We start from the raw sequence: 278546 nt of genomic DNA on the forward strand, positions 1-278546 counted from the left end.
TATATACCCTGGCTGCTGTTCTCAGTGGTTAGAGCACTGGCCCTGGCACTGAAGGGTTGTCGGTTCAATTTCTGTCAAAGGCACATACCTTGGCTTCAGGTTTGATCCCTGGCCTCAGTCAGGGCATGTGCAGGAGGCAACCCATCTAGGTGTCTCTCTCACATCAATGTTTCCATCTCTCTTTCTCTAAAAATCAATGGAAAAATATATCCTCAGATGAGGATTAACAACAAAAATACCCCACAAAAATAACAAAGAATGTATTCTACATTTTTAAGAGATGGGGGGGAAATGAAAAGAGTATTTCATGACACCTGGAAAATATATAATAAATTCAAATTTCAGTGTCCATAATAGTTTTATTGGAACACAAAAAATGCAAAATCCCATTTAGAGATAACTAGAATACCTACCTAATGCATTTATACCTTTTTTTAAAAAAAAAAATGTGATCACATGAAAATCCCAAGATTTGTTTTCCAAATGAATATATTCTGGACATCATCCAACATCGTTTACTACAAATTTACCTTCTCCCATTTGATATTTGCATAGTGTTCCTCTGGATCAATGAATTGTAAAACACTTTGATAATCAATGATTATTTCTATGTTTGTTTTTATAATCAATAATGTAATTAATGTTCATATATATGAACATTACAAACACAAATTCACTTCTGAAGAGCTAAGATTCACCTCTGGGGATATATTCTTTAATTTTAATCCAATATACTGAATGAAATAAAGCAATCATATTATGAGTCCTTGACTATAGGTAATTTTTAGTTAGTTATTTTATTCATTTCATTTTTCATACCTTTTAAACTTTAGTAAAAAAAAATAATGGTCACTGTAAATACATATAAATTGGAAGTTAATGAGAAAATAATCCAAAACCTTCCCTGATAGCCCCAAACTAGATTGTATATGGCAAATAATCCTTTTCACACATTCTTTTTTGGCATGCACTCATTTTGAAAGATCATTTACATCAACTGGATTTTACCAAGAGGGTTACAACATATTTCTCCCCTGAATATCAGTCCTATTCCTGGATGTATTAGATTCCAAGTGAAGAAACCCTGTAGAGAACGCCTGGGAAAGGCCCCTGAGATGACAATCGTCTGAATCCAGTGGACCCTGGCAGAGCCATGCCCTGGAACATACCTTGCCAGAGGCAGGTGTGCCGTCAGTCTGACCTTTAGTTCAGGCACCAGGGGGTGGATTTCATTATCTAAATCCAGCCTGGCACCAGAAACAAACATGATTATCCAGCCCATCCAGAAGTGACGATTACAAAGATGCACATACTTTCTTTATCTTAAACTTTGGTAAAACTTCCTGGTATCTTACTATATAAAATAAATGTGCTGTATCAGCTCTGGGTCAGCTGTCCCACCCAGTCCCAGCTTTCCTACTGTCTTTGTGTCTGTCTCTTTCATTTTCTCAATCCCCCGTCGCCCATACTCAGGACTCCTGTCCGTTCTCTAGCCGTGCTGGTCTCAGAAAAGAGAGAAATATTTATAAAACCCCTTTCCACTCTCAAAACTTTAGTGTTTTATCCCCAGCAAGGACTCTCCAAAAACTAGATGTACAACCTGACAGGAAGCATGAACACATTTCTCATTCTTAACGATTCTTGCCAGAGTGGACTTTCTGATGGTGCGTGAGACGTGAGCGGTGACTGAAGTCCTTCCCGCATACGTCACACGTGTACGGTTTCTCTCCAGTGTGGACTCTCAGATGGGCCTGAAGACGTGAACTCTGACTGAAGCCCTTCCCACACTCCTCACATTTAAACAGTTTCTCCCGAAGGTGAACACTCAGATGGACTCTAAGATTTGAGGGGAGACTAAAGGACTTTCCACACTCCTCACACTTATGGGGCTTCTCTCCAGTGTGCACCCTCTGATGATGGCGAAGATTCAAGCTCCTACCAAAGCCTTTCCCACACTCCTCACATGTGTAAGGTTTCTCCCCAGTGTGGCCTCTCTGATGGTACAGAAACTGTGAGCTGTACCTAAAGCCCTTGCCACAGACATCACATGTGTATGGCTTCTCCCCCGTGTGGACTCTCTGATGGGACTGAAGGCCAGAGGACTGACTGAAGCCCTTCCCACACACACCACACGTGTACGGTTTCTCTCCAGTGTGGACTCTCTGATGGACCCGAAAATCGATGGACTGACTGAAGCTCTTATCACACTTGTCACATTTATAGGGCTTCTCTCCTGAGTGGACTCGCTGATGAGCGTGAAGATTTGATCTCCAACTAAAGCCCCTCCCACACTCCTCACACTTGTATGGCTTCTCCCCCGTGTGAATTACTTGGTGCAGTTTAAGGTTGGAACTGTAACTGAAGCCCTTTCCACACACATCACATTTGTATGGCTTCTCCCCCGTGTGGACTCTCTGATGGGTTTGCAGCTTTGAGGACTGACTGAAGCCCTTCCCACAAGTTTCACATTTGAATCGTTTCTCCCCAGTGTGGACGTTCTGATGGACTTGAAGGTTGGAAGCCTGGCTGAAGCCCTTCCCACACTCCTTACATCTGTAGGGTTTCTCTCCTGTGTGAACCCGAAAATGGATGTGAAGATCCGTATTGCGAGTAAAGCCTTTCCCACACACCTCACATCTGTACGGTTTCTCTCCAGTGTGGAGTCTCCGGTGGCATATTAATGGTGAATTGTGGCTGAAGCCCTTCCCACAGACATCACACTTATAAGGTTTCTCCCCAGTGTGGACCCTCTGATGGATGTGATAGTGGGCGGCCTGAGTGAAGCCCTTCCCGCACTCCTCACAGATATAGGGCTTCTCACCCCTGTGCACCCTCTGATGAACACGAAGATTAACACTCCAACCGAAGCCCTTGCCGCACTCTTCACATTTGTATGGCTTTTCTTCAGTGTGGACTCTCTGATGGCATTGGAAGTTTGAACTCTGACTAAAGCATTTACCACACTCCTCACATTTATAAGGTTTCTCTCCAGTGTGAGTTCTGTAATGAATGGTGAGACCTGTGCTGCTACTGAATCCCTTGCCACAGTTGTCACATCTATAGGACTTTTCTCCTGCATGATCAGAATGAGAATGAAAGGAACTCTTATTGAAGCAATCATCGGAGTCATGACATTTCGAGAGTTTCTCTCCTGGGTGAATCCTCTGAGGAGCCTGCAGGGGTGAGTTCTGAGCCAAACATTTCCCTCCTGGGTGTGCAGTCTGGTGACTTGAAAGCAGTGAGCTATAGCTGAAGCCCTTCCCACACTCACTACAGAGATGCAGTTCCTCTCTGCAGGGTAAATGCTGACAGACGCCATCGCGCATGCTGTTCCCACAGTCATTAGATCTGTAGGGTTTCTGTTCTGTGTGAATTTTAATATGATCACTAAGCAGTGATTTCTTCATGGCTTCGCAGGCATGCAGGTGATCTTTCACATGACTTTGCTTACCTCCATTCTGATTCTGTGACTCACTCAGGTGCATATGCCCACAAGCATCCTCGACATGGAAACAGTCTTGAGTTTCAACACAGCAGGGGCCTTCTCCTTTACATTTCACCACACCACTCCCACTCCCAGAGGTCTGATCAGAACGGCCTTGTAGTAACCGGGAGCTCTCCCTCTGAGGACACCTGGTTGAATCACTTGCAATCTGTCTCCAGATTTGCCAGAATAGCGTTTCATGTGAAAGGTACTTTAATGCAACTTTCTGAAGAATCTCCACCTCATTCTGATTCTTGCTGCCTGTAAGAAAAAGCGGTATTCCAAGATGACGACAAGTGAAAGCTTTGCTCAGAAATGTCAGGATTTCACACTTAGACAATGGGGCAAGGCCTTCATAAACCTAGGGGAGGGTCATCTCTGTACAACACCATTTGTCCTTTTCTTGCTTTCCCGTGCAGTTGAAGCAAAGAATAGAGTCGCCAGGCTCTTACCCACTAAGTGTAAAGGTGACCCATTCAGAACCATAAGTCTAACATGTAACACCTGAGCTGAAGTCTGGACTCAGATGGCTGCAGAGCAACAAAGACAATCCCCATTCTAACCTACAGTGACATCAATTAAAAGTTGCTCACCTTGTCCACAGTATTCCTATGACCAGTGGGATTCTACCTCATTAGGCTACAAAAGCTCAGACTGTAGGCATACAATAGGATTTTAGGTCCTGGTAGAAATTATCTTCTAAGAGTAAATTTGGGAAATGGTCGGACTAATAACATTCACTGTTCTAAATCTGGAAGTAAACCAGGTCTCAGTAAGAAGTGGAAAAGGGAAAACTAACCTGGTACAACTCAGGAAGAACCTGGGAAAAGGAAAGAAATGGCACAGTGCAGACTCTCAAGGGCAATCCTGACGAGGAAGAGAGGGAGGTCTCCTCGCCTTGGAAAGCTTTCTCGGGAGAGCTAGTACTGTGCTGTTTCTCATCCCCTCAGGTCTCTACTCAAAGTCACTCAATTGGGTGAGGCCTTCCTTATCACTCAATATAAAATAATTCCTCCTCACCCCCATACACCTTTGATTCTTCCCATTTGCCTTTCCTGCTTTATTTTGCCCCACAGCACTTGCCTGATTGACTATATACTTCCTAATTTTTTCTTATCATTTGAGACCCACTAGAATGTAATGGTCACAGGAAAAACATGCACTGTTTTCTTTACTGCTTTATCACAGCTGCAACAGAATTTTTCAAATTGCTGAGAGGTATCAGTGAACTGTGAACCCGATTCCATAACTGTGACAAATATAAAAAAAAAGAATAAAAATATGAGAAGTGTATACAAGCTAAGGGTACCACAACTGTGTGAAATGCTTGTTTCAGCTACAGGCACGTATGTAAATATGCACATACATTATATTGATGCTGGGTCAAGATGTAAAATATTTCTTATTGAAGGTCATGACTAAAAATGGTTGGAAGCCATTGGCTTAAAATGTTTAAGGTGAGGGAGAAGGGTACCAAATCCTTAAAAATTTATTGGAGTTAGATTCTAATAATACAGGCTAAAAAAGTCTCAACAGGTATATACACGGTTCTGGGTGTGGTGGGCTAACTGAATGGCCCTCAAAGACGTCCACACCCTAACCTGTAGGACCTGGGAACATGTTAACATTCCCGACAAAGGGGACTTTAGATGTGACTAAATTAAGGCTCTTGAGAGGGGGTTATCCTGGGTTATCTGGATGGGTCCAAAGTAATCACAAGCGTCCTTATAAGAGGGAGCAGGAGGAGACCCTCCGAGACCTCACCCGCTGCATCTATCCCTTTTGCTGGTGTGGAGACTATTGTCACAGTCCAGGCAAGAGATGACAGCACTCCCACACGAGTGGTAATCACAGATGCAGTGAGCAGATTAGCTGGTACCTGCAAGAACAGCCATGTGGTTCTCCCTGGAATTCCCATTTCTTTGAGTTTCTCTTTCCATCATCCAAAGGTTTTCTTCTGCCTCCAACTGGGTTGCCTTACCTGGTTTGAAGGAAAGATATCCTATGAAAAGGCAGATATATGTATACATGTAAGATGCGCAGAGAGCTAAAATATATTTTTGTTCAAATTCCATAATCCTCAGAACCTGTAAAGTGATATTTTTAAGAGCTTTTTGATCATGAACTATAATAATAAAGAAATTTAGGTCGTGGCCTGGTTCATATCTATCCTATATAATAAAGGGCTAATACGTATATGCAAATCGACCGAATGGCAGAACCACCAGTCGCAATGATGCGCACTGACCACCAGGGGGCAGACGATCAATGCAGGAGCTGCCCCCTGATGGTCAGTGTACTCCCACAGGGGGAGCGCCGCTCAGCCAGAAGTCCTGAACTGGGCTCATGGCTGGCGAGCACAGAGGCGGTGGTGGGAGCCTCTCTTCTCAGTCAGGCATCCCCCAAGGGCTCCTGGACTGAGAGAGGGCGCAGGCCAGGCTGAGGAAACCCCCGTCAAGTGCACGAATTTTGTGGACCAGGCCTCTAGTATATAGATAAAATTAGAATTAGCCATTGTCTGTTTCCATTGAATTTCTCACACGCTCACACCACTCACTGCAAATGGACATAGTACAGGCTGCAATGTGAGCAGGCAGGTCTTGATACAGAATACTGATAGAATAAAATAGAAAAAGGAGAGGAACTATTTCATGGGGGGGGCGGGGGGAAGTAATGCCAATGCAGGGGTGGACAAAAGTACGTTATAGTTGCTCATATGGAAAAGCTTTAAATCAAAAGAATGTCACTCACAGCTGTAAACTTCCTTTTGCCTACCCCTGGACAATGTGCTAAGTTGATTCCATGACCTATCAATGGGTCACAACCATAATTTGAAAGATGAAGTATTTGAAGGACAAAGTATAGAAGCTAAGCTGCCTGTTTATACTTCATTTAAAATAGGGCTTCTCAGCCAAGGCACTGTTGATCGTTTGGACTGGCTAATTCTCTGCTGTGGGGGTTATTCTTTGCATTGAAAGTGGTTTAGCAGCATCGCTAGCACCCCTCCCCCAGTCATGACAATAAAAACTGTCCCCATACATTGCCAAATGTCCTGGGGGGGGGGGGGGGGAGGGAAAGGTGACAAGATTTTTCCCTGAGCAGGAAGACCAGAAAAACCTTTGCCTGTAATCCCAGGGGTTAGAAAAACTGTGTCTTCAAGGTCAGGGAACTATTTCAAAAGGTCTAACTCTCTGAACAGAGGACACAGAGACTCTCAAAGGGGCTGAGATTCAGTGTCAGAGGGCGCCTGTCCTCACCCACTGAGACCAGGTTCCGGAAGTTCTCCAGCATCACGTCTCGGTACAGCTTCCTCTGGACAGGGTCCAGCAGCGCCAGCTCCTCTTCAGTGAAAACCACAGCCACGTCCTTGAAGGTCACTGCCTCCTACAACACCAAACACACTCCACCTGAATCTTGCAAAAAAGGCCCATGAAGGCACCATCGACAAGTTAAAGAACGTTACCAAAAAATCGTTATAGAGATGGAGGACCCCAGGCAGTTTTCAGTCAATAGTTGTCCCTCTCTCACTACCTCTCCCTGTCTCCCTACAAATCTTGGGCTCTGTCACTGTTTTTAACGTTTGCAAAGTTCACAGGCCTTCAGCAATCCTCCAGGACAGGTCTCCAGCTTATAGCTCTTCCTCTGTGTTTTGAAGACACATGCTACAGCTGATGCAGGAACAGGCCGAGTTCAAATGCCAAGGTATTAATTACAAGATGTTGGACAAATTCCTTAACCTCTAACAACCTCCACTTCTTCTCTACAACGGTGTCTCAACTGCAAGATGTTTGAAAGGATTAGATAAGTGAATATACGTAAAGTGAATATACGTAAAACGGTGCCTGGCACATAACAAATACTAAGTAAGTTTGAACAACTGGTATCGTTATAGACGCTTCCATTCCATTTTGGGATTGCAGAGTATAGTATTCCTTGGAATTGACCATTAATCTTTGTTTTTTGATGATTTTTTTGATGGTGGTTGTTGTGATGATTTATCTTTAATACAAATATATAATTAATTACAGATTTTTTACTTATAATCAATGCTGCAAAGATCCTTTTACAGAGATCTTAGCTTAGAAGTAGCGATTGCAAAGTCATAGAATAGAATATGAAGTTACAAATTTGAAAGCAGAATGGCAAATAGCAAATTTCCCTCTCTAAAGGTTTTTCCAAGTTACCTTTCTTTTTTTTTCCTTTTTAAATATATTTTATTGATTTTAGACAGGAAGAGAGAGACAGAAATATCAATGATGAGAGAGAATCATTGATTGGCTGCCTCCTGCATGCCCCCTACTGGGGATTGAGCCTGCAACCCAGGCATGTGCCCTTGGCCGGAATCGAACCTGGGGCCCTTCAGTCCGCAGGCTGACGCTCTATCCATTGAGCCAAACCAAATAGGGCCCAAGTCACCTTTCATGTGAGAATACAAACGTCCCTGAATCTCTAGACCAGCGGCTATCAACCTGCGGGTCACCACCCCTTTGGGGGTCTAACGACCCTTTCACAGGGGTCGCCTAAGACCATCGGAAAACACATATATAATTACACTAAAGACCCGGTGCACAAAAATTTGTGCACTCGGGGCGGGGGTGGGGGGGTCCCTCAGCCCAGCCTGTGCCCTCTCACAGTCTGGGACCCTTCGGGAGATAACGACCTGCTGGCTTAGGCCTGCTCCCAGGTGGCAGAGGGCAGGCCCAATCCCTAGGTGCAGCCCGTGGTCGGGCTCAGAGCAGGGCCAATTGGGGAGTTGGGGCGCCGGCCCCTGTCATGCACAGAGCAGGGCCGATCAGGAGGTTGCGATGCCACCCTCAGTCACGCTCAGGGTAGGGCCGATTGGGGGGTTGGGGCACCGCCCCGTCACACTCAAGGCAGGGTCGATGGGGAGGTTGCGACGCCACCCCGTCACGCACAGAGAGGGCCAATCAGGGGGTTGGGGCGCCGCACCGTCACACACAGAGCAGGGCTGATCAGGGGGTTGGGGCGCCGCACCCTGTCACACACAGAGCCACAGGGCGATCAGGGGTTGGGGAGCTCCCCCCTATCAGGCACAGAGCAGGGCTGAGCAGGGGGTTGGGGCGCCTTCCCCTGTCACGAACAGAGCAGGGTGGATAGGGAGGTTGTGGCCCCGCCCCGTCACGCTGATCCCGGTGCTGGGAGGCATATTACCCTTTTACTATATAGGATAGAGGCCTGGTGCATGGGTGGGGCCGGCTGGTTTGCCCTGAAGGGTGTCCTGGATCAGGGTGGGGGTCCCCACTGGGGTGCCTGGCCAGTCTGGGTGAGGGGCTGAGGGCTGTTTTCAGGCTGGCGGGTGACTGAAGCTCCCAACTGCTCCTTTTTTTCTTTTATTCTGGGCCAGCTTTAGCTCTGGCCCCAGCTCTGAGGCTTACGCTGCTGAAAGCAGGTATCTGGTTTGTTTTGGTTCTATAATTGAAACACTGTATCCACTCCAGCTGATCCCGGTGGGCTGAAAGCAGGTTTCTGGGGTTTTGTTTAGCTTCTATATTTGTAACAATGTTTCTAAAACTGCAAGCTCAGAGGCCGGCAAGGCAGGCGGGAACGTTGGAATCCTCTGTCACTGAAGCAAGCAAGTCTCATGCTAGTTTCAAGCTGCCTGGCTGCCGGCCGCCATCTTGGCTGGCAGTTAATTTGCATATCGCCCTGATTAGCCAATGGGAAGGATAGTGGTTGTACGCCAATTACCATGTTTCTCTTTTATTAGATAGGATATTGTTTTTGTGATTAATCACTATGCTTTGATTATGTTCAATTTGTAACAATGAAATTGGGGGTCACCACAACATGAGGAACTGTATTAAAGGGTCACGGCATTAGGAAGGTTGGGAACCACTGCTCTAGACTCTGGACAAATGGGACATAATTCCTTTAAAAAAAAAATTGACAACCTAAGTGAAGTAAAGTTTTTATTAACATTTACACACATTTAGTTATTAGTGATCATTATTTTCTACATAAATTTACTTTATTTTTTGTGTGGCTCATTTCTTTTATTCATATTCCCTTGAGTTTATCTTACTAACCTTAATAAGCATTGTCAATAGTAAGCCTTTATCTAATATGTATAAGTATATCCTGTCAATTCTAATTTTGCAAATGTGTAAGTATGAGTGCATGTGAGAAAGGGATATGGGAAAGTGAAAACAGCTAGTTTGTAAAAGAGGGTAGTAACAATGGAAATTATTTTTGTCTATTTCAGATCTGTATTATCTTTTTCAGATTATTTTGTGAAATAATAAAGATAAAAACAAACAAACAAAACACCACACACACACACACACACACACACACACACAGAGTCTAGTGCACAACATGCACTCAAGATCAGTTGTTTTCCATGAACCTTTCCAAGGAAGAGAAAAGATATGTGCCTAATCTTTGAGAAATAAAATTACATCTTAGGAGACAGAAAGAAATGCCTTACTTACCTGAAACTTGGTCATTTTCTCCTGCTCCTTCTGGGGAACGTCAGGGTCCTGAGAAGGCATAACTGAGGAAGGACAAAGAAGCCATGAGCCTGGCTGGTGTGGCTTCAGTGGCTGAGCGTCAACCTATGAACCAAGAGGTTCCATTCCCCGTAAGGGCACATACCCCAGTTGTGGGCCCGATCCCCAGTAGGGGGCGTGCAGGAGGCAGCTAATCAATGATTCTCATCATTGATGCTTCTCTCCCTCTCTCTTCCTCTCTGAAATCAATAAAGATACATTAAAAAAAAAAAAAGAAGAAGAAGAAGAAGAAGCCATGAGCCACAGGTCTGGGCTCCCATAAGCCCATGTGGACCTTTGGAGAAATTACAAAAGAGCACTCCTACTTCCAGGCAGACGCAGCCACATCCGGCTGGATAAGCGGAGCATGGAAGAGACTACAGCTGCTAATGGGTTTGTCCGCCAGGGACCACTGGATAGTGAACAATCTGCACAGCCAAATGCAGTATCCCTACCGTAAGGGTTTCTGATCCTGGGGATGGGAAGAAATGAGAGGCGCTGTAACAACACAAGGGTTAAAAAAAGTGGGCTCTGGCCGAACCGGTTTGGCTCAGTGGATGGAGCGTCGGCCTGCGGACTCGGGGGTCCCAGGTTCGATTCCGGTCAGGGGCATGTGCGTTGGTTGCGGGCGCGTCCCCGGTGGGGGGTGTGCAGGAGGCAGCTGATCAATCTCTCTCATCGATGTTTCTGACTTTCTATCCCTCTCCCTTCTTCTCTGTGGAAAATCAATAAAATATATTTAAAACAACAACAACAACAAAAAAAAAAAAAAAAAAAAAAGTGGGCTCTGGAGTCAGGGGCCTAGGTTTATTTATTTATTCTATTTTCTATATTCTTATTCTTATTATTTATTATACTATCTAAGTCTATATATTGGCGTATCTAATGGAAGAGAGAGCACCTGAGAGAGTTAGACTTTGTTGCTATAGCGAGCTCAAATTGTGTGAGAGCGGTGGTTCCCAACCTTGTTTTGGCCACGCCCCACCTAAGCATCTCTAAAATCCTGAAGCCCCCGCCGTGACATATAATTCTTATTATTCAAAAAGTAAACTCCTTTTTAAAAAAAAGTGAACTCCTATTCATGTGGAGGAAGCCTAAAAAGCCATTAACTTGGTCTAAACAAGCTTCCAAAGAACACGGCATCCACGAAAGAGAAAAATAAAAGAACGAAAGGACAGTTGAAGGGCTGAGGAAGAAATCACTAAGAAACTGTTAAAATAATAATAATAATAATAATAATAATAATAATAATATGAAGTGATGTGAAAAAATAGCAAATAAAGTTTCAAAACATATAATGGAGAACTGAATGCATAAATGTCACAATATATACTTATGTACTGTATGTATATGAGACCCCTAGAACCATAAGAAATGCAAAAACTTCACTGTTAGTAACTCATTCTCAAATTGCTCCCCTTAAAAAATCAAATTGCTCCCCTCTGAGAGCAACCTGTGTCCCACGTTGGGAACCACTGTGTTATACATTTAGGGGCCTAGGTTTAAATCCTGGAAATGATATTTACCATCTGTGTAACAGCAGGTTATGCTAACAAAACAAAAAAAAACCTCTCTGCACCTCACTTTGGTCATCTGCACTATGATAGGATAAGAATCGTCTATTATACCCACTTCATACAGTTGTTCCCAGGACTAAATGAATAGATAGGAAGTTCTAAGAACCAGGAATCCTGTAGCTACAAAAAGGGCAGATAACACTTTGCATCATAAACTGTACAGATGTCCTCGACTTAGGTTGCAGTTATGTCCCGATAAACTCATTGTAAACTTGAAAATATCGTAAGTCAAAAATGCAGTTAAGCCGCGGCTGGATAGCTCAGCTGGTTAGAGCATTGTCCTCATACACCAAGGGTTCCCATTCGAAGTCCGGTGAGGGCACATTAGAGAAGCAGCCAATGAATGCACAAATAAGGTTTGATCTTCGTCTCTCATTCTCTCTAAAAGTCAATACAAAAACATTTTTAAATGCAGGTAATTGATCTCTCTTTTCCTCCCTCTTTAAAAATCAATTTAAAAATCTGTAAATGCAGGTAATACACTGAACATCATGGCTCAGCCTAGCCTAAACGTGCCCAGAGCACTTACATTAACCTACAGTTGAGCATTTATCTTGAGTTTCATCTCAAGAGTAAAATACACAATATCCAAAAAATGCTGGCAGCACAGCTGACTGGGAGCTGTATCTTGCTGCTGCCGCCCAGCAACATGAGAGTGTGTTGTAGCACATATCGCTAGCCCAGGAAAAGATCAAAATTCAAAATATAGTTTCTACTGAATGCATGTTGCTTTTGTACCATCATAAAGTCAAAAAAAAACAAAAACCCAAGTAGAACCATGATAAGTTGGGGACTGCCTGGATTTGCAATGTCCTTCCCAACAAAAAACAACTATAAAGACCTGAAATTTCATTTATTATTGCTCTCCTATGAAAGTCACCTTAAAAATCTGGAAACCCTAACTCTCACTTAAAATTTCGTCTTACCTAATAATATATTGCCCAGCTAATAACATTTTGTTGATGCTGGTATTAGTTTTCTAAAAAGTGTCATTTCGGGTCAGTTTATTTCGTGCAGCCAGAAAAGGCTATTGGTAAATAAACCTTTTATCCTATGTGCATGGAGATGAAGAAAAACACACAGCGAAGAGAAAGAAAAGTCAAGAAACATGGAAGACAGATTGAGGCCCTAACACAGCGGTTCTCAACCTGTGGGTCGCGACCCCTTTGGCGGTCGAACGACCCTTTCACAGGGGTCGCCTAAGACCATCCTGCATATCAGATATTGACATGACGATTCATAACAGTAGCAACATGACAGTTATGAAGTAGCAACGAAAATAATTTTATGGTTGGGTCACACATGAGGAACTGTATTGAAAGGGCCAGAAGGTTGAGAACCACGGCCTTAATGTGTCTAACAAGAGCGTGAGAAGAGAATGGAAAACAATGGCTGGTCTTATTTCAAGAGATAAGTGCTGAGTTCACAAACAGAAATCCTAAACAGTACAAATAAAAACAAATATCTCCAAAACAAATGACAGTGAAACTCAGGAATGCAAAGGACTAAATAAACCTAAAAACAACAACAAAAATCTTTAAAAATCCCACAAAGAAAATACAGTTTACCTAACAGACATGACCATTAGACTGAAACGGGGAAACAGAATGGAGAGCTAAGACAATTGAATAATGTCTCGAAAATGCAGAAAACTGTCAACCTTAAGGTCTACATTCACCTAAATGGTTATCCACATGATGGAGAAACAACCAATGACAGGTCAGCTGAACATCACTGAAGTAAATTTAAGACTAAATGAACTCCGAAAGAAGCAACGGTAAGAAAGCATTTGTAAATATATTTGGTAATATCATTTTTTTTAAATGCCCAAAAATGATTAGACAAAGTTGAAGAGTGGTTAGAATAAAAAATATATATCTGTAACCTTTTTAACTTAGCCTACGTTAAAAAAAAACAAACAAAAAAACAGGTGGTGGTGGTGGACAGCCTTATCAAACTTTAAGTACACTTTCATCTCTATAATTTTCAGAATGAAAATCCATGCTTATTTAGTATTTGTTGAGCGAGACAATCATTTTTAAAAATTAAAAAAATAATCCACGCCCATAATTTCAAAACCCCTTGAGAGCAAATAAAAGGAAATAAACTGAACTGAGCCCTGGCCGGCTTGGCTCAGTGGCTGGAGTGTCGGCCTGCGGACTGAAGGGTCGCAGGTTCGATTCCAGCCGAGGGCACGAGCCCGGGTTGCGGGTTTGATCCCCAACAGGGGGCGTGCAGGAGGCAGCCCACCAATGATTCTCTCTCATCATTGATGTTTCTCTCTCTCTCTCTCTCTCTCTCTCTCTCTCTCTCTCTCTCGCCCTCTCCCTTCCTCTCTGAAATCAATAAAAATGTTTTTTTAAAAGTCCTAAAAAGAAAACCTGAACTGAGGGCAAAAGAACAAAAGAAATGCAAAGCGTAGTCAATTTAAGATATAAATATACATTTAAAATGTGTGTGTGGTAGTAACACACACACGCATATGAAGAAGCAAATTAAGCTTCTCGGGCTTATTCAACAAATATCTGAACACGTTCCTGGTTGTAATTTACGGAGCGAAGGAACCCTTCCAACTGAAAGGACAGACGGGAAAGTCCCAGGGTGTGTGGCGGGCGGTGCTGCGAGGGGCCCCGAAGTGCCCCCTCCTCCCGCCGAATTCGGGGGTGAAGGGAAGGATGAGGGGGCTGTGCCATTGTGTCTGCCCCCCCTGCACGAGCGGGGGAGAGGCGCTGCCTCCTAAACGGAGATGACAACTCAGTCAGCCCGGGAGGAGCGCGGCGTCGGGGGGCACGGAAGGGCCCGGCCCCGCTCCCGGAGCCCGACCTTCGCTCTCCCTTCGCTGGGGAGGGAATGCCGTCCCCGCCACCCGAGGCCACCACCGCCCTTCGCTACGGCGACGCTCTGCCTCCGGCTCGAATCACACCCTCCCGGGAGGCGCTGCCCGCCGTATCGCAGAGATAACACCCCGCCCCGCGTCTCACCGACGGCGCAGCCGCGCGGCCCGGTTCGCGGGGCAGACGAGCCTCCGCCCTCAGCCGCTTCGCCTCCGCGGGCGGCGCCGACTCCCCGGTCCCCAGACAGACAGCCGCCTGGGTAGCGACCGGGCCCACGCTCACCTCCCGGACGGAAAACACGGAGGGAGGTGACCTTGCCTTCCCGGCCGGAAGTGCCTCCTACTACAGGACCGGAACTACACTTCCCAGAAGTCAAAGTTGGGGACTACATTTCCCAGAACCTCCAGAGGAGGAATAACGAAGTCCCCCCCCCCCCAATTAATGCCATTAAAAAAAACAACAGCAGCAGTGGATAGACTAGCGTCGGCCTGGGGACTCAAGGGTCCCAGTTCGATTCCGGTCAAGGGCATGTACCTTGGTTGCGGTCACATCCCCATTGGGGAGTGTGCAGGAGGCAGCTGATTGATGTTTCTTGCTTATCGATGTTTCTAACTCTCTATCCCTCTCCCTTTCTCTCTGTAAAAAAAATCAATAAAATATATTTTTTTAAAAACAAACAAACAAACAAAAAAAACAATAAACAAAAATCACCAAACTCTCGGAGTTCCCGGTCTGCAACTTCCAGAAATCCCTTTAATGACTTCTCGCCATATTGCCGGCCTCAAGCAGTTCTTATGAAGGGTTAATATGGTGGATGGTGAGTGGGCAGGCTCAATAACCATCTCAGAGAGTGAATAAAGAAAAACCAAATTTCTTTAAGGAAAGGGGATAGGAAACGGGATACCCAAAGGGAAGGGCTGCACAGCACTGAGCCAATGGGACCTGGGGGCTGGAGTTTCATCTTTACACTAGAGGCCCGGTGCACGAAATTGCACACAGCTAGGGTCCCTAGGCCTGGCCCGCAATCCAGGCCAATCAGGGCCTTCCGGCTGCTGGCAGGCGCTTTCCTTCATTCTGCGCCGCCCCCTGGTGGTCAGCGCACATCATAACAAGCAATTGAACTCCCAGTCTCCTGGTCAAACTCCCGAGGGGACACATAGCATATTCTATCTAATAATAGACAAACATGGTAATTGTCCATACCTTTGCTACGCCTCCCATTGGCTAATCAGCACAATATGCAAATTAACTGCCAACAAAGATGGTGGCTAATTTTCATACTGCAGGCAGGTCGGGACAGCTCCATCCCACCTGCCCTGCCACCATCCAGGCCTGCTATCTGCAATCCTGGGCGGGGAGGGGGGTCCTGTGTGCAACCGGACCCGGGGCGGCCGGGTGGGGCAGCAGCGATCTGTGTGCGACCCAGGGCGGGGCCCCAAACCCTGGATCGGCCCTGCCCTGTGCACGATCTGGGGAGGCGGGGCAGGCACCTAGGGTTCGGCCTGCCATCTGCCACCCGGGGAGCGGGCCTAAGCCAGCAGGTGGTTATCTCCCGAGGGGTCCCAGACTGTGAGAGGGCACAAGTGGGGCTGAGGGACACGCACCCCCCGCCAGTGCACAAATTTTTGTGCACTAGGCCTCTAGTATATATGTAGATGCAGTCACTGGCAGGAAGCTCTTGCCCTCAGTGGGTCTGGGGAATGAGTTGGTGAGCTTGGAATTTGGATGGAATGCAGGTGTGCGATCAGGTGTCTTTAGGACAGTTTCAGTTCCCTATGAGGTCTGACTCCTGGTGTCCAGCAAGTTTTTCCTGGTCTTTTGTTTTCCTGTGGTGGGAGTTGAATCTGCAACCCTTTGCTGTGCAGGCTGATGCTCTAATCACTGAGCCAAACTAGCCAGGGATAATGGTATTTTTTATTTTTATTAAATGCTAGTGCCTGGTGTACAGATTCATGCACATTGAAAGGAAATTAATTAGAAGGTGGTTGGCGGGGTGGGACTGGGCAAGATGGGCTGGAAACACCCTGGAGCCAACCTCTGGCGCCCACTCCCCAGCCTGGGGCGGTGCCACAGCTCGAAGGGTGTCTGCGGAGTGAGTGGTATCCCTCTGGCAGGTGGGGTCCCTCAGCCTGGTCTGCGGGGATTGGGCCAAATCCGGCTCTCCGACATCCCCTTGAGGGGCCGGGATTGCAAGAGGGAAGTTCTCTGGTGATGCACCCCAGACTCAAGCTCCCTCCTCTCTGGTTCCGGGGTGTGTCACCCAAGAACCACTGCTGCCAAGTCACCACAGCTTGGCAGCTCCTGCATTGAGCATCTGCCCCCTGGTGGTCAGTGCACATCATACCTACTGGACAGTCAGATGGTCGGACAGTCGCTTAGCCTTTTATATATATAGACGTTTTTATTTATTTTAGGGAGAGATAGAAGCATGGACCAGCTGCCTCCTACACACCAGCCCACAACCTGGGCATGAGCCCAAACTGGGAATTGAATTGGTGACTGCTTGGTGCTTGGGTTGGTGCTCAACCACTGAGCCACACCAGCTGGTCTTAGTTTTAACTAGACCCGGATAAAGCCAGAAGCTGCTTTCTCAGGACTGGTGTCATATGCAGAGAATGACAAACGTTGCTCCAAAATCCTAAATAACAATGTTGTGAACTCCGTGTAGTATCCCTATCTTCATACACTTCATACGTGATCAGATATGTATCAGAGGTCATAAAATTAGTTCTGTAAAGAGCCAAGTAGTAAGTAAAAGACCATATGATCTGTCACAACTACTCAACTCCACCATTCTGCATGACAATAGTGGTCATGGCTGTTTCAATACAATTTTATTTACAAATAGAAGTGGTGGCCAGATTTGGCCCAGGGACCATCATTGCCAATTCCTAGATTAAATTCTAAAAGGCTATTGGAATGTTGAAGTAGCCCCGAGCTGGGGCCATAAAAGTGTATTGATGGTCCTAACACATGAAACTAAACTTCTTTGATGTTTACTAATATGTAGAGAAAAAAAGCACATGGTGGCTTAATGGGCATTTATTAGGTGCCACCAGGCGTGTTGATTTGCTCCAGCAATAAAACCACATTTGGGCTGAAACCGGTTTGGCTCAGTGGGTAGAGCATCGGCCTGCGGACTGAAGGATCCCGGGTTCGATTCCGGTCAAGGGCATGTACCTCGGTTGCAGGCACATCCCCAGTGGGAGATGTGCAAGAGGTGGCTGATCGATGTTTCTCTCTCATCGATGTTTCTGGCTCTCTGTCTCTCTCCTTTCCTCTCTGTAAAGGGTCAATGGAATATATTTAAAAAAAAAAAAAAAAAAAAAAAAAACACATTTGGAGCTGCAACTGGACTCAATTCCTAATTAAGTTTACAATAATCCCATGTCATTATCCAAGGTTCACCTGGATTCTGCACAGGTCAAATGAGTGAATTGAATGGGGATGTGATAGAAATCATGACCACTGCAACTTTCAATATACCGATAGTGGCATTAATCTCGGTAACCCCTCTAGGGATATGGTACTGCTTTTGGTTTTCTATTTTGATACACGTGAGGCAGTTCTAGTGTTTACTTGTCCTTTCTTACCAAATAGCCCTTATTACATGGGACAGGGAATTAATGTGAGAATTCCTCCAGTGGTTGAATATTTCTTTTTTTTTTTAATATATCTTTTTTATTGATTTCAGAGAGAAAGGGAGAGGGAGAAATACAAATATCAATGATGAGAGAGAATCATTGATCAGCTGCCTCCTGCATGCCCCCAACTGGGAGCTGAGCCCACAACCCGGGCATGCGCCCTTGACCAGAATCGGACCTGGGACCCTTCAGTCTGCAGCCTGACACTCTATCCACTGAGCCAAACCAGCTAGCGCTGAATATTTCTATTGCAACTCTGCATTCTGGAACTTGGGAAAACAACCATAGGATGGGGTCAGGGATCTGTTCAGACCACTACATAGAGGCCCGAGCAAAAACATCCATTATTTGTCTTGTATAAGCTTCTCTCCTAACTGGTGGACTACAGTGCCATTTTGGGGGTTCCAGAAAATGTCAGTTCTAGTGTCCAGTAATACCTTCATATTCCAGTTATTTACTTACCCAGTGCATCCCTCCATAAAATATGGCTGTAAGTCACTTTGAGGAAGTCTAGGATGATTTATGGCATATAGTTTGGGAAGTATAACAGAGTCATTCCTTAAGGAGACCCAACTTGACCCTCATTCCAGATGTGCTGGAAATGAAAACCAACTCATGTTATGAAATTGACTGAGGATCCACAACTCTCATGTTGATTCAAGTTAGATTTATGTTCGCCAGACCTAGAACCTTTCCACTTATTCAAATCAAGTAGGATACTGGTAGGCTTCCTATTAGTAGGCTAGCCTGAGGGACAATACAATCAATAACCCAATGCAAAAATTTCTGTGAACCAAACCATTCTGATGATATATATCCCTTTGGATTTGCTGTTCATAATGAAAACACAATCAGTTTGTTTCTGCCAGTGAAATGTCTCCACTTGACCTGTGATGCCCCAGCATCCCACCATCCTCACTGACTTCAGGGAGCCCCATTTTAATGTCAAAATTTCCTTCTCTCATTCTTGGCCTGTAGCGAAGGGTCATTATAGAGCTCTCCAAGACTGCCAATGCTCCCCTAGGTTGCTGTGTATCTTCTACAGCAGTGTTTCTCAACTGCAAACAACTCTGCCCCTTCCTTACTGCCCCCTACCCCCACATCAGGGACATTTGGCAGTATCTTGAGACATTATTATTATTATTATTATTATTATTATTTTACAACTTGGGAAAAAGAGAATGTGCTACTGGCATCTGGTGGGTAGAGGCTAAAGATGCTACTAAATATCCTACAAAGTACAGGACAGCCCCCAAGAATGAAAAATTATCCAACAAAATGTCAATAGTGTCAAGGTTGAGAAACTTTCTATAACATACTTAGAAAGTTCTGGCAATTAAAAATATATATAATTTTATTGATTTCAGAGGAAGGAAGAGGGAGATAGAAACATCAATGAGAGAATCATTGATCAGGTGCCTCCTGCATGAGCCCCTGACTGGGAATCAAACCTTGACCTTCTGGTTCATAGGTCGATGCTCAACCACTGAACCACACTGGCAGGGCAATTCTGGCATTTTGACTTTAGCATAAGCTAACTCTGACCCAGGTTTCAGTCATTCACTAAGCAAACTGTTGAAGGCATTCCCAGGTACTAAGCTAACTAACACACTAAGTCTGCAAATGGTGTTCAATGCACCCATATCGACAAATCCAGCCTAATCCAACATTACATTATTTCCACCTGATTTGATACCCATAAGATCCACAATATACATTTCTCAGGTTTCTGTTGATATCTATATATACAAAAAGCCAGTGACCGGAACACTGTAACAACCAGAATGACTGGTGGCTATGATGCCAGCTGTGGCCAGCAAACTGGCTGGATCGTGGGTGGGGCCAGCAGCCAACCTCCCGCAGCCGCTCCCCTGGGCCATCCCCGCCCCCATCACCCCCCTACCCCAATAGGGGGCGGGCTGGCCAGCCAGGGGAGGGGCTGCAGGAGGTTGGCTGGCCGCCCAGGCCTGGAGGGGCCCCCACCACTGCGATTGGCCTGCAACCCCTCCCCCCAGCTGGCCCCACCCTTGATCACTCCCCTTACCCCAATAGGGGGCGGGGCCAGTCAGCCAATCTTCTGCAGCCCCTGCCTGGCCCCACTCCAGATCAGCCCCACCACCCCAATTAGGGGTGGGGCTGGCCAGCCAAACACCCACAGCCCCTCCCCCCAGCCACTGGCCCCAGATCAGCTCCCCCCACTGCATTCGGGAGCAGGGCCAGTCAGCCCAGCACCCACAGCCCCTCCCCATGGCTGGCCCCACCCCGATCAGCTCCCACCACCTTGATTGGCCCATGGCCCCTCCCCCCAGTCAGCACCACACCCGATCAGCCTCCCCACTCCAATCTGGGCAGGGCTGGCAGGCTAACTGTCCGCAGCCCCTCCCCCTAGCTGGCCCCACCCCCAATCTGCCCCCTCCACACCAATCGGGGGTGGGGACGGCCAGCCAACCACCCCGGCCCCTTCTCCTGGCTGCTGGTCCCTGATTAGCCTCCCCACTTGGGGGCAGGGCCAGCTGTGGGCGGTGGGCTGGACGGCCCCCCCAATCCGTCCCCCCACCCCAATTGGGTGGGGCCAACCAGCCAATGGCCCATGTCCCCTCCCCCCTGGCCCGCCATCTCCTTCTCCCAACAGGTCTGGCCTCACCCATGCATGAATTTGTGCATGGGGCCTCTAGTATATTATAAAAACCCTTATTTTGACAGATACGTATTTCCTCATGGTCATACTTTATACCTGACTAGAGGCCCAGTGCAAGAAATTCATGCCTGGGTAGGGTCCCTAGTGGCTGCCGGCTGCCAACTGGGGCCTCCCTTCATTCCATGCCACCTCCTGGTGGCCAGTGCGTATCATAGCGAGCAATTGAACTCCCGATCGATCGAACTCCCAAGGGGACACTTTGCATATTAGGCTTTTATATATATAGATGGCTTCCACACCCAGATCCCCTTCTGTGGCATGCAAAGATTTGAATCTGTATAGGTCTAGAAAAGTGGGGTGGGGTGGAGGCAAGTCTTGAGAACCTATAGTTCACTGCAAGGAAACTATCTCAGGAGAGATCATTACAAGTCCTTCAGGCAAGGGGAGACTAACTCAGAGATGGGAGGAAAGCCTCCTTTTAATGGCAAAGGAGGCTCAGCTAAATTTAGAGGTCAAAGGCCTCAGCTTTGTTGGAATCTGGTTATACATTCCATCTGTTTTTCAGGAGTCTATTCCTTCCCATTGATGCCCTATGGCATAGGAGAATCTACAGGGTTGGGAGTGAGCCACTGACTGGGTTTGCCTTTTGGTCCTTTAAAAAAAAGCTGCTTAGCCCTAACTGGTTTGGCTCAGTGGATAGAGCGTTGGCCTGTGGACTGAAGGGTCCCAGGTTTGATTCCGGTCAAGGGCACATGCCTGGGTTGCGGGCTCGATCCCCAATAGGGGGCATGCAGGAGGCAGCCGATCAATGATTCTCTCTCATCATTGATGTTCCTATCTCTCTCTCCCTCTCCTTTCCTCTCTGAAATCAATAATAAATATATTTTTAAATGCTGCTTATATGTTACAAGTCCCCCAAAGTATTAACATGTAGCCAATCTCAAAGCAAAGATAGGAAAATTCTCCAGAGGCAAAAAAGGGAAAAATTGAGTCCATGGTATCAAGTGGGAGTTGAAACTGAATTACCTACAAAGGTCAAGAAAACTGGACACATAACTAGAGGTTTAATCTTTGGTGTGATGGTAGTCAATGTCAGAGCAGCCACGCACATTGGGAGTGAATAGTGAATACCCAACATCACAAACAAAAGAGCAGCTCTTTCATTGCCTGTGAAATGTTTGTCACCACTAATTCTAACACTTAAATCCCTGTTGTGATATCTTTGAAAAAAAAAAAATCAATCGTCTGGTGCCTTATTGCAAGATTAACAAATTCAATTTTTCAGTCATTGTATACTATCACAAAGGATAACTGCGTGTATACAGTATAAAATCAATAGAACACTAGACAGAGTCCGAGATAGTAGGGCCCAACTTGATGAGAGAGGCTGAGGGAGAGCAGGGGAGCTCATCACAGTAGGGTGATGCCAAATACTACATATTGCAGTGCTGGTTTCCTACCAACTCAACTTTGTCTCCCCGAGTTAATTTTAATAAGGTCATTTAGGTTTCCTGTTCAGAACACAAAATTTTATGAAATTGTGGAGGTGATCTCAACACAATTTTCAAATATACACTTTTCCCATCTATTAACAAATATTGAGCACCCATGAAGTACTTGCAATAAGACGATGTAGATTTAGAAAAAAGGTTTATGCATTTATAGAGCTTACACTTAGTTCATTTTGGCTTGTCCAGCTCACTTTTGTACAAGGCCTGGTCAAACTCTTACTCTTTCTAAGGCCTCTCTCCTGAGTAATCCTAATGTATAAAAACCCAGGGTCCATAACGACCGACCGAAGGCTTGACCTAACACCGGAAGTCAATCCTGCAGTCAGTGCTGGAGAGAGGTCCGGAGAGAAAGGCAGGTTCTGATCCACAGCCTCCGTGGCAGCTGTTATCAGCCATTGCCTCTCTCTTTCCCTCCGTCCGGGCTTCATCAGCAGATGTGCCTCTATTTCTCTGGGCCTCCACGGGGCTGCTGATCAGCCCCGCCTCTCTGATCAGGCCCAGAGATAGTCCCAGAGATACTGATTGGCATAGGAACCGACCAATCAGAACCAAATCTGGGTGAACTGTGAGGAGCCAAGGCTGCCTAGGAGGCAGATCTTTTAACGCTGACTGGCATGGAAACCAACCAATCAGAACCAAATCTGGGTGAACTGCGAGGAGCCAATGGCTGCTGAGGAGGCAGAGCTTTTGACTGGCACAGAAACCGACCAATCAGAACCTAATATGGGTGAACTGCAAAGGCAGAACCTAAAGTGGGGGCTGAGGAGGGTTTTTACAGCTGTTTGGTGTAAGGGGTAAGAAAGCGGTTCATTTTTTAATGACAGTTTTGGCAGTATAGTGCATATGGCTGGCTATCAGTCCAGATATAGGGATTATGTATGTTTGTCTGCCAAGAGCATTTCCTCCTGCTGAAAAAGGCTTCCCTCCATCCCAATTTAAGCAATCCTATCCCATATAATCTATCTATACTAATAAAAGGGTAATATGCTAATTAGACTGGGTCAACTGGCCATATTCCGGACGTCCAACTTCCTTCCAGACAAAGCCATGGTGGTGGGGGCCAAGGCAGAGGCAGTTAGGGGTGATCAGGCTGGCAGGGGAGGGCAGTTGAGGGTGAGATCAAGCCAGCAGGGGAGGGCAGTTGGGGTGAGATCAGGCTGGCAGGGGAGGGCAGTTAGGATCAGGCCTAAACCAGCAGTTGGACATCCCCCAAGGGGTCCCCGATTGGTGAGGGTGCAGGCTGGGCTGAGGGAACCCCCCCTCCGTGCATGAATTTCATGCACCTGGCCACTAGTCTATATATATAAAAGCCTAAGCAAGCAGAACGACCAGTTGCTATGATGTGTATTGACCATCAGGGGGCAGACACTCAATGCAGGAGCTGCCCCCTGGTGGTCAGTGTGCTCCCACAGCCAACCTCCCATGGTGGCCAACCTCTCCTGGTCCCTCCCTGCCACCGGCTGGCAACCTCCCACAGTCCCACCCTCCACTGGCCCAAATGCCGACCAGGCCTAGGGACCCCACTCGAGATGAATTCGTGCACTGGGCCTCTAGTCTATATATACAAAAGCCTAAGCAACCAGTAGCTATGATGTGCACTGACCACCAGGGGGCAGACGCTCTGACTGGTAGGTTAGCTTGCTGCTGGGGTCCAGCCAATCAGGACTGGGTGAGATAGGCCGGACACACCCTGGAGCCCTTCTGCGGTCCCTCCCTGGCCCTGATTATGCACCGAAGGGGTCCTGGAATTCGAGAGGGTGCAGGCCAGGCCGAGGAACCCCACCAGGGCATGAATCTGTGTACCAGGCTTCTAGTATTTAATAAAGGTCAAAGTTTTAACTGAAGCCCTTACTATACACTTACAAGCATTTGCTTCTCTGCTGTGTAGCCTGCTGACTACTGGGATATGGTAAGCTATGGTTGAAACACTGCTTTAATGAAAAATAAAGTTTCTTTTGAACTTGATGATTGGAAGAATTCACACAACACTTGAGTATTTTTTAAAAAATCACTTTATAAAACATTTTACCTGTGTGGACCTTCTCATGTTCTTATCAGCACTATCACTGTTAGAAGATTTATTCCCAGCATGGATTCTGTGATGAATTGTAAGATTTGATCGCCAACTGAAGCTCTTACCACATATCTCACACTTGTAAGGTTTCTCCCCAGTGTGAGTTCTCTGATGAGACTGCAGCTGTGAAGACCGACTAAAGACTTTGCCACACGCATCACATTTGTATGGTTTCTCTCCAGTGTGGACACTCTGATGAAGCTGAAGACTCGAGGCCTGACTGAAGTACTTACCGCACTCCCCACATTTATATGGTTTCTCTCCTGTGTGGACCCTCTGATGCATGTCAAGATTCAAGCTCCACTTAAAACCCTTCCCACACTCCTCACATTTGTATGGCTTTTCTCCAGTGTGGACTTTTTGATGGGCTTGAAGGTGTGAACTCCGCCCAAAGCTCTTCCCACACTCATCACATTTGAATGGCTTTTCCCCACTGTGGACTCTCTGATGGGCCAGAAGATTTGAAGCCTGCCTGAAGACCTTCCCACACTCCTCACAATTATACGGCTTCTCTCCTGTGTGGATTCTACAATGGATCTTAAGGTCTGCTCTACGACTGAATCCTTTCCCGCATTCTTCACATTGGTATGGTTTCTCCCCAGTATGGATCAGCTGGTGAACCTGAAGTCGTGAACTCTGATTGAAGCCCTGGCCGCACTCTTCACACTTATAAGGTTTCTCTATACTGTGAGCCTTCTGATGGATTTGAAGATATGAACTCTGACTGAAGCCCTTCCCACATACGTCACATTTATAGGGTTTTTCTCCTGTGTGGACCACCAGATGAACCTGATAGTGGGAATTCCTCCGGAAGCTCTTCCCACACTCATTGCAGTTGTAGGGTTTCTCTCCAGTGTGGACTCTCTGATGGGCTTGAAGATTTGAACTCAGAGTAAAGCCTTTGCCACACACATTACATACGTATGATTTCTCCCCGGTGTGGACTCCCCGATGGGCCTGCAGACTTGAGGGCCGACTAAAGCCTTTACCACATTCCTCACATCTGTAGGGTTTTTCTCCTGTGTGAACCCTCTGATGAATGTATAGATTTGAGCTGCAGATGAAGCCCTTCCCACACTCGTCACATTTATATGGTTTCTCTCCTGTATGGACTCTCTGGTGGGACTGAAGATGTGAGTTCCTACTGAAGCTCTTCCCGCACACATCACATTTGAATGGCTTCTCCCCAGTGTGGACTCTCTGATGGTCCTGGAGATGAGAGGCCTGGCTGAAGGCCCTCCCACAGGCCTCACAATTATATGGTTTCTTTCCCATGTGTAATTTACAGTGAACAGTAAGTGCGGATCTACGACGGAAGCCTTCCCCACACTCCTCACATTTAAATGGTTTCTCTACCATGAGGACTTTCTCATGATTTTGCAGATGTGAGCTCTCACTGAATTCCTTACCACAATCATTAACACACTTATACCTTTTTTCTTCCAGGTGAACGTTCTGATGAATATGAAGAACTGATCTATAACAGAAGCCTTTTCCACACTCACTACATACATATGACTTCTCCTTTGAGTGTGCTTGCTGATGAAGATCAAAGGTGGAGAGATCACTGAAGATTTTCTTACACTCATTACACTGGTAAGGTTTTCGTCCCATGTGAGTCACATTATTTAAATCCAATGTTGATATTTTCATGCTGTCTCTTTCATAATTATTGTACCTACAACATTTTTCACTTCTGTGTACTCCACAATCATCAAGGCGATGTGATACCCAACTGCTGGTGTTGACATCCCATTTATGCCGACAGGAGTTACTTTTCATGGAAAACTGTTGATATCTATTCTGATAATTCTGTGACTCAGTCAGGGAAGTTTTCCTCCAAAAACTCTGGGTTCTCAAAGTTTGAAACTCTGGATTTCCAGTGTCAGTGGGACCATCCATTTGATGATTGAGTGAGTAGTTTTCATCTTCAGAAATTGGAGTAGTCGGTCCTGCCCCAACCTGACAGAGGGACTCACCTTGTTTGTGGAACTGAGAACTATTTATCCTAGAGTCCTGACACCGGGTTAAGTCATTTATAATCTGCTGCCAGATCTGCCAGCAGGAAAGCTCTTCATGTAGTCCTCTGTCTTGAACAGTCCTCAACTCACTTCGACTGCTCTTGCCTATATAGACAAATTATTTAGAGATATGGACAAGTGAAAACTTTGTTTAAAGATTCAAGATTTCACACTTAGGACACACAGTATACAACTAATGATCCTTGGGATGGTTCAGCTTTTTTTTTTTTTTTTTAATACATATGGCATTTTCTGGTTTATATCCTGACAGAAAGCAGGGGGTGAGCCAACCTCTTCTCATGAACGAAACCCAGTGAAAACAAAATGATGGCCATTTGACGTACTATTTTAATCATTTTTCATAAATTACATGTCTTTCCTACCATAACACAGTATCAGTAAAGAAAAGCATTTTGGATGCTTGCAGCTGTAATAGTGCCCGGCAGTTAGTAGGTGCTCAAAAAATGCATATACAGATGAATCAGAGTTTGATTTCTGGGATTCTCTATAACTGTAAATCCCAGCTTAAGTTTGAACCAAGTCATAGAAGCAAAAGTGCCTTTACAAGGAAAGTATCTGAACTAGAAAAAGGGTTGGAAAGTATAGTATGCTGAGAAGATGAAAGGCTGCAGTAGAGGCAGTGGCACACCAAGAGGTTTAACGCTGAGGATAAAATCAAAGGTGCTAAGAATCACTTGGAATGAAAGAAAAGCTGGATGATCTGGGTTCTTCTGAGATTTTTGTCCTGTCTAACATGTTATTTTCCTACGTAGAAATAAAAATTTAGAGGGTAGGAAAGAATGCTATCTCCTTGAAAATAGCATGAAAAACTTTATATGGAGATACATTGGCCTTTAACAAGAATGATTTCCAAAGTGAGGATGTACTTTATTAGTGAGCTGTGAAATAAACTCAGTAGCTTGTGATAAATATTTGAAGACACAGACTAGAAATTATCAGAGAATCATCAGAAGCAGTAAAGGTTTCATTACATGAAATGCTTTCTAAAGTCATACATATAAATCTAAACAATTAAAGTGTTTGTAGAGGTAATGATGTAAGATCCATTTCTTATGGATGGAGACTTTGCAAGAATCAAATGAGATGGAGCTGGGCAACTCTTACAAGGCGGAGACTAACTCACAAGCTATTTTCTGAGAACAGGCAACCAGTACGAAGCTGTTCCAATAATCCAGGAAAAAGATCTGACAATTTCAACTGGGCGTGGGCACAGGGGTGGTGAGGAATGAAACAGATAATGCAGGTAACTACGAGAACTCATAATTGCTTGGTTCTTACCTGAATTTCTCTCCATCTGGGGTGATGTATTCATCATCCAAAGCCTCTCTTCTCTTTCTAGATCTAATATATCTTGTCTGAAGGGTTGATGTCCTGAGAACATGCAAAGTCACAAGTTTCAATTGAATACAATGGAGCTAAAATTTGAGTTCTAACTGCATATTCAAGATATTAAAAGCAGTGTTTTTCAAAAAATATTTTAGCATGGCCTATTGAAGAAACAGCATTTACTCTATGATCCAAACACATACTATACTAGTACACACAGATATGTATTACTATAACAGAAGGCAAATGGCACAGTTCTGTTGTCTATTTTCATTAAATCTCCTCCCAACGGCTCTCAGACCACGCATGCAACTGGCCAATATTAGCTGCAATGTTCTATTATTCTTTTTAAAAATATATATTTTTATTGATTTCAGAGAGGAAGGGAGAGGGAGAGAGAGATAGAAACATCAATGATGAGAGAGAATCATTGATTGATTGCTCCTGCTGCAGGCCCCCCAATGGGGATCGAACCCGCAACCCAGGTATGTGCCCTGACTGGGAATCAAACCATGACCTCCTGGTTCACAGGTTGACACTCAACCACTGAGCCATAGTGGTGGGACTGTTCTATTCTTCTTAAGGAGCTCTGAGATATATATTTTAAATCCTTACCCAAGGACATAGTCTTTGATTTTTTTAGCGAGAGAGGAAAGGTGAAAGAGAGAGAGAGATGTCAGAGAAAAACATTGATGGGCTGCTCTCATACATGCCCGACAGGGGACTGAAGCTGAAACCTAGGTATGTACCCTGACTGGGAACCTTCGACCTTTCGGTGTACAGAAAGACACTCCAACCAACTACACCACATTGGCCAGGACTACCCTCTTTTATTTCATTAAAAACTGCAGAGCGGACTAAATAAATTGGCTTTATAATTCACTAATGGACGAGGAGTGAAATTTTAAAAAGAATATAGAAGAGGTATAGCAGCAGACTGACCATTTATAGTTCTTCTACAAAACAAAGTGAAAAAAACCCCTGAAACATCCTATTTAGAAAGACCAGAAACATCCACTTGGGTCCCACAGGAACTGGCAAAAGTCCAGTAAACCAAAATGAGGGAGCCCATTCCAAGAGCCCCAAAGCCTTAACCCCAAGGTCACAAAGATACTGCAGAGGGCGCCTGTCCTCACCCACTGAGACCAGGTTCCAGAAGTTCTCCACCATCACATCTCGGTACAGCTTCCTCTGGGCAGCGTCCAGCAGCCCCAGCTCCTCCTCGGTGAAGGCCACAGCCACGTCCTTGAATGTCACCGGCTCCTACAACAAACATGTACACCTCAATCTTACACCCAGTGTCCACTGGAAAAGGGGCAGCACAGCCCTAGCCTGTTTGGCTCAGTGGATAGAGCGTCCGCCTGCAGACTGAAGGGTCCGGGTTTGATTCCGGTCAAGGGCACGTGCCTGGGTTGTGGGCTTGATCCCCAGTAGGGATGCACAGGAGGCAGCCAATCAATGATTCTCTCTCATTATTGATGTTTCTATCTCTCTCTCCCTCTCCCTTCTGCTTTGAAATCAATAAAATATATTTAAAAAAGGGGGGGGGGGAGGGCAGCACTGACAAGGTGAGGAGGATGGGTAGGAAGCTGCTCTGAACAACTTGGAAATCTCCCGGCCCTTTTCCTTCTTCTGTCCTGCCAACGCCACACACTGATTTTCTGCAGCCTCGACAAGAATGCTGCTATGAAAAAAAAGCTTTGTATGTTTACCCAGTGCTCTCACACTGAGCAGTGTTATGAATAAACTCCCCAGAATTCTAAATACTGTATCCTGACTAAAAAGGTTCTACATTTTAGTTAATATTTTCATTGTGCCCAGCCGGTGTGTCTCGGTGGTGGAGCATCAACCTATGAACCAGGTGGTCACAGTTCGACTCTCGGTCAGGGCATATGCCTGGGTTGCGGGCTCGATCCTCAGTGTGGGGTGCGCAGGAGGCAGCAAATCAATGGTGTGCTCTCTCTCTCTCTCTCTCTCTCTCTCTCTCTATATATATATATATATACCCCATTGCCCTAGAAATGTTTACTGTTTTAATCCCACTGAGATGGGAACCAGGTGAGGAGCATTATATGGAACTATATCAAAAATTCTTTCCTGCCCTAACTGGTTTGGCTCAGTGGCTAGAGCGTCGGCCTGCAGACTCGAGGGTCCCAGGTTCGATTCCGGTCAAGGGCATGTACCTTGGTTGTGGGCACATACCCAGTGGGGAGTGTGCAGGAGGCAGCTGATCGATGTTTCTAACTCTCTATCTCTCTCTCTTCCTCTCTGTAAAAATCAATAAAATATATATATAATAAATAAATATATTTAAAAATTATATTTTAAAATTAATATTTTTTAAAAATATATTAAAAAAATATATAATATATATAATAAATAATATATATATAGATATATATATACATATATATATATAAAAATTCTTTCCTCCTGTCTCTGTATTTCACTCGAGTACAATACTCTGAGACTTGCTTTTCTGTGTGAACTTGAGCAGGTTCCTTATTTTTCATAACCTATTTTCTTTTCATTAAAAATAAAGATGAAACCAAAAATATCTTCATAAAATTGTTCTGAAGTGTCAATGCAGTGACAAGTCCTCTAAAACCACTGCACTAGGTTTTTTAAAATATGTTGTTATTGATTTCAGAGAGAAAGGGAGAGGGGGAGAGAGACAGAAACATCGATGATGAGGAAGAATCATCGATTGGCTGCCTCCTGCATGATCCCTACTGAGGATTGAGACTGCAACCTGGGCATGTGTGTTAACTGGAAATTGAACCATGACCTCCTGGTTCATGGGTCATTGTTCAACCACTGAGCCACAATAGCCGGGCAAACCACTGGACATTTTATTTTAAAAAAATATTTCTTTTATTGATTTTAGAGAGGAAAGGAGAGGGAGAGAGATATAGAAACATCAATGATGAGAGAGAATCATTGATCGGCTGCCTCCTGCACACCCCCCACTGGGGATCAAGCCCGCAACCCAGGCATATGCCCTTGACCGGAATCGAACCTGGGGCCCTTTATTCCAGCAGTTGCCCACTGGTGGTCTGTGAGGTCCGAAAGGTTGGCAACTGCTGCATAGTCCACAGGCCGATGCTCTATCCACTGAGCCAAACCAGGTAGGGCCCACTGGACTTTTATTTTATTTTATTTTTTTAATATATATTTTATTGATTTTTTTCAGAGAGGAAGGGAGAGAGATAGAGAGTTAGAAACATCGATGAGAGAGAAACATCGATCAGCTGCCTCTTGCACACCCCCCACCGGGGATGTGCCCGCAACCAAGGTACATGCCCTTGACCGGAATCGAACCCGGGACCCTTGAGTCCACAGGCCGACACTCTATCCACTGAGCTAAACCGGTCAGGGCCCCACTGGACTTTTAAAACAAAGGTCATGTATTACTTTAATTAAAAAAAAAATACATGAAGAAAAAAAAAGTAAACAGTACATAAAATACACACAGGCCATGTACGATTCAGGTACAGGGACAGAATCTAGCTCTTGTAGTGAGAAAACTTCTAACAGCATTTTATCGGTGTGAAGCAGTAGTTGGATCCTGATGCATTGAGCCATATTTGAGTATTCTACAAAAAAAAAAAAAATCCAAGGCAGCACATAAAAAACATACTTTTCTATTTTGAATACCTAGTATGTAAAAGATTTTAAAAGGCAGTATTTTTTTTTTAGAATTGGTTTTTTGAGGGAAAAGGTTCAGTGCAGAAAAGCTACTGTAGTGTTCTTAAAACAGTAAAAGTCCTAAACTAATGTCTATGAAGAGTGAATAGTTTTAAAAAAATAAGTACATAAATTTGATGAGAACATGATATAACAAAGACGAGTGTTATAGCCCTGGTTGGTGTGGCTCAGTTGGATGAGCAGCGTCCCATGTACCAAGTGGTCACCAATTCGATTCCAGGTCAGGGAACATGCCAGGGTTGAGGGCTTGATCCCCAGTCAGGGGCGTGCAGGAGGCAGGCGACTGATGTTTCTCTCTCATTGATGTTTCTCTCATTGATGTTTCTCTCTCTCCCTCTCCCTTTCTCAAATCAATAAAAACATTTTTAAAAGTTATGTAGTATTAAATTTAAAAACCAATTTAAATTTGTATCTTTGTTCTGAATACAAATACACAGTATGAATACATATGATGAAGAGAATGGAAATATAAAAGGGAAGTAGCAAGGGAGATGTTTTTCATTTCAACTAATGTTTCTCTTATTTGTGAAATAAAAAAAAATGATGAAACAGCCCTAACCGGTTTGGGCCAGTGGATAAAGCGTTGGCCTGCGGATTGAAGGGTCTCAGGTTCGATTCCGGTCAAGGGCATGTACCTTGGTTGCAGGCACATCCCCAGTGGGGGTGTGCACGAGGCAGCTGATCGATGTTTCTCTCTCATCGATGTTTCTAACTCTCTATCCCTCTCCCTTCCTCTCTGTAAAAAATTAATAAAATATATTTTTAAAAAAATGATGAAACAAAAAGTAAAGCCAAAAGCAATTAAACTTAGAAGGGACAAAACAAGCACCTGCCACACTCACCAGCTCCTCAAATGCCTGGACATTCCCTGAGAGAGAAAAACTTGTGCCTCGGCTCTGAGCGCTGAAACAGCATTTTCAAAAGCAAAAAGGCAAGCCCTACTCACCTGGAACACGCTCATTTTTTCTTTTTCTCTCTGGGGAAACGGAGTTGTAAGAAGACAGACTGGGAAAGGAGAAAAAAGTCAGTGAGAACTGGTCAAGTATGTCACTAACCCATGTGGCTGCTCATTGTGAATTTGCAAAGGTGCCCATTCCTCAGGGTGGCAGCAGCGCATGCAGCTTGAACAGAACTTGGCGTGGACGCCAGGTACCTGCCCAACCACACACAGTGGCCCCATCACCAGTGTGCCTGTAGCTTCTTCAGTAGTAATTCTTGTGCTGGGTATGGTAAGAGCAGGCGCCGGAGCTAACACGCACGGGTTGAAATCCTGGCGAGGCTATCCACTAACAGGGTCATCTTGGTGAAATTATTAACATCTCTGCCTCAATTCTGTCACTTACAAGTAGGCAAGAATAACAGTATCAATCTCATGGGATTGTCATAAAGTAGACAGTTCTAAGAACACTTCTTTGCAACCACAGAAATAAGACGATATTTTATAATTTGATACTATCCTTGTAAATGCGATTTCTACCAGCAGAGTGATGTAAGATACATGGCATTCAGGGATTGTTGCTTTGTCATGTTATAGACTCATAACTTCTGAAAAATCTCTGGTTTTGTTTTTTCCATAACACACTACCTCAACAATAATATTTAAATGGACACAGACAACTTTTTGTAAGCGGTATAACAATGTGTAAAGTTTATTTTGAAGCAGGAAGTTTATTGTAAAGCCCTTCTGATGAATATGCACAGAGATAAAGAAGATTAATTAAAATCCATGATGCTGCAACAATACAAAAAATAGTTTGTGCCGAAACCGGTTTGGCTCAGTGGATAGAGCGTCAGCCTGCAGACTGAGAGGTCCCGGGTTCGATTCCGGTCAAGGGCATGTACCTGGGTTGCGGGCACATCCCCGGTGGGGGATGTGCAAGAGGCAGCTGATCGATGTTTCTCTCTCATCGATGTTTCTAACTCTCTATCTCTCTCCCTTCCTCTCTGTGAAAAATCAATAAAATATATTTTTAAAAAAATAGTTTGACAGTCCATACCTAATTTAAATTAAACAGACAGGAATCTACGTTATAAATACATTGTTACAGATGTGAGGATACATGAAAAGTGGGTGAGAAGGGAGAGATCTTAGAACTCTGTCATGGCAGAATACAAACTAATAGACGTAGGTGAAAGATAGTTAGAAAATCATCTATGGATGCTAAAATCGGTGAAAGTCTGGTGAGGAACAAGATAGCTACATATTCTCAAAGTATTAATTGTAAAAAGAAAAACAGTAACCTGGCAAACACCTTAACCAAGAAAACTAAGCTGAGACCACCAGTTGGGGAAACACCAACAAAGTGACATTTCCTTCTTTTTTTTTTTTTTTAATTTTTTTAAATTTTTTCCTTCTTTTTTATTTTTTTAAAAAATAATTTGCAAGACTGTACAAATATCAAGAGCAAAAAAAGAGAAAGAGGAATCATTCTAGATTCAAGGAGACTAATGTAACAGAAACCAAGTACAATGTATGTAACTGGGCTGGACCTTGAACTAGAGAAGAAAAATTGCTCTCAAACACTTTATTGGAAAACTGAAAAAAGAAAAAAAACAAAAACAAAAACGTAAATAGGGACCGTGGATTGGATAACAGTATGTTATCAACGTAAGTAATTCCATTTTGATCGCTGTCTGTGGCTTGTTCTCAAATGGTTCCGAAAAAACCAACAACAAACTTATGAGTACGATAGAGCTGTGAAGGAGGAAAAAAGAACTCTGACAAGCTAAAGCCACAACAGCTACAACTTGATGCTTTCAACTGATGAACAAAAATCAGACAGAACCACTCAGTGACGGTGGTGAACAAGAAAAAGACAGGACACTCCATAACGCAGAAACAAGGACTTGCCACGCTGACAAAAATTGCCAAAGAATGGCCCCTCCCAGCTAACAGGAGTGACTACTTTGGGAACAACTGACAACCCCAATTTCATTTTGTTTCTCCCACTACTAGGCAAAAATTCTTACAATATTCGGTAATCAAAGTGCTTTTGCTTCTAGCCAGGCCGGTGTGGCTCCATGGGTGAGCATGGACCCATGAACCAGGAGGTCATGGTTTGATTCCTGGTCAGGGCACATGCCCGGGTTGTGGGCTTGATCCCAAGTAGTGGATGTGCAGGAGGCAGCTGATCAAAGATTCCCTTTCATCATTGATGTTTCAGTCCCTCTCTCCCTCTCTCTTCCTCTTTCTGAAGGCAATAAAAACATATTTTAAAAAACTGCTTCTGCTTCTTGACAGCATCCAGTCCAGAACAAACCCTTACTGCCTACCACTCTCCCCCATGCAGTTAACACATACCAAAACCCTAATTGCTTCTTGCCACCATCCCCTGGTTCCCCCGTGCTGTGTGGGCTTCCTGCTGCAGCAAGCTAAAATAAACGTGTGTGTTTTTTTAAATCCTCACCCGAGGATATTTTTCCATTCATTTTAGAGAGAGTGGAAGAGAGAGGGAAAGACAGAGAGAAACATCGATGTGAGAGAAACACATTGATTGGTTGCCTCCTGCATGCACCCTGACCAGGGGGACCCTGGCCGGGGAGGAGCCTGCAACCGAGGTACAGGTCCTTGACTAGAATTGAACCCGGGATCCTTCGGTCCGCAGGCCAACGCTCTATCTACTGAGCCAAACCGACTAGGACTAAACTTAACTTTCTGATTACAGGTGTGTTCCTGGAGGAATTTGGCTGATGATCAACAGAGCAAATAAGCAAGACATAAACAACTGATGAATCTGGGTAAAGAATATATGAGAATTCCTTCTACTATCTTTGCAGCTTTTCTGTAAGTATAAAGTTAAATAAATAAAAAAGTTATAGAAATGAGGAAGTAGTCATAGTAATAACAACAGTAGTTCTGGTGATGATGACCACAGCCAAAGTATGTAATATTAACTAACGGTAAGTACTAGGTGATCTTCCTACTTCAGACAGAAGTCCTCTAGTTAAAAAGACGGCAATCAATCCACTCCCCTAGGCCGGGGAGAAATATATCTTCAAGACCGCTAACTCTGTCCATTCTGTCTCTATACTTGCAGCTCCCTTCTGCTCATGTCAGGATTTTGCAAGAAGACCTGACAGCTGACAGTAATTAGTGGGGGGAAGAATCTTGGACTGAGTAGGGCTCTGGTGTGTCCTATTCAGTTTCATCTGTGACAGTCGCCAGGGTCAAATTTTTAGGCCTTGGTTTCCAGACAAGAATGTTTCCCAACTTTCCCAAATTTTCCTGTGCGCAGGAATCAACTCAGGATTCCTGGGTCCCATCTGCAGAAATTCTAAATCAGAAGGTAGGGCTCAAGGCTGGGCGCTTCTACCCAAGCGATGCAATGCCGCTGGCTTGGGGACCACAGTTTGAGAAGCACTGCAGTGTGCCAGCAGCCCCAAAGGAAACAGCCTCCGCAGCGGAAATTAACACAACGGACAACCGGAGTTGCCAAAACGTTAACAATGGTTATATATATATATTTTTTGAGTTTGACACATTTATTGGTATTTTAGTAAAGACATTCATCTCAGTCGCTTCTCTCTCCCATCCTGACCATAGGTTAATATTTCATTTGAGTTAAGAAAAGAATATGCGCCCTGGCCAGTTTGGCTCAGTGGATAGAGCGTTGGCCTACAGACTGAAGGGTCCCAGGTTCGATTCCGGTCAAGGGCATGTACCTTGGTTGTGGGCACATCCCCAGTAGGGGGTGTGCAGGAGGCAGCTGATTGATGTTTCTCTCTTGTCAATGTTTCTAACTCTCTATCCCTCTCCCTTCCTCTCTGTAAAAAATCAATAAAATATATTTTTTAAAAAAAAAGAAAAGAAAAGAATATGCAGGAGAGGGATGTTATTTTAACCTAAACAGTAAAGTGGACAAAAAAGAAAAGTCTGCCTACATTAAAGCAAGTTAAATTCATGTATCTTAATATCATTAAATCAAGTTAAGTAAAAGCTAGTAGTTCCTACATTACCATTGTTTTACGTGGTGAGCAATGGTTATCTTTACATCCTAAGGTTATGGGTAATTTAAAATTTTATTTATATATTTCTGTACTGTTTGAATTTTCCATAATGATTATGTTACTTTTATAATATGGGGGGGGGGGGGTCTACAGTTGTGAGTACACAAAAAGAGCTCATTCTTGTATTATTTTCTATACAAACAACTGTAAACCTACTTTTGCCTCACCCTTATACACATTACTTGAAATAAAATAGTGGAACCGTTGAGAAAACTATTTTAAAAACTCCTATATAGACTAGCCTAAACCTGGCTCTCAAGGTTCCCACAATCCAGTCCCTACCTACTTTCCCATTATGATTCTAGACAAGAAGAACAGACCAACGAGATGGATGAACTCAGGTGCTGCACTCAGTCTGCTTAGATTCCGAGCCCAGGTCTGCCTCCCACCAGCAGGGTGACCCTGGGCAAACATGTCTCCTGCATCTCAGTCTCATCTTTAACGAAGGGAAATGAGCAGCACTTCCCAGAGCCACTGTGAGACAGAAATATGTTTATCTGCATAAAGATTGAACTTAGCAACTAAGGCTCAGTTATAATCATTATCCATACCTGTCCAAGAACATGTCCCATTCATTCTCCAGTTTATGTGACTATCGTTAGAAGAACGCCAAGTCCTACTCACCTGGGGCTCTGTTGCCTCCTCGTCCGGGCAGTGCTTTCTGAGAAGTCAGGGCTGGGGAAATAAAGGAAGTTGTGAAATCCAGGATTGTGTTCGCATCCCTGATAAATCGCATCCCCGGTACCAGCTGGAGGCAACCCGCCCCTATAAACCGACAGAAGTCTGCCCTAGCCGGTTTGGCTCAATGGACAGAGCTCCTCCTGCGGACTGAAGGGTCCCGGGTTCAATTTTTGTCAAGGGCACATGCCAAGGGTTGCGCCTGGATCCCCAGTAGGGGGCGTGCAGGAGGCAGCCCAATGATTCTCTCTCATCATTGATGTTTCTAGCTCTCTTTCCCTCTCCCTTTCTCTCTGAAATCAATAAAAATATATTTTAAAAAAAAATAAAAATAAAAAGGCTAGAAGTCCAGGACAATTCAGATTCCTGAGCTCGTAGAATCTAACTGCGGGATAGACGCTTTTCAGAGAGTTATGGTAGTATTAGTACCCCATGTGCCAGGCGGTTTTAATTAAACCTTTTATTTGTACTATTCTCGTTTTTGTGTTTCAAACATCCTATTAGGACGGTTTTACTTTTATTTCCCTTTTACAGAACAGCAAGCGAAGGCACAGAGGTGTTAGGTAACCCACCCAATGCAGTGGTAGGTGAGGGAGCCGGGTGGGGGTGCAGAGCGCCCGGGAGACCCTCAAACCCCGGGAAGCGCGACCGAGCCCGCCCCATCCCGGGGACGCGCCATAGCAAAGAAGCTCCGCCCTGGGGAACGCAAATCTCCATCTCAGCCTCAGACCTCGGTTTTCTAGCCGCTCCTCCTCTTTCTCCACAAATGAAAGGCCGGTGGTTGTTGGCCCCGGGCGCATGTAGGGGGAAGTTTGAATGGGTCCGTGTATAACCGACCTCAATAACCACCACCTGGGAAACGATAGCTGTTACGGCGTCTAGGGGCGGAAGTGCTTGTGACGAACCCAAGCCCCTGAACTACATCTCCCAGAATTCCACAGCACGGTCCTCCAAGACTGGAGGTGCCTATGGCTACACGGAGCTTTTGGACCTATACTTCCCAGAATTCCGCGGGGGGGAAAAAAAAACACGTTTACAGCCTGGTCTTGCAGTAGGTGTACAGTAGTATGTCAGACTACCTGGAGCGCTGAACTACATATCCCAGAATGCTAAGCGGAAAACGGCAACAGTACCGTCCTCGTGGACAACAATTCCAGAGCAGAAAACAGACAAAGCTGTTCCCGGAATGCCCGAGAAGGTCTCCGGCAATGTCTTGCGATTCTAGCCTGTCGGATTTAGAAGAATATAAGTTCTGTTAATTGAGATGCTGAGTAGCACTTTGGGCGGGTTCGGGGGACTAAACAACACAAACCCATTGCCTACCACAGAGGCTTCCTGGTAAACCCCAAGAGCGTCAACCATAGGAATAAGCACAAAAGGAAATTGTGCATCTTTTATCACGACTGAAACCAAGTGTCAAGTCACTTCAATCCCTGACATTGCATAAAGGTGAACGTATTTTGTTAGCATCTTCCAGCCCTGGCAGAAGCAAATGAAAATCCTTTCTAGAGAAATGTACCATGATCCTAGGCTTCAAATCATTTATATAATTATACCATTTGTGATATTAATATTCGACCTAGGGAACTTTAAGAAAAAATAAAAAGAATTACTTGACATGTGTAGGGGCACTTCATAATGATAAAATTGTCAAGTTATCAGAAACTGGCAGTTCAGGGAGCCAATTCATTCTAACTGCTCTCACTCTACTGGGTCAGTGTCAGGTGGTCATCTTACATCCATAACCACTGCTACCAACACCACCCCACCTGTCATTTTGAGGGACACAAATGACAGCACATCTGACTAAAGTATTCAAAGAACCTATTAGTGAGGGTCAAGTGTTCCCTGCTCTAGTCATGGGACAAGCAGGGATCATCAAGGGGACAAAGGCTCCAGGTAGTGATCCTGCTGTTTGTTTCCATCTCTTACAGCATCACAAACGATGCTCCCTAAGAAATAGCCTCTTCAGAAGTATCTGGTGACTGAATGAATAAAAACCATCTGCCTGACACTTGTAGGGTCTTGTGTAATATTTGTTCATACTCAAGGATGCCAAACTTTTACCTCATTACAGTGATGCTCAACCTTGAGAAGATAATTCAGTACCCAACCTTCCCCCAAATATTACTGCAGGAAATCCAAACCAAGCAATAAATCCCCCAAACACACAGATGCACACAATTTTCTTTAAACAAAAAGACTCTTCTCAACCATGGCATAACAGTCTTTGGCAAGAGCCTGTAAGGGTAAGGGAGTGAATGGAGAGGCAGTAAGGGGTGCAGGGAGAGTCTGCCTGGGCTCTCGGGTCAAGTCATCATGGGTTCAAGTTCTCACTCTGCCACTGCAGGCTGTGTGACCTTGCATGAGCTTCCTAACAAGCCCAGTCTCAGTGTCTTCATTTGTAAGGCAAGGCTAATATCACTGAGTTGTTAGAAGGATTAGGGACAATGTCACGTATTCAACACAGTGCTTTGCTCTTGGGACATTGACAAACGGCAGCTGTTATTTTCATAAGCAAACCATTTAGTCTTAGCCAGAAGCAAAAGCATACATGTTGTAAGAAAAAGTCAAACTCATCATTGGAACTGTAGTTTTAGTTTATACATAGAGGGGAATGTTGAGCCTTAAATGTGTAAGTGTTAGAAGCTGAAAATTGATTTTAAAATACTCATCTCAGGAAGTTACCAAATGAATAGCAAAATCAAAGAAAGTAGAAGTTCATAGAACTTCATATTCTGCACCATATTACCTATCTCTTACCAGTGCCTTTGCCAATAACAATGAAATGAATATCATCATACATGTCTGCTATAGACATATGTGAGAAATTGGAACACTTTGGAAGAGACCAATGTGAGAATTCTTTGGAATATATACCCAAGAATGAAATGATTTCATAGCATATGTGTCTACTTAAATTTAATATGTGTGACTGACCTTTAGAAAGGCTATAGCAGTTGACATTAAGTTGCATTAATCACTATGCTTTAATTATGTTCAATTTGTAACAATGAAATTGGGGGTCACCACAACATGAGGAACTGTATTAAAGGGTCGCAGCATTAGGAAGGTTGATAACCACTGCTAAGTTCTGCTAGTATATAGTAGTACTACTGATTTTTTCCTTGGGAGAAGCTTGACTGATCTAATTCCGCTACATTTTAACACAAATAGGGGGTATCATATGTCATTTCTCCACTTTTGAAAACATTCACAGTATTGTGCAATGATCACCACTGTCTAATCCTAGAACACTTTCATCTGCCCCTACACATTAGCAATAACTCCTCATTCCCAACTCCACCCCCTACCCCCAGGCCCTGGAAAAAGCATTGATTTACTTTCCCTGTGGATTTGCCCCTTCTGCACATTTCATACACATGCAATCATACCACACATCATCTCTCGTGTTTGGCTTCTTCCACTTGACATAATGTCTTCAGGGTTCATCCATGTTGTAGCATGAGCCAGTACTCCATTCTTTCATATTGCTGAAAAATATTGCATTGTACGGATATGTAACATTTTGTTTATCCATCCATCAGTTGATGAACATAGGATTGTTTCCAGTTTTTTAATACTGCTGCCATGAACACTTTTGCACCAGTTTTTGTGCGGGTTGTGCTTTTGGTTCTCTTGGGAATATACTTAGCAGTGTAATCACTATGATGTAAGCCCACTCTTTTTTTGGAATGTGGGTTTGGTGATGTAAATCTCAGTGAGAGGTTCATGTCCTTGTCTTAGCAGTTTCCATGCAGAAATGGAAACTCTGAGACTGGGGCTACAAAACAAATGAACAAGGATAGTTGTGGTGCACTTTGCAAAATGATGGGGTTGTATTAGCAATGGGAGATGGGTACTACCTAAGGTCCAGGCAAATGGGGCCCCTGCTCTGAGCCCTCTGCCTCGAGTCCCCACAATTTGTCATTCCTGCCTCAAAGATTTTGAAATTTTCCTCTGATCCACTAGCAGTGTTATCCAGATGGGCTGCCTCATAAATTTATCTAGGGTTTGTCTTGTGACTTCTACCGAAATGTGTGTGGTTGACCAAATGCCCCGAGAAACTGCAAAATGATGTCCATGTGGTTGTCCTAAGACCTGTGGCCAGCACCAGTTCCAAAAGGGAAGCCTGGTGAACAGATATCTCAGATACACACACACAGGCATGCAGATGTCATAGGAACTGGCTCAGGCAAGTCTGAAAGCTGAGAAGTCCCATGATTTGCTGTCTGCACACTGCAGATCCAGGAGAGCTGGTGGTTATTTAGACCAAGCCCAAGCCTGGAAACCAGGAGCGCCAATGTGTGTGCGTGTTTTTTTAAAAATATATTTTATTGATTTCTTACAGAGAAGAATGGAGAGGGATAGAGAGTTAGAAACATCGATGAGAGAAACATCGACCAGCTGCCTCCTGCACACTCCCCACCAGGGATGTGCCCACAACCAAGGTACATGCCCTTGACTGGAATCGAACCTGGGACCCTTGAGCCCGCAGGCTAACGCTCTATCCACTGAGCCAAACCGGTTAGGGCAGGAACACCAATGTTTTAAAATCCAGTCCCAGGGCCCAAGAAGGTATTGCCCCATGGAAGCAGAGGCAGAAAATGAAAAGGGGCAAATTCTCTTCCCTCTTTTTGTTCCATTCAGGTCAACAGATTGGATGATGCCCACACACATTGGGGAAAGCAATCTACTGAGTCAGTTGATGCAAATGCCAGTTTCATTCAGGAACACTCACAGCCACACACGCACACTTGGAAACACACACATACAAACACACAAAGATCAATGTTTGATTATGCTATAAAGGCTACAATCTATGATTTCTCAAAGCCCATATTATGTATTTCTCCTGTCCTAACAGATATCTGCCATAATATTTAATGGCTTCAGGCTAATATCAGAATATATCAAAATTCAAACTCCTACAAGCTGTATGCATATTTCCATTTTAAATAAAACAGTGACATCATCCATATGGTACTCATTTGTATTTTAGTCTCATAATCATAACTTCCATTATATGATTTCCAGATCAAAGGGATGTACAACCTATATTCTGATATATACTCCTTTCCCAAAATCATGCTTTACTGTTACCAATAGGAAAAAGCATATAAATGTGTCTTGCCTTGATAATACATCTGATAAAATAATCAAATTCCCACAAGGTTTTGGGTTTTTGTGGTATTTGTATCATGGGTGTTGGAGAACAATATGGCATAGCTCCTACCTAAGAAGTTTTGATAAACATGCTACAATAATTAGAGGGTGAACATTTCAAAGTCAGGCTGGAAATGCACAGAATTAGAAATCAGTAAGAAATTCAAGGTTAAAAAATCTGACATTGGCAACTACTTGTGACACATTCAAAGTGTCAAAGATGAGCCCCTGCCTTAAAACTGATAAAAACTAATTGTGTAACATGCTTTTTTAAAAAATTAAATCTTTATTGTTCATATTATTACAGTTGTTCTTTTCCCCCCATAGCTCCCCTCCACCCGGTTCCCACCCTACCCTCAGCCCTTACCCTGCCCCCACTGTCCTCATAGGTATATGATTTTTGTCCAGTCTCTTTACGCACCCCTTTCCCCCCCACTCCCCGAAAATAGTCAGTCCACTCCCTTTCTATACCCCTGATTCTATTATATTCACCAGTTTATTCTGTTCATCAGATTTATTCACTTGGTTTTTAGATTCACTTGTTGACAGATATGTATTTGTTGTTCATATTTTTACCTTTTTCTTTTTTTTTCAAATATATTTTTATTGATGTTTTACAGAGAGGAAGGGAGAGGGATAGAGATACAAATATTGATGAGAAACATCAATTCAGCTGCCTCCTGCACAATCCCTACTGGGTATGTGCCCGAAACCAAGGTACATGCCCTTGACCGGAATCGAACCTGGGACACTTGAGTCCACAGGCTGATGTTCTATCCACTCAGCCAAACCGGTTTCGGCTGCAGATTCCTCTTTGATATTTGGGGTTTGGAGGTGCCCAGCTGTGAAGCAATGCAAGCTGCTGTGGGTCCTTGGGCCTTTTGGATGTTCTGGGTTTCTCTGACACAGCTGCATATGGTAATTTTAGACTGCAAAGGGCCAGGGCATTCATATGCAAAAGCCTCTAAGCACAGCTTGGGTGGGGTGGGGTGGGGTGTCAGGGAATCAACAGGGTGGAACAGGCCCCGGGTCTCAGAGTCCTGTGGTAATTGCTGCAAGCACCTCTGAGAGAAAGCTGCCCTTGAGTTCTGCCTGATGCCAGACAGTCCAGTTTCTCCCGTATGAGCCCGGGTATCCAGAGTCTAGCCCGGAACTGGAGTTCAGAGCAGTCGGGAGTTGTGTATCCCTCCCAATTGAAAAAGACAACCCTGTCTTCAGTTGCCAGCCCCTTCCGCGTGCACCTCTGTACCTCTGCACTTTACTTCCCCACCTCCTCTGAGTCTCAGTGTGCTTTTCCCTTTCCTTCTAGTTGTAGAATTTCTACTCAGCCAGTCTTCCTGTGGTTCTGGATGATGCCCATTTTGACTTCTAGTTGTATTTTTGAAGTGGTTGTGCGAGGCAGCAATTTCAGGTGTTTACCTATGCCACCATCTTGGTTTCTCTCTCCTTAAACTTCTTACAAAATTAAAAAAAAAAAAAACTTTTTCAGTCTGTACTGTGAGAAAAACCACAAAAGATAGTCAATTACACTGTACACAATCCTTAGAAAACCAGACAGGGCCCCAAATAATAGGAACCCAACTTGAGAGGCTATGGGGAAGACAAAAGCCATTTGCAATAGGGTAGTACCATGTTAATATTGTGGATGGGAAATACCGAGTAAGTGTTTTTGTATTTCAACAAATGTTCATTTCCTTGAATTAATTTTATTTGCCAGGTTTGTTCCTCTGGATACGATTGCATATATTGTACATTTTTTCCTTTAGGTTTCTTTAACATACAATTACTGAGCACATCTACAAGTGAACATTAAGATTGTGCAGACATGACAGCAAAGTCCCTGCCCTCGTGGAGCTTACATTTTACTGGTCAGCAATTCTGGTATGCCCATCACTGCCAGAGGCGAAGGACAGTCGCTAGCATAATAAATGAGAGAAGTTCATCAGAAGGCTGATGGACATCTTCAGCAGGGCTGAAGATCTGCATATTATTACCTGCTGCCAAACAGCTGAGGACAATTCCCCTAACCTGATAATCCTTTGTTTACCAAACCTTACCTTTGATATGTATACCTGCTTTGCTAAAGGGCAAAATGTGTTAATAAAAAGCTGTAGGTCTGGAGATTCGGGGAGCTTAGTCAATTGAGCTAATTTTCCACCTGGCTTTCCCCCATGACTTCCAAATTTATATTTCATGTCTAGTCTCTATTCATTTATGTCGCAGTCCCTTCTCCAGATTCCTGAACCCTAGTTGCAGAAAGACTGAGGCACATCATTGAACTTTTATTAAAGGCCAGACCAAACTTTTCCTTCTAAGCACCATCTCCTAAGTGACATCTAATAAATGTCAAAATTCTGAATGTAGTGTTTACTGCACCACTTACAAAGGTTCTTTGCTGCATGATCTGCTGAAAACAGAGATGTTTTCAGTTCATGCTTAAACACTGACTAAACTAAAACAACTATTTTCTCTCCTGTGAGACCTGGTGATAAGCATTCAGGTTGTGTGTGAGTTTTTAAAACATCATTTTGTGGAACTTCTTTCCTTTGACAATTCTTTGATGTTCTTACTCTCATCATGTTTGTAAAATGGATAACTCACATGAATTTTGTTATGTCTTACAAGACTTGATTTCCAACTGAAGTTCTTACCACATATCTCACACTTGTAAGGTTTCTCCCCTGTGTGAACTTGCCTGTGACATTTCAGCTGTGAAGACTGACTATAGAGTTTGCCACACAAATCACATTTGTATGGTTTCTCTCCAGTGTGGACACTCTGGTGAAGCTGAAGACTCGAGGCCCGACTGAAACACTTCCCACACTCCCCACATTTATATGGTTTCTCTGTTGTGTGGACAATCTGATGCGTGTCAAGATTCAAGCTCCACTTAAAACGCTTCCCACACTCCTCACATTTGTATGGCCTTTCTCCAGTGTGGACTCTTTGATGGGATTTAAGGTGCGAACTCCGACCAAAGCTCTTCCCACACGTGTCACATTTGTGTGGCTTTTCTCCGGTGTGGACTTTTTCATGGGCTCGAAGGTGTGAACTCCGCCCATAGCTCTTCCCACACTCATCACATTTGAATGGCTTTTCCCCACTGTGAACTCTCTGATGGACCAGAAGTTGTGAGGCCTGAATGAAGACCTTCCCACACACATTACAATTATAGGGCTTCTCAAGTTCGTGGATTCTACCATGGATTTTAAGATCTGCTCTACGACTGAATCGTTTCCCACATTCTTCACATTTGTATGGTTTCTCCCCAGTATGGAACAGCTGGTGATCCTGAAGTCGTGAACTTCGACTGAAGCCCTGGCCGCATTTTTCACACTTATAAGGTTTCTCTAGACAGCGGGCCTTCCGATGGGTTGTAAGATGTGACCTCTGACGGAAGCCCTTCCCACATACGTCACATTTATAGGGTTTCTCTCCTGTGTGGATCACCAGATGAACTTGATAATGGATTTTCATCCTGAAGCTCTTCCCACACTCCTCACATTTGTATGGCTTCTCTCCTGTGTGGACCCTCTGATGGATATGAAGATTTGAACTACAAGTGAAACATTTCCCACACTCTTCACATTTGTACGGTTTCTCTCCTGTGTGGACCATACAATGGCTATTAAGTGCTGACCTACAACGGAAGTTCTTCGCACATATACCACATTTGAATGGTTTCTCCCCAGTGTGGATTCTCTGATGTACCCGAAGATGTGAAGCATGAATGAAGCCCTTTCCACATGTTTCACAATTAAAAGGTTTCTCCCCTGTGTGCAATCTGCAATGAACATTAAGTGCTGATCTTCGACTGAAGCCTTTCCCACACTGCTCACATTTGAATGGTTTCTCTACAATGTGGACTTTCTGATGAGTTTTCAGATGTGAACTCTTACTGAATTCCTTACCACACTCATAACACTTATAGCGTTTCTTTCCCAAGTGAATTCTCTGGTGAATATGGAGTGCTGAACTATAACAGAAGTTTTTTCCACATTCACTACATGTATGAGACTTCTTTCCTGAATGTATTTGTTGATGAAGATCAAAGTTGGAGGCATCACTGAAAGACTTTTTACATTCATTATCCTGGTAAAGTTTCTGGCCTTTGTAAGTTATAAATAGTCCTGCTCCAAATTGGCCAGGCGAATCACCTTGTTTGGGAACCTGGGAACTCTTTATCATGAAGTCTTGATGCCTGATTAAGTCACTTGCAATCTGTTGCCAGATGTGCCAGCAGGAAAGCTCTTTATGAGGTTCTGCTTCTGGAACAGTCTCTGTCTCACTTGGGATCTTCCCTCCTATAAAGACAGATAATGAAGAGAAATGAACAACTGAAGGCTTTGTTCAGTTGGGGTGCTTCACTGGGCTGGAAAAAGATTAACTAACTCAGAAAGCAAGTCTAATTAAGCAAGTTTATTCTATAGATATAAAAGGCTAAGTTGACTTGCACATGCGTGATACATATAAAGCTCTTGTCGCCAATCGCACGCATGTGTTTTGATCTGTCATTGTCAATCGTGAATTTGGTTGACACTTCTATTATAGAGAAAGGGCGAATAGTGATATTAAAATATTCCTTCTAATTAATTTCCTTTTAATGTGCATGAATTTGTGCACTGAGCCACTAGTTTCTAATGAATAACCAAGTTAGTGTAGACTCTTGAATAGTAAATCATGTAGTTATGTAGAAAAAAAAGTTACATAAATAAAATATGAATCAAATAGAACTTTAAGGAAAAGCAATAACAAATACTTTGAATTTTAGGTTCATGTAATATAATCTAATATCCAATACTTTAAAGTATTTATATTTACATATTCAAAGTATACCTGGAAATTCTGCAACTCTTACAAACTTTTGACCATATCCAGTAATTTCAGTTTAAAAATGTATTTTTTAAAAGATTTACCCTTGTTGGTATTCCAAAAACATTATGTTTATACAAAGTTATCTAAACATGTGGAGATTACTTTCTCAATAAAATTTTCAATTAGTTTAAAAAGTACTTCTCTTAACCCTACCAGACTGCTGTACCGATTTTTCAGTAATTTCCGAATCTGCCGCTATACCACTGTACCTAATTTTCGGTACTTTACCTAGTACGTGAAAAAAATGTGTTGCAAACTAAAAATAACCAACCAATCGTGGTCAAACCTCATGGTTAGCCATTGCAAATGTCTGCCCCCATGTGTTTGAATTGACTTTCTGTGGTTTGACGTGAAAAAATTCTGAAAATTCACAATGAAACAAGTGGCTGATGAACCAAGCACTTCAACAGGAAAGTGAAGTAGGTCTAGGCTTATCACAGTCCAACAGGTGATCAATACTTTGGTTGATTCAGACTCTGAGGAGTCAGAATTTCATCAAGAATATGTTTCCAGTTCAAGTGACACAGTGAGAGCTCGAGTGATGAGAATCTTGAACCTTATAGATGTAGAGCCAGATTGATAGTAAGAGAAGGGGGGGCGTGTCCCTCAAACAGCTGATGGGGGAGATCTAGGTGGTGATGAAGGTTGGACAAGGAATTTTGTATCACCAAATACAGATCTGAATTTCACTGAGTATAGAAAAGGCCCAGTGAACATTCCTGGATCTATCACAGAGGAGAGTGAACAGACTGACTTTTTTCCCTTGTTTTTGGATGATACTGTCTGGCAAAATTTGACAGAGAAAACCAACCTCTGGGCCCACCAATTGCATATAGCAAAGCCCAACTCCTACAATGCCAAAAATTTCAAGGATGCCACAGTGGAAGAAATGAAGGCTTTTCTTGGACTAAGGATCTGTATGGAATACTTATGTATAAAGCCCAGCTATCGGGATTATTGGACAAATGAGGGCTCTGACTTTGTTGGGTTTACTCCTGGATTTCGAAATGTTATGACTCAAGACAGATTCTTGGCCCTTTGGAGTTTTTTACATATAACTGTTGAGGAAGACACAGATATTGATAAGACAGAATATATAAAGTTAGGCCTTTCTTGGAAAGTCTGCTCCCCAAGTTTCTTCACTTCTAGCTGCCAAAGCAACACTTGAGCCTAGATGAGGGGATGATCCCGACAAAAAACCGCTTAGCCATCAAGCAGTATATTAAGGATAAGCCCACAAAGTGGGGCATCAAGTCTTTCCTTCTCTGTGAAGGTGAGACTGGCTACATTTTGAATGCAGAAATCTACACTGGTGCTGCACCAATGCCTATAAAAGACTTGGGCGCAGTAGGAAATACAGTTGTTCGTCTCCTGACCTCATGTGCAATGGAAAATAAATCTCATGTGCTTGTCATGGACTGGTTCTACAACTCTGCAACCCTTGCTAAATATGCACTGTCAGAATTACACACAGGAATTGTGGGAACCCTACAGCAAAACAGGAAGCAGTTTCCTAAGTTGCTGAAAAGTGTAAAAAAAAACTTGCTAAGGGTGACAGTCACTATCTATGTCAAGAAAGTGTAACATGCTTAGTTTGGCAGGATAGAAAGCCCATCACATTTATTTCGAACTACCACGATCCAGCCCAAAATGTAGTAATAAACAGAAGAAATAAAGATGGCAGTGTGCAAGAAATACAGATGCCACAGCTGGTAAAGGACTATAATAAATATATGGGTGGCTGTGACAAAAATGGCAAGATGACCCACCTTCACCGGTCTTGTCGTCATAAAATTTTTTATGTGGGCCAGTTATAATTCTTATATCTTGTATGCTTCAAAGCAGCAAGCTGCTTCAAAAAAGCCAGTTTATTTCACTGGCTTTTCAGTTTATTCAGAAACTGTGCCTGCAACTTATTGGTGGATACAGGACATCAGCCCACAGCCACCCACAAAAGGAACCCTGCCCTCAACGGATGACCCCAGGCAATCATTTTCCAGAGATTCCCCCTGGGACATCGTCTAATCATATCTGTGCTGTGTGCGTGGAAAAGCACTCCAGGTACAACAAGCAAAATCCTGGAGTGTCTTCAAAGACAATCCATGCAAGAAGGTGAAGAGCAACATCTGGTGCTCACTTTGCAAGAAGTACCTCTGTGTGAAACAAAGCTCATCCTGCTGGGTGGATTGGTACACAAAGGTGGAATATTGGCTCTAGATGAAAGGTAGACCTATTTTCTACAATGTCTCCAAGTTCCATCTTATTCTAACCACTTGTTTGCATGTAACTAACATTTTTCTATATCATGTTGGTTTTTTCTCTTTAATGCTCAGGAGCCCAGGTATAGGGGACAGTTAGGTTCAGGGCCTCAGGTCTGGTAGACTTAAGACTCAACAATAAGAAAAAAAGAATAAATGGGTCAAAAGCTTTAACATACACTTTACCTAAGAAGATATATAGATGGCAATTAAGCATATAAAAATATATTCCAGCCCAGCTGGCATGGCTCAGTGGTTGAGCATCGACCTATGAACCAGGAGGTCAAGGTTCAATTTTTGATCAGGGCACATGCCCAGGCTGCAGGCTTGATCCCCAGCGGGGGTGGGGGGCGTGCAAGAGGCAACCCATCAGTAAATCTCTGTCATCATTGATCCTTCTAATTCTTGCTCCCTCTCCTTTCCTCACTGAAATTAATAATAATAAAAAAAAGATATTCCACATCTTATGCAATCAGGGAAATGGAAATTCAAACAACAATGAGATACCACCAGACACATATTAGAATGGCCAAAATCTAGTATACTGACACCACCAAATGCTGGTGAAGATGTGAAGCAACAGGACCTCTTATTTATTGCTGGTAGAAATGACAAATGTCCAGCCACTTTGGAAGACAAAACTAAACATGCTTTTATCATACCATCCAGAGTTACACTCCTTGGTATTTACTAATTGGAGTTGAAAACTTAAGTCCACACAAACATCTGTGCACAGATGTTTATAGCAGCTTAATTCATAACAACAAAATTCAGAAGCAGTTTTTTAGGAAGACAAGATAGCAGCGATATAGGCAGACGTATCCCAGGTTGTGTCCCGGAGCAAATGGACCAAGCAGCTGAAACTAATAACACCCACCCCGAAGTAGCAAAATTACTCAGCTGGTGAGACAGTATGCAGCTGGGAAGGGCAGAACTCCCCTGGAAAGGTAAAAAAAACCCAGGGATATGGGAAGGAAAGTTTGCCAGACTTCTGAGCCCAGAGGGTCAGAGGGAGACCACGTGGCAGACAGCTGCGCCCCTTGGGACAGGCACAGCCCCTGACTGGGGAAAGGAGATCCGCCGGATTCCTGGCGCCGGGGGATTTGAGATCTGGGTTCTGTGATCACGGAGGACTGAGCCTAAAGGGGGCAGCCTGAAGAGCTGACCAGACCATGCACTGCCGGTAAGAGAAGAGCTTACAGAAACGCAGCCTTCCCCGTTTCCGCGGCCGGCGTTTGTTTGTTTTCACTGAACCCTGTTCATAAGACATTTTGGATACAAACACTCACCTGTGCTGAAGAGAGGGAGAAGGTGCGGATGAGTGGAATCTGGGTAGAGGCTGAGGAGAGAGGGGGGGCCGGGAGAGGTGGCAGCGAATTGAGTGCTGAGACACCCCTAGCCCCCAGGCGAGGAGCACAGCCACACCCAGATTCCACCCTGAACGAGATGAAGGATTAAAATAATCTGATTAGTCCCTAGGAGTTAACAGGGTCTGGCCTATAGAGGGATTTTCAATCCCAGCAACAACACAGAGCAGGGTAACGATTAAAGAACCAGCTCCGGACAGTTGACCTCCCCAAACCAGTTTTAAGTGCAATGAAGAAAATAAACCCTTGCTACTGGATAGAGAAGCCGTATAGCCTCAGAGGCCAACCCCAAAACATAGCCACCCAGAGGCTGAGCCACAGACTGACTCTTAGCTAAATACAAATTAAGGCAGCCTGGGACACAAATACAGCCTGCTTTAAAATCAGGACTGTGGTTTACAACACGGAGGAAGAGTGTATCACTGGGAAATTCAACACTCTTCTGAATACCTGGCAGGACTAAGGCGAGCCAGACTGACGAGTAGAAGAACCGAAGGACCTTCACTACTGCAAATTTTTTTTTTCTTTTTTCACCTTTCAACTAAGAAAGCAATCTTTTTTCTTCTTCTTTTTCCATCACCTGATTTTACCCTTTTAATTGCTACATTTTTATTTTTAACCAGTATTATTACTGCTACCATTTTACCATTTTTTTTAAAGTGCCATTTTATTTTCTCTTTATTTTGGGTTTAGTGTTCTCCATTCTATTTTCATCGTTCCTTTAGCATCAATTTTCCCTACCTCAATTTTACCTCTATGCTAAAACCCTCTCCCTCACTTTTCCCCCTTTATTGTCCTGTTTCTCTTGCCCTATTCCTGCTTTGGATTTTCCCTATTCCTTCTGTTTACCTCCTGTCAAAATTTTTCCCTACTTATATATCCTATTTCCAATCCACTGCTCTAAATCCTTACACACATATCCCTTATCTTTCTTCACTATGCAAAATTTTTTTTCTCTTCATCTTTCTATTGTTTTGTTGCTGTTTGCTTGATTGTTGAGTATATTGTTATTGTTGTTTTCTTTCTTTCTTTTTTTTTCTGTGTGTGTGTGTTTTAGGACTAGTTGTGAGGTTGTTTTGCTTTTTATTTTTATTTTTTTCTGCAGGTTTTTTCCCTCCCTTTCCCCTCGCCCCCCCCCCCCCCCCCCGGTTATTTCTGTGCTTCTATTTTCCCTTGCATCTCTTGATATTATTGATTGTTTCTAGTTTGCATTCATCTCCAGGGAGCTGTTGATGGAATTTGTTAGGATTAGTGGCGGTTCTATCGGAGTTTTCTCCTCATATAAATAGTCTCTTCCCCTCTTCTACTTCATTCTCTCTTTTCGCTCTATTTTTCCCCACCTCCTTTTCCCCAATTTCATTTTTGCACTCCTTTTTTCCCCCCTACTTTTCTTTTCTTCTTTCTCTTCTTTCTTCCTTATCCCCTAATTCTCTTAATTCGAGTGGTCACCTTTATTTGGGGTTATTAATAATGTGAATATATTTGTGTTCAGTGCCTGGTACGTGGTGCCTTGTTGTGTTGTATTTTGTGCCTTTAAATCAACGCAACAGATCCAAGCAACAGGAGCCTCCTGAGCACCACACCCTCTGTCTGAGGAACAGCAGCTGTACGTGAACCCTCCCTCCACCAGCCAGAAGAGCCACCACAGCTGTGAACAGCACCCACCAGAGGAGCTGCTGCCAACTGAGGAGCAGCTGCTACCGCAACCGCCCAAGGAGCAACCACAGCCCAAGGAGCCACTGCCACCCAGGGAGCAGCCACTGAACGACTCAACGTCTAGATATGTCAGTGAGATCAAACATGGGTAGACAAAGAAACCCCCAAAGGAAAGAAAAGAAAACGAGGACTCGCCAGAAAAGCAGCTAAGTGATACAGAGGCATGCAACATGACAGAAAAAGAATTCAGAATAAGGGTCATAGAGTGCATAAACCAGATGGAGGAAAAAAATCAACAACTTATGCAAGAAGGAAGAAGATGAAAAAATCAATAACTTATGCAAGAAGCAAGAAGAAACAAATGAAAAAAAATCAATAAATTATGTAAGAACCAAGAAGAAATGAAGAGTGATATAGCTGCAATAAAAAAACACCATTGAAAGTATCAACAGTAGACTAGGAGAAGTGGAGGATCAAATTAGTGAATTAGAAGACAAGGAAGCAAAACACACCCAAACTGTACTGCAATTGGAGAAAAAAATTAAAAGACAGGAGGAGAGCCTAAGGGAGCTTTGGGACAACATGAAACGAAACAACATATGAATAATAGGGGTGCCAGAACAGAAAGAAGAACAAGGATTAGAAAACCTATTCGAAGAAATAATATCAGAAAACTTCCCTGAGGTGGGGAAGAAAAAAGTCACACAAGCACAGAGAGTCCCAAACAAGGTGAACCCGAAAAGACCAACACCAAGACACATCATAATTACCATGGCAAATGTTCAGGACAAAGAGAGAATTTTACAGGCTGCAAGAGAGAGACGGAAAGTTACATACAAGGGATCTCCCATTAGATTATCAAATGATTTCTCAACAGAAACACATCAGGCCAGAAAAAAATGGACGGAAATTTACAAAGTGATGCAAAGCAAAGGACTGAATCCAAGAATACTCTATCCAGCAAGGCTATCATTCAAAATTGAAGGGGAAATAAGAAGCTTCACAGACAAAAAGGCTAAGGGAGTTTATCACCACCAAGCCCGCAATGCAAGAAATGCTAAAGGGACTGGTTTAAAAACAAGAAATAAAAAGATCAGAAAGAAAACAGCCACACCAAAAAAGAAATGGCTACAAACAAGTACCTTTCAATAATAACTTTAAACGTAAATGGACTAAATGCTCCAACCAAAAGACATCAAGTGGCTGCATGGATAAAAAAACATGACCCATACATTTACTGTCTACAAAAGACCCACCTCATTAGAAGGGACTCACACAGACTGAAAGTGAAGGGATGGAAAAATATCTTTCAGGCAAATGGAAAGGAAAAGAAAGTTGGGGTAGCAATACTTATATCGAACAAAACAGACCTCAAAGTGAAGGCCATAACAAGAGATAAGGAAGGCCACTTCATAATACTAAAGGGATCAATACAACAAGAAGATATAACCCTGGTAAACATATATGCAGCCAATGCAGGAGCACCCAAATACATAAAACAACTCCTGGAAGATATCAAAGGAGAGATCAACTACAATACAATCATAGTAGGGGACTTTAATATACCATTGACATCACTGGATAAATCCTCTAGACCAGGGGTGGGCAAACTTTTTGACTCAAGGACCACAATAAATTCTTAAACTGGACCGGAGGGCCGGAACAAAAGCATGGATGGAGTGTTTGTGTGAACTAATATAAATTCAAAGTAAACATCATTACATAGAGGGTACGGTCTTTTTTTTTTTTTTTTTTTTAGTTTTATTCATTTCAAACGGGCCGGATCCGGCCCGCGGGCCGTAGTTTGCCCACGGCTGCTCTAGACAAACAATCAGCAAAGAAACAGCAATCCTAAATGACTCACTAGATCAGATGGACTTAATTGACATCTTCAGAACACTTCAACCCAAAGCCACGGAATATACATTCTACTCAAGTGCTCATGGGACAGATTCAAAAATAGACCACATATTGGGTCACAAACAAAGTCTCCCCAAATTCAAGAAGACTGAAATCATACCAAGCATCTTCTCAGACCACGATGGCATAATATTAGAAAAAACTACAATAAAAATAACCCAAAATACTCAAACACTTGGAAGCTGAATAACATGTTATTAAATATTGATTGGGTTACCAATGACATCAAAGAAGAAATTAAAAACATCCTGGAAACTAATGACAATGAAAACACAACAATCCAAAACCAATGGGACGCAATGAAAGCAGTCCTGAGAGGGAAGTTTATAGCTCTACAGGCCTATCTCAAAAAACAAGAAAAAATGGGAGTAAATCATCTAACTCTACAACTCAAAGAATTAGAAAGAGAGCAACAAGAAAACCCCAGAGTGAGCAGAAGGAAGGAGATAATAAAGATTAGAGCAGAAATAAATGCCATAGAGACCAAAAAAACAATACAGAAAATCAATGAAACCAAGAGCTGCTTCTTTGACAGGATAAACAAGATTGACAAACCTCTAGCCAGGCTCACCAAGAAGCAAAGAGAGAGGACCCAAATAAACAAAATCAGAAACGATAGAGGCGAAATAACAACAGACCCCACAGAAATACAAATGATTGTTAAAAAATACTATGGACAGCTCTACTCCAACAAACTAGACAACCTGGAGGAAATGGACAAATTCCTAGAAAAATACAACATTCCAAAACTCAATCAGGAAGAATCTAAAAATCTCAATAGGCCAATAACTATGGAAGAAATTGAAGCAGTCATCAAAAAGCTTCCAGCAAACAAAAGCCCAGGACCAGATGGCTTCACAGGTGAGTTTTACCAAACATTCAAGGAAGAACTAAAACCTATCCTTCTCAGACTACTACAAAAAATCTAAGAGGAAGGCACACTTGCAAGCTCATTCTATGAAGTCAGCATCACCCTAATACCAAAACCAGGTAAAGACAACACAATGAAAGAGAATTACAGGCCAATATCCCTCATGAACATAGATGCCAAAATCCTCAACAAAATCTTAGCAAATCAGATCCAGCAGTACATCAGAAAGATCATACACCATGACCAAGTAGAATTTATCCCAGGGATGCAAGGATAGTACCATATCCGCAAATCAATAAACGTGATACATCACATAAACAAATTGAAAGAAAAAAACCACATGGTTATATCAGTTGATGCAGAAAAAGCATTTGACAAAATTCAACACCCATTTTTGATAAAAACTCTCAGCAAGGCAGGAGTAGAAGGATCATACCTGAACATAATAAAAGCATATATGACAGGCCCACAGCCACCATCATACTCAATGGACAAAAACTAACACCATTTCCCCTAAGAACAGGAACAAGACAGGGATGCCCACTCTCACCACTCCTATTCGACATAGTACTGGAAGTATTAGCCATTGCAATTATACAAGAAGAAGAAATAAAAGGCATCCAAATTGGAAAAGAGGAAGTAAAACTGTCCTTATTTGCAGACGACATGATATTATACATACAAAACCCTAGAGAAACCATCAAAAAACTACTAGACTTAATACATGAATTTGGCAATGTAGCAGGATACAAAATTAACCCCAAGAAATCCGAGGCATTTCTATACACCAATAGTGAACTTTCAGAAAGAGAGATTATAAAAACAATCCCATTTACCATCACACCAAAAAAATTAAGCTACCTAAGAATAAACTTAACTAAAGAGGTAAAAGACCTCTACTCAGAAAACTACAGGACATTGAAAAAAAAGATAGAGGAAGACATAAACAGATGGAAGAACATACCATGTTCTTGGATTGGTAGAATCAACATCATTAAAATGTCCACACTACCCAAAGCAATCTATAAATTCAACGCACTTCCCATTAAAATACCAACAGCATACTTCACAGATCTAGAACGAACTCTCCAGAATTCATCTGGAATAAAAAAAGACCCCAAATAGCTGCAGCGATACTGAGAAAGAACAAAGTAGGTGGGATCTCAATACCAGATATCAAGCTGTATTACAAAGCCACTGTTCTCAAAACTGCCTGGTACTGGCACAAGAACAGGCATATAGATCAATGGAATAGAATAGAGAGCCCAGAAATCGGCCCGAACCAATATGCTCAATTAATAGTTGACAAAGGAGGCAAGAACATACAATGGAGTCAAGACAGTCTCTTCAATAAATGGTGTTGGGAAAATTGGACTGATACATGCAAAAAAAAAAAAGTGAAACTAGACCACCAACTTACACCATACACAAAAATAAACTAAAAATGGATAAAGGACTTAAATGTATGATGGGAAACCATAAAAATTCTAGAAGAATCCAAAGGCAACAAAATCTCAGACATATACCGAAGCAATTTCTTCACTAATACAGCTCCTAGGGCACTTGAAACTAAAGAGAAAATGAACAAATGGCACTACATCAAAATAAAAAGCTTCTGCACAGCAAAAGAAACCATCAACAAAATAACAAGAAAACCCACTGCGTGGGAAAACATATTTGCCAATGTCATATCTGATAAGGGCCTAATCTCCAAAATTTATAGGGAACTCATACAACTTAACAAAAGGAAGATAAACAATCCAATCAAAAAATGGGCAAAGGACCTAAACAGACACCTTTCAAAAGAGGACATTCAGAAAGCCAAGAGGCATATGAAAGCATGCTCAAAATCACTAATCATCCGAGAGATGCAAATCAAAACAACAATGAGGTACCATCTCACACCTGTCAGACTGGCTATCATCAACAAATCAACAAACGACAAGTGCTGGAGAGGACGTGGAGAAAAAGGAACACTCGTGCACTGCTGGTGGGAATGCAGACTGGTGCAGCCACTATGGAAGACAGTATGGAGTTTCCTCAAAAAACTAAAAATGGAACTCCCATTTGACCCTGTGATCCCACTTCTAGGAATGTATCCCAAGAAACCAGAAACACCAATCAGAAAGGAATGCACCCATATGTTCATAGCAGCACAATTCACCATAGCTAAGATCTGGAAACAGCCTAAGTGCCCATCAGTAGATGAATGGATTAGAAAACTGTGGTACATCTACACGATGGAATACTATGCTGTTGTAAAAAAGAAGGAACTCTTACCATTTGCAACGGCATGGATGGAACTGGAGAGCATTATGCTAAGTGAAATAAGCCAGTCAATGAAGGAAAAATACCACATGATCTCACTCATTCATGGATAATAGAGACCATTATAAACTTTTGAACAATAATAGATACAGAGGTAGAGCTGCCTCAAACAGATTGTCAAACTGCAGCGGGAAGTCTGGGGAGGGTTGGGAGGCAGGAGGGGGGGGGCGCTGGTAAGAGATCAACCGAAGGATTTGTATGCATGCATATTAGCATAACCAATGGACATAAGACACTGGGGGGTAGGGGAGGCCAGGGGATTGTCAAGGGTGGGGGGAAAAAAGAGGACACATATGTAATACCCTTTAAGCAATAAAAATAAATAAATAAATAAACAAACAAACAAACTCAGAAGCAAACAAGATGTTCTTCAGTAGGTGGGTAAATAAACTGTGGTATATCCACACAATGAAATATTATTCAATGCTAAAAAAGAAATGATCTAACAAAACTATGTAGGGATAGGAAGGAAAGGTAAATGCATATTGCTAAGTGCAAGAAGCTAATCTGAAGACTACATATTGTATGATTCCAACTATAAGACAATTTGGAAAAGGCAAAAGTATGGAGACAATAAAAATTTCAGTGGTTTCCAGGGGTCAAGGGAAGGGAGGGATAAATAGGTGGAAGACAGAAGAATTTGAGAGTACCGAAAATACTCTATACAATACTATAATGGTGGAATACATAATTATACATTTGTCCAAATAAATAAAATGTGTAACACCAAGAGTGAACTCTAATGTGAAGTACAGACTCTGGGTGATAATGATGTGTCAATGTAGGGTCATCAATTATATTTTGTGGGGGATGTCAATAATGTAAGAGTGTGTGGGCGTGTGAAAGTAGGGAATACATATCTTCTATTTTCCTCTCAATTTGGCTGTAAATCTAAAACTGTTCTAAAAAATGACCTGTTTTTTGGTTTTTTTTTTAAAATACTTCTGAAAACAATTTTATAAAGGAAAAATTCACTCCCCTTCCTGTAGGAATAGTCAGTTGAAAGCCTCCTCTGTTGCTCCAGTAGACATATGATAAATAACCTCTATATAACTCTGCCTTGGATCATTTTATTGGAAAGTTACTTCAATGCTGAGGTGACTGAAATGGTTAGAATGACTTGCAGATTTGGGAGTATTTTATCACATACAGGCTAAAACACAGTGTAAAGCAGACAGTCAAATGTTAGCTCCTACTGGCAAGTTTCCTTCATGAGGATGACAAAAGGGAAATCAAGTTGAACAGATAACATACATAGTTCTAAAACCTGACACTAATCCAGATTATTAGAAAAATAAGTGAAAAAGTGGAATGTAATCTTACAACAGATAGAATCTGGGAGAAGGAAAAGGTGAGGTCACAGCATGAAGTCAGAAAGCCAACCCAGAACAAGTTAGTTCCTGCCAGAACCTCTTTCCAGACAGACACATGGATGGCTGGCTCATGTCTTTTAGGTCTCTACTCAACGTCAGCCCACCGACAAGGCTCTTTACCACCCAGTGTAAAATAATAAATATTGTCCTGACTCAATTCACCTCCGGCAACTTCCAAGCTCTTTACTGATGTTCTACACAGTATATATACATATATATATATATATATATATATATATATATATATATATATATATATATATGTGTGTGTGTGTGTGTGTGTGTGTATAATATATATATATTAGAGGTCCAGTGCACGAAATTCATGCATGGGGGGGTTCCCTCAGCCCAGCCTGCACCCTCTCCAATCGGGAACCCACAGGGATCAGGCCTAAAAGAGCAGTCAGACATCCCTCTCGAATCTGGGACCACTGGCTCCTAACTACTCACCTGCCTGCCTGCCTGCCTGATCACCCCTAACTGCCTCTGCCTGCCTGCCTGATTGTCCCTAACTGCTCCCCTGCAGGCCTGATTGCTCCCAAATACTCTCCCTGCCCACCTGGTCGCCCCTAACTGCTCTCCCCTGCCAGCCTGATCACCTCTAACTGCTCTCCCCTGCCGGCCTGACCTTGCCCATAACTGCCCTCCCCTGCCAGCCTGGTCGCTCCCAACTGCCCTCCCCTGCCAGCCTGACTGCCCCTAACCCCTCAGCAGCTGTGGATCAGGCCCTGCCTTTCTCTCCACGCCTATCTCTGGGCCTGATCCACAGCTTTTGCTGCGGCTGTGGATCAGGCCCTGTCTCCCTCCCTCTTTGGGCCTCAACAGCAGCCGCGGAGGCTGCTGATCAGGCCCTGATTCTCTCTCCGGTGCTCTCTCTGGTCCTGATCCGCAGCCGCCACGCCTGCCTCGCCCACCCACAGCCTGCCACCCCACCTGCCTCCAGCCTTGCTGTGATAGGAGCCTGTGGGCTGTGGGGGAGGGACCAAGAGGTGCTCCATGGACTTCCTGGTGACCAGTTGTCTGTCTGGTCATTTAGGTCATGACAGCCCTAGGCTATTATTAGTATAGATGGCCGAAACCGGTTTGGCTCAGTGAATAGAGCATCGGCCTGCGGACTGAAAGTTCCGGGTTCAATTCTGGTCAAGGTCATGTACCTTGGTTGCGGGCACATCCCCAGTAGATGTGCAGGAGGCAGCTGATCGATGTTTCTGACTCTTTATCCCTCTCCCTTCCTCTCTGTAAAAAATCAATAATAAAAATATATATATATATATATATATACATATATATATAATAAATAAAAATATTAGTATAGATGTATTTTATTAATTTCAGAGAGGAAGGGAGAAGGAGAGATAGAAACATCAATGATGAGAGAGAATCATTGATGGCTGCCTCCTGCACGCTCCACAGTGGGAATGGAGCCCGCAACCTGGGCAGGTGCCCTTGACTGGAATTGAACCCGGGATCCTTTAGTTTACAGGTCGACGCTCTATCTATTGAGCCAAACCATAAGACACAGTAAGTCAACTGTTGTTTAACTGTCTTCCCCATGACAACACAGCATCAAAGAGGCATGCATTTTATACCTTATACACTGAACACACATTAACTTTTACAGTGAACACATTTCCTAGAGCACATAACTACTGCACAGAACCATGCCTAGAGTATAGTAAGTACGCAGAAAATGAATGTTGAATGAATAATGAATCCCACCAAAAAGTTTCACTTTTGGTCAAATTAAAAGACACAAGGGTGCATACACCAAGCATGATGCTAATGAGAAAATCAAAGGTGGCAAAATTCCTTGAAGTAAAAAGAAAGCAAGAGAACCTATCCCTACTTCCTTCTGAAGCTTTTAGACTGTCTCTTTGAAATCAGAGTTTGGGAAAACTTTGGGTGGTCAGCGCACGTCATAGCAAGCGATCGAACTCCTGAGGGGACACTTTGCACTTTAGCCTTTTATATATACAGATGTGACTTGGCTCAGCCTGTGTGGCTCAGTAGTTGAGTGTCAACCTATGCACCAGGAGGTCATGGTTTGATTCCCTGTCAGGGCACATGCCAGAGTTGTGGACTTGATCCCCAGTGTGGGATGTGCACAAAGCACTGATCAATGATTCTCTCACCAGGGGGTGGTGCAGAATGAAGGAGGGCCCCTGCTGGCCATGTCTAGGGACCCTACCGGTGCACAAATTTTGTGCACCAGGCCTCTAGTATTTTAAATGAACACACTAAAGGTATAATTTATTAGAAATTTAAGATTCCTACTGCATACTCAATTAGTCAAATAAGTGTTTTTCAAACATTTTTTTTAAAAAAATGACCTATTTTAAGAAATGCCAGTATCTCATGACCCAGAGAAATATGCAGGAAATGTATTTATAAAACCCACTTGCTAACCAATGCCTATTTTTATTAAAGCTCCTCCCATGGTTTTTAGATCACTCATGCAACTGGCCAGTGTTTTTGCTGCAAAGTATTCTGTTCTTCCTAACAAACTGATATTTCCCCCTTATTTTATTGCATTAAAAAGTGTTGGTACAAAAGTCGGGTCCACAAAAGTCTGTAAGCAACTGTTTTAAGATCCACAGTGCCCTGAATGCCTGAGGACACAAGCCAATCCTGGGAGCTGATACTGAGTACATAGGGCACCTGTCCTCACCCACTGAGACCAGGTTCCAGAAGTTCTCCAGCATCACGTCTTGGTACAGCTTCCTCTGGCCAGTGTCCAGCAGCCCCAGCTCCGCCTCGGTGAAGACCACAGCCACGTCCTTGAAGGTCAGTTCCTCCTACAACACCAAACACATGTAACCTCAATCTTCTAATCAGTGGCCTCTTGAAAAGTGACAGCACTGAGAAGGTAGAGAGGATGGGCAAGAAATGGTTTCAGATTTTGAGCAACTTAAGTCGATGTGTAGATATTCCAGCCCTTCTCCTCCAACTCCAAACACTGATTCTCCTCAGCCTCAGCATAAGTACAGCAGTGACCACAGTCCTCATATTTTTATTTTGTGCCCTTATTGGGTCTATTTACAAGTAACCTCCAAGAACCCTAAACATGCCCTGACCGGTTTGGCTCAGTGGATAAATCGTCAGCCTACGGAGTGAAGGGTCCTGGGATGGATTCTGGTCAAGGGCCCCAGTAGGGGGCGTGCAGGAGGCAGCTAATCAATGATTCTCTCTCATCATTGATGTTTCTTTTTTTTTTTTTTAATATATTTTATTGATTTTTTACAGAGAGAAAGGGAGAGAGATAGAGAGCCAGAAACATCGATGAGAGAGAAACCTTGATCAGCTGCCTCCTGCACATCTCCCACTGGGGATATGCCCACAACGAGGGCACATGCCCTTGACCGGAATCGAACCTGGGACCCTTCAGTCCGCAGGCCGACGCTCTATCCACTGAACCAAACCGGCCTCGGCCATCATTGATGTTTCAATCTCTCTCTCTCTCTCCCTTCCTCTCTAAAATCAATAAAAATATATTTAAAAAAAGAAGAGGAAGAAAAAAATAAAAAATATGAACAACAAAATGGCAACAAATACATACCTATCAATAATTGAATCTAAAAATAAATAAGAAATCTAATGAACAGAATAAAATGGCGAATAAAATAGAATCAGAGGCATGGAAATGGAACAGACTGACAATTCTCAGAGGGAATGGGGGTAGGGGGGTGGGAAGAGATTAAACAAAGATCTTATATGCATATATGCATTACCTTTGGACACAGACAATAGAGTGGTGAGGGCCTGGGGCGGGGCGGGAACTGGGTGGAGGGGGACAATGGGGGGCAAAAGAGGGACATCTGTAGTAATCGCAACAATAAAGATTTAAAAATAAATAGATAACAAGAAAAAAGAAAAAAAGATGTAGCTTTCAGCTATCGTGGGAATGTGGGGTAGGTAAAAACAAAAAATTAAAAGGTATATCAATTCAAGGGGAATGTGACATAACCCTAAAAAAGAAACATTATATAACACTAGAGGGAAGAAAATCACAATTTAAAATTAGATGTATATCATGAATAGAAACACAGCTATGAATGCACATGAGGAAAAGTATACTAGAAAATGAAAACAGCTGATCTGTGAGCAGGGAAACAGTAAAGTGGGAGAAGTGTTCATTTCTGGTAATTTTTCTGCTCTACAAAATAAATAATAAACAAAAACTGAAAACAAATGCAAAGTAAACTCAACACACTGGAGCACAACAGGTCCTCAAATACCCGTTCTTCTGCTTGAGCTGTCCCAAGAGAAACGTGACACGTCGATAATGAGGTGGAATTTTATTTTTAAATTTATTTCTTTTAATCCTCACCTGAGGATATTTTCCCATTGATTTTTAGAGAGAGTGGAAGAGAGAGGGAAAGACAGAGAGAAATATTGATATGAGAGAAACACATTGATTGGTTGCCTCCTGCATGCGCCCCAACCAGGGCCCAGGCCAGGGAGGAGCCTGCAACCCAGGTACATGCTCTTGACTGGAATTGAACCCAGGACCCTTGGTTCCGCAGGCTGATGCTCTATCCACTGGGCCAAACTGGCTAGGGCATGAGGTGGAATTTTAAAAGAGAGAAAGGCATGTCCTACTCACCTTAAATGTGGTCATTTTTCCTCCTACTTCTGGAGATACAGAGTCCTGAGTAATACAGATCCCAGGAAGGTAGAATTGTGCCTGGCAGTGCCTGCAAAAAAAACATGAAAGAGTCGCCTGCATGCTGCTCACCTACATGGATGACTGTTATGAATTAGCATGTGAATATTTATAGCAGCCTTATTCATAATAACCTAAAACTGGGAACAACTGAAACGTCAACTATATGTGAATAAAATTGTGGCATATTTGTACAACGGAACACTATTCCCCAATTAAAGGAAATGAAGTACTGAGTACGGTAGAACATGGATAAACCTTGTAAACATTACGGATAGAGAAAGAAACCTCAGTCACAAAAGACTGCATATTCTATGATCCCATTCATACACAATGTCCAGAGTAAGCAGATCTATGGAGACAAAGTAAGTTAGTGGTTGCTTAGGTATCTGGGAAGAGAATGAAGGTTAGTTACAACTGGGCAGGAAGAATCTAATCAGGGAAACAAAAATGTGCTCCACTAAGCAAAGCTGCACCCAAAACGGGTGAATTCTATGATATACATAACATACCACAAGTATACCATTGGTAAAAATAAGTGTTTGTTAATCTACGTGTCACTTAAATTAGTAAAACTAATTTATGGATTCTGAGTCCATAGTGATGTAATACTTATATTTGAATAAATGAATAAATAAGTGGGGAGAAGGAGAAGCTTGTCTTTATAGTAGAATGCCCACTAATAAATGTATTTCCCCCATATGCTATATTATTTTTGAGAAAAAAAAACAAACACGCCAGTAACTTTACAATGGACAAATCCGATAGCTATCACCTTAGCTTAGTGTACGAAGCTGAGTTCACCAACACAGGGACAAACCAACATCCTTTGGCTCCACCTCACCACTTCTGTGGAATCCCTGCCACAATGCAAGATCTGAACCTAAACATGGACTATACCAAATAAACCCCAAATGAAGGGCTGTCTCCTGTATAACTTGACTCTATACTCTTAAAAAGCATCAAGAAAAAAAAGACAAAGGCTGTGGAATTGTTCCCATTAAAGAACATTAAAAGAAGTACTATAAAAATGTTGTAAGATGTTTATCAACAAATGTACAACTTAAGGCAATGCATAAAACTGGAATTTGAAACTTGGGGGAAAACCAATTACGTACACTGCCAGTCTGTGCTGCCTTTCCATGAGTCCAAAAATATTACATTATGAGAATTTTAAATGAAAACCAGAACAAAATAAATACAGGATTATAGAACAGTATGTTAGCTAATGTTTCTTAGCAATAGCTAACAGGCAACACTATTAACCACCATTAGTAATAACTTAGGAAGTTATATGGAAGTTCATTTGTTCATTCTTTCTTGGCAGTGTTTGGAAATTATCACTGTAAAAACACATAAGGGGAAAAACATTAAGAGAGGTATAAAATTTTAAAATATTTATAATATACAAGTATACACGAAAACACTAAAAAATTAGACACTTAAGTACTTGCTATATTTATATCCTGAATGAACGGGTAATTTAAAATATTTTTTTCTCTCATATTTCTGTAATCTTTGAATGGTGCATATTGTAATTTCTGAATGCTTTATAAAAACAAGAAACAAAATAGTTGACAATGTTTTAAAAACTCACAGAAAAGTCCAAGCCCATTGCCCTTGTTTTTAAGGTCTCTCAACATCAAGTACTAACTAACTACCTGGTCTGATTCCAGCTAGTTCCTGTGGCTCAGGAGAATATGTCCAAGAGATTATAGCTCTGAACGTGGACTTCCTAAATTCCAACCCCAGCTCAGCCTCTTATTAGGTGGGTGACTATGGGGGGAAACTGATGCTCCTCGGGACTGATCTCATTTTTATAGAATAGGAAAAGGGCAGTACTTTTCACAGAGCCACGATGTGGCATCATGTATTTATTCGTATAAAACCCTTATCACCGCCGAAGACGGTTTGGCTCAGTGGATAGAGCGTCGGCCTGCGGACTGATGGGTCCCCGGTTCGATTCCGGTCAAGGGCATGTGCCTGGGTTCCGGGCACATCCCCAGTGGGGAGTGTGCGGGAGGCGGCTGATCGATGTTTCTCTCCCATTGATGTTTCTGGCTCTCTATCTCTCTCTCCCTTCCTCTCTGTAAGAAATCAATACAATATATTTAAAAAAAAAAAAACCCTTATCACCAAAGTTGGCAGTTAAGGATTCATTATCATCAATACCCATGCCCGAGTTCACATCCTACACTTTTTCCGATTTATGTGAACATCACTGTAAAATGAAAACCTCAAGTCCCACTCACGTGGAGCTTTGCTATCAGCAGCCAAGCAGTCACCCCCTCTCGCTCGGTGCGGTCCTTTCTGAGAAGTCAGGCCGGGGGAAGAAGAATACTATGAATGAATGCCACGATCGTGCCGAAGCCCTCGAGGAAAGTCAAAGCCTCTTCTCCCTCCGTGCAATCTGGAAGCAACCTTTACATTCCTAAAAAAAAAAAAAAAAAAAAGAGGTCTGCAGTGGTCCGTCCGGTATTCCAACAGCGTCTGTCAGCGATCAGAGAAGAGGCAGGGTCAGTGCAGCTGGGGATCTGACCCTAACCCGGAGGAAATTAAAACTAAGGAGAGATCACCATTCACAACGTGCCAAGAACTAAATTAATACTTCTATTTCTACCCCTTCCTTCAATTCCCAAAACAGTTCTGTTAGCAAGGTCCTGTTATCCTTCCTCACTTTAAAGAACAGTCCCGGGAGGCCCGATGCCAGGAGGCAGCCCGCGCACGGATTGGGGGGGGGGGGGGGGGGGCGGGCGAGAGGGCAGCCCGGGAACTCACACCAGGAGACAAAGGCGACTCCAGCCCGTCCCACTCCCGACGCTACAAGCGCCCCAGACGCGTAGCTCGGAGGCGCCGCCGCCCCCGCACTTCCATACTGCACCCTCCGCAGAGGCTTCTTTTCCCCTAAATCGACCGCTGAGTCACGGCGGGTCTTACGCATAGATCCAGAAAGTTCGGAACCACCCCACGGAAAATACAGTAAAAACCTTACACTCCCTGAACCGAAGTGCCTGCGACCTCACGAGGCTTCGGGACTATATTTCCCAGAATTCACCAGACCCGCCTTCCTGAGCGGAAGTGCACGCGACGGCACAGGACGCCTGGACTACACTTCCCAGAATCCCGAAGGAAAACGTTTACGTACAGGCTCACGCTGTAGGAGAAAGTGTTGAGACTACAGGAAACTCCTTGACTACACTTCCCAAAATGCCAGAGCGGAGAGACTCCCAGAATCCCAACTTCCTGGTTACGTGGACTCTTTCACTGAGAGTCTGTGGACGTTCCCTAAATCTTCCAGAAGAAATATCACATAGACACAGGACTTCCTGAAGTCGCAATGAGTCCAATTATGACAGGAATAGTGTAGAGATACAATCTTCAAGAAATCAAGGGAGTTTGGGAGCGCGGCCGCTCGGTTGAAAGGAGCGACTTCCTGGGCGCGAGACCCAGCAGCCGGCGTCTGAGGAGGCGCGCGACCCAACGTCCCTGTTGCCATGACAACCCTGCGCTTCGCGGACCTGCACCGGGGCAGCGAGGACGAGCTGCCACTAGGCTCAGAGCAGAGAACCACCAAAGACGGCTGGGTTTATGATGTCGGGTCACACTGAGAAGACTCAATGGGAACATCCGAAAAACGGAAAAAGAAAACAAATAGCAGATTTGTCTTATAGATGGGAACAAGAAACCCATGAGGAAGGACACTGTATTTGGTCAACCATATACTAGTAAATAAAATAACTGTTTGGACCCAAGACTGGCACTTACTATGGATGATAATCCTACAAAGCCAATCACCAGGCAGAATACGACGGTAGCACCCAGGGGGGATTTCACCAACAAAGTGGTTGTAGTTCCTGGAGCTAATTCAGGAATAGGGTATGAAATCGCCACATCTTTTGCCCTTCAAGGTGCTCACGTGATCTTGGCCTGTAGGACTAGGACAAGAGCCAGTGAAGCCATGTCCTGCATTTTGGGAGAATGGCATAAAGCCCCGGTACCCGCGGTCACCCTGGACCTACCTGCTTGGTAGTGTGCACAGGTGTTCAAGGCCAACCATGTGCTTCTGCATGTGCTTGTGTGCAACGCAGTGGCTCTTGCTCTGCCCTGGAGCCTCACAACAGATGGCGTGGGGACCAGCTTCCAGGCGAATCGCCGGGGGCACTTCTGCCTTGTCCAGCTCCTTCAGGATGTCTTGTGCGGCTCAGCCCCAGCCTGGCAGTGTGGCCTCCTCAGAGTCCCATAGATTTACAGATATTATGTTTCCTCGGGACAACTAGACTTCAGCCACCTCTCCCCACCTACAAATGACTGCTGGACCGCGCTGGCTTACAACTGGTCCAAACTGCAACATTCTGTTCTCCAATGAGCTCCGTCACTGTCTCTCCCTGCCCGGGGTCACATGGAAGGCAGTACATCCAGGAAACATGATGTACTCCTCCCTTCGTCGCAGCTGGTGGGTGCACACCGTGCTGTTTACCTCGGCCAGGCCTTCCACCGAGTCCATGCAACAAGGAGCTGCCACCACCCTCTATGGTGCTGCTGTTCCTGAACGCAGGGTCTAGGAGGCATGTATTTCGACAACTGTTGCCGCTGCGTGCTCTCCAGAAGCTCAGAGTGAGAAGGCAGTACTGGGCCCTGGGGGCACTCAGTGAGACAACTGATCCAAAAAAGACTCAGCAGCCAGTCCAGCTAAGTGGGAGCTCTGGCAAGGAAGGGCACACCCACCCACCCTGTGCGTGCAGGGGCATCACTGCCAACACTGGACCCTTCCAACTTACCCAGGGGCCTTTCCATGTCCCTCCAACACAGACCTGCCAGAGCAAAGGGAATAAGGAGTAGTGACAGCAGATGGGAAAATGTTAAATACCAATGGGAACCAGGAAATTCCGGCAGGAAAGACAGTATCTCTCTTCTGGGGCTGGCTTAGGCTTGGGTCATTTTGCTTTATTGGTGGTGACCTGTTTGAAAGTGAATACTCAAGTTGGTATGTGGGTTCCTTGTTTCATTGGAGAAGGACAAGCAATTCTCTGTTTAGAATAGTCTGGTGCCCCCTGTGTCACTCAGCCACCACCACAGCCACAGCCCACCATGGCCACACCTCGGCCAGGAGCTTTCTCCTGTTCAGGTAAGAGAAAGCCAGTGTTTATCCTTCTTTGCTGCATTGATCCAGGAGATAATTGTTTCATTCATCCAGACCAGGTCTAAGTGGGCTTGGCAACTACTGGAGAGAGAACTCTGAACCTTGTTCCAGCCAGCCACCATGGAGTGACACTGAGACATGGGTGCAATAGACAGAGCTAGTGGGTCACAAAAGTACTGGTCTTTTTTTTTTTTAGATATATTTTATTGATTTTTTACAGAGAAGGGAGAAGGATAGTTAGAAACATCAATGAGATAAACATCAATCAGCTGCCTCCTGCACGCCCCCTACTGGGGATGTACCCGCAACCAAGGTACATGCCCTTGACCAGAATCGAACCCGGGATCCTTCAGTCCGCAGGCTGACGCTCTAGCCACTGAGCCAAACGGGTCAGGGCAAAAGTACTGGTCTTTTGACTCCCTTGCCTAACTATGCAAAAAATTCCTTAGAGATTATAACAAACAAACTTTGCCAAGGATTTCCTCAATTCCTTGACAGCCAGGAAAAGGAGGATTGTCTATAAGAATTTACAGTGTAATTTCAGGGATAAAAAGTCACTCGCCTTATTCTTCATTCAGGCATGTGCCCTGACCAGGAATCAAACCATGACCTCCTGGATCATAGGTCAATGCTTAACCACTGAGCAATGCCAGCCGGGCAATAAAAATATATATATATATATATATATATATATATATATATATATATATATATATATATATATATAAAAAGTAGTACTGAATGGCCGATGTGGTTCAGTTGGTTGGGTGTTGTCTCATGCACCAAAAAGTTGCTGGTTGATTCCCGGTCGGGGCACATGCCAGGGTTGTGGGTTTGATACCTAGAGGGTGTGCAGGAGGCCAATGATAGATGTACTGTTCTCACATTGATGTTTCTCTCTCTCCCTCTTTAAAAAAAATCAATTAAAAAAAAGTACAGAATTGCATCTCACTATTATGCTATGTTCCCTACCCATGCACATCTTTTCTTCAAAGAATTACTTTTAACCTCCCCAACATGTGTATCCCCACTTTACATCTATCTCCAGTACTTGCCTGCTCCCTGGCTTATGCCCAAAGATGTGTCACATGCATTAACTTATTTGTGTATTCAAATAACCAAAAAAAATTTTTGAATACTGATGGAGTCCTATTCTTTAATTTTGATCTTATAAGATAACATAGAACAATCTTAATAGGAATCCATACTGTAAAGGATTCATATTAATCATTTTTCAAATTCCATTATACATAATTTACCAGTTTGATCAAATTGATGTTCATTGAGAAATTAAAACACATAATGGGACTAAAAAAATGAAAATATTACCAAATAGTCGTGCCAGAGAAGATCATTACTACCAGTATCACTCCCACATTTTATTTTTATACACACATACACAGATTTATGAACTTAATTCTATTATGAAGGCCACAGTCTGAGTTCACAAAGCCCATAGTATGTTCTTTTTCTGTTATTACATGTCCTTGTCATCACTTTAACGACTCCAAGTTATTTTGGAAATATATAACTTAAACAAATTTCTACTGATGAACACTTAATTCCATTCTAAAAATTGTGTGGCATTACTGATGTGGTATTAAAAAATTATTTGAATCTCATGATCTTAAATTCTTAAACTATGACTTCTAAATTACACATTGTTATATCTGTTTTCCAAAGATGTGTGTTTACCAAAACAGAAAAGCATGTAAATGGCATTCCAGTGCCAGTAATGAATACATTTGATGAAATTACCAAATCCCAACAAGTTTTTCTGGTATTTCTTTCATGGGGATAAGGGAAGAATATAGGAAGTTGAGAAACTAAATGTCTTTCAAATTTGGCATAGCCCCAACCAGTCCGCAGGCTGACGCTCTATCCCCTGAGCCAAACCAGTCAGGGCTAAATCTGACCCTTTTAATGGGTTACTTTGAACTCTTGCCTTAACACTGTTGAAAATGTCAATTGTGATATGTGCAGTAGCCAGTTATTGCAAAGTTAAAACTGTTTGCACTGTGAGAAAAACCAAAAGATGAATTTATATTATATATACTAACGGAACACCAGGCAGAAACCCAAATAATAAGAACCCAACCTCAGAACAGAGCCAGAGGGTAGGCCAGGAGCCAACTGCCAGGATACTACCAAAATAACGCTGCGGCGTGCAGGAGCCAGTGCACTTCTGTATTTCAACTCATGTTTGTTTCCCTGAATTATTTTTTGCAGGTTTCCTCTTCCAGATACAATTTAAAAATATTATATATATTTTCTTCCTTTGACTGATTTCACAAACGAGTACTGAATACATATACGAAGTGCTAATCAATGTTAACACGCTCCCTGCCCTCATGCCCTCACCGCAACACTTGTGTAGTCTCAGAATCACTGGGATATGTTGCACCATGGCTGAGACATTCACTTTAATGAAACAAAGGTTTTCCTTCCTCTGAGAATGGATGCAATTTATCACGGACATGGCTTCTGCAATGAAGTCTAAAGTATGACCTTGACTTGAAGCGCTTACCGCATACCTCACACTTGTAAGGCTTCTCCTTTGTGTGAACTTTCTGATGAGACTGTAGATGTGAAAACTGAGTGAAAAGTTTACCACACGCATCACATTTGTACGGCTTCTCTCCAGTGTGGACTCTCTGATGAAGCTTAAGGTGTGAGGCCCTACTTAAGTGCTTGCCGCACACCCAGCATGTGTATGGCTTCTCTCCTGTGTGGATGCTCCGATGCACTTCCAGATCCAAGCTGGTCTTGTAGCCCTTCCCACACTCCTCACATTTAAATGGCTTTTCTCTTGTGTGGACTTTTAGGTGAGCTTGTAGGTAGGCTTTCCGACCAAAGCTCTTCCCACACTCCTCACACGTGAACGGCTTTTCCCCGCTGTGGACTTGCTGATGGGCCAGAAGAAGGGAGGCCCACCTGTAGCTCTTCCCACACTCCGCACAGTTATAGGGTTTCTCTTCCGTGTGAAACCTCTGATGCCGATAGAGTTCTGTCTTAGAGTAGAAGCTCTTTCCACACTTGTCACATTTGTATGATTTCTGTCCCGTGTGGATGCTCTTATGGATGTAAAGATGTGAGCACCAACTGAAGCACTTCCCGCACTCTTCACATTTGTACGGTTTCTCTCCCGTGTGGATCACACAGTGACTATTAAGTGCTGACCTACGACGGAATTTCTTCCCACATATATCGCATTTGAACGGTTTCTCCCCCGTGTGGACCCTCTGATGGTTGTAAAGATGGTAAGCACGAAGGAAGGTCCTCCCACATTCCTCACACTTATAAGGTTTCTCTCCTGAGTGTAATTTGCAATGGTCACTAAGGGTTGCCCTACGACTGAATCCTTTCCCACACTGCTCACATTTAAATGGTTTGTCTACCGTGTGGACTCGCTGATGGGTTTGCAGACGTGAGCTCTGACTGAATTCCTTACCACACTTATCACACTTATAGCATTTCTCTCCCAAGTGAACTCTCTGATGAATACGGAGCCCTGAGCTAAAGAAGAAGCTTTTTCCACACTCACCACATGTATGAGACTTCTCTCCTGAGTGTATCTGTTGATGAAGATCAAAGTTGAAGATATCATAAAAGAATCTGTTAGATTCATTTCCCCAGTACGGTTTCTGGCCTGTGTGAGTTATAGATAGTCCTGCCCCAACCTGGCTGATTGAATCATCGTGTTTAGGGAACTGAGAACTCTTGATCATGGAGTCTTGGCTCCTGATTAGGTCACTTGCAATTTGGTGCCATATTTGCCAACAGGAAAGTTCTTCATGTGGTTCTAGTTCTGTAAGAGTCTCCATCTCATATTGAATCTTGCCTCCTATAAGAAGAGAGAATTTAAAGATGTGGATAAATGCAGACTTTGTTCAGTGTCTTTAAGAATTCACATTTAGGCCTAACTGGTTTGGCTCAGTGGATAGAGCGTTGGCCTGTGAACTGAAGGGTCCCGGTTCGACCCGGTTCGATTCCGGTCAAGTGCATTTACCTTGGTTACAGGCACCACCCCAGTAGGGAGTGTGCAAGAAGCAGCTGAATCGATGTTTCTCTCTTATCGATGTTTCTAACTCTCTCTCCCTCTCCCTTCCTCTCTGTAAAAAATCAATAAAATATATTTAAAAAGAAAGAAAGAAAGAAAGAAAGAAAGAAAGAAAGAAAGAAAGAAAGAAAGAAAGAAAGAAAGAAAGAAAGAAAAAGAATTCACATTTAGGAGAGAGCGTGAGACTTCAATAAATCCAGGGACTATTCACTATGTCCTTTGGATATGTGTCATGGTATCTGGTTTACAGAAACCAAGAAGAAGTCCAGCAGGCTCTTTTCCACTAAGCATCAATGAAATAAATCTAGAACCACACCAAGTCTCCTATGTGAGGTACAACTTAGAAATCAAAGACTTCATAACAAATACAGTAATATGATACGTTAATCAGTTACTGTTTCCATTGAATTTTATAATCAATGTAAAGTCTTCGATAGTAAATTATGAAGCAAATATATACACAATGAAGTATGAATCAAATTTTAAAGAAAAGCAGTAACATAATCAATACTTTGTATATTTGGATTTACGTTACACATCCTTACATTAGATATCTTACACAAAAAGGGATCTGGCGTTTGCCCTCCACATCTGAGAGATAAGCTCTAAGCATTTGAAATGTCATGTCTGGAAAGACATGAGGGTCTGGAGTCACAGTGGCTGGTACAACAATATGATTTTGGAATGAGGCTAACGACACCAGAAAGACCAGATTGTGATTGTGGATAAAGCTTTCAGTTACCTGGTGGTGTGAATCAAAAGACAGAATAACCTCATAAAACTATTCAAGGTATGCTGGCCATGTGAGGGAACCCCATTGTACTGAGGCTTAGGGGAGCTTCCCTGATTGGCAATACCCTGTGTAATTTCACACCTTTATGTTGGAAAGTAACACAGAAACACGTCCTTGATCCACACAGAGAGGACAGTGGAAGCTCTGTGTCTGGCTCTTCTCTAGACTCCTTTTCTCCTACTTAATTGTAAGGTGAATCCTTCCCTTTAAAAGCACTAACTATGAGTATAACAGCATTCAGCGAGTTCTATTTGGCCATCTAGACTAGAGACACATTCAAAGTGAAGGCAGTTTGGGGACCCCCACCCCCCAAACTTGCAGTTGGTGTCAAGTACAGGAGGAGGAGTGTAAACTGTCCCTCTAAACTTTGTAGTTGGCTAAACTCTTTACAATCCTGCATGTAAAAAACCTAGAGCTGTTTGTATCTATGTATGCAACGTAAATTCTACATAATATGTGTAGTTCATCTTATTGTTCTGTGTTGATACACACAGAACTTAGTTAAGATATCTGATAAAAGAAACTAGTTTTGCTGTGAAGCCAAGTCTACCCACAGGAACAGAGAAAGGGTGATGAGAAAATTAAAGGGTGAAAACACCACACAAAGGCCTATGTAATGGTTTCTTCTGAGGCTTCTGGACTATCTCTTTCAAAACAGAGTGTGGAAAAACTTTGGATAGAGAGAAATTGGGTGTTCACATCAGTTTTTAGATTGAAAACAGCAGCCTGTTAGTTAGCTGTAAAACAAATTTTAACACATGCAATAGTCCTAGCTGGTTTTGCTCAATGGATAGAGAGTCAGCCTATGGACTGAAGGGTCCCGGGTTTGATTTCGGTCAAGGGCACATGCCCGGGTTTTGGGCTCAATCTCCAGTAGGAGGCAGCCAATCAACGATTCTCTCTCATCATTGATGTTTCTATCTCTCTCCCTCTCTGAAATCAATTAAAAAAACACACACACAACAAAACAAAACAAAACACATGCAATAAATATGTGGAATAAAGAATCAGGATAGAAACTATCAGAGCATCGTCACCAGCAGGAATGAGCTCATTGCGCATATTATCTTGCAAAGTCATACATATAAATCGACACATATGTATAGTATTTCCTTTGGTTACACTGAGAGATGCATTTCTTAGGATGGCTTGTTGTACCAAAAAATTGAAAACTTGATTCAGGAACTTACCAAGTCCTTAATTAGACAAATTACTCAAATAGAAAGGTAAGTTCCAAGGTAAGTGCCTTGGAAAAATACTGCTAAGGTAAGTGTGTACCTCTTAATAGGTACTGCAGTTTATGGTTAAACTTCATAAATTGTCACTTTAAAATAGTTTTGCAGGGAGGACACAGACGTCTCTCTGAGGATGTGACAATTTTGAGTGGGCAGTTTCTTAATACGTTCCAGGCCAGATCGTTCACCAGCTGAAAATGAAACAATATGTCTCTATAAAAATAAAGGGAAATCCTGTGATAGAATAGACAACATTCAGATGTGTGACTGGTGTTACTTTTATCCTCATTCTTCCCCTTCTTGCACATGGAAGAGAAACCTGGTGACAGTGACATGGATGTTGACTTTGTAAGATGCAAACGGGCTGCAGACGGGCAAATCGTTCAAAGGAAAGGCAGCCTGCAAGCTGGTTGTTGTCTGAGAGCTCAGGGAATGCAGATTATGTTTTTCCCATTTGTGGGGGAGCGATCCAGGAGAAAACACCAGAATCCTCACTAAAGAAAGTTTTACTCCTGGAAATGAATATGCCCCCTATGCCAGGCTCCAGGAAAGCCACGGGGAAGGCATGTTCCACAGTGCAGTCACAATCACAATGCTTAGAAGTTTCCCTGGGATGTGGGTCAAGTGCACACACACAAACACACAGTGACGCTAAGGGCATCTAAGTAAGTAGAAATTATATGGGCTGTCATCTGGAGACAAAAAAATGTACTCAGTATCTTTCATTTGCTCTGTTGAATGTATCGCTTATTAGCTGTCTCCATGAGTCATGGAGTGACGGGGTGAAAAGGAAACATGAGGGTCTATGCAACAGTTTCTTATGCGGGTTCTGGACTGTCTGTTTGAAAACAGTGTGGGAACTCTTTGTTTGTAGATAAACTGGCCTTTCACATCAATTTTTCAAATCAGAAATCACAGGCCTAGCCCAGTCAGCATGCTCAGTGGTTGAGCAGCGACCTATGAACCAGGAGGTCACATTTCGATTCCCAGTCAGGTCACATGCCCGGGTGGCGGGCTCGATCCCCAGTGAGGGCCGTGCAGGAGGCAGCCGATCAATGATTCTCATCATTGATGTTTCTATCTTTCTCTTCCTCTCCCTTCCTCTCTGAAATCAATAAAAATATATTTTTAAAAAAATCACAGGCCTTCAACGAGCTATGAAATAAATGTCAAATTTTGTAATAAGCATTTAGGAAAATAAACAATAGAAACTATCACATCACCACCAGCAGGGAAGACAGTAAGGCTCGCCTACCCAATAATTCATTCATTAAGTCAATAAATATTTACAGGTATCTGCCATGTCCTGGACTATTCTAGGCACTGAGGATACAGCAATAAACAAAATAATGATAATTCTCCTCCTGTAGATTATATTCCACTGGGGAGAGAGAAGTGATAGATAAACAAAAACATGAGACACACTATCAGGTAAGTAAAGATAGAATTGTATTTTATTTTTAAATGTATATTTTTATTGATTTCAGAGAGGAAGGGAGAGGGAGAGAGAGATAGAAACATCAATGATGAGAGAGAATCATTGATCGGGAAAGAATCATTGATCAGCTGCCTCCTGCACGCCCCACACTGGGTATGGAGCCTGCCACCAGGGCATGTGCCCTGACCAGGAATCAAACCATGACCTCCTGGTTCATACGTCAATACTCAACCACTGAGCCATGACAGTTGGGCAACAGAATTGTATTTTAAATAGTGTGGTCAGAAGGCCTGTGTCATGATATTGAAACTGATTAGGCAACGAAAGAAAAAAGAAAGGGCCAGTAGTATTTGGGGTGAAAGAGCATTCCAGGCAGAAGGAAGTACAGGACCTGAAGGAAAAGCAATGTTCCTGGAAGATGTCCACGTCCAATCCCCAGAGCCTATGAACATGTTATTTACACAGTAGATAATGGGGTTGCAGATGCAATTAAGGTTGCTAACCATAAAAATGGGAAGAGCACCCAGGATTATCCCAGAGGGACCAATGTAATCAGAAGGGGCCTGAGAGGCGGGAGACAGTGAGAAGAGTGGTAAAGGAAGAGTCTAGAACAGCAGTTCTCAACCTATGGGTCTCGACCCCTTTGGGGGTCCAACGACCCTTTCACTGGGGTCGCCTAAGACCATCAGAAAACACATATATAATTACATATTATTGTGATTAATCACTATGCTTTAATTATGTTCAATTTGTAACAATGAAAATACATCCTGTGTATCAGATATTTATATTACGATTCATAACAGTAGCAAAATTAGAGTTATGAAGTAGCAACGAAAATAATTTTATGGTTGAGGGTCACCACAACATGAGGAACTGTATTAAAGGGTCGCAGCATTAGGAAGGTTGAGAACCACTGGTCTAGAAGAATGGTCAGAAATGCAACAATGATGGCTTTGAAGACAGAGGAAGGAGAACGAGAGCCAAGAAACTGGGAAGGTCCTAGAGCAGTGACGGTGAACCTTTTGAGCTCGGCCTGTCAGCATTCTGAAAAACCCTAACTCGCCAAAACCGGTTTGGCTCAGTGGACAGAGCGTCCGCCTGCGGACTGAAGGGTCCCAGGTTCGATTCCGGTCAAGGGCATGTACCTGGGTTGCGGGCACATCCCCAGTGGGAGATGTGCTGGAGGCAGCTGATCGATGTTTCTCTCTCATCGATGTTTCTAACTCTCTATCTCTCTCCCTTCCTCTCTGTAAAAAATCAATAAAAATATATTAAAAAAAAATAATAATAAAAGAAAAACCCTAACTTAACTCTGGTGCCGTGTCACATATAGAAATTTTTTGATATTTGTAACCAAAGTAAAACAAAGACTTATATTTTTGATATTTATTTTATATATTTAAATGCCATTTAACAAAGAAAAATCAACCAAAAAAATGAGTTCGCGTGTCATCTCTGACACGCGTGTCATAGGTTTGCCATCACTGTCCTAGATACTAGCAACCCAAGGGGAAGGGTCCTTCCTAGAGCATCCAGAAAGACACACAGCCCTGCAGGCACCTTGACTTAGCTCAGTGAGACATGTCACACTTCACACCTAAAGATCTAAAATATAATAAAAATTTTTTGGTAGCTCTGCTATGTTTATAGTAATTTGTTACAGCAGCAACAGGCAATGTATAGAATCCTTGGCAGGTCTGAGGAACAGTAAGGGGGACAATGTGTGTGGGAAAAATGGAACAAGAGGAAGAGGACTGGAGATGTATTTAGAGAGGGAGTGGGGACCCAGGGCAGACCACAGGGGACTCCAGACTCCAAGAGCCACTTTAAGTGGTTGGAAGAAAAAAAAAAAAGATAAAAGAATAAAAAAAAAATTCTATTCCTCACCTGATGACATTTCCATTGATTTCACTGAGAGCAAGGGAGGGAGAGAGAGAGAAAAAAAGAGAAAGAGAGGGAGAGCGAGCCAAACATCAATTGGTTGCCTCCCATACATGCCCCATCTGGGGCCAGAAATAGAACCCAAAACACAGGTATGTGCCCTGACCAAAAACGGAACCTGTGACCTTTCAGTATATGGGACAATGCTCCTACCAATGGAGCCACACCAGCCAGGGCTGAATTCCCTTTTCTTTGGATTGCCATATTCACCATCCAAAATTTTTCTCCCCTTACTAAGTGGACCATGTCTTGTTTGACTGTTTGATGCCCAGTGAACATGCAAAGTCACATGCTTAATACCAAAACATTCTAGGTAAACTGTCCTGGAAACTTAGGTTCCCACTGCATACTCTCCCAGTAATCAGAAGCAGTGTTTTTCAAACATTTTCTAAAAAATGACCAATTTACAATAATGCCATTTGTCAAGACCCATACAAGTGGGCTCTCTCCGGAGCATGCCCATGACTTTCTTCCCTCCCAGGTGTGCATCCTTACTTTTCTCTCCTAAACCCGAAGGGTCCCCATAAGACTTGCAACCAGGGGAAACCAAGATGGCGGCATAGGTAAACACCGGAGATTGCTGCCTTGCACAACCACTTCAAGAATACAACTAAAAGACGGAACGGACATCAACCAGAACCACAGGAAGGCTGGCTGAGTGGAAATTCTACAACTAGAAGGAAAGAGAAAAGCATACTGAGACTCAGAGGAGCTGTGGTGTGGAAGTAAAGTACAGAGGTACATAGGCACACGCGGAGAGGGCTGGTGGCTGAGGACATGGTTGTCTTTTTCAATCAGTAGGGAGTCTCAAGCTCTGAGCTCCAGTTCCAGGCAAGTCTCTGGGGACCCAGACTCATACGGGAGGAACTGGACTGTCTGGCATTGGTTGGAACTCGAAGGCAGCGTTCTCTCGGAGGTGCTTGCAGCGATTGCCGGGACCCTGAGAAGTGGGGCCTCTGAGGGCAGCCATAGCTGCTTGCTCCGCCCTGTTGATCCCCTGGGACCCCCACCCCGCCCAAGCTGTGTGCCGGCTTTTGCATATGAAAGGCCTGGCCCTTTGCAATCTGAAAATTACCTAACAAACTTGCAGCTGGCCCAAGGCCCCAGGGCAACTTGCATTGCTTCACAGCTGAGCTCCTGCTGGGTAGCCTCAGGTAGAGGCTAAATTAGCACCTCCTTAGAGATCCAGGAGCCAGTGCACCTAGTTGTCAGAGTGGGACCATCGAGATTGCAGCTCCTCGGATCCATAAAGTACACACTCAGCAGGCAGACTCAGTGAGCACCAAAGCCCTACTGAAGCAAGTCTTGCCCTGGAGGGGTATTTCCAGCAGAGAAGTTCTCCCACTGCAGACACAACTGATTCTCACAGACAATTGGCCTGGAGGTCAATTCCTCCCAGTGATACCTACAACAAGCAAGGCTTAACTACAACAAGAATGTGCACAAAGCCCACAAGGGGGTGCACCAAGAGTGTCCACCTCAGGTAATTGGGGAGGCTGAGCCACTGGGCCCTATAGGACACCTAGCACAGAAAGCCACTCTATCAACACAGGGAAGCATAAAAAATGCAGAGGCAAAGAAACAGGACACAAATGACAGAAATGGAGGAAAGCAAACTACTGAATATAGAGTTCAAAACAAAACTTATAAGGTTTTTCAAGAACTTTCTAGAAACCGCCGATAAATTTAGTAAGACCCTCAAAAAGTCTGGTGAGACCGCCGATAAATGTAGTGAGACCCTCAAGAAATCTAGTGAGACCCTCGAGGTTATGAAAAAGAACCAACTAGACATTAAGCATACACTGAAATAAAGGATATTATACAGAGTTCCAACTGCAGACTAGAGGAGCACAAGAATCAAGTCAAAGATTTGAAATACGAAGAAGCAAAAAACACCCAACCGGAAAAGCAAAATGAAAAAAGAATCCAAAAATACGAAGATAGTGTAAGGAGCCTCTGGGACAGCTTCAAGCGTACCAACATCCGAATTATAGGGGTGCCAGAAGATGAGAAAGAGCAAGATATTGAAAACCTATTTGAAGAAATAATGACAGAAAACTTCCCCTACCTGGTGAAAGAAATAGACTTACAAGTCCAGGAAGCACAGAGAACCCCAAACAAAAGGAATCCAAAGAGGACCACACCAAGACACATCATCATTAAAATGCCAAGAGCAAAAGACAAAGAGAGAATCTTAAAAGCAGCAAGAGAAAGAAAGTCAGTTACCTACAAGGGAGTACCCATACGACTGTCAGCTGATTTCTCAACAGAAACTTTGCAGGCCAGAAGGGAGTGGCAAGAAATATTCAAAGTGATGAATGCTAAGAACCTACAACCAAGATTACTTTATCCAGCAAAGCTACCATTTAGAATTGAAGGTCAGATAAAGAGCTTCACAGATAAGGAAAAGCTAAAGGAGTTCATCACCACCAAACCAGTATTATATGAAATGCTGAAAGGTATCCTTTAAGAAGAGGAAGAAGAAGAAAAAGGTAAAGATACAAATTATTAACAACAAATACACATCTATCAACAAGTGAATCTAAAAATCAAGTGAATAAATAATCTGATGAACAGAATAAACTGGTGATTATAATAGAATCAGGGGCATAGAAAGGGAGTGGACTGACTATTCTTGGGGGGGAAGGGGTGTGGGGGATTCGGGAAGAGACTGGACAAAAATCGTGCACCTATGGATGAGGACAGTAGGGGAGGCGGTGAGGGTGGAGGGTGGGTTGGGAACTGGTTGGAGAGGAGCTATGGGGGGAAAAAAGAGGAACAACTGTAATAATCTGAACAATAAAGATTTAATTAAAAAAAAAAAAAAAAAGACTTGCAACCAGGGGCACAACAGACAGCAGCAGCTCATCCGGGGCTCACCCCCTGACCTTGTCTCCAAGGCCCCCTTTCCTCTGACTTTTCAGTGAGCTAACAGCAGCCCCACCAGGGTTCAGTTCCAGAGCCAAAGCAGAGCACTGCCTAGGCTAGTGATGGCGAACCTATGACACTCATTTTTTTGGTTGATTTTTTTTGTTAAATGGCATTTAAATATATAAAATAAATATTAAAAATATAAATCTTTGTTTTACTATGGTTGCAAATATCAAAAAATTTCTCTATGTGACACGGCACCAGAGTTAAGTTAGGGTTTTTTAAAATGCTGACACGCCGAGCTCAAAAGGTTCACCATCACTGGCCTAGGCTCTCCTGTTGCTTCTTCTACCCTAAGCCATTCTTTTGTTTCAGTCCCCAGCTTTAATAAACATACTGACAGAATAAAATTTTAAAAAGACCCATACACATATGCAGAATGAGTTAGGCAATACTTCCTCCTTGAATATGTTGGAAGAGTGTGAGAGGATCAGTAATCTAATTAATTTTATTTCCTTAAAAACTGAGAGTAGGGCCCTGGCTGGCTGGCTCAGTTGGTTGGAGCATCGTCCTGTACACCAAAAGGTTGCAGGCTCGAGTCCCGGTCAGGGCACATACCTAGGTTTTGGGTTCAATCCCAGGTTGGGGTGCGTGTGGGAAGCAACCGATCCATGTTTCTCTTTCTCTCTAAAAATCAATAAAAACATATCCTTGGGTGAGGATTAAAAAAAAATTGAGAGTAGGTCTCAATTGATTTTATAACTCATGATAGAGTCAAAAATTGATAAGGCAGAGCGGTATACTGTGCATTTACAATTCCTTAACAAAACACAAACTTGCCCGCTGATAAAAACAAAATAATTCGCTCTCTGTGTCCACTGTATATTAGGAAAGTCAGACCCCCAAACTCAGGGAACCATTACAAGGGCTCCAAAGCCTTGAACACCCAAGGATACAAAGCTACTCCCGGGAGCTGACATGCAGTCACAGAGCGCCTGTCCTCACCCACTGAGACCAGGTTCCGGAAGTTCTCCAGCATCACGTCTCGGTACAGCTTCCTCTGGGACGGATCCAGCAGCCCCAGCTCCTCCTCCGTGAAGACCACAGCCACGTCCTGGAACGTCACTTCCTCCTACAACACCGAACACATGTAATCTCAACCAGCACCGAGCAGATGCCGTCGGCTTATGTGTTCTTTCAACAGAATGGCTAGTGTTCCTTGACCCTGGCTTGGTTTCCTGTGTGAACTTAAGCAGGTTTCTCAGTTTCTTCCTATTTGAGTGAAACATGAAATCAAGAACCTCCTTATCCAGTAGCTCAAAGGAGTAAGTGCATGGCATATCCAGCAAGACGACTTTTTCTTTTTTATTGATTTGAGAGAGAAACATCAATTTGTTGTTCCACTCATTTACGCATTCACTGGTTGCTTCTTGTATGTGCCCTGGCCAGAGATCGAACTCGCAACCTTGGTTTATTGGCACAACACTCTAACCAACTGAGCTATCTGGCCAGGGCAAGACTAGATATTTTTAAATAATATTTTTATTCAGGCACAGCTGCAGCAGGGAAGTTCTCGGAACCCAGCTGCCTGGGGTCCAGTTTCCACCCTGGCATCTTCCTGCAGGCCCATCTCGTGCGTCCCGCAGCTCCGGACTATTGTGGGTGTCAACCCGAGACATGGGGAAAGTGAGGAGGCTGCAGGCCCACGTGCACCAGGCTGCCATGAGGCTCACAATGGAGTCCAGGCTCGGCCTCTCACCTCTGGCCCAGGAGGCAGCCCCTCTCCACAGGCCTTGGCTGCTGGAGTCTGGAGAAAGGTGTGTATCTCCTAAACTCTAAGGGACCACATGAGGCTTGCAGCCAGGGCAGCAATGGGCAGTGGCAGTTCCTCCCAGGCAAACCCCCTGAGCCTGGCCCCTGGCCCCTTTCTCTGACTTCTTAGTGAGCCAAAGCAGACCAGCCTACACTCATTTCCCCAGCCCTTCCTTTGTTTCATTGTCCCTAGCTTTAATAAACGTCTTCTAAAAATATATATATATTTTTATTCATATTTAAAGAGAGAGGAGGGGACAGGGAGAAAGAGAAACATCCATGTGAGAGCGAAACATTGATCAGCTACCTCCTGCATGCCCCCTACTGGTATGGAGCCAGCACCCTGGGCATGTGGCCTGACCAGGAATCGAACCAGTAACCTTTTGGTGCCCAGGACCATGCTCAATCAACTGAGCCACACCATCCAGGGCAAGAGAGAACATCTTTAACCACTGTTATACCTTAGGTTATAACTGGAGGCAACTAAGATATCCTTCAGGTGGTGAATGGATAAACTGTGGTACATCCAGACCACAGTATAATTTAGTGCTAAAAAGAAATGAGCTATTAAACCACAAAAAGACATGGAGGTAATTTTAACGCATATTACTAAGTAAAAGAAGCCCGTTTAAAGGTTATTTATGGATATTCCAATTACATGACATTCTGGAAGAGGTAAAATTATGCAGACTGTAAAAAGATCAGGGGGTGCCAGGGGCTGGAGGAAGAGAAGGATAAAGAGGTGGAGCACAAGGGGATTTCAGAACATGAAACTAGTGTGTATGAGAGCATAATGGCTGGGACATGCCATAATATAGCGGTTCTCAATCTGTGGGTCGCAACCCCTTTGGCGGTCAAACGACCCTTTCACAGGGGTCGCCTAAGACCATCCTGCATATCAGATATTTACATGACGATTCATAACAGTAGCAACATTACAGTTATGAAGTAGCAACAAAAATAATTTTATGGTTGGGTTACAACACGAGGAACTGTATTTAAAGGGCCAGAAGGCTGAGAACCACTGCCATAATATATTTGTCCAAAACCTACAGAATAGAATGTACACAGTGAACCCTAAGCCTGACTGGTGAGGCTCAGCATTGACCTATGAACCAGGAGGTCACGGTTCTATTCCTGGTCATGGCACACCCAGTAGGGGCCTTGCAGGAGACAGCTAATCAATAATTCTCTCTCATCATTGATGTTTCTATCACTCTCTCCCTCTCTGAAATCAATAAAAAATATATTATTTAAAAAGAAAAAGGGAACCCTAATGTAAAGTCTGGATTCTGGTGATAATGATGTGTCAATGCAGGTTCATCAATTCTAACAAATGTACCAATCTGATGGGGGGTATTATAAAGGCAGAGGCCCTGGCCAGTGTGGCTCAGTGATTAGGATGTCAGTCTGCAGACTGAAGGGTTGAGGTCTTGATTCCCAGTTAAGAGCATGTACCTGGGTTGCAGGTTCCTTCCCTGGCCCCCTTCTCGACACTTGTGGGAGGCAGCCAACTGATGTCTCTCTCACATCGATGCTTCTCTCTCTATCTCTCTTTCTCTCTCTCTTCCTCCCTCCCTCCCCTCTTCCCTCGCTCCCACTCTCTTTATAAAATAATCAATGGAAAAATATCCTCAGATGAGGATTAACAGGAAAAAAAAAATAGATGAGGCTGTGCATGTGTGAAGGCAGGAGGTACAGGGAAATCTGTGTATCTTCTGCTGGATTTTAATGTGAATGCAAAACTGCCCTAAAACATAAAGTCTATTATTTAAGAACATACACACAAACATAAGGTTATATATTACTTTGAAAAAAGAATTATTACATGCAGGAATAAATGTAGATTAGTAGCCCAGCTGGTGTGGCACAGTGGCTGAGTGCCAGGAGCCAGTCCACCCTTGCTGCTTGACACAGTCGCTGCAGGAAAGAAACATCTGAACAGCATATGTTTCAAGGGACCTGGCGTATATGGCATATGTTTGCTCTCCCCCTCTTAGTGCTATGTGTTTTAACCAGGACCACCTCCCTGAGAAAGATTGTTTCCCCAAGTGGGGATGTTGGGGATTGACGGGACTGTGGAGGGGAATGAATCAGTAAAACCCCCTAGTGTTACAGAAATACCATGTATTACTTATGAAGAACTTGGACTAAGACTGTTGGCAATAAATTTGGGACTTGTGGGGCCCATATCCCAGGGGTCTGCCCACCAGGGAAAGCACCAAAGCCTACACCCCTGGAGACCCACCGACACAGGGCAGTCCCAGGGAAGGCAAGCATCGGGGCTGGGAGGACATAACCTTTACTGGGTAGGATAATCTCCTTCAGTCACTTCCTTGTATCAGTAGAGCATGAGAATAGTGACCTTGGAATAGCCCTTATAATTGAACACAGAGATTAACCTAGACAAGATTAAAATCAACAGAACTAGATAGAGACAGGATTTTTGGCAAAGGTCAGATAAGAAACTATGGACTTGAAACAAGGAACTATAGAAGGTCAAGGGAGGACCCAAAACATACTATGATGTGACTATAGAGGGTGCTTATAGGATCAAATGGTATAAATACAGATGTAACAGGAGAAAAAAGAGAGAACCCACTATACCAGGGGTGGGCAAACTTTTTGACTCGAGGGCCACAATGGGTTCTTAAACTGGACCGGAGGGCCGGAACAAAAGCATGGCTGGAGTGTTTGTGTGAACTAATATAAATTCAAAGTAAACATCATTACATAAAAGGGTACGGTCTTTTTTTTTTTTAGTTTTATTCATTTCAAACGGGCCGTATCTGGCCCGCGGGCCGTAGTTTGCCCACGGCTGTACTATACTGATCAACTGAACGCTGTCTCTGTCAATCATTCTTCGCTGACTCCATCCACACCTTTGGGAACCCCTGGACCTGCTAGGGCTAGACCCCAACAGTTAAGCAGCGACCTATGAACCAGAAGGTCACTTTTCCATTCCCTGGGCATATGCCCAAGATGCAGGCTTGATCTCCCATAGGGGGCATGGAAGAGGCAGACAACCAGTGATTGATTTTCACTCATCATTGATTTTTCTCTCTCCCTGTCCCTTCCTCTCTGAAATCAATAAAAATATATTTTAAAAAGAGTAGATGAGTAAGTAAAAGACATGTAGGATCTTGCCGAAACCGGTGTGGCTCAGTGGATAGAGCGTCGGCCTGCGGACTGAAAGGTCCCAGGTTCGATTCCGGTCAAGGGCATGTACCTGGGTTGCGGGCATATCCCCAGTAGGAGATGTGCAGGAGGCAGCTGATCGACGTTTCTCTCTCATCGATGTTTCTAACTTTCTATCTCTTTCCCTTTCTCTCTGTAAAAAATCAATAAAATATATTAAAAAAAAATAAAATAAAAAAAAAAAAAAAAAAAAGAAGTTAAAAATTAAAAAGTGTGTCAATAATAGAAATACTACATAATCATAAAAAGTAAATGTGACATTAAATGAAAAAGCCCTATTTAATATTAGATGTAATTGTGAATATTAATTAAGCTATGAATACACGAGGAAGAGAATATAAGAAAATAATAGTTAATGTGCCAGCAGTGAAGTAATAAAGTTGGAGAACTTGTGGTCATTTCTATTAATTTGTCCACATATTTTTGAAGTAAAATGAAATGACAAAATAAAACCAACACTAAAAGCAAGTAAAAGTAAACACATCTTTAAATGCCTGGTGTTCTCCTTGAGTCATCCAGGAAAGGGAAAAGCACGTCATCTTCTGAGTAGCGAGCTGGAATTTTTAACAGTAAAAAAGTGAACCATACGCACCTTAAGTGTGGTCATTCTTGTCTTCTTACTTCTGCAAATGTAGGTCCTGGCTGAGATATGGAGAGTCCTGGCAGGTAGAACTGTGCCTGGGAGTGTCTGAAAAGACAGAAAAAGGGCATGAAAGGGTGACCGGGATGTTGCTCACCTCCCTGAATACTTCCTGTGAATTAGCCAAGGAGCCCCTTTCTTGAGGTGGCTGCTGCTGTACACAGCTTGGCGAGATCTCAGCAGGGCCTCCATTCCTGCACCACACACACACTGGCACCATCTCCAACACTGCCTTGTGGTACCCAAGGTCACAAATCAGATTCTGGTATGATACAAATTGAGACAATAGAATGTCCAGAGCAAGGATCATCTCTGGAGCAGCAATATATGGGTTCAAATCCTAATTCAGCACCTCACGGAGATGGGCTGTCTTGGGCAAATTAGTAACATCTCTTTTCCTCAATTGTGTCATATGTACAACTGAGAGAATATTAGCTCCAAATTAATTGAACTCTTCAGAGCTAGAAAGCACTTTATTTATTTATTTTTTTAAATATATTTTATTGATTTTTTGACAGAGAGGAAGGGAGAGAGATAGAGAGAGTTAGAAACATCGATGAGAGAGAAACATCGATCAGCTGCCTCCTGCACATCTCCTATTGGGGATGTGCCCGCAACCCAGGTACATGCCCTTGACCGGAATCGAACCTGGGACCTTTCAGTCCGCAGGCCGACGCTCTATCCACTGAGCCAAACCGGTTTCGGCTGGAAAGCACTTTAAATACTAAAAGGATTTCTTATTTTTATAGCTATAGTAAAAAAGATGGTATTTTATAATATGAAATTGGTCTATAATGTGATCACTACCAAAAGACATTGTATGGTACCTGTACTTCTGAAGTGATTGTTCTGTTCTGTAAAGGTCACTCAGAACTTCTGAAAAATCTGTTGACTGCCTCATTGTCTTCCCTAACAATGTGAAACTTTAGCAATAATTTTTAAATGACCACAGACAACTGTTTTCTAAAACAACAACAACAAGGCTGGTCCGAGTGCAGTGGTGTCTTACAACTAAAACAACAACAACAATAACAACAAATTGGTTTCTAGTATCTGATAAGAAACACAAGATTCTGGACAAGATTTGTGGAAAACAGTTTTGGCAGTTTCTTAAAAAGTTATTCCTAAAGTTACCAATCACCAAGCAATTCCACTTCTAGGTATCTATCAAAGAGAAATGAAAACATATCTCCACACAAAAACTTACACCTAAGTGTTTATAAAACTGTTATTCATAAGAACCCCAAACAGGAAACAACTAAAATGTACACCTATGTGGGTGAATGGATAGGGAAAGTGTGATATATCCACAGTAAAATATTCACGGGCAATAAAAAGGAATGGAATTATGATATGTACTACAACATGATCTTGAAACATTATAAGTTAAAGAGCCAGTCTCAAAAGACCACATATTGTTTTATCCCATTTAAATAAAAGGTTGAAAAATACAGAGACAGGAAGTAAGCTAGTGGTTGGTCTGAGATATGAGAATGAGGATTAACTATATATGGGAACTAGAGGGCCGGTGCATGAAAACTCAGCCCGGCCTGCCCCCTCTCACAGTCTGGGCACCCTGAGGGGCGGGAGGCGACCCAGCTATCAGGGGAAGGCGACGCCCCCATCACACCTCTGCTGCTGTGCAAGCCTCGGCCGGCCCTGGTTACCTGAGCCTCCGGCGGCCTTGGGAGGCTTGGCAGCCGACCCCCGAGGCTTGCCTGCACCTTGGGCCGGCCCTAATGACTGGGGGGCTCTGGTGGGGCTGAGGGACTGGGCATCGCCATCTTGTGGCTATGGGCACCGCCATCTTTGTGACGGGGTAATGGTCAATTTGCATATTCCCTCTTTATTAGATAGCATAGCAGAGAGAACGAAGATGGTGGTGTAGGTAAATGTCAGTACTCACATCCTCCCACAACCACTTCAAAGTTACAACTAAAATACAGAATAACCATCATTCAGAACCCCCTGAAATCTGGCTGCCTGGAAGTCCTATGACTAGAAAAGTAAAGAAGAAAGTGCATCGAGACTGGTCAGAGGGGTGGAGGCACAAAACAGGCTGGTCTGACACACGTGTGGTTTTTTTTTTTAACTCGGGAAGGATAGATATATTGGCTGTGGAGGTCTCCCGCGAGGAGCAAGGGGTCCCAGCCTCACACCAGACCCCCACCCAGGGTTCCAGGGCTAGAAAGAGAAGTCTCTGTATCTTTGGGGTGTAAAAACCACCCGGGATTGGGACTGAGTGATATGGAGGCTGCTGGAGAACCAGGCATTTCCTCTTAAAGGGCTAGCACAGGAGTTACACAGTCCCGCTTCCTCTGAGCTCCAGCACTGGACAGCAGTATTGGGGGAATCAGGGACATACGGGAGGAACTGGATTGTCTGGCATTGGGGCAGGAACACAGGGGCGGCTTTTCCCCAGACAAGGGTGCTTGCAGGGGTCATCGTTCCTGTGCTGGGACCTCCCCCATTCCAGAGCCGACTGGCAGCCATATCTGAGTTTCCATCAGTGAGGCTCACACTGTTCACTCCACCCTGGTGATTCCCTGAGAAACCTGCCCCATCCAACTTGCAGCCCCACCCAAGTTGTTTGCAGTGGCTTTTCCGTCTGAATGTCCTGTCCTGGTTCAGGCTTTAGACTTTCCTAAAATCTCTCAAACGAGGAGCAGCTGGTGTCAACATGCCCCATATCTTTAATAATAAAAGCATAATATGCTAATTAGACCAGACGTCCTTCTAGACGACCTTCTGAATGAGGCCGTGGTGGGGGGGGGTGGGAGGAGTGCTAAGGCAGAGGCAGCCATGGCAGCGGGCGGGGGCCAAGGCAGAGTCAGCCGCTGCGGCATCAGGGGCTCAGACCCTTGCACAAATTTCGTGCATCGGGCCTCTAGTCTATCAATAAGATATCCAAGACTTGGCACCAGCACTAGCCTGCCTTGCTTCACAGCTTGGCCTAGCCTGGGCACCTCCAAGCCCAATACAAATAGCAAATAGCAGCCATCTGCAGATCCTTCTGTAGCTCCTGACGGGTGGCCCCAAGCAGTGGCAGACTTTGCACGTCCCAGAAGGCCCCAGAGCCAGTGTACCTGGCGGACAGCTTCAGGCTATACCAGATTACAACTCTACACATCACAAGCCACACTCAAGGAGTAGACTCGGTGAGCACCAAAGCCCCACTGAAGCATGTCCTGCTCCATAAGGGTGTCTCTTGCACAGTGGCTCTTCCACTGTAGTCGCAGCTGGTCCTCACAGTCAATTGGCCTGGAGGTCAACTCCTCGCAATCAAGGGTCAACTACAATAAGACTGTGCACACGGCCCACACAGGGGCACACCTAGAGGGCCCAGCTCAGGTGTCTGGGGAGGCTGAGCCACTGGGCCCTACAGGACACCTACTACACATGGCCAATCTACCAATTCCAGGAGACACAGCAACTCAACCTAATACATAGAAACAAACACATGGAAGCTGCCAAAATGTGGGACACAGAAACATGTGACAGATGAAAGAACAGAAGAAATCTCCAGAAAAAGAACGAAATGAAATGGAAACAAGCACACTACTAGGTAAAGAGTTCAAAACAACGGTTATAAGTTTGCTCAAGGATCTTAATGAGAGGTTCAAGGAACTTAGACTTTCAAGGAACTTAATGAGAATTTCAAGGATCTTAGTGAGAATTTTAAAGACATGAAAAAGGACCAGTCAGGTGCAGCCACTATGGAAGACAGTATGGAGTTTCCTCAAAAAGTTAAAAATGGAACTCCCATTTGACCCAATAATCCCACTTCTAGGAATATATCCCAAGAAACCAGAAATACCCATCAGAAAGGATATATGCACCCCTATGTTCATAGCACCACAATTCACCATAGCTAAGATCTGGAAACAGCCTAAGTGCCCATCAGTAGATGAATGGATTAGAAAACTGTGGTACATCTACACGATGGAATACTATGCTGCTGTAAAAAAGAAGGAATTCTTACCATTTCCAACAGCATGTAACTGGAGAGCATTATGCTAAGTGAAATAAGCCAGTCAGTGAATGAAAAATACCACATGATCTCACTCATTTATGGGTAATAAAGACCATTATAAACTGATGAACAAAAATAGATATAGAGGTCCACGCCCCGCTGATTCTGGTCCCGGAGCGTCACCCAGCACACTGGCTAGTGAGCCGCCCCTGCCGCCCTCTTTCTTCGTTAGCTCCTCTCCTTCTCGCTCAGCTTGCCGGGAACATGAAAAGAGAAGGCCGGGGGAAGCTCTGAACCCCTTCTGCTCCTGCCTATCGCAAGTGCAACTACCGCCATAGGCCTCATCATCTCCTCCCTCTTCCCTCTTCTCCTGCCTCTTCGGCAAGAAGCAGATGCGCATTTTGATGGTTGGATTGGATGCTGCTGGCAAGACGACCATTCTGTATAAACTGAAGTTAGGGGAGACAGTCACCACAATTCCTACCATTGGTTTTAATGTGGAAACAGTAGAATATAAGAACATTTGTTTCACAGTATGGGATGTTGGTGGTCAAGATAAAATAAGGCCTTTCTGGGGGCATTACTTCCAGAACACCCAGGGTCTTATTTTTGTGGTAGATAGCAATGATCGTGAAAGAATTCAGGAAGGAGCTGAAGAGCTGCAAAAAATGCTTCGGGAAGATGAGTTTCAAGATGCAGTGTTGCTGCTTTTTGCAAATAAACAGGATTTGCCAAATGCTATGGCCATCAGTGAAATGACGGATAAATTAGCTCTTCAGTCTCTTCGTAACAGAACATGGTATGTTCAAGCCACTTGTGCTACACAAGGAACTGGCCTGTATGAGGGACTTGACTGGCTGTCAAATGAGCTTTTAAAACGTTAAATGAAACTGGGTATCTAATCAAGGACATGTTGGATAGAATTTGTCTAGGCTTGTTACAACAAAATTAGTTTGCATCTTGGTTATTAAACAGTATCTGGGACTGGTTTGGGCAGAATATTACAGCGTTTAAACTTATTTTGTTGCCAATTATTGTTTACCAAGTATAAATGTTGCACTTTAGCAATATGCTTGGTTTTAAAGAAATTATCTTTAACTTGGGGGGGGGGGGGGAATTTTCTCTTTTAATTTTACTTCCCTTAAGCCTAAATGTCTGAACATAGCTATTGTGACACCTTTAAATAAATCCGTTTTGAATGTTTTTTGAGCCCACAAAAAATAATGTTTTAAAGTTATCCCCTTGCTACTTTACTGATACCTTTATCAATCCTGGGACAGTCTGCTGATTTAAAAATAAAATGTAGCATTCCATTTGTATTTATTTTCCTCCCTTGCCAAAAAGATTTTCTAATACTGCTTGTACCAGCCAGGGAAATGCTCCAAAACACTACTGAGATCTCCTGCACTGAGGAACTTACTACTCCTCCCTTCTCTCCCCCGATTATGACTCCTGGCTTCCATCAGCCAAGCTTACCTTGGTGTGGTTTGGATTCAATAGCTAATTAGTTCTATGCTGGTAGCAAAGAGTTCATATGGAGATGATTTTTAATACCCAGCAGATTGTCTTTCTTTATATTGTATCTTTTTTATGTTGCATGTTGCTTTTGGTATCAGCCTGACTCTTTGCCCAGTATATGATAGTTCTGCTGATGTTTTATTGTTTATTGGTGAACGTATTTTCATTAAGAGTTTTTGGAAAACTCATCAAACTCAAATGAATAAGTTTTCTTCATAACCCATTTGGAATTATTCCTAATAAAATGATAAAATATATAAAAAAAATAGATACAGAGGCAGAGCAGCATGGAACAGACTGTCAAACTGCAGCGGGAAGGCTGGGGAGGGTTGGGGGAACAGGGGATAGAGATCAACGGAAGGACTTGTATGCATGCATATAAGCATAACCAATGGAAACAAGGCACTGGGGCACAGGGGAGGCCGGAGGAAGGTCAAGGGGGGGAAAAAAGGAGACATATGTACTACTCTTTGTAATACTTTAAGCAATAAAACAAAATTAAAAAGGACCAGTCAGAAATTAAACATACACTAACTGAAATAAAGAATTTACAGGGATTCAATAGTAGCATAGAGGACTCCAGAAACAAATTAATGATTTGGAATATGAGAAAGCAAAAAACACCCATCAGAAGAGCAAAAAGAAAAAAGAATCCAAAAATATGAAAATAGTGTAAGGAGCCTCTGGGACAACTTCAAATGTACCAATATTCACATTATGGGGGTGCCAAAGAAGAGAGAGCAAGATATTGAAAACCTATTTGAAGAAATAATGACAGAAAACTTCCCCTACCTGGTGAAAGAAATAAACTTACAAGTCCAGGAAGCTCAGAGAACCCCAAACAAAAGGAATCCAAAGAGGACCACACCAAGACACATCATAATTAAAATGCCAAGAGCAAAAGACAAAGAGAGAATCTTAAAAGCAGCAAGAGAAAAGCAGTTACCTATAAGGGAGCACCCATACAACTGTCATCTGATTTCTCAACAGAAACTTTGCAGGCCAGAAGGGAGTGGCAAGAAATATTCAAAGTGATGAATGCCAAGAACCTACAACCTAGATTACTTTATCCAGTAAAGCTATCATTCAGAATTGAAGGTCAGATAAAGAGCTTCACAGATAAGAAAAAGCAAAAGGAGTTCACCACCACCAAACCAGAATAACATGAAATGTTGAAGGGTATTCTTTAAGAAGAGGAGGTGGAGAAGGAGGAGGGAGTAGAGGAGGAGGGGGAGGGGGAAGAGGAGAAGGAGAAAAAAGATGAACAATAAAATGGCAACAAATACAGATCTATCAACAATTGTATCAAAAAATCAAAATAAACGAACAAGAAATCTAATGAACAAAATAAACTGATGAATAAAATGGAAACATGGAACAGACTGACGAATCTCAGAGGGAAGGGGGGGAAGGGACGGGGAGAGATGAACCTAAAATCTTATATGCAAATATGCATCCCCTATGGACACAGACAACAGGGTGGTGAAGGCCTGGGCTGGGGCGGGAACTGGGTAGAAGGAGGGGCAATGGGGGGCGGAAGAGGGACATCTGCAATCCTCTCAACAAATTTTTAAAATAAAGATTAAAAAAATAAACATGCAGACTAGAGCAAGAATAAGGAAGTTATAGCAGAACAAAGCAGCCGCTTGGGCGTTGCAAGGCCACGTTCCTTCAGGGGAAGGCAAAGGTCCACGGCAGCTGACCTACCTAGTGCTCATCTGGAGATTCCTGATGGACTAGTTTAAGACTCCACTCCTGGGAGAGACGAACTGTCATGAAGTCTCAGTGCGGAGACAGGAGGCTTAGCCTAACTGACTCCTTCTGGGGCCCTGTCCTGTTTCTAACATCCCTGTCCGAGAAATCAGAGCTGTACAGCGCCTTCCCCACTGCCGCCTCCTTCCCAGCCAGGAGTGGCTGGAAGTCCAGCTTCCTACAGAGATCACAGGGAAATAAATGCCTGGGCACCGCAGCTCCAGCTCCAAACCCATCGCACTCCCCGGTTTCCGGGGAAACGAGCACTTCCCAAAACTAAGAAGTACGGACCACAAGAAGCCACCATTCGCCACCTGCCGAGAACTGCCTGGAGACTTTTACGAGTACTCTCGTTTAATACTCAAACCGCTGCATTAAGATAGTCATGTCATCCCAACTTCACAGAAAGACGTCGGAGACAGAGATGTAGGTAATTTGTTCAATGCTCTGCCTCGGGAAGCCGCAGAGCGGGTGGACGGTGCGCGGCCCCGGGAGGCGGAAAGCGCTGGAGACGCCGGACCCGACCGCCCCAGACGCGGACGCGCCCCGCCGAGGGGAATGCCTGCCGCCCAAGCCCTGACACCCCCGCTTTCGGATACAACCTTTTCCTCCCAAACCGGTGGTCGGCCGGGTTTTACCGGGACCCAGAGAAGTTCGGGAGGTTGGGCAAACACGGAGCCCACTTACCGCAGAGCAGGGAGCGCAGACGGTCACCTGGGCGCCCAGGGAGGAAGCGCAACGCTGGAAATACACCTCCCAGAATTCCCCTGCCCCGGCGGCGCCCAGGCGGAAGTGTCCGCGACTCTGCGGGACCTGTGGACTACACTTCCCAGAAAGCCCGGGGACTCGGCCCGCAGTCGCACCCGCCTCAAGCGGAAGTGCTCGGTACCCTACGGAGTGGGACCACCAGGACCACGGAAGTCGTGGGAACGAAGTTCGCCCCGTCGCCCTCACGGCGGCAACGTGATAACGACACTGAGGGATAGTGTTTCCCTCTCCTGAATCCACGAGCAGAACTAAATGTCTTCAGTGATTACAGTGTTGTTGGAAAAGTGAACAATGAGCTACGAAATTAAATATTAATCTCAAACCAGGAAATGTTCAATTTAGGGGCAGTAGGGAGAAGAAAGGAGGGTAACCTTGTGTGTAATGTTAACTGTACGAGAATTAAAGCGGGGTGTTTGAAGAATGGGGAGGGAGAATGGTTTGGGAGAGGCAATGATGTGCGAAGAAGGTGTGGACAAAAGGGGCCACATGGCTGACTGACAAGCTCAGGGGAGGCCTGCATGGTGGTCTTGCAAACTCAGAGACCTAAAGTAACCACAAAGGATGGTCTGAAATTAAACTTTAACTAAAGCAGTTATGGTGGGTGGTTACATCCTAGGCCGGTATCTTCACTGACAAGGTCAACCTTTACCTCAACTGAGCCTGTCTGTCTTTTTGCATCTATGATAACACACCCTCGAAATGTTTGGGTGTATTATTTGTAACTTTCCTTTTTCTGGAGCCCCTGGGGCACAACCAAATCTGTGCTGGGCGCCAGGAGAGATACCATGAATTCCTTCATTATCATGTTAATTGATCCTTCTCCAGAACATTATCTCAATTCATTGAGGTTCTGCTTCCCGGCATTTGACAGTTTGGCTGAAATAAACTCATAAAAATTCTTTACAGGTTTCAATGATTTTTTTATGTTAACAAAGGTATTAACCTCTATTCTTTTAAAAATATAAATATTTATTGATTTCAGAGAGGAAGTGAGAGGGAGAGAGAGATAGAAATATCAACAATGAGGAAGAATCATTGACTGGCTGCCTCCTGCACACCCTCTACTGGGGATCGAGCCCACAACCCGTGCATGTGCCCTTGTCCAGAATCGAACCCAGGACCCTTCATTCTGCAGCCTGACACTCTAGCCACTGAGCCAAACCGGCCAGGGCTAAACTCTATCCTTGACGTAGTGGTACCAGTGGTTTGGTAGGTTATAATGCTACAATCAGGAATCACATGTAAAGTTATTAAATACTATTGGTCATAATTAAATTGATTAAATTAACTTGAGATAGCACTACATTCTCACAAGAAAAGCTAAAAGATAAAAAAACCAAAAAAACAAAAAACAACTTAGCAAAATGCCAAGACTGTCATACTGTGGGTGAAAAGGGACCACGTGCTAATCTGACAAGCTCAGAGAAGCCTGCCTGGGGGGTCTTGCAAACTCAGAGACCAAAAGTAACCACCAAGGATGGTCTGAAATGGACACTTTTGGTAGTCATGTCCTGGGCCGGCATCTTCCCTGACAAAGGTCAATCTTTACCCTAATTGAGCCTGTCTATTGTCTTTTTGCATCTACAATAACATATCTTTGAATGTCAAAGTGAAGTATGGTAGCAACCATTTCAGGTGGAAACTGTAGTTTAACTCTAACCCTGTTGTTTGGCTTAACAATATAAAGGTTACTTTGATTTTCTAAATTGTATAAGTCATCCCATTCGATTGAATGCCTTATTGATTGAATGACTATTCCATTGATTGTTATCATACTGGTCTTAGAGAGCACATTCTTCTGTACCTGGGAAACAGGACAGCACAATTACCCTAAATTGTTTTAGTGGCCACAGGTGGTGCGTTCCAGCTGCCTCAGTGGTCCCGAGACCAGGACAGCACAATTACTCTAAATTGTCCTGACAACTCAGTAGTCGGGAGACCCGAGGGCTCTAGATAATGTGTTTCTATCAACTCAGTGATCCGAGACCCAAAACTGTAATTTAGATAACATGCCTAAGTTTAACCTGTATTTCTGTCAATTCAGTGACCCCGAGACCCGAAACTGTAATTAACACGCTTAATTCTGCTTCTGTAATTTGCTTTTTTGTGAGCCAGGTGCCACATTCCAAACCCTGGGATGTAATCAATACCTTTGTGATTTTTGCCTATATAAGTCTGGTTTTGCCACGATCTTATGGCTATGAGATTTGGGAATGCCCCCTCATAGTCCCGAATTGCAATAAATGTGACTCTTTAATTCGACTTCTTGAGGCGTCCTTCTGTGATTCGCGGGGTACGTTATAACAAAAGTAATTTTCCTTTTTCTGGACCCCTCAAAGCACAGGTACCACTCCTATGAGACCACAAATTCCCTCATTGTTATTGAGTTCATTGTTGATTGTTAAAGAAGTATGTGTCTGTGGACGAAAGGGGCCACACGCTGACCTGACAAGCTCAGGGAAGGCCTGCGTGGCAGCCTAGCAGACTCAGAGACCTAAAATAACCACAAAGGATGGTCTGAAATTAAACTTTGACTAAAAGCAGTTATTTATGGTGGGCAGTTATGTCCTAGGCCGGTATCTTCACTGACAAGATCAACTTTGATCCTGACTGAGCCCATTTGCCTTTTTGCCTCTAAGATAACATTCCTTTGAAGTGTCTGGATAACTTGTAACTTCCCTTTTTCTGGAACCCCTGGGGCATAACCAAATGTTCTGGGCGCCAGGGCAGATACTACAAATTCCTTCATTATCATGTTGATTGATCCTGCACCCACCTAAGTATGTGTCCATCATTTTACTTTTTATCCTATCCCAGAGGTTTCCCCGCTTCGCTTAATCCCACCTCCTTAAATCTGTCACCAATGAATTTCATGTATAAATACGAATGTAACCCTGCCATTCTCCGGAGCACTATCTCAATTCATTGAGGTTCTGCTTCCCTGCATATGTCGACAGTTGGCTCAAATAAACTCACAAAAATTCTTTACAGGTTTCAATGGTTTTTTACGTTAACATGTCTATCATTTTACTTTTATCCAATCCCAGAAGTTTCCCGCCTTTCTTTCTCCTGCCTCCCCAATCTATCACCAATGGATTTCATGTAACTCATGTAGGTCTCATCTTTCGATTGTAATGCATAAAATAAAGTGCAAAACTGCCATTCTCTGCAGCATTATCTCAATCTGTTAAGATTTTGCTTCCTGGCATTTGTTGACATTTTGGCTAAAATAAATTCACAAAAATTTTTCACAGGTTTGAATGTTTCTTATATTGACAATACTGTTCTTTGTAGTATAAGTTGGTACAACCACTTTGGAATATTTTTTAAAAATTACTGATTTCAGAGAGGAAAAGAGGGAGAGAGAGAGAAACATCGGTGATGAGAAAGAATCATTGACTGGCTGCCTCCTGCATACCCCACACTGGGGATCAGTCCTGCAACCCAGGCATGTGCCCTGACCAGGAATCAAACTGTGACCTCCTGGTTCATAGGTCAAAGCTCAACCACTGAGCCATGTTGGCTGAGCCACTTTGGAACATTTTTGAAGGGAAAGCTACTAAAGCTAAAGATATTCATATGCCATAACCCCTTGGTTCAAACTATACACATGGTTCTCAAATTAATATATCCTTACATTCAGCCAAAGATGTTTCCCAGTATGCTCAGGCCAGAACTGCTTTTACGAACCAACCGTGCAACTACCCAATGATCATCTATAATAAAATGGATTATTGGTAAATTTACACATTGTAGAAATATCCACCAATGAGAGTGAATAAAATTCCTCTAGTCCCCAAATTTGAATTTCATAAACATAATGTTGAGAAAAAGTTTGACATAAAATATTAAGTATTGTATGATTTCATTTCTGGAAAATACAAAAACAAACTCAGCAAATCTATCATGTTATAAGTTAGTAAAAGGGATGCGACTAGAATGAGGTATCAGGGGTGCTCCTGGAATGTTGGATTTTTCCTGGTCCTCCAGGAAATGAACACTAAGAATTTAATGAACAGGAATATTAAGGGAAATGCAAAAGCCGGGGGGGAGGGGGGGGGAGCTATAAGAACCATCTTAACAAATGTGACCCAGACTAAAGGACAGTGAGAAATTTTGGGGGAATGATTATTTAGCCTTTTAAGTTATGAAATATTAAGCAAAACTGCCGGGGTCCAACCCCAGCGGGTCCAGGGGTCCCCAAAGGTGTGGACGGAGTTGGCGAAGAAGGAATGACACGGAGACAGCGTTCAGTTGATCAGCAGCCTAGCCAGGATCTCTAGCCAAGTTCTGGTCAGGATCTCCAGTGAAGTTCTGGTTAGGTTCTCCAGCCAGGTTCTGTGTCCATGTTGTCTTGCTAGGTTCTCCAGCCAGGTTCTCCAGGTTCTCCAGCCAGGTTCTGTAGCCAAGTTCCCTCGCTAGGTTCTCCAGCCAGGTTCTGTCCAGGTTCTCCAGCCAGGTTCAGTTACCAGGTTCTAGTCAGGTTCTCTTGCCAATTTCTGTAGTCAGGTTCAGTCCAGGATCTTTTGCCATGTTCTCTCGCTAGGTTCTGAGGCCAGTTTCTGTCCAGGAACTTTTGCCATGTTCTCTCCAGCGAAGTTCTTCTGTCTCTAGAGAACGTTCTGTGTAGGTTCTGTGCCTAGGTTCTGTCTCTCTTGGTTCTGTCTTCTTACATCTGTATTTATACCAGTTGATTCCAATCCTATCAATCTCTATTTCAAAGGTTAGGGCGTTTCTTATCTCCATTCCAGGGAGTAAAGATTATGTAGCTTAAGCATGATTGTTCATAGTTAAAGTGATTAATTACCCGCCTGGCACTTGTTAAGAGGTTTTATTCCCTCCCTAACTTCAGGGGGAAATCCCTACCTGGGGAAACAACCTTTCTCAGAGACCTTGGTTAAAACACATAGTGCCAAGAAGGTGAGCAAACATATTAAGAACAGTATGCCATATATGCCAGGTCCCTTGAAACAGCAAGCATGGACCGGCTCCCGGCACAAAACCATCAGAGGGTTTTTGGAGAAAAATCCATTGAGAAGAGAAATTCTAGTCTCCAGAAATGGGCCTGCTTAGAATTCCTATTGAATTAGCTGGGAGCATCCAATGGGAGAGTGGCCTCTGAGCAATGTAGTTTTAAGCAAACATCAGGGACTTTTGTTAACTTGTGCTGTCTGTCCCCGGATTTGTGTAAAGCAGAAGGCTGTCCCTCAATTTGAGTTTACCTAATGTTTTTGCATGATTACATTCAGGTTGTATATTTTTGGCAGGAGTAATATGGAAGTGACATTGGGTCTTCAGTAATCAAAAACAAAAACAAGCGGGACTATATAAAACTAAAAAGCTTCTGCACAGCAAAGGAAGCAATCAACAGTGAAAAGGCAACACACAGAATTGGAGAAAACATTTCCAAACCCCTTCAACTCAATAATAAAAAATCAAATAACCCAATTTTTAAAAATGAGCTAAAGGCTTGAATAGACATTTCTCCAAAGATACATGAGTGGCTAAAAGGTTTATGAAAAATGCCCAATGTCACTAATCATCAGGGAAATGCAAATCAAAGCCACAATAAAGTATCACCTCACACTTGTCAGGATGGCTGTTATAAAAATAAAGACAAGCCGAAACCGGTTTGGCTCAGTGGATAGAGCGTCGGCCTGCGGACTGAAAGGTCCCAGGTTCGATTCCGGTCAAGGGCATGTACCTGGGTTGCGGGCACATCCCCAGTGGGGAGTGTGCAGGAGGCAGCTGGTCGATGTTTCTCTCTCATCGATGTTTCTGACTCTCTATCTCTCTCCTTTCCTCTCTGTAAAAACTCAATAAAATATATTTTAAAAAAATAAATAAAAATAAAGACAAGCGTTGGTGAGGATACGGAGAAACTGGAACCCTTGCACACTGTTGGTGGGATTCAAATTGGTGCAACTACTATGGAAAACAATATGGAGATTTCCCAAAAAAATTGAAAAGAGAACTATTATATGATCTAGCAATCCCACTGCTGGGTATATATCCAAAATAATTCAAAGTTGGGTCTCAAGGAGATATTTAAACACCATGTTCCTAGCAGCACTATTTTCACAACCCTAATGTCCACTGATAGGTCAGTTGGTAAACAAAATGTGACATATACATAAAATGGAATATTATTCAGCCTTTAAAAAGAAGAAAATCCTGTAATATGCTATAACATGAATGAGCCTTGAGGACATTATCCTCAGTGAAATAAGCAAGTCACAAAAAGTAAATACAATATGAGTCTACCTATATGAGGTGGACTCATAAAAATCACAAAAATACAAAATCATAAAAATACAGAGTAAAATGGTGGTTACTAGGGGCTGGGGAGAGGGAGAAATGGGAAGTTATTAATATGGGCATAAAGTTTAAGTTAAACAAGATGGGTAAGTTCCAGAAATCTGTGCAACGTTGTACATATAGTTGAGAGGGTAGATCTCATGTTAAGTGTTATAATAATCTATATACATAAAAGGCTAATATGTAAAGTGTACCCTCGGGAGTTCAACCGGGAGTTGGATTGCTTGCTATGATGTGCGCTGACCACCAGGGGGTGGTGCAGAACATGGCGGGCGGCCAGTGGCGGTGGCGGGGTGCTGAGGGAGCAAGGGAAGGAAGAGGCGGGGAGGCAGACAACCTGATCAGCCCTGATCGCCGGCCAGGCCTAGGGGCCCTACTTGTGCATGAATTTCATGCACCGGGCCTCTAGTAATAACATAAAATAAAATATTAAAGTAGTAACATTTAACTTTATAATTATATTTGCTGAGTAATTTAATGTAATTTATATACATATATAAATTAGAATGTATGAAATTACATAGCCCTAGCTGGTTTAACTCAGGCCTGTGGAATGAAGGGTCCCAGGTTCGATTCCTGTCAAGGGCACGTGCCTGTGTTTTAGGCTTGGTCCCCAGGAGGGGCCATGCAGGAAGCAGCCAATCAATGATTCTCTCTCATCATTGATTTTTTTTATTTTTCCCTCTCCCTTCCTCTCTGAAATAAAATATATATATTTTTAAAAAACAGAACTTTGTATCTCTTCTGATAAAAATTACATATAAAGTAATTTATATAAATACAAAATAATAATGTAATAAACTTTTGAGTCATTCAAAATTATTTACTCAAGCAAAATTAAAACAATATAAAAGTTTTAAAAGAAAACAGGAGCCCTAACCGGTTTGGCTCAGTGAATAGAGCATTGGCCTACGAACTGAAAGGTCCCAGGTTCGATTCTGGTCAAGGGCATGTACCTTGGTTGTGGGCACATCCCCAGTAGGGGATGTGTAGGAGGCAGCTGATAAACTCTCATTGAGGTTTCTAACTCTCTATCCTTCTCCCTTCCTCTCTATAAAAAATCAATAAAATTAAAAATTAAAAAAAGAAAACAGGAAAAGAAGACAGAGGAACAAAAATTAGAGGAGATGAATAGAAAAAAAACAGTAAAATGAAAGAACTAAATCTAGTCATATCAATAATTACATTAAATGTAAATGGTTAAAATATACCAAATAAAGATTGGGGGGGGGGGAATCCTAACTATTGGTTGTCCACAAGAAAGCCACTAAATATTAAGATCAGTATCAGGTAATGTAGACTTCAAAAAGAGAAATATTACTAGGAACATTATGTAATGATAAAGATTAAAAGGTCAGCCCTGGCCCATGTGGCTCAGTTGATTGAGCACTGTCCCAGGCACCAATAGATGCCAGGTTTGATTCCTGGTCAGGGCACATGCCCAGGTTATGGGTTCAATCCTGAGTCAGGGTGGCACATGGGAGGCAACCAATCAATGTTTCTCTTTTCCTCTCCCCTCCTCTCTCTCTAAAACCAATAAAAACTTATTTAAAAATACTAAAAGGTCATTTGCTCTTTAATATTTATAGATTTAACAACTGATTTCCAAAGTACTTGAAGCAAAAGCTGATAGAATTCAAAAAAGAGACAAATCGGCAATTACATCTGGTAACTTAAGCACTCCTCTCTCAGCAGTTGATAGAACAAGTAGACCAAAAATTAATAAGGCTATAGAATATCTTCACATTATCAATAAACTTGACCTAATTGATCTGATATTCATAGACTACCCAACAACAGCAGGATATATATTCTTTCTAAGTACACATAAAATATTCACCAAAAGAGACCATATTCTGGGGAGAGATAAGCCCAGCCAGTGTGGTTCAGTGGTTGAGCGTTGACCTATGAATAGGAAGGTCATGGTTTGATTCCTGGTCAGGGCACATGCCCGGGTTTCAGACTTGATCCCCAGTGTGGGGCATGCAGGAGGCAGCCGATCAATGATTCTCTCTCCTCATTGATGTTTCTCTCTCTCTCTCTCCCTCTCCCTTCCTCTCTGAAATCAATAAAGATATATTTTAAAAAATATGTGCTCTGATCACAATGAAATTAAAATATAAATTAGGAACAGAAATCTGTCTAATTCCCCCAATATATGGACATTTTAAGACAGAATACTAAATAATCCATAGGCCAAAGAGGAAGTCACAAGGAAAATTAGAAAATACTTTGAATTGTGTGGCAATGAAAGCACAACATAATATAAATGTAACATAGAGCCAAAGCAGTGCTTGCATCGTCTCAAATCAATTATCTTAGTTTCCACCTTAGGAAAGTAGATGAGCAAAGTAGACAAAAAGGCAAGCAGAAGAACATAATACTTATTAAAAATTAATAAAATTGAAATGAAAAAGTTGTGAAACTCAAGGGCTAGTTCTTTTAGAAGATCAAGAAAATTAATAAACCTCGAGCCATAATAACCACGAAAAAAAGAGAAGAGACACAAAATCACCAATATCAGGAATGAAAGAAGAAACATCACTACAGATTCCACAGACATTAAAAGGACAAGGGAATATACAAGGAGCTCCTCCTGTTACTACCAGGCCAGGCCATCACTAAGGAGGCTATTAGTTAGAATAGCAACAAGTGAATCTGTCTTGGATAATACCATGTACCAAATTCAGTCCCAGATAAAACTTAAAATTATTGTGGTTATTACAAAAATAAAAATATGATCCACCAAACAATGCTCCTCTATCAGAATCCCATTCAAAAACTTGGTGAAGATTCATGGATTTAGACTCCCCAATCACTTGAACTATAAAAAAAAGTCCACCTCAAAGATGCAAGCCTTACTCCAAATAGGTCATTTAATTTCTACCCAGTCCTAACACCACTCCTAATAACCCTATGGGTCTCCCAGGTACCATGCCACCCACTGACATACCCAACATCCTCCTTCCACAGCTTCGCTGAACCTATGTCCATAGCAAACCCCTTTAACAACCTCCACCACCACCTCTTGCCAATGCAGTCCTTTGTGCTGTGATCACCTCCTGGAGATGCACACTGATATCCTTCACTGGTGCTATTTTGGTTTCCATAAAACAACTAATTTTATTGAGTACTAGAGGCCCAGTGCACAAATTTTGTGTACTAGGGTGCCGGGAGCCGGTCCATCCTTGCTGTTTCAAGGGACCTGGCATATATGGCATACTGTTCTTAATATGTTTGCTCACCTTCTTGGCACTATGTGTTTTAACCAAGGTCTCTGAGAAAGGTTGTTTCCCCAGGTAGGGATTTTCCCCTGAAGTTAGGGAGGGAATAAAACCTCTTAACAAGTGCCAGGCGGGTAATTAATCACTTTAACTATGAACAATCATGCTTAAGCTACATAATCTTTACTCCCTGGAATGGAGATAAGAAACGCCCTAACCCTTGTAATAGAGATTGATAGGATTGAATCAACTGGTATAAATACAGTTGTAACAAGACAGCAAGACTCAGAACTTAGGACACAGAACTTAGAATATGGAACCAAGAGAGACGGAACCTAGGCACAGAACCTACACAGAACGTTCTCTAGAGACAGAAGAACTTCGCTGGAGAGAACATGGCAAAAGATACTGGACAGAAACTGGCCTCAGAACCTAGAGACAGAACCTAGCGAGAGAACATGGCAAAAGATCCTGGACTGAACCTGACTACAGAAACTGGCAAAAGAACCTGACTAGAACCTGGTGACTGAACCTGGCTGGAGAACCTGGACAGAACCTGGCTGGAGAACCTAGCGAGGGAACTTGGCTACAGAACCTGGCTGGAGAACCTGGAGAACCTAGCAAGAGAACATGGACACAGAACCTAGCTGGAGATCGTAAGCAGAACCTCTCTGGAGATCCAGACCAGAACTTGGCTGGAGATCTTGGCTGGAGATCCTGGCTAGGCTGCTGATCAACTGAACACTGTCTCCGTGTCCTTCCTTCTTCGCCGACTCCATCTACACCTTTGGGGACCCCTGGACCTGCTGGGGTTGGACCCCAGCACTAGGGGGGGTGTCCCTCAGCACAGCCTGAACCCTCTCCAATTTGGGACCCCTTAGGGGATGTCCGACTGCCGGTTTAGGCCTGATCTCTTGGGCCTAAACCAGCAGTCGGACATTCCTCTCACAATCCGGTACTGCTGGCTCCCAACCGCTCATCTGCCTGCCTGCCTGATTGCCCCTAACCGCTCCTGCCTGCCAGTCTGATCACCCCCTAACCACTCCCTGCCAGCCTGATCAATGCCCAACTGCCCTCCCCTGCAGGCCTGGTCCCCCCCAACTGCCCTATTTGAAGGCCTGGTCGCCCCGAACTGCCCTCACCTACCAGCCTGGTCCCCCTAACTTCCCTCCCCTGCCAGCCTGGTTGCCCCTAACTACCCTCCCTGCAGGCCTGGTCCCCCCCAGCTGCCCTCCCTGAAGGCCTGGTCCTCCCCAACTGCCCTCCCTCCCCTACAAGCCCCGTTGCCCACAACTGCCCTCCTCTGCCGGCCATCTTGTAGTGGCCATCTTTGACCACATGGGGGCAGCCATCTTGTGCAAGGATGTGACGGTCAATTTGCATATCACCTCTTTATTATTCAGGATTTTATTGATGTTGGATAGCAGATCATACTGGTGCCTGGTGACCCTTCAAAGTTTAAAAAGAAAATCATCTTCACTATTAGGAATATCACTGGACACCAAGTCCTTGGAATTCAAACACCCATCTTTTATCACTTGTCATGACCCCAGTGAAATTGCCCATCTCCATCTTAAGTTGGATGCTTGATCTAATGAACATTTATATTAGTGTGAGCCCTGTGATATCGATATAAGAAACATATACAGTATATATTTGGTCTTCATCCCGTTTCTGGCACAGAACTCCTAAACCCCGTGGAATTTCATGTGTGATAGGAGCCTCTTTTGTTCCAATGAAGCAATGGTTGATGGGCCCCTCGATAGCTTCGGGACAGGGGCTGGTTGTCAGAAAGACCAAGGCACGATTAGAAAGTTGGAACTTTCAGTCCCACACCCCGATTTCCAGGGAGGGGAGAGGGGTTTCAGCTTGAGTTCAGTCACTCATGGTCAATGACTTCATCCAGCATGCCTCCTTAATGAAACTTCCATAAACCTCTAAAGGATGGGGTTGCGAGCCTCCAGGTTGGGGGACACATCTAAGTGCTGGGAAGGTGGCACATTCAGCGGGCATGGAAGCACCAAGCCCTACACTCATACCCTGCTTTATGAATCCATCTCATTTGAATGTTCCTGAGTTGTAGCCTGTATAGTGTCCTGTAATATTAAGTAAACTGTTTTCCTGAGTTCCGTGAGTTGTTCTGGCAAATTATTGAACCCAAGAAATGGACTGTGGGAACTTCTAATTTGTAGCTGGTCTGTCAGAATTATAGCAGGCCCAGGACTTGTGATTGGAGTCTAAAGTGGAGGCAGTCTTGTGGGGCTGAGCCCTTAATCTGCAGGGTCTCAGGCTAACTCTGGGTAGTTAGCCTCAGAACTGAACTGAATCACTGGACATTCTGGCCGTGTTGGAGAGCTGGCGAAGTGGTGTGAGAACCCCCTCCCTGCTCCACACACACACATTTGGTGTCAGCAGTGTTGGGAGTAAACAGTTAAAAAGCTCAAATCCAATGCCCTTACAATTGGCCATGTTAAACTGTGCTAGGGGCTGGGACCTGGCAGAGAAGAATTACTGAGTGGGCTGAGGGGCAAGGACCATGGCAGAGAAAAATTACTACTTATCTTAGAAAAACAATGTGTTATGATTAGACCCAGCCAGGTGTGACCCTGATTTTCCCCCATTGGTGCTTGTGCACTTTATATGAACTTTTTACCTTGCCAGTACCAGGAGCGGCTAATGAACCACTTTGCAGTTTTTTTGTTTGTTTTTTAAATGCTTTGTAGTTTTTGCAGATAAAAAGCTTTGCTGTACCCTCCGTCGCTGCTGCAGTACGAGGCTCCCTACGTGAGGAGGGATGTGTTGTAGTCAGCTGGCCAGTTTAATAAAGGCTCTTAAATTTAAATTTAAATTCTGAGTCAGTGGTCTATTTCGCTGAGTGAACCCATAACAAAATAGACCTCAAGGAATCTGCCATTTGCTATTAAATTTATGAACACCCACAAAGTCCCATTAAAGAAGGTATTAAGGAATTATGACCATTTTTGCTGTTGTTGTTAATCCTCACCCGACGATATTATTCCATTGATTTTTAGAGAGTGGAAGGGAGGGGGAGAGACACAGAGAGAGAAACATTGATGTGAGAGAGACACATATTGTATTAGGCTACTGACATTGCAAGGTGGTCCCTTGAAGGGAACCTCTGTCTGCAGGTGGGCCAATAATACAGTAAAATACTCCAGAAAAATAAAACAATAGTCTATGATTTTATTTAATTACTAAGATATTCCAAGAGACATTCTGAATCCCACTGATTTCTTCTGGCTCCTTCTGATGGCTGAATTAACATTATCTGGCCCCACATTACCTTTCAGGAAGCTATCATAATTGCTTTGCAAATGTGGTCTCTTTCAAATACAAGTTTATTTATAAGAAAACCCGGATGCATGGCCAGTATAGCTCAGTGGCTGAGCGTTGACCTATGAACCAGAAGCTCATGGTAGGGGCACATGTCCAGGTTGAGGGTTCAATCCCCAGTGCATGCAGGAGGCAGCCAATCAATGATTCTCTCTCATCACTGATGTTTCTATCTCCCTGTCCCTCACCCTTCCTCTCTGAAATCAATAAAAATATATTAAAAAACAAACAAACCTGGAGGTTTCCATGCTAGCCTAAATGTCAGAGGTGAAGGCCACAGGAAAGAAACTTGGGTGTTTGATTTAATGCCAGCAACCTGTAAGCATCATCCGGCCTGTGTCCACTGCCTCCCCTTCACAACCCTCAGAAGGTTCACCCACCACCTGATAAGTGCTTGTCCCCTCCCATCACCCTTGTTGAACTTCTCTATAAAATGCCTGCACACTGACCGCTCTCTCTGTCCTGGACCTTCTTCTGGACAGCCATCCCCTCCCACCTGTGATCCCACCAAATCTAGCCTTGGGGGCTAGAGAGGGGCGAGGTCTTCACACCACAGTGGATATGTGTATCAATTAGCAGGGGAAAAAAATAAAACTTCTTATAGATGACATAATTGTCTATACAGAAAGACCCAAGGAATCTACACAACCGTTACTTTAACTAATATGCAAGTTTGGCAAGAATGTAGGATACAAGGTCAACATAAAACAGCCCACTGTATTTCTATATACTACTAATGAACAATTGGAAATTAAAATTTGAAAAGTAAGTACTGTTTAATTTGACACCAGAAAACATGGAGAACTTAAGTATAAATCTAATAAAATATGTGTGGGATCTATATGCTGAAAACGACAAGTTACTGATGAAAGAACTTAAAGGAGTCCTAATCAACCAGGCAGATACAGTGTGTCTATGATTTAGAAAATTCAATAACGCTAAGATGTCAAATTCAGTTCAATCCCAATATAATCCCAAGGGAGGGTTTATTTTTAAAAATCAAGAAGCCAATTCTAAATACTACTGAAAAGCGAACAAATAAGACTAGCCCCAATAATTTTGAAAAAAATGTAGTTGGCAGACTCATACTCTCTGGTTTTAAGACATTGTATTAAACTACATATGGCAAAATGATAGACAGATAGACGAATGGAACCAGAGGCCAGAAAGACCCACACATGTACGGTCAATGGATTTTTCACCAAGGTGCAACAGCAATTCGGTGTTAAAAGGAGGCTTACTTTTATGTTCATATGCAAAAAAGGGGATCCTGGACTCTGACCTCACACTTTGTAAAGATGAATTCACATGGATCATAGCCTGAAATGTAAAACCTGAAACCATAAAATTTTTATTTTTTAAAAAATTATTTATTTTTCCCTTAAAAGAGGAAGGGAGAGGGAGAGAGAGAGAGAGAAACATCAATGTGAGAGAGAAGCATTGGTCAGTTGTCTCTGGCATGCACCCCGACTGGGGACCAAACAACCAGGGACCAAACGTACAACCTGGGCATGTGCCCTGACTGGGAACAGAACCAGTGGCCTCTAACTGCACTGGATGACACTCAGCCAACTGAGACAAACCAGGCCGGGCTGAAATCATTAAATGTTCAGATTTAAAAAAGGAGATAAACTTCTGTGTTATTAACCAATGCCACCCCAATGAATTTAATTTTTTTAAAAGGAGAAAAAAAAATCTTTGTAAACTTGGATTAGGCAGGGTTCTTATATCTGAAACCAAAAGTGCAACCCATGGAAGAAAAAAAATTAAACTTTATAAAAAAATTTTATTTATTTATTTTTTTAATATATTCTATTGATTTTTTACAGAGAGGAAGGGAGAGAGATAGAGAGTCAGAAACATCGATGAGAAAGAAACATCGATCAGCTGCCTCCTGCACATCTCCTACTGGGGATATGCCCGCAACCCAGGTACACGCCCTTGACCGGAATCGAACCTGGGACCTCTCAGTCCGCAGGCCGACGCTCTATCCACTGAGCCAAACCGGTTTCGGCTATAAAAAAATTTTTTAACTCCATCTGTGAAAAATAGTTAAAAGTACAAATTGCACAGAGGGATAAAAATCTTTGCAAACACATGGGTGACAAAGAACATGTATCAAGAACATACAAAAAAACTCTCAAAAATCAAGAACAAGAAAATAATTCACAAAAGAAAATAGGGTATATGGGAAATCAAGAACAAGTAAAGAAGCCCTGGCTGGTTGCTCAGTAGTTAGAGTGTCAGCCCTTGGACCAAAGGGTCATAGATTCAATTCCCGGTCAAGGGCACATACCTGGGTTGCAGGTTCAATCCACGCCCCCACGGAAGAGGCAGCTGGTCAATGTGTCTCTCTCACATAGATGTTTCTCTCTCTCCCTCTGGATGATAACCGTTCTGTCTTTTAGTTGTAGTTTTGATGTGGTTGTGCGAGGCAGCAAGCACAGGTGATTACCTATGCCGCCATCTTGGTTCCTCCCTAAACTTGAGATTTTTTACTTTAAATTATATGCATGCAAATCTCAATTGTTAGCATACAAAAGTGCTGCTCATAGCAGCTGAGTAGGTTTCTGGACCTACTAATAGTTTGCAACCCTCAGTTTGATAAACACTAGTTCACAGGACCTGCAGGTTTGTAAATGTGCCCGTGTGTCTAATTTAAATTGTGCTCCAAGCCTTGCAGAATTCCTCTTTTAAGTATAAGCTTATATAAGTATTTAGAGATGAACTGAATAGAAATTTCAAATATGGCTGTTCTCTCTTTTATGCATTAACAATTACTGGCCCTGGCTGGTGTGTCTCAGTGATTTGAGCGCCAGCCTTTGAACTGAACAGTCTCAGGTTTGATTTCTGGTCAAAGGCACATACCTGAATTAAAGGTTCCATGTGTGGGAGGCAACCAATTGACATGTCTCTCTCACATCAATCTCTCTCTAGAAAGTCAATGGGAAAAATATAGTGAACACCCACAATGTGTTAAGTACTGAAAAGACAGAGTAGATTTGGCCGTCAACAAAGTTGTTACCCTCTTCACACTTACATTCTAGGGCAAGGGTGGGGAACCTTTTTTCTGCCAAGGGCCATTTGGATATTTATAATACCATTCATGGGCCATATAAATTATCAATTTAAAAATTAGCCGAAACCGGTTTGGCTCAGTGGATAGAGCGTCGGCCTGCGGACTGAAAGGTCCCGGGTTTGATTCCGGTCAAGGGCATGTACCTGGGTTGCGGGCACATCCCCAGTGGGAGATGTGCAGGAGGCAGCTGATCGATGTTTCTCTCTCATCGATGTTTCTCTCTCATCGATGTTTCTAACTCTCTATCCCTCTCCCTTCCTCTCTGTAAAAAAATCAATAAAATATATTTAAAAAAAAAATTAGCCTGCTATTTTTGGTCAAACAGGGCCAGACCAAAAGATTTTGTGGGCCTTATCCAGCCCACAGGCGGATGTTCCCCACCCATGCTAGGGGAGTTTCTAGCATTTCATCTTAGTGTTCTTTGTTAACTTCAGATCAGACCCATCCTAAGCCTCTCTTCTTTTTAATATTTACTAACTGTCAAGGTTCTGCGTAAAGTCCTTATGTCTCCACTCTCACAAGGCTTCTCTGATGTGGTCACCCAACCACTGTGACATGCTGAGCTCTGGCTGAAGTACTCACTCTTTCAAACGAATGTTTGCTTTCTGTAACAGGGCTGATCATTGGACTATTTTAGCACCCATTCTGAGGTATGAAAACATGTAATTTTACCGAGCTTCTTTCCTGTATGAGTTCTCTGATGAGGGAAAGTCTTTATCACCCTCATCGCCAACATGAACTCGCTGATGTTTTGTAAGACTTGAGCTCCAACTGAATACCTTCCCACACTCCTCACATTTGTACGGCTTTTCTCCAGTGTGGACTCTCTGATGGGCTTGAAGGTATGAGCTCCTACTAAAGACCTTCCCACACCTCTCACATTTATATGGTTTCTCTCCAGTGTGGACCTTCTGATGGAGATGAAGCTGTGACCTTACACTGAAGCCCTTCCCACACTCGGCACACTGATACGGTTTCTCTCCCGTGTGGACTCTTTGATGATGCACATGAAGACTTGAAGACTGACTGAAGGCCTTCCCACACTTCTCACATTTATAGGGTTTCTCTCCTGTGTGGATTCTACAGTGAACCTTCAGTTCTGAACTCCGACTGAAGCCCTTCCCACATGTACCGCATTTGTATGGTTTTTCTCCAGTGTGGCCTCTTTGATGGGACAGAAGATTTGAGGGCTGACTGAAGCCCTTCCCACACATCTCACATTTGTATGGTTTCTCTCCTGTGTGGATTCTACAGTGGGCCTTCAGTTCTGACCTCCGACTGAAGCCTTTCCCACAGGCATCACATTGATAGGGTTTCTCACCAGTGTGGCCTTTTTGATGGTCCAGAAGATTTGAGGCCTGACCGAAGCCCTTCCCACACCTCTCACATTTGTATGGTTTCTCTCCAGTGTGGACTCTCTGATGGACTTGAAGGTGTGAGCCTGCACTGAAGCCTTTCCCACACTCCTCACATTTATAGGGTTTCTCTCCTGTGTGGATTCTACAATGAATGTTAAGGTGTGAGCTATGCTTAAAACCCTTGCCACATGCATCGCATTTGTATGGCTTCTCACCTGTGTGCATTCGCTGGTGAGCCTGCAGTCGTGAATGCCAACGGAAGCCCTTCCCACACTTTTCGCATTGGTAAGGTTTCTCTCCCATGTGAACTCTCTGATGGGCTCGAAGATGTGCGCTCTGACTGAAGCCCACCCCACACTCCTCGCATTTATAGGGTTTCTCTGATGTGTGGGTTATCAGAGAAGTTTGACAATGTGAGCTTTGCTTAACATTTCTCCCACATTCCTCAAATTTGTGTGGATTTTCTCCTGTAAGAACTCTCTGATGATGAGGAAGATATGACCTCTGACTAAAATTCTTACATGATGTATCATATGTGTACGGTTTCCCTCTACTGTGGACCCTCTGATGGGCTTGAAGACTTGAAACCCGGTGGAAGGCATTTTCACATTTCTCACATTTACAGGGCTTCTCTCCTGCATGGGCCATCTTATTAATTTGAGGACAAGAGTCCTGAATAACACCTTTCTCGCACATCTCTCCTTTGTGGCGTTTTTCTCCATTATGGACTCTGTGGTGAACCTGAAGATGCGAACTCTGATTAAAGCCCTTACCGAATTCCTCATATTTATAGAGCGCATCACCTTGTTTTTCCAACAGAGAGCCAGTTCCTTGAATGTTTACTGTGGAATCTTGACATCTGGTTAAACCCTTGGTAACCTGTTGCCAGATTTGTGAGTAGAAAAACTCTTCATGGGCCAGGTCCCTTAATCCAATTTCTTGAATAACCTCCATGTTACGTAGACTCTTGTCTCCTAAAAGAATAAAGAGAATTTGGAGATGGGCATGTGGATGCTTTTGTTCAGAAATGTCAAGGTTATACATACACGTAGGCCGACACCCTGAGGCTTTATGGAACCAGGAGAAAGCTCCATTTTTATTATCATGAATCATGTTCTCTGATTTACATGACTCTGGGAACCAAGAGATGGTCCACCAGGCTCCCATTCACTACTCACTAACAAGACACATTTAGGCATTGTACTAGGTTTCAAAAGTGAGCCACAAGTTAGAAATGTGGTGGCTGCAGAGCAAGAAAAATACTTCCTCGAAACTCAACCACCCCAGCAACCTACAACTTCTAGTCTGCAGCAGCCAGGGGAGCAGGGCTCTGAACAAAACTCTGTGGGTCCAGAACAGGCCGTGTCTGCTCGGCATGCTGCTGTTATCAACCTCGCTGGAGTAGGCAGCTTTATGCAGCCCCGGGCAGCTGCGGTTGTGGTCCCTGCGGCATCACATGGATCTGGGCAGCGGTGGCAGCACAAACAGCTCAGCTACACCATCAACGGGCACACAGGCAGCTAGTCAAAAAGTAAAAAGAAGGGACGCACACCAACCACTCCAAAATTCTGGGTCTTGCATTATTTCCCCCCCCCCTTTTTTTTAAAATATATTTTATTGATTTTTTACAGAGAGGAGAGGAGAGGGATAGAGAGTTAGAAACATCAATGAGAGAGAAACATCGATCAGCTGCCTCTTGCACGCCCCCTACTGGGGATGTGCCCGCAACCAAGGCACATGCCCCTGACCGGAATCGAACCTGGGACCCTTGAGTCCGCAGGCCGACGCTCTATCCGCTGAGCCAAACCGGTTAGGGCTCCCCCTCTCTTTTTATGAAACATAAAAGAACTGAATCAAAAGGATTTTGAGTTTCTACTTCACTTCTGTTTTTTAAAAGGTGTCCGTATTTTACATGGCTAGCTATACAAACTTTACACAAAAGCAGAAAGAACCCTATGATTTTTAGCTAAAAAAAAGGGAAATGCTTTAATGAACCATTAGGGTTGGCTGCTTAAGTCACTGCTTTTGCAAAACGGTTTCACTGTGCATGATACATATGGAAGAGGCCTCAGGAACACTAGTCACATCTTTGCGAAGAATGTAGTTTGCTATTTATTTAGTATAAAAGGTTTATACAGAGCACAACAAACACCGTTTTTTACAAATATGTTTTGGAAAAAAGAAAAATACTTTGATGATGAAGCTGCACCTTACTAAAAGCCTTCTCTTCTGCCTACTGTATGCACATCGACCAAAATGCTCAGAATGTCTAGGGAAACCCTTCCAGACACATTAGCAGAGGATGTCCCCAGGCAGCGTTGAAAGCCTTTGCTTTGAATTATTTTATTGGAAGTTTACTCCAATGTTCAGAGCCTTTGAGACGCTGAGCTGGTTGGAAAGACACGTGTGGGAGAAAAATCCTTATACATCCACGTGTCTGAAGTTCAGAGCGTAAGCAGAGAGTGTCCTTCACCTCCTGCTGGGAAATATCCTTCAGGAGGACATCGGGGGTGGGGTGGGTAAAGGTTTACAGTAAAAATATACATCACTCTCTCGCCCAGGCCAGTGTTGCTCAGTGATTAGAGCAGCATCCCGTGCATAAAGGGACTCAGGTTCAATTCTGGGTGAGGGCACATACCCAGGTTGCAGGTCCCATCCCTGGTTGGGGCACATACAGGAGGCAACCAATTGATGTTTCTCGCATGGATGTTTCTCTCTCTCTCCCTTTTCCTTCCTCTCTCCCTAGATCTAGAATCATCAAGGATAAAAGTGGCCATGGGGCCTATGGACTGTTGGCTTTCTTTGATTTTTGTACGTATTTGCTTTCTGTGTGTGCAAAATATTTCCTTTTTCAAGTAGGAGTCAATATTTAGAGCCCCAGGAATAATGTCTGTGAAAGTAGACTCTCAAAATGATGGGTAGAGATACATTTTCCATATAGACCACACCAATGGTTTTCAAGCTGAAGGCAGGAGGTAGTGAACTTGAAAGGAATTTAGTAGCTTTTGATGAAAATTAACAAAATAGGAAAATATCAGAGGTGCTTTGTAAGCAGTAAAGGCATCTCTGTATAAAATGGCTATTAAGAATCTTCATTCGAAAAAGCAGTTCTTAACCAAGACAGTATGATTCACTACTAAAGGCTGCAGGAAAACCACAGGGGGAAAATGATAATCAAGTTGGTTACAAACGAAAAGCTAAGCTTTTCTATCTATACCCAAAAGCACCTAATAAAATTAGACACCTGTCAAGGGGAAAAACTGTTCTAGACTATACCTTCATCACAGTTGTTTTTTTTAAAACCCTCACCCGAGGATATGTTTTTGTTTAATTTTTTTAGGGAGAGGGGGAGAGAAAGAGAAAAACATCGATGTGAAAGAGAAATATTGATTAGTTGCCTCCGTGGTTCGAACCCACAACCGGGTATGTTCCCTGGCCGGGGATCGAGCCCATGACCCTTCGGTGCATGGATGACATTCCAACCATAAGCCACACTGGCCAGGGCACACATTTTTTTTTTTAATGTATTTTATTGATTTTTTTCACAGAGAGGAAGGGAAAGGGATAGAGAGCTAGAAACATCGATGAGAGAGACACATCGATCAGCTGCCTCCTGCACACCCCCTACTGGGGATGAGCCCGCAACCAAGGTACATGCCCTTGACTGGAATCGAACCCAGGACCCTTCAGTCCGCAGGCCGACGCTCTATCCACTGAGCCAAAACAGTTAGGGCTGGGCACACATTTTTTATTACCACACTTTAAGGATCTCAGAGATGAATGGAAAATGGTCTATTAACCATCATTCACTCATTCGTATATTTGATATATTTGATAAATATTTATAGCACACCTGCCTTCTTCTAACTCTGCTCTCTATAGTGAGGATAAAGCAATAAAGAAAACAGAATTTCTCTGCTCCTGAGACTGTATTCCAATGGACTACAGTACGATAAATAAAAATATATGTTAATAAGGTAAGTGCTCAGACACCAACTAAGACAGGGTAGGGGAAGGGAGTGGAGGCAGAAGGTATTGTGCACAGAGGGGTCGCGGAGGCCTCTCTTATGAGGTTAACATTTGGGGAAAGCCCTATGTGAGGTAAGGGAGGGGCTGGGAGAATGACGAGGGAAACAGTGCTCCTGACAGAAAGAACAGGAAGAGGGTGACGAGGCGGGAGCACGCTTGGCACAGCAAAGAGCCCAAACCGGATGGAGCAGATGACCAAGGGGACAGTGACAGGTCACGTTTATAGAGGGATGGCGGGGGGGGGGGGAGGGGGGGGAGACAGAGCCATGTGGGACACTATAAGCCACTTTAAGTACCTGGATTTTACTTTGAATCAGAGAAGAAGCTAGTAGAGATTTTGAGCAGAGGGCCGACAAGATCTGACAAACACTCATAAAATCACTTGGAGTAGAGAATTCATTGTAAAAGGGCAAAACAGGAGAGTGAGAGCCACACAGACTGCTGCAGGGATCCACAGACGAGGCCCTGACTCAGACCAGCACCACGGTGGTGGAGGCGACAGGTGGCTCAGACCAGCGTCTCACTGGTGGAGGTGACAAGAAGCAGGACAGCCCTAGCCGGTTTGGCTCAGTGGATAGAACCATCGGCCTTCGGACTGAAGGGCCCCAGATTCAACTGTGGTCAAGAGCACAGGCCCGAGTTGTGGGCTCGATCCCCAGTAGGGGGCGTGCAGGAGGCAACCGATCAATGATTCTCTCTCATCATTGATGTTTGATGTGTCTATCTCTCTCTCACTCTCCCTTCCTCTCTGAAATGGATAAAAATATATTTTTAAAATAGAAGCAGGGCAGAGTTTAAACCCAGGCTGTTTCCAGTTGGTGTGGTGTGACCCTTAGCTTGAATTTACCTACTAATGTTAATTTGGCTCCTTGGGAGTGTGAGTGTTTTGTCACCTTTAAAAACATAATACTGCCCCCAATACAAACGTATTCTGTGCTTAAAAAAAAAAAATAGAAGCAGGGCAGGCTGAGTCCCACGGCTCTCACCTGAGGGGCTATGGCTCTGGGCCACTGTCCTCACCATGCAAAGCTTTTCTTCTCTCTCTAACCGGGGGCTAACACCTGCTGTGAAGGACAGATGCCCTGTGAAAAGGCAAGGGACGAACATTTACAATTAATACATTAAAGGCCACGATTAGTAAAAAATGTGACTTCTCACTGTATCACCTTCAGATCGTCAAAATTCATGTTTTCCAAACTGTTAATTATGGCCTGCCAGAGAAAATGCATTTTATGCAAAAACCCCAGGACATGTAGACGTTAAGTATAAACTACTGAGGGGAAAACGTTAATTTTTGAATATACTAAAAACTGCTGAACTATATACTGTAAATGGGTGGACTGTATGATACGTAGGGTATGTGTATGTAAACGACATCTCTATAAAACAGTTAAAATGTAAAAAAAAGTCTATCTTCATCACACCCTCTCCACCATTCCTCACCCCATTCGGCACAGGCTGCAGATCTCACTGCCGTGTGCAGTGACTGCCGGGGGCTCTGCTATTTTCTACCCCATTTTATTTCACTAACAAGTGCTGGTTCAGCCCTAGCCAGTTTGGCTCAGTGGATAGAGCGTCGGCCCTGGGACTGAATGATTCCGGATAAGGGCACGCACTTCAGTTGCTGGATGGATCCCCAGCCCTGGTCTGGGCGAGTGTGGGAGGCAATCAATTGATGTCTATCTCTCACATCGATGTTTCTCTCTCTCTGTCTCTCCCCTCACTTCTACTCTCTCTAAAAATCAATGGAAAAATATCCTCGGATTAACAAAAGTGCTGGTTCAATTTCCTAGATGGGTGTCATGACCCACTAATTGGACGTGATCACAATTTGAGAAAGGCCAAAAACATGTTAACAGTCACACTGCCAATTTATACCTCACTTACAAAACACACTTTAGCTGGGGGAGGAAGACCAGAAAGATGCCATTGCTGTGTCTCACGCTGCTTAGAAAACTAGCACCTTAGCCAGTTTGGCTCAGTGAATAGAGCATTGGCCTGCGGACTGAAGGGTCCCAGGGTCGATTCTGGTCGAGGGCACATGCCCAGGTTGCAGGCTCGATGCCCAGTGGGGGACATGTAGGAGGCAGCCGATCAATGATTCTCTCTCATCACTGATGTTTCTATCTCTCTCTCACGCTCCCTTCCTCTCTGAAATCAATAAAAATATATTTTTTAAAAACACTTTTAAAAAAGAAAACTGACAACCAGCTACAGAGCTCCAAAGCCCCACACATCAAAGGACACAAACAGCGCAGGGGGCTCAAGTTCAGTCACCGAGCGCCGTCCTCACCCACTGAGACCAGGTTCCGGAAGTTCTCCAGCATCACGTCCCGGTACAGCTTCCTCTGGGACGGGTCCAGCAGCGCCAGCTCCTCCTCCGTGAAGACCACAGCCACGTCCTGGAACGTCACCGCCTCCTACAACACCACCGCACACAGATGACCTCAGTCCCATAACCAGGCTCACGGGAGAGGGGCAGCATTGAAAGCAGTTCTGTGTATTTTACAGCAATTCAGTGGAGAAGTCTGTCCCAGGGGTATGTAAATCTGAAGTACAAGAAACCTCTGGGTTTGCTTATTCTCCTTCGGTAACTGAATTGTGTGTCTGGCTGCTGCCTTCCAGGACAAACACAAACCTGCTCACTTCTTCATCAAACACTTTCCAAAGCACAGACGGGCTTCCAAGACCTTCCGCTCCGCTCCAGGATTTTTTCCCTGAGCACTAAAGATTTCAACAAATGCGCCTCCCTGATACTCATTTTTTAATTTTTTTAAATTTACTTTATTTTCTTTCTTTATTGATTAAGGTATTACATGTGTCCTTAACCCCCCACTGCCCCCCCATACTCATTTTTGAACATTCCCACAGGGGGGCCAGGGCTTGGGGGCATGGAGTTCAGGGTTTCCAGCGAGCAGGGAAGGGCTTCGTGGTCGGTCCACAATTCAGCCAGGGTCTTCCCGGCCGCGGGTCAGCTCCACCTCGGGCCCCCACCCTGCACCCCACTGGTTGAGTCTTGTTGGTGCCTTGACCAGGAATCAAACCCACACCCTTGGCATATCAGGACAATGCTCTAACCAACTGAACTACCTGGTCGGGGCCAACAAATGTGCTAAAATCATTGGTAATCTGATCAGTAAAATACAATTTATTTTGGTTATTTGCATTATATGATAATTAATAAGTGCATCATATTTTCATATATTTACTGGTCATCTTTACTTTTTCTTTAGTACCTTTGCTCAGACTCTGATTGGGATTTTTTATCTTATGACTGTAAAATTTCTACTGGAGATTTTAAGTTTTGTTTCTTTATCGTATGGCTTATTAATATTGCCACCCACATTGTACTATTAGTCTGGTACAGCTTTGAATACAGCATGATTTTTCATCCTTGGCTCTACTGACGTACTTGGCCAGATAACCACTCTTCATTGTGGGGCTGTCCTGTGCGTTGTAGGATGGTTAGCAGAATCCTTACCTTCTACACGCGAGATACCAGGAGCCGTCCTCAAGTTATGACACCAAAATGTGTCCAGGTGTTCACTGGAGGCAACATTGCCCCTGATTAAGAATCACTGGTACACAGTTTTGTCTTAATTTTTTATATGGAAACTGTTCGTCACTGGACTGCAGCACATCCAGGTGCAACAGAAATCATGGAGAAGATGGGGCCACTGAAGAGTGAGCAGGGAGAGGCAGTATTTGAGGTGTTTTCTTTTTTCTTTTTTTAAAAAATATATTTTATTGATTTTTTACAGAGAGGAGGGGAGAGGGATAGAGAGAAACATCAATGAGAGAGAAACATCGATCAGCTGCCTCCTGCACACCTCCTACTTGGGTATGTGCCCTTGATCGGAATCGAACCTGGGACCCTTCAGTCCGCAGGCCGACGCTCTATCCACTGAGCCAAACCTGTTAGGGCTATTTGAGGTGTTTTCTACCCACCAGCATAACCAGGCACCACACACAAAGGGCTAAGTCTCTGACTGGGGAATTTTTTTCCCTTGTCTCTCTGTCTTTATCCAAGTAAAATTTAGGAGTCTTTTTGCATCAGTTGGATGAGTCCTGGCCAGGTGGCTCAGTGGGTTATAGTGTCATCCCATACACCAAAAGGTTGAGGGTTCGATTTTCAGTCAGGGCACATACCTAGGTTGCGGGTTCAATCCCAGGTCAGGGCATATATGGAGGCAACCCGTCGACGTTCCTCTCTCACATCAATGTTTCTCTCTCTCTCTAGTAGAAATTAACCTACACTAAAATAAAAAGTAGTGATCATCTGACACATACAAGGGCCCTGAATGCCTACTGTTCTCTTTAATCCTTCCAAGAAAAAGAAACAAGATGTGTCTAGTCATTGAGAAAGAGATGAAAATTTAAAACCTAGACAGGCAAGCCCAACTCACCTTGAACTTGGCCATTTTGTCCTCCTCCTTCTCGGGAAGGGCTGAGTTTTGGGAAGGCACAAGGGGGAAGAAGGAAAAAAGCATTAGATTCTGGCCAAGGGTGTCACTAACCCCTATGACTGCGTTATGTGAACCCCTCACCCACCCTGTGAACACACACCCACTGAGCCTGGTGCCTGGCTCAGATGAGCAGAGTGCAGACTGTGTTCCAGACACCTTCAGCCAAGAGCCCCCGCAGAGTGAGCCACCTGCCCAACCACAGACGGAGGCCCTAATGCAAGTTCATGCAGCCCTCAGGGGACGATTCTAGTTCTGGGGGAGTGGACACTGAGGGTAGAGGACACAGGTTAAGGGAGTAGTCTCTGGGGCCAAATGACACTGCTACTTGAGCAAATTATTAATATCTTCATGCCTTAATTCTCTCTTCTGTAAAACGGAGGAATTAACAGTGCCTATCGCATAGGATTGTGGTAAGAATCAAGTGGTAGGCAGGAAGCTCAGCGAACACTTTCAGGGCACCGTACTAGTAGCAGCAGAAAAGCAAGTAACACATGCCCGGCTGGCATGGCTCAGTGGTTGAGCGGTGACCTATGAACTGGGAGGTCGCGGTTCGATTCCCAGTCAGGGCACTTGCCTAGGCTGCGGGCTCGATCCCCAGTGTGGGGTGTGCAGGAGGCGGCCGGTCGATGGTTCACTCTCATCATTGATGTTTTTATCCCTCTATCCTTCTACCTTCCTCTCTGAAATCAATAGAATATATATTTTAAAAATAATAAAAAATAAAATATATATTTGCACATATATTAAAAAAAAGGAAGAAGAAAAAAAGAGAAGCAAGTAACATAAAACCAGTCTCATAACTGGTTCCTGTCAGTGGAGCCTTCAGAGGAGGCTGTTCTGGCATGTGACCTCCACATGACCTCTGAAATACGTATTCTTTCTTGCTTTCGCATACTTAATTTGAGGCCTTTGCAAAAATATTTAAGAGTAGACAATTTCTTCCTGTATAAAGTATACATAAGAAAATTTACTATTTAACCATTTGGGGTATATAGTTCATTAAGTGCTTTCATATTGTTGTGCAACCATCACCACCATCCATCTGCAGGAATTGTTCACCATCCCAAACTGAAACTCTGTACCCATTAAACAATTAACTCCCCATCCCTCCTCCCCTCAGCCCCTAATAAACACTACTCTTCCTCTATGAATCTGACTATACAGATGACTTAAAAAAATTTTTTTTTTAAATATATTTTATTGATTTTTTACAGAGAGGAAGGGAGAGGGATAGAGTTAGAAACATCGATGAGAGAGAAACATCGACCAGCCGCCTCCTGCACATCCCCCACCAGGGATGTGCACTCAACCCAGGTACATGCCCTTGACCGGAACCGAACCCGGGACCCCCCAGTCCACAGGCCGACGCTCTATCCACTGAGCCAAACTGGCCAGGGCCAGATGACTTTTTTTAAAGCTAATAAGTCCTGCACTGGCAGGTGTGGCTCAGTTGGTTAGATCATCGTCCTGTACACCAAAAGGTTGTGAGTTTGATCCCAGGTAGTGGCACATACGGGAGTAAAAAGATCAATGTTTCTCTCTCACATCAATGTTTCTCTCTTTCTCTCTCCCTCTCTCTAAAATAATAATAATAATAATAATAATAATAATAAAAACACCCTGAAAATAAAAAAACCTAAAAACAACATCCTTGGGTGTGGATTTAAAAAAATAAGCTATTAAGTCCTTTCCAAATTTACTTTGTTAACAGCAGGGTCTTAAAAAAACTATCATGGAGGTGAAGAGAAATTAAAAACCTGTGATGCTGCAGGATTTATTTAACCATAAGCCTGGTGATCAATATGTCATTTATGCCTGACTGGTTTGGCTCAGTGGATAGAGCGTCGGCCTGCAGACTGAAGGGTCCTGGGTTCGGTTCCAGTCAGGGGCATGTACCTTGGTTGCGGGCACATCCCCAGTGGGGGGTGTGCAGGAGGCAGCTGATCGATGTTTCTCTCTCATCGATGTTTCTGACTCTCTATCCCTTTCCCGTCCTCTCTGCAAAAAATCAATAACATATATTTGAAAAAAAAGAAAAGAAAAACTTTCTTTAAAAAAAAAAACATGTCATTTAAATGAACAAGCTACGGTGATCAGAGTAATGATAAAAACAATAAAAATGGCAATATTTAACATGAAATAAGCACCAAGCACATGGCAGGGGCCTTGAGAAGCATCCGGCATGCATTGTTTCATCAAGGTACCTGTGAAGAACCTACTGCTGCACCAGTCGTGTGCCCTGGCTCCAATCGCGGACCCCTCTGTGCCTATTCTCAGCTGTAAGAAGGAGAGAACGGAACGTTAGGCACAGGATTGCTGTGGGGAATGGAGGAGCTAATCCATGCAATGCCCGTGGCACAGCACCTGGCACTGTAGGAAGTTCTCAGTCAGTGACGACGACCGCTGTTCTCATGTCACAGATAAGGAAGCTGAGGCGCAGTGAGGTCAAGAGGCCGGCGGGCCCTGAATCCAGATCTCACATCAGAGCCAGTTTTCTAGATCTTGCCTCTTGGTTGCTCCTAAAGATAAAATTAAGCAGATGGGAGTTTAAGGGCTCACGGGAAGAGACGTGAGGGCTTGAGAGCTTGGGATAAAGGTCAGACAGAAACAGGAGAGGACCTGCAGCCAAAGAAGCTGCCTGAGGGAGAAGAGAACAGAGTTGTGAAGGGTGTAGGCTCTGGAGTCAGACCACAGGTGTGCGAATACTGGCATCTCCAACTTGCTAGCACTCGGTACTAGAACAATGTGCTTCAATAGGCAACAGTGACTTACACGTGCCCCTGGAGGCAAATCCTCAGAGTGGAAAGGGAGGCTCCCACTTAGACCAGGGCTGTCCCAACGGAAATAAAACACAACTACCTGTGTCATTTAAATGTTTAGTAAACATACTGACTTAGGGTGGTGAACACACAGTACACTATACAGATGATGTACTGTAGAATTGTACACCCGAGACCTACATTTTATTAACCAATGTCACCTCAATGAGTATTGGGGGTAATGACAATAATAACCACCGCCCTGCAAAACCGCATAGGAAGGTTCGTCAGTCTGAGTGACTACACATAGGACATTTGGAACTGTGTCCGGCAGCTTAAACAGTCAATGGAAGTTACCCACATGGCTGCTTTACAGGAAGGAGTCAGGGAGCCCCTTCCCGGGTGGCTGCAGCCGCACACACAGCCCGATGAGCAGACACCACCCAGCCCTTCCTCCCGGAGCCCTGCACAGTGAGTGTCCCGCCCAACCACACCCGGGGCCCTAATACAAGTTCTCCTGTAGCTCTCAGCGAGAATCTGATTCGAGGGGCGTGGGGGTGGAGATTGAGGGTAAAACGCCCAGGTTAAGAGATCATCATTAGTTAATCACTGTTTAAGTATTTATTAGTTAATCATTACTAGCCATCTGATTTCAGACAGCAGAACCCTGATATGGTAAGGGGAACGTGAACCTTTCCCATCTCGGAAGAAATGCCCTTGGACTTTGTAACCCCCTTTGCTCTGGCCTCTATTTGCCTGGTGACTTCTGCTCAGCAAGAGTGCTTTGCAGGGAGACCTTTCCATTACCTTGTGGGGTGGGAGGTAATTAGTAGATCAACCCTCTCCCTTGTGATTGCTTACTCGGCCGTCAGGTCCCAAGCACCTGAAACAGCACCTGTGACAGTAACTGCTAGGCAGACACTCAGCCAGTGTCAGCGCCTGTCATCAGGCAGAGGCACACGGAGAGGCTAGGTTAAATGGTCCAAGGACTGAGCTGTAGAACTGAGGCTGATCCCAGCTGGGAGGATTTGGAGAGCAGGGGTTCTTTTTCAAAGGTTATCCTCTAGGTCAGCGGTCGCCAACCTTTCGGACCTCACGGACCACCGGTTGGCGACCGCTGTTCTAGGTCTTTCACAGTATTTGCTGTCCTCGGGCCAGATCGAGGTCATCTTTGGAAGGAAAAGAGCCTCTGGATTTTTAAAAATGCCATTTTAGGGAGGTGCTTTCTGTTCTTCAGAGTCAGTGCCTACATGGAATCCACAGAATGTGTCCCTCAAAATACCGAGAACAAGTATTTCACTGCCTGCATAATTCTTCATTAAATAAATATGTTTGTTAACTCAACAAACACTTGTGGAAACCTTATTAAGAGGATATAGTTACCCGGTCTCCACTTGCTCACAGCCTAGTGGTGAGGAAACCAGCACTTATGCTACACATGGCAAGTAGCAGAGTAGTGACCAGGGTCCTCCGGAAGCACAGGGTCCGGGCCTTGAGGCCCACACTTAACTGGAGGGGGTTCTACGTACAGGGGGCTTGATCTGAGCCCTGGGGATGACCGAGCTCTATTAGCCAAAGAGAAATAGAACCCCTGAAAACTGCAAGAGAACAAATGCGACAATGTGAGGACAAACAGGAGGCAGAAAAAGATGGCAGGAACGTAGGGTTCAAACCAGGGTGATGTGAACGTCCCAGCGATAGCCACAGGTCAGCAGGAAAGCAGCAAGGGCCCTGAGGAAGGGGAGTAAGATTCCTTTCCTGTTGGAAACAGATCAGCAGACAGGAGGAGGTCTGAGGGGGAAGAGGCTGGGGCCAGGGAGACTGTTAGGAGCCCGCACATCAAGAATCCCTTCCGTGCTCACTTCGGCAGCACATAAACTAAAATCGATATATTACAGAGAGGATCAGCATGGCCCCTGCCCAAGGGTGACACTCAAATTCATGTAGCGTTCCGTATTTACGAACATCGCCAGTTTTATGAGTGAACATGGGCTCCAACGAAGATCTGCTTTAGAAGGAAAGGACTGGAACAGCATAGAGCAAGGCTGTTCATTCATGGAGGAACCATGTTTGGCTGGAGGTCACACATCTGTTAAATAGAATACCTCAACTTTGTTTCTTCTGGAGAGAAATAGCAGTCTTAAGATGTTTGTGTTTGTTTCCTACCTAATTACCTGAAGAAAATACCAAAGGCTGGTGTCTGTTATGCAGCAAAGGGTTATTAGTATGATATGTTTTGCAATGTTTTTTTTTTTTCCTTTTTATCAGTTATTTTGCATTGAAAGTAAAAATTGTAAATGTTTGAAATAACGTCTAAAACTAAAGAATCATTTCCTTCAAAATTCAAAGCAGGCAAAGACCTTGATCTCCTGGAGCTGATAGTATAATGGGGTACCAGGATAATAAAAATCCAATAATGCAGGGAGAGATGCTTTGAAGAACAATAAGGCTGGGTGGGAGGGGTAAGGAGGGGCTGTTACGGAATAAGTTTTTGTCATGGAACGCTTCTCTTCCATTTCAGCAGAGACCTCAACCTGGGGGGAAAGAGCCATCCTGATATCTGACATCTGAAGGTGTAATTTGGCCAGAGGGAAACAGCCAATATTTTTGTGAAAAGTGAAAAGTCTGTCCTTTCTACCAATACTTCTCAAATTATAATGGCCCATGTGCCTGGAGACCCATGAAGATACAGCTGCCCACAGTCTCACCCCCAACAATTCTAAACCTGAAGGTCAAGGATGGGGACTCAGAATCTACAGTTCTAAAACTAGCCCAGGTGATGTTGCTGCTGCTGATGTCTGGATCACACTTGGAGTAAAATCAATCAAAACCGGACCTCTATATCAGTGATGGTGAACCTTTTGAGCTCGGCGTGTCAGCATTTTGAAAAACCCTAACTTAACTCTGGTGCCATGTCACATATAGAAAATTTTTGATATTTGTAACCATAGTAAAACAAAGACTTACATTTTTGATATTTATTTTATATATTTAAATGCCATTTAACAAGGAAAAATCAACCAAAAAAATAAGTTTGCGTGTCACCTCTGACACGTGTCATAGGTTCGCCATCACTGCTCTAGATACTCGCAGAGAGACTTTGACCTCTTCACCTCCAACTTTTCTTCTGACCCCAACAGCCTGCCCTATTGCCCAAAGACAATAAAATTAACGAAGGGAAACACACATTACAAACTTCTTTCCCTCTGATCCTAACAAGCAGGATTAGAATCAAGGTTTGTTAGGATCAGAGGGAGTGCCAAAATCAACTCTAACCCCCTAATTTTACCCACAAGGCAACCTGGGCCATTCACAAAATACTCCCAATAAAAGTTAAAGGAGCTGTCATTTACAGGCCCTAGCTTGTTTGGCTTAGCGGATAGTGTGTTGGCCTGTAGACCGAAGGGTGCTGGGTTTGATTCTGGTCAAGGTTTCAGGCTCAATGCCCAGTAGGGGGCATGCAGGAGGCAGCCGATCAATGATTCTCATCATTGATGTTTCTATCTCTCTCTCCTTTCCCTTCCTCTCTGAAATCAATAAAAATATATTTAAATATATAACTAAATGTTTCTAGTAGACACATTGACTTAGGGTGGTGAACACAGTACAATATACAGATGATGTACTATAGAATTGTACACCTGAAACCTACATAATTTTATTAACCAACAAATTCAATAAATTCGATAAAAAGAAGTCAGCCTAATTTTAACAATACATTTTATTTAACCCAATATATCTAAAGTATTACCATTTCAACTTATAATCAATATAAAAATTGAGATAGTTTACATTCTGTTTTCATACTAAGTCTTTAAAATCCGTTGTGTGCCTTAATTAGCACTAGCCACCATTCCAGTGCTCAATAGCCACAGGTGGCTAATGGCTACTAGATTGATAGTGCAGACGAACACCTTTTAAAGGCTGCAGAGGTTGCATAATCATCACCCAGGGACTCCCTAAGTTCAAAAGACAGCAAATTAGTTTTAGGTTTAAACAATGGTTATTACAGAAGCTTTTGATTTTTGTCCCACTGTATGACTGAATTGAAGTATCAGAGCAGAAGGTGGGGGAGAAAAGAATACCTTCAAACATCTTTTTTCCTTTTCATTGATTTGCTACATCTTTCATGCTGAATACTCATCTGTGATAGACAAAGGACAACAGCTAGTCTGTAATACACGGAGGATTCACTACGTGCCAGGCACTATTTCAAACACTTTACATATTAGCTCTCACTTAATCTTCACAAGAACTTCAGGAGGCAGCTATTGGTATTGCCCCTACTTGACAGGTAAGAAAATGGAGAGACAGAGAAGTTAGTAACTTGCCCAGTTACTGTGCAGAGAGCCCTAGAGCTACGTTTCAAGCCCAGCTGCTGAGGTTTGATCTTGGCTCTTTCCCCTGCTGACTGTGCCTCCAGGTCATTCATTCAATTGTCTGTGCCCAATTCTCCATTTCAATATGAGATTAATAGGCCAGCCAGCGTGGCTATGTGGTTGAGCGACAACCTATGAATCAGGAGGTCACAGGTTCTTGCCCGGGTTCCGGGCTCTATTTTTCTGATCATTGCAATATTAATATTAACAGCAACACCTTGCCAGACAGACGCCTGAGCTGTTCAAAACATTTCACTTGCACTATGCCATTAATTCTCAAATTTGTAAGGCTCGTACTATATCGAAGGGAAACTGAGGCCGCGAGAGATTGAAGTTCTCATCCAATGTTTGAGAGTGCGGAAGGGGTGGGGAAAGGCGGGGCAGCCAGGGAGATACTCACCCCTGCGGGATCCCGGTCCGCCCCTAACGCGGGAACTCGCGAAACGCCCCCAAAGCAGGGGCCCGGCCCAGGGGAAGGCAAGCGGCAGCCCCGCCCCTCAAACCCGCTCTCGGCCTCCGACCGCAGCTTTTCCTCCCTGTGACCGAGGGCCGGCGGCTGATCCTGGGATTAGGTCAGAAAAGCTGAAGGAGGCTGCGGGATCCCGGGCTCACTCACCTCCCGGAGAAACCGAGGCCGCGAGCTCGGCCTTCTGCAGCGGAAGTGCCTCCGACTTCGCGGAGCTCACGGACTACATTTCCCAGCATCGCTCGGGGAACCGGAGGTGCTGCCCCGTCCCCGGGGGCGCTAGGGCGGCCTGATTCAAATTCCCTGAAAGAAGCTGGGTTCATAAGCTCGCCCTCGGTTAACCCAAATGCCTCCATACATGCATAACACTTTATTAAACCTCCCTAAGGAAAATGTCTGCTCTTTCCAAGAGGGGAAGTGCTCTCATTACAGGAGGCATCTGGACTACACATCCCAGAATCTTCTTTAGGGCCGAGCTTCCCACCAGCTGCAATTTTCTTTTCTTAAAAAGTATTAAATTGCCCTAACCGGTTTGGCTCAGTGGATAGAGCGTTGGCCTGCGGACTGAAGGGTCCCAGGTTCGATTCCAGTCAAGGGCATGTACCTTGGCTGCGGGCACATCCCCCGTAGGGGGTGTGCAGGAGGCAGCTGATCAATGCTTCTCTCTCATTGATGTTTCTAATTCTCTATCCCTCTCCCTTCCTCTCTGTAAAAAATCAACATTTTATATATATATGTATTTAAATGTATTTTTGATTCGAGAGGAAGGGAGGAGAGAGAGAGAGAAATATCAAGGATGAGAGAGAATCATTGATTGGTTGCCTCCTGCACTCCCCCACTGGAGATGGAGTCCACAACCTCTGATCTGGAATCAAACCCATGACCTTTCCTTTCACAGGCCAATGCTATCACCACTGAAAAACAGAGCCAAGGCCGCCACAAATTCTTTTATTTTAAAAAATCTTTATTGTTGCCCTAGCTGGTTTGGCTCAATGGACAGAGCATTGGCCTGCAGACTGAAGCGTCCCCGTTCGATTCTAGTCAAGGGCACATACCCGGGTTGCAGGCTCAATCCCTGGTCCTGGTCAGGTTGTGTGCAGGAGGCAAGCAATTGATATGAGACACTGAGGTTTCTCTTTGTGTGTCTCTCCCCCTCCTTTCCACTCTCTCTAAAAAATATTAATGAAAAAATATTCTCAGGTGTGGATTTACAAGAGAATCTTAAAAGCAGCAATATAAAAGCAGTTAGTTATTTACAAGGGAGCTCCCGTAACACTGTCAGTTGATTTCTCAACAGACACTTTGCAAGCCGGAAGGGATTGGCAAGAAATATTCAAAGTGATGAAAAGCAAGGACTTATAATCTAGATTATTCTACCAAGCAAAGCTATCATTCAGAGTTGAAGGACAAATAGAGAGAGCTTCCCAGAAAATAAAAAGCTAAAGGTGTTCACCACCACCAAACCAGTAATACAAGAAATGTTAATGGGTCTGTGTTTTTTTTAATCCTCACCCAAAAATATTTTTTCCATTGATTTTAGAGAGAGGGAAAGACAGAGAGAAATATTGATGGGAGAGAAACACATAAACTGGTTGCCTCCTGCATGTGCCCTGACCAGGGCCCAGGCCAGGGAGGAGCCTGCAACCAAGGTACGTGCCCTTGACTGGAATCAAACCTAGGACCCTTCGGTCTTCAGGCTGACGCTCTAGCCACTGAACCAAACTGGCTAGGGCAAAGAGTTTTCTTTAAGAAGAAGAAAAGATAAAAAACATGAAGAAGCCCTAGCTGGTTCGGCTCAGTGGATAGAGCATGAGCTCTCGAACTGAAGGGTCCTGGGTTCAATTCCGGACAAGGGCACATACCTTGGTTGCAGGCTCAATCCCTGGTCCTGGTCAGAGTGTGTGCATGATGCAACTAACTGATGTGTCTCTCTCACATCAGTGTTTCTGTGTCTCTCTCCCTCTCCTTTTCACTTCCTCTAAAAATCAACAGAAAAATATCCTTGGGTGAGGATTAAGAACAATGACAAAAAACACATGATTAATGAATAGCAATAAATACTCTTCTATCAACAATTACTTTAAATGGAAATAGGTTAAATGCTTCAATCAAAAGACATATGGAGGTTGAATGGATAACAAGAGACCCTTACACATGCATTCTACACTTCAGATCAAAAGACACAGACTGAAATTAAAGGAACAGAAAATATCTATACTAATAAAAGGGTAATGTGCTAATTAGACCAGACATCTTCCAGACACCCTTCCAGATGTCTTTCTGGATAAAGCCACGGTGGCGAGGGCCGAGGCAGAGGTGGTTAGGGGCGACCAGGCCAGCAGAGGAGAGCAGTTAGGGGCAACCAGGCCAGCAGGGGAGGGCAGTTAGGAGCCAGCGGTCCCGGATTGCAAGAGGGATGTCTGACTGCTGGTTTAAGCTCAATCCCGCAGGGGTCCCGGAATGGACAGGGTGCAGGTCAGGCTGAGAGACCCCCACCCCCTGTGCATGAATTTCATGCACTGGGCCTCTAGTATTTTATGAAAATGGAAACAAACCAAAAGCTAGGTAGCAATACTTATACCAGACAAAAAAGACTTTTAAACAAAGGCTATGTAACAAGAGACAAAGAAGGACCCAGCCTTTTCACTTCTGGGTATTTATTTTTTAATATATTTTTATTGATTTCAGAGAGAGGGAGAGATAGAAACATCAATGATGAGAATCACTGATCAGCTGCCTCCTGCACACCCCCTACTAGGGATCGAGCCCGAACCTGGGCATGTGCCCTTACTGGAACTGAACCTGTGACCCTTCAGTTTGCAGGCTGATGCTCTATCCACTGAGCCAAACCAGCTAGGGCATGGGTATTTATCTTAAAGAAACCCAAAACACTAAATCAGAAAGACATATACTTCCATATGTTCATTGCAGCATTATTTACAGTAGCCAAGATATGGAAGTAATCTAAGTGTCCATCAATAGACGAATGATAAAGAACTATTGCATATATACAATGAAATATGACTCAGCCATAAAAATAATAAAATCTTGCCATCTACAGCAATATGGTGGATCTAGAAGGTAATGTGTTGATTGAAATAAGTCAAAGAAAGACAAATGCCATATGATTTACTTATATGTAGAATCTAAAAAACAGAATAAACTAACAAACAAAACAGAAATACTCAGAGAAAATCTTAATGGTTGCCAGATGAGTGGGGTTGGAGGAGTAAGTGAAAAGGTGAAGGGACTAAGAACTACTAAGAATAGTCAAGGGATGTAGTGTACAGCATAGGAAATATCCTATATAATAAAAGACTAATATGCAATTGTTTGACCAGGAGTTTGACCGCTCGCTATGACGTGCACTGACCACCAGGGGGTGGCGCGGAACATGGTGGGCGTCGGCGACATGATGCTGGCAGTGGGTGGCAGTGGAGGTGCTGCTGGCCCCAATGGGCCCTGACAAGAGCAAGACCGTGGTGGGTTGGTGGAGCAGGTAAGCAGGCGGTGCCAGGCCAAGGTGGGTGCGAGTGGGGGCCCAATCACCCTGCTCATCGCCCTGCATATGGCAACCAGTGGCGGAGGTGGGGTGCGGAGCTGAGGGAGCCAAGTGGGTGGCCAATCCCCGACCAATCGCCCCTGCAGATGGTGACCAGCAGCCGGCAGGCCCTGATTGGCTGATTAGGGCTTGGGACCTGGGCTGGGACAGGGATCTGGGGGTAGGTGGAGGCGACCAATCTCCTGTGGCACCAGGTGGGGGCTGTGACCTCTTGCCGGCTACCTGGAGGGCGGTAGTGACGGGGACGGAGGTTCCATGAGAATGTGGGGTGTCCACCGAGCTCACTCTTACTCTCCCTGCTACCCTTCCCTGGGACACCAGGGCTCACATGCTGGGGAAGCCCCCACACTCAGGTTCCAGGCACCTGTGAGGAGCCCGCCCTGCACCCATGCAGCCTCTTCCCGGTGAGCCAGGCCACAGCCGCCTGGATGGCAAGGGCTGGTTGGGCTCCCTGTGGGTTCATGCAGGAACCAGTCTGTGAGGCCAACTGGGAGAGAGTGCGCTGTCTGTCCAGCTTCCGTGTGGTGCCGCTGGGCAGCCCAGAGGCCCATGCTGCGCCCCAGCCCGCGGCGTCCAGCCACACTCGCTGCATCTGTGTGTGGGGACTCAGGCGCTGTGACTTAGGCAGAGGGGACATGCAGGAGGCTGCTCAGGGCCCAGAGGTCAGCTGAGACCTGCCCTTCCACACCAGACGCTCACGTTTCAATTGCAGGCCAGGCCTAGGGACCACACCCGTGCACGAATTTCATGCACCCAGCGGCGGCAAAAGGACAGACTACTCTAGTAGTCAATAATCTATAATAAAAGGGTAACATGCTAATTAGACCAGATGTCCTTCCTGACAAAGCCGGAGCTGGGGGGAAGCCAGCCCGGGTCCTGTGGGCACCCAGGGGGAAGCCAGCCCAGGTGCCAGGTGCCTGCAGGTGGCCTGGGGGAAGCCAGCCCGGGTCCTGGTTACCTGCGCCTGTGGGCGACCTGGGGGGAGCCAGCTGGGGTCCCGGGTGCCTGTGGGTGGCCTGGGGGAAGCCAGCACGGGTGCCAGGTGCCTGCCGGCAGCCAGAGGAGGGAAGCCTGGGACCCCAGTGCCGGAGGGAAGCTGGTGCCAGCAGCCAGGGGAAGGAAGGCCTATTCTTGCACAAATTTTCATGCATCGGGCCTCTATTATAGTAGTAAGTATGTATATATGACATGATCATGTCATATATGTACTAGAGTTATCAGGGTGACCACTTAGTAAGTTATATAATTCCTGAGTTGTACACCTAAAGCTAATACAATACTGTAAGTCACTTGTAATTAAAAAATATATTAAAAAAAAGAGCTATTCCTTTGGGCAGTGTGGATAAAAGGCATAAATCCTCTTCAGATTCATCTTAGACCACAGTAAAGGAATTTAATTGATTTTATTTCCCAGAACTAATAAGATATAAAAACACCCATTGACCACATCATTGAGTCATAACATGTGCCTCCTGAAAGACCAGTATCATACTGTCCTGGTTCTGGTGAGCTAATTTGTTTCCTTTTATTCTCTCTCCTCTGTCTTATCACTTTACATGACTGGTGAACATCAGCACATCCCCAGCTGCTTATTTTTCAGCTTTCAGTCCCTTTGTGCTCATCAGCTGTGATACTCAGATCTTCAGAACTTACTATGTCAGTTATGGTTAAAAAAAGAAAGAAAAAGAAAAGAAAATCTCCAAATTGTCCTTCCACAAGCAGCTATAATTTATTCAACAACTTTTACGCAGTCAATATTTGACCATTATGGGTCTACCTATAGACTAACCTAAAATTTATCCTGGTCATTTTTCAATGTGAGACTTTAGTCTTGCGATTCAATTTTTTTCTTAATGCACTATTTCCTAATGGGGAAAGAAACAAATCTAGAATGTACTCATTCTATAAAACAGCTTTCCTGTCTGTTCAAGACTAAAATCTAGAGACATGACAACCAAATACAATGCATGAATATAAAGATGATGCTGGTTAGAAAGTAAATAGTGCCCAGCGGTGTGGCTCAGTGCACCAGGCGTCGACCCATGCACCAAAAGGTCACCAGATCAATTCCCGGTCAGGGTAATGCCCAAGTTGTGGGCTCCATCCCAGTAGGGGGCTGCAGGAGGTAACCAATTGATGTTCCTCTCACATTGATGTTTCTATCTCTCTCTCTCCTTTTCCCTCTCTCTAAAAATCAATAAGAACATATATATTTTTTAAAAAGAAAATAAATAGCAATAGGATAAATTATTGGGAGCACTGGGAAATATGAAATAGAAAAGAATACTAGTATTACAGAATTATTGATAATTTTCTTGTATAACCACGGTATTAAAATAAGATTGTTCTTAATCTAAAAGGGTACATGCTAATGTGTTCAGGAATGAACTATCATGACTTAATATATAAGTCAAATGCTACATGAATATACATACACATATATTCAGAGAGAAAGGCAAATATGGCCAAATGTTAACAATTATTGATTCTAGGTAGAGAAGAGTATATTCATTATACTATTCTTTAAACTTGTCTGAAAATTGTCGTAAGATTTTGGGAAAGAATTCTCAAATGGGCCATTTTTTTTTCCTTTGTAATCTCTAAATTATCTTGAAATGTGAACAAGGAATTATAATTATTGCCTATCTGTCTGTTGGAATTCATTTCAGGCAAATTGTTTCACACCTCTCCCTGGTTCTTCAAGTATATTCCCAGCTTAACACTTGCTAAATCCACATTTATTTTCAGTCTTAATGTTTTATGAAGCTTAAGGGATAAATTCTGAATAAAAATCCTCTCAGGTTTTGTTTTACTGAATTTTATCCAGAATGAACTACCTGAAACTCAAATTCATAAGTGGTTATGAAAAGCTTTCCTAAATTCATTATGCCAATGAGCATTCCTCTCCTAAGAATTCACTAGTAGTAATACTAATGAGGAGGATAAGAACAACAGCTGATGTGCATTGAGCATAGGCTACATACCAGATACTCTTCCAAGGATTTGATGCATATAAATCTATCCACTCTTTACAAAAGTACTATTAAATAGTTACCATCACCAGCATTTTAAAGATGATCCCCAAAAGGGATAAACATTTTGTCCAACAACCCAAAGGGCGTGAGAGGTGGAATGGTGATGACAATCAGTATGGTTTGTGCCATGGATAAGGGGCTTCCTATCTGTGTTACATCACAGAAATAATTTCATAAATAATGGATATTTATTATTCAAAATAAAATCTAACAAAGACTGAGTACTGTTAGAAGCCTTCTATACATTTACTAAATGAACATACTTGGTGTAAATTCTCTATGCTTTTATGGGCATAAGGAAGTTGTGATTTCCAGATTAGCCGAATCTTCCTATAGCATGAATAATCTGCTAATCAGGTGACAAGTGAGGGATTTCTTGTTCCCTTGTTCCAATTAATCATATTGTAACTTGTGTCACATTTATAAAAGTATGAATGTTGTCTCAATTATTTCTGGATAAGGGCAAACTTTTGTTTTTAATTTCCAATCATTCATGGGCTAATTGATACTTTTGTAAAATGCAATGATGTTACGGCAGTATCAAATTGCTATAAATGTTTCCAAACAGTTACTCTCATTTTCTGCATTTATCTTATGATGCACAGGTAACAATTTTGTGGACTAGTACTAGTCTCTAGACAAGTTTGAGTAGCACTTGTCTAAAGGTGCTCCTGCATTCTAATCTAAGGGTTTCTCGTGTGGATGAGTTCTCTGATGTATTCTAAGGTGCTTATTACATCTACACTGAGTGGCCAATTATGACCAGCCAGATTATTATGCCCACTTCATCAGTACTTCATTGACACTTCCAAAAATACTGAATATTGAAAACTTCCTAAGCAAATACTCTCAAGGTTTATTATTATTATTTGCATAACTAATTCACTTCATTGTACTGATGGGGTGGTCATAATAACCTGGCCACTCGGTGTATAAACCTTTCTGCATTCCTTACAATCATAAGATTTCACAGCAGTATTAATTCTCTGATGTGCAGAGCAAGAACTGAATTAAATTTCCGTTCTTCCCTCATTTCTTAAAGTGTTTCTTATAAGTATAAATCCTCCAATGCTTATTAGACTCTATGTCATGAATAAAGATACATTCCTTTCATTTAAATAGTTTCAAATTAATATACATTGATGTTCAATAAGATTATGCAGAAGTCTAAAGGCCTTTTCATATTCCTTATATTTAAAATATTTCTTACTAGTATAAATTTCCTAATATCAACCAAATTTTCCACACACAGGTAAGGCTTTTGCACATTCCTCACATTCATAAGTTTTCTCTAGAATAAGATTTCTCTGTTTAAGTTGTCACACACACAAAAATGTTTTCACATTTCTTCTCCAGTAGCTATTGTTTCAATTGAATAAGTTGACCATATAAAAACTTCCCCATTCTTCATACTCATGGGGTTTATCATTACTATAATTTCTATCATGTTGAACAAGGTCCGAGCCATGAGTAAATATCCCTAAATTCCTTACATTATAAGGTTTCTCACTAGTATGAAATGTCTGATGAACACTAAGTTGATACCCACTACCAAAGGCCTGCCCACATTCTTTATATTCATAGGATTTCTCACCAGTATGGGCTCTCTCATGTTTAACAAGGCTTGAACTCCAACTGAAGGTCTTCTCACATTTGTTACATTTAAAAGGTTTCTCACCAGTATGAGTTTTCTGATGTTTAGTAAGGTGATAGCCACGACTAAAAGCCTTTCCGCAATCTTTACATTCATAGGGTTTCTCACCCGTATGAATTCTCTCATGTTGAACAAGACTTGAACCACAATTAAAGCTCTTCCCACATTCCTTACATTCATAGGGTTTCTTGCCAGTATGAAATATCTGATGTCGAGTAAGTTGATAACCCCAACAGAAAGCCTTTCCACATACTTTACATTCATAAGGTTTCTTACCAGTATGGATTTTCTGATGCTGTGTAAGTTGATAGCCACGACTGAATGCTTTCCCACATTCTTCACATTTATAAGTTTTCTCACCTGAATGAATTATCTCGTGTTTAGCAAGGCTTGAGGCCCAAAAAAAGGCCTTTCCACATTCCTTACATTCATAAGATTTCACACCAATGTGAATTTTCTGATGTTGAGTAAGGTGGTAGCCACGACTAAAGGCCTTTCCACATTCTTTACATCCATAGGGTTTCTCATCAGTATGAATTCTCTCATGTTGAGCAAGACTTGAACCACAATGAAAGGTCTTCCCACATTCCTTACATTCATAGGGTTTCTCTCCAGTATGAAGTATCTGATGTCGAGCAAGTTGATACAAACTACCAAAGACTTTTCCACAGTCTTTACATTTATAGGATTTCTCACCAGTATGGACTCTCTCATGTTTAACAAGGCTTGAACCCCAACTAAAGGCTTTCCCACATTCCTTACATTCAAAAGGTTTCTCACCAGTATGAATTTTTTGATGTTGAGCAAGGTGATAGCCACGACTAAAAGCCTTTCCGCAATCTTTACATTCATAGGGTTTCTCACCCGTATGAATTCTCTCATGTTGAACAAGACTTGAACCACAATTAAAGCTCTTCCCACATTCCTTACATTCGTAGGGTTTCTTGCCAGTATGAAATATCTGATGTCGAGTAAGTTGATAACCCCAACAGAAAGCCTTTCCACATACTTTACATTCATAAGGTTTTTTACCAGTATGGATTTTCTGATGCTGTGTAAGTTGATAGCCACGACTGAATGCTTTCCCACATTCTTCACATTTATAAGGTTTCTCACCTGAATGAATTATCTCATGTTTAGCAAGGCTTGAGGCCCAAAAAAAGGCCTTTCCACATTCCTTACATTCATAAGATTTCACACCGATGTGAATTTTCTGATGTTGAGTAAGGTGGTAGCCACGACTAAAGGCCTTTCCACATTCTTTACATTCATAGGGCTTCTCACCACTGTGGATTCTCTCATGTTTAACAAGACTTGATCCCCAACTAAAAGTCTTCCCACATTCCTTACATTTGTAGGGTTTCTCACCAGTATGAAATCTCTGATGCACAGTGAGTTGATAGGCACTAAAAAAGTCCTTACCACATTCTTTACATTCGAAGTGTTTTTCAGCTGTATGAGTTCTCTCCTGTTGAACAAGTTTTGAACTATGACTACAAGTCTTCCCACATTCCTTACAAATGTCGGGTTTCTCTGGATTAAGTCTTTGGTGTGCAATAAGAGATTTACTTTTTTGGTAACTGGGCTTTTCATAGCTGATTATCATTTGACTGAAGTATTCCTCTTGATGTTCCTGTAGTTCATCAAATTTGCTTTTGCATTTCCAATTATTTTCGGAAATGGATGCCTCAAGATCAAGGGTTTTACTTCTTTCCTTTATTGCCCATTGGGAAAAGCTTATTTCAGAAATGTTCTTTCCTGAAAAGTTATTTTCAGTCTCATATGTTGACTCCAAATCTGAAAGAAAACAGGAAAACCACACATTTTATTTCTTCTACCAGAAAAATGCCTTCTATAGTAAAAAAAAAGATGAATTGAAAATAATACCCATAAGTGAATTGGATTAGACTTACTAAACTCCTAAGCATCAAGTCTCTTCTCATCAAATTCAAATTTGATTTTTCAGCTCCTGTAATCTTAATGTTCTGATTTGACAGTTTTCTGGAGAATTCGACAAAAATCACTTTAACAAGTCCCTCTTCCTGTGTAGATGGATCCCTTAAAATCCCTAGCATCAGTCAAGCCCTTCTGTGCGCAGGTGTGATTCCAGCCAAACTTTTAATGACTGTATAGGCTGGCATGATTAACTGGATTCTAGAAAATATTCACATTTAAAAACAACTTCATTAAGCTAGATAATTCTCCCTCATAGGAATTTTTCTGAGTGGTTGGTGTTGAGCTAGAAAGCAGACAAAATCTTGCAATTTGAGCAGTTATTAAGTTCCAAGACTCTACTGGATTTCCAAACAAGACGTGAAACACAACTAACTACAGCTGTAATACAACCACCCAGCTCAAATCCTGATACACTAAAAGAGGTTAGCCATCAGTGGTCATGTGGGAAGTTTAGAGCAAAGAAAGATGTTTAAAATCTAGAAACAAGAAATAAACTGAAACTAATGAAAGTTATCACCCAGTCCCAGCTCAGCTCCAGGCTTGGAACGCAGTTTTGTACAACTTAGCATCAACAAAGAGTTCAATTAAGTTTGAATTGCCAGCTAAGGGCTTGCATTATAATTACTTGGTACTTAAATGTTTTTTGTAAGGCTTAACAGAGTTTATAAATGAATATAGGTTTAACTTCTTGTTGGATGCTCTTTAAAAAAATCATTGAGAACCCAAAAGCACTTTTGTTTATATGGGTTATGTCTTTTTACAATAAATCATTGAATGTTAATAGATTTTATGAAAAATAATTATATTTTCCAAAATAAAACAACTGGATTCTCATATCTGCTTCGGCATTTAATCTGTGGCAATGCTATTATGGTTGAAGTATATAAAGAATCCAATCTTCCACAGATATGCAGTTGTAAAATGGAATAATCTATAATAAAAGCATAATATGCAAATCGACCAAATGACCGAACAGCAGAATGGCCGTTTGGACAACCTTCCGCTGACAATGCTATGACACACACTGGTGCCAGGCCAGCCAAGGTGGGTGTGATGCAATTGGTCAGGGGCCCCTGCCATCGCCCAACGATTGCCCAGTAGAAGGCGGCCCAGGCCACCAGCCAGTGACACTGTGGTGGGTGTGCGGGGCGGGCCAGCGATCGCCCTGCAGAGGGAGGCCCAGGCCAGCCACGCGATCGCACCCCACACCTGTCACTCGCAGAGGGAGGTGACTGGTGGTGGGGGAAGGGGGTAAGTGCTGCACAGATGGCAAGCAGTGGCAGCAGTGGGGGAGGGGCTAGCTGCCGGCAGGAAGGAAAGCTCCAAGAGGCCCTGATCGCCGGCCAGGCCTAGGGACCCTACCTGAGGGGTCCTGGATTGCGAGAGGGTGCAGGCTGGACTGAGGGACACCCCTTTCCCCCTGCCCCCCCATGCACGAATTTTGTGCAACAGGCCTCTAGTATTTTATAAGCCTGTTCAGATCATTGTGGATGCGTTTCTTTGATATTACAGTAAAACTTGAGAAGTGGTAGTTCCTTAAAAGTTAACTACAATGTGGAATATGCAATTATACCCAGGAATTTTTCATAATGTTACATTAAAATCCATTACACTTTGAATGACCTTTTATCCATGCATAATTTTGCAACATCATACATTGGTCATTCGAAAAATAGTGGTTCACTGCACTGTGCAGATGTTTGAGAATTTGATATATTTCATTATACACTATCAAAACAATCATATGGTAATATTACCACCTATCTCATTAGGAAAAAAATATGTACTGGAAAGCTATAAAGCTCAAAATGGTGGACATAAGTTTCATACAATTTTAATTTTTACTTGAAAGTTTGTATTCTATTATTGGCAACAAATAGTTGTTCTTGAAATGACAGGCTCACTTGCAAGAAAATTTTAACAACTATCTAAGTCTGGATAACCATAGTGTTAGTTAGTCTTTCAAGAAAAAAAAATGGTGCTCCATAAAAAATGGCAAGTTTAACTCACAATTCAAACAACTGCACAAGTGGTTTTCCTCAAGGCCACCATCATACTTTGGTATGCAACAGAGAAGCTTAACAAATACTTCCTATTTTATCACACAAAATATTTTCTTAATGCACACTCAAGGGTCAAGATGTAATAAAATAAAACTCAGAGTAGGGTACTGAATGTCAATGTGAAGGGGGTTCCAATATAAAAAGGATTGTCCCATGTAGAAAGTCAGAATGCAAGCAGGAGAAGGACAAGTGTCTGTGTGTGACCTGGCAAGGGCTGCCATAGTCCAAGTGGGATGAGAACAGCAATCACAGGATTAAGGTGGTGGTGGTAATGGAAGGCTGGTTACATACAGAGAGTTTGATCAAGTAAGTAAATATATTAAGGATAAAGGAAGCCAGGTTTTTCACTGTTAGAGAACGTAGTTAGAAATGCGGAAAGTAAGTTGAAATGAAACCTGTAGTGTTGAATTGGAATTGGAGATATCTGTGTGAACTCAAGATTTTCGATATATAGAAGTAAACGTGTGTGCATGTATACGTATATATGTGGTATATAAGTATGTTCTCTAGTTCTGTCCAAGGGGGCCTGGGAGCAGCCATCCCTCAGTAGCAATGAGCAAACCTAGTACCCAGATTTTGGCTGCTAAATACCACTCTGGACTAACATGTTGGTTCCCTCCTGTCTTTGCCTTCCTGGGTTAAAATTTCTTGGTTGTCCCATGTAGAAAGTGGTTGATATTAAAGCTGAAACAGGAAAAGTACAAGATAAGCCTGAAATGTGCTTTTGTCAGAAATAAGGAAGTGTTTAGAGTGATGGAGATATACCAGAGGACACAGAAGCTGTATGACAGGGTTCCCAGTGGTCAAATCTGGAACAAGCTCAAATATTTTGAGCTTTAAAATAAATAATGGGAAGAGCATATTACAACCCATTAACTAGAAATCCAATATATAAATAAAAGGAAGTTTGAAGGAGAATACAATATTTAATAGTCTCAAAGTTCCTTCCCACAAAATACTCATTAAAGGAACAAAGATTAACTTTACATGAAGGAAGCCGGCAGATACAACCTTAATCAACTGCTCAAAGGAAGCATCAGCAGTAATGACAAATCATTTGCACTGCCTGACAGGATGCAAGGAGAATGCAGCATCAATTCTGTGATATTTCTGCCAAAAATGCATAACCTAAATCTAATCGTGAGGAAAAAGCAGACAAACCCATACTGAGGAGCACTGGACAGAACAACTGGCCTGTAATCTTCAGAAGCAGCAAGGGCTTCAAGTCAGGGAAAGACACAGGAACTATTTCAGAGTGAAAGACTAAACAACTCAAATTCCTAAAACAATGACAAAACTGTATTATCTCCTTGCCTATAGACCCTTGCCTATCTCCTAATTTCTTAGTACACGCTCCACTGCTAATTCTGCTCTGGCCTTACAGGCCCTCCAATAAAGTTCCTTTCCAACCACAGGGCCTTTGCATTTGCTGTTGACTGTGACTGGTATAGTCCTCCCCCATATAGTCATATAATTTGATCCCAGGCTTCATGTATCTATTCAAGAAAACTTTCTCTAGCCACAGTATCTGAATTAGTCTTATGAATTCCCATCATTTTCTGTTCTCTTCTGTCGTTTACCTTTCCTGAAAAAACATGTTATAAGATTGTATTTATGCATGTATTTATTTATTTACTTATTTCTCCCTGACTACATAAATTGCATGAGAATGGGTAGTTATCAATCTTGTTCATGAGGGTGCAATGCCTGGCTGGGAGTAGGCACTCAAAATATTTGCAGCCCTGGCTGGTGTGCCTCAGTGTTTAGTGATGGCCTGTGCAAAAAAGGGTTGTGGGTTCTATTCTTGGTCAAGAGCATGTACTTGGGTTGCAGATTCGATCCCCAGCCCCAGTCCAGGAACGTGCAGGAGGCAACTAACCAGTGTGTATCTGTCACATTGATGTTTCTCTCTCTCCCTCTCTCTCTCTCTCTCTCTCTCTCTCTCTCGCCCCTTTTCCCTCCCTTCTACTCTAACAATCAATGGAAAAAATATCCTTGGGTGAAGATTAACAAAACAAACAAACAAAAAATTTGCAGACTTTATGAATGAATGCATATATTTACTCACAAATACAAAAGAGCTAGAAAGGTGATGAATCCAACATATAAGCAAAATGGTTATACTGGAAACAATAAACACACCCTCCTCACTGAAATCGAAGGGAAATATGAGAAGAAAACAAGGAGGGTGGGAATGAGATCAAGATGAAGTTCCTTTGGTAGCTCAAACTAATACTTCAATTTGCTCCCCGGTGATGGGCCTTCACTCTACAGGCCTTGGTCCTTTATAGGGACCTTTCCAAACATCACCCCGGATATTCCTGCTTCTCCTTTTCTGCGACCTGTGAGGTTGTTTCCTGCAATGTTGGTTCCCTCCTTCCTGTCTTTGCCTTCCTGGGTTAAAACTTCTCAGCCCTCCCCTCACAACCATCCAGGACTCTCCTTCTTGCTCTAATAATGTCCTCACATATGCCTACTCTAAGCTAAAATATTTGGCTAACTGTCAATAAAGTAAAGGTAAAAATAATGTTGATAAAGACCTCAGAAAAGAGAAGGATGATGGGAATAAAGACCATGACATCACATAGATAGGAAAATGATCTTGTTTGAGATTCCTCCAGGCTCCATCCCTAGAACAAACAGAATACAGTCCCTGGAGCCAGACTTCCTATGTTCAATTGCTGCCATGTCTCCCACCAGCTGTGTGACCTTAGAAAGTCACTTAAACTATATGTGCCTCAGATAAAAATAGTACCCACCTGTGCTCTGGCTGGTGTGGCTCAATTGGTTGAGTGTCGTCTCATGCACCGAAAGGTCGTCAGTTCGATTCCTGGTCAGGACACATGCCCAGGTTTCGGATTTGATCCCTGTTGGGGTGTGTACAGGAGGCAATCAATTGATATTTCTTTCACATCAATGTTTCTCTCTCTTTCTCTCTCCCTCTCCTTTCCTCTCTCTCTAAAAAATCAATAAAAACATATTAAAAATAAAACAGTACCTACCTCATGGGGACATTGTGAAAGTTAAGTAAGTTAATATATGTGTTCTACTTACAATAAAGCCTAGAATCAGGGGTCCTCAAACTACGGCCCGCGGGCCACATGCAAATACAAATATTGTATTTGTTCCCGTTTTGTTTTTTTACTTCAAAGTAAGATATGTGCAGTGTGCATAGAAATTTGTTCATAGTTTTTTTTTAAACTATAGTCCGGCCCTCCAACGGTCTGAGGGACAGTGAACTGGCCCCTGTTTAAAAAGTTTGAGGACCCTGGCCCTAGTTTATAGTAAGTACAGTGTTAACTGTTAATATTATTGTTATTGTTGTTACTTTGCTGAGAGGAAAACAAGAAGTTTCATGAGACATTTTTAGGAGTTAGCTCAGATTGTAACTTTTTACTCTAACTTTGTTGTAAGTAAAGAAATGCATTTGCTTAGTAAGAAATGAATTCTGTTCATTCAAACCAGCCCTAGCTAAAGTGAAGAGGCTCTTTTGAAAGCCAGAGTGTATCAGGACCCTGTTCCTAGCTGTACGACCTCCATGTGGGTCCGGAAAGAACCAAGAGCAGTGCTTCTTTAAGGTGCGTAAAAATCACCGAGGGATCTTGTAAATGCAGATTCTGTCCTGCAGGTCTGGGGCAGGACCTGACAAGCTGCATTTCTAACCAGCCCCAGAAGAAGCTCATGTTGCTTCTTTGTGTAACACTTAACAATAAGCAAGTTAAAACCCCATGGAAACCAAGTCATGGCTTCCAATCCCTGAGAAAACAATCTACATCCTCGCCCCGCCTTCCCCAAACTAACGAAACTGCATATGCTCTGGGCCTTGCCTGTCTTCCTCACTAATTACTGATACTCTCTCCTTCACTACTTTGCTCTGGTCTTGTTATGGTTCCTCAAACAAAAGAACCACACTTGCAGTAGCAAGGACACAGCTCATTTATAGAAATGTTGACGTTAAACACAGTATGAAACCTGGTTTTTCTGACAATGGTTATGAAATAAATGCCCCATCACACAATTCCAGCCCCTTGGTCATTAAAGAGAGGCCATTCATTGCAGGAAGGGTCAGAGGAAGGGGTGAAGCTCAGTGAGGGGTGGGAAGATCAAGGTGCGCAATGAACCCATCTAACCCAACAAATATCAACCACTCCTTTGAGAACAGGAAAAGAAATTCATCTGGTTTCTTCAAAGACAGCCCTGTGATTCCCAGTGAAGAAAGCTGATGTTGCAGAGAGGAGATTCTGGATTATTTCAGGCGGATGACCTTACCCAGTGAAATCAAGTTACTGTAGTTCTCCAACATCACATCCATGTATAAGTCCCTCTGAGCAGGGCTCAGGCACTCCCACTCTTCCTGGGAGAAGTGGATGGCCACATCACTGAAAGTCACCAACCCCTAAAACCAAAAACCCACACGTTACTTAAGAAATTAAATAACTTAAGAAAATATTTCCAAGAGGGAAAAAAAAGATTGTGAAGGATAAACTGCAAGAAGAGAAAAATATGACAATAAAGGAAGCTTGAAGCTTGTGATACACACAGGTAGGAAAAAGTAAGGAAATTATTATGACTAAGGCAGTATGTCTACATCTTCTAGAACTGTGGTTCTCAACCTTCTGGCCCTTTAAATACAGTTCATGTTGTGACCCAACCATAAAATTATTTTCGTTGCTACTTCATCACTGTAATGTTGCTACTGTTATGAATCGTAATGTAAATATCTGATATGCAGGACGGTCTTAGGGGACCCCTGTGAAAGGATCGTTCGACAGCCAAAGGCGGCGTGACCCACAGGCTGAAAACCGCTGTTCTAGAAGCATCCTGGTAGAGCAGAAAAAACTTCCAGGATACTGTGAGATAACTCAGTTCTCGAGACCTGTCTGATAATATATTTAAAAATCCCAGTTTCTCTTCTATTCAAGAAAAATAGTGGAGGGGAGAAAGGGAGCTTATGGGTATACATACACATACCCTGCTATGTGCCTGCCTCATAAATTCTTTGTAAATGTGAACTGCTATACCATCTTTTCCCTTTAAGGAATATGGAGATGAAATTTTTCCCCAAAAACACACTCTAAAGTCTCTATTTCAGAAATATCATTTCCATTAAAAATTATCATTAAGCCTCAAGTAAATCATTCTGTTAGATTTCATCAAAAGAATTGTTTCTTATTATGATGAATACATAAAATGGGTTATTAGCTACAATTCAGTTCATCATTTGGATATATGAGATTAATAACTATTATGTTTACATATTTAGGTTAAACAAAATTTTTAAAGATTTTCTTAATTCTTGGAATCATACTTAAAAATCTGGATCATCTTTTCTTTGGGAAATATTTTTTTTAAATGTATTTTTATGGATTTCATAGAGCAAGGGAGAGGGAGAGATAGAAACATCAATGATGACAGAGAATCATTGATCAGCTGTTTTCTGCAAGCCCCCTACTGGGGACTGAGCCCGCAACCCAGGCATGTGCCCTGACCAGGAATCCAATGGTGGCCTCCTGGTTCACAGGTTGGCACTCAACCTCTGAGCCACACCTGAGGGGCTGGATCATCTTGATATCATTAACCGCCCATCGATTAACACCTTCCTTATTCCCAAGCTGGAGGATACTGTGCCTAACACATGTTGCCCAAGACCTGCATGTCCTGGTCAATGACGAAATGGACTTGGATACTGGTGTTCATCAATTAGGGAATCCCTGGAAAGAACCACTCACTCCCCCTCTAATCCTGAAAGCCTTGCAAAGCATATGATTGCACATAACCTAGGCTGAAACCAAGAAATCCCAAATCCCACCTGAACCTTCTGGAAAACTCAGGTCTGTGAAGAAGTTCCAAGCGCTCCTGTGTGGTCCACGGGGACCCTCCTCACTAACTCATCATACACAGACTTGACAAGGGAATGAGAGATTCTGATAAGGGAAATGGTGCAGGCCTGGTGGCCCGAAGGTGGAGGTGATAACAAAGGGCACCACCTGAGACAGCCTGCCGAGACAGGCCACAGGGACACACCAAAGCTCTTCCAGAGGACGTGTCCCCGAAACTGCCTTCTTGGTGGCTGTCCAGCTGTCAAGGGAAGAGCATTCTGACTGGCTTCTTTCCTAGCTCCTGCCAACCAGCATCTTAGCAGAAAAGAGAAAACTGTCGTTTCCAAAATGTCTACAGTCTTTCATTCTCTCCTTTTTCATCCTTCTCTTATATAAATCCCATCTGTGCTTTGATAGATAAAATCCATCTACTATTGGTTTTTCCTTTCATTCAAGTAAAAGAGCTATTCTTTGACAGAAGCTCAAGTACTTCCCACAAGACTCTATTCTTTACTGTTCCTGACAGAAGGCTGAGCATGCAGGAGATGCTGAGTGAGCATGATGACTGACGGGAAAGGCACCTCGGGAGGGCGTCGGGTATTGGGTGCCATCCTTCACTGGAATAGGAGGAACTGAGAGGCGGGTTCAGGGATGGGGTCTATTAGATAGAAGGCTTTAGTATAACTAAGGAAAAGATTCGCATAAACTAAAAATCACTGTATTCCAAGTAGAGAGAAATACCAACTTACATCAGTCATGGTTCCGTAATTGCAAGAACTAATTAGCGCTCCATGGGATTCCTCTATTGGTGAAGCACAGAGTCCAGAAAAGCCAGAGCTGGGGAAGGAAAAGGAAGCTTGAGACCAGGTGTGCTTAACTGATCCCATCATGGCTCAAATGAATCCACACCCCACACACATATGTGGAATCTAAACTCTCACCTAAAATCCCCAGGTCCTTCAGCAGAAAGGTTTCCCTCACAGCCCAATTCTGGGGGTGCTGCTATGACCCTGAGATTGGACCATTCAGTCCTCCCCAGATCAGATCTCCCACCTTCCATTCCCACATGGTCCAAGACCAAAACATTCTTCATGGGCTTAGGACTTTAGAAAATTGGTCACACATAGGAGCAGGCAGGACATACAAACAATTGCTCAGGTAATTGCCTGCACCCCAAAATATAACTTAATGCATTCAGAACATCCATGCAATGGAACACTTTGAAATTATGCTAAGTTGGGGAAAATAATCAAGATCAATTATCAACAGAAAAAAATAGGTTACATGATGTACATAGTATAACTACATTTTTAAATATGCATATATCAAAACAGAAAGACTGATGGTCAGACATCAATAGATGAAAAACTGTTTGGAAAGTTATATAGCTATCTATACTAATAAAAGGGTAATATGCTAATTAGACCAGGAGACCTTCTGGGAGACCTTCGGGATGTCCTTCTGGATGAAGCCATGGTGGTGGGGCCGAGGCAGAGGCAGTTAGGGGCAATCAGGCCAGAAGGGGAGGGCAGTTGGGGGTGATCAGGCTGGCAGGGGGGCCAGTTGGGGGTGAGCAGGCCGGCAGGGGTGGCAGTTGGGGGCGATCAGGACAGCAGGGGGGACAGTTGGGGGTGAGCATGCTGGTGGGGGGGGCAGTTGGGGGCAATCAGGCCGGTGGGGGGAGGGCAGTTGGGGGCGAGCAGGCTGACAGGCAGAGTGGTTAGGGGTGACCAGGCAGGCAGGCAGGTGAGTGGTTATGAGCCAGCAGTCCTGGATTGTGAGAGGGATGTCTGACTGCCGGTTTAGGCCCAATACCCGAACCGGAAGTTGGACATCCCCTGAGGGGGTCCCAGATTGGAGAGGGTGCAGGACAGGCTGAGGGACACCCCCCCCCCCCCCCGCACAAATTTCATGCACCGGACCACTAGTATATAATAATGTAGTATGACAATAATGACCTTTTGGTTTAGATATTCTGCATAATTATTGTAACGATGGGCATGCATTATACTAACTATATGATTTCTTTCCCTAGAAAAAATGGTTGAAATTCCCAAAGAAATCTCAAGGGTATACTGAGAGGTCTTGATCCTACTTTTCATGTCTTCTGATAAATGGGCTTATTTTGTGTCTGAACTTGTCTTTTTAGACATGATACCCTCCAGGAAAATGCTGAATCACCTGATCCTATAGCCTTACTTTGCAACTAATATTAGCAGGATAAAAACTATACAGTATGAAACTCGCAGGCTATATTCCATTTGCCTCCACAAAGTTGGTATAACTTAACAGTATTGCTTACAATTACCTTACTATGAGTTCCTAAAATAGGTTATCTGAATTGCATATTGGCCTTTGTTGCTGACTGCCCTACTTATTACTAAACATATTTTGTTTTTCTTATCCTAAAGGTAACAACTGTGTCTTTTAGTCATTATATTACCGCTTAAGTACTACTATCTCAGGGTCTTACATTTGGGACACATTTTTACCCAAAATTCCAGTTAGAAATGTATCCTTAAATAGCTAGGGAAATAACCAGATATATACATAAGAATATTCAACCAAAAATCATTTATGCTAACCAAGAATTAGAAACTATGTAATACTGGGCAAAAGGCTTAATAAATTATGGCCCATTCTACCTTCACAGTTGTGAAGGTAATGGGCCACATTAATTGATGAAGAAAGACATACACAGTCAATTTCTTAGTGAGGCAAGCAGGTTTATTAAAAGATACATAAGGTGTGAAGTGTATGTGAAATTAAGATAAAGACTCTGATGTCAAACTTGAACTTGATGGTTACCAATTTCTCAACACCTCTGTTGAGAAATTCAATAAAAGAGGGGTAAAAAGTGTCTACCATGGATGGTTGCATTGAAGATTAAATAAGAAAGACCACATAAAATAGTGTACGATCATTGCTTAATATAAGTTTTAGCCATTACTAGTGAAAATGAAAAAGATTACTTATCCCTTATTACATTGTAATAATGTGAGAAAGTTAATGCAAGAAAGTTAATACCATTCTTATAATTTTTCTCATGATAAAATCTCAGGCCTGCTTTCTTACAATTTCTAAATCACACAGCCCAGCCCTAAGCCTGCTATTCTTCCTAAATAACAAGATGAGCAAAGCAGGCTCTTAAAAAGATACAGAAAAAAATACTCCCTCCTTCCAGAAGCTGCAGATGAAGAGACAAATTAGGTACTGCAAAACCAGCTCAGAAAATATAACCCAATGAGGTGTCAATCTGGGAACATTAACCAGAGGCTTAATCGGGTTGTTCTGTGCAAATTGGTGGCTTATTTGAATATTTAAAACTATAACCTCCTTATTTTACCTCTTGGTATTAATACCTGTCCTGGAAATATTTGTAAAATAGATTTTTGTAAGACATTAGAGATTATTGCTATTCTCTGTGGAAGTAACCTTTAAATTCATCTTCATTGCTCTGGTAATCAATTTCTAAATAGCATTTCTATACTATTCCTAAAAGCTGTAAATACTTGAAAATTTTCAAATAAGGAAAGAATCACTGGCACTTCCCTCCTCTTTCTACATACTCAAGATTAAATAAAGATGAAAATAAAAGCCTTGTCTGGGGGTTATTTAATGGCTAAAATGTATTTTAAGCAATTATTGTACACCATTTTATATGATTTTTCTTAATCTTCAGTGCAACCACCTGTTACACTTCTTACCCCTCTTTTATTTCATTTCCAACTAAAAGCTAGAGAGTCTTCAAATCAATTATATCACCATAATGTGACTTTATTCTGCAGAAACAAAACCAGATACACAGGCTTGTAGGAAAACAAACAAGCAAAACACACACACTGGAATACTAAGAATGAGTAGGAGGATATAATTTTTACCTCATTTTCTATATGTTTCCTGGATTAATAAATTGTTTTGTCACAAACTTGTATTAATTCCATAACCAAATGTAAAATATTGCAGTCATTAAGAAAACGAAACAAAAAGCCCAACACTGAAAATCAGTGGGCCTGAAACAAATTACACCTACCTGCTCTTGAACATCCCGGGGCTGTAGCTCATCACTACAATGAGACACTTTCACTGTCAAGATTCTCCGGTCAATGAACACGAATTATGTAAGTCACCTTCAAAGTCTGAGGAAGAAAATATATACACATAAGCAGAAAGACAACAAAAACATACGTGTTTGGTACAAAGTAGATGCTGGACAAGTGTGGCTACACCTGACCTCTTCACTGAATGAATGATGAAAACAACATTTTGGATACGATCCTTGAAAAACGTCTTTCAAAATCCTGTCTTTTCTAATGGAATTCACATAGCGCTCCTAATATTCTTGAGTACTTTTGTTCATAGCTATAACTTTTGCTTAATATTATCATTTACATTTTTTCTTCTTTTGATTCTTTATAAACATAATTTTTATTAGGTGAATATTATTATACCACAGGAAATACTGAAATTTACCTGTTTCCATTATCACTGGACACTAATTTTCTACAAGTTCCTTCCTAGCTCTTATACCTTTTTATTCCAGGCCAATGGAGCTAGATATTTTTTAAGTCATGTGCGCTGGATAACTTCATTAAATTATAGACATTGTGCCCACTTTAAAAATTTACAAATATTTGCCAAAATTATGTCTCAATTTCAAACTGTTTGTGGTCATCTGGAATAAGACCTGCGGTAAAGACCTCTTTCCTCCTTCTATTACCTTACCATTTGAGCATCTGGTCACATTTTTATTTTTTTTTTATTTTTATTATTATTATTATTATTTTTTAAATATATTTTATTGATTTTTTACAGAGAGGAAGGGAGAGGGATAGACAGTTAGAAACATTGATGAGAGAGAAACATCGATCAGCCGCCTCCTGCACATCTCCCACTGGGGATGTGCCTGCAACCGAGGTACATGCCCTTGACCGGAATCGAACCTAGGACCTTTCAGTCCGCAGGCCGACGCTCTATCCACTGAGCCAAACCGGTTTCGGCAACATTTTTAAACTTGTAAGTATCCACCACAATCATCTTCATATTTCTCTTCATATGTTGATCTATAAGGAGTTGATTGGGAAAGATCCAGAATCACCACATAACAGCAGCTCTTAATATTTACCAAGCCGGTATCACTGGGCAGGCACTGTTCTAAGGTGCTTGACACATATTAGCTCATCTCACATCATTACAACCCCATAAGGTAGGTATTTTTTTGTCCTGATTTTGTTGACGTGGCATATAGAGCCAGAATCATTTGTCTAAGCTCACGCAGCTAGAACAGCAGAGCCACGATGTGAATCCAGGTGCTCTAGATCCAGAGCCTTACTCTTAACCACACACAGTACTGCCTGCCTCTCACAGCCTACACAAAGTTGGACCTGAGCCCTAACTGGTTTGGCTTAGTGGATAGAGCGTCGGCCTGAGGACTGAAGGGTCCCAGGTTCGATTCCAGTCAAGGGCATGTACCTTGGGTTGCAGGCACATCCCCAGTAGGGGTTGTGCAGGAGGCAGCTGATTGATGTTTCTCTCTCATCGATGTTTCTAACTGTCTATCCCTCTCCCTTCCTCTCTGTAAAAAATCAATAAAATATATATTAAAAAAGAAAAGTTGGACCTGAAACAATTTATGCTTAGCAATGTTATAGATTTCTACTAAAAGATTATCTGAAAGTCTCTGCTCTGTTGATGCACACTGCAAAGCCCTATGCTCAAAGCTCAAAGCACATAGCTGCTCCTAAAGGCAGTGGAAATTTTTTTAAAACTATATTTTTATTGATTTCAGAGAGGAAGGGAAAGGAAGAGAGAGATAGAAATATCGATGATGAGAGAGAAACATTGATAGGCTGCCTCCTGCACAACCCCTGCTGGGGATCAAGCCCACAACCTGGGCATGTGCCTGACAGGGATTCGAACTGTGACCTTCTGGTTCATAGGTCAATCCTCAACCACTGAACCACACTGGCCGGGCACAAACATTGGAATTTATTAACTGAAACTAACAATTCCCTCTTCCCTTGCCTTGAGCTTTGAAAATCATGACTGTGGAAAAGATAAAAAATAGTTTATCTACCTGAATACTAACCTCTCCAAGTAATCATAAGCTAAAATAAAGCTCTAACAGTTATCTCCACGAGGTATATATCTTTTTTGTTCGTGCTTTTGTTTTTTTGTTAATCCTCACCCGAGGATACTTTCCCATTGATTTTTGGAGAAAGTGGAAGGGAGAGAGAGAGAGACAGAGAGAGAAAAACATCAATGTGAGAGAGACACATTAATTGGTTGCCTCTACACGTGCCCCGATAGGACTGGGGATCAAGTCTGCAGCCGAGGTACGAGCCGTTGACTGGAATCGAACCTAGGACCCTTCAGTCTGAGGGCCCACACTGTGTCCACTGAGCAAAACCAGCTAGGGCTCCACGAGGTGTATTTCAATGCCATCAGAACACTTAGAAAGGGAGAATGCACTGAAGGATTTGAACAATTCACCATGTGAACAGATGGCCATTAGCTGAAGAAAAGGACAATATGGGACCCCTGGGAAGGGGGGTGCACCAGCGTGGTGGGTCCCTCACCAAAAGGAAGACCCGTGAGAAACCCTACTAGTCAAGATATTTCAGGCCAAGGAAAGCAAATATTCTCATGATCTAAAAGCAAAAGTAATTGTATGACTATGAAAGAAACACAAACTCACCTGAACTTCAATTCCCAGATATCCAACTGTTCTTTCCTCCTCCTCAGGGTCCTTCTTAGAAACCTGACAGCAGTGGGAGGGAAGAGGAATCATTTGACACCAGCATTTCTTGGAGCAGACAGAGTTAAATTAAAAATGGAAAACAGAGCCAAAACACCCCCTAGGGCCACATCTGCTTTCATCCACATATAAGCAAGTCGAACTTAAAGGGAGGCTGGACTCTATCTGAGTTGACAGCAATTCTTGGGAACTGAGGCTCGGGAGCATGTAGCTGGCCCCCAGGGAGCAGCGAGGGGTGCCTCCTCTAGGAACCCTACCTGGGACACCCCTCCCCTCAAGTCTTCTGGGAGCCTGTCACGAGGACACCTCCAGATGTAAAGTACTCATCCCAGGTCTACTTCCTGCTTGACACGTTCAGGCTGGGGCTTAGTGCAGGGCTTCTTTTCTTGGGGTCATTTAACTTTTCAGGACCTGAGAGTCCAGACCAGGCATGTCAAACTCACGGCCCGCGGACCGCATGGAGCCCACAATGAATATTTTTGTGGCCCAGCCAATATAACGGTATGTAAGAAACGTTTTAATAAAAATTTCATAACGTAATTTTTACAATATCCTGTTATAATCCTATATAATAAAGAGGTAATATGAAAATTAACCCCCACACCCTCACAAGATGGCTGCCTACGACCAGGCTGGCAGGGGGGTTAGTGAGGGACGACCAAATGACTGAACAGCAGGCTGCGTGGGGTGACCAGGCCAGCAGGGAGGGGCAGTTGGGGGCGACCAGACTAGCGGGGGGGGGGGGGGGCTAGTTAGGGACGACCAGACCAGCAGAGGGGGACAGTTGGGGGCAACCAGGCCAGCGGGGGAGGGGCAGTTAGGGGCGATTAGGTTGGCAGTGGGGGCAGTGAGGGGCAATTAGGCAGCAGGGGGGGGCAGTTGGGGGCGACCAGGCCGGCAGAGGGGGGCAGTTGGAGGCAACCAGGCCAGCGCGGGGGGGGGGGGGGCAGTTAGGCGTGAGGGGCGATCAGGCTGGCGGAGGGGGGCGGCAGTTAGGGGTGACCAGGCAGGCAGGCAGGCAGGTGAGCGATTAGGAGCCAGTGGTCCAGGATTGTGAGTGGGATGTCGGACTACTGGTTTAGGCCCATTCCCTGGGATCGGGCCTAAACTGGCAGTCGGACATCCCCTGAGGGGTCCCGGATTGGAGAGGGTGCAGGCTGGGCCAAGGGTATGTTGTGCCCAGAATTCAAAGTTCCCAAGACCCCCAGGGAGCCAGTCAGTCCGATGCAAAAGCAAAGAGTCATTTATTTCAAACCTAGGTTTGGCTCCCCTGCCACACTCACCCATGCAACGGTAAGCTCCAGTGGCCGAGAGAGAGAGACGCCTGATGGGACCGGGGGTTTTAAAGGGGGGTGGAGTGAGGGCAGGAGAGGGGACTGTGGGCCCCGCTGATTGGCCAGGCGCGAGTCGGTCATAGTGATGGCGTGCACTTCCCTTGATTATTATTGGTTAGTCCAGAGAAATCCTGGGTGTGGCTAGCAGCGGCTTCTTCCCGTGAGGAAGCACATGGCACCGTCCCAAAATGGAGGACCCAAGGCAAGATGGAGGGCGCACGTGGCTCTATCCCAAGATGGAGGCCCCAAGGCAAGATGGAGGGCGCAGTCCTTGTCCGGCTCCTGCCGCTGCTGCTCGAACTCACCACAAGGCAGGACGGCCCCCCGCACAGCACCCGCAGCCGGCCTGCGCGCAGACTGGGACTCCAGCGCGTCTGGGCGGCACAGGCCCAGCAAACGGGGTGCGGCCGGTGGAGCGGCCCAGCTCTGGAGGAGCGGCATCCGCTCCGAGCAGGCCCGGCCATGGGGCCGGTGCACTGCAGCATGGCGGCCTCCCCGAGCTAGGGCACGCGCCCCACTCCGCTGCCGCCGCTGCTGCACTGGGCCCGGTCCGGGGGGCAGCGGGCGGGTGGCAGCCCATGCCGGGCTCCCGCCGTGGGCTGGGGAGCCAATGCCCCCCCCATGGGGCCCAGCGGCTGGCCCACGCAGGCCCAGGCCCCCCCCGACCGGGCCCCAAGGGCCGCATGGACCCCCGGCCCCAGCGCGGGCAAGCGGGGAGCCGACCACGGGGGAAGGGAGGGAAGAGCCAGGCGGTGAGGCCTTCCGCTCCCATGACCTCCCCAGGTCGGTCGCCGCCCGGCCCCACCCCTCGGCCCGCCGCCACCGGCCACCACGCAGCCGGCCCGGACACTCGGACCGCCCCGGGGAGGCCGGCGGCCGCGGAGGGATCCCAGAGCCCAGCGGCCAGACTCCTCCTCCCGCACCGCCCGGAGAGGCGGGCGGCGCGCCTTTCAGGTACCCCACCCCCTGCACAAATTTTGTGCACCGGGCCTCTAGTTAAGAATAACAAACACAACATTCACTAACGACTGATTACTACAACCGTGTTGCATTCGTTTTCCTTACGTGCCTTACACGCAGGCGCGCCATTTCTCTCCACCAACACTAGCTGTGAATATTTCAGCAGCCGATGGCCACGTCATTCGTCTTATACTGACTTGTTTGGTGTGCGCAACAGAAAACATTTTGCTTTCAAAGAACAAGAAAAATAGGTTTGCTCGCTTAATGTGTGCAGTGATTCGGTGTCTGGTAAGTGAATGTTCAAGAAAAAATATTAATTTTTATTAAGATGTCCTATTATTTTATGTTAACGATGACTCATTTATATTTCAGCCCTTTATACTCAGCATGTCTCTATCGAAATACACCTACGTCCTATGAACACTGGAGCTTTTGTTTTTTTGCGGCCCACATACACTTACAACTTATTTGGCCCGTGTAGCCTTGGAGTTTGCCATGCTTGACTCGGAGGGAACTGAGAGCCCACAGCCAAAGCGAACCGCACCTCCAAATAAAGGCCCCGCACCCCATCACCCTGTTACCGAGACTGTATCGCCGCCTATCCCGCGCCGTCCTTCTCACTCAGCCTTGTGGCTCCCGACACAACTGGCCCGGTGCCCGAGGGGCCGCCTCACCTCAGCCGCCTGCCTCCCGGCGTCACCCAACCGTCGCTGCCCGTTCCAGTCCCGCTTCCGTGAAGTCTGTTGAGCCCCCCACCCTCGGCCGGCGCTGACAACTGTCTGGCACGCGACCAACGCGCCGCGCAGAGGCCAAGAACCCGGGGACAACGGAAAGGAACCCAGAGACCGAGGCTAGTTTGGGCCCAGAAGCTTATGGGAGCCCTGCTGTCCCAAACGCTCCCCACAGGCACCCTTGACTCTTCCTGAACCGGCCTGTGCCCGGAGACTTCTGGGAAACGTAGTCCCCAGCTGGCGAAGTCCCGGAAACGGGGTCCTCCAGAAGGCTCCCAGGATGCAACTCGGCGCAGCTGTCAAGAGGCGCTTTTCCGACGCCCAGCGGGAGAGCTAGCCTTTGCCGTAGGGAGCCGTTCCCGGCTTGGGCGAGCCTGGCGGCTCTGGCGTCTTTGGTGAGGCTGAGGGTGAATTAAAAGGTTCTCAGCGAAGGCAAAAATGGGAGTGCAGGATGGCCAGGGACTTAGCCCTCGGTGAGCGGGGCATCCCAGGTAAAGCGGGCCACGAGCTTACTTGGGTACCAGCGACTGGAGGAGGTGTGGCGTTTGAACGGATGGCTCGTCTTGTTTGTTTTGGGTGAATTTGTGGGTCCAACTCGTTGTCTGGGACCCTGCGTGGAGTTATTTATACTCATGGTACAGTTTCTGCCATTGTGAATCTGTATTTCCTTAGGGGTCAGGCAGTTTTTGTTAGCGATTTATGCCACCGTTGGAAAGCAGCCGTAAGTGGTCGTGAACGGATGTGGTGACCATGGGGATTTATGCGAAGTTCTCTGTAGGACTGAGAGGTGTGAGGTCTGTCATATTGTGTGGTCCTATTAATATCGGTAACTGGAGATGAGTAATATTTGTAAGATTTTTTTAAAAATTTCTTCTGTGCGCATACCATGTTGATTATGAAAGTGGATCGCTGTCCAGCTGGGATTGAGAAACAGTACAGTGTTGTCTAACTTGATATGTGTTCGTTTATCTGACTACCAGCAATACTTATATATGCCTGGGAAATTGTCACTGCATTTTGATAATAATAAGTGGTAATAATCCACAGTTTCCTTACCGACAAAATAGTGTTATTATGTCTTCTTGGAGCATCAAATTTAAGATGTATAAAAAGATTTACAACTTATCTGCCAAAAATTTAGATATTTTATAATGAATCAAAGATGTTTTTGAAAGGCGCGCCGCCCGCCTCTCCGGGCGGTGCGGGAGGAGGAGTCTGGCCGCTGGGCTCTGAAATCCCTCCGCGCCGGCCGTAGGGCCTGGCCTCCCCGGAGCGGGTCCGAGTGTCCGGACGGCTGCGTGGTGGCCAGTGGCGGGCCGAGGGGTGGGGCCGGGGACGACCGACCACGGGGAGGTCATGGGAGCGGAAGGCCTCACCGCCTGGCTCTTTCCTCCCTTCCCCCGAGGTCGGCTCCCCGCTTGCCCGCGCTGGGGCCGGGGGGCCATGCGGCCCTTGGGGCCCGGTCGGGGGGACCGGGGCCTGCGTGGGCCGACCGCCGGGCCCCATGGGGGGGGGGGGCATTGGCTCCCCGGCCCACGGCGGGAGCCCGGCGCGGGCTGCCACCCGCCCGCTGCCCCCCCCCGGACCGGGCCCAGTGCAGCAGCCGCGGCAGCGGAGTGGGGTGCGTGCCCTAGCTCGGGGAGGCCGCCATGCTGCAGTGCACCGGCCCCATGGCCGGGCCTGCTCCGAGCGGATGCCGCTCCTCCAGAGCTGGGCCGCTCCACCGGCCGCACCCCGTTTGCTGGGCCTGTGCCGCCCAGACGCGCTGGAGTCCCAGTCTGCCCGCAGGCCGGCTGCGGGGGCTGTGGGGGGGGCCATCCTGCCTTGTGGCGGGTTCGAGCGGCAGCGGCAGGAGCCGGGCAAGGACCGCGCCCTCCCTCTTGCCTTGGGTCCTCCATCTTGGGACGGTGCCATGTGCTTCCTCACGGGAAGAAGCCGCTGCTAGCCACGCCCAGGATTTCTCTGGACTAACCAATAATAATCAAGGGAAGTGCACGCCATCACTATGACCACATCCTGTACCGACTCGCGCCTGGCCAATCAGCGGGGCCCACAGTCCCCTCTCCTGCCCTCACTCCACCCCCCTTTAAAACCCCCTGTCCCATCAGGCCTCGCTCTCGGCCACTGGAGCTTACCGTTGCATGGGTGAGTGTGGCAGGGGAGCCAAACCTAGGTTTGAAATAAATGACTCTTTGCTTTAGCATCGGACTGACTGGCTCCCTGGAGGTCTTGGGAACTTTGAAATCTGGGCACAACATTTTATGGGGAAGAATGCAAATCAGCATAACTTTTTTATGGGTTTTTCTGTGTGTTTTGTTAGTCCTCACCACAGGATATTTTTTCCGTTGATTCTTAGAGAGAATGGAAGGGAGGAGGAAATACAGAGAAACATTGATGTCTGTGTCCTTGACTGGAATCAAAACCAGGACCCTTCAGTCTGCGGGGCGATGCTCTATCCATTGAGCCAAACCGACTAGGACTCAGCATAACTTTTTTTTTTTAAAAAATATATTTTATTGATTTTTTTACAGAGAAGGGAGAGGGATAGAGAGAAACATCGATAAGAGAGAAACATTGATCAGCTGCCTCCTGCACACCCCCTACTGGGGATGTGCCTGCAGCCAAGGTACATGCCCTTGACTGGAATCAAACCTGGGACCCTTCAGTCCACTGGCCGACGCTCTATCCACTGAGCCAAACCGGTTAGGGCATCAGCATAACTTTTAAAAAGAAAAAAAAAAAAAAAAGGCGAGTGGGACCGGCTGGGGAGAGGTCAGTGGGGGGGAAAGGAGACATATGTAATACTTTAAACAAAAAGGAATTTAAATTTAAAAAAAAGAAAGAATGAAAAAGAGCCCTAGCCAGTTTGGCTCAGTGGCTAGAGTGTTGGTCTGCGGACTAAAGGGTCCCAGGTTCCATTCCCGTCAAGGGCACATACCCAGTAGGGGTCGTGCAGGAGGCAGCCGATCAAGGGCACATACCCAGTAGGAGGCGTCCAGGAGGCAGCGGATAAATGATTTTCTCTCATCATTGCTTCTCTCTCTCTCTCTCTCTCTCTTTCTCCCTTCCTCTCTGAAATCAATAAAAATATATTTTAAAAAGAAATCCAGCCTGAGACAGGCTCCCACTCTTCTGTGATGTTAAGGGGACTAGTGCAGATAACTTGGGAAGCCCTAGTTTAAGTTCCCACATGTAGAGGCAGGTAGATTAGATCAGATCCCAGAATTAGGGAATCAGATGTCCTAGGTTACAGGTTAGGCAAGGCAAGGAACGTGTTTGAGATTACATAGTCAGTCTATTGGAAAACTACTTGTCTTATTTCCAAAAGTGATCATTGCACTTCTTATATTCTAAGTATACAAAACCAAGCTTCCATTTCCTAGGTGGGATCTGAATTCTTTGTTGCAGTTGGTAGTTTTGAAACTAAAATCTGTAGTTTCTTTTAACTATTTTTCTGACTTGAAATGGCAGATGAAAATAGAGTACGGTTCGTGGATGCAGTATTAGGGAAGAAGATAAAGTTCCTTTTTTCTTCTATTACAATTTCAGAAGAAAGTCCTAAATGTTTATGGGGGGTAAATGGGATTTTTTTTTCTGACCTTTTTTGTTTCTCCTCCAGAAGTCTCTAGCTTCACCCCAACTGGCTTCATCAGAGCTAAACTTCATTAAAACACTTTGTCATCAAATTCAATGACATTGCTTTCACTTAACATCATTGCAGTAACAAAGAAATCTGGAAATGAAACATGCCCATCAAAGGTAGGGTGGAGCCCTGACCGGTTTGGCTCAGTGGATAGAGCGTGGGCCTACGGACTGAAGGGTCCCGGGTTCGATTCCAGTCAAGGGCATGTACCTTGGTTGCGGTCACATCCCCAGTGGGGAGTGTGCAGGAGGCAGCTGATTGATGTTTCTAACTCTCTATCCCTCTCCCCTCCTCCCTGTAAAAAATCAATAAAATATATTTAAAAAAAAGGCAGGGTGGATAAATAGTGTGGCATACCTATATAGTGGAATAACACACAGCAGTAAAAATTACTGAATCTAACAAATATAATGAGCAAAGAGTCATAGAAATATACATGCAGTATGATTCCATTCATAAAATTTTACAGATGCAAAATGATATTTTGTGTATAAGTGTTACATAATGAAAAGCAAAGGTATGGTAAATAAAACTCAGAAATGTGGTATCTTTGGGAAGGAGGAAAGATGGAGAGATGAGTTTGCAAAAGGATTTAAAATTAATTCATGTATTTACACAATTGTGTACTTTTAAAATATATTTCTTATAAATATTTATTTATAGTAAAATTTATATTTTTAAAAATAGGAATCGAAGCCAACTGTATATATATAATTGTATGAACATGGAGAAAGATGTGAGATGTGTATACCAGATTTTTTTTTTTTCTTTTTTTAAAATACATTTTATTGATTTTTTACAGAGAGGAAGGGAGAGAGATAGAGAGTTAGAAACATCGATGGGAGAGAAACATCGACCAGCCGCCTCCTGCACATCTCCCACTGGGGATGTGCCCGCAGCCCAGGTACATGCCCTTGACGGGAATCGAACCTGGGACCCCTCAGTCCGAAGGCCGACGCTCTATCCACTGAGCCAAACCGGTTTCGGCTATACCAGATTTTTAACATTCTTCTACCCAAGGGGAGTGTTGGAGCTTGTGAATGTATGTACAGAGGGGAAACTGATAAATAAACAATGTTAAAGTCTTTTAAAAGTGTGAAATACATCTGTTATTTACATGTAAACTTATTAGAAGATGAAGGGTCAAGAGTTCGATTTCCAGTTGGGGTGTGTGGGGGAAATGGCCAATTGGTGTCTCTTTACCATTGATATTTCTCTCTGTCTCTCCCCCTCCCTTCCTCCCTTCCACTCTCTTTAAAAAATCAATGGGAAATTTTTAAAATAATTCAGTAGCTTTCAAATTTCTGGTGTCTCATAAGAGTTGTTTTTTTACAGTTTGTTCAAATCAGAATTAAAATAAGTTCCACACATTATAATTGGTAGATTTGACACTTAAGTCTATTTCAATCTATAGGTTCTCACTCCATTTCTTCATTTCTAAACAATTATTTGATGAAGAAATTACATTGTTTCCCTAGTAGAATTTCTCACAATCTGGATTTTGCTGATGATATTCTGACATAATTTAATATATCTGTCTTCTTATATTTCCTATAAATTGGTAGTTGAGTATAGAGATCTTACCTAGATTGAGGTTCAATATTTTTGGCAAGACCACTTCCTGGATGGTGTTATGTTATTCCACCAGGAAACACACAAAGACTGGTTGTCTCTCTTTTTGTGAGATTCCTGGTTGTTGTTGATCAATTCCCACATCTATTGATTCATGAGGAGTTGACAAGTGATATTACATTTCCTTCATTTCTCCCACATTTACGAGTTTTAACTTTTCCATGAAAAGAAACATTTTCTCAACTATTTGGTTAGCCAGTGCTACACAGGAAAGGCAGAGTAAATTATTGATTTTTTTCCCCCTTTTACTTGCCAATTTTCAACATAATGACTTGGTTTATAGCATCCTTCAATTGCACTGAATCAGGTTTTTTAGAATCATACTCAGGTATTTAGTTGATATGTTTTAATTATTGCCATCATTATCCTTATTGGTACTCAAATTGCCCTGCCTTTAGAGTGAAAGCCTCTTTAAGGTGATTCCTTAGTTTTGTCTTATTTTTAGTTGTTGTTGTTTTGTATGAGCAAATAGTGTTTTATACAGCTCCTTCACTCTCTGGTTTTGCAAGATATTCCAGGGGTATCTTATCAAAATCTCTTGTCACAGACCTGGATTCAGACATTTCTTTAAAATTCCTTTTAGTGAAAAGTAGTATTTAAAGTTCTGGCTGAGTGTACGGGTACTTATTGCTATTGGTTGTTGTTTTCAGTGAACAGCAAAATATTTTTAATTAAATGCTTTCCATTGATCTTGTACCCTGCCGCGTTGCTGAATTTGTTTATTAGATCAAACAAGGGTTTTTTTGGGAGGCGGGGGGGACTTCTTAGGATTTTCCATATATAAGTTCATCATTCACAAACAGAGATAGTCTACTTTTTCAACTTAGATGCCTTTTATTTCTTTTTTCTATTTCATTTATTTCTGCTCTAGTCTTTAGTATTTCCTTTCTTCTGCTTGCTTGGACTTCAGTTGGCTCTTCCTTTTCCAGTTTCTTAAGGTGGAAGGTTAGTTTATGGATTCAAGCTCTTTCTTCTTTTTTTTAATTTTTTTAAAATATATTTTATTGATTTTCTACAGAGAGGAAGGAAGAGGAATAAAGAGTTGGAAACATCGATCAGCTGCCTCCTGCACACTCCCTACTGGGGATGTGCCGGCAACCAAGGTACATGCCCTTGACCGGAATCGAACCCGGGACCCTTGAGCCTGCAGGCTGACGCTCTATCCACTGAGCCAAATCAGTTAGGGCTCTTTCTTCTTTTTTAAAAGAGGCATTTACAGCCACAAGTTTCTCCCATCCCATAGATTTTAGTGTGTTGTGTTTGGGTTTTCATTCATCTCAAAGTACTTTATAATTGCCCTTGTTCTTTTTTTCGCCCCCACCCCCCTTGGTTATTTAAGAGTGTATTTACGTTCAAGAGCAAGACATGAGTCTCCCGGCCCAATAGCCCTGGCGTGGGTCTCCACATCCCTGTCCCCGGCCAGACAGGGCACCTGGTCCCCAGCCGAGCAGCTAGGAACCCAGATGAGCACAGACAGAGCTCGACTCCCCTTGGGGCTCCCCCTTTCCCCCCTGCCCTTGCATGTCCTGGCCTCTCCCTTTTGGGGCTGCAGCCTCATGCTGCCCCATGCCTTATCCCCTCCTCCCCCTCCGACTCCCATTTCTTCTCTGCACGTCCATCTCTAGGCCCCTGCCCACTCCCCGCCCTTAGGCATCTGCCTCCACCATCTCTTTGGGCTTCAGGTCCTCTGTGGGCCTTCACTCACCGCAGGGACCCATCCCTTTGTGCCTTAGACCTCGTGTCTCAGGGCTTCTGTGTCTCAGGGTTACCCTCTGCCCATAGCCTCCTGGCTACGCTGCATCTGCACTCCACTGCCTCTTTGTCAATTCCTGGCTGCCCCATCCTCTCTCTGGGTCTCCCACCTCCTCCGGGCCCACTGTCTCCATTTCCATTTGTGGTTGCTGGAGGTCACTTCCTGCCCTGTCCGTCTGCCTTCTGACCCCTTGCTTGGTGGCCCATCCTCTCACTGCAGGGAGGCAGGGCAGGGTGTGGGAGGAACGGAGGGACCCTAGAAGGGCTGCCCTGCCCCCCGAGACCTGAGCAGACCTGGCCATCCTCCAGCAAGACCCTTGGTCAGGATGACAGCACCAGGCCTCAGAGATGGACCATGTGGGGCCTCAGCCTCATGAAGGGTCCCCACACGCCCTGACAGATACAGTCACAGCCAGAAAGGGGTTGGGTGTGGAATGCCTGTACCTGACCAGATGAGGGCAGAGGGCTCAGTTCAATGGTGCCTGACCCCCAGCCCACTGGTCCCAGAGGTCCATGCCCTGGGCGTGTGCCGGGGTTCTTGTCCCAGCATCAAGAAGGGTTCAGGAATCCGGAAAAGGCACTGTGCGTAGATGACATAGGAATCCAGAGACTAATAAAGAGTCTGGAGACGATATATAATTTTGAAAGGCATGGGGAGTCAGAGGACCTTCAGCTAAAGGAACTGAAGACACCCTCCCTGTCTAGGACCCTTGCTTTTATAAACACAATTTGTCCTAAGGCAAGGTGGAGATAATACACTTCAAAGGGTAAGGTTTCAAAGGGTACAGAAGCATTGTCAGTTTGGGGATAGCCTACAGCTGTACAGGTGTTTGGCCAGTAGGAGGTAATGACATGTAGATTAAGATGCCTTTTAGCTGTCTGGCAGCCACAATCAGTTTCCTATTCAGGTTTGGGGAAATGCCTTTAGCCATTCCCAACATGTGACTACATGTGTGACTCAACCCTGTTGAGTCCCCAAGTCTCATCAACCTTTTGATGAAACTCTTGAAATTATGACCTGCTGGAATTGGTTCCCGGCAGGCGTGACCCTTGTCCTGCAGGTGCCAGCTGACCCTGTCCTGCATCCTTTCCTTTTGGTCACCAACATGCAAATGTGCCCACTGTTCCTGCTTACCTTTCCTGTATCTTTCTCACCGTCAGAGTCACTGATTTGAAATGACACATTTGGCACCAAACTACAGGTGCTGCACTTATGGGGGGGGGGGGGGGGCGGTGTGCTTAATTTACACACATTTTTGAGTTTCCCAAATTTCCTTCTGTTACTTATTTCTAATTTTATTCCATTGTAATTAGAGAACATTATATGATTTCAACCCTCTAAATTTTGCTGAGGCTTGTGGACGAAAGGGGCCACACGCTGACCTGACAAGCTCAGGGAAGGCCTGCGTGGCAGCCTAGCAGACTCAGAGACCTAAAATAACCACAAAGGATGGTCTGAAATTAAACTTTGACTAAAAGCAGTTATGGTGGGCAGTTATGTCCTAGGCCGGTATCTTCACTGACAAGATCAACTTTGATCCTGACTGAGCCCATTTGCCTTTTTGCCTCTAAGATAACATTCCTTTGAAGTGTCTGGGTAACTTGTAACTTCCCTTTTTCTGGAACCCCTGGGGCATAACCAAATGTTCTGGGCGCCAGGGCAGATACTACAAATTCCTTCATTATCATGTTGATTGATCCTGCACCCAACTAAGTATGTGTCCATCATTTTACTTTTTATCCTATCCCAGAGGTTTCCCCGCTTCGCTTAATCCCACCTCCTTAAATCTGTCACCAATGAATTTCATGTATAAATACGGATGTAACCCTGCCATTCTCCGGAGCACTATCTCAATTCATTGAGGTTCTGCTTCCCGGCATATGTCGACAGTTTGGCTCAAATAAACTCACAAAAATTCTTTACAGGTTTCAATGGTTTTTTACGTTAACAGGCTCATTTTATTGTCTAACATATGGTGTATTCTCGAGAATTTTCCATGTATGGTATTACAATTGCTACTGACTGTTTCCAGCCAATGCTGTTTTACACTGGACGAGCTGAGTCAGGTCAGATAAAGACAGCCTCTGCGACTGGGGTCTTCCAGTGACGTGCCAGCCAGGTCAGAGAATAACAGTCTCTGGGAACGGGATTTTAAGGAGCTTCAACCCCACTGTGCTCCCTCCATTGGCTGCCAGACTGATGGTTTTCACCATGATAGTGAGGGCTGCTGGTTTCAAGGCTACTGTGGAGCTTGGGAGGGAGAGAAGTAGAACAGGGAAAGTTAAGATGCCACAAAACTCACTGTTCTTAACAAGATTCTGCTCTTTCTCAAATAAACACTCTCCAGATTGCTGAAAGCCTTTCATTCCTAGAGTTCTGCAAAGCACTGATTCTGTCCATCTTTACCTGTATCCTCACCAGGTTTTATGAAGGAAAGGATGTTTGGAGATCCTTACTCCACATCGTCATGGGTGCTCCTCTAAATGCATCTTCAACGTGCAATGCCTGCTGGTTATTAGCTGATCTGTATCAAAGAATGGGGCCTTAAAGCGCTTGATGAGAATATAAAAGACATATAAAGGAGACTAAAATCTGTAAATATGGTCAAGACAAAAGGGAAAAACGGAACAACTTGATAATGGTAAAAGAATATTACTAGAGATATAAATGGGCTTTAAGCATCCAAAGAGGATATTATGTGCATGTTTGTTGATGAGAGCAGAGGAAAGAGGATAATTTTGGAGAAAGAGTTCTAATATTCTACACTTGCTACTTCCCTAATTCTATTTAGTGGATATTTACTGGCTCAATATCCATAGCACTAGATCACCATATCCCAGGTGACATGACAGTTGAAGTGGTTATCCAAGAAGATGAAAAGCCTCGCTGCACTGAGAAAATGATGGAAACAGATGAGGATGACCAGCTCACCCCAGACACACTCCTCTTTCCCCCCCACCAAATCCCAGGATGGCAGATTCTAAAAAAGTCTCCCCACCAAATTCTGCTTCTTTAGTATTTGGGTGGAGAGGTTAAAACTGACAACTTACTATGTTTAGCCTTCCACTATATGAGCATGGTATATATTTCTACTTGATTGGGTCTTTGATTTTTTAAAAATTTTATTGACATACAATATAAGTTTCAGGTGTACAACATAGTGATTAGATTTATATACCTTATGAAGTGATCATCTGATAAGTCTAATACCCATCTAGTACCACTAATACAGTAGGTCCTCAGGTTACATCGGAGATCCATTCCTACGGCACGACATAACGCGGTTTTCGCCGTAAGTTGGAGCCCACCTACATAAGCACCTACGTCACTCACATGGAGCACATACACAGCAGTAATGATGTGAAACAGTAAAAAAAAAATTAAAAGAAAGATAACAATTCCTGACCTTTACTTGTGGTAAATAAATAATAAAAAACATAAAGCACATATGTACATACGTTGAAATGATGGAACTATTTTTTTATAAATAAATGGGAGATGATGACGTAACCACAAAAATGATGTATGTCGAGTCCCACGTAACCCAAGAACTGCCTGTAGTTATTACGATATTATTTTCTTCTTTTGTTAATTACAGTTGACATTCAATATTATTTTATATTTTAAAAATATTTTATATTAGTTTCAGGTGTACAGCACAGTGGTTAGACATTTATATAACGTATGAAGTGATTCCCCTCCATAAGTCTAGTACCCACCTGGCACCATTTATAGTTATTACAATACTAGAGGCCCCGTGTACAAATTCGTGCACCAGTGGGGTCCCTCAGCCTGGCCTGCGGAATCGGGCCGAAACTGGCTCTCTGACATCCCTCGAGGGGTCCCTGATTGCTAGAGGGTACAGGCCAGGCTGAGGGACCCCACCAGTGCACAATCAGGGCCAGGGAGGGACGAGGGAGGTTGGCCAGCTGGGGAGGGACCTGGGAGGGCTCCAGGGTGTGTCCGGACCGTCTTGCTCAGTCCCGATCAGCCGGACCCCAGCAGCAAGCTAACCTACCGGTCAAAGCATCTGCCCCCTGTGGTCAGTGCACATCATAGCGAGCGGTTGAGCAGCCTTAGCATATCATTAGCATATTACGCTTTGGTTAAACAGCTGACTGGAAGACTGGACACTTAGAACATTAGGCTTTTATTATACTAGTACTAGAGGCCGGGTGCACGAAATTCATGCACTCGGGGGATGTCCCTCAGTCTGGCCTGCATCCTCTTGTAGTTGGGAGCCCTTGGGGGAGCAGGCCTAAACCAACAGTCGAACATCCTTAATGCTGCCACGGAGGCGGGAGAGGCTCCTACCACTGCCACTGCACTCGCCAGCCATGAGCCCGGCTTCTAGCTGAACGGAGCTCCCCCTGTGGGAGCACACTGACCACCAGGGGGGCAGCTCCTGCTTTGAGCATCTGCCCCCTGATGGTCAGTGTGCATCATAGTGAGCTGTTTTTTCCACTATTCGGTCGATTTGCATATTAGCCTTTTATTATATAGGACTAGAGGCCCGGTGCACAAAAATTTGTGCACTAGTGGGGGAGGAGGGTCCCTCAGCCTGGCCTGTGCCCTCTCGCAATCTAGGACCCCTCAGGAGATAACGACCTGCTGGCTTAGGCCTGCTCCCAGGTGGCAGAGGGCAGGCCCAATCCCTAGGTGCAGCCCCTGGTTGGGCTCAGAGCAGGGCCGATCGGGGAGTTGGGGCACCGCCCTCTGTCATGCACAGAGCAGGGCGGATTGGGAGGTTGCGATGCCACCCTCAGTCATGCTCAGGGTAGGGCCGATTGGGGGGTTGGGGCACCACCCCCTGTCACACTCAAGGCAGGGTCAATGGGGAGGTTGCGGTGCCACCCCCTGTCACGCACAGAGCAGGGCCCATCAGGGGCGTTGGGGCTCCGTACCCTGTCACGCACAGAGCAGGGTCGATCAGGGGGTTGGGGAGCTCCCCCCTGTCACGCACAGAGCAGGGCCGATCAGGGGGTTGAGGAGCTCTCCCATGTCACTCACAGAGTAGGGCCGATAGGGGAGTTGGGGCACCGCCCCCTGTCACACACAGAGCAGGGAGGATCAGGGGGTTGGGGCGCCACCCTCTATCACCCAAAGAGCAGGGCCGATCAGGGGGTTGGGGCGCCGCCACTCTCACACTCAGGGCAGGGCTGATGGGGAGGTTATGGCTCTACCCCGTCACACAAAGAGCAGGACCCGTGGGGGGGGCGGGGGTTGGGGCGCTGCACCCTGTCACACACAGAGCAGGGCTGATCAGGGGGTTGGGGCGCCTTTCCCTGTCATGAACAGAGCAGGGCAGATAGGAAGGTTGTGGCCCCGCCCCCTGTCACACACAGAGCCGCAGGGCGATCAGGGGGTTTGGGCACTGCCCCCTGTCACACTGATCCCGATGCTGGGAGGCCTCGCGGCTCCGCTGATCCTGGTGCTGGGAGGCATATTACCCTTTACTATATAGGATAGAGGCCTGGTGCACGGGTGGGGGCTGGCTGGTTTGCCCTGAAGGGTGTCCTGGATCAGGGTGGGGGTCCCCACTGGGATGCCTGGCCAGTCTGGGTGAGGGGATGATGGCTGTTTGCAGCTGGTCACACACCCTTCAGGGTGGGGGTTCCCACTGGGGTGCCTGGCCAACCTGGGTGAGGGACTGAGGGCTGTTTTCAGGCTGGCGGGTGACTGAAGCTCCCAACTGCTCCTTTTTTCTTTTTCTTTTTTATTCTGGGCCAGCTTTAGCTCTGGCTCCAGCTCTGAGGCCTCTGCTGTTGAAAGCAGGTATCTGGTTTGTTTGGGTTCTATAATTGAAACACTGTATCAACTCCAGCTCTGAGATCCCGGCGGGCTGAAAGCAGGTTTCTGGGGTTTTGTTTAGCTTCTATATTTGTAACAGTGTTTCAAACTGCAAGCTCAGAGGCCGGCAAGGCAGGCGGGAACATTGGTTTCCTTCGTCACTGAAGCAAGCAAGCCCCATGTTAGCTTCAAGCTGCCTGGCTGCCGGCCGCCATCTTGGCTGGCAGTTAATTTGCATATCTCACTGATTAGCCAATGGGAAGGGTAGCGGATGTACACTAATTACCATGTTTCTCTTTTATTAGATAGGATAGGATTATTGACTATATTTCCTATGCTATACTTTACATCCCCGTGACTGTATTTATAACTGGCAATTGCACTTCTTAATTTTTTCTTTAGTATATAAAGTGGAGTCCCTGACTAGGGGAGTTTTATAGAGGAGTGGCAGTAAATAGCGTGCTCCGTAATGTTTTTTGGAACCCAGGCTTTCCAGCCTGTAGCTCTCCCCTTCTCTCCTTACACTCAACAAGGGCACAGAGCCTTGCTGTGACCTTTCCACAAGAGAGATTGCCAGTCAGGGATGGAAAATAGATGTTCACAGACTAAGTTAAAAACTTCTCAGGTAATAGGATTTTATATAACTTTTATTCTTTTGAACCACATTTATATTCTACATGTTACAAGAATAAAATAAAATTTCCAAGTATAAGAAGGGATTAAAAAAAAAACCTAAAACTGGAAGAAATGAACCCAATTGTATTTCTTTTCTTTTTTTAAAAATATATTTTATTGATTTTTTACAGAAAGGAAGGGAGCGGGATAGAGAGTTAGAAACATCCATCAGCTGCCTCCTGCACACCCCCTACTGGGGACGTGCCCGCATCCAAGGTACATGCCCTTGACTGGAATTGAACCTGGGACCCTTCAGTCTGCAGGCCGACGCTCTATCCACTGAGCCAAACCGGTTAGGGCCCCAATTGTATTTCAATGACTATCAAAACCACAGTGAAGAAAGAAAAAAATATGAACACAATATTTGAATATATATCCCCAGCATGGGTAACTGCACACTAACTGAAATCAAATCCTGGATGTTTTTTAGTAGAGAAAAAGAGGTCAAAATGGATGAAGCAATTCTGAAGCTATTTTAAATGTTTTGCTGCACTGAGCAAATGAATAAATGTGTTATGTTAAGCATAGACTCTGGGAGTCAGGGTGTTGGGAAGGTGTCACCGACTTATCATTTGTGTCAAAGATGTAAAAAGGAGAAAAGCACTGATCTAAGTATAGTACTTTATGTACAGAAATGGCACTTCTGTTTCTCTGATGCTTCCTGGAAGCCTTAGGGGCTTTAAGAAAAATAAAGGAAAATGAAACAAAAAATAAGTATAGTACTTTGTGTTTTAACTTAATGTTTTTTAAATTAATATTAATTATCATCACCCATTTTCAGTTGATAAAAATGTAATAAATCACTTTAAAATCACACCACAGTAATGAAGGAGCCTTTGATTCCAAGCAAGGTGCCCCAAATCTTTTACTCCCAACTCCTGTGTTACACCTAACACAGTCTTCTCAGAAATGAGGAATTAAACAGCATCTCATCTACAGATTCTCACCCCAGAATCTCAGAAGTCAGCAGACACCTCCCCTTTCTTCGTGGGTGTGGATAGTACATGCCCTTTGTGATTCTGAGGAGGGAGCTGAGGTATTTAAAGGGAGAGGGGATCCCAGATTAGCAATGTCACCTTAAAATCCATTTTAGGGGATACACTTTGTAAGGTATATGATTGAGTAACCACTGTGCTGTACACCTGACATTAACACAAAATAATATCGAATGTAAATAGTAATTGAAAAAAACTTTAATTCCATTTTAACTACAGTTATGGTAACAAAAAGGAGGAGGAAAGGAGGGAGGAAGGAAGGGGAGGGGAGGAGGAGGCAAGCAGGCAGGTAGACCTGGTGTCCTTCTCAATTGGGGATCTAAATGCATTTCCAAGAGATTAGGCATAATGGCACAGTGGGAAGGCCTCCACTTCCTGTTTCCAGCCCCACACACATGGTGCCGAAGAGACCCCACCCTCTATCCCAGGGATGTCTTTGATGGCAGGAATATCAGGTCTCAGGAGCTTAGATGTAGGGTCTTATGCCTTTTCTGTTGAGCCTCAAGTCCAATGTGAAATATGACTCCCAGCGTTTTAGGTCACTTCTCCTGGAGCAGAGCCTGAGATGGAGAAGCCGTCAAAGTGCTTTATTTTGGGAGTGCTCTCAGGAGAGAGGAGTGAATGGGGCGGGGAGGGGGCAGATAGGGCAGGGGAAGGAGGCTAAGCAAGGATGTTGTCTTGGCCTGACCCCAGTGGGCGGGGGCGTGGGGAGAGGCAGGTGCACACACGGAGTTAGCGCCTCACTGAGACAACAGGCTGGCTTACAGACCCCGCTTCAGTGTGTCATTGGCTCCTGGCCATTCAGGTAACCTTGGAGGGGAGGCTGCTCCTCATCAAAGGGCAGGTGCCCTGAGATGGGGCAGGTGTGAGGCTTTAGCAGCCAACACTCACAGCAGCTGGGGAATGGACGCACCAGCCAGGCTCACGGAGTTCCCCCACTTCACTCTGCCTTCCAGGAGTTCAGAGTCATGGACCCCAAGGCAGACTCTGTGGTCAGCCCACAGAGCTACGTGTGTTATGGTAAAGTAGCATCAATCCTTAGAAATAAGTACAGTACAGAGAGAGAACACCAGGCATGAGACCATGAGAACTACAATGTGGAATCAGAACATAGACATACAGGTATTTTGGAGCCAGGTTTCCTTTATCAAAAAAAGTGCCCAAAAATAAGAGCGAGAAAGGAGAAATGAGTCAGTCATTAAAGGGGAAATAGCAGGAAGTCAGATACTGGGGCAGAAAAGGAAGTCCCAAAGCAAGGAAGGTTATTAATGCAGGTTTTCCTTTCTTTAGGAATTGGGCCTCAGCCAGGTGGGGAGAAAGCAAGGTGGCAGCCTTCATGTGGTTCCCAATGTTAAAAATAACCCTATATTCAATGGCTCTTTGCTGGGCCCTGCCCTGGCATGGCATATCTGTTCACTGGTGTGTTTCATTTCCTCTCTAGCACCAAGAGCAGGGTGGGTCAGACCTGGGCATCTGAGAGGGAACCTTCCAGAATTAGGGCCCTAAATCAGGATTTCCTGTCTTAATGCCATGCCCCCCCCCTTTTAAAAAAACATTTAATCACCTTCATTTATTTATTTTTTGTTTGTTTGTTTTTGTTAATCCTCACCAGAGGGTATTTTTCCATTGAGTTTTAAAGAGAATGGAAGAGAGAGGGAAAGACAGAGAGAAACATCGATGTGAGAGAAACACATTAATTGGTTGCCTCCTGCAGGAGCCCTGACCAGGGCCCGGGCCGGGGAAGAGCCTGCAACTGAGGTACATGCCCTTGACCGGAATCTAACCCGGGACCCTTTGGTCTGCAGGCTGATGCTCTATCCACTGAGCCAAACCAGCCAGGGCACCATGGCCCATTTTATGACTCAGGCTCAGCTCTGGTCAATGGGTGTCTTTATATCCATTATTGATTCTGGGAAATAAATTAAGGAATATGTCTCACCTTAAGAGACTCAGAGTCAACAATTACATCTCCTTCCTGTGGTCTTAGAAGAACCTGAGGAGAAGAGGGCTATGCCTTCTCCTCACCTCATCCAAAGGGATAGCTGTTTATGAATGTTTTTCCAAAGCCAATCTTGACCACAGATAAAACAATAAAAAAATGAACCCACATTCTCTATGTCCATGCTGAAAACCAGACATGTATATGATTTTATTTATTCCTTATAATATTCTTTTTAAAAAATATATATTTTATTGATTTTTCACAGAGAGTAAGGGAGAGGGACAGAGAGTCAGAAATATCGACGAGAGAGAAACATCGATCAGCTGCCTCCCGCACGCCCCCCACTGGGGATGTGCTCGCATCCAAGGCACATGCCCTTGACTGGAATCGAACCTGGGACCCTTGAGCCCGCAGGCCAACGCTCTATCCACTGAGCCAAACCAGTTAGGACTATAATATTCTTAAAATAGAGGTGCTGTGGTCCCCAACTTTAAAGGAAATATTTAAGAGGTTAGAAGGGAAAGGAATAGAATTCTGGCAAGTCTAATAGTGAGAAATGATGAACAGGAGGTCTCAGGAAGCCAAGAGCAAAAAGAAAAAGAAGGGGAAAGAGGATGACTAAATACACAAAAATAATGAGGGTCACAGATTTCTCTATCAGCTTCAGATTTAATATGGCACACCTCCCCTTCCCCAAGTAAGAAAGCGTACTAGGATTTTAAGATAAAGCTCCAATACCAAAAGTTACTTTTCCTGACACTTCCTAAGAGGAGAAAAAAATCATACTCATCAAGTAGAACTCTGATACCTGGATGGTGAGCCTGTCGTTGCCAAGGTTCATGCCTGTGGGTGTGAGAAAGCCCCAAATCAAGTTATAGTTTGGGGAAACCACGATCCCATTTCCTACCAGAGCAGCCATTATAATGTCACTGGTAGCAATGACAGTGTCTGCAGGGAAAACAAATTATCAGAATATCCCTGAGAAACTGTTGGCCCAGGTTAAAAATCTATAATAATAGAAGCATAATATGCTAATTAGACTGGACAGTCAAATGACCTTCGGGACATCCTTCCAGACTAAGCCATAGTAGCGGGGGTTGAGGCAAAGGCGGTTAGGGGCAATGAGGCAGGCAGGCGAGTGGTTAGGGGTGATGAGGCAGGCAGGCAAGTGGTTAGGCGTGATGAGGCAGGCAGGCAAGCAGTTAGGGGTGATGAAGCAGGCAAGCAGAGTGGTTAGTGGCGATGAGGCAGACAGGCAAGCAGTTAGGAGCCAGTGGTCCCAGATTGCGAGAGGGATGTCCAACTGCCGGTTTAGGCCCAATCCTGCAGGAATCCCTGAAGGCCTAAACTGGCAATTGGACATTCCCAGAGGGATCCTGGATTGTGAGAGGGTGCAGGCCTGGCTGAGGAACACCCCCCCGCCCCGCACGAATTTTGTGCACTGGGCCTCTAGTAGTAATAATAATTAATAATAATAACATGAGCAATGACTAGCCCTTGATGAGAAAAATCCAGAGAGACCAATGTGCTTTGTAGAGAAACGTCCCTGTGACATGACATGTCTCAAGTGGAGCAGAGGTGACTCGCATGCCTCGTGTGCAGAACCCGGGGAAGCACAGCATCAGCGGCTCGCTCCCGCATGCCTGTGCTGACGTTTCATCTGCCACCTTCTCTCCTCCTGACTCCACAAGCTACTCACCGCACCCCTGTGACTGCACCAGTCTAGATTCCCTGCCTGATGAACTGAGGCAAATTTGACTTTTCAGGATTCTGTTTGCTTAGTAGCCCCACAGGGGCCTCTCGTTTTGCCATTGTTGGGAGAAAGTGATTGCTTTTTAAAAGTCCAGCTCTTTAAGTAAATGTCTGATGCCTTAGTGACACACTCAACTTGGACCACTAGATTTCATCATCTGCTAGGCATTGGTCTCTGTAGTCAATATAGAGCATAAGTTGGCACACTTTCCCTGAAAATGGCCAGATAATAAGTATTTTAGACAGGGTCTCTGTTGCAACTACTCACCTCTGCCATTGCAATGGACCAGCAGCCACAGACAATACGTAAACATTCCAGTGTAGCTGTATTCCAGTAAAACTTTATGGACAGTGAATGTTCATCTTTCTTTTGTCAACCACTTAAAAATGTAAACGCCATTCTTACTTTTAGCTCATTCGCCTTACAAAACAGGCAGTGGACCAGATTTAGCCAGTGGGCCATGGTTTTCTGACCCCTGCTATCAATGAACAATCTAAGACTCAAAATTCTTGGTCCAATGAACATTTTGTTTGACCAGGGGACGCAGACATAGAATAATCTATAATAATAAAAAGGCAATATGCTAATTAGACTAGACGTCCTTCAGGACGAAGCCAGGGCCAGAGGGAAGCCAGCCCGGGTCCCGGGTGCCTGTGGGCAGCTGGAGAGAAGCCAGCCTGGGTCTGGGGTGCCAGAGGGAAGCTGGTGCCGGCAGCTGGGGGAAGGAAGGCCTATTTTTGCACGAATTTTGTGCACTGGGCCTCTAGTTTGTATATAAAAAACTTAAAAGTATACAGTGTGATGAGTGATAAAAAGAAAAGGAAGAGGAGTTTTGGGGAACCAGTGATGGGTGATCATGATTAAAATATGGATATAAGGAAGACCTGTAGGAGAGGTTAATTATTAAGCTGCAGCTTGAAAGATTGAGAATGAATCTTTGGGCAAAGACAGGGATGAGGGAATTCCTGGCATTGTGAAGTCCCCCCGAAGGGAAGGAGCCTGGAGACTTTGAGAGGAACTGAAAGAGGGTCAAAGGTTTAGGAGCATTACTGCCAGATGTTCACCTCATCTCTCCTTCATGAAAACTTAGTTCTGACTTCAATGTCATTCAGCTGGATCTCCTCCCCTGTGAGTTTTCTTGGACAGTGGAAGTGGTTGACATAATTGTTGAGCCCCTGCAAGTCTTCAATTGTCTTTATTTTTTCTTTACGTGTAAAGAATATTTTGCCCAGTGTGGCAGACACTGGAGGTGTCCCGCCCAACAGCCATCTCCTTCTTTGATGACAGAATGGCAGTTTTGATCCAGCAGCTCAGGGGCAGGGAAGGTGAAACATGACTGGGCTAAGAAAATAAGATGAATGTTCTAGCCGGTTTGGCTTGGTGATGGAGTGTAGGCCTGCAAGACAGGACTGGCATGTGCCTCAAATTGGAGAGAGACACGTGTGTGTGTGTGTGTGTGTGTGTGTGTGTGTATGTGTATGTGTGTGTGTCTTGAGCATCTGACTAGTCAGGGCATATGTCTGTCTCTGGAATTATGTTGACAGCTGTGTGTAAGTGAGTACCTGTACATAACAGGTCCAGAGTATGTCTTTGTGACTGTATGTAACAACTATTGCATGCATATGAACATGTGTGTGACTCCACAGATCTGGAGTGGACGGTCTGTGTGTTATACACATTGAGTACATGTTGTGAGTATCATAGCAGAGATGTGTCTCCTTGTCATCTGCCATTATGTTGTGTGTGTATCTGTGCATATGACAAGGTCTTAGTGTATGCTTATGACAATCTGCGTGCTAGCGAGACTATGACTGGCATGTGATGTACAAATGTAACAAGATGATTGAATGTTCATCCTTTAGAGTGAGTATGGATAGTGTCATTTATATATATATATATATATATATATATATATATATATATATATACTACATTTCAGAGAGGAAGAGAGAGGGAGAGAGGGATAGAAACATCCATGATGAGAGAGAATCATTGATTGGTTGCCTCCTGCACGCCCCCTACTGGGGACCGAGCCCACAACCTAGGCATGTGCCCTTGGCTGGAATCAAACCCGGGACCCTTTAGTCTGCAGGCCGATGCTCTATCTACTGAGCCAAATCAGCTAGAGCTGGATAGTGTAGTTTTGTGGTATATAACTATGACCCAAGACTGAATGGTCATACATGTATTATATCCATGTAATGGAATATTATATGGCTAATTAAAATGGATATGACATAATGTTAAGCAGTACTCAAAGATATGGATTAAGCCCTAGCCAGTTTTGCTCAGTGGATAGAGCATTGGCCTGTGGACTGAAGGATTCCGGGTTTGATTTCAGTCAAGGCACATGCCTGGGTTGCAGGCTCAATCCCCAGTAGGGGGCATGAAGGAGGCAGCCAATCAATGATTCTCATCATTGATGTTTCTATCTCTCCCTCTCCCTTCCTATCTGAAATCAATAAAAATATATTTTTCAAAAAGAAAAAAGATATGGATTAATAATATTAAAAAATTTTTAAATTATATGCCATCTATTAAGGATTTTGTTAGGCATTTTGCAAGGAGTATATGTTCGAAATGACATTTTAGTTGGATAGTCAATGAAGAAGGAGTAGGTATAGCTACATTTATTTTTATTTTAAAAAATATTTTATTGATTTTGAAAGAGAGAGGAATGGAGGGGGAGTGAGAGGAAAAAAATCAATGTGAGAGTGAAACATTGGTTGGTTGCCTCCTGCACCCCCCGCCCCCCCCGACACACACGGGAATGAACCCAAAACCCAGACATGTGCTCTGATGGGGAATCAAACCAGCAACCATTCAGTGAACAGAGCGATGTCCAACCAACGGAGCCACACCAGCCAGGCTACGGCCACATTTATTAAGTATCCTGTGTACCGCACTTTGCTCTGTTTGCATACATTCCTCATTCCATCTTTAGAATCCACCTACCAGAATTGGGTTATTCATAGGAAATCTTATGGTGAAATGTCCAATTGTATTAAAAAGATACACCTAAGTGAACTTTAAGAACCTGCAGGTGTTGTTTGTCTCAATCAAATGATTTTCTTCTTTTAAAAATGATTTTCTTTATAGGATCTTTTTGCTCATGTTTTACTTAATGACTGGAAGGAAACTCTTTGCCCATTGTAATTTTTAGCTTTGTTAATAGCTTTATATTTCTGATAGAATTAATGCCAAACTGTTTGTGATACAATAAAAAAAAAAAAAAAACGTATTTGGTTTTTGTCCCTGGTTCCTGGCATGGTGCTCCTAAAACTCAGCTTGGAATTTGCTGTCTTTTTATGCTAATAAGATAACTCTCTGTGGGCAGCAATGGGCCTGGATAGCTTCAGGATGGAGGCTGGTCTTCGCCAGAAAAACTGTTCAGGTAACTGGAGGGTTAGCACTTTCAGCCCCATTCCCTTCCCCAAACTTCCAGAGAGAGGAAAGGGGCTGGAGATTGAATTCAATCACCATTGGCCAAAGACTTACTCAGTCATGCTTACCTAGTGAAGCCTCCAGGAATGGTGGGGTTTGGTGAGCTTCTGAGTTGGTGAAGACATCCATGTGCTGGGAGGGTGGTGCACCCTGACTCCATATGGGCACAGTCTCCTGTACTCAGGACTATTTTATTTTATTTTTTAAAATATATTTTTATTGATTTCAGAGAGGAAGGGAGAGGGAGAGAGAGATGGAAGCATCAGTGATAAGAGAGGATCATTAATTGACCACCTCCTGCACTGGAGATAGAGCCTGCAACCCGGGCACGTGGCCCAACCGGGAATCAAACCATGACCTCCTGGTTCATAGGTCAATGCTCAGCCGCAGAGCCACGCCAGTCGGGCAAATGTTAACTTTTTACTACATCTGTTGTATTATGATTCCCCTTGACTTCCAAATACTTTAGTGTTTATAAAAGGTCAATGTTTAACAATCAATTGTATTTCTATAAATTAGCAAACAATTGTGGAATGAAACTTTGAAGCAATGCCATTTAGTGATTTGAACTAAAGTATTTAAAAATAAATGTAATGGGCCCTGGCTGGTGTGGCTCAGTTGGTTGGAGCGTTGTCCCATACACCAACAGATCACTGGTCTGATCCCTGGTCAGGGCGTGCAGGAGGCAACCAATTGATGTTTCTCTCTCTCTCCCTCTCTCTCTAAAAATCAATAAACATATCCTCAGGTGAGGATTAAAAATTAAATAAATATAATGGGAGATATGCAGGGCCTACAGTAAGTGCTATAAACAATTGACTTTGAAAACTCAATGGCATATATAAATGGAGAGCTATAACATACTGCTAGCCTGTCAATTCTCTCCAAATGTACCTATTGATTCAACAAAATCCCCCAAAAAATCCCAGCAGACTTTTTAAAGTAGAAGTTGACAAGTTGATTTCAAAATTTCTGTGGCAAGGACCTAGAACAGCCATGATGATCTTGAAGGAAAAGGAGGAGGACTATTCCACTCTATTTCAAGGCTTATTCAAAAGCTACAGTAACGAAGTCAGGGTGATAAAGACCTAAGGATAAACACATAAATCAATGAAATAAACCATATAACAATGAATGTGCCCAGGTGCCTATCAAAACCAACACTGACTATAGAACTGTGCATGCCCTGTAAGTTCCCTGCATGGCCTGCTGATAACGCTCTACTGCAGTGATGATGAACCTATGACACGCGAGTCAGGTGACACGCGAACTCATTTTTTTGGTTGATTTTTCTTTGTTAAATTGCATTTAAATATATAAAATAAATATCAAAAATATAAGTCTTTTTTTTACTATGGTTGCAAAGATCAAAAAATTCCTATATGTGACACGGCACCAGAGTTAAGTTAGGGTTTTTCAAAATGCTGACACGCCGAGCTCAAAAGGTTCGCCATCACTGCTCTACTGGGTTGTGAGGAGGCCCAGAGTGGCAGTGAGGAGCTAAGTTGGATGGAGTGGGGGGCACTGGACTGCCTGCCTAAGGGTTTCAGAATCTCTAAGAAGACCAGCCTCGGTGGAGTGAACGTGGGCTGGGAGGTAGGGGAGAGACAAGAGTAGAGTTGCCAGATTGAACAAAATAAAAACACAAGTGACTTAATACAAACTTTAATTTCAGATAAACAACAAATAATCTTTTAGTATGCACCATAAAATATTTGAGACATACTTGTAGTACAAACTATCTATTCTTTACCAGAAATTTGCATTTAAATTAGTATCTTATGTTTGATCTGGCAACCTGAGGTGGATGGGGGAGTGAAATGGACCCGGGAAAGAAGGGTTAGGACACAAGGGTGCAGAGGAAGAGAGGCTAAGGGAAAGTGAGGGGAACTGTAAGGACAGCTTGGAAAGAGTTGGAATTGGGGGAAGCAAAGAGAAAGAGATGGAAGAAAATGGGTGGGTGTGGAAGAGAGGATGGGAAAAATGGTTCTAGAAGGAAAAGAGAAGTAGGGTGGAAAGGATGTGCCTGGGATGGGGGTAGGGGAGAGAAGTGAGAGAAATCCAGGATGCAAATGTGAGAGAGATGGGAGGGTTGAGAAGGGGCAGACAATGGAAATCCTTGGAAAAGACAGAAGTTTGGGATGTAGAGGGAACTCGGCATATTCAAGAAGTTGTGGGTTATGGGTCAAGAGAGACCCTCCTGAATGTTCTTCCCGGCATTTAGCTGAGATCCCAGAGTCCCTCAGCCCACCGGTGCAGAGGCTACACCACTGTGGCCAGAACACGGCCAAGACCCCTGAAGTTCAGCCATCTCTGCTCCTACAGTGATAGCACATGATCCCTGCACTCCCCATCCTGACCCATCCTGGAGACCCCAGTCTCTAGTTCTCAGAAACCTGGCTGGTCAAAAAGGGCAGGGCTCCCAGAGCGCACAGCTCCTGCCTCCCTCACACCCACGAGGTGCAGAGGAAGCTCAGGGAGGAGGGGGGTTCTCTAAGGACACGGTGAATGCAGCGCCTCGCAGATGAGTGAGGGGCTCTCCTGGCCCACATTTGATGACCTTCCAAAAACACCTGCCAGCCTGATTTGCCAGCCCTTACCCCAGGCACGATGGTCCCAAAACCCATTCCTAACTCCCAGGTTCTGCTGCTCCTGGCTGTGGGCCTCTTCCTAGAAGCCTCTGCCTTCCTCTTCGTCATGAGCCAATCCTCCCCCCATATCTGTGTGAGGCTTCCCACAGCCACCATGCACAGCTGTTCGTGCTGGGCGCTGCACAAGAGCACTATATCTAAGGAGATGCCAGTCACAGGCATTTCTATTATTTTGGAAACAAAAAAATATATATTTGTGTGTAGTGTGCTACTCGTTCGCTGACTGCAGGGATTTCTAGTTTATTGCAACGTGTTCCAGCAGATGGCAGTAAAGTGCCCTATTTCCATAGGGTTGGTAGCTCCCGTTCCTCTTCCACTGACCAAGGAGAATTCAGTTTGAAAACGGGAACACATTGTTGATCGCATGTCATCTAAAATAGCCTGTGCTTCTCCCTGGCTGTGCGCTCATTTGGTTGGAGCGTTGTCCTTTATACCGAAAGGTTTCGGGTTCGATTTCTGGTCAGAGCACATACCTAGGTGGTCTGGCCGGAAGGAAACCAATCAGTGTTCTCTGTCACCTCTCTCACCTCTCTCTCTCTCTCCCTCTCTCTCTCTCTCATTCTCTCTATCCATTCCCCTCTCTCTAAAATCAATAAGCATATCCTCAGGTAGGGATTAAAAATAATAATAATAATAATAATAAGTAAATAAAGTGGCCGGTGCTTCTAAACAAGGACCTGCTCTTCCACCTGACACAGAGCATCATTTTTTTTTCTTTTTTTTTTTAATCCCAATTGGTATCTGTGCACTGGCTGCATTCAATGTTTCATATTGCAGTTCATATTATCTGCTAGTTATTTACTGTAACAGACCAGACCTAGTGAATTCTAAACTTAAATTCACATGTCCTCTCACTTGGCACACATCGCTGTGTAATAATATACTGTTCCCATTAGTAACTCACAGAGAGCGGGGGTGGGGGGAAATTAGAGAGTTTTACACAATAGCCTGTTAATTATATTTTATAGTAGTTGTTTATTGTTGCTTTAAATTTTTCCAGCAGTATAAAAATTAACTATTGCCTGGCTGGTGTGGCTCAGTTGATTGAGTGTCAGCCCATTTGCCAAGAGGTCACCGGTTCCATTCCTGGTCAGGGTACATGCCAGGGTTTTGGGCTCTCAACTCCTAGGAGGGGGTGTGCAAGAGGCAGCCTGAAGATGTCTTGCTCTTATCAATGTTTCTCTCCTCCCTCCCTCTCTAAAATCAATAAAAATGTTTTTTAAACGTTTAAAAAATTAACTAAATTAAAATGTAATGACTTACCTACATATTATTTTAAGATGTTAAAATTCTAAAATAAAACATCCAGCCTATTTTACATTTACCAAGAAGGATAGATCATTAGGATCAGAAAATGGAAAACTATTATAAAACTAACTAGATAGCTGAAACCGGTTTGGCTCAGTGGATAGAGCATCGGCCTGTGGACCGAAAGGTCCCAGGTTCGATTCCGGTCAAGGGCATGTACCTGGGTTGCAGGCACATCCCCAGGAGATGTGCAGGAGGCAGCTGATGGATGTTTCTCTCTCATCGATGTTTCTCTCTCTCTCTCTCCCTTTCTCTCTGTAAAAAATCAATAAAATATATTTATAAATAAATAAATAAATAAATAAATGAATAAATAAATAAATAAATAAAACTAACTAGATAATTGAATAAGCTTTTGTGGAAAATAAGGTGGGGGAGGACTTTCCACAGCTGTCACGTAGATGAATCCAGATGTGTTAATGATTGGCTTGAATTTACCTCCCACTTCCATGTAAGCCACCAGGAAACATTTTCAAGAAATGACTGAGAGAGAGATAAATGAAGAAGCCTTTCATTAAATATGCTTAATATATTTTTTATTGATTTTTAGAGAAAGAGGAAGAGAGAGAGAAACATCGATGTGCGAAACATCAATCTGCTTCCTTCCTGCACGCCCCCCAGCGGAGATGGAGACGGAAACCTGGGCATTCCCTGACCGAAATCAAACTGGCAAACCTTTGGTACATGGGACCTCGCCCAACCAACTGAGCCGCACTGGCCAGGGCTAAATATGCTTTTTGCCAATCTAGTTACCCCGCTATCTGATTTGAATATTAGACTCTTAAAGTTAAACTCTTAAATTTTGAAGATTTGGATATTCGACTCAAATTTAAACTCTCAAAATGATTCACTTTAAATAAAAACATTGAACTTCCAAAAGCCTATAATGATAGACAGAAATGTTTCACCAAATTCTCCCACCTGGGGAATAAATGATCAGATTCGGGTAACTGTATTTCACCAGCTAGGATCCTGTAGTCAATCTTTATTTCAGTCTGTGGACATGGAAAAAAATACTGAAAAAGAGAATGAGTAGAGTGTAGTGGGTGCTGTGGTTTGCCACCAAGATCTGTTCAGAAATGAAGGACTTGCTTCTCTCATCTGGACCCTGTTGGGCACTGTCTCAGCGGCAGACCCTCAGGCCAGAGCTCCCCCTTGGGCGGACTGGGCCCTTTTGGGACTGAATCACAGCCCACCTTCTCCCTCTGCCCAGTCCTGCTTCCTTCTCTTTCCTCCCACAATCCTGAGCACTAATGTCCATGTCGGCCTTGCCTCCCAATGAGCCACACATAGATTGGCAGCTTTGATCACATACCCCATATAATAAAGAGGTAATATGCAAATTAACCCACATGCCCTCACAACATGGCTGCCTACAACCAGGCCAGGAGGGGGGTTAGTGAGGGACAACCAAACGACTGAACAGCAGGCTGCGTGGGGCGACCAGGCCAGTGGAGGGGGGGGGGTGCTGTGAGGGGCAACCAGGCCGGCGGGGGAGTAGTTGGGGGCGATTAGGCTGGCAGGGGGGGCAGTGAGGGGTGACTAGGCTGATGGGGTGGCAGTTGGGGGCAACCAGGCCAGCAGGGGGGGCAGTAAGGGGTGACCAGGCCAGTGGGGGAGGGGCATTTAGGAGCGACCAGGCCAGCATGCAGAGGCAGTTAGGGGTGACCAGGCAGGCAGGCAGGTGAGCAATTAGGAGCCAGCGGTCCAGGATTGTGAGAGGGATCCCGGATTGGAGAGGGTGTAGGCTGGGCTGAGTGGACACCCCCCCCCCCCGCCCCAAGTGCACGAATTTCATGCACCGGGCCCCTAGTTTGAAAATAAGAAGGTAAGGGACACATCCTCAATAGGGGTGCAATGTTATTATCTTAGCAAGTATTAGCAAAGTTAGGATCTGAAAAAGCAAAGCCCTGAACAGACATTTTTTTATTTTTTTATTTTATTGATTTTCTACAGAGAGGAAGGGAGAGAGATAGAGAGTTAGAAACATTGACGAGAGAGAGACACCGATCAGCTGCCTCCTGGTACATGCCCTTGACCGGAATCGAACCCCGGGACCCTTCAGTCCGCAGGCCGACGCTCTATCCACTGAGCCAAACCGGCCTCGGCCTGAACAGACATTTTTACACCCATGTTCACTGCACATTATTCACAATAGCCAAGAAGTGAGAGCAACGCATGTTACATTAATGGATGCATGGACAAACAAAATGTGGTATATCCATTCAATGGAATATTATCCAACCTTTAAAAGGAAGGAAATTTTGGCACATGCTACAACATGGACGAACTTTGAAGACATTATGCTAAATGAAATGAGCCAGTCATAAAAAGATAAATACTGTATAATTCCACTTAGGTCTCTAGGATAGTTGCCAGGGGTTGGGGGGAGGGAGTATGAGAAGTTGTTTTTCAACAGATCTGCAATTTCAGTTTTGCAGGATGAAAAAGTTCTAGAGATTGGTTGCACAATAGGAATATACTTAACACTACTGAACTGTAAAAAAACTTAAGATCTGATCTGAAAAAGGCAGGGTTTATATGAAATAACAAAAGAAAATATTGGTGCACGATATACACACTTCTGTTTTGGCAAGGCAGTGACCAGAGTTCCAGAAGAAAAGTCCACCGTTGTGGTAACGTGTGGGAGAACATTTATGCAGAACATAAAGTTTGGCAGCAATGAACGTCAGGCATCATCTAGGCGGTCACATAAAATAAAAAACACAACTCATTACAATATTGCATGTTTGATTAATGAATGGATTTATTTCAAATAAGGTAAGGAATGCTAAGTGTTTCTCAATTATTTGGGCACAAAGCCTATTTGTAGTTAAAGGTCAGTTAACAAGTATTGCTAGGTAGACAGATTTCCAGGTTGCACCTATTCCTATGTGTAAACTTTGGGGATTTGTCCAGTAGATGGTATAACTGGAGGCAGATGATGTACACATTTAGGAACCTGATTACACAAACTAAATCTTGGGGGGAAATCATTTGAGAGGTGAGGTATTCATAAAAGTGGAAGCTTCTGGAATACGACAGACGATCCTTGAGAGAATTCGAAGGCATTCAAACAGACCCGTTTGGACACTCAACACCAGGCAGCTGAGGACAGCCAGACCGGCTCCAATAGGTGGTTGGTCCTGGGGACGAGACTCCAGGCAAAACCTCCTAACTTGCTTCCTTCACTCTTCCTGGAGGAGCAAACCCTTGGTCTGCACATTCCTTAAACTGGATAACGATGAATGCGGCCAAAATTTCTTTCCATGCCACTGAATGTTTGCATATCATTCAAGCTCTGCACCTACTCTTCAGCTCCTAATAAATGTTGGAATATACTGAAAAGACATCTATCAAAAATGAAGTTGAAACTGTTCAATGTGCAAAGAGAAAGTTAGCTAAGAATTCATTTGAGGTTGCAGCAACACCCTTTAAGAAACTGTTCATGGCATTCGTAAAGATTTGCATCTTAGAACATAAGCCAAATTTACACTTTGAAAATCATCTACTTCTTAAAATTTTTTCATTTATTGAGAGAGAGAGAGAGAGAGAGAGAGAGAGAGAGAGATTTGTTCCATATTTATGCATAATTGGTTGATTCTTTTTTTAAAATATATTTTATTGATTTTTTTACAGAGAGAAGGGAGAGAGATAGAGAGTTAGAAACATCGATGAGAGAGAAACATCGATCAGCTGCCTCCTGCACATCCCCCACTGGAGAAGTGCCCGCAACCCAGGTACATGCCCTCGACCGGAATCGAACCTGGGACCCTTCAGTCCGCAGGCCGACGCTCTATCCACTGAGCCAAACCGGTTTCGGCAATTGGTTGATTCTTGTATGTGCCCTGACGGGATCAAGCCCGCGACCTTGGCATATGGGACGACACTATCTGGGCTACCCGGCCAAGGTGAAAATCTCCTACTTGTAAATGATGTTTTAAGTGAAAGTAATATTTTGAGCAAAATAATGCAGGAACCCAATTCAGGGCCCTCATGAGCGCCAAAGGGGGACAGAATAACACAAGATGAGTCCACGTGGAAGTAGGCTATTTCCTGTATGTTTACTATTTCCTGTACGTTTACTATTTCCTGTATGTTTACTATTTCCTGTACGTTTACTATTTCCTGTACGTTTACTATTTCCTGTATGTTTACTATTTCCTGTACGTTTACTATTTCCTGTATGTTTACTATTTCCTGTACGTTTACTATTTCCTGTACGTTTACTATTTCCTGTACGTTTACTATTTCCTGTACGTTTACTATTTCCTGTACGTTTACTATTTCCTGTACGTTTACTATTTCCTGTATGTTTACTATTTCCTGTATGTTTACTATTTCCTGTACGTTTACTATTTCCTGTATGTTTACTATTTCCTGTATGTTTACTATTTCCTGTACGTTTCTGTGTGCTTGAACGGAGCTACAGTAAAAAGCCTTTAAAAAGCACCTTAGTGGCTATGACAAAGCATCCTCACTTTCCCCCAATCTCTTCATTAATTTCTAAAGTTGAGCGTGGCTCAGTGGTTGAGCATCAACCTAAGAACCTGGAGGTCACGGTTCGATTCCCGGTCAGGGCACACGCCTGGGTTGCAGGCTCAGTCCCCCATGTGGGGTGTGCAGGAGGCAGCCAATCAATGGTTCTCTCTCATCATTGGTGTTCCTATCTCTCCCTTCCTCTCTGAAATCAATAAAAAAATATATTTTTAAAAACTTTAATTACTGCCCTGACCGGTTTGGCTCAGTGGATAGAGCGTCGGCCTGCGGACTCAAGGGTCCCAGGTTCGATTCCGGTCAAGGGCATGTATCTTGGTTGCAAGCACATCCTCAGTGGGGAGTGTGCAGGAGGCAGCTGATCCATGTTTCTCTCTCATCGATGTTTCTAGCTCTCTATCCCTCTCCCTTCCTCTCTGTAAAAAATCAATAAAATATATTTTTTAAAAAAGTTTAATTACTAAAAAGTGTCTACCAAAAAAACCAGCAACAACTCTGGGTTCATAGGGAGCTGGGAGCTACTGTTGTATGGCCCTCTGTTGATGCCAGGACCCTGCACATCTTAGACTAGATCACTGGGTCTCCACTTGATTACCTGCCATGGGGAGCTTTCTACCTGACATCTCACAGCCTCTGAAACATCTGGAGGTTACCAGATTGAAGATCACACATGCCCAGCCACACACACGGACACACACACACACACACACACACACACTCACACACACACACACACACACACACACACACACTCACACACACACACACACACACATACACACACACTCACACCCAAGAATGAGCTGCTCTGCCGACCCTTCCAGCCTCAACCTGTGGATCAGGAACCACTGTGGACACCTCCAAAGCTCCACTAGGGCTTCTGAGAACCCAGCCTCCTTCCTGGGGCAGCCTCCACTCCCAGGGGCCTTGGCTCCATCCGCACTGGTGTGGCCAGCCCTGGACAGAGAGCCTGGGGCAGGGACAGGAGAAACAGGAATAATAATTTGGATGCAAAACAGTTTGGGGGAAGTGGTGCCTAATGGGAGGGGTGGGGTTTTGACAAGATGGGAGTGCGGGAGGCTATGCCTGGGAGCGTCCAGAGCCCTGGTGAGTGTCCATAATTCCTGGGGGTCCCCTGTCAAAGAAAACTTTCCCCGAACAAAGTTAAACAGGCCCAGGAGACTTTATTTAAGACATGGCAATTGGGGTGAGAGACTGAGCTCAATCCATGGAAACAAAAGGTGGGAAGGGTTTCCAGTCCTGGAAGGGAAGTTGCTAGAGGATGAGCAGAGGGAGCTTGGTCCATGGGATGTGTCCAGCACGCTGCATCATTCCTGAGTCAGATGTTTGTCTCTGTCATTAGGCACCTGTGCTTGCTAATTGTCACTTATTCACGTTCAGTTTCTGCCCTCCCATGGAGCTGGGAGACAGGGCTGCTATCTTCCTTGATGAGGACATTTCAAAGGGGTGGCTCCCAGGTTCCTGAGAAAGGCACTCCTGGGTGTAAAACTGGCAAGAGGCTGGGAGAACTAGGAATATATCCCAAGAAAACAGAAACACCAATCAGAAAGGATATATGCACCCCTATGTTCATAGCACAATTCACCATAGCTAAGATTTGGAAACTGCCTAAGTGCCCATCAGCAGATGAGTGGATTAGAAAACTGTGGTACATCTACACAATAGAATAGTACGCCGCTATAAAAAAGAAGGAACTCTTACCATTTGCAACAGCATGGATGGACCTGGAGAGCATTATGCTAAGTGAAATAAGCCAGTTAGAGAAAGATAAATATCACATGATCTCACTCATTTATGGAATATAATGAACAACATAAACTGATAAACAAAAATAGAACCAGAGTCATAGAAGCATCGAACAGATTGTCCAACCTATGAAGGAAGGCGGGGGAAGGTAGGGTGAGAAGGTAAGAGATCAACCAAAGGACTTGTATGCATGCATATGAGCATAACCAATGGATACAGTGGGGGTGAGGGGTGAGGGCATGTGCTGGGGATGGGGGTGGCCAGGATGAGGTCAATGGGGAAAAAGGAGAGTTGTGTAATACTTTAAATAATATAGAATTTACATTTTGAAAAAAAGAAGCTGGGAGAAGATTTACCTACATTTCAAAGGGACAGACAAAGAATTTGACATGACAATTTTTCTGAAGTAAATGCTCTAAGGAAGGTCGGGGGCCTGTACATAATCAGGAAGAAACCTGTGTAAAATGTAGTCAAGCTCAGGGGATGGGTAAGGCTGTCCTGGTCACCGTCATTATGTCAGCTCTGTCCCATCCACCCATGGGCCCGTGACCCTAGGTCTCTGCACGTGCCTGGTGCCCGCCCTGCACAGCACAGAGAGTGGATGTGAAGCCTGCAGGCAGCTCCTCCAAGCGGGGAGAAGGGGCCCCATCTCCGACTGCCTGCAGGGACACCCACCTGCATGTCCCCATCGGCCCTATGTCTGATGTCACATGGGTCTGTCTGTGTCCTTGGGGGACAGAGTGTCCCTCTGGTTGTCTGCCTGTGTCTCTATCTCATCCAGTTTTTAAAATTCATGCATTTAATAATCTAATAAACATTAATTAAATGCCTTCTGTGGGCATGTCCTGTTCATCAGGGTGTCATCCCCCGTTTACCTTTACATCTGTCCACATTGTCTTTCTACATCCCAGGTGTGACTCTGGGTCTCTCCCTCTCCCTCTCCCTCCCCCTCTCCCTCCCCCCTCCCTCTCCTCCTCCCCCTCCCTCTCCCCCTCCCCTCTCCCTCTCCCCCTCTCTTTCCCCCTCCCTCTCCCTCTCCCTCTCCCTCTCCCCCTCCCTCTCCCTCTCCCTCTCCCTCTCCCTGCCCCTCTCCCTCTTCCCCTCCCCCTCAATTTGTACATCCCCCAGAGTCCACACCCCCAGGAAAAGAGTGCCCAGGAGTCATCGTGGCCCCACCATGAATGTCTAGGAGGAGACCAGCCCTAGAGAGGGAGGGCGGGGGTGGAGGAATCCTGCCAGGCAGGGAAGCTGGGATGCCTGGAGCAAGGCAGGGAGAACCAGCCCAGCAGAAATCAGAGCAGGAGGAGCTGTCCACGGTGTCTCCACTGAGCTCCACGACCTGGCAATGGGAGCCCCCAGAGCCATCCTGCTCTGCCTCTATGGGTCTATTCTCTGCCTGACAGGTAGTCAGACTGCTGAGTCCACTGACAAGAAGGGCCTGGTGGGCGCCTGAACTTCTGGGTCTGAGGGAGGAGGGGCTGGGGCCTGGACTCCTGGGTCTAAGGGAGGAGGGGCTGGGGTCTGGACTCCTGGATCTGAGGGAGGAGGGGCTGGGGGCCTGGACTCCTGGGTCTGAGGGAGGAGGGGCTGGGGCCTGGACTCCTGGGTCTAAGGGAGGAGAGGCTGGGGTCTGGACTCCTGGATCTGAGGGAGGAGAGGCTGAGGTCTGGACTCTTGGGTCTAAGGGAGGAGGAGCTGGGGGCCTGGACTCCTGGGTCTGAGGGAGGAGGGGCTGGGGCCTGGACTCCTGGGTCTGAGGGAGGAGGGGCTGGGGGCCTGGACTCCTGGGTCTGAGGGAGGAGGGGGCTGGAGGTCTGGACTCCTGGGTCTGAGGGAGGAGGGGGCTGGGGCCTGGACTCCGGGGTCTGAGGGAGGAGGGGCTGGGGGCCTGGACTCCTGGGTCTGAGGGAGGAGTGGGCTGGAGGTCTGGACTCCTGGGTCTGAGGGAGGAGGGGCTGGGGGTCTAGACTCCTGGGTCTGAGGGAGGCGGGGTTGGGGGCCCGGACTCCTGGGTCTGAGGGAGGAGGGGCTGGGGGCCTGGACTCCTGGGTCTGAGGGAGGAGGGAGGGGCTGGGGCCTGGACTCCCGGGTCTTGGTCATGGAGAGGCCTGGAGACTGTGTTCTCTTCATTTCTCTTCCCCTCTCAGTCATTTTCTCCATCTGTCTTCCTGCCACTTCAGCCTTTCTCATCCTCCTTGCCCATGACCCCACTCCAGGGCACTCCGGGGAGCCCTGGGTGCTCTTTACAAAACTGTCAGGGAACCTTGGCCTCATCCTCAGGCAACCCCTTCCCCTAATTTGGGTAAGAACAGGGACTGAAGTGGCTACAAAGACAAGGAGTTGGAGCAGTGGGCAGGAGGCTCTGTCTGCACAGCTGATGTGGGTGTGCTCCTCCCCGGGCGGCAGGCAGTGTGTGTGTCAGTGTGTCGCCATGTCCCATGGGTCTCTGTGCTTGTGTGTGTTCCTCTGCGTCAGGGTTTGATGCCTGGGTGTTTGAACAAATGCTTTTACGGTGTGTATATCTCTTACTTCACTTTTTAATGTATAATTTTGTGCATCCACGTCTCTCTTTGTATTTATGCGATCGGCAGGCCTGCATTTTTTCTCTGTGTACGTGTGTGTGTGTGTGTCGCTCTGTGTACCTCTCTCTGTCTCATAACTCTATGTGTCTTGTACCTATGACTTTTAAGTGTACGCTTTCGTGGACCTTTTTCATGTACCTCTGACTACACATAATTGTGGTCTCTCTACTTATGTGTGACTTCCTGTGCTCCCGGGTTTCTGTGTGGGGTTATTGGTTCCATAGCCACACGTCTTTCTGTGTGTGAGTAGGATTTCGCATGTGTGAGGTGTTATGCCTTGGCCTGGGTTGTTGTTTTGCAGGTGAATGGATGCCTTCAGGATACTCTGTGCCCGTCTGTGAGGTTTGCAAGAGCCTGTCAGTCTTGTTCCTTTGCGTTTGTGTCAGTGGTTAAGGGCTCTGTGTGCGTATCCTGGGGCTGGCTGTGGATGTGTCGTTCAAGGTCACCCATCCTGCTGCTGGGCTGGCGCATCTGCTCTCTATCAGTGGCCTTTATGTGCAACTGAACTCACGAGTGCAGCTGGGAGAGGGACAGGCAGAGCAGGAGTGAATCATCTCCTCCTATTTAAGTCTTAGCGAGGTTCCCCGGAGAGTCCAGACCTGGAACAGCCTGAGGGTGAGGGGGAGTGAGGACTGGACTGGCAGGTGCTGTCTCAGGCCTTTAGTCTGGTTCTGGGTAGAACAGCCATGACCAGTGGTGACAGCAGAGCCTGTCTCCCCTCAGAGAACGGCCTGAGGTGTGGCGGTCAGGTGCAGGGTGGAGTCCCGAGTGCCCGGGACAGGCATCCCCGGCCTGCGCCTCTCGCCCACTCCTGCTCCTCCCCTCAGTGTCCCAGGCCCTGCAATGCTACAGCTTTCAACACGTCTACTTCGGGCCCTTTGACCTCAGTGCCATGAAACTCGCCAACGTCTCCTGTCCCTATGGATGCTCTGAGGCTGTCTTGTCGCTGGACACTGGTGAGGGGCAAGGACGTGGCAAAAAGGAAAAAAAAAAAACAGGGGGTGGGGAGCCAGGACAAGGGTGAGAGATTTGGGAGGGAGGAGAGGAGCCGAAGGGTTGGAGGAATTGTGTGGGAGAAAAGGGAGGGGATCAGGAAGGAGTGGGAGGTGGAGGAAAGGGAAGAGATGAGAAGCGTGGATGAGGGCGTTGGTGGGGGAAGGAGGAGGAGGTGGGAGGAGAGGGGCGGGAAGGAAGCGGAGGGTAGGGAGAGCAGACCCGGGGAGGAGAGGGTTGGTGAGGATAGGAGAGGGGAAGGGTTAGGGGAGGAGGCGGCCGGGGAAGTGGAGTTTGAACGGGAGAGAGGCGGGGATGGAAGGGTAGGAGAAGGAAGGTGAGAGGGAGGAGCAGAGGGGGAGACTTGAGGCTGGAGGGGGACAGGTGGGGAGCGGAGGGAGAGGAAGAGGAGGGGGCGGGGAGGAAGGCAGGGAAGAAGCGGCGCACCGGGCCCACCCCTCCCGCCCGCAGGGTACCGCTCCTCGGTGACCCTGGTGCAGAAGGGCTGCTGGACCGGCCCGTCCGTGGGCGAGATGCAGTCCAGCGAGGACGCGCTGCCGCCCGACTACTCGGTGATTCGCGGCTGCCAGACCGACTGGTGCAACGCTGAGCTCATGAGCCACGACACCATCCCCAACCTGAGCCCAGGTGAGCGAGGACGGGCGGGGGCGGGGCCGGGGCCGGGGCCGGGGCGGGGCCCCGCGTGCGCCTCCTGCAGGCTCCCTCGCTCTCCAGCCTCCACATCTGCAGAGGCGGGCGCCCTGGTGCGGTGCGCTACCCGCACGACCGCGGGGGAACCATCACCCAAGGGCGTGTGCACGCTCTCTTCCAGCGCCCAACCCGCCCACGCTCAGCGGCACCGAGTGCTACGCCTGCTTGGGCACCCGCCCGGAGGACTGCACCCCGAGGAAGTCCCGACGGGTCCAGTGCCACCAGGACCAGAGCGTCTGCTTCCAGGGCAATGGAGAAATGAGCGTTGGTGAGAGGCTGGGCGGGTAGGGCGCTGGAGGCAGGGCAGGCCGGAGGGTAGAGGCGCCGGTAGCCAGACGGGGAGGCCGGGCTCTAAGGAAGAGCTGTGGCTCCCCTCGGAGGGAGAAGGCGCCTGGTGGAGGGAGGCGTGGCCCTGGCCTAAGGAGGGAGGCGTGGCCCTGGTCTGAGGAGGGAGGCGTGGCCCGGTCTAAGGAGGGAGGCGTGGCCCTGGTCTAATGGGGGAGGCGTGGCCCTGGTCTGAGGAGGGAGGCGTGGCCCGGTCTGAGGAGGGAGGCGTGGCCCGGTCTGAGGAGGGAGGCGTGGCCCGGTCTGAGGAGGGAGGCGTGGCCCTGGTCTGAGGAGGGAGGCGTGGCCCGGTCTGAGGAGGGAGGCGTGGCCCGGTCTGAGGAGGGAGGCGTGGCCCGGTCTGAGGAGGGAGGCGTGGCCCTGGTCTAAGGAGGGAGGCGTGGCCCGGTCTGAGGAGGGAGGCGTGGCCCGGTCTGAGGAGGGAGGCGTGGCCCTGGTCTGAGGAGGGAGGCGTGGCCCGGTCTGAGGAGGGAGGCGTGGCCCGGTCTGAGGAGGGAGGCGTGGCCCGGTCTAAGGAGGGAGGCGTGGCCCGGTCTAAGGAGGGAGGCGTGGCCCTGGTCTGAGGAGGGAGGCGTGGCCCGGTCTGAGGAGGGAGGCGTGGCCCGGTCTAAGGGGGGAGGCGTGGCCCTGGCCTAAGAAGGGAGGCGTGGCCCTGGCCTGAGGAGGGAGGCGTGACCGGGTCGAAGGAGGGAGACTGGGAGTAAGTTTGTGGACCCACTTGTGGCCCTGGCTCAGTTCTGACCCCTCCTCACTTCCATTTCCCCGCCCCCCCCACGCCTCTCCCAGACAATTTCTCAGTTCCTGTGTACATCAGAACCTGCCACCGGCCCTCCTGCACCATCTTGGGCACCACCAGCCCCTGGACAGACATCGACCTCCAGGGCTTCTGCTGTGAGGGGTCCCTGTGCAACGGGGGCTCCGTGACCCAGCCCTTCACCATCGCTTCGGCCACCGCGCCTCTCCTGGCACCGCACTTCCTGGCCCTGCTCCTCATAATTCCTCTGCTGGTGGGCACCCTGGGAGGACCCCTCTGCCTCTCCCCATAGACAGCCCCTCTGGCCTCTTCATGAGCAGGATGCTGGGGGCAGGGCATGCCCCCCCCACACACACACACTGCTTCAGCCCCTGTAATGTGGGAAATGACGTAAATATGTAGTTTCATTCCTGTCCCTCTCCCTCCCACTTCCCTATGCTGCCCCACCCTCACCTGCTCAGCAGGCCTGGCAGAAGTGGGGTGAGGTCCCCAGCATCCCAGGGTGGGGACACACAGCCACACCCTGCACTGCATGAAGAGCAAACCTGACAATAGATATTATGTGCTGAGCACCAGTGAGGCCCAGGACCCCATGACCCCACTCCCTGTGCTCTCCCCCCGCCCCACCCCCACCCCCAGCCCGGAGCCTAGGGCCGCTCCAGCAGGCAGCTATGATGATGTCTTTATTATCATCATGAGAGGCTCCAGAGGCAGTTATCATAGAAGTTCGGAGCCCAGGCTCTGGAGCCAGGCAGAATGGGTTCGAGTCCCAGCTCTACCTAGCCTGTGGGGAACTTGGGCAAGTTACTTACCCTCTCTGCACCTGTGTTTTCTCACCTGTAAGGCAGAAGTGAAAATAAAACATACGATGATGACAGAAGCTGCTTCACAGTAGGTTATGGTTGTGGTCGGCATTTAACGAGCTGAGCGTGGAGTGCCTGGGATACAACTGTCAGCCAGCACAGGTGGGCTATTATCGCAAGCCACACGTGACAGGTGAGCAAATGAGGTGGAAGCACTTGCTTACGCTCATGTAGCTCGTGCACAGTCAGGAGCGTGACTCCCGGCCTCATGAACCACTAGGCAACCCCTCCTCCCAAGCACATGGGTGTTGATTCATTTGACAGAAACACACTTGAGGCAAAGCTGAATTTTAGGCAAAAGTATCCAACCTGGGTGGAGATAGGGAGGATGTCCTGGAGGAAGTAAAACTTAGTCAAACTCCTACAGGATAAAAGGCGTTGGCAAAAAGAATAGAAGGGAGGGCATTCTAGGTGCCTGGACAAAGATCCAGGCAGGACGGAGCCCAGGGTGTGCAGGACACTCGCACGAGCACATGAACTTCATCCTCTTGTGCTCATGTTTTTCAAGGTCCTTTCACATCCTTTCCCCCACTTGATCCTCCCAATGACCCAGTGAGGCAAACAAGAAGGGGAGTTGCACCCCCATTTTGCAGACACGTTGCCCAAGGCACAGCGATTTCGGTGTAAGCGGCAGAAGCAAGGATGGATCCCCACACCTTCTCACTGTCCCTCAAGAGGCAGCCTTGTGCGGCAAAGGGCATCTCAGAAACACTGCCACACTCCTGCGAGGTCAAGAGCAGAAGGATTCCAGATGTCTCCACATCTGACATAGAAGGGGAAGCTGGTGTCATTACTCATCCAACATCACATTTACTGAGCACCTCCTGTGTGCCAGGCACTGTTCTGTTTGCTGGGCATATGGCACTGAACAAAACGGGCAAACGTCCCGACCGTCAAGGACCTGACCTTTCTAATGGGGAAGCTGACTTGGATGTCATTGCAAATGTGGTTTGAAGCTGGGGTGGCCAGTCTGATTGTCAACTTGGCTAGGCGACAGTCTGCTAGTCATCCAAACGCTAATCTCAGTGTTGCTGCAAAGGTATTTTGTAGATGTGATTAAAGTCTGTGATCAGTTGGCTTTGAATATGGGAGATTATCCTATATCATCTGGCTGGACCTCATTCAGTCAGGTGACAGGACGTAAGGTTTCCTGGAAAAGAAATCTGCCTACGGACAGCAACTTCAGCCCATGCCTGAGAATGCCAGCCTACCTTCCAGACAGCCTGCCCTATGAATTTTGAACTTGTCTGGCCAGCCCCACAATCACATAAGCCAGTGCCTTGCATTAAATCTTATTATATCCTATATAATAAAAGCATAATATGCAAATCAACTGAACGGCCAAACAGCAGAATGACCATCCGGAACCATGCTATGACACCCACTGGCGCCAAGCCAGCCAAGGAGGGTGCGATGTGATTGGTTCAGGGGCCCGGCCATCGCCCCATGATTGCCCCGCAGAGGGAGGCCCAGGCCACCAACCAGCAGGCTTTGGCGGATGGGTGGGGCTTCCCTCTGTAAGGGAAGCCAGGTCCCAGGTGCCCAAGGGAAGCCAGCGCCAGCAGCCAGGGGAAGGAAGGCCTACTCTTGCACGAATTTCATGCATCAGGCCTCTAGGAGATTATATATACATACATATATATATATATATATATATATATATATATATATATATATATATATATATATCTGCATCTAGTTCTGTTCTTCTGATTGATCCAAGACTGATACAGAATCCATTGGAGGATTTACTATACCGGGGGACCACCATGACAATATATATAACTAGAGGCCCAATGCACAAAATTCATGCATGGGTAGGGTTCCTTATGCCTGGCCGGCAATCAGAGCTGATCTGTGGGATGATCGGGGGGCGGGGGGGGGGCGGGGGAGGGCCCTGCTGGCACCTGCCTTGGCTGGCCTGGCACTGCCTGCTTGCTGGGCTCTGGCTCAAGCTGGGGGCAGCTCCTGTGTTGAGCGTCTGCTCCCTGGTGGTCAGTGCATATCATAGCGACCAGTCATTCCGCCAGTTGTTCCATCGTTTGGTCAATTTGCATATTAGGCTTTTATTATATAGGATTATATATAACTATATAATATGTGTATAAATTACATATACATAATGTAAATACATATTATATTATGGATATTATACAGTATATATAATATTTATATATTATAATTACATATAACTGTTTCATCAAGGAATAAAACACAGTAAATGCATAAAGTGCAATGTTTCTGTGTGCATACATCTGAGTAACCTCTACCCGGATCAAGATACAGGACATTTCCTGTCCCCACCCCCAAAGCCTCCCTCCCAGCCCCTCTCTCCTAGCCCCTCCTAGGCACTTTCCTACCCCGCAGGTAGCCAGTGCTCTGACTTCTGTCATAGGTGAAGTTTGCCCGTTTTTGTACTTCATGTGAATGGAGTCCTTCAGCATGTCCTGTGCACATGCTTTACATTGTAAAGGGATCCCTATGGCAAGAACAGAAGCGGAAATCGACGAGTGACTGCTGTACCAGTCCAGGCATGTGATGATGGAGGAGGCCACAGGGGTAGTGAGAGGGGTGGGAATGGGGTAGATTTGTTGGTGGAACTGACAGAACTTGATACATTGGTGGAGGGGTGTGAGGGGAAGAAAAGATAAGACAACGCCAAGGTTCTGGCCCGAGGAACAGGGTAACCAGTGATGCTATTTAGCAAAGAGAAGAGCAGATGGAAAGGAGTGAGAAACAACAGGTGGTGGGAGGGGGGAGGGGGTGTTGGCCCTAGCCCGTGTGGCTCAGTGGGTTGAGCAACATCCCATGCACCAAGAGGTCACTGATTCAATTCCCCGGTCAGGGCACATGCCTGGGTTTCAGGCTTGGTCCCCAGTAGAGGGTGTGCAGGAGGCAGCCAATCTTTCTCTCAATCTCTCTCTCTCTCTCTCTCAAAAATCAATAAAATAACATTTTCAATCAATAAAAACATTAAAAAACAGTGGGGTATTAGACATGTTGAATCTGATTCTGTTTAAACTGGGTCCCAGATGTGGTCTTCCTGCCCGCTGTGCAGCGGTGACCCAATCGCCCCCTTGGTAATTGGCGTCAGTCATTCAGCGATGAGAGGAACCCTCTTCCTTGCCTGCTGGCCCCGTGGCGTGAGGGGCCCACATGGCCAGGTGGCAGCCTCGCCTTCCAGTTCAGGGGAACCATCGCCGTGTCCTCTGGTGGACGCATTCCTCCCTTGGGCACCAGGACCTCCCAGCCAGCAGCTCAAAGCCGAGGGGCTGGGAGGCAAAAATTCTGCACACGGGCTTAGGTGGAATCGTGATGGGAGCCCTGCCACCCCAGGACACCCAGACCCATGTGTTCGGGTGACAGGGGAGCCAGCCCCTGGAGCACGTGCCACATCCTGTGAGGCAGAACCCTGTCCTTTGAGGGTATTGGCAACAGTAACTGAGTCGTTCATTGTTTTACCAGGCAAGCTCCTTCTAGGCAATGGGCTAGGAGGTGAGAGCAGTGAGACCCATCGCATGAGCCCACGGCCACACTTCATTCACTTTGTGATGGGTTCCCTGGTCAAAAGTCATGCTGTGTGCAACACAGTGGAGGAGAAGACACTGCAGCCCTGGGGAGGGAGCCCTTCACCTCCAAGCTCCCATTTACCCACAGCGGCCGCTACAGACACGGTCTCTGAAATGCAGCTGAGGGCAGTAGGGGACCAGCCTGACCAAACGTGGATTTATCCGTATCGGTGTCCAGCCTTCACTGAGAGCCTCCTGTGTTCCCGGGCACTGGGGCCACGGAGGTGAGTCCCAGTCTGATGGGAGAGGCAGGTCCTTGCTCAGACAGCCACAGGCCTACGGTGGAGGGATGTGCGGGGACAAGAGGGACTAGTGTTGGGGAAGGGACACATTGGGGCTGGGGCCAGAGGGAGGAGACACTTGTGACAGGTCTTAACGCACATCATGTGGAAAGAAAAGGGACTGGCATTCCAGACAGAGGGACCAGCTCATGCAAATAGAGAGACAGAGGCAGAAGTCATCTCACTAGAGAGTCAGCAAACACTTGCAATTCATTCTTCTGCTCTGGGTGATGTGGAGAGCCCTACCTGTGAGGAATGCTAGGTCTGATGGGGACAGAGACTGGAGCCCGGGCGAACACAGCCCTGAGAGAGAACAGGCGTAAACAGGAGGGTGCTTGTGCTGGAAGGTGGAGAAGAAACCTCTGCCTGGAGGGTTGGGGCATTGGGACATCGGGGGTGACTTCATGGAGGATGAAGTGGGTTCTGGGTCCTGAGGGATGAGTAGGAGGTTGCCAGGCTAACAGAGTGGAGAACAGCATTCCAGGCAGAGGGACCTGCCCAAGACAAGGTCTCAGGAAACCTGGTTAAATGGCAGAGAGAGAGCAGGACAGAGCAGGGACAGGAAGAGACAGAGTCGCAGGGAGGGACACCAGAGAACATGTATAACCTGTCCTGAGCGGGGTGATGCCAGGGACTCAGTGCTGAGTCAGACCCAACTTGGCGTCCTAGTCTAGAAAGAGACGTCACAAACCCGGAAACTCACGGCGGGCAAAGCATGAAGTCCGAGGGCCTAAGGGAGCTCCAAAGAGGAAGGCCAGGGACGGCTGCCGATGGGAATGAACCTCTGAAAGGACAGCGAAATGACTAGTAGGAATAGGCAAAGGAGCAGGAGCAAGGGCAGTCCAGGGAGGAAGGACAGTGTGCACCGAGGCTGTATAAAGTGTGAGAAAGGGAAGATGGGCGTGCAGAGGGTGGCAGGGCCCTGGGGTGAGGATGAAATTTCCTGACTTTTCCCCTGCAGCCAATGGGGGTCTAAGGCAAGGCTTAGGGCAGGGGAGAGGCCTGCTCAAAGCCAGGGGATGGTCAGCTCCTCCTGTGGTCAGACAGGGGACAGACTCGGGGAGTGAGACTGGAGGCAGGGAGACCAGCGAGAGGTTGGTGATGGTGTCTCCCATTCTTGGTCTCCAGGGTCAGGGGCCACTTACTGTTGAAGGGCTTGTGGGGAGAAGGAGGGACTGAGTACACAGAGTGTGTGGAGGGGGGCTGTGGATTAGGAGGGGTGAAGTTCCTTAAGAGTGAGGACAGTGGTTTCCTCTTGTTGGGGTCCTGCCCCAGCAGGTCCAGGGGTTCCCAAAGGTGTAGACGGAGTCGGCAAAGAAGGAATGACATGGAGACAGCATTCAGTTGATCAGCAGCCTAGCCAGGTTCTCTAGCCAGGTTCTGTGTTCTGTTGTCTTGTTATATCTGTATTTATACCAGTTGATTTTAATCCTATCCATTCTATTCCAAAGGTTAGGGCATTTGTTATCTCCATTCCAAGATCACTACTCTATTGTTCTGTTAAGCTACAAGGAAGTAACTGAAGGAGATTATCCTAAGTAAAGATTATGTAGCTTAAGCGTGATTGTTCGTAGTTAAAGTGATTAACTACCCGCCTGGCACTTAGTTAAAGGGTTTTACTGATTTATTCCCTTCCTTAGTCTTGTTAATCCCTAACTCCAGGGAAACATCCCCACCTGGGGAAACAACCTTTCTTGGAGAGGTGACCTTGGTTAAAACACATAGCGCTAAGAAGGGGAGCAAACATATTAAGAACAGTATGCCATATATGCCAGGTCCCTTGAAACATATGCTGTGCAGATGTTTCTTCCCTGCAGCGACTGTGTCAAGCAGCAAGGATGGACCGGCCTCGGGCATCCTCTGGAAGTTGGGAAGGGGCTTGCAGTCAGGAAGATTCTGCACAAAGGCATGGTCTGTGTATACAGTGCTAATATTCTCCCTGGCTGTGAGTGTGATGATTTCATGGGGGTTCACTATATAATTATGTGCCCCAAATGTTCCTCGATATCTTATGCACTTTCTGCATGAATGGTATGTCTCATACATACAAAAAGAAAAGATGCCAGAGGCAAAGTCAAGGCTAGAGGCCAGGTCTTTGGGCCCCCGTAGTGTGGCTGTTTCATCTTTGGGGCTAGAGGTCAGATTCCTGGCCACCTGGGTCATCAGTTGGGAGAGGACACCAGAGAACCTGCTGCGAGTGGAGATGCTCCGTGCACAGGCAGGCCTGCATCGATGTGCACACTTCAGATTTGTGAACGTAACAATGTGTGAGTCTACCTCAGCAGAAAGGAACAAACCTAAAAATACAACATGTAATTAAATGATATCATGTCTGGGGTTTGCGTTAAAATGGTAGCGGAAGTGAGGAAGTGGGTGGGGCCTAGATGAAATGCAATTAACCGCATGTTGGTACTTGTTAAAGGGGTGCGTGGAGGTTTGCTGTACGCCTCTGTTCACTCCTGTATTTTGAAGGTTTCTGTAATAGAAAGGGTAGACAGAGAGAGCGAATGCCTGCTGAACAGTGACCCAGGCACTCCCTCCTTTCAGGATTCCGGTGTCCCTTCTCTCCGTGATTCCGATGATATATACTGGGATCACACAACACCTTGCCCCTTCCCCAAGGTGCCTCTGCTCTCCCAGCTTAAGGAAGTGGGAGCCCAGGTCAGCACCAAGGACAGGTCCGTAGCATTGGGTCTCAGAACCTCAGACAGCAACTCAGTTAATAGGGGCAGAAATGGCAGGGGGCGGCGGGAATGACGTCCTCCCCGCTCCAGGACGGAGTGGAACAGGGTGAGAGGGGAGCGTCGAAGGAGAGCCAGTCAGTGCCATTGAACAAGAGCATTTCTTCACCAAACATTCATGAAGCGTCTCTGAGGTGCAGGCACTGTTCTGAACGCTGGGAGGCAAGATCCCTGTCCTAACCAACTAGGAAAATGAGCCAACAGGACCGTCTAGACCAGTGGTTCTCAACCTTCCTAATGCCGCGACCCTTTCATACAGTTCCTCATGTTGTGGTGACGCCCAACCATAACATTATTTTCGTTGCTACTTCATAACTGTAATTTTGCTACTGTTATGAATCGTCATGTAAATCTCTGATATGCAGGATGTATTTTTATTGTTACAAATTGAACATCATTAAAACATAGTGACTAATCACAAAAACAATATGTAATTATATATGTGTTTTCCGATGGTCTTAGGCGACCCCTGTGAAAGGGTCATTTGACCCCCAAAGGGGTCGCGACCCACAGGCTGAGAACCGCTGGTCTAGATTGTCCGAAGTGCCGGGCTAGTGGGAAAAATGAAACAGGATACAGGATGATTTATGGTGCCAGCAGTGAAGAGGTGGTCAAGGATGAGACAATCTTGATCAGAGAGCTGGATGAAGTGTGTGTGTGTGTGTGTGTGTGTGTGTGTGTGTATGTGTGTGTGTGTGTGTGGTGGGGGTGGGGGTGGGGGTGATCCATGAGGAGATTGGATTGGAGGCAAAAAGTGCTCAGACAGAGGGAAAAGCAGGCGACAAGACCCCGAGGCAGGAAAAAGCTCGGCACATTTTAGGATCAGCAAGGAGCTCAATGTCGTGGAGCAAAATCAATGGAGGGGAAAGTGGCTGCTGGGGGTTGGAGTAGACACTGCGAGAAAACGGAAAGAGAGGCGAGAAAGCGTTAATAACAAGCAGTGGTGGAAAGAGTCAAGAAAGGCCCAGAGGCAAAAAGGTAGAAGCAGCCCGGCCGGCCTGGCTCAGTGGTTGAATGTCGAGCTATGAACTAACAGCCATGGGCAAACTACAGCCCATTTGAAATGAATAAAACTAAAAAAAAAAAAAAAAAAAGACCGTACCCTTTTATGTAATGATGTTTACTTTGAATTTATATTAGTTTACACAAACACTCCATCCATGCTTTTGTTCCGGCCCTCCGGTCCAGTTTAAGAACCCATTGTGGCCCTCGAGTCAAAAAGTTTGCCCACCCCTAACTAGGAGGTCACAGTGAGGGCACAAGCCCAGGTTGCATGCTCGATCCCCAGTATGGAGTGTGCAGGAGGCAGCCGATCATTGATTCTCTCTCATCATTGATGTTTCTATCTCTACCTCTCCCTTCCTCGCTGAAATAAATATAATCCTATATAATAAAGAGGTAAGATGCAAATTGACCATCACGCCTCGCACAAGATGGCCTCCCCCATGTGGTCACAAGATGGCTGCCACAAGATGGCCAGCAGGGGAGGGCAGCTGTGGGCAACCAGGCCAGCAGGGGAGGGAAGTTAGGGGTGACCAGGCCTGCAGGGGGGGAGTTAAGGGTGACCAGGCCTGCAGGGGGGGAGTTAAGGGTGACCAGGCCTGCAGGGGAGGGCAGTTAGGAGTGACCAGGTTGGCAGGGGAGGGCAGTTGGGAGCGATTGGGCCTGCAGGGGAGCAGTTAGGCATCGATTAGGCTGGCAGGGGAGTGGTTAGGGGGTGATCAGGCTGGCAGGCAGAAGCGGTTAGGGGCAATTAGGCAGGCAGGCAGGCGAGCGGTTGGGAGCCAGCAGTCCCGGATTGTGAGACCCCCAAGGGGTCCCAGATTGGAGAGGGTGCAGGCTGGGCTGAGGGACACCCTCACCCCCAGTGCACGAATTTCATGCACTGGGCCTCTAGTGTGTGTGTGTGTGTGTGTGTGTGTGTGTGTGTGTGTGTGTATGTATTTGTTTTTTAAAGATAGATGCAAATGATACTAGCTGCAATTCATAAAGGCAGTTTTTATGATCTAGTCCATTACCTATTCATATATAGTGTTTCCCCAAAAATGTATATGCACACTTTGAATAATTATAAAGGCAGTGTTTATTAAAATACATTTCATTTTCAAAATTGAGCTATCAGCTGTTGAAGTGTGTATACATTTTGGTGGGGGCTCCCTGTATATGGTATATATATTCATATGTATTCTTTTATTATGGAAAACTCCAAACATAGAAGTGAGCAGAAGAGTATAACATTTATTGTTATTGTGTAACAAACCACCCCAAAATTCAGTGTCTTAACATAAAAAGTGTTTTTTCTCATTATTTCTCATGATGCTGAGGGTTAAAGGGCACCTTTGCTGGTCTCTCTAGAGGTCACTAATGCAGCTGCATTTAGTTGGGGCTGGACTGGGGCTTCTGGCCAGGTGCCTCGATTCTTCTCTGCACGGCCTCTCCACGTGACTAGCTTGGGCTTCCTCACAGCATGGCAGTCTTGGCGTTCTAAGAGCACAAAAGCAGCAGCATTGAGTTCTCTTAAGAACTGGACCTGGAACCAGCCCAGCATCATTTCTGCCATATTCTATGGTTGAGAGCAAGTCACAAGCCAGCCAGATTGAAGGAGAAAGGACAGAGAGCCTACCACTCAGTGAGAGAAGCCACACGCCAGAACAGAGAGGGGAAGCAATGTACCACAAGTGGCCGACATAGGTCAGGGTTCCAGATAGTCCATCTCACCTAATCCTCAAGCAACCCTGTGATATTGCTATTATCACCCCCATTTTAGAGGTCTTGTAGGACACCCAGCTAGGAATAGCAGAGCTCAGGTTTGTGGCCAGTATGGCTCGGTTAGTTAAGTGTCATCCCTTGCACCTAAAGGTTGCTGGTTCGATTCCAGATTGGGGCATATGCCCAGGTTGTGGGTTCAGCCGCTGGTTGGGGTGCCTGTGGGAGGCAGCCAATCAATGTTTCCCTCTCACATTGATGTTTTTCGCTTTATCTCTTCATCTCTATCTCTCTCTTTCCCTCTCCCTTTCTTTCTCTCTAAAGTCAATAAAAACATATTTTAAAAAATAAAGAAATAAACCAGGATTATATGCATTATGTCCCACAGAAAAAGAAAGTCGGTGGCCATGTCAAGCAAGGCTTGAACCAAGGTCTCTAGACTCCCAGATTGATATATGTATAATTATATACTAATACCTAATTATATATAATTAATACATCGTTATATATTAACACATAATTATGATAGCTAATTTAACATAGTAATAGACATCATTGTTAATTGGTGGGGAACAAAAAGATACAAAGAAGAGCCCTAACCGGTTTTGTTCAGTGGATAGAGAGAGCATCGGCCTGCGGACTGAAAGGTCTCAGGTTCAATTCCAGTCAAGGGCATGTACCTTGGTTGCGGGCACATCCCCAGTAGGGAGTGTGCAGGAGGGAACTGATCGATGTTTCTTTTTTTTAATATATTTTATTGATTTTTTACAGAGAGGAAGGGAGAGAGATAGAGAGTTAGAAACATCGATGAGAGAGAAACATCGATCAGTTGCCTCCTGCACATCTCCCACTGGGGATATGCCCGCAACCCAGGCACGTGCCCTTGACCGGAATCGAACCTGGGACCCTTCAGTCCGCAGGGTGACGCTCTATCCACTGAGCCAAACCGGTTTTGGCTGATCAATGTTTCTAACTCTCTATCGCTCTACCTTCCTCTCTGTAAAAAATCAATAAAATATATATTTTTTAAAAGATACAAAGGCCCTAACTGGTTTGGCTCAGTGGATAGAGAGTCAGCCTGCGGACTGAAGGGTCCCAGGTTCGATTCCGGTCAAGGGCACGTGCCTGGGTTGCGGGCACATCCCCAGTAGGGGGTGTGCAGGAGGCAGCTGATCGATGTTTCTCTTTCATTGATGTTTCTAACTCTCTATCCCTCTCCCTTCCTCTCTGTAAAAAATCAATAAAATATATTTAACAAAAAAAAAGATACAAAGAAGAAAACAAACAAAAACAGAGGGAAAGAAAAAAAGGAGGAAGGAAAAGACAAGCCATCGCGGACAGAGGCCAAGAGCCAGAAACTGAGAAGCAAGGCCAGGGAGACACGCAGAGAAAAAGAAGCAAATACAGAGCCAGAGTGAAAGCCAGGGCAAGAGAGCGAGACTGACAAAACCACCAGGCTTCCTTAGCTCGGGAGCTCCGAGAGGGCAGGGATTTTGTCTGTTTTATTATTACTTACCCTCAATGCTTAGAGCAGTACCTGCCTCAGTAGGTGCTCAATGTATGTTGGCCGGAAACTAGGCTAGACCAGCAGAGTTCCTGCAGTTCCCAAGTCCACCACTAGGTGGCAGCAGCTCGATGCCCTGAAGCCACCCACTGCCTTAATCCAAAAGACTGCCTGCCCTGGAGGATTTGCAGCCACAGGCCTGACTTTCAGGATGTCTTACCCCTGGCTCAGCCCCGCCTTTCCCTGCACCAGCCCTGGGCGACGAGTGACCTTTCCGCCTGAGACACCCTCTTCTTCACTCCCTGAGCAGTTAAACAACCCTTTGTCCTTAGCCCCTTCCGGCTGGGCCCCAAGGCACCTGGGTCTGTTCCAGACCCGGAGATGGGGCTGGGAGGAAGGTGGGGCTGCTGGGACGAGGCCAGCAAAAAGTCCCAGGGACTTTGGAATCAGTTATTCTGGTTTCTCTGAACCAGGAGTCTGGGCCCCCAGCCCCCTCCTTTCTCAGACTCAGGAGTCTGGGCCCCAGAGTCCACACCCCCAGTCTGCTCCTCCCCTCAGTCCCTGCAGTAGCTCGCAGTCCCCTCCTAGGGGCCAGCCTAGGCACAGAGGCCCTCTGGTGCTCCTTACTTCCTCCCTTTTACTGAGACCCCTCCTCCCCTCCAACCCCCTCCAGATTGAGACCAAAGCTGAGTCACAGGAAGCTCTGGGGCCCTGAGTCACCCCCACCGCCCAGCTCAGCCCCTCCCTGGACTGGAGGGAGCCGGCTCAAGCCACGTTTCCTACGCACTGACCCCCACAGCCTGGAACTTCAATTTGGAGACAGGTGCCCTTCCCCCTGTGTGCCCATTGCTGTCCACCGGCACGTCCAGCCTTTGCTCCTTTTGTCTCAGTCGTGGTCTCTTTGAAGACAAAATCTCTCTGCAATAACTTCCTGTCTTGATTCTGGTTTCTGCTTTCTCTTTACCTCTGGGTCTCTTCTCTCTCCATCTCTGCTTTGCTTTTAATCCATTCTCTTTCCCTCTTCTCCTCCCCTCCTCCTTTTCAATCTCTCTCTCTCTCTCTCTCTCTCTCTCTCTCTCTCTCTCTCTCACACACACACACACACACACACACACACACACACACCTGGCTGCACCACTAAGGACTCAGGGTGTCTCTCCCTCTGTGTCAGTTTCCCGGTGCCTGCCCTGAGGCACAGCTGTGGAGGGGCTGGTGCCGGAGGTCTCTGTCCGTGGCTCTGACTCTCTCAGGCAGTCTCTGTGTCTCTGGCCCTTGGCCCCTGAGTGGGGTGGGGTGGAACTGGAAAGGGCCGGGAGAGAAACAGAGATACGGACATGGACAGAGAGACCAGAGTCAGCAAGAGATAGAGACAGAGAAAATGAGATAGAAAAGAGCGGAGACAGAGATGGAAACAGACAAACACAGAGACACAGACATCGATAAACACAGAGAGGGACGTGGAGGCAGAGAGACAGTGACAGGGAGCAAGAATAAAGGAAAACAGAGGGACACGAAAATGAAGACAGTGACAGAGATGCTAAGAGACACACAGACACGGAGCTGAGGGAGGCAGAGACAGAGAGGTAGAAAGAGACAAAGGCATAAAAGGAGAGAAAAACAGAGACAGAGAAAGACAGGAGGCAGAAATAAAAATGAACCCAGAGGTTTCTAGAGCCGGAGAGACTAAGAGAGGAGTCGGAGGGGAGGCCCTGAGAACCAGGAGGGGAGAGGCACACGGGGATCCGTGCCAGGCCCAAGGGCGGCAGGTGCCAGGGCACTTAGGCTCAGCCCTAAGAGTGCCCAGCGGCAGCGGTTTCTCCGAGCAGATGTGTGTGTGGCGTCTGAGTGTGCCCGGGTGTGTCTCACCCAGTGAAAGCCATGTGTGCCACGGGGCAGGGCCCCGGCACGGGTTGTGTTTTTGTCACTGGGAGGGTCTGTGTGTGTGGTTTGGTGTCTCTGGGTGTGTCTGTGTGGGTTGTGTTAGTGTGTTGCCAGGCACGTCTGTGCATGTCTCATTTCCCTGTGGCTGGCGGGCCCAGGTTTCCGCATGACACAGGACACGAAAGAGGAGAGGGGTTATGGCTCTGTGTTCCCCCAAGCGTGGTGTCCCTGGGGCCACCGGTGTGTCGGGAGATCAGTGTGTGACGCTGTGCGAGGTGAGTGTGTCACCGTGCCAGGGTGTCCCCGTGTGTTGCTGTAGGAGGCTTTTGATTTGTGCCTCCCAGATGTGGTCAGACCCTGCACTGTGTGTGCTATTATTCTGTGTGTCAGTGTGTGGTGTGTGTCTCTCTGGGTGCTGTATGTGTAAAGCTGTGGGCCATTCAGTGAGGTGACCATTTGTATTATGTGGAGGTGCCTGTCCTTGTTGGGGGCCTCTCCTTTCCCTGCCAGTATCGGCCTGGGTGCCCACACTCAGAGTGGGTTGTGTTTGTGAGGCTGTGTATTGCATTGTGCCGCAGGGTGTCCTCTGGTGTTCTGTGCGGGGTTGTTGCAGGCCTATCAGCTCTGTCCGTGGGTCCCCTTTGCTGAGTCATGGGACACGTGGTGTTTGTCGAAGGTGGTGTGGGGCAGTGTGGTGCGGAGGTGTTTAGTGTCGCTGTGTCTTTGCGCATTTCCCTGTGCGTGCTGCATTTGTGTGGTCGTGCGTGGTGCCGTATATGGAGGGCAGGGCCGTGTGTGGCTGCCGTACACGGTGCCTGGATGTGGCTTGTCCGTCAGAGGCAGTGGTGCATGTGTTCCTCTGTACACATTGCATTTGGGCCCTGGTGTGCGTGGAGCCTGTGCCCCCTTCCCAGGGGCACGATTCTGGGTTGTGTCCTCTGTGATGTCTTCCTTTGGGCCCATGCTGTTAGGGATTCTGTGTGTCGCTGTACAGTGTAGGTCTCTGCCTGCGTCCATTCACACTGCTCTCCGATTACACACTAGAATGGCACGTGTACGGGGGCACACTGTGTGCGCTGTGAACCAGCCTCCGAGCATCTGTGTGAGTCGCCATGTGCATGACGTGTGTCCGTGTGCAGTTTTCCACGTGCTGGGTGATGGGGACCGCCATGGGGTGTCCCTAAGTGCTGTATGTCTGCACGTGTTGGATGTCATTCCCCAGGTATGTCACGCGTGGGACACTGAGAGTGCACTGTTAACACCGACATGTGTGTGTGGCGTTTGGGCACCGCTATGTCAGCACAATCTGTGTGTTTGCGGAACACTTGCTATATGTTGTGCTTGTGTAGCTTATGTGTGTGCATCCAGTATGTGGTGTCTGGGTGTGGCTGGGAGTGTCAGGCAATGTCGTGCCCATTTTGATCTCAATGTTTGTGCCGGTGTGTAGACAATATTTGGGTGGCTGTGTGTGCCATGGGGCGCTGTCTGCCTCCTCGCTGAGTGCCGGAGTGTGTCACACCATGTATGTGGTGTCTGGGTGTGGCTGTGGGTTTCAGAACTTGTTGGGAGTTGTGAGTCACTTGGTGTAGGTTGTGTTGTGTGGCCATGTGTGTTCGGTTCTGTCTCTGACCACGCTGGGTGTGCTGGTGTCACATGGTGCCTGGGCGTGGCTAGACGTAGGTGTGTGTTACACAGTGCAGGCCGTTGTGTGTGACCATTGGGTCAGTGTGCCTTCATCCACGAGGATGCACGATTCTTCCTTGCTCTGCCCCAAGACACACTCCAGCCCCTCCTTAGTCTGAGAAGCGGGGTTGGGGAGCCTCCCCTCTGCCCAAGGGCCTCCCGGCCCCTCCCTGCCCTGCCCAGCAGACACCACCCCCAGAGGGCACCGGCTCCCTGTGCCTCAAAGCGAGAGCCCCAGAGCAACTGAACGGAGCAGGCTGAGGACCTGCAAGCCACAGTGGCTGCCCTTTGTGTGCTGCGAGGTGGGGGACCCTGGGCAGGAAGCTGGCTGAGTCCCAAGACCCAGGGGGCCATGGGCGGGGAGCTGGTGCCTGGCCTGGGAGCCCTTCGGCGGCGAAAGCGCCTGCTGGAGCAGGAGAAGTGGCTGGCCTGCTGGGCACTGACACTGGCGGGAATTGGCATCGGGCTCATGGTGCTACACGCGGAGATGCTGTGGTTCGGAGGGTGCACGGTGAGTGAAACTCATTCTGGGCCACGGGAGGCTGGGGGCTGAGACTCCCTGGTCAGAGGGAGGAGGGGCCTGGGGGCTGGAACTCCTGGGTCAGAGGGGTCAGAGGGAGGAGGGGCTGGGGGCCTGGACTTTTGTCTGAGGGAGGAGGGGTTGGGGGGCCTGGACTCTGAGTCAGAGGGAGGAGGGGCTGGAGCCTGGACTCTGGGTCTGAGAAAGGAGGGGCTGGGGGCCTGGACTCCTGGGTGTGAGGGAGGAGGGGCTGGGGGCTTGGACTGCTGGATGTGAGGGAGGAGGGGCTGGGGGCTTGGACTGCTGGGTGTGAGGGAGGAGGGGCTGGGGGCTTGGACTGCTGGGTCTGAGGGAGGAGGGGCTGGGGGCTGAGACTCCTGGTCTGAGGGCAGAGGGGACTGGGGGCTGGAGTTTGGGATGCAGGGAGGCAAGGACTGGGGGTCCTCTCTGCATAATGAAGGGACAAGGGGTCTCAGTGTCTTGGTCTTTGAAGGTATTGCCATTAGACAGCTGGAGGTCCAGGACCCCTGGAGTCAGGGGGAAGGGGCTGATCAGATACTCAAGTCGCCCACGAGCAGATTAGGGGAGCGGTAACCCTTGGTTTGGTGAAGGGAGGGTGAGGAGAGAAACTAGCTTCTCCCAATAGGCGGGTGGCTCCTTGGTCCTTATCTAAACCTGAACGTTTACCCAGAACCTCAGCACTCAGGGTAGAAGCCAGAAGAAACTGGCTGGGGTGGGGGGGGGAAATGGTCATACACACACACACACACACACACACACACACACACCCTGACCCTTCTCTATCATTAAGAAGCCCAACTTCCTCAGAATCCGTATGCTGTTTAATCTGGGAACTAATGGAGAAGTAGGTGTATAGTAGCCTGGCCTCCTGGGTCCCAGGGGAGGAGGCGAGGAGGACCTGGCCTCCCGGTCTGAAGGAGGAGGCCGAGAGCATCTTTTGGGGAAGGACCTGACTGAGGATAGTGAATGGAAAGGGAAAGGACAGGTGGGGCCCCGACAAGTCTGAGCAGGCTCCCGGCACATTCCAGCCGTGGTCAGCGGGGCAGCGAAGGGACACAGGGAGGACACGGGTCGGAATTAGTGGCTTGAGGACAGAACAGAATTGCCCAACAGGAAAGGAGGGGTTGGAGACCAGTCTGGCTTAAGGGATGTGGAATCGGGCTGGTCCGGGGGGGGGGGGGGGGCACTGATTTGAGGAGGAATCTTGGGGGATGGAGGCTCAAGCTTGGGATTTGGGGGTGAGGGAGGCAGGCAGCTCTGCAGTGACCAGGAGCCCCATGGAAGGTCAGGGCAGACTGGTTTCCTCCGGCCAGGAGGCCAAGAAGAGAGGGGGTGGGGCAGCTGAAGCCCATGCCAACAGGAAGCATGGCCGAGCCTGCCCACCGCTCCCCGCTCCAGCACCCCGCCCAGCAGGGGATGTGAGGGCATGGGAACCCCGGCAGATATGAAGGGACAAGGGGGTCACTTCTACCCCCTCCATCCACCTCCTCTCTTTCATGTCTTCCTTTCCTTTTTCCACCTGCCAGGCTTCTGCCTCCAGCAGTGAGGCTCCCTCAGCCTCTTTCCCATCTGCAAGTGGGGTGAGGGTCCTCTGTGACCCTCGGAGTCCACAGCCCCGTTTCTCCGATTGCCTTCAGAGCAACCATGTCCCCTTCCCACCTCCAGCTCAATCCCTATTGCACAGGGACCCAGACACCTGCTCCCCAGGGGCGCGGGGCTGGAGGAGAGGCAGGGGCCCAGGTCCAGAATGAAGGCGAGCAAGACAGAGATCCCAGAGCGGGTGGGGGCGTGTCCGGGAATTGGAAGAGTAGACATGACCTCGGGAGAAGTGCAACTGCGGTGTGGGGAGGGGGGTTGCGTCTAGTTGGGCAGCGTTTGGGACAAACTAAGGAAAGAGACAGGGAATGAGGTTCCAGAGAAGGATGAAGGGGTGGGGGAGGGCTGTAGACAACAGCACCATTGTTCAGGCTGGGGGGGGGGGGCAGGCCCCCAGGAGCAGGAAACTGGCTCTCTTCCCCTGCACAGAGGGGGGCCCTGCCCCCTCCAGGGGAGCTGGCAGCATCTTAGGAGAAACAGGTGTCTTAGGAGAAACAGGTGTCTCAGTAAAAACAGGGGGAGCCCAGGTGGTCTCATTCCCCTGACAACACCCCCCAAACAAGTCACCCCCCCCCCCGCCCCTCCTAGGGAATCTAGCAGTCCCAGTCCCCTCTCAATCCTTCCCTCAGAAATTCTAGATTCCTCCAAGGTATTGCCACACAAAGAGGGAAAAGCCTTCTCTGTGGTTTCTGGGGGCCATGTGCTTCCGGCCAGATCTGCCCTGGGCGTAGAGCCAGGAGAGAGGGCGTTAGGTCAGGGAGAGGAGATGCAGGACACAGGACACAGGGGGGGGGTCTTTCTCCGAGTCTCTCGGGGACTCAGCCCCCCGTGTGAAGGCAGGGGAGGGTGTCCTTCATTCCTTGGGGATTGAGTGATAGTTTCTAGGCTCCTTGAGAATGGGGCCTGGGGGTGGGACTTGAAGTTGCTTTCTAGGGCAAGACCAGCTGGGTGGAACGGGAAGGGGAGGGGAGGGGAGGGGGCATTCTTTAGAGGCCAAATGTCTGCTTCTGGGTTTTGGGGGTGAGGGAGGCAAGCAGCTCTCTAGTGATTTGGGGCTGTGCAGGCACACACCCCACATACACACAAACACTGAGGAACACAGACCAACAGAGCCTCCTGGAGCAGCCCCATCCCTTCCTCCACCTGCAGCCCCATCTCCCCTGCACACTCATGGGTGCTGGGTTCCTGCCCCCAGGCCTCTGTCCACTCTGCACCTTCCGGAGAGGAAGGGAGAGGGAGAGAGAGAAACATCAATGAGAATCATTGATTGGCTGCCTCCTGCACACCCCCTACTGGGGATCAAGCCCACAACCTGGGCATGTGCCCTGACCAGGCATTGAACCATGACTTCCTGGATCATAGGTGGATGCTCAGCCACTGAGTTACCATGGCCAGGCTGAGGAACTATTTTTGATGGGGAAGTGGACGGGAATGAAGAAGGAATGTGAATTTCAAGTTCTCCCCTAAGGGATGTGGGCCCTAGGAGAAGAGCTGAGGAGGAGGCACCGGCCAGGGCTGTCCAATTGGAAAGGACGGGGACCAGGTGATGGTTCTGAGACTTCCCAGAACGGAGATGTCGGGAGGCACTGGGTTGTGGCTTGTGGGGAAAGGAGTCCAGGACAGTGGTCGGCAAACTCATTAGTCAACAGAGCCAAATATCACCAGTACAACGATTGAAATTTCTTTTGAGAGCCAGATTTTTTGAACTTAAACTATATAGGTAGGTACATTTTTATTAACATAATTAGGGTACTCCTAAGCTGGCCTTTGCTAAAAACGTCCTCAGTCTGATTGAGGTACGTTCGCTGAGGTCGACCCCTTCCAACTCTCCCATCCACACGCGTCTTGTATACAGTGGGGCCTTGACTTACGAGTTTAATTCGTTCGGAGACCAAGCTAGTTAAGGAGCTCATTAACTCAAATTACTCTATCACCTCAATGCAAAAAATCGGCTGAGAGACAGCTGGTATTTCAAAAAACTCGTTAGTCGGGACACTCGTAAGTCAAGGCCCCACTGTACTTGTTTTGTCTATTCAGTGGTCGGCACACTGCGCCTCGCGAGCCACATGCGGCTCTTTGGCCCCTTGAGTGTGGCTCTTCCACAAAATACCACGTGCGGGCGTGCATGTACAGTGCGACTGAAACTTCGTGGCCCGTGTGCAGAAGTCGGTATTTTGTGGAAGAGCCACACTCAAGGGGCCAAAGAGCCGCATGTGGCTTGCGAGCCGCAGTTTGCCGACCACTGTTAGGAAATTGGGAATTGAGAAGAAAAGGCTGTTTGGGAGGAAGGGAGAGGAGACTGATGGGCAGAGACCTGGGATCTCACCCCTTTCTCTCTCTCTCCCAACAGTGGGCGTTCTACCTGTTCCTGGTTAAGTGCACCATCAGCATCTCCACCTTCTTGCTCCTTTGTTTCATCTTGGCCTTCCATGCCAAAGAGGTCCAGGTAGGGTGGGCCCCGCCCCAACCCCTTCCTTTTGCCGCCAGCCCCCACCACGCCCTGTCAGCTCACACTTTCCATCCTCCTCCTCCTCCTCCTGGGCTGAGTAATGAGGTTCCTCTGCCCTGAGATGCGTCCACACCCTCACCCACTGGGATGGGATGAACCGTAGACAGACCAACAGGGCCTCCTGGAGCAGCCCCGTCCCTTCCTCCACCTGCAGCCCCGCCCCCCCCCCCCCCCCCCACTCATGGATGCTGAGCTCCTGCCCCCAGGCCTCTATCCACTCTGCCCCCAGGCGGCCTCACTCCAGGCCCAGCCTCTCAGATCGCTGTCCTCCATCCCTGAGTCCCCACCTATTCCAATCCCAAGCCACCCGAGGCCCCGGGTGTGTGCCCACAGGCCCTTCCCCACTCCAGAGCTCCCCTCTGTGCCAATGTCCCCCTGACTCAGGAGCCCTTCCCACCCCTCTCTCCCTCCAGTGTCATGTCTCTCCACCCCTGGCCCCCTCAGGTGCACCCCCACCCCCAGATCCTGTTCCCTCCTCCCTTCCCCCAAGTGAAATGGGGTTACTGGCCATGTGCGGTAATGTCCCTCGCAGGGCTGGTGTGTAAGCGGTGCTTGGTAAAAAGTACACGTTCTCGCTCATAGCAGTCATTTGAGCAGTGAAGTGCCCTGGGTTTGTAGCCTGGCGGTGCCACTGCCGACCTGGGGGACGTGGGGCTCAGCTCCCACACCTATAAAATGAGGGTAATAGCGCTTCCAACCCCATGTGCTGGGAGCGTTCACTGAGTCACAACATGTACGCAGTGACCTGCACATCCAAATGCCCCCTCGGTGTTAGCTGTGGTCGTGGCTAACGGTATGCCCACCACGATCACCATACACATGTCCCAGAAACAGGACTAGGAGGCGGCTCCACAGATGCGGAGGGTGTCTGTCTGTTGTTCCCATCAATACACAGAACAATCTCAGGCACCTGGGAGGCCCCACTAGGTGTTCCTGGCCGAACGTTCTGAAAGGGGGCTGACCTAGGAGGGAGGGGAGAAGTGGGAGACAAGTCCTCCTCGAGTGCGGCCCTCTCCGCGCCCACCCTCCGCAGCCCCACGCCCCGGCGCTATCTGCCTGGTTCCCGGCCCGGCGGGCGTGGCCCCCTTATCTCCAGGCCCAGGCTGGCGTCCGGCCGCCTGACCTTCATGTGACCCCCCCTCCTTCCCGGATCGCACCCTCCCCGCAGCTGTTCATGACGGACAACAGCCTCCGGGACTGGCGCGTGGCGCTCACCGGGCGGCAGGCGGCGCAGATCCTGGTGGAGCTGGCGGTGTGCGGGCTGCACCCGGCGCCGGTGCGGGGCCCGCCGTGCCCGCTGCCCAGCGCGACGCAGCCCTGGCCGGGCTTCCTGAGCCAGGGGGAGGCGCTGCTGTCGCTGGCCATGCTGCTGCGCCTCTACCTGGTGCCCCGCGCCGTGCTCCTGCGCAGCGGCGTCCTGCTCAACGCGTCCTACCGCAGCATCGGCGCCCTCAACCAGGTCCGCTTCCGCCACTGGTTCGTGGCCAAGCTCTACATGAACACGCACCCCGGCCGCCTGCTGCTCTGCCTCACGCTTGGCCTCTGGCTCACCACCGCCTGGGTGCTGTCGGTGGCCGAGAGGTGAGGGTGCTGGGGGCTGGGGGTGGAGGGAGGGGGTGGGGGAGGGGGCGGTGACAGGAGCCTCTGGAGAAGCCGCTTCCAGCAGCAGCAGCGCCCTGTCGGTGGTGCAGGTTGGGTCCCCGGGGGCCAGGCAGCGCGGAAGGCTATTGTCCGCATGTGTCCAGGCCAGCCCTAGCCCTGCCTCCACCTGCGGCCTCCGGACTCCCCGGGCACACACAGACCCTAGGAAGCCCTTCCCTTCCTGCTTCCCAGCCTCTCCTGCCTTGGGTTCCAGGCATCTGTTCCCTCAAAGCCCAGGCGCTGGGGCCTGGCCAAGCCTTGGTCTGCCTTGGAGCAACTGGTACAGATGCACTGTAGGTGCCCACCGCGATGCCCACGTGGGTTATCCGGGGGCTGCTCTGGAAGAGAATTCCCTGAGGGAACTGGTACCCGATTCCAGGCTGCCTGCTGGACAGCGCGCGGCCCAATGGTGGGCCTGTGCGCCCTTTCAGGACCTCGGTCTGTCTCTCTCTCCCCTCCCCCCTCCTCTCTCTCTCTCTCTCTCTCTCTCTCTCTCTCTCTCTCTCTCTCTCTCTCTCACACACACACACACACACACACACACACACATTGGGGGTAACCTTAGCCCTTGGTTCTCAAAGTGTGGTTCCAGGGCCAGCAGTATCACCTGGGAACTTGTTGCAAACCCAGATCCTCAGGCCCCATCCAGACCAACCAGATTTAAAACCCCAAGCAATTTGTCTTAACAAGTGATTGTGATGCCCGCTCAAGTTTGAGAGCCTCTGGTTTCAAGTCCACCTGGCACAGGATTCTTGAGGGGGGGTGGGGGGTGGGGAGTGGGAGACCTGGCTTTAGATCTCTCCTTTCCGAGCTTGTTTTCTCATCTGTAAAATGGGTCCATTTGACAAATTGCACCTTCTTTAAAGTCTCCCTGGCAATTCTAATCTTTTGTAATTTTAAACTTCACCTTGCAGGACCTCACCTCCGTTTCCCCAGCTGGGAAATCGGTCATGATCAGGGTCAAAGAATGGTCCTCCCACCATGTTTCTTTTTTTTTTTTTTTTTTTTTTAAATATATTTTATTGATTTTTTAAATATATTTTTATTTTATTTTTTACAGAGAGGAAGGGAGAGAGATAGAGAGTTAGAAACATCAATGAGAGAGAAACATCGATCAGCTGCCTCCTGCACATCTCCCACTGGGGATATGCCCGAAACCCAGGTACATGCCCTTGACCGGAATCGAACCTGGGACCTTTCAGTCCGCAGGCCGACGCTCTATCCACTGAGCCAAACCGGCTTTGGCGTCCCACCATGTTTCTTAACTGAAATACGGGACGATGGGGAGGGAGTCACATTTCTAAGTCCTAAGGCAGAGGTCCTCCAGCTTGACTGCACTTGACTGCACTAGTTCACTGGGTCTGAGATGTCGTTCCCTACTGACCTGATGCAGGAGGGGTCTGTGGGCCAGGGTTGGCCAAGTCCTGATTTTCGATCCCTTCCACAGCTGGACAGAAATGCCCCCTTCTAGGAAGTGAGGGGGAAATGCAGAGTCCCACCAAGACTCTGTAGAGTCCCACCCACCTTTTTAGTCCCGAAAGGGCCGCCTCCAGGCCAGACAGCATCCAGTAGAAATTAGGCTCCCATTCCTCTGGGTGGATGCAGCTCCCTGCCGGGGTCTGACAAGTGGACTTCGGGCTGGGTTTCTGCCCCCGCTCAACCCCTTAACCACACACTCTGAATGCAGCAGCCCTGGGAGCCTCACTGACACCGAGCAGGCTTTGGAATTGGCTGCACCCAGGTTCAAGTCCCACAGACCAGAGAGGTTGAGCCTCTAGCCCAGCGCACACAGCAGCGAGGAGGCCAGGCTCTCCAAAGCCCAGAACTGACTGGCTTTTTTTTCTGGGTGTTTCTTGGGACTGTGGGTATGTGTTAGGAAGGAGGGTGTCAAACACCATGGGAGCAATTTCAGAACTAACCCATCCTTCCCCATAGGCAGGCTGTTAACGCCACCGGCCACCTTTCGGACACTCTGTGGCTGATCCCCATCACATTCCTGACCATCGGCTATGGGGACGTGGTGCCCGGCACCATGTGGGGCAAGATTGTTTGCCTCTGCACTGGAGTCATGGTGAGTACAGGCTCCTCAGGGACCCTCCCCTATTCCGCACTGGTCATCCCCTGGCTCCAGGAAGCCATGGAGCCAACGCAGGCAGTCAGGGCCACCCTCAAGAAACTGGGTGTCTGGGCCCCCACAGCCCCAGTCCCTCTCTGGGACACAGACCCCCAGCCCCATTTCCTTTTAAAACACAGGAATCCATCCCCAAAACCCTTGCTCTCTCAGAAACCTAAGATCCCAGCCCTCATCCTCCTCAGGAACACAAGGCCCCTAACTTCCCAGCCCCATGTCCTTCCAGAATCAGGAATCCAGCCCTGAGCCCCATCAAGGCTCCGCATCCTGCCCCCCACCCCCACCCCTTGGCCCCCTAGTCATCTAGGACTCAGGCCCCGTTTCCCAGCTCTGGGAGAGGAATCCAAGCTCCCAGCCTCCATGGAGGCCGCAGAGTCTAATCATGGAGCGTATGCCTGGGGGGCCGGGCTGCCTGGGGCCAAATCCTGCTCCTGCCACTTCCTAGCTGGAAGCAAGCATATACTAGTCCCTCCCAGGCCTCAGTTTCCTGTCTATAACATAGGATACTTACACCAGTGAACTCCTCGGGTTCCTGAGGAGAGTAAATGAATGGAAACATGTAAAGGATCTCAAACGGTGCCCAGCACATAGGAAATGCTCAGGAAGGGGGAGGGGGCTGTTATAATGGCCCCGGGCATCTGCCACCCCCACCCCCCAGCGCCAGTCCCTCAAGGATGAGGCAGAGGCTCTCACCCCATGATGCCTCCTCCCAGAGTCAGCCTCCGCCCGAACCCAGACATTCACCCTTTCCCTTCACAGACCCAGGCATCCAGTTCCCCCCATGCAACCCTTATCCCCCCACCCCACCCCCCTGGACCCAGCACCCAATGCCTTGGCCTTCACCTCCCCAAGAGACCGGGCTCCCCTTTCCTCAGGGACTCAAGCTGCCAGTCCCCAGCCCTGATGCTGTCCCAGGAAGGACATGTTGAATCCCCAGGGGGGAGGGTGAGGGTCACCCCAACTGGGTGTAAGCAGCAGGGAGGAATGGCTCCTGCAGGAGCCTGAGGTCTGCCCCTTGCCCAGCCCAGCCCTCCTCTCCTCCTCCATTCATACCCTTAACCAAAGAGAATATTTTGATGTTGTAAATACATACAGGAGTTCATCTCAGACCCGTGATTTCTAATCCTCGCTCCCCCCTTGTAGCTGTTTGCTTGTCTGTCAACTAGGAGTGGTCGGGCCTGCCTTCTGTGGTTGTTGCGGGGGGAGGGGGGGGAGGGGGGCGCAGAGGTGGGCAAGGAGAGCTGGTGGAACAGGGTTGGCCTACAGAGCCCCACAGCCCTGTGTCACAGTGCCTGCTGTGCCCACAGGGGGTCTGCTGCACAGCCCTGCTGGTGGCGGTGGTGGCTCGGAAGCTGGAGTTTAATAAGGCAGAGAAGCATGTGCACAACTTCATGATGGACATCCAGTATGCCAAAGAGGTGAGGGCAGGCTGCACAGGAGGCCCAACCCCACCTCCCTCCTCCCTCAGACCCAGGCGTCCAGGCCCCCAGCCCCGCCTCCCTCAGACCCAGGAGTCCAGGCCCCCAGCCCCGCCTCCCTCAGACCCAGGAGTCCAGGCCCCCAGCCCCACCTCCCTCAGACCCAGGAGTCCAGGCTCCAGCCCCTCCTCCCTCAGACCCAGGCGTCCAGGCCCCCAGCCCCTCCTCCCTCAGACCCAGGCATCCAGGCCCCCAGCCCCGCCTCCCTCAGACCCAGGAGTCCAGGCCCCCAGCCCCGCCTCCCTCAGACCCAGGAGTCCAGGCTCCAGCCCCTCCTCCCTCAGACCCAGGCGTCCAGGCCCCCAGCCCCTCCTCCCTCAGACCCAGGCGTCCAGGCCCCCAGCCCCTCCTCCCTCAGACCCAGGCGTCCAGGCCCCCAGCCCCGCCTCCCTCAGACCCAGGAGTCCAGGCTCCCGGCCCCTCCTCCCTCAGACCCAAGAGTCCAGGCCCCTGGCCCCTCCTCCCTCAGACCCAGGAGCCCAGGCTCCCAGCCCTGCTTCCCAGAGCCAAGGGGTCTGTCTGCACTGACAATGTGCCACCCTCCCCCAGATGAAGGAGTCAGCTGCCCGAGTGCTACAAGAGGCCTGGATGTTCTACAAACATACACGCAGGAAGGACTCTGGAGCTGCCCGCAGGCATCAGCGCAAGCTGCTGGCTGCTATCAACACGTGAGGGCTGCTCTGTGTGTCTGTGTATGTGTGTGTGTGTGCCCACACCCATGTGCACCCACATGGGGGGAGGGGATTGGTGTGTGTGTGTGTGTGTGTGTGTGTGTGTGTGTACAACCGCATGCACCCATGTGTGACGGAACAGATATCAGCCTGGACCTCATAGTGACTCTGTGAGTCTGTGGTGGCTGATTTTGCATATCTCGGAGTGTCTGTGGATCTGCATACCTGGGTCTCTCCCAGGGAGGTGGACTCATGGGTGCAGCCCCCCACTTCAGCTCTCTAGCAACTTTTCCTCTTTGTACTGTATATGCGTGGGTCTCCTCCCCTCATCCCTCCCCTGCGCTGGGGCCACATCTGGGGACCAGGCTGATGGGAAAACTGACCCGCTACTTCTTCCCACAGGTTCCGCCAGGTGCGGCTGAAACACCGAAAGCTCCGGGAACAAGTGAACTCCATGGTGGACATCTCCAAGGTACCGGGATCCTGTGGGAGCGGAGAGGGAGGCTGGGGCCACGGGCAGAGAAATCTGGCCCCGGAATAGGGAAGGAACCCTGGCCAGGGCCTGGCACCCACAGGCACTCAATAAAGGTTTGTGGTTGGATGAATGAATGATGTAACACCGAGTTTCTAAAAGTCATGCATTATACAGAGAGATCCCTTTTAAACCTAAAAAAAAAAAAAATGGCACAAAGGACTCCAGTGTTTGGTTTTAAATTATTTTTATTGTCAACTTACTTACATGTGAACGGATATAAAATTCCTTCAAATTCTGACTCTTACACAATAATAAAACCAAAGCAAATTTACAAACCAAGCCCAAACACACATGGCAAAACCAATAAAATGCAAACGCACAACACGGGCGTGGGGAAGGGTGACTGTCTCAGTGAAACTCAATCTCTGCTGCTCCTGTGAAGAGGGGGCCCGGACCCGGGGTGCCTCCCCTGCCTGGCCAAGCCGCTCAGCTCGCCACCTCAGGGGGGGCTCGTCACACCCCTTGGCTGGACTCACAGCGTCTTTTGCTTATCTGGTGGCCTTTGCTTTTCCTCATTAGTCCGTGACAGTTCAAACAGTGGTCCTCGGCACCCCTGCCATGGTAAACACAGCCACAGGTACAGGCCTCTACGCTGCATGGCTCAGGGAGGAGGTGGTGGCCTAGATCTGCCAGACTGACAGGCGCTAATTTCTTAAGGTTATCGAGCCATAAAACACAGAGTTAAAGAATTCTCATAGAAAGCTCACATGCCCTCAAGGATGAAGCTGTGAATCCTGGTTTGAGAAGGCAGGGAAAGGGCGATTTTGAAGACAGGCATTCATCAGTCCCACAAGTATTAGTGAGTACCTCCGACATCCTAGGCCCTATTGTAGGGGCTGCTTTGGGCCTATCAATGAACTGCTCCAGGCCTGTTTCCTCAGCTGTAAATATGGGACAGGATTCTCACTCCCCGTGATTTGTAGGATTTTGCCAAGTAGGATTTTGCCAAGTAGCGGGGGTGTGGTAGAGGTCAATACTTTGTACCTGTTACAACTGAGGATAAACCTTGAGGGCCCGTAACTACATGTTGGTTCCACTGCCTTCCCCACCGGACAGGGAGGCTGCACCTCAGCCCTCTGATACCTCCGACCCTCTCTCTGCCCAGATGCACATGATCCTGTGTGACCTGCAGCTGGGTCTGAGCAGCTCACATCAGGCCCTGGAAAAGCGCATTGACACCCTGGCAGGGAAGCTGGACACCCTGACGGAGCTGCTTGGCACTGCCCTGAAGCAGCTCCCGGAACCCAGCCAGGAGGCCACATAGCTGGTAAGGAGGCTGGGGCACGGGCAGGAGAGCATTCTGGAGGAAAGGTGTCTGTGGTCTGCACCCCAGATGGTGAAGTGGGCAGGGGATGGCCTGAGACAAGGCCATCCTTTCCCTTCCACTGGCTGTGCTGGAAGAAAGGACGCCAAGTTTGGGACTGGATGGCAGTGGAGGAAGGAGACATTTCTTCTCCCCTGTGCTGACCCTCAATACCCTCCCCTTTATTGCTTGGAATCTGTCTGTCTCTCTCTGTGCCTGTCTCTGGGCACGTTCTCGGGCTCTGTCCAAATGCCAGCAGCTCCTCATCTCGTGGTGCCGGGTACACCCACCCTCTTATTTCCTCCTTTGCCCACTGGTTTCTGTCCGTCTCCACTTCCGTGTCCCCGCTCTTGCTCCCCCTCTGGTGTCTGGTCTGCCTGTCCATCCATCTCCCTTTGTCTCCCCAGGACCCATGGAGGAAGAACCAGGCTACTTTCCCCAGGACTGAGGTCAAGGACATGCTCTCTTCCACTCCTGACCCAGCCCTATGACTAAAACACCTCAAATGCAAGGACCCAAGGGGCCCCACCTTGGGGTGGGTTGACTCACTGAAGCTGCTGGAGGCGACACTGGCTGTAGGAGGGAGGCCGTGGCCCATCCCTGAGGCCCCAGGTGGGAAATTGGTCACCACTACCCCACGTACCCTCCACAAAAACATCCTCACTGTGCTGCTACAGCTGACCCCCAGCTTCTGTAGAAGTGGAGGTGCCTGGGAGCGGAGACAGCTGCGGCCCAGAGTCCAGGATCCTGGGGAGCCTCAGTTCCCGCTGGTCGGCAGAGCTGAAGGAGCCAGGCCTGAAGCTGGGACAAGGCCGGAGGTGGCGCCCCCTGGTGGGAGAGCAGCAGGACACTATTTTTCTAGAGTTGCAGAGAATATGGTGGGAGAGGAGGTGGAGGGGGTGAAGGGGTTCACCAGTCTCTGTTCTTATACTTTGTAATAAATTTTAAACAAAGACAGAAGTTGTTTCTTTCTAAACATATCCACACTTCACACAGGCAGCTCAGCCAATGGAAGGCCCTTACCCTGCCCTGTCTGAACCTCAGTTTCCCCATCTATAAAACAGGCCTTTCCTAGGTGCCCTCCCAGGTCTGTAGGCTGCAGAGTCCTCAACAACCTCCCCACCCAGATCTGAGACTAAGGACAAGGGCTTTGGATTCAGGCAGATCCTGGCGCCACCACCCACTGGCTGTGTGTCTGGGGGCAAATGGTTCCACCTCTCTGAACATTTTACCTCACATGTAAAATGGGGCCACCCCCCATGGAGCTGTGGTTCAAACAGAATGGCACAGAGGGTCAGGAATTCCGTAAGAACCAAATACAGGGGATATTCAATCCTTTTATTATTGCTATTGATTTTCAGACACAATGCTTGGCTGCCCCTTTTCTCCCTTCTGCCCTTTTCCCCTCACTAGAACCTAGATGACAACTCACCCATCAGAGACTAGCAGGAACCCTAACCCACCCCTCTACACTCATTTCATATCTGCTAGGACTCAGACATGAAAAGGGAGGGGGCTGGCACTTCCGGAGATCCCACTGTACGTCCAGCTCTGTGCTCCCCTTTTATAAATCACCAAGACCACTGCCCCATCCCACCCCACCCCACTGTACAGACACAGAAACAGGTTTCAGTGGAGCCAGTCCTGAAGCTGAGACCAAGGCTGCAGGGTCCAGATTCACACGCAGCCTGTCCCTCTGTGCCCTGCGGAGATGAGTCAGAGGCAGAGTGGCCTCGGGCCTCGAACCCAGGTCTCACTTCCTACAGTGGCTTCATTCCCCTTTGAGAGGCTGATTCATCCTCACTTCCCTGGCGTTGCGGGGAAGCGGGGCTGCGAGTCATCCTCCTCTGCTGAGCTATCTTTGGATTTCCCTCCAAGTCCGCAGCCAGCCTCACCCCTCGGCCCTGCTAAACTGGGGCCTGCACCACCCACTGCCCGACTGCCCGTCCTTGCCACCGACCCGCCTGGGGGGCAAAGGAGACAGGAACTAGATGGAACCTCTGAAGGCACTTCCAACAGCCTCCCCTCAGGAAGCCCTACTTACCGTGTCGCCTGGTAACCTGCCAAACTCATTAGTCTGGGACCACTCTTTCTTCGTCCCCCTCCGCGCCCCCCTTCAGCTGGCAGACTCCTTCCTACTCCTACTTTAGGCCTTGGCTTAGATGTCCCCGCCTCCAGAAAGCCCTCTGAACCTGTTCACAATATTTATTGGACCAAGCACCACGTTAAGCCCTTTGTATAACCCATCTTACAAATCTCTACAAAAGGAGGCAGAGTGGGTACTGCTGGTCCCGTTTTACAGATGAGAAAACGGAGATGAAGGAACCTGCTCAAAACCACAGCAAAGAGGGGGGTGAGCTGGGATTTGACCCAGGCAGCGTGGCCCCAGAGCCCCAGTGCTTAGCCAACTGGTCTATTCAGATCATCACACCATGTTTCCATTTTTGTTCACTATTGTGCCTTCAAGGACATGTGCAGGGCCTTATATGCACAGTAAATCTCTAATGTGGCCCAAAGCCCCTCACCTTCTACCACATGTTGGCTTCCACTGAGGCGAGGGAGGGACTGGTTTAGAAGGGGCTTTATGACTAAGAAACTTAAGAACAGTTGAGAGATCCCAGTTCTGCATTATCTGGGATCTTCCCCCACCTACCTGCTCCCATTCTCCTCTGTGGGTACAGGTCCTGACCTTCCCCCCCCCCCCCCGACCTTTCTGGCAGATCTTGCCCTCCTCTCACAGAACTAGCACTTCCTGGAGGCCCTGACCGGGTGGGGCTGCAGGCATGAGTCAGAAGGCTCTGTCCTTGAGGGGCTCAGTCTCGGTAATTTTTGGCTACTTCCCTCTCCTACTTCTGTTCTGCCTGTACTCCCACGAGAGGACTGGGTGGAAAAAGAGGGTCCAGAGAGGAGTGGATGCTTACCAGGATCAGAGAACCAGTCAGGAGCTGAGGTGGGGGCCAAGCTCTGGCCTCTCTCCTTCCATGGACCCACCCTTACCCCTGAAGACCTTCCTAATAATACCCAGACCTGACTGGGCCCTGCCCTTGCTCAAAAACCTTCCATGGCTCCCTCCTGCCCTCTCTTGGTCAAGCTCCTAAGCCTAGCTCACTTTTCCTTTTATTAAGATCCATTTTACATAAACTACACACATTTTAAATGCAGTCTCAATGAATTTTTACAAATGCACTCACCAGAGTAGCCATTTCTCAGATTAAGCTAGGAGTTTCCAGCCCCTTAAAAGCTCTCCTGTCCCAGCCAACACCTTCCTCCACCCTCGGTATTTACTTCTTGGGTTCTCCAGTGGCTGTGAGATGCACCCAGTACACTCATTCTTTTGCACTGCAGAATAGTGTTCCATTGTGTTAATACATCCACAGGCCTCGCCTGGGGGGGCCCTTTAGATGCTGCCCCCCACTTCAGATCCCCCCTTCCTGGCTGCTAACTATATGCAACCAGTTCCCACTTACGGTGTTTCCTCACATCAAGCAATTCTCAGACACCAGCTGGGAGTCTTACAAGAATAAATAACATAGTGAGATTTTGTTGAATAGTGTGGATGAAAAGGGGTCATGTACTAAACCAGACAAGCTCTGAGGAGGCCTGCATGGCATCCAAAAATAACCACATAGGATGGTTGAAATAAGAACTTCCTAACTAAAAGTGAGTCATGGAGGGCAGTCATATCCCAAGCCAGTATTTTCCTTGACAAAGGTCAATTTTTACCTTAACTGAGCCTGTCTATTGTCTTTTTGCATCTACAATAACATCCCTTTGGGATGTCAAAATCACCCCTCTTTTTCTAGACCCCTCAGGACACAAACACCCACTAGCGCCAGAAACCCTTCATGCAGTGTGTTCCCTGAATACCCTCTCTATGAGCTGTAAATGTTAATTGTTAACTATCTTGTACCCACCCATGTAAAAGAAGTGTTTGTCTCTCCAGTTTACTCTTCATCCAATCTCAGAAATTTCCCCTTCCTTTGCTTCCTTTTTCCCACCTCCCTAATCTACCACCAATGAATTTCATGTAACCCTTCTTTCATCTCCTCCTTTGATTATACTGTATAAAATATACTGCAAAACTGCCATTCTCAGGAGCATTTTCTCAATCCATTGAGATTTTGTTTCCCAGCAATTATGGTCAGTTTGGCTCAAATAAACTCACACCCATTCTCCACAGATCTGGACATTTTTTACATTGACAAAATGAAACTACTAGAGTCCCAGTGCATGAAATTCATGCACGGGGTGAGGGGGGGCATCCCTCAGCCTGGCCTGCACCCTCTCCAATCCGGGACCCCTCAGGGGATGTCCAACCACTGGCTCCTAACCACTCGCCTGCCTGCCTGCCTGATCGCCCCTAACTGCCTCTGCCTCGCCCTGCACCCGGGACCTGGGCTTCCCTCCCTCTGGCAGGCCGCAGGCACCCAGGACCTGGGTTGGCTTTGTCCGGGCTGGCTGCAGCCACAGGTGCCCAGGACCGTGGGCCGGGCGGCTTGTCCCTCTCCCAGGCTGCAGCCTGGCTGGTCCCCATTCCTCCCTCGTGAGCTCATTTGTGCCTGGCTGGTCCCAATCCTCTCTCCCCAGTGTTGAGTGTCTGAGCCTTTACAGCATGACTACGTGAGGGTGTGATGACCATTTGCATATTAGCTCTTTATTATATAGGATTCTGATACTATCTACTTGGAGATAGAGTCAGATTCCATAGGATAAGGGCTCAGTCCCACAAGACTACCCCCCCCCCCCCGCCCCACTTCAGCCACCAATTTCAAGTCCAGGTTGTCACCTGTGCTTCTGACTGGCTATAGATCAGAGGTTCCAACAACCTGCTCCCTTGGATTCCATGAATTTGCTGGAGTGGCTTATAGGAACATTTTACTTACTAGAACACCAGCTTATTATAAAAGGATGTAAACTAGGAATGCCGGATGGAAGAGAGGCAAAGGGCAAAGTAAGGGGAGAGGGCTTGGAGCTTCCATACTCTGAGCATGCCCCTATCCTGGCATCTCCACGTAGCAACCTACCGGAAGCTCTCTTAACCCAGCCTTCTGATTTTTTATGCAGGCTTCATTACTTAGTTGATTAAGTCATTGGCTATTTAGCAATTGATTCGACCTCTAGCCCCTCTTCCCTCCCAGGAGATGGGGTGGAGGGATTGTGGAACTAAAAATCCCAAGACTGTAATCACATGGTTGGGTCTCCTGGCAACCAGCCCCCCTCCTTAGGTTACATAGGGGCTCTCCAAAAGTCACCTTATTAACATAACAAGGCACCTTTACCACTCTCATCTTGGAACCAATGCCAAGGGTCTGAAGGGTTCTGTGCGGGGAAACAGGAGGAAGACCAAATACACATTTATTGTAAATCACAGTATCACACCTGCTTCTGCCATGCGGCTCCTCTTGCTTCCCAAACATTCTTTGCCTTAACTGCTCTCCCTCTTGCCCCACCCACTTAGAACAACCATCACCAGTATTTGTCCAGTTCTTTATTCAGATCCATAAACATCCAGATACATCAACATCAGATTGAAAGTCCAAAGACCTGTTTTGAGCTTTTATGCTGTGTGGAATAGCTGCCAATATATAAAAACCACGGGAGTGGTTTTTACAATTTGGAGGGGATGTCAAAGAGTAAGACTTTCCTTTCTTTTACCAGGATGAGCTGGCCCTAATGCAATTCCAGCCCCTCTCTCCACCCTGTTGCACCCCGTCACCTTTTTGAGGAGCCGGTTCCTAAAGTCTCTTCTCTATCACTCCCATCAGCATACGAACAAGCCATGATTTCTCCCACCTTAAAAACATCCCACTATAGCTTTAAGCACTTTAGAGCCTCCATTATCCTTAAAGTTCACTAGGTATTCACCAAACTGCAAAACATCTGGATTTGAAATTCAGTCTTTACTTTAGATATTGTAAAATAACCAGCGTGGCCGAAACCGGTTTGGCTCAGTGGATAGAGCGTCGGCCTGCGGACTGAAAGGTCCCAGGTTCGATTCCGGTCAAGGGCATGTACCTGGGTTGCGGGCATATCCCCAGTGGGAGATGTGCAGGAGGCAGCTGATCGGTGTACCTCTCACATCGATGTTTCTAACTCTCTATCTCTCTCCCTTCCTCTCTGTAAAAAATCAATAAAATATATTAAAAAAAAAAAATAACCAGCGTGAAAAATAACCAGTAGGAAATCAGTTCTGGTGGAGCAAAATCCTATTACATGCATCATGGAAGACTTTCACAGCCATAAAGAGCTAAAGAAGCCAGACACACAGAAGACCTGCTGTAAGATTTCATTTCTATGAAGTTCAAGAGCAGGCACAACTCATGTGGAGTGACTGGCATCAGCTCAGTGGTTGCTTCTGGAGTGAGGAATGGGCAGGAAAATGCACACAGGGCAATTTCTGGGTATTTGGAAAGGTTAGTGGTTAAATGAGTACATATATTTATAAAAAAATTCAATGACCTATATACCCTTAAAGTCTGTGCCTTTATGCACTTTACATTTAAGCTACACCTCACTGAAAAAAAGTAAAAGAAAAGTAAGTACTTATAAACGTCTTCTAGAATCTGTATTACGCTATTGAGATGTTTCCATAACATAGTTAGATGGAAGGATAAAAAGCTGTGTTTTTTTTTCATTGTAGACCCCACATCCACCTGCAGCTACTGCCCTGTATCTCTGCTCTCTAGTGGAGCACCTTCTCTTTGGAACCCGCTGTCCCCCTGACACCAGGTTATCACCTCTTTTGATGTTCCCGCTTCCTCTCTAGGATGCTGGTCCTTTCCCTGTCCCAAATGTGGGAGGCCCGATGACCTGGTCTCTCTATCCCCTCAATCTCGATGGCTTCAGAAAAACTCAGGGCTTTAAATATCATCTCTATATAAACAGCTTTAAAAGAAAAACTACAGGAAAGAGTTTGGTTTTATGTGGGAGGGGGAAATGGAAGAAAAAAGACAAGTAAAATGTCGATGACTGTCAATACTCAGTGATGGGTATGTGGGTGTTCTTTATCATAATACCTTTGTGTGTGTTCTTAAAAAGTCAGCAAAAATTCTGAATCTACAAACCCTGGTTTCTCTCCCAAACTGTGACCACTTACTTGTTGTCCAATGTGCATCTCAAAGTTAAGAAGTTCAAAGGCTGTCGATTTCCCATCAAGACTACTTCCCATCTTGATAAAAAGCATCACTTTTCATCCAGTTCCAAAACCTTTAGGATAACTTATAAGTCAGCCCTGATTCATGCTTCCTCTCACACAATCCTCTTCCTGAGTCACCATCATCTCTTGCCCAGGCAGGGACATCAGCTTCCTCATCTCCTGTTTCCACCCCTGCCCAGCTGCAGGCCATTCTCCTCAAAGCAACCAGCATTTTTATTTAACTTTTAAAAAATAGATAATAATCACGTGGTTCAAAAACATAAAAGTCTTCACAAGTCTTCCTCATAGCCCTTGAGCCACATCTGTCTGTAACCCTCACCTCCACAGGCAACCACCATTATTAATGTTCAGTGTTTGCTAGAGAAATCTTTACGAAACATACACGACACACTGGTCCTTGCTCACAGCCCTCCAATGGCTTTCTGGTACACTCGGAAGTTAATTCCAAAGCCCTGACAGTGGTCTGCAAGGTTCTATGGAATCCAGTTTCTCTCTGTACCCCCATCCCTAAACAATCCTATCCCACTTCCCCTTGGTCTGCTCGTCACTCTGGTCACCCTGACAACCCTTAAACAGCCAGGCCCACTCCACCTCCTCGGGTCTTCCCACTTCCTGCTCTTCAGCCTCATTCCCTTACCTTCTGCTCCAAAGTCACTCCTCGGAGCAGCCTTCCCTGACCACCTGTCAATCGCAGTTCCCTCACCCTGGTTTTCTTTTCTCCCAAGCATCTGTTACCTGACATCACCTACCCCACCAGACTATCTGCTCCCAAAGGTCAGGTGCTCTGTCCGATTCACTATAGGATTTCCAAACTACAGCCATGTCCAGCAGGTGACTAGAGTCCCATAATTCATTCGATATATGAATGAGTAAAATGGACAGAGAAATTAAGAAGTGAACAGGTAATTTGGCAATGACTCTCAAAATTCCCCAAACACCTGTCCTTTGACCCAGCAATTCTACTTCAAACAAAAGATATTCTCCTGATAATACTTATCACGTACATGCGATCAGATATACAAGGACATAAATTAGAGCAAACGTTTGTAAGATCAAAAGTTCGGAATACAAGCACTCTCTGGGTACTTGACTGACTCACCACTAGGCAGCCTGCCCAGTGCCAGGGAAAGAAAAAATTGGGTTTGCCCAGCGTAAGACGAGCTTGCTGCTTCCTGGCTTTGGTCCTTCAGTAAGGCCCTTCTTCTCTTTCAGACTCATTTTCTGCATCTATTAAATAAGGGAGAGGGGAAAGGTTGTAGTGATATACTAGTATATAAGACAGAGCCTGGGACACAGTGGGCCCATGGTCAGTGCCAGGCTTCTTATTTTCCCTCAAGTCACATCCCCCTCTGAGGGTTGCCAGGTGTGAAAGCGGCATGGAGGGTGAGCTGGGATTGAGACATTCAGATAAGAAAAACAGGTATGACTGGATGAGGATGCTAAAAAGGGACACTGACAGAAAGAATACGAAGGTGGCCTGTCATGTGTGTCTCCCCTAAACACCCACAACCTCCTGAGGAATCCATAAACAACAGGACTCTCAACTCAGTCTGTGACGAGTGTTTTCAGGCAGCCTGTGCCACCAGACACCAATGCTGAGAAAATGGCAGCAGGGCTGAGGCTCAGAGGGGAGAGGCTGACTCAGAATCAATCACTATCATTATCATTATAAACACAAAATAAGGAAAGCATATAGTAGTAGTGTAACTATGCCTCAGGCACTGTTTTGGGCACCTTCACCCATTTAACTCTGCCAATTACATTGTACGAGCTGCTGTCACCTCCATTTTAGAGATGGGGACACAGAAGGCAGAGGTTAAGGGATTTGGCTAAGGTCAGCAGCCTTATATGGGAACCCAGGCTCAAGGTCTTAACTACAGTGCTTTGCTCTAACGGCAGCTCCCGATGGAAACTGGGAACCGTGCTTTAGGAATGGAATACCAGAGCAGAAGACTTACTTTTATTGTGTACCCCACTGGCTGCTTGAATTTTGTCAGAATGTACGTGTTCCCCGTTCAAGAATAATTTTAAATTTCTTAAAAGTAAGATTTCAAATGAAAAACGGTATCTCCTCCCATTCACCCATCATATATGTTACATATGAATATACCATACACACTTTCTTCTCTTGAACAACCTTTCATTCCCTTGGGGAACCAACCACCCTGGCCTATTTGGACTGGGCATGCGCTCTCCACACGCACAGGGCTCTGCCTGCAGCTTCTGAATTTTCCTTTTCTTTTAAATTATATTTTATTGATTTTTATTTATTTTTTTTTATTTTTTTTTTTACAGAGAGGAAGTGAGAGGGATAGAGAGGAAGAAACATCGATCAGCTGTCTCCTGCACTGGGGATGTGCCCGCAACCAAGATACATGCCCCCGACCGGAATTGAACCTGGGACCTTTCAGTCTGCAGGCCGATGCTCTATCCACTGAGCCAAACCGGCCAGGGCAACCTTTTCTTTTAAATGTATTTTATTGATTTTTTACAGAGAGGAAGGGAGAGGGATAGAGAGTTAGAAACATCCATGAGAGAGAAACATCGATCAGCTGCCTCCTGCACACCCCCTACTGGGGATGTGCCCGCAACCAAGGTACATGCCCTTGACTGGAATCGAACCCGGGACCCTCCAGTCCCCAGGCCGACGCTCTAGCCACTGAGCCAAACCGGCCGGGGCTAGTCTTTTGAATTCTCAACCCTTGACTGGATCCCTCTGACATCCGAGGACACCGTGGGATTTAATAAGGGGTCCTGTCCCCAGCACTCCGCATCTCTCTGGATCCCCTTACGGTTCCGACCTGCCCATCCCTGTTGCCTCACCTCCCATCTCGGGGGAACTCCGTGCCTAAGCCAGCCTGGGCCTTTCTCCCAGGGATCCTTACGCCCTTGCCCTCCCTTCAAGGTCCAACCGGTCCTGCACCCTTGCCTAAGTGCCGTGAACCTCTAGCTGTCTCCCTGCACAGAATGGGAGCACACTCTTGCGGCGCACACGCCAGATCGGACTCATTTCTGTCTCAGCACATACTTTTCGCCCAGAGGACTGAAATTCCTCCCGGCCGCCCCACCCACCGCATCCCGCCAAAACCACCGAGGAGGCGGGACTCGAACCTCAATCTCCGGAGCCGCCCTCTCTTCCTCTTTTCTGCGCACCCACGCCGGCCCCCATCGACGCGCATGCGCACGGAGACGGAGCCGCCGCGCCTCCCGCCGGCCCTCCCGGAATCCGCAGGCGCGCTGAGGCCAACCACTTCCCACAGCGCATGCTCCGCTGGGCGCGCGCTCGCGGGACCTGAGTTCAGATTGGCCTCGCGATAACTCCTCCTCCTCTCCCTCCTCAGGCCGGTCTTCCTTGGGTGCCGCTTCCGGGATGCTCACGCCGGTTCCGGAGTAACCGGTGCCTGCTTTCTGTCTCCCTCGCCCACGCTCCTGGCCCCTCAGACGCCATTTACAGGCGGGTGGCTACTGGTGGAACCTCCCCTCCCACCCGGGTCACGGAGAGGGCGCGCCGCGTCCTGCGAGCCAATCAGCAGCCGCCTTAGGTAAGGGGCCTGCGCGCCCGCGCGAGGCCAGCGCCCCGGTGGGGGGCGCCGCAGGGCCCGCCCCCTTCCTGACCGTTAAACTGTCGCTCGGACGCCCGCGGGTTTTGCGGGTTAGAGGACTGAGCGCGAGCAGCACACTAGGTTCCGGATTGGCGAGGTGGGGTGGGTCGGGGGCGGGCATTAACGTGTAACTGGGAACTTCGGTTCCGGGCGATGCTAGTCGAGAGGGCCTGTAAGCTGGCGATAAAGCGCGCGAAGGCCCCAGCGGTCACGTGTCAAGAGGAAGTGAAGTTGTGGGGGGTGGGGGAGAGCCCTGCAGACAGACCCCTGAGGACCAGGAGGCCACTCCGGATCCCTTCGGATCCTGTGTCCACGTCACAGGTTCCTCCCGGGAGGCCTGTAAACATGCCTGCACTCGGAAGGCTCCCGCATAAAGACCCATCCGTTCTAGGGGCGGCCCCCTGCCCAGGGACCTGTAAAGATATTTATGTGCCAGAGAGTGTCCCTGGAGAAGTGTGTGGACTCGAGTGCTTCCTTAGGGTGGGCATAGGTAAGGAGTGAGGAACTGGGGGTCTCCCCAAATAATTTGCAAGGAGACACTTCGATTCTGGGAGATCCCCAAAAGGGGTGTGGGGAGAGATGGATAGGTACTGAGGAGACCCCCTCTGGAGAAATGTGCAATTAGACTCTGTTTCTGGGAGGTCACAGTGGAATCCTGTCAATTGACACTTATAGACTAGAGGCCTGGTGCACGAATTCGTGCACAAGTGGGGTCTCTAGGCCTGGCCTGTGATGGGGGCGATCGGGCCCAGCTGGTCGGGGGAGGGATGGGGGCAATTGGGGCAGCTGGCCAGGGGGAGGAACCGGGGGAGGTTGGCTGTGGGAGCTACTGACTACCAGGGGGCTTTTATATCCTATATAATAATCCTCTTATATAATAAAAGGGTAATATGCAAATTGACCCTAACAGCAGAAGGACTGGGAATGACTGGTCACTATGACACACACTGACCACCAGGGGGCAGATGCTCAATGCAGGAGCTGCCCTCTGATGGTCAGTGCGCTCCCACAGGGGGAGCTCTACTCAGCCACAAGCCAGGCTGATGGCTGCCAGCACAGCAGTGGTGGCGGGAGCCTCTCCTGCCTCCTCAGCAGCGCTAAGGATGTCCGACTGCAGCTTAGGCCTGCTCCCCGCTGGCAAGTGGACATCCCCCAAGGGCTCCCCAGACTGCCAGAGGGATGTCTGACTGCCAGCTTAGGCCCAATCCCCCGGGGAGCAGGCCTAAGCCAGCAGGTGGTCATCCCCCAAGGGGTCCCAGACTGCGAGAAGGCACAGGCCGGGCTGAGGGATTCCCCTCCCCCCCACCCCCCCCACCCCCGCACAAATTTTTGTGCACCAGGCCTCTAGAGTATATATAGATGGGCTTTATACATTTTGGGGGAATCCCCCAAAGGAGTTTGGAAACAACATTGAAGGTCTCCAAGTTGCATGTAGGTGGACCCTTATTCTGGGTAACTGTCCACGGGGGCTGTTAAATAGACTCAAATATTGTGGAGGTTTCCAGAATAACAGGCAAATGGACACCTCTTTGCATGGGAAGGGGGCCCGTAGGTACGTAAACACTGTGGGGGACAGAATCCCCAGGGAGGCTGAAAACAACACTTAAGCGCTGCGGAAGTTGCCAGAATAATGAGTGAGCAGACGCCTAATTGCCAGGGCGGGAGGAGGAAGTCCCAAGTTCTGCGGGGAATCTCGCACTGACATTGTAAACAGTCATTTAAGCCTGAATGAATCATTTCCATAAACATTTGTAAGCAGGCCCTGTCCTCCTGTCTTCGGTCCAGTTTGTGGCTGGGGAAGGGGTCACAGAACAGTGAGAGTAGGTAGGCAAGTCCCTACTTGGCGAGCGAAAGTACTGCATCCTGTCAACAGACACTTAAAGTGGCTCACGTGGACCTGTTAATGTCCCCTTGCACTGGGACAGGATTGGAGGGCGCTCACTGAATGATTTCACAGGCACTTGAGAGCTCGCTAAGCAAGAGTCAGCAAGCTTTTTCTGTAAAGGGCTGGGGAGGAATTCCTTTAGACGTGCATGCCATACTTTCTCTGTCTCTGGCATTGAATCAAGAAGGCAGCCATAGACAGTTTGTAAACTGATGGCTGTGTTCCGATAAAGCTTTATTTACAAAAACAGAAGGCAGAGCCGATTTGGTCCTTAGGTTGCAGTTTGCCAGCTTGACCCATGAGCAATAGCAGTTGGTCTTACAGCCCTGTAACCGCACAGACACGTGCTCAGAGACTTCCCTAGAATGATGTGTAAACACCCGGGAACTGACGAGGTAGCTGTAGACAGACACTTAGTGGGGAGTGGGTCACACAGATTACATACATTTTATAACATGAACACGGGTGAGACCTTGCAGTGTAATGGGTGGTGAGCCACCAGGAATGGCAGGTAACCGACACTGAAATGTTGAGGGACATCCGATGAAGAGAGGCCTTGAATGTTGGAGCCCCCCTTCCCCCCAAACGCCAATAGGGTTCATCGGAGGAGGAGTTGTCTCACTGAGGGTCATGCTGATTTGTGAGGAAATGCCTTACAGCATTTTTATGTGACCCGCCTCTATGAATTATAGATGTGTTGGGGCAAAGCGATTAATAGTTGGGAATGGTTTTGGTTACAAGTAGAAGTGTATTTGTTTTCTTACTGAATCTTGAGGTAGGCAATTCAAGGTTAATATGGAACCCCTGAACCTTATATCTTGTTCTACCAGCCTTCCTTCCATTAAGTTGCCTCACAGTCCAAGATGCCTGTATGAGCCCCACCACTCCCCCCATCCCCACCCCCTCCACCTCCACCTCCACCTCCACATGCCTTCCAGCCGGCAGGAGGAAGGCACAAAAGGCCTGGCCCAGTGTCTCTGAAGGGAAGTCTCTGAAAGCTGCCATCACACTTCCATTGTCCTATCATTGACCAGAAAGAACTTAGTCACATGGACACACCTAACTGCGAACTATGCTGAGCAGTGTGTTCTGGATAGTCATGTCCCCACTCAGAACTGAGGGTTTTATTTTTTTTGGAAAAAGTGATATTGGGTGCCAGTTGGCACCGCTGCCACAGTTACAGAGCTCTCTGGAAAGGAAATGTCTTCTTGTGGTCCAGGGTGAAGCAAATGGAGTGGCTCACCTTGGAATCAACCTCTTTTTCTCTGTAGGTGACCATGTCTGAGTCTGGGCACAGTCAGCCCGGGCCCTATGGTATAGAGAGGCGGCGGCGGTGGAAGGAGCCTGTCCCCGGCGGCCCCCAGAATCTCTCTGGGCCTGGTGGTCGGGAGAGGGATTACATTGCACCATGGGAAAGAGAGAGACGGGTGAGTTTCTAGTCCCAAGGACAGCATTTCTGTATCCACTCATTCCACAGATGTTTATGGAGCACCTGCCATGTGCCAGGCACTAATCTAGATGCTGGGGATATTGTGAACAAAACCTGCTGCCCTCAGGGAGTAAAAAGGTAGAGGGTGGAAAAGGGAGCCATCTTAGATGAGGTGGTCAGAGAAGGCCTCTCTGAAGAGCAGAGACCCAAACAAGCACCGACAAAAACCTGAGTGAAGCCCTGGCCGGTTTGGCTCAGTGGATAGAGCCACAGCCTACAGACTGAAGGGTCCCAGGTTCAATTCTGGTCAAGGGCACATGCCCGGGTTGCGGGCTCGATCTCCAGTAGGGGGCGTGAAGGAGGCAGTCGATCAATGATTTTCTCTCATTGATGTTTCTATCTCTCTGTCCCTTCCTCTCTGAAATCAATAAAAATATATATTTTAAAAAAACACACATCTGAGTGAAGAGCATTCTAGATAGAAAGAGCATCAAAGACCCTGAGGCCTATATCTGGTGTGTTCAAGCCAGGAGGCCAGTGTGGCTGCGGTGGATGAAGGAGGGAAGATGGTAGGAGGATGAGGTCAGAGGGGTAACTGGGACCAGATCATGTAGGACCTGGAAGGCCATGGAAACGGCTTTGGATTTCACTGAATGAAACGGGCATTGGAGAGTTGGAGACAGCAACACAACCGTTTCTGTCTATTGAACAGTGTGCAGTGTATTGACACTCTGCAAAGTGCGTTACATCCTTCGGGTCTTCCTGAACTCTACAGCTACCCATAAATGCGGTTTTCACTAAGGGGGAAGATGAGCCTCAGGGGAAGGGGCTTGCCCTAAGTCATAGTCAGTCAGCTCTAGGGCCAGGACTCAAACCCAAATCCAGCTGAGCCCTAAGCACAGCACCATCTGCCTGCTGCAGTGTCCTGGACTGGGAATCAGGGCCTGTTGTGGCCCAGGCCCTTCCTTGCTCTTCTCCGGTGCTTAGATGACTTACTGCAGAGTATACCCTCTGGGTTTTTCCTCTAGTGCCCTGCCCACCTCTGAAAGCTGTTTGGTGGGATGGAAGAAGGTAGCAATTGGGACCAGTTTTTGAGTCATAAGACTGAAAAGATGAAGACTGCTGGTTTGACTCAGTGGATAGAGCATCGACCTGTGGACTGAAGGGTCCTAGGTTCGATTCCGGTCAAGGGCACATGCCTGGGTTGTAGGCTCAGTCCCCAGTTGGGGGCATGTAGGAGGCAGCCAATCAATGATTCTCATCATTGGTGTTTCTCTCCCACTCCCTTCCTCTCTGAAATCAATACAAAATATTTTTTAAAAAAGAATAATTTATTCACAGGGAGCTAGTGTCTTCCCTTGGGTCTAACACAGTCTTTCTTCTACACACATCTTCCTGGGGAATGATGCCATCTTCCTACACCTTCACATCCTGAACAAACAACTCGCAAATCTTTGCTTTGTCTCTGACTTAACTGCTGAGCCCTGACAGCCTCCTAACTGGCCAATGACTCCTCACAACCTTCATGTCCCCTGCTGATCTCAGCATCTTCTACCATTTCTCCTCCTAGTATTAATGACAACCCATTGGGCCTCAACCTGGACACCTGCCTCCCAACCCTACGCCAGTCAGGCACCAGTGCTGCACATGTGCCTCCTGAATATATCTCCTATCCATCATCTTCTCTCCACCCTCACAGCCTCAGTCCCACGTATCATCTGCTCCTTCCTGAACCTTTTCACCTTTCACGCTCCCTGGCCTCCTGGAAGCCCACAGCCTTTCCTCCAACAGTTCTCTTGCAACTGTCTTTCCAGAGCACTTGCATATCATCCTTTTGTTTTTTTCTTCACAAGTGGCCAGTGAAGAGAGCATTGAGGGAGTTTAAGTAATCTTCAATATGTGGGAGAAGAAACAGACCCAGTGAGGGGTCAAGATTCTCCCGAGTTTAATCAAGAAACCAGAGAAAGAATAGGACTCAAACTCACATCTCCCTTTTCTCAAGCAGATTGGGTGAGTCAGAATAGGGACAGAGAGGGCAAGATGTGGGAATCAGTCCATGGGCTTGGCCAGCACAAGAGCAGGGCTGAGGAGAAGAGGGTCAGAATAGCAGGTGCTACCTGCAACTCTCAGGTGGTGAGCACCTGCCATGTGTCAGATGCCACATGGACAGTTGAATTCTGTCTTCTTTCAGACTCTTATATAATAGACTCACCAGGAGGAAACAGGCCTCAGTGAGGGTGGTTCTTCATACAACTCACAAGTGGCAGGGCTAGGTTTGAACCAAGATCTGTCTACTCCAGAGTCCTTGCTCCTAATCCCGGGGCTCGTCTAGCAGAGGGAGCTGCACAGAGCTGTTGGCAGCATGGGTTCTGGAGTCAGACTGCCTGGATTCAATTTTGCCTTCATTGCCTATAAGGCTGTGTGACTAGCCAGCTAACCTATCTGCCTCAATTGCTTATTTGTAAAGTGGAGATAATAATAGTATGCATCTTCCAGACCAGCGTGGCTTAGTGGTTGAGCATTAGCCTACAAACCAGGAAGTTTGATTCCCAGCCAGGGCACAAGCCGGGAATCCCTAGTGTGGGGCGTGCAGGAGGCAGCCGATCAATGATTCTCATCATTGATGTTTCTGTCTCTTCCTCTCCTTTCCTCTCTGAAATCAATTAAGTATTTTAAAAAAAATAATAGTATATATCTCACAGGATTGTTGGTAGGATTGAGGGAGTTAATGTATGAAAGCATTTAGAATAGTACCTGGCACATAAAGGCTTTCAGAGTAGTGTCTTGGAGAGCCAGTGGAGTAACTGCCCTCCCTCACCACAGGATGGCAGCGAAGAGACAAGTGCCTCCATCATGCAGAAAACCCCCATCATCCTCTCCAAACCTCCAGCAGAGCGGGTGAGCAGGGAAGAACCTTGGGAGGGGGAGGCTGGGAGTAATTGGGTCAAGGATCTCTCCCACTGACTGGAACCTCCTCACTCATAGTCAAAGCAGCCACCGCCTCCAGCAGCCCCAGCTGCCCCTCCTGCCCCAGCCCCTCTTGAGAAGCCCATCGTCCTCATGAAACCACGGGAGGAGGGCAAAGGGCCTGCGGCTGCAACAAATGCCTCAGCCCCTGAGGGCACCACCCCACCACCCCCTGCAGCCCCCGTGCTACCCAAGGGGGAGAAGGAGGGGCAGAGACCCACACAGCCTGTGTACCAGATCCAGAACCGGGGCATGGGCACTGCCGCGCCAGCCGTTATGGACCGTGAGTTGGGACTGAAGAGAATCTGGTTGGGAGCTGGCACCCCCTCACACAGACCCTCACTGCATCCTCTGTCTCCTGCTTTGTTTCCAGCTGTCGTGGGCCAGGCCAAACTGCTGCCTCCAGAGCGCATGAAGCACAGCATCAAGTTGGTGGATGACCAGATGAATTGGTGCGACAGTGCCATTGAGGTACTGGGGAAATGGGTCTCTCCGTGCTTGAGCTTTCCCAGGTCCCACAGCCTCGCCTCCGTCACCCCATACCTCCAGCCTCTTGGTGGACTACCCCAGACAAGCTTTCAGGCAGTTGCAGCCATGAGAGGAAATGGATCCGAAAGCTCTCACTGGCCAGGGCTGAATTTCAGTAGCTTCACTAGCTCAGCTGTACTGTTGGTAAAGTACTGAACTACTTTCATACTGGTTGGCTAAGAGGTGCTCCCACTGCCACCCAGATGCCTGGGGGTCTCCTGCGCCCTCCCACAGCAGGATGGCTTCCTGGACCCTGCTTCAGTCTCCCTCCTAACTGGTGGAAGCACTTGTTGTACCAGTGTGAACTGGTTTGAGTATCACTCCCCAGAGGCTCCCCCTCCATCTCATCGCCCCTGCTCTAGTTCAGACCTCCCATTCCTGGACTGACCTACCTACCTCCAGTCTCCGAGTCTTCATTTCGCCTCTTGTGCTGCTCTCCCCCCATCCCCAGACCTGTCAGATCAGGCTCCTAGTCAAATTCACCCTGGTGTGCCCCCTCCTTCCCCAGCAGCTTGGACTTATTGGGACAACATGCCAGGCCCACCTGTTACCTGGCTCCGCTGCTCTGCATGTCCTCTCTCACACTGATATCAACTGGGGAGTGTTTGGTGTTTTTTTGTTTTGTTCTGTTTTGTTTAAGGAGGCAGACCTAGCTGTTTTGCTCAGTGGACAGAGTGTCGGCCTGCAGACTGAAGGGTCCTGGGTTCAATTCCAGTCAAGGGCACATACCTCAGTTGCAGGCTCGATCCCTGGCCCTGATTGGGGGTCATGTGGAAGCAACCAATCGATGTGTCTCTCTCACATCAATGTTTCTCTCTATCTCTCTTCCTCCCTTCCACTCTAAAAAAATTAAAAGGAGCCATGTTCAGGCCCTATTCTTTTTTTTTTTTTTTTTTTTAATATATTTTGATTTTTTTAAAATATATTTTTTTATTGATTTTCTACAGAGAGGAAGGGAGAGGGATAGGGAGCCAGAAACATCGATGAGAGAGAAACATCGATCAGCTGCCTCCCGCACACTCCCCACTGGGGATGTGCCCGCAACCAAGGTACATGCCCTTGGCTGGAATCGAACCCGGGACCTTTGAGTCCGTAGGCTGACACTCTGTCCACTGAGCCAAACCGGCCAGGGCAGGCCCTATTCTTTAGCATTGTAAATATGTTCTGTATTTGTGTTATCTAGTGTGGTAGCCATTATCCTTGTATGTGACTATTGAGCACTTATCCACATGTCACAATTTGTGGCTAGTACAGCTGTGGAATTGGATTTTTAAATTTTGTTTAATTTTAATTTAAATAGCCACATGTGGTCAGTGGACAGGGCTAGCCCTAGATGTGCTGCTTTCATGTGTTCAGAGTTAGGCCGAGGATTAGCTGCCTTTTAAAAAAAAAGCTCTCCAGGTAATTCTAAGGAGCAGCAGCCACAGTTGAGGACATACAGTGAATCCTCACTTAATATCCTTGATAGGGTCTTGGAAACTGCAACTTTAAGCATAATGACGTATGATGAAACCGATTTTACCCTAGGCCAGTGGTCGGCAAACTCATTAGTCAGCAGAGCCAAATATCAACAGTACAACGATTGAAATTTCTTTTGAGAGCCAAATTTTTTAAACTTAAACTATATAGGTAGGTACATTGTTATTAACTTAATTAGGGTACTCCTAAGGCTTAAGAAGAGCCACACTCAAGGGGCCAAAGAGCCGCATGTGGCTTGCGAGCCGCAGTTTGCCGACCACGGCCTACTTGATATGAACAAGAGTTAAGTTCCTATGGCATATTTCTGGTCACAGAAACATCACCAAATTTCTAAATAAAGACCCAAAACACTTCTAATATTAAACATTGAAATAAATGCTTTTATTAATCTTAAGGAACCCAAAGATTAATAAAAACAAGTCAGATATTTATTTTCCAACCCACTTATTCCATCCAGTTCAAGGTCACAGGTGAGCCTATTCCTGCAGCTCAGGCTCAAGGTGAGAACCCACCCCGGACAGGAGCCCTGCCATCGAAGGGCCACTCACACCCACACTCACATTCACACGCCAGTTCACCTAATGTGCACACCCCTGGGGTGTGGGAGGAAACCATGCAGACATGCAGAAACATACAAACTCCACACAGATAGTGACCTTTGCTGGGAAATTATTTTTTTCTTTCTCATTAAGGACCTGCTCTATTTTATTCCTTTTCCTTGAGTAATGTCTCTTGTGCCCCCTGGTGGTGAAAGTCAGCAGACACAGAGGCCCTTTGCCCAATTGAGGCAAGAATCTTTTTCTTCATACCTGATAAGACAGGTGGGCAAGCCATGGAAGTCTGGGGCTTCTTCGTCTCATTCCCATTCTAGCAGCTGACAGATTCATAAGGGCTGTATTCCTGCATCTTCCACAGTACCTGCTGGATCAGACTGATGTGTTGGTGGTTGGTGTCCTGGGCCTCCAGGGGACAGGCAAGTCCATGGTCATGTCATTGTTGTCAGCCAACACTCCTGAGGAGGACCAGAGGTGAGGGGACATCAGGTAGGAGTGTGGGGGGGCCAGGAGGGGAGTGGGCACCCACCTGAGAGGGGAGGGCAGGCCTGGGTGTTCCTAGTGGTGTTACCAAGATCTTTGAGAGTTGCTTTCCCTCTCTTAGCCTCAATGTCTTCATCAGATGAAGACTAAGAGGGACGAGACTAAATTTTTGTGTAGTTCCAAGGTAACCAATCCTGGTCCTCCCTTCCTAACTGCCCCCGGAAAATGGTCAGAGACCAGGCAGGAACTGGGATGGTGTACTCATTTGTCTTTGGATTGAGGCCACCTCAGTCTCAGCCCTGCTACTCACCAACTGATTGACCTTGGGCAGGTCACTTCACCTCCCATATCTCACTTCCTCATCTGTAAAGTGGGTTTTTGAAGTAAGATCAGGAAGGCCAACACTAACAAGAGCCTGGCACAGAGCAAATGCTCACAGATGTGCCTGATTCGGCCTGGGAAGTAGAATGTGAGAGAGATCTGGATGGAAGGCATGGGTTCTAGACCAGCCTCAGTCCTACATTCTTGAGTAAGGATGGGGTGTCATCGTGAAGATAAAGGATGAAGTCCCAGGAGAGGACTCGGTGGAGGAGGAGCTTAAGAACTAGGGTCCAAAACTGAGGGCAGAGAAGGAAAGGGAGAAAGGCAGGGATTAAAGAGTAGGAAGACTCAAAATGGGGGAAGAGAAGGGGTGGTAGCCACTTGGGTTATCTCAAAACAATAGTTTTGTTTTTTTAATAAAGCAGGTGATATCACCCTGCACTCCACAGATGGGCATCAGGGGATCCATGAGAAACACCCTAACAACAAATGCAGAATTTTACACCATCTGCAGTCAGGGGTTTCACCCAGGAAAGGATCCATAGTTTCTACCGGATCTGGGTGGGGGGCTGATACAGACCCAGAAGAGGTTAAGGACCATTGCTGTGAGAGCACATACCCACTAGAGCCAGAGTTGTGAGGTTCCCCTGCCTCCCAGTCGCCCCATCCCCTCTACTCACTCATGACTTCAGCTCAGCTGGGCTCTGCTCTGGAACAGCTCCAGCTCTCACAATCTCTCTACCTCAGCCTTCAACCCCACCTAACAATGTCCTGGTGACTCTCATTTCAGACTCCTGAGCCAGAATTTTATTGGCCTCGCTTGTCTTTTTGACCCCTGTCAGCCTGTGGCAAGGTGGACTTTGGTACCAACTTTTGTCATCAGGTCTCATAAGTTTGACCTCCTAATTACCTTTAGAATTCATCTGCTTCTCCTCCACTCCCACCTTCCTAGTTCAAGCTATTGACATCTCCCCTGGAGGATGCCAAGACGTTTCCTAAATGGTCTCCCTGCTTTAGTTCAATTCAGCAAGCATTTATGGAGTGCTTACTGTGTGTCCGGCACTGTTCTGGGTCCTGGGGATGTCAGAGTAAACAGAACTGGCTAATGTATTTGTCCTTGGGGGACTTACATCTGTAATGGAGGAGATAGTAAGCTCACTAAATAAATACATTATTGGGCATGTTAGAAGATGATGACAAAGTGGGAAAGGACACAGGGAGGCAGTGTTAGGGCTACGCTACAGTCTTACATCGGGTGGTCAGGGAAGGCTTCGCTAAGGGGCATTTGAGAAAAAGCAAACTTGGAGGAGGGAAAGCATTCCAGCCGGAGGAATGGCAGCGCGAACCTCTGGAGCGGGCCTGGCGTGTGTGCAGAATGGCATGGAGGCCCCGCAGCTGGAGCAGGGTGAACAAGAAGGGGGGTTGGACATCAGGTTAAAGACAGGGAGGCCCCAGAGTGCGGGCTTGCCAGTCGTTTTCCGCTCTTCCCACCCTGCAGCCCTCGCCACACAGCAGCAAGGGGATGCTTTCCAAAACCCAAACCCAGCCCTGTCACCCCTCCACCTACATCTTCAGGGCTTCCCCAGGTTCATGGGCCAAAGCCCCAGATCCCCACCGTGCCCCCCCAGGGCCTGTGTACCTCTTCTCACTCCCAACCCCCGTTGCCCTCTGTGCTCTCACCGCACCGCTCTGATCTTTATACAGACCATGCCTTCAGCCTGGACTGGTCTTCCATCCTCCATCCCCCCCACCACTTCCCCCTTTAAGTTAATTAAGTTGCTTAAATAGCTTCCTCTCGCACCCTCAGCAGCATCATTTGCCTCTTAGGGCAATCCTTCCTTCCTCCATAGACAAACTTACTCCCACTTGGAGCGATACACACCTCTTCTTCCTAACACCTGCAGTTACTGACTTCTGCTGATCCTGAGCTAGACCAGAAGCTCCACGGAAGCAGGGACTTTGTCTTTCTTGTTCACTGCTACGTCCTGGTGTCTGGCACATAGGAGGTCTGCAGTACAGAGTTAAGTGGGAGGATACCTGCTCTGAGTCAGAGGACATACTGAGTATCTCAGGGAGGTGGCAGTTACCCTGTGAGAGGCAGAGTATCAAATGTATGTAAGGCTCATATTGTTAGCACTATATTAGGCTCACAGTGACCAAGAGGTTTGAGACTTATCCCCATTTTACAGATGAGGAAACCAAGAAAAGCCACACAGCCAGGAAAGGCAGAGCTGGGATTTGAATCCAAGCAGTCAGGCCTAGTCCCTGCTCTTCAACACCGCAGTCTATTAACCTTGTTGAATGAATGAACAAATCTACTTATGGGAGGGGGTGGAGTCTTGTGGTGTAAAATACAGCCCCCGTCCGTCCCCAGGCTGCAGGGGCGGTGGGTGGAAGGCTTTGTGGGCAGGCAGGGAACCACGTCCCACATGCTGATTTCACTGGAGTGTCAAAGGCCGAGAACCAGACTCCAGTGCTCCCCACCTGCTCCTCCACAGGGCATATGTTTTCCGGGCCCAGAGCGCTGAAATGAAGGAACGAGGGGGCAACCAGACCAGTGGAATCGACTTCTTTATTACCCAAGAGCGGATTGTTTTCCTGGACACTCAGGTGCCAACCTCCACTTGCCCCACCCTGCTGCATGCCACCTTCAGCTCCATCCCAGAGTAATGTTAAGCCAGCACCCTGTTTGGGTTGCATGTGGTTCCAGCCAAGCCAAAGACATGCTCCGTGCCCTTGGCAAGTTATGTCTCTTTGGCCCTTAGTCTCTTGTCAGTTTTGCCCCCCTCTCCTCCCCTTCATGTGTACAGAGTAGCCTAAAAACTCTTCTAGCATACCAGTGAAAAGTGTGGTCCTAGAATCAGTTGTCCAGATTCTGCCTTGAAGTCTTCCCAGCTGGGTGACTTTAAGTAACCAACACCCTCTCCCCACTCCCACCCTCAGCATCTTCATCTGTAAGCAGGGATGCTAAGCAGGCTCAGCCTCAGGACTGTAGCAGGGATTCAGGGGAACCGTCCAGGCGCAGAGTGTGGCACAGGATCTGCCGCATGCCGAGCATCCAGCTCATCACTACCCTCAGTAGCGACCTGTCATGCATTTAACTGGCAGCTTTCCTTACCTTCTCCCTTGCTCTTAAGCAAGTCCCTGTTCCTGAGCCTGGCATTCAGGGCCTCTGTGACTTGCCTCCTCCAGACCCTCTAGCCTTCCCTCTGTGGCGTAGTCACCAACCCTGCCACGCACGCCACAGGCCTCACCATGGTCTATGAACACTGCCGTGCTTGGAGTTTGGAGAGACCTGTAGGCTTTCTTTTCCTTTGTGGGAAACATAATATTGCCTACCTCTTAGGGTTTTTGTGAGATTTCAGTGAGTTAACACAAGTAAAGTGCTCCTGACATGAAGTAGGTACTCGGTGCTCTTACCCTCACTGCCTTTGTCATTAGAGCACTCCTCCTGCTCTCCCCATTTTGCTTGGCTAATGCCTCCTCCCTGAGTATTTTACTGGGATGTTACCTGCTCTTAGAAGCCTTCCCCTCCTCGGAGAGGCCACTAGTGCCTATTACTCCTCCAATCGCAGCATGTGATTTATCAGTTTGGTCCCTTTTTTAAACCACTCATTTTTTATTGATTTCAGAGAGTAAGGAAGAGGAGGGAGAGAGATAGAAACATCAGTGATGAAAGAGAATCATTGATCGGCTGCCTTCTGCACACCCCCCGCTGGGGATCAAGCCTGCAACCCGAGCATGTGCTCTGACCGGGAATCAAACTGATCTCCTGGTTCATAGGTCGATGATCAGTTTGGTTCTTGTGTACTGTTCCCCTCCCCACCTGCCTGGAGCGCTTCTGGGAGGAGCCCTGTCCCATAGGTGGTGCTCACTTTGGGCAGTGGTGACATGGAGAGTGGAAAACCTACCAGTGTGGCCTGAGACCTGTGTGCCAGGCTCTATGCAAGGACCATGGGGCCCCAGAAGTGAACTGAACTGTATGCAAGCTGGGTCAGGGGCAGAACAGAAGTTAGACAAATAAGACAGAACAGAACACTGCAGTGCTGGGAGTTTTAGAAAGTGAGCAGTTGGAAAAGCCTCTTTCTTAATTCCATTCACTGCAAGAAGAAGGCAATCGATTATCAAGCTAATTTTTTAGCTCTTAAAAGTTTTTTAATGAAATATTCCTTTACGAAAAGTTTCATGTGTGCACCGCCAATTCTCTTATACTCACGGATACAATTTTTAAATCCTCGCACTAAGTTTTTTTATAATCCTCACCCAAGGATATGTTTTATTGATTTTTTTAGAGAGAGGAAGAGAAAAAGAGAGAAGCATCAATGTGAGAGAAACATCGGTTGGTTGCCCCTTGTACCTTGACTAGGAATCAAACCCGCAACCTTTTGGTCTACAGGATGATGATGCTCCAACCAACTAAGCCACCCAGCCAGGGCTACACTAACAATTTTTTACCTAAGGAATTATTTAGCAAAGTTTTGAAAGTATTTGGAACAGCAACAAAGGGTCGGCATGACTCATTCAAGTAGATGTTAAATTTGTTAGCACCAGGACTTCTCTCCTGTTTGGGAGTGAGGCACTTGAGAGCAGTGGTGATTTGTAAAAGAGGTGGGGAAAGAGTGCCTGCTTAGAAGCTTCCCTTTTGCCTCTTGCTGACGGGCACTGTACTACTTAGAAGCTGCCCGCTTGTGTTTCTGACCTTATTTTGTCCTGAGAGAGGGGAGGCGATGTATCTGCCTTTAGCGTGTGGGACTTAGGAAGCCATGACCCTTAGGATCCGACCACAGTCCCTTCCCTGACCCATTTTTCTCTCCCTTGCAGCCCATCCTGAGCCCCTCCATCTTGGACCATCTCATCAACAATGACCGCAAGCTGCCTCCAGAGTACAACCTGCCCCACACCTATGTTGAGATGCAGGTGAGGGGCCGAGCTAGGCCAGGGGTGAGGCCCCACCCTTCCTTGCAAGATCTGTGATGGGGGCGCTGGTTAGGGGTTGTCCTTGTTTCTGCTTCATCAGATCCCCAGCTCCAGCTGCAGGAAGAGGACAACACTGAGAGTCAGATCCGGTGCTACCCCTCAGAAAAGTCACTGCCCGCCCCTCCCCCTCCAGCCTCACTATCTTCCTCTGAAAATGGGGGTGATTGTTCCAACTTCGTCCAATTTAGGGATGGCCCATGAGAGAGGTGCCAGCATAGTCTGGGCGCACAGTGGGTGCCTAAAGGCTCTGAGACCCTTACCTTGCTGCCCCTCAGCTGAGTCTGGGATCAGGGACCCCTCTCTGGGCAGAGGAGACCTTCAACTCTATTGTCTCTTCCCACCCTCCCTCAGTCACTCCAGATTGCCGCCTTCCTTTTCACGGTCTGCCACGTGGTGATTGTCGTCCAGGACTGGTTCACGGACCTCAGTCTATACAGGTGAGAGGCTGGTAGGAGCGGGGACTGGCCATGAGACAGGGCACAGAGTCCCAGCCACCTGCCCAGGTCTCCCAAGCTCCACTCCGCAGCCACAGGGACCCTTTCAGAATGTAAATGGAGTTGGAGTGGGTCACTACCACCTAACGCTCCTGACACCTCAATGGCTCTCTCACCACTTTCCCTCCCTCTCCCCCTACATTAAAGCCATGCATCTTAGTCTCTGCACTCCTCATCTCTCAGCCAGAAACATTCTGCTCTCAGATCTTAGAGAAGCATTGATCAGACTGTCAAACTTCAGAGGGAAGGGAGGGGAGGGGAGGGTGAGGATAAGGGGGAGAGATCAACCAAAGGACTTGTGTGCATGCATATAGGCCTAACCAGTGGACACAGACACCAGGGGGGCGAGGGCACGACGTGGGGGGGTGGGGGGGGTTGGGGGGGGGCAACGGCGGGATAAGGACACACATTTAACACCTTAATCAATAAAGAAAGAAAAAAAAGAACCCCTGTCTCGTGGCCTTCAGGTCAACCTCCGGCCTTCCCTGACCTCCTCACTTAGCACTCTGCCCCTCCCCCCATTGCCCTTTCCACCCCGACAGGATACTGTAGATCTCTTTATGGTCTGTCTCTCCCGTTAGAATGAAAGCTCCATGGTTGACAGGGGTCAGGAGGAGGGAGGGATGCCTAGGACAGAATCCCCAGTGCCTCACTCAGTGCCTGGCACAGGGTAGATATTTAATACAAATTTGTTGAATAAATAGCAGAAGGAGCTGGCTTGTCTGGTCCTTAGAGTCTTGTCCAGGCATGTGTACCATCTGCTGGTACCCTGCAGGCAGGAAAAGGGAGGGAGTCAGGACCTGGCAGGAGTCCTGCCTCAAGTAGCTGGAAGTTCCAGGAATGCCCCCCGACAGAGCTGGCTCAGAACCTCGGGCCACAAGGGTTCTTCTTGGCCTTGGGCCCTGGCAGGTAGCTGAGGGGAGGCAAACAGCCTTGGGCACAGAGCCTGGGCAGAGGAAGGCAGGGGAGCTTTGGGGAAGGGAGAGCTGAGCTAAAGGAAGCAGATGTCTCTAGAATCAGGCAGCCGGGGGTTTGACTCCCAGCTCCCATTGGAAGTGGCTTTTCCCACAGCTCCCCATAGGCAAGGCTTTTATGCAGACTGAGTTAAAAGAATTTAAAGCATTCAGCATAGTGCCTGGTACATAGTGAGCAATTGGTGTGTTTTTTTAAATTTACTTACTAATTTTAGAGAGACAGACAGAGAAACAAGGATTTGTTTTTCCGCTTTCTTATGCATTCATTGATTGATTCTTGTATATACCCTGACCAGGGGTAGAACCCACAATCCTGGCATGTCAGGACAACTTTCTAACTGACTGAGCAACCCGGCTGGGGCTAAATGGAAGCTTTCTGTTTGTGGTAGTAACCCTGGGTGCTGGGGGAGCTTTGGGTCTGGTCAGAAGTAAGAAACGATTTGCTGGGGAGCCAGCTTTATGACCAGATCTAAGTAACCTAATTATGAAACCTCCGCTCCTACCGCCGTTGTTCATTGGAATTCATTCACATGACAAATAACATTGAGCATTTACGTATGCCATTCGCTGTTCTTGGCACCGGGGATCAGATGTGAACCAAACATTAAACAGACTGCCCTGTGGAGTTTACTTTCTGGTGGGACTGTGGGCTCAGGCGCTGGCAGGTAGGAAGCCTTGTTTTTAAGCCGGAGTTCACCAGTGGGCTCAGAGTAGGTGAACCCCCTAAAATTGTGGAGACCATGGTGTTTGTGTGTGTCTGTGTGAGGAAAATGGCCATCATTTTATCATATCCCATCATTCCTTACCTCATAACAGCTTAATGGTATTTACTTTTACATGTTTGGAAACACCTAAAAGTAGCATAAACTGGAAACTTATGTCCACACAAAAATCTGCACACAGGTGTTTATAGCAGTTTTATTCATAACTGTCCAACTTTAGAGGCAACCAAGATGTCCTTCCATGGGTGAGTGGATAGGTAAACTGGTACATGCTGACGGGAATATTACTCAGGGCTAAAAAGAAATGAGTTGTCAGGCCGTGAAAAGACACAGAGGAATTTCTAATGCATATTACTAAGTAAAGGAAGCCAGTCGGAAGGTGCCATTCAGCAATGATCCCAACTAATTGGCGTTCTGAAAAAGGCAGAACTACGGAGACGGTGAAAAGATCCATGGGTCGGGGCTGAGGGGAAGGAGAGATGACTGGGTGGAGCACAGAGCACGGTCAGGGCAGCAAAAGAACTGTGTGATCACAGTGGCTACATGGCGAAGAGTAAACCGCACCAGGCCTGATCCCTGATGCGAACCGTGGCCTTGGGGTGATGGCGTGTCGGTGTCGGTTCACGGAAATGTTGATAGCAAGGAGGCGGGGGACTGGGCACGGGCCTAGGGGAACCGTGTGTACTTTCCACTCAGTTTTGCTGTGAACTTAAACTGCTCTTAGATATAATAGCATAAACTAAAGAAATGTACAGTTGATGTAAATCCATGGGTTTGTTTCTGAATTCCGTAAAATTGTGTGAGAAGTCTGGTGTGTATGCGACATCCCCCAGGCCATGGGATATGGGGTGTCAGTGCCGGAGCTTCAGCCAACCTCTCACCCCGAATCCCCAGGTTCCTCCAGACAGCGGAGATGGTGAAGCCCTCCACCCCGTCCCCCAGCCACGAGTCCAGCAGCTCATCAGGCTCTGATGAAGGCACTGAGTACTACCCTCACCTGGGTGAGAAACTTTCTGGGGCCAGAAGAGCGGGTAGAGGGGAGAAAGGGGCAAAACCAGGGACATGGGGGAAGTGGGGGAGCTGGGAGGAGGGACATAAGAAAGAATTAGCCGCTTGTTTTACTGAGGGTCCCACTGCCACAGTCCCACCCTGGCCACTGAGGGCGGGACCCTGAGTCTGGGTCTGGCTCCTTGATCAGAACGGAGACCCTGGGGGACAGGACCCGTCTGCCTGTTTCTGGGTCTCCGGCATCCACACGAACGGGCGCAGTGAGTGCGGAGCGACCTGAGTGCCCCTGGCCCCGCCCCCCGGCCCTGCCTGCCTCCCACAGGCTCCCCGCCTGCCTGCGCGGTCCTCGCTCTGCTCTGTGGATGCCCTGCTTGTCTGCAGACCCCGTCCATTTAGGACACCCTGGCAGGGTCTGCCTACTTCTCTGTCCTTGCCAAGCCCCTCGTGTGCTTTCCGAAATACTCCTAATCATGCGGCCATCCTCCTCTCTGTCTTTTCCATCTGCTGGCAGAAACCACATCTGACTCATCCTCGGGTCCCCAGCATCGCCCAGGGCCTGGTGCTAAAGTGAAGTGACATTCACATAAATATTTACAAGTGACCTTGGGGGTCAGGGCAGGTCTTTGGGGTGGGAAGGGGAGTGCACGTGGCCGAGCCTCACGGGCCCCGTCTCCCCTTCACCCGCAGTGTTCCTACAGAACAAAGCTCGCCGAGAGGACTTCTGTCCGCGAAAGCTGCGGCAGATGCACCTGATGATCGACCAGCTCATGGCTCACTCCCACTTGCGCTACAAGGGTGAGGTCCCCCGCCACTCCCATCCTGGCAGGTGGCTCCTAACTCCTGGTCCAGCCTCAGCCCAGATCCCCAGACTCTGACCATCTTACATGTCCCTCCCCGCCCCCCCGGCAGCATGGGACCTGCAGGCTCACAAGTTCTCTCCTCCAGGTACTCTGTCCATGTTACAGTGCAACGTCTTCCCTGGGCTCCCCCCTGACTTCCTGGACTCTGAGGTCAACTTGTTCCTGATGCCCTTCATGGACAGCGAAGCGGAGAGTGAAAACCCACCAAGAGCGGGTACGGTTCCCCCTCGAGGGAATCGGCCACGGGAGACGGTGCTTCCTTAGTCTGGAGGCTGACATGGGTCCACCTTGTTTAGGGGGAGACACGGTCTGCCCTGGCCTGGGGGTGACAGGAACCCATCCTGGTGTGAGTGGAGGCTCTGGCCTGTCCCTGTGGTGCTTGGACCCTTTTTCAGGAGCGTGTTTCAGAGTGGGGGGCGAATAGGAAGAGCTGGGCTGGGGCTGAGCTTAGGAGCTCCTGGAAGCCCAGGATGCTGGTTGACTGGCCCCTTATCTTCTACCTCCACTTAGCAGGACCCAGCTCCAGCCCACTCTTCTCCCTACTCCCGGGGTACCGTGGACACCCCAGCTTCCAGTCCTTGGTGAGCAAACTCCGGAGCCAAGTGATGTCCATGGCCCGGCCGCAGCTGTCTCACACAATCCTCACCGAGAAGAACTGGTAAGAGCTCTTGGCAGAGGCGGGGGTCAGTGTGAGGTGCCCGAACCGCCTCCCCTCCCCATTGCCCCCCACCCAGAGGATGTTCTCAGAGTTCTCTCCATGTTGTGTCCTTTTCTGGAACATTGGTAATTACTTCCATCTTATAAGCACCTTTTCATGCCAGGCAATGTGCTGTTTCATGTGGTGATTTTTATTTAAAAAATTATATGGTTAAAATTAAAGTTAGGGTCAGGGTTAGGGTTTAGGGCAGAGTTTAAGATTAGGTTTAGCGGTTTGGTTAGAGTTAGGTTTAGAGATAGCAGTAGGGTTATTGTTGAGGATTTAGGGCAAGCATGTCAAACTCAAAGGCTAACATGGGCCAAATAAACAAGGTGTAAGTTTATGTGGTGCAAAAAAACAAAAGCTTCAATTTTCATAGAAACGTAGGTTTATTTTGATAGAGACATGCTGAATACAAAGGGCTGAAATAAATGAGTCATCGTTAACATAAAATAATAGAACATCTTAATAAAAATTAATATTTTTTCTTGAACATGAACTTACCAGACACTGAATCACTGCACAAATAAATAAGCGTAACGCAAATAAACCTATTTTTCTTTTTCTCCGAAAGCAAAATATTTCCTGTTGCACACACCAAACAAGTCAGTCCATGGCTAATGACGTGGCCATCGGCTGCTAAAATATTCGCTGCTAGTGTTGGTGGAGAGAAATGGTGCGCCTGCACGTAAGGCGTATAAGGGAAATGAATGCAACACGATTATAGTAACCAGTCATTAGCGAGCGTTGTAGTTCGGTATTAATGATTATGTACAATAGAATATTGTAAAAATTAAGTTAAAATTTTTTATTAAAACGTTTCTTGCCAAACCGGTTTGGCTCAGTGGATAGAGCGTCGGCCTGCGGACTGAAAGGTCCCAGGTTCGATTCCGGTCAAGGGCATGTACCTTGGTTGCAGGCATATCCCCAGTAGGGGGTGTGCAGAAGGCAGCTGGTCGATGTTTCTCTCTCATCGATGTTTATAACTCTCTATCCCTCTCCCTTCCTCTCTGTAAAAGATCAATAAAAAATATTAAGAAAAAAAACACGTTTCTTACATACTGTTACATTGGCTAGGCCGCAAAAATATTCATTGTGAGCCACATGTGGGCCCTGGGCCTCAAGTTTGACATGCTTGATTTAGGGTTTAGGTTTGGGGTTATGTGTAGGGTTAAGGCTTAAAGTTTAGGGTTTAGGATTAGAGTAAGTATTAGGGTTAGGCTGTTAGGGTTAATGTTAGGTTTAGAGTTAAATGGTTGAGGTCAGTGTTAAATGGTTAGTATTAGGTTAAGAGTGTTAGGGTTAGGTTTTTTTTTTTATTAAACTTAATGGGGTGACATTGGTTAATAGCATTATCTAAGTTTTTAAGTGTACAATTTTATGATACACTTATGATTAACTCTGACCAACTGTATCTTGCATTGTGTGCTCACCACCCAAAGTCTAGTCTCCTGTCACCAGATATTTTGACCCCTTTACCTTCTCCATCTTCCACCACATCCCTTTCCCACTGGTCACTCCCATACTGTTGTCTGTGTCTGTGGGTTTGTTTGTTCATTTGTTGCTTTAAATTTTTTTTTTTTTTTTTAAAGGCAGTTCCATTTTTTTTTAATATATTTTATTGATTTTTTACAGAGAGGAAGGGAGAGAGATAGAGAGAAACATCGATGAGAGAGAAACATCGATCAGCTGCCTCCTGCACATCTCCTACTGGGGATGTGCCCGCAACCCAGGTACATGCCCTTGACCGGAATCGAACCTGGGACCTTTCAGTCCGCAAGCCGACGCTCTATCCACTGAGCCAAACCGGTTTCGGCTGTTGCTTTAAATTTTATGTTCCACACTCGAGGCCCAGTGCACGAGATTTGTGCACTCAGCGGGGGGTGGGTTCTCAGTCTGGCCTGCACCCTCTTGCAGTCTGGGAGCCCGCGGGGGATGTCCGACTGATGACTTAGGCCCACTTCCAGGGAGTGGGCCTAAGCCATCAGTCGGACATCCTTAGCGCTGCCGTGGAGGTGGGAGAGGCTTCTGCCACCGCCACTGCACTTGCCAGCCATGAGCCTGGCTTCTGGCTGAGCAGCACACTGACCACCAGGGGGCAGCTCCTGCGTTGAGCATCTGCCACCTGGTGGTCAGTGCGTGTCATAGCGACCAGTCATTCTGCTGTTCGGTCAATTTGCATATTAGCCTTTTATTATATAGGATAGGATTATTTCGTGTGATTTCATATCCTCCTAATTAACCATTGGAGTATACGTTTCATCACCGATTTTACTAGTGGGGAAATTTAGGCTCAAGAGAAATGTCACATAGCAAGGTCACACACCTGTGGTTAGGTGTCATTTGATGTGAAGAGTAGGACAGTAAGCTTAAAGAAGATTCATTCTAAGGCCCTGAGTGCAGAAAGTAGCCTCACAGGAGAAGAAACTAGAAAGCCGTCAGGAACCACAGGCCTGCATTTTCCAGCTTTCCCCAGATGCCATCTCATTGTCCCCCACCCCCCTTTTTTCTCCCTCCTCTGCCACTGGTTTCACAGAACCCTGCACCCCTCCCCAAGCCCCAAGTTTATGTGACTTTTTATATCCAGAGCCCACAGCAGGTCTGCCTCCTCTAATTTCTAAGAGAAACAAACCAGAAAAAGAAATAGTTTGGCTTGGTGCAGCTCTGTCTTGGTTCCCTGGGTCTGTTTGCCTTTGGCTGTGGGAAGGGGCAGGACGAGGTGGGCTGGAGCTCTGCTCCTCCCATTGGTCTGAACCAGGGCCCAGGGGGAGGGAGAATTTGGGGTAGAAGGGTTAGACAGCTGGTCATCACAAGGCCCTGGAGGGAGGCAGAGATAGAGCCGCTCCCACAAAGGCCAGCACTGAGTAGAATGGAGGGAAGTTTGGACACGGAGGTGGGGGCTGAAGTTTTAGTCCAGGTCCCACATCTGCAGCTTCGCTTACCATGGCAGTGAGGGAATCAGGGTTGGCATCTTCCCTGTAGCCCAGTTGAGGCGGCCCACATCACAGGTCACATGTGGGCCCAAGGCTGGGTGGGGCCCCAGCCAGGGCAACTCTGACTGTTGGCCTCCTCTCACAGGTTCCACTATGCTGCCCGGATCTGGGACGGGGTGAAAAAGTCCTCTGCCCTGGCAGAGTACAGCCGTCTGCTGGCCTGAGACCGAGGGGAGCGGTGTCATGCAGGAACCCCTTTCTGGGCCCCAGTGGATGGCAACGGAGCATGTACGTCCTCGACCCTCTGGCAAGGTGGAGAGGGCCGGTAGGCCTAGTGGATGAGGAGCCGTGACTTCCTCGCCCGGAGACGTGAGGTGTTCAGGGCCAGGCCCCTTGCCCTCAATGGAGCATTGTTCAGGGATGACGAGATCCTGCCTGCAACCTGGGACAGGGCAGCCCATCCTTAGTCCCCCACAGGGATAGGTGGTGGGAGGAGGCTGAATGGTCACCAAGGAGCATGGGCTCCATCGTGACCCTCTGCAAGGACAGGAGCAACAGATCCCTCTTCCCGGACTCCCAGCCCTTTCCTGTAGGCGAGGCCCAGTCTTGGGAGCTCTTTACTGGAGCAGATCTGGTGGTGTGAATAAAAACTCATGCAAGCTTATGCTGGTGCTCCTCCTGTCTCCCCAGCACGCTGGCCTGGAGCAGGCACGTTTGGGTCCCAGCCCCTGCGGGCAGATTATCCTCGGTCACCCACTGTGACCTGAATGAACTTCCTGCTGCGACTCATTGAGTATCGGTCACAGACTTGCTGGGAGTAGGTGAAGACCAGTTTCAGTTAAGGGGGAAGCCCCTAGATGCAGGGTTGTTTCCTGGGCGCCATCAGGCCTCGTCTCTGTGTTGCAGAAAATTCACTGGCTGCCCTTGTGTCTTTTGCTCCCACTTGAAGGCAGTGCCTGCCTTTGGTGAAATGCCTACGTACAATGCCTGGCTTAACACATGGTTAACAACAGAGCATGTGCCTCAGTAGGTGCAGTTGGTTAAATATAGCACTTCCTCGTGGGTTAGCCAGTTCTGCCCTCGTTCAAATACTCAGACCTGACCCTGGCACGTGATGCCTACTGTTGGTTAAATATGGTGGTTTCCTTTCCCTATAAACCTCATCTACGCTTTAAAAAATGGTCCCTTAGGTTTGTTCCTGTTATTTAAAAAAATGTCTACCACTGCCCCAGGCCACTTCTTTGCCTCCCTGGCTTCCCTTCCCCTACCCTCGGGCGGACCCAGAGAGTCCTGATGTCCATGTCATGGGAATCCGGAGTCAAGAAAAAGCACAGCTGAAGGGTGTGGGGCAGTGAAGAAAGCACTCAGGCCAGGCAAGGTCTGGCCGGAAGTGGGGACTCTGCAGCCCTCAAGGGAGGGCTGAAGTCTGGGAGGTGTGAAACCAGAGCAGGCTCTGGCCTTGCCACTTGCTGATCTCCCTTACTGCTCCCTAGGGCCCTTCAGAGCCGTGACATTCTCTCCCTCTTACAGAAATGCGTTTGCATCCTTTGCCCACCACCCCAACCCGCACAGGCACTCCTAGCGGCCTTCTCCAGGTAGACAACTGAGCTCTTGTCCCATGGCCCCTCCCCTCCCCCTGCTTCCTAGGGGGACTGCTGGTTGATGGGGGTTGAGAGTGGGGAAGCGGGGAGGGGGCAATGGCCCGAGAGGGCATAAGACCCAGGGCACAAGAACACAAGACAGCACACGGACTGAGTCAGGAGAGTCGGACCTTGATTTTCTTCCCACACCACCCGGCCTGGAGACAGACAGAGCCTGTGCCTCCCAGCCCTTTCTTCCACCTCCAGCTGGCCTGGGCTGGGGGCTGGGATTATTGATTGGAATTCTCTGAGAGCCTGTTCTCAGTGATGTGTAGGAAGGTCTGTATCAGCATGCGGGCATCCTCGACCGCCACGTCCAGGGACAAGCGGAGCATCTGGTAGACAGTGGCAAAGGAGATGCCGCAGGTGGCCAGGGCGCCCAGGACAGGCACATTGAGGAGCTCCTGGGTGAAAGCAGAGGCATCCCTGGAGGCCTGGCCCAGCATGTCCACCACCAGCTCCTTGGTGACCGGGGTCTTCGGGCCCTGTATCGCCTCCAGGAATCTGTGCAGGGGCTGGCCCGTCTGTGCAGCCAGCTTCACGAGGGAGTCCTCGTCCAGGCCGAAGCTGTGGTAGTAGCCTTCTAGGGCGTGGATGAGCCGGTAGAGGTCACACGCCACATCCTGTACTCCTGGCACAGGACTTGAGTTGATGCCACAGGCCACTGTGGCCACCAACCAGATGTGCTGCCGCAGCGAGGACGCCTTCTTCTCTAGAATGGCCTCGGAGAGGTTGGGCAGGGCCACCAGGAGTGCGTGCTGCTTGTGGCTCTCCACTCCCGTCACCATCGATTCCTCCAGCAGGCCGAAGTCGTACTTGCCCAGCTCAAACGTGGACAGCAGGAAGACCTTGGGGTCCTGCAGGCCCTCCGCTGCAGGAGGCAAGAGCACCGTTCAGTGTTCTCCACATCAGAGCAGCCGTGGTGCCCTGACCGCTACCTGGACTCAAGCACTTGCCAGGAGTCTGCACAGCCTGTGGCTTAGGAGCGTGGGCCCTGGAGCCAGGCTGCCTGAGTTCAGACAGGAGCCTTGCTACCTGTGTGGCCTTGAGCAAGTTACCAAACCTCTCTGGTCTGTAAAATAAGGTGATCATTTTACCTACTTCCTAAGGTAGTGAACTGAGTTCATGAAAATGGTGTGTGGCCTGTGCTGAGCCCGCAGTGAACGTTAGGTGCCATCAGTGATAGGTGCCAGCATCTGCACGGGTGCATGGCGTTGGCACTGTGTGCTTGATCGCTAGCACACAAGCCACTACATGTTATTTTCTTCCTTAATGCACGTGATGGGGTCTCTGTCACCTGTGACTGAGACGTGCCAACTCAGGAGACGGAGTGTAAGTGCCTGACAGGCTTTGATTGGGGAGGCATCCATTCAAAGAGGGCTGTCTGGGATAAGCAGGCTGGCCAGCCCCAGGAACCAAGCTGCGCCCCTCCTTTGTGTTAGAGGACTTGGTGGATTTCAGGGTCTCCCCTCGTGGGCTACTTGTTTTCTCTTCCTGAGCTTTAAATTCCTGCTCTCACAGTTTAAATTCGGTAGCGTGACACCAGAGCCCTAGGCCCCTGCCCTCAACCCCAGTAAAAGCAGCACCCAGGCCCTTTGTTCCTCTGCGACCCCGCTGTGCGGTCCCAGGTCTGCTGTGTGATTCCCAGCCCTGTGAGTAGTAGACCTGTGCCCTTCCAATGTTCCCGATGGCTGTTGCTGAAGGGCAAGCATCTGCCTTTGCAAGAACCGGGAGGGCTTGTCCGTCCCCTTGTTGGTTATTGGTGGGCTGAGACCAGCACACGGCACAGCTGGCAGCATTGCACTGTGAGGCCTTGTTCAGCCTCCAAGTGTGACCTTAGGTGACCCGTTTCCCACTGAATCTCAGCTGGAAAATGAAGGGGAAGAGGAGGGCAATCCCCCAAGGATCCATCCACCCCCGGGCCCCCCAGAGAGAGCACCTCACCTTCCAGCCGCTGCCAGCAGTCCTCCCGGATCTGCCTGAGCACCCTCGGCTCGGAGAAGGTGCTGGGGCGGCGGCTGCGCGAGGCTGCGAGGTCCACGTCCACCTTGGAGCGGACGAAGTAGAAGCCCTTGCCCTGCTGCAGGAGCCCGCGGGCCAGCTGGGCGTGGCGGGCAGTGAAGCTGTCTGGGGTGATGATGATGAAGAAGTCGTAACGATCCACCAGCACCCGCTGGAGGTATTCGTCAGCCTGGAAAGTGGGCGCGTCTATGCCCGGCAGGTCCCAGATGATGATGTTGAAGTACTTGGGGTGCGGGTATGGCGTGGGCTCCACGGTCATTTCTACCACACCCGTGCCGGCCGACTTGGGGTCCTCATCTCCCAGCCCCCGGATGGCGTTGACAAAGGTCGACTTGCCTGAGCCTATTGCCCCGGTAACGCCAATGTCCAGCCTGACGTCCTCCAGCGAGTGGAGTGTGGCCTGCAACTTGGCGGCCACTGCTGGCAGGTTCCCCGCCTCGAAGGTCTCCTTCAGAGCCCCGGTGTCCTTTGACAGCTCCGAGATGTTGAACTGGAAGATTTGGTTTGCCATGGGCTGCCTGACCCCCAGTTCCACGTCTTTGGGACTTGATGACCTTTGACAGGACAGGTAAGGGAGTGTGTTCACCCTGAGTTGCCCTCTCTTCTCTCCAGCCCTCAGTAAGCCCAAGACATTGGCGGCACCCCCAGTAATAGTACTGAGTGTGACATGGTGCTAATAGGCCCAGTGCTAAGTGCTTTATTCATCACTGCCCTGCTGCAGGGTTTCATAAACTACTCAAGAGCCAAAAAAAGGAGATCAACCCCCTTACGATCCACATTCAGCAGTGAGAGGAGAGCGCACTTGCCCAAGGCCTCCAGCCAGTGTGTCGGGGTGGGAATGGGACTTGGGTCTTCTGGTCCTAGAATTCCAGTTCTTAAATAACCGGGCACCAGGCCCTGTGCTCAGTATACGTCAGTGATTAAGAGCTGGAACCCTCATCATCGCTAATAGTGTATTTAATGTTCACTCTGGTCCAGCCACTGTCCTAACCATATGCCTCATTTCATGAAGTCCGCATTTTACAGAGGAGGAAACACGCTCAGGGAGGTAGAAGTCCCTTGCAAAATGCCTTACAGCTTATACCAGAGCCAGGACATGGGACATTCCACTGGTGCTTTTTCCCCTTGTGTGTTTCCCCGCGATTCAGCACCCCCTGTGTGCCAGGACCTCTTCGGGTGCTGCAGTTCCAACACCAGGAAAAGAGACCCAAGGGATCTGGTGCATTTGTGGAAACATTGCCCGCCTCTCGGCCTGGCTTCTAAGTGCTCATCTGCTCAGGAGCCACAGTGCCCCTAGGCACACCCGGATCTGCCTCTCGGCTTGGAGTCCTCCCTCTGGGATGGACAGGGGCTGCCCGCGCTGACGTGGAATTGCATGACTGCGTCTAGACCAGTGATGGCGAACCTTTTGAGCTCGGCGTGTCAGCATTTTGAAAAACCCTAACTTAACTCTGGTGCCGTGTCACATATAGAAATTTTTTGATATTTGCAACCATAGTAAAACAAAGACTTTATATTTTTGATATTTTGTATATTTAAATGCCATTTAACAAAGAAAAATCAACCAAAAAAATGAGTTCGCGTGTCATAGGTTCGCCATCACTGGTCTAGACCCTGCCGCGCCAGGGACTTGTCAGGTGACACTCAGCAAGTCATGCCCCCTCCGCTGCCTTTATTTCCTACACCTGCGAGGGTGGGTGTCAGCTTCCTCACCTGTGGAATGGAGAGATGACTCTTCAGAGCCTCCCAGCTCGGCTGTTTCAGGAAGGCCCGGGATCTTACTGCTGCCAAGGTTCAGGCAGGGGCCAGCTTGGGAGGGGCTTGGAACGTCAGGCTGGGCTTGATCTTTATCTGTGGGTAGCCATGGGAAGGGCTTGAGCAGTGGAGAGGGAAGTCTGCTGTGGACATTAGAGTCCTGTGGCCTATGGGGACTGAGTCTAGAGCCTGGGAGATGAGGCAAGGCAGGGGCTGGGGCAGGAACTGGGTGGAGAGGTGAGACCTGAGCTGGAACAGGGCCTAAGGGGGTTAGATGGGAGATGGGGAATGGAGAGATGAAGGCAGAAGGGCCGGGACATGGTGACTAGTTGGAGACAAAAGTGACCCTTTCGATCTCAATCTTAGGCCCAATGTGGAGAGAGCACTCACTACTCATGCCCACCTTTCCATCCCCGCCACTGGGGCCAGTGAGTCCTGTTTAGGGTGGTGTCTGAGGGCCCCAGGTATAAGCTGTGGGCTGTGCGCTGAGAATGGATTTGGAAAGGAGTATCTGTCTTACACACCTGGGACATGGGATTTCCCTACCGTGATCCCCAACACCCTTTTTGGTGCAAGACCCATGTGAACCCCAGTAGTCCCGGCAAAGCCAATGAATGGGAGGCCTCTGGGAAAAGAGGAACCCATTTGCAAAGCAGAGCACTCTTCAGCCAAGAGCATCAGCACCCCCTTTAATCGTCCAGGTCAAAGCGGACCCTCTGAGTCAGGAGCTGTTTCCTAGGGTTAGGGGTCATTTGAGGCACCCAAAGGAGGCAAGAACCATCACCAGCTCCTGGGAAATCCACAGGGAGTATTTGTGAGCACCTGGGGGTGAGCCAGCTCCCTGCACCCAGCCTCAGAGCCCCCTGTGAGTTCCTGCATCTAAACCTGACCCTTGTCTAAGCCCACAGAAGCCCCGGGCAAGCCACCCGTCCACAACCCCAGCCTGCGAGTTCCTGAGTTTTAATCGTGATCCTTGAATCAGCCAGAGTTTGGTTTCACTGGGTGCCTGGTCCAGACGCAAGAGATGCTCACCCACGTGTGTGCACGTTTTCTGTCACAGCCACATGCAGCTTTCAGATCCCAACACAGTCACCGTCATTCAGACCACAGCCTTTCAGCACAATCCCAGTATTCTCACACACACACACACACACACACACACACACACACACACACCATGCAGACAGGCAACCCCCCAGTCTCAGCAAACTACTCTCTACCTTAGACACATGGCATCCATATCATGGGGACTCGTCAGGATTCCTCCCAGTCAGCACTCCAGCACGCTTATCAACACAGTCACACTCAGACACACGCCATCTTTCTGGAATGACCATTCTCTCTCCTTTGATGCTCAGAGAAACCGCCTGCCCCGCTCTCACCACCTCTGCACCAAGGCCAGCCCAGGGGCCATGTGGCGCCCTCTGCTGGCCACCCGGCCCACCATCACTCACAGGCCCAGGCTGTCCATCTGCCCACCTCTGCTTAACCCGGTTGCTAGGCACCATTGTGCCAATCCTGGGCTCCGATTGGCTGCCCCTCCCCCCTCCGGAGGAGGCCTTTAGGACACTGGGGTTCTCAGAAAGGGAGATGACATTGCAACTAAAATAAGTACCTTAGTGGGCACTGATCCCCGCTCAGCCACCCACGTAGGTCGACAGTTGGCTTTGTCTTGCATCCAGGCTGGGCTGCCCTGCCACCCCACCAATCCCCCTTGGCCACTTCGGGACCCGGGAGAGAGACCACCAAGGAGCCCTTGGCCCACCACCCATACCTCGAACTTTTCTCCCCCCAGGATCAATTCCTGTCCCAGTTGAGTGAATCCCTCTTCCACTCGGGCCCCCCTGCTTCCGTCTTACCCTGCCCCACCAAGATGGCCGGCCCTGTGCCTCCCTCCGAGCCGGCCACACCCCCGCCAGCAGCGCAGCCCCAGTCACCACACTGGCCTTTGCGTTTGGTTGGTTGGCTTTGTTAAGGTTGGGTTTGTGGGCGAGGCGGGGGTCGGGGGGCTGCACGTTCACTTCTCTTCCAAGTCACGCTTCTTCCAGCTGTCCAGAATGTACTTGAGGAGGAGGCCCAGCTTCCGGCGGGTGGACAGCGGGGCTTCCTCGCCTCCTGCCTCCCCGACCCCGCACTTCTCCACGCCATTGTCGCCGGCCGCGTCCAAGCTGACCTCGGGCTGGGACTCCTCCTCCTCCTCCAGGGCCTTGATGCGCACCCGCTGGGCGTCCTCGGCCATCTCGTTGAGGCAGCCCTGGAGCATGGTGTAGACGGTGCCGAAGCTGATGCCGCCGGCCACCAGCGTCCCGAACACGGGGATGCCCCTCTCAAAGGCCCGGGCCACCCGCATGGCGCCGTCGGACGACTGCGAGTAGAGCCGCAGGACGGTCTCCGGTGAGACCTCATTGGCCAGCGGCGAGCGGATGACCGAGCGCAGGTCGCCGGCCTGTTTGCCCACCTGCTCGGCCAGCTTGGCCAGCGAGTCTTCGTCCAGGCCAAAGCTGCGGTGGTAGCCACGCAGCGAGCGGATGAGCAGGGCGTCGTCGTAGGCGGCCGCCAGCCCCGGCACGGGCAGGGCCTGGATGACGCCCGACACCAGGGCCGTCTTGAGCACCTGCTCCTGGAGCATGTCCTTCTTCCTCTGCAGGGCCTCCAGCGAGATGTCGGGCAGCGACAGCAGGCCGGCGTGGCGCCGGTGGGCGGGCAGGTCGTGCTCCCAGGTGGACAGGAGCAGCGGGAAGTCGTAGCGGACGGGCCAGAGGTTGGACACGAGGAAGATGCGGGGGTCGGTCACCCCCGCGGCGCGCAGCCTCTCGGTGCAGTGGTCGCGGATCTCCTGGAGGACCATGGACTCGCTGAAGCCCGAGGGCCGCTGGCTGCGGGTGGCCGCCAGGTCCTCGTCCACCTTGGTGCGCACGAAGTAGAACTTCTTGCCTTGGCGCAGGATCTCAGAGGCCAGGCGGGCCTCCACGGCCCCGCAGCGGCGGGGGGAGACCAGCAGGAAGAAGTCGTAGCGGCCGAAGTCCACCTGCTTCAGGTACTTGTCGGCGGGGCAGCCTGGACAGCCGGCCCCGGGCAGGTCCCACAGGGTCACGTCAGGAAACTGCGGGTGCGGGTAGGATGAGGGCTGCATCGTGGTCTCCACAACGCCCGTGAGCGCTGCGCCGGGGTCCTCGGCCCCCAGGCCACGGAGGGCGTTGATGAGGGACGACTTGCCAGCGCCCGACTCGCCTGTGACCCCCACCTCCAGGCGGGTGCTCTCCGAGGAGGCCAGCAGCTCCCGGAGGCGGGAGGCGGCCTGGGGGATGTCGCCGGACTCGAAGGCGGTGCGCAGGGCCTCCAGCTCTTCTTTGGCCATGAGGATGGTGGTCTCCTCCTCCCCGGGGCACTTGGAAGTAGCCATGGTGACCAGTTCAGAGGGCGCAGGGATGAGACAGGCACAGACCAGAGGTCGTTGGCGTCTGGGGGAGAAGGGAGCCTTTTGCCTTCTGGGCCTTGTGCGGGGCAGGGAGAGAGAGACGGAGCATGTGAAGGACGTCTCTGGGGCCCTCCACGGCCCTTTCCTTCCCAAACTCCCCGGGGCACATTTTGGAAAGGAATCAGGGCCCTTGGAGTCCGGCAGGCCCAGGTTCACATCCCATCTCTGCCACTAACTTGCTGTGTGCCCCGGGGCAAAATGAGGCACCTCTCTGACCCTGTTGGCTTCTCGGGGTCCCTGGCACAATGGCTGGCCTGCCTCCTGAGGCACTGAGGGGTCCTGGAGGTAACCCAGGGAGGGGGCAGCTTCGTGGGCAGCTGTGACCTGTGCGGTCACATAAGCCCCGCACTTAGGAGGCCCAGCTCTTGGCCAAATGCTGATCTGCTGGCGCTGATTGAAAGTCTTAATCCTGTTTGAACTAGGAGCCCTGCATTTTTCTTTCGTGCTGGGCCTGTGAGTTATGTAGCCAGGCCTGCCAAGGAGAGGGCTTAAACCTGGCTCCTGTGCCAAACAGAGACAGTGGCTCCGCCGTCACTGCAAGCGGCGCCGAGTGAGGGCGAAGCACCCCGCACCCGGGATCGGATCCTGGCTCTGCCGCCGACTCCTGAGTGACTTGGGGCAGGTTACGTAACCCTCTGCCTCATCTGTAGGACGCCACCTCCTCGGGGGGTTGAGAATTCCACCAGTCAGTCATACCAAGCACTTAGAGTGGCGCCTGGCACAGAGCAGGTGGTCTGTGTTAGCAGCAGCAGCGTTGTTATTGTCATTATTAATATTTCTAGCTGCGTGGCTCTGAGCCTCAGCTGCTGTATCTGCACCAACGAAGGGACCCTGCCTGCCTCGCGGGGCTGCTGTGAGGCTCCTGAGCCCTAGGCATCTATCTCTAGGCCTGCGGTCGGCAAACTGCGGCTCGCGAGCCTCATGCGGCTCTTTGGCCCCTTGAGTGTGGTTCTTCTGTAGCCTTAGGAGTACCCTAATTAAGTTAATAACAACATACCTACCTATATAGTTTAAGTTTAAAAAATTTGGCTCTCAAAAGAAATTTCAGTGGTCGCACTGTTGATATTTGGCTCTGCTGACTGAGTTTGCCGACCCCTGGGCGAGGCTAACTGTGAGGACAGCCTTGGGTTCAGCTGCTGGAAGAAGCCCAGACGCCGGGACCCTCCTCATTGGACGCCCAGCCCTGCCGTGGCTGGCCTTGCCGGGCCACGTCCCCCCGCGCCCTGGAGCCCTCACGTGGCCTCAGATCCCGTCCTCCTCACCTGGGAGCTTCCCTGGCCCTCCCTCTTCCCAGTCACACTGTCTTCGGGTCCATCGCCTCTAAGATACACTTCCTCACTGACTAAGACTCTTCAGAGAACCTTGGGAGAGACAACCACATTCCGGTCACTGTCCCCATCAGACGGAGAGGGACCGAGGCTCAGGCCAGACAAGCGATGTCTCTGCTCAAGCCACCACCGGGACTTACACCAGGTCCCTGCTCCTTGCCCCTCTGAAGAGCAGCTCTGCCTCCGGCAGCTGTCTTTGCCTCCCCCTTGTCTCCCTGGCTGCCCCTGTCCCCACCTCCATCCCCCGACCCCACAGAACGTGTCCTTACTGCATTGTCCCTGCCAGGTCTGACCCCCACCCCCAGATCCACTTCCTCCCTCGTCCTGCCCCCTCCCCCATTTCAGGGTGTGGAGCCTGGGACAGCCAGCAGCCAGGGGCAGACAGACCCAAGGCCCTCAGGGTGGCGCTGGGGCCCAGGGAGTTGGAGTTGGGAGGGGAAGCGGCACCCACAGGCCCCAGCGGGAGAACCGCCCGGGATCTCACCTGCCCTGAGGCTCTCCTTCTCCCCTCTCACTCTCTCCCCACTGGCGGGGTCTCCTCCCCTGTCAGCGCCCAGTCAGCCCCCGTTGCTAGGACCCACAATAGCAAGCAGCAGCTTATTGGTCAACCAGCCCGTGTGCAATAATGTGACAGTGATGTCAGGGGGTGGGGTCCCACATGGGGCAGGGACCCCACCCCCCAGCTACGCATGGGGCCAACGGTCAGTCACACCGGGCCCTGTCCCCCATAGGGGACCCAGAGAGAGGTCTTTCTAACACCAAGATTTCTTCAAGACCTGTCCGTGGTCTCCATCGTGCCCAGGACAAAGTCCCAGTGTCTGAGGGCCTGGCCCTGCTCAGCACCCCACCCTGTCTCTCCTCCATCTGGGGACTCTGTTCCCGAAACAATCATTCCTTCTCCCGTCTCCGAACCATCTATTCGCCCACCCGCCTGTGGGGAGGGAGTGATTATCTTAGCAGCACTGCTGGGATGACAGGAAGCGCAGGGGAGAGGCCAGCTCAGAAACCCCCCCCCCCCCAATGTGGTCCCTGCGGCAACCCTGCCTGGTCCCGGCCAGGACTCGTGGCCCATGGTGTCAGCAGGGCAGCATCCACACCCCAGTTCAGCAGCTGGTATCCAGCTCCCCAACGCTGGCCTCCTCCCTCCTTCAAGTCCCAGCTCAGCGCTGATTCTCCCGGATGCCTTTCCCCACTCTGCTCTCTCCCTCCTCACAACACTTTAAATGGCATCAGTGAGACAAAGAGGGAGATGGAAGTAGGGAGAGATGTGAAAGAAAAGGGGGGAGGCAAAGCCCCTCCCCCCAGAAAGGGGGAAGTGGGGTGGGAAGAAAGACTCCCCAGGGGAAAAAGCAAGGGAGAATCAGGCAGGAAGTTACAATGGACGAGAGACCAGGCCAGAAAGAACCAAAGCAAAATGGCATCAGAGGCACCAGTTACAGGAAGAGTGGAAAGATACGGAGCCTGAGATGGGGCAAGGGGTGGGGCTGACATGCACAGGGAAGGAGCTGAAGGTCTAGAGACCAACAGTCAGGGACCCCAGGCCCCTAGGGGGACACCAGCTCCCCTCAACTGCAGCCCCTGTGTGTACAGCTGCTGAGGTCCCTGCCCCGACCCTCAGTCCTATTGTAGCTGTCTCCACACTGTCTCCCCCCCACCCCCCCCCAGCCTCCTCTGCCCAGGCCAGTGCCCCGGGGTCTCTCCTACCCCCACTTCCTGGGATGGAGTCAGAGGCACCTGCCAGTCAAAGGATTTTCCTGGCTCCAAAGTTTGGTTCAGCAAAGGAGCCTCTGAAAACGACAGAGAAGGCCGGGGCCCAGAGAGAGAACAGAGCAGCTCGAGGCCACACCGGGTGGGGAAGGGCGGTCTGCGGAGCATGGGGTCCAGAATTCTTAGAGCACAGGCAAGAGAGATGCAGGCCCGCAGCCCGGACTCACAGACTCAAACGCAAGAGACCAGATTGAAAATCTTCTCAGACAATCCCAGACACACAGGCCAAGGCTCCGCCCCCAAATTCGCAGGCACACACCTGGCCCAGGAGGGAAGACCCTCCACTACAGACTCAGGACAGAAAAGCAAAAGTCAGACAAACACACAGACACACGAGCCTCATAAACCACAGACATTCCCGCAGAGACAGACCTGCAGCCCAGACTCGGTTACACGCTGGCAGCACACACTGTGCCCTGTGAAAACGGCTGTACTCATTCTGCTCCGGGGCCCGGGCCACTTCCCCCAGAGAGAGGCTGCACCCTTGCCCGTCTGCCAAGCCTCCGTCCTCTTCATCAGCAACATTCGGCACCTGCCCAGGCCGAGTCCTGGGCTGGCTGCGGGGGATGCACAATGACCAAGACAGCCCGGGCCCTGCCCCCAGGGACTCAGTCCAGTGCGGGAGTCGGATCCGTCTCCAGACAGTGAGGACACATCAGGCAGGACTGGAGTGGGGGGCCCCCGAGGACTGTGGGAGCACAAAGGCGGCGCGTGGTGACCCAGCCTGGAGGTCATGGCCCCGCTACCTTCCTCCCCCTTCTTGGAGGAGAGGGCACCTGAGCTGAGAGCTGGAGGACGAGTAGGAGTGAGCCGCGTGGCCTGCTGGGGCAGTGGTTCTCAACCTGTGGGTCGCGACCCCTTTGGGGGTCGAACGACCCTTTCACAGGGGTCACCTAAGACTATCGGAAAACACATATATTATTACATATTGTTTTTGTGATTAATCACTATGCTTTAATTATGTTCAATTTGTAACAGTGAAAATACATCCTGCCTATCAGATATTTACATTACGGTTCATAACAGCAGCAAAATTACAGTTATGAAGCAGCAATGAAAACAATTTTATGGTTGGGGGTCACCACAACATGAGGAACTGTATGAAAGGGTCGCAGCATTAGGAAGGCTGAGAACCACTGTGCTAGGGAGTTGCCGCCCAGGCCCACGGTCCCGCCTGTGTGCAGACCCTGAGTCGAGAGAGCTCTTGTTTGCCCAATATTTCCTCAGCTACTTGGTCGTTCCCGAAACATTCGTTCAGACCTCGCCTGAGCCCAGCCCTGACCGGGTCCAGAGATGTGAGTCCTGCTTGCCCCTCATCTGACAGGCCTGGGCACAGTCACCGACCGCGGCAGCGTGTCCGCTTATCGCACGTGCGCCAGGTGCCGTGAGCCCGTCAGATGGGTGGGGGGACTCACTTAGCTGGGACACAGCTCTGCTCTTCCCTGTGTCATCCCAAGACAGACAGACAACCCAGGAGTAGAGAGGAAGGCGGAGACAAGAGAGATGAACACGTTCATTCATCCATTTCTGGCAAGCATGTCAAACTCGCAAATAAACGCCTGCGGCCCGCCGGCCGCAAGTTTGACATGCTTGTCCCACAGGTTCCCATGTAACCAGCTCGGAGGTGCTGTTCTCGTCAGAGGCACCGGTGGCTGCCCGCTCCCAGGAAAACAATGCCGCCCACAGAGCTACGGCACAGCGTTTCCTACTCACACTCCCTGGAAGAGCGCTGGGTCGACTTCGAACACACAGATCTTTATCGTCTGTCAAATACGAAGCTGGCCGCGCTGTTCCTGAAGCCACACCGTGTGGCTGCGGAGTCCCCTGGCCTCCGTGCTCCCCGCCCTGCACGTCCTCTGTGCCGTTGGGAGCGGCCACGGGGCGATGAAAAGCCCCTCCGTCACCGCACCCAGGCAGGCCCTCGCCATGACCGCCGGGCTGATAGCGAGGCACCCTCAGTGGTGACCCCTCCTGACTTGAACCCTTGCTGGGACGTGGGCAAGTGCTTCCGAGTGTCCACGGAGTCCGCCAGGCGGGGCGCGCAGCAGGGATGGAGCCAGCCCTCCCCCAGGAAGGAAGGGAGGCAGCAGGTGCGCGCTGTGTGCCAAGGGCTGTAGCTGGATGTTCGCCACCTGCAGTGACCCTGAGTCCTTGCCCTCCCCCTGACGGTGACCCAGGGGATGCCTGACTCGGTGGGAGGAGGCGGCCTGGGGGCGGGGGAATCATCAAAGGCTTTTTGGAGAAAGTCCATTCATTCAACGCACTTTTTGATCACCTGCTGTGTGCTGGGCCCGATGCTGGCTGAGGCTGGAGGTGTAACTGGGACCAAGACAGTCCCTGTCCTCTGCCGCCTCTTCCTCCCGTTTCTCTGTCCACTCCCAGCCCTCCCGGCCTCCCTGTCCTTTCTGTCAGTGTCTATTAAAAACCCCAGAGCACTTCCCTAGGAACACATACACATTATGACCTCCACCTTCTCTCCATTCGCCACAATCCTGGGGAAACCGCACGTTCGCCCCCAGGATTCACTCACTCACTCACTCACTGAAAGACGTATCGGCTGCCTTCTGCGCGCTGGGCACAGACACTGTGGTGAGTAAGACACGGGTGGCCTTTGTCCTCATGGAGCTTATATTTTCGAAAAATAAAGATAATACACAAAAATAAGATAGTGTCAAGTAATGATAAGAAAAATGAAAAACAAGAAAGCAAGAGTCGGGGGTGGGGGGTAGATTGCCTATAAGTAGGGCCGCTGACAATTTCTCCCATCTCTGTGGGCACCGGCCACTCTCCCCATCGAGAGGAGGATTCTGTCCTCTCCCCTTGCATCTGAGCTGGCATTGTGACTGCTTTGATCAGCAGAATGTAACATCCTGGGACTTCCAAGCCCAGGCCTTAAGAGGTGGCAGCTTCTACGTTCTCCTCCTCAGAGCCTCGAGCTGCCCTGTGGAGGTCCCGCTGCCTGCTGGAGAGAGCCCATGGGGAGGCGGCCACAGGGAGATGAGCCTGAAGCCATCGCGAACATTCCAGCCCCGGTGGCGCTCAGCTGACTGCAGCCACAAGAGCGGTCCCCGCTAGCGCTACCTGGGAGCAGAAGAACCATCCAGCGGAGCCCAACCAGCCCACAGACTTTTGAGAAACAATAAATCATTGCTTTAGGCCACTAAACAGCCAAATGATTCGGGGGAGGGAGTGTATTACTTCTGATAGAATGTTCTGGGAGGAGCCATCTGAGAAGGTGACATTCTATTTGAGAGCGAGCTGCATGAAGGAAGGAAGGAAGCCACGTGGCCCTCAGGGGGAGAGCAGTCCAGGCGGACGGCATGGAAGTGCCAAGGCCCCGAGGCAGAACCGAGCCTGGTGTCTGGGAGAGTCATGGTGGCTGGTGTGGCTGGGGCAGCGTGATGAGGGAGCGAGTTCTAGAAGGATTTATTCCCCTGGTACCTGGGAGAGAACCAAAGGCCTGCTGAGGAGTGCCGCGAGGGTGGGCCAGGCGTGAGGTGGGGATCCTTCCGCACCCAGCGACACAATTTGATTAGAACAGGGGCCAGGACTGGGGCCAGCAAGTGAGACACTGCCCTGGGTGCAAAATTAAAGGGGACCAAAAGCTCAATAAATAATATGTTAATGTAGTACTTTTTTAAAAATAAAAATTAATGCAAAAATCCATGATATTTGAATGAACAAAATCTCAAAATTTTAAATAAGGCCCAGTCCCATGCCCAGGCATGTTGGTGTCTGAAACCAAAGGGAAAAAATGCCCCTAGTTTTGATGGAAACAAACTCGTCAATCATATTTTTAAATGAGAGGATTTTCAGGCTTTACAGTCCTCTTGACCAAATGATGATGTTAAATAATTTTTAATTAACTTATCCCAAAATAAAATGATAATTGACATAAATAAAACATTTTAACTCAAAAATAATGAGTTTTAATATACCCTTTAGATAACTTTTCAAATTTTTTTCAACTAGTTTAGTATTCTAGAAAACATAGGCATTCTAAAAATATATGCAGCCCTGGTCAGAACCCTGAGCTGTTGTCTGCGAAGGGCCAGGGAGACAGGACAGGGCTGTTTCCTGAAGGAAGGAGGCCGAGGGGGAGGCTGGGAGGTCAGGCTCAGCCCGCAGAGAGGAACAGGTGCCCCATGCAGAGGCGCGGAGGTCGGGCTCCGGAAGGAGCACTCGCCCGGCTGGCGTGGCTCAGTGGTTGAGTGTCAACCTACGAACCAGGAGGTCGCGGTTTGATTCCCGGTGAGGGCACATGCCTGGGTTGTGGGCTGATCCCCAGTGGTGGGGTGGGGGGCAGGCAGGAGGCAGCTGATCAATGATTCTCTCTCATCATTGATGTTTCTATCTCTCTCTCCCTCTCCCTTCCTCTCTGAAATCAATAAAAATATTTAAAGAAGAAGAAGAAGGAGGAGGAGAAGGAGGAGGAGAAGGAGGAGGAGGAGGAGGAGGAGAAGGAGGAGGAGGAGGAGGAGGAGGCCGAAGGCCAATCTGGCCTTACCTCTTAATGAATGAACTGCACTGGGTTCCTTCAACCCAGCATCCTCCCACCGACAACGTTTAAGGACTGAAGTAATTGCACTGACTTCTCCATGGGGTCTGCAGGGGAGAAGGGATGTCCAGAGACCCTGGCCTGGGTAAAGATGGCGAGAGTCGGGGGGAAGGTAGGGGAAGCCGGTCCTTGAACCCCTACTCACTATTTCTTTCTTTCTTTTTTTTTTTTTTTTAATATATTTTATTGATTTTTTACAGAGAAGAAGGGAGAGAGATAGAGAGTTAGAAACATTGATGAGAGAGAAACATCGATCAGCTGCCTCCTGCACATCTCCTACTGGGGATGTGCCCGCAACCCAGGCACATGCCCTTGACCGGAATCGAACCCGGGACCCTTCAGTCCGCAGGCCGACGCTCTATCCACTGAGCCAAACCGGTTTCGGCCACTATTTCTTTCTTTATTTAACTTTTTAAATTTATTTTTTTAAGAGAGAGAGACGGAGGAAGAGGGGGAGAGAGAGAAATATGATGTGGGAGCGGGCGGCCTCCTGCATGCCTCCCACCGGAGATGGTGGAGCCCGAAACCCAGGCATGTGCCCTGACCCGGAATCAAACTGGCAACTTTCCCCAGACACGAATGACGTCTTGAGCCACACCGGCCAGGCCAGCTCACCATTTCTCACTTTTAATGTCTGTGTCACTTTTGATCGCAGTTCATTATACATTTTAGAATTTCCTTTAAATGTATGAAAGGGCCCTATCTTCCACGCTTCTAGAGTCTCTTAGAAACCTCTGACCTGCAGCCCATAACAATGAACACTGCGTCATCAGGGCACCTGCTGCTGACTCGCTCACAGCGGAGGGAAGGAAGGAAGCAATGTGAACCCCGCAGCGGACCTGACGGAATAGGTGCTGGCACAGCCGGGCCAGGCCATGGGAGCCACGCCTGCCGCCATTCGGGGGGAATCAAGTGACCTGGGGGATTCCCAGAGGTGCTGTTAAGAAAAGCAAGAGGCACAGAGCTGTGGCTGATATTTTAGAGGTTCAAAAACCCTGTCCACCTATATGACAGAGACATGACACAAATATGTCACATGCTATAGCTATGGCAGATGTATATATAATATAGTCATGACATATGCATATATGTAGACATATATATTGATATCAATACATCTATATGGATATATCTATGCATCTACATGGGATAATTTGGGAAATAACGGAAGGAGATATAGGAGGTTAACATGCTTTCCTGGGGTGGGGGTCCCTGGGAGAGTCTATGGGGGAGAAAAGAGGGAGAGAAGAGAAAAGTAAAAAGGGAAAGGCTTGATTTAAAACATTGAAAGCACGTGGGTCTGTAGCAATAGAAATCCATGTTTAGGGGAGAGGTTATCTCAGGGGAGAGGAGAGGCAAGGAGAGGGGGTCAGGGAGGGGCCCTGGGGACCCCCACTGTCCCGATGTCTTGTCCTTCAGTGAGCGCCGAGAGGCACTGCTGAGTCTTTGTTTGTTTCTGTGTGTGTAAGATAATGGAGCCGTGTAACTTGAAAAATGTTAGAAATGTAGAATAAAACTAAATCCTCTGCCCGAGTTCGCTTCACCCTGCCCCGCAGTCCCTTTCCCTCCCTGCAGACTCCAGGCCACTCGCCTTAAATCCGCTTCCGCTGCAAGCGTTTCCTGAGCACCTGCCTGCTCAGTGACGAAGGAGCAGATCCTGGCCTGTCCCTGGGGCCTCCAGTCTCACAGAAACAGCTCCTGCCTTCCCCACCCCTCACGGCACCCGGCTCCCCTGCACCCCACCCCAGGGCGGACATCCTCCACACAGAGGCCTTCCAGGTGGCAGGTGGGGCTTTGGGTGGGACACACATCCTGCCTGTGTCCTCCCAGTGACAATAGGGAAGGCTGCTGTTACTGGTCAGGACTCTTCGTGGTTCCATCCGATTTCTACGCCCGAATCAGCTCTTCCACCAACTCTGTCGGCAGGAACCAAGTCCCTCCTCCTGGATTGCCTTGTGCCACCAGGTATTGGGGTGCTTTGTTGCAGAGCCCCAGTAACTGTAAGGCCCCCCTTTCCTTCTCTCCAGCTCCCCTCCTTCCTTCTTTTCTCTCCCAGCCCTTGCAACACAGCTTAAGCCATTCCCTGTATGAAACCGCGTCTGTTGAGCCACCTAAGATGCTTTTTTTTGTCCTAACTGATCCTATTGACCCCTTTTCTTTGCTAATAGAACCCCGTTTTGTCCAGAACTTGAGGCAGCCACGGACCTTCTGAGAGACTGGGCCTCTCTCACCTCCAGGGACTGAATCTTTAACAAAGTGACTCAGGACAATCCATTACTTTGCCAGGGGTTGGCCGGCTCAGTTCTTGCGGGGACATGAGGGAAGTCTGCTAGGAGCTGGGGTTTGTGGGGAGACCAGGACTGGAGGCCGCCTCTTCCCGCTTTGCATGTGGCAGCATGCGGTCACGGTGTGTGACCGCGGCATCTTCGTGCCACACCGGCATCCGAGGCGGGCAGGGCAGCGGCAGGTGGTGGGCGATGCCGTTGAGCTGCTCAGTGGATGACCCTGAGTTGCCTGCCTCCATTCTCTCTGTGGCGGGTACCGCATTCGCTAGTCTTTACTGCTCGGGCCTCAGGCCTTTGTTTGCAGTTCCCTCCGCCTGGACTGCCCCCACCCCTGCCCCAGCCACCCGCACGGCCCTCTCCCTCGCCCCTTCAGGTCCTTATTCGGCCATCACCTCCTGAGACGCCCGTATAAGCGCACCCTGTCCCAGCACTCCCACTCCTCTCCCTGCACTGCTTTCCCCACAGCTCTCGTCACCCTCTGGCCTGTGGTAAGTGATGCTCCCTATCTCCCTGCCCCACTGAAACAGAACTTCCTGGGGCAGAGAATATTTTACTAGGCACCCCGTGTCTAGAACTGCTTGATGGATAAATGGGTCAGTAGGTGTTTGTCAGATGGGGGCTGATGAGTTGCTTCCGTTCTCCTGGTTGGACTTCACATCTTTCCGCTGAATGGGTCCTGGGAGCTCCCTGTCCTGAACTCTGCTCCCTCCTTTGGGGCCGATGCTGGCGCTAACAGGACGCTGGCGCCAGGCGGGCATCTGGGCCGATGCCGCCCTGGCTCCCAGACAGTCACCCGCAGGCGCCCTGGGGCCGGGCCTGGCCGCTCCTGGCCCCAGAGGAGACAGACCACCTCGGGGCCTGATGGAGGCTGCAGCCCCCGAAAGGAAGCCCAAACCACGCGGCTTGTGCGATGAGATTCATTCAGATCTGCGACAGCGGACACAGCCCAGACAGAGGGGCCGTGGTGGGGTGCAGGGTGCTGTGAAGGCCTGGAAAGGGGGTGTCTTGGGTCCTCAAGCCCCACCGTGGCTGCCCAGGACTTGGCTAGACCCTAAAGAGGGAGGCAGAGGAGGAGGGGCTGTTTCCCAGACAGCCTGGGGGTGGCCTGGTGTTGGGGGCCCCGGGGAGCCCAGGCCCGAGGGAGGAGGTTCGCCCCTTGACCGATTCACCAGCTTCTGGCCCCTGGCAAGTCCTGGCAGAGGGAGCCGGGGTGCCCCCTAGCGACGAGCGGAACCAGCGGGGGCTCCGGGCGAGCGGCCGGCGGGTGCTAGGCGAGGGCGCGGGCGACCAGCGCCACCAGCGCGGGCAGGGCCAGGCGGGGGCCCGGCGCCGCCCCGGACGAGCTCGAGGAGTCGATGACCGCGCGTTTGCCGGAGCTGCAGTCGGGCCTGCGGGCCAGCCGGTGGCCGGGGAGCGCCCGGAGCCCCTCCGTCCCCTGCGGGGCGCTGCACAGGTCGCGGGATCCGCAGCCCCGCACGCTCAGGTTCCTGCCGCCTGCGGGACGGAGACGCGGGGGGAGGGCGTGAGGGGCGCAGGCGCCAGCCCGCACCCTCCATCCCGATATCAAGGTTTCTCTGATGCAGCCAATTACCCCGAAATTCCCTCCAGCCCCTCACAGTGGCCTGTGTCCCCAGGTCAGAGCCTTGCTGAGATTTGGGGAAAGAAAACTGACACTTCAAATAGGAAACATGGGCCCTGGCCTGTGTGGTTCAGTGAATAGAGCGTCGGCCTGAGGACTGAGGGGTCCCGGGTTCGAATCCTGTCAAGGGCACATGCCGGGTTGCAGGCTCGATCCCCAGTAGGGGGCGTGCAGGAGGCAGCCAATCAATGATTCTCTCTCATCATTGATGTTAGAGAGAGATAGAATCTCTCTCACCTTCTCCCTTCCTCTCTGAAATCAATAAAAACATATCTTTTTAAAAGATTAAATTAAAAATATAGGAAACATGGGAGGGAGTGGCAGACCCTGGATTCCATGCCTTTTGGGAAACTCCCTAGGGGTGTTCTGACCCTTGAGCTGGGGCCGGGCACAGCTGCTCTTCACTGGCACTCGATGCCCTACCCGTGTTACAGGCGCTCCTTTCCTGTGTCCAATGTTAATAAAAACTGACACCTGGTGCCCTAGCCGGTGTGGCTCAGTGGATAGAGCGTCCGCCTGCGGACTGAAAGGTCCCAGGTTCGATTCTGGTCAAGGGCATGTACCTTGGTTGCGGGCACATCCCCAGTAGGAGATGTGCAGAAGGCAGCTGATCGATGTTTCTCTCTCATCGATGTTTCTAACTCTCTATCCCTCTCCCTTCCTCTCTGTAAAAAATCAATAAAATATATTTTTTTAAAAAAACTGACACCTGGCGTCCACTATTTCACACAGCCGGCTTTGTGTACAGTTTCCCAGTGATTCCTATGCTTCTTCAGAGCTGCACGGTGTAATATAGTGTTATATTCCATATAAATACACATATACAAATGTAGCCGGTTTATTGAGGACTTGATGGGGGATAGGAAAGTGACACGGTCTTATTTTACCGACAAAAAACACCTCACCACAATCGTAGGTTATTTCTCAGCCCTTTTAGGGATGCAGCTGGAAACCCTCATGGTTGACGTGATAAGATACCTGAGTTTGTGTTCAAAATAATACAGGGACTGGCCACGAGTGCATAATCTCTGGAGTTGGGTGGAGGGTATATGGGGGGTTACTGAACTGTTCCCTCTTTTTTATCTTTGAACTTCTCCATACCACGAAAGCTAAAAGGAAATGGAAGCCTCACAGCCTGGTCTGCCTTTGTCTCATTTTGCCCTGAGCTAGAATACACTTCCTCAAAGAGCCGTGTTTGTGAGGCATTGCCCCACACCCACCCTCACGCCCAGCCGCCCACGCGGGCCCACAGGCACACACATCCCCGTCACACGCAGCTCCCCTCATGTCCCCGGAGCCCACATGCCATCAACACAAGCCCAGCTGTGCACCCGTCCACCGCCGTGTCACTCCTGCCCCGGAAACACAGGCACACACAGCACTGGGCTTACACCCCCAGGCTCCGCGCTCATCGGTCCTTGAGCAATGTTCATGGGAGACCTGTCCGCTTCACCGCCTCACTTAAGCCTTACCCACACACAGCGGTCACGACCTCTGACGTTGACTTGCGTCAGTTCCGAGAGGCACATCCACCCTTAAACCCACACATTTGGACATTTCTGAGTAGAGCTGACTTCCTGTCTCCCTCCCCATCGATATCATCTTAGATTTGCTGAAACGCCGTACATCACACTTGCTGTGGCCCAGAATCATGCTGTTCAGTACAGTAGCCACTGGACACATGTGGCTGTTGAGCACTTGAGATGTGGCTGGCTCCAGCTGAGAGGTGCTGTGAGTGTACAATCCACACCCGCTTCCAAAGACTCAGTGGGAAAGAATGAGTGTAAGACTTATCCCGTCTATCATTTCCCTATTGGCTGCGTGCTGGATATACCGGGTTAAAAAGAACACATTACTAGCCCGGCCTGTTAGAGGCTAGTAGTTAGAGGGTCTTCATTCCCAGTCAAGGGCACGTACCTCAGTTGCAGGTTTGATCCCTGGCCCCAGTCGGGGTGTGTGCTGGAGGCAACCAGTTGACGTGTCTCTCTCAGATCGAAGTCTCTCTCTCTGTCTGTCTTCCCCTCCTCCCTTCCTTCCACTCTCTCTCTAAAGATCAGTGGAAAAAATATCTTTAGGTAAGGATCATATATGTGTGTGTGTGTGTGTGTTTACATATATATTAGTATATATTACTAAATTAATTTAATCTGTTACTTTGTACTTTTTAAATGTGGCTACTAGAAAAGTTTAAATTATACATGTGGCTCACATTATATTTCTTTTGGGCAACACCCATCTAGAAGTTGTATGAATCATCTTACCTAATTTTCACAACAATCTTATGAACTAGGGACTATAATTATCCTCTTTCTCAGATGGGAAATTAAGGCACAGAGAGGCAAAGCCACCTGCCCAAGACCACCCAGCTCTTGAGTGGCATATATTTGGGATTTGACCCCAGGCAGCCTGGCCCCAGAGTCCTGCGTTATGCCCTCTGCTTTCCCGCCTCTCTCATGGACTCACTTCCTCCTCACAAAACCCCGTGGGGTGTGTTTCCAGTACTCCCATTTACCAGAAGGGAAAACTGAGGCTCAATGAGATGAAGCCACTGATCTTTGGTCACACAGCGTAAATGATAGAGGTGGGCCCCAAACTCAGGCTCACTCACGCACCTGTGCTCACACCAGACACACACGTTACCTTCTTCAGACACCAGGTCCAGCTGGACACACGTGGTCTCCCCACGGGGACACTGCATGTACAAGGAGGAGTTGCAGAGCCCCAGGTGGCCCTCGGCACATGTAGGGCACAGGAACTTGCTCAGGGTGCGCGAGGCCGGCAGCGTTGCTGTATAGAGGAGGGTGGCGGTCAGCCGGGCGGGCTCTCGGGACCTCTCAGGCCCGCCCTGCACTCATAGGCTCTACCACGGGGACGACTATCCCGGCCTTTCCCACTGAGCAGGGTCAGTGCCTTAGGGCAGCCTGATTGGGGGGAGGGGCTAAGTGATGCCCCCGCCCCCCTGCCTTCTTCAGCCCAGGACAAACTCTCCTCCAGGCACCACCACCCGCCGGCCACCCCTCTGACTACGTCCTGGTGGCAGCATACCCGGAAGAGTGGGCTCTGGGCAGCTGCCTTGGCAGCAGGTGGTGTTGACCCAGAAGCCAAAGCCGATGCTGTAGGTCAGGGCAGAGATGGGGTTGTCAAATTTGCAGTCCTTGGAGGCCACGCAGGAACCATTTCTCCAGGCAACAGAGTCACCTTCCCCTAAGGCTGGAGAGATTTGGAAGCGGGCTTATAAGGAAGAGGAATCACAACCGCCAAGCCCCGAGGGGTGTCACTGCCGGCATTCGCTCTGCCTGAGATCACCCCGATACACACCAACCCTGTCGTTGTTCATCGAGACCCACGGTGCAGAGAGCCTTCCTCCCCGCCTCCTCCCCTTGGGGTTCCAGTGAGCAGGGGGCTCTGGATCTGCGATGCCTGAGCCACCTGCCTGTGGGCACCTCGCTCCCTTAGCCAGAGCCTCTCGGGGACCCCAGAGGTGCCCAGCCTGGTCCCCATCCTCACTATTCCCATCGATACCACTGGCATTCCTGTTTATTCTACTGCTGTGTCTCTTGAAATTTATACCAAAGAAAGACTGGTTTCTAGTTCAACTCCTCTTCCCTTAACAGAAATGTCCAGTTTCTCGTTTACGGGGCAGATGGACAGGTGACTTGGGGGGCTCCCTGCCCAGGATGTTGCAGTAGATTTCAAGATGGCCACACTGTGTCTCCCACCCCACACGCTTTTTTTGCCACGTGACCTCACCCCTGCTGCATCAAGAGGTGCAATCTCTTTCCTCACCCTGAACCCTGAGCTGGCCTCAGCCCGCTTCTGACCAACAGGCTGTGGCAGAAGCGACACTGTGCCGGCTCTGGGCTTAATCTTAAGAAGCAGCCGGTAGCCCTGGCCGGTGTGGCTGAAGCATCAGCCCACTACCCGAAGGGTCACAAGTTTGATTCCTGGTCAAGGGCGCATGCCTGAGTTACAGGTTCAATACCTGGCCCCGGATGGGGCATGTTCAGTAGGCAACCAGTCGATGCGTCTCTCCCACATCTCTCTCTCTCTCTCTCTCTCTCTCTCTCTCTTGCTCTCTCTCTCACTCTCTCTCCCTCCCTTCCTTCCACTCTTTCTAAAAAATCAATGGAAAAAATATCCTTGGGTGAAGATTAAAAAATAAAATAAATTGAAGATGCTGGTT

The 278546-nt window shown here is 47.2% G+C and overlaps 12 protein-coding genes, 2 long non-coding RNA genes, 1 other non-coding gene and 2 pseudogenes across 36 annotated transcripts in view; 6 read left to right on the plus strand and 11 right to left on the minus strand.

Moving 5' to 3' along the window:
* Nucleotides 1–778: 778 nt before the first annotated feature.
* On the minus strand, nt 779–14721 carry LOC118674513 (zinc finger protein 227-like). 3 transcript variants are annotated; one of them, XM_036346399.1, is made up of 5 exons: nt 14552–14721; nt 9937–9998; nt 6742–6868; nt 5364–5465; nt 779–3745 (listed from the first exon to the last, which is right to left on the minus strand). In XM_036346399.1, exons 2-5 carry the CDS (start codon nt 9994–9996, stop codon nt 1632–1634), a joined length of 2403 nt encoding a protein of 800 aa, XP_036202292.1. In that variant the 5' UTR covers nt 9997–9998; nt 14552–14721; the 3' UTR covers nt 779–1631. The 3 variants fall into 3 exon arrangements, with proteins under 3 accessions (XP_036202292.1, XP_036202291.1, XP_036202293.1); XM_036346398.1 differs by having other exon boundaries at nt 5364–5486; XM_036346400.1 differs by having other exon boundaries at nt 5364–5486; nt 6742–7483.
* Nucleotides 14722–24200: 9479 nt separating this feature from the next.
* Nucleotides 24201–37940, minus strand: LOC118674083 (zinc finger protein 226-like). Of its 2 annotated transcripts, none has more exons than XM_036345311.1 (6): nt 37763–37940; nt 36979–37029; nt 32294–32352; nt 28776–28902; nt 27592–27684; nt 24201–26397 (listed from the first exon to the last, which is right to left on the minus strand). In XM_036345311.1, the coding sequence occupies exons 1-6, from the start codon at nt 37830–37832 to the stop codon at nt 24206–24208; spliced, it is 2592 nt and encodes an 863-aa protein (XP_036201204.1). In that variant the 5' UTR covers nt 37833–37940; the 3' UTR covers nt 24201–24205. The 2 variants fall into 2 exon arrangements, with proteins under 2 accessions (XP_036201204.1, XP_036201205.1); XM_036345312.1 differs by lacking the exon at nt 37763–37940 and adding an exon at nt 31113–31235 and having other exon boundaries at nt 36979–37017.
* Nucleotides 37941–43888: 5948 nt separating this feature from the next.
* Nucleotides 43889–82048, minus strand: LOC118674084 (zinc finger protein 234-like). Of its 4 annotated transcripts, none has more exons than XM_036345315.1 (5): nt 67529–67654; nt 65762–65940; nt 63450–63540; nt 61515–61641; nt 43889–46502 (listed from the first exon to the last, which is right to left on the minus strand). In XM_036345315.1, exons 3-5 carry the CDS (start codon nt 63462–63464, stop codon nt 44722–44724), a joined length of 1923 nt encoding a protein of 640 aa, XP_036201208.1. In that variant the 5' UTR covers nt 63465–63540; nt 65762–65940; nt 67529–67654; the 3' UTR covers nt 43889–44721. The 4 variants fall into 4 exon arrangements, with proteins under 4 accessions (XP_036201208.1, XP_036201207.1, XP_036201206.1 ...); XM_036345314.1 differs by lacking the exon at nt 67529–67654 and adding an exon at nt 66502–66809; XM_036345313.1 differs by lacking the exon at nt 67529–67654 and adding an exon at nt 66288–66809.
* On the plus strand, nt 67247–68127 carry LOC118674087 (annotated as a pseudogene).
* Nucleotides 70008–94687, minus strand: LOC118674086 (zinc finger protein 234-like). Of its 2 annotated transcripts, XM_036345322.1 has the most exons (4): nt 94571–94687; nt 86593–86688; nt 81996–82122; nt 70008–72493 (listed from the first exon to the last, which is right to left on the minus strand). In XM_036345322.1, the coding sequence occupies exons 2-4, from the start codon at nt 86605–86607 to the stop codon at nt 71073–71075; spliced, it is 1563 nt and encodes a 520-aa protein (XP_036201215.1). In that variant the 5' UTR covers nt 86608–86688; nt 94571–94687; the 3' UTR covers nt 70008–71072. The 2 variants fall into 2 exon arrangements, with proteins under 2 accessions (XP_036201215.1, XP_036201216.1); XM_036345323.1 differs by lacking the exon at nt 81996–82122 and having other exon boundaries at nt 94571–94623.
* Nucleotides 87904–91720, plus strand: LOC118674698 (ADP-ribosylation factor 4-like). The gene is made up of 2 exons (XM_036346757.1): nt 87904–87915; nt 90952–91720. Exons 1-2 carry the CDS (start codon nt 87904–87906, stop codon nt 91495–91497), a joined length of 558 nt encoding a protein of 185 aa, XP_036202650.1. The 3' UTR covers nt 91498–91720.
* A 16191-nt stretch (nt 94688–110878) lies between the features above and the next one.
* On the minus strand, nt 110879–128623 carry ZNF45 (zinc finger protein 45). Of its 5 annotated transcripts, none has more exons than XM_036345317.1 (6): nt 128234–128623; nt 122844–122998; nt 122684–122756; nt 120420–120460; nt 118307–118433; nt 110879–112958 (listed from the first exon to the last, which is right to left on the minus strand). In XM_036345317.1, exons 4-6 carry the CDS (start codon nt 120432–120434, stop codon nt 111295–111297), a joined length of 1806 nt encoding a protein of 601 aa, XP_036201210.1. In that variant the 5' UTR covers nt 120435–120460; nt 122684–122756; nt 122844–122998; nt 128234–128623; the 3' UTR covers nt 110879–111294. The 5 variants fall into 5 exon arrangements, 4 of the variants coding, with proteins under 4 accessions (XP_036201210.1, XP_036201212.1, XP_036201213.1 ...); XM_036345321.1 differs by lacking the exon at nt 110879–112958 and adding an exon at nt 113052–113504; XM_036345319.1 differs by lacking the exons at nt 122684–122756; nt 122844–122998; nt 128234–128623 and adding an exon at nt 121054–121104.
* On the plus strand, nt 125093–125199 carry LOC118674911. The gene has a single exon (XR_004973755.1). It is a non-coding gene; the product is annotated as a U6 spliceosomal RNA (small nuclear RNA).
* A 4147-nt stretch (nt 128624–132770) lies between the features above and the next one.
* ZNF283 (zinc finger protein 283) lies at nt 132771–143158 on the minus strand (the record flags this gene model as incomplete). The annotated part of the gene is given in 3 exon segments (XM_036346322.1): nt 132771–136083; nt 136085–138131; nt 143113–143158. Coding segments are annotated over 3 exon segments (2157 nt in total), but the record flags the coding sequence as incomplete, so codon positions are not given.
* Nucleotides 143159–143162: 4 nt separating this feature from the next.
* On the minus strand, nt 143163–156134 carry LOC118674472. Of its 2 annotated transcripts, none has more exons than XR_004973648.1 (6): nt 155898–156134; nt 152870–152932; nt 150206–150311; nt 146922–147009; nt 144623–144749; nt 143163–143220 (listed from the first exon to the last, which is right to left on the minus strand). It is a non-coding gene; the product is annotated as an uncharacterized LOC118674472 (long non-coding RNA). The 2 variants fall into 2 exon arrangements; XR_004973647.1 differs by having other exon boundaries at nt 155805–156134.
* Nucleotides 156135–156263: 129 nt separating this feature from the next.
* On the plus strand, nt 156264–194069 carry LYPD5 (LY6/PLAUR domain containing 5). 5 transcript variants are annotated; one of them, XM_036346324.1, is made up of 5 exons: nt 156264–156445; nt 191214–191342; nt 191851–192027; nt 192212–192358; nt 193222–194069. In XM_036346324.1, the coding sequence occupies exons 1-5, from the start codon at nt 156406–156408 to the stop codon at nt 193479–193481; spliced, it is 753 nt and encodes a 250-aa protein (XP_036202217.1). In that variant the 5' UTR covers nt 156264–156405; the 3' UTR covers nt 193482–194069. The 5 variants fall into 5 exon arrangements, with proteins under 5 accessions (XP_036202217.1, XP_036202216.1, XP_036202219.1 ...); XM_036346323.1 differs by lacking the exon at nt 156264–156445 and adding an exon at nt 189055–189207; XM_036346326.1 differs by lacking the exon at nt 156264–156445 and adding an exon at nt 189227–189245.
* An 8639-nt stretch (nt 194070–202708) lies between these two features.
* LOC118674467 lies at nt 202709–205916 on the minus strand. Its single transcript, XR_004973646.1, has 2 exons — nt 204866–205916; nt 202709–203127 (listed from the first exon to the last, which is right to left on the minus strand). It is a non-coding gene; the product is annotated as an uncharacterized LOC118674467 (long non-coding RNA).
* A 767-nt stretch (nt 205917–206683) lies between these two features.
* Nucleotides 206684–221779, plus strand: KCNN4 (potassium calcium-activated channel subfamily N member 4). Of its 3 annotated transcripts, XM_036346315.1 has the most exons (10): nt 206715–207009; nt 208720–208928; nt 212905–213000; nt 214232–214644; nt 216640–216775; nt 218143–218253; nt 218863–218981; nt 219387–219456; nt 220625–220786; nt 221230–221779. In XM_036346315.1, the coding sequence occupies exons 1-9, from the start codon at nt 206901–206903 to the stop codon at nt 220781–220783; spliced, it is 1422 nt and encodes a 473-aa protein (XP_036202208.1). In that variant the 5' UTR covers nt 206715–206900; the 3' UTR covers nt 220784–220786; nt 221230–221779. The 3 variants fall into 3 exon arrangements, with proteins under 3 accessions (XP_036202209.1, XP_036202210.1, XP_036202208.1); XM_036346316.1 differs by lacking the exon at nt 218143–218253 and having other exon boundaries at nt 206684–207009; XM_036346317.1 differs by lacking the exon at nt 208720–208928 and having other exon boundaries at nt 206684–207009.
* A 9548-nt stretch (nt 221780–231327) lies between these two features.
* SMG9 (SMG9 nonsense mediated mRNA decay factor) lies at nt 231328–255073 on the plus strand. 4 transcript variants are annotated; one of them, XM_036346023.1, is made up of 14 exons: nt 231328–231520; nt 234737–234892; nt 237718–237792; nt 237880–238144; nt 238235–238332; nt 240784–240896; nt 243725–243836; nt 246048–246143; nt 246555–246640; nt 249288–249394; nt 250089–250196; nt 250311–250475; nt 250772–250919; nt 254037–255073. In XM_036346023.1, the coding sequence occupies exons 2-14, from the start codon at nt 234743–234745 to the stop codon at nt 254113–254115; spliced, it is 1602 nt and encodes a 533-aa protein (XP_036201916.1). In that variant the 5' UTR covers nt 231328–231520; nt 234737–234742; the 3' UTR covers nt 254116–255073. The 4 variants fall into 4 exon arrangements, with proteins under 4 accessions (XP_036201916.1, XP_036201917.1, XP_036201918.1 ...); XM_036346024.1 differs by having other exon boundaries at nt 231330–231520; nt 250775–250919; XM_036346025.1 differs by having other exon boundaries at nt 231331–231520; nt 250347–250475.
* Nucleotides 255074–257393: 2320 nt separating this feature from the next.
* On the minus strand, nt 257394–258332 carry LOC118674699 (annotated as a pseudogene).
* A 2993-nt stretch (nt 258333–261325) lies between these two features.
* On the minus strand, nt 261326–262711 carry LOC118674350 (interferon-inducible GTPase 5). The gene has a single exon (XM_036346027.1). The coding sequence runs from the start codon at nt 262709–262711 to the stop codon at nt 261326–261328; it is 1386 nt and encodes a 461-aa protein (XP_036201920.1).
* Nucleotides 262712–273509: 10798 nt separating this feature from the next.
* The window catches only part of LOC118674701, a 14425-nt gene continuing 9388 nt past the window's right edge, over nt 273510–278546 (minus strand). The window contains exons 7-9 of the mRNA XM_036346758.1: nt 277409–277573; nt 277004–277150; nt 273510–274218 (exon numbers count right to left, since the gene is read on the minus strand). Coding sequence (XP_036202651.1) covers nt 273992–274218; nt 277004–277150; nt 277409–277573 — 539 coding nt within the window. The 3' untranslated portion in view covers nt 273510–273991. The remainder of the gene's footprint in view (nt 274219–277003; nt 277151–277408; nt 277574–278546) is intronic.

The sequence above is a fragment of the Myotis myotis genome, unplaced genomic scaffold, assembly GCF_014108235.1.
Source record: "Myotis myotis isolate mMyoMyo1 unplaced genomic scaffold, mMyoMyo1.p scaffold_m19_p_19, whole genome shotgun sequence".
Taxonomy (NCBI): domain Eukaryota; kingdom Metazoa; phylum Chordata; class Mammalia; order Chiroptera; family Vespertilionidae; genus Myotis; species Myotis myotis.

Bases quoted from the DNA above. Each gene is read 5' to 3' on its own strand.
- ZNF45 (XM_036345317.1), bottom strand. The intron at 112,959-118,306 runs GTGAGGACGGCG...TTATTCTTTTAG, and splicing joins CCGGAACCTGGTCTCAGTGG to GAGACAAGAGTCTACGTAAC.
- LOC118674513 (XM_036346398.1), bottom strand. From the start codon at position 9,996: ATGCCTTCTCAGGACCCTGACGTTCCCCAGAAGGAGCAGGAGAAAATG. The intron at 5,487-6,741 runs GTGAGGACAGGC...GCCTTTTCATAG, and splicing joins CCGGAACCTGGTCTCAGTGG to GATATCTTTCCTTCAAACCA. The intron at 3,746-5,363 runs GTACCAGCTAAT...TTTTTCTTACAG, and splicing joins CCACATGGCTGTTCTTGCAG to GCAGCAAGAATCAGAATGAG.
- SMG9 (XM_036346023.1), top strand. From the start codon at position 234,743: ATGTCTGAGTCTGGGCACAGTCAGCCCGGGCCCTATGGTATAGAGAGG. The intron at 246,144-246,554 runs GTGAGGGGCCGA...ACCCTCCCTCAG, and splicing joins ACACCTATGTTGAGATGCAG to TCACTCCAGATTGCCGCCTT. The intron at 249,395-250,088 runs GTGAGAAACTTT...CTTCACCCGCAG, and splicing joins TGAGTACTACCCTCACCTGG to TGTTCCTACAGAACAAAGCT.
- LOC118674083 (XM_036345311.1), bottom strand. From the start codon at position 37,832: ATGCGCCCGGGGCCAACAACCACCGGCCTTTCATTTGTGGAGAAAGAG. The intron at 37,030-37,762 runs GTCTGAGGCTGA...TTATTTCCCCAG, and splicing joins GGAGCGGCTAGAAAACCGAG to CCCTGACTTCTCAGAAAGCA. The intron at 27,685-28,775 runs GTGAGGACAGGC...GCATGTTCTCAG, and splicing joins CTGGAACCTGGTCTCAGTGG to GACATCAACCCTTCAGACAA.
- LOC118674086 (XM_036345322.1), bottom strand. The intron at 72,494-81,995 runs GTGAGGACAGGC...CTCTTCTTATAG, and splicing joins CCGGAACCTGGTCTCAGTGG to GAGGCAAGATTCAATATGAG.
- KCNN4 (XM_036346315.1), top strand. From the start codon at position 206,901: ATGACACAGGACACGAAAGAGGAGAGGGGTTATGGCTCTGTGTTCCCC. The intron at 218,254-218,862 runs GTGAGGGCAGGC...ACCCTCCCCCAG, and splicing joins ACATCCAGTATGCCAAAGAG to ATGAAGGAGTCAGCTGCCCG. The intron at 218,982-219,386 runs GTGAGGGCTGCT...TTCTTCCCACAG, and splicing joins CTGCTGGCTGCTATCAACAC to GTTCCGCCAGGTGCGGCTGA.
- LOC118674350 (XM_036346027.1), bottom strand. From the start codon at position 262,711: ATGGCTACTTCCAAGTGCCCCGGGGAGGAGGAGACCACCATCCTCATG.
- LOC118674084 (XM_036345316.1), bottom strand. The intron at 46,503-61,514 runs GTGAGGACAGGT...CTGTCTTTATAG, and splicing joins CTGGAACCTGGTCTCAGTGG to GAGGGAAGATCCCAAGTGAG.
- LYPD5 (XM_036346323.1), top strand. From the start codon at position 189,150: ATGGGAGCCCCCAGAGCCATCCTGCTCTGCCTCTATGGGTCTATTCTC. The intron at 191,343-191,850 runs GTGAGGGGCAAG...TCCCGCCCGCAG, and splicing joins TGTCTTGTCGCTGGACACTG to GGTACCGCTCCTCGGTGACC. The intron at 192,028-192,211 runs GTGAGCGAGGAC...GCTCTCTTCCAG, and splicing joins CATCCCCAACCTGAGCCCAG to CGCCCAACCCGCCCACGCTC.